Here is a 288,358-nt window from a genome sequence, read left to right as displayed (position 1 = left end):
AATATAATCTAATAATAAAATATAAACCGGGTAAGGAAAACAATGTAGCTGACGCACTTTCTCGTATAAAACTGGACGATGAAGGAAATGAACTTAAATGCGCTGTGTTGACTTCAAAAATTTTAGATTCTAGAGATACAATTATCACTGAACTGAAAGCTGATCCTGAATTTGGAAATATCTATGCATATTTGAAAGACCCCGAAAGCTTTAAGCACACAGATATCGATGCGATAAGAAATAGAGCAGAAAACTATGAAATAATAGATAATTTATTATTTTATACGAAAACAACAAACGAAAATCTCGAGTACAAGCCAGCTTCGTCCTGTGTGCCTGCCTCGGCAGATATTTGAATCTTTCAACTTAATATTCAGAAGTTTGCTGAAATTCAGCGGTATCTTAGAACGCGGTTAGGTTAGTTACGTTTAGAGAGCCTCGTTGGTAGTAACTTGTTATTATTCACTTTTAGTTTCTTATTTTTATTTTACCGCCGGGTCGGCGTAGTTTGTGAGCGTCAAATGCACGCATATGTAACTTCTAAAGTAGAATAAAAAGGGAGTTAAACCCATTTTAAGAGTTTTGTGTACTTTCCAGTTCATAGCAGTCACTATTATTGTTGCGTGTAGGTTGGGGCAGCGCAACACCACGAACTGATTCAATTAATTTTTCACAGTTTTTCAGTATTCTGCACACTTTGTTCACCATCAGCAGCAGCAGCATTAGCTTCATCATTGTCATCATTATCATCATCTTTGTCATAGTCGATCAGCATTATTTTTGTCATTGTCTTCATCAACATCATTATCATCCATGTCGTCATCATCCAAATCCAATTCCAAATCGTCATCAGCAGCTTCATCCTTAACTGTTTTCTTCATGGAGGTAGGAAGCAAGATGGAGTGGCCCTAAACAGGTTTCTCCCGTTCCCTGAAGCACTCTGAAGCAGTGGCGATCCCTACCTGGTGACCAAAACATTGGGTCATTTACCATTAAGTTCAATGGGTTTTGACGCGTTCGGATGTAAATATTTTGTAATTACGTCGTAAATATACATATAAATGTATATATTTTCTTTTTTTACAACACTTCAGAGTCCTAAGTATATGAAAACAACATATTTTTAAACAACATTTCATTCTGAACGGAATTAAATGCTATACTTTTCATAGAACAGTTTTCACAGAATGGTTTGATTTGAATGAAATATTTTCACAAGTTTTCGTTAATTACATTAGAAAAAAAATTTAAGGTAATTCAATTTTATTCAGTTAAGGTACAAAAATAAAGATCAAAGTTTACTGTATTATTAATATTAAAATAATGCATTATTTCTTTTCTATTTATAGAGCTTCTTCCTAAAATACTTTCTTAAATATGACATGATTTTTTGGCTTCTGAGGCATCTTTTAAATCGAAAAATATAAGTCAATTTATAATTAATGCTCTATTCGGTTCATTTTAAATTAGAGAATTATTAGAAATTAGCGAAATACTTTAAATAGTACTTAACTTTCTCTGAACATTTATGAAAGGGAGTAAAATAAGGATTTTATTTTTAATTAACCAAAATAAGTAAAACGTGTAAGCCCAAAGTGATTATTTTTCAGATATATAAAATTGAAACGATGAGATTAAAATGAGCAGCAGTAAAGCCTCTCCTCTAAAAAATTTTAAAAGGTAAATGTTACAATAATATATGGATGTGAAAAAAATTAATTTTATTTAAAACATTTTGGCGTTTGGAACATAAAATAAAAGTGGCGAATACTCTATCAAGGGTATCGAAAAACGTATACAATTTTAAAGGTACCGTAAGGTATTTTTCATTCTTTAATCATAATATTTTTGTTAAAAATCTATATTTTTGTAGTTCAACAGCTTAGAATTTTATAAAACAAATTCATAATCAAAATCGCTGTTGTTAGTTATCGAAAAATAACCACCAAGATGTGATTTTTGCGTAAATGTCACTAAACGATACAAATTGCTATTATCCTGCACACTATGAATGTTTCTTTCGTGCGAAAGTGTCCCTTTTTCGATTTGTATGGAACTGTCGTGTGTCGAAATACTATCAAAACACTGTCAAGCGAGTTTCTGAATGTAAACAAAGAACACCCCATCTGGTGACCGAAGCAGTGCTTCACTTCTAATGCCGGTTGGCCACTTCTTCCTTTCTTACTCCATGGTTTTCTTTCACCGATTTTCATTTTCTTTCATTGTTTTAAAATCAATTTTAACTTTATGGGGTTCGTAAGAAATAACGTTATGTTGAACTTCCTCGCGACTTTCAGAGTTCTAGATGTATGAAAGATCAAATTGAAAGTTTAGATCATCGGTAACATTAGCAATGTTAACAAAAATTTCATTGTCATTACTGTTGCAGAAATTAATACCACCTTTATCAAATGCAAATTGAGTTTGTTACAAAATGTCGATTCCAATAATCGCATCAAGAGGAATCATATTATCTTTCCGTACATAAATTTTAGCAGGTAAAATAGTGTTTTGAGTTTCAGTGAAGTCCTGAAAGAATCCAATGCTTTGAACTGTGTCTCTGCCATTTCCTGAGAACGTAATGTTGGAGGGATGTAATGGCGGAGACCCAATCTTGAGGAATGTTTTTTCATTAATAAGGGTGGCTTGTGTCCCAGTGTCACAAAGTGCGGCTAACGAGGATCCTGAAAATTGAATATCAGCATGCATAGGATGTTTGGAAAAAAATTGAGCAGAAAGTGCGTTTACAGTTCTATCAGGTGTAGAATCTTTAGAAGCAGATTCCGTCGTAGAATTACGAGGATTTTTGGGACAGTTGTCATGAAGATGAATATAATTTTTGCAGCCATAACAAAATTTGCCATTTGATTTATTCGGACAATAGATGGTTTTATGTTCTTTTAAAACACAAGAATAGCACACTGGTTGCGTCCCAAGTAGCACACGACGTTGCAAACTGCTCCCAGAGGTTGCAAAGTCGTCGTGGTAACTTTTACGACGTCTTTACAATGTTGCGAAGACCCAAAATACTTGCCGTTGCATCTTGGCAATTTGCCGACGTTGCTGAAACGTCATGATATGACCGCTTTTAGACGCGGTCGTTTTAGCATTTTTTTTTTTTTTAGTTCATCAGCATTATTTTTAGAATGAAAAGAGACCAAATCTGCCCTTTCAAGAATCGGAAGTCCGCATAAGATTTACTTTGCAATGTTCCATTTCTTTATTTCATCTAAATATATTAATCTAAGATAGATTCATCTAATGAAATGTAAATTTAATATAAATACTTTTGATTTATTAAATTTAATTAGTACTAAAAATACGGGCTAAATAATTGTCTAAAATTTTGTTAAATTAATCAATACTTAAAATTTTTTTATAACTATTATAGCAAAATATAAAAAATGAAACTAATCTATAAAGTAAGTTATTAAGTTATGCATTTTATATACTTTAAAAAATCATATTTCCGAAATGAATGCAAATCACATGTAAGCAATTATTTCACTACCGAAATATCTTATTTTTGAAGTAAGGACGAATTCACGGCTGTCCAATATACACTCATGTCCATAAATTAAGGATAATGCAAAATCAGGCAAATGAAGAGTTAGAAGCGAAACAAATTTGACTTATTTGTAAAGCTTATTTATTAAACAAAAGGTAAAGAGCAAAAAAAGATGCTATATGTTTGATATTATTAAAAAAAATTAGCGATTTTTCTCCTTGGAGCAAATTACAAAAAAAAAACCGATTTACAAAAAAACAATATTACATGGTTGGTATGATTGTTAATACATTGTATGTCTCCCAGACGATGCAATACAGTCCGTACAACGCCTAGGCATACTGAGTATCAAATTATCGATCTGATCTTGGGGGATATTACACCACTCAAAAAGCAATGCTCTCCGAAGTTCCGGTAGACATGTAGGAGGAGGTGGACGGGCTGCAAATCGTCGGCCAAGCATGTCCCAGACGTGCCCTACTGGATACAAGTCTGGTGAGAATGCTGGCCCGTCCATACGGGTGATATCCTCCGATTGAAGGCATTCGCTTACGATATTTGCACGGTGAGGACGGGCGTTGTCATCCATTAACACAAATTGTGCGCCCATGGCGCCCCGAAACAAACGTATATGTTGTTCCAGAATGACGTCCCGATAGATTTGGCTTGTCATGGTTCCAATTTGAACATGCAGGTCAGTTCTGGAACCCAGAATAATTCCACTCCAAACGAGCACTCCTGCACCACCGTGATGGTGTCGTTCAGTGATGTTTTCTTGGTGGTAACGGGTACCTAGAGCACTCCATATGAAAGTCCAGCGAGAATCAGACTGCAAGCTAAACCTGGACTCGTCGGAAAACATCACACAAGCCCACTGTTGCGGTGCCCACAATGCATGCTCTCTACTCCAGGCTAACAGCAGGCGACAGTGAGTTGCAGTAAGTGGAACGCATCTGACAGGTCTACGAGCATATAGACCAATCTGCCCTAAGCGTCTGTACACGGTCTGCCTAGAAATTGTCGTACCAGTGGCTGAAGAAAGCTGACGAGACAGGTCTGAGGCTGTGCTCCGCCTGTTTCTTTTTCCAGTAACTGCCAAATACCGGTCCTCATTCGCGTTGTAACTCTGGGGCGACCTGCGCTGTAACGTCTACTCATATTACCATCATCTTGGAATCGTTGCCAAAGCCTGGAGATGACACTCTGGGCAATTCCAAGTTCGTCTGATACTTCCAGTTGGGTAAGCCCACATTCCAGACGTCCGATAATTCTACCACGTAAAAAATCATCCAAATGCGTCCTTTGTGTCATAACTATTCGATTATTGCACTGAAATGCTTATAAAGCGCCTGCGAACAATTTTACTTCTTTGCCTGTATTCCTTATATATCACTCTCTTACACTCTCGTCATTGTGACGTACCATCGGTGTCATCTGGTTACTTCCTGAAATTTGCATATTATTCTAGAAGATGTGTGTAGTGATTTTACAGCTGATATATTTATTTTAGAGTTCGATTTCCGCGTGACTCCGAATTATCCTTAATTTATGGGCATGAGTGTATATGGCGGAAGGAGAAGCAGACGTGTACATTATTTACTGGATGCTTACGTATAGAAACGAACATCTCGAGATTTTCGCTCTTTTGCTAGCTGCCAAATTCGAACAACTGCGCAATTAATTCAGATTCTAGCAGTTCTTTCAAGTGATTTGGTAAATATGCCATTAGTAAGGCGTTTGAAAGGGCTTACTTCATGTTTGAAATTGAATCAAACAATGGCTGATATAAATAATATTACTTATATTAAAAGAAAATGTAGTGCACTGTCAATCAAAGAACGCACTGTGAATCTTCTCATTGTTCTGTATCTACTTGCTTCAAGTGCCTTCATCGAGTGAAATTATCCTGAGAATGCTGAATTTGTGCTTATTTTGTGTGTGAATATCTGCTCTATAAAAAATGCCACAATGCTAATTGGGAATCTAGTGTTCGTGAAATAGTGTCTCTGTGGTCTATAGTGGTCTGTGGAATCTAGTGTTCGTGAAAGTGTCTCTGTGGAAATAGTATCTGTCTCCAATCAATGTGGTTCCAGCGGTGCAATATTTGGATAAACTTACTAGCTTTGTGCTTCGGTTATAACGTTCCGTTGCCTTTCAGAATTAATTCATATAAAACCAAAAACAACATACAACGATAAGCCACTTTCTGGTTTTGCTGAAAATGCAATCAATACAGAAGCAACAACAATTCAAGCTGTTATGGTATGTTCATTATTTTTAAAATACAAGGAAATTATTGAACTGGTACCTGAAGATGAATTAGATATATGCATAATATAAGCAATTAATGAATTATTAAAATTAATAATCATACACATTCTATAGTATATTGTCTGTTGTATAGCATCCAGAAAAGTTTAATGATTTTAAACAGTGTATGAAATGTATGATCGAAAAACTAGTGTTAAGGAAGCATTAGCATTTCTTTCAAATATTGTAATATATAATTATGTGATATTTAATTGTGTAATATTAAAAAACACTAAATATTTTTTATTGATTGCAAATTGCAGTTTTATTACTTTTCGTTTGGTATTTATTCTTCCAAACACTATGTAATTCGCGTTTTTTTAAATATTGCCGTTATGTTTCTTTATTAGATTATCTCAGTAAAATGAATAAGAAATTTAATTATCTCAATAACTAAATTTCTTAAATAGTTGGAAATCAGTTTTAATTTTTTATTAAATTTAAGTATATTCTTTTTTCTTCGCTTACTTTTTATGTGCTTGTGATAACAAAGAAATTCATAATAAATAGAAACAAAAAGTTTCATCGTGTCCTCTTTAACGAAGAATTTACATTAACGTACTGAGATTACTATCGTATACAATATTATTTAAATTATTTCTGTACAGTAACAAAAGGAAAGTTATTGATTATAAAAAGTGCATGAAATAATCATTGTAATCTACCACTATTCTAAAATGTAAAAACTAAAAATAAGTAAATACATTAACATATGATCGAAAGAGATGGTGTTAAGAAACATCAGCATTACTAGTAAATACTGCAATCCATAATTATTGCACCTTTAATTGCTTACTATTTAAAAAACGCGAATATTTTTTTATTAATTAAGACACAATAACACGCCGAATAAATACTAATTTTGTAAATATAACGCTGATTTTTGTTCTTTGACTTCTGAATTAATTTTTTTATTAATTGGAAATTTTAGTTCTGTTACCTTCCTTCTGCTATTTATACTTTCAAATACTACTAGTTAATGTTTTTTCTTAAATAGTGCTGTCATGTAATTTGTTTGTTAGATTATTATTTCATTTTAGATATGAATATGGGAAGTTATTAGATTTAGGTATATTTTTGATCACATTTATTAATTACTTTATACTGTCTTTCATTTGCATATCTTGGAGATATAGAAGTTAATGGTTATATTTTTTACTGTGAAACGCGAATAAATTTATACTTGAGTTCAAGTAAAATTTACTGATTATGTTACCTTAAGAACCGCTTCCCAATTTACCATGACAGGGTCAATTTTCAATGTCTCTGAGGTTTAACAGAAATAAATGGGATAATGCTGTTATCAGAAACGCTCTTTTTTTACCCACATATGTATCTTTACTTTTATTTATGTCTAATTGAGTTTTATTTACTTAAAACCTACTATTAATGTTATATATTTATAATAACCACTTTCATAATTACTCTCACTTAAGGGAAAAAAATGATGAAATGTTAAATAATCATAACTTAGAATTTAAGTTATTTAAAAAATATAGTTTAAAGTACTGAAAATAATTGAGGCTATTATTAATTATGCATATTTAGTCTGAAGAGAAAAAATTGTATTATCTTCTGGTTTTTGAGGAAATGGTAAAATATTTAAACTTTATATAAATACAAGGAATACAAAATTTTAAAAAAAGAAGAAAAATATATGAATTATTAAGCTTATTTTTCTGCATAAATCAATATGTAACACAAGGACATAATAACGACATTTTCACAACTGTTGCAAAAAGGTGGAATTTGGCGAACATTTAGGCGTCTTTAAGACGTCGTGATACGATGCTTTCACAACCAAAATACCACCTGCGAAAGACGCAATAACGACGTCTATGCGACCAAAACCTCATCTGCAAAGACGTAATAAAGACGTCTTTGCCACGGTTGCAAAACAATGGATGTTCGCGGACATCTGGGCGTCTTAAAGACGAAATATTGCAACGTTTTTGCAACGACATCACGACGTTGCTGTGCTACTTGAGGTGTTTGATGTACATTTACTATAAATTTTAGCATTGTGAAAGGAATTATGAAATTTCTTCTGAATGTTCCGTCTCAAATGTTTTGAACTCCTAAAGAGTTTATCTTAAATCTTCAGCTTTTCTTTAAATTCAGGAATGGATTTACAGCCGTATAAAATTATTTTGTTGTTTGATAAATCGGGAATACAATTTATAACATACTCAATCAGAGAAAAATCATCAGTAGAATCTCAATGTGAGAGATCTCTCTTGGCTAAAAAGTATTCTTGTAGAGTTTAAAATGGTTTCATACGACAAGCTTTAGAAAGACGTCGAGAGTTGCTCTTTCTGTTGCTGTGTAGTTTCCCTGAGTTTGATTCAGCGTTTTACTGAAAAAGGCAGTTGGCTGCCCATTTTGGGGAAGAACTCCGCCAACTGCGAAATCCGAGGCATCTGCTCCCCTTCCGGGAATTTGAGAACTGAAGCGTTAACTAATGTGTGCTCGAACGCTGTGTTTGCCTCTGCAGTCCACGTGAATCTAGTTTTTTTCTTTTTTTGCGTTTGAGAACCAGGAAGGATTCAGCTGTATTCGCAAAGTTTTTGATGTATACTCTATAATACGAGCACATGCCCAAAAAAGATGATGATTTCTTGTCGATATTTGGAGGTGAAATCGCTAATATTTTAGAGTTAACTGTCTCGATCCCGTTTTTCGAAATTTTTGGCCGCAAACTTCCTTGGCCGCAAACTTGCATTTCTTCAGATTCACCTTGAGGCAGACTTCATTTAATAATGTAAAAACTTCCTCGAAATGTTTAACGTGTTCATCTACCGTTTCGTTAGCGACTTATTTAAGACCCTAATGAGTATTTTTTTAATTTGGCAGTAGTGGGTGGCCTACTGGGCTGCCCGTCTGGTGATTCTCTTGCATTCTGGGTGATCACTAGAGGGTAGTAGCCTGTAGTGCCTCCTATTTTTGTGCATGTTGTGCTGATTATTCTTGATTTGGAGTTTTTCAGTGAGGCGCCTGTTAAGGACACTACTGGATTGAAGAAAAGAAGATACGAAGAGAGTCTGAAGGAAGAAAGAGAGGATTTGAATCTGTCCTTCCGCCCACGAGGCATTATTTGATACCGCCCTTCGTATCGAACACGCATCTTTGTTACTCTGTATTCTGTATTTATTTATATGTTGTAATAATTTGTATGTGTTTTTATTGTGTTGTGTTGTTAGGGTCCAACTATTTCTTGACACAATATATCTCAGGTCATGGCTCTTTCCCTACATATTTCTTGGAAAGAAATTTTACTTCTACTGATTTGTGCGTATGTGGGGAAAGAGGCGACCCTGACCACTATATCTTTCATTGTCCACTAACGCCAACCTACACGTCAAACACCCTACTCAAGTGGGAATGGAATTTAAAAGATTCCTAATCAACCATTAACACACCTACAAAAACATTAAACTAATCATAGACAAGCTACAACAACAAGGTAGAAAACTATGCCACTCATAATAACAAAACGGACGCAATGATGAATACCTAGCAATCGAAGTGCCACCACACAGCTTTCCTAAGAATCATGACTGCTTGCTCACCTCCACTGAAAAACGACACCTAATCTGCAGCTTCACCATTTAACTTCCCATGGAAACACTTTAAGGTACTCATATGATTCAAATATGATATTCAACAGGGAGTGCTCCTATCCTAAGTCATCACTATTTATGTGAGTGATGATTATCAACTACCAGTGCCTTCAAACTGCCAAAGCGCAGTACCAGTACTCTAAGGCTAGTACTAGTAGCAAGCGCAGCACCAGACTCTGAAGTTCAGATATATGTACTGCGAACTTTGAAATTTACACTATTATCTGATGCTCACTGTACAAAGTGCTCTCCATGCTGCTGCGCACAATTCTGTGCACATTGAACTCTATGCACAATGAGCTCTGTGCAAATTAAACTCTGCGAAATCTGTGCACAATCACACAACGATACCACCAACACAAAAATAACATAGCATTATAATTCACATCACTTCCATCTTCCCAAATGCTAAGGTAGTGGTCTCCAACCTGTGGGGCGCACCCCCCAGGGGGGCGCGAGACTGTTGCAAGGAGGGCATGCAGCTGTTTCCAAAATATCATTTTCGAATACAAACCAAAAAAGTCGAATAGGTGTCAAAAAAATGAATCAGCAGTATACGTAATCCACAATCCTCGCCGCGAATTTTTCGGGTACAAATGCTAAAACATCCCATCTGTTACAACTGGACTCTGAACTCCCAGCGCCATCTAGCGAACTTTAGAATTAATTCCCAAGTAAAAAAATTTGAACTCGATTTGCGTAGGAGGAGACAGTCAAACTGCTACGCAGTAGGAGAATTGGAACAGCTTTGTATCTGAAAGTGCGTTTAATTATCATGGATGTTAAGTGTAAATCAAGTATGACTGTATATATGTATATAATAATAATAATAATTTTATTGTAATCTCTATAGAAAGATGTGCCTTAAATTTAGTTTACAGTTTTGACGATCTTCATGTCGATGGAATACTCGCCGCCCGGATTCGAAAAGGTAAGAGATATTTTTACCTTTATTCATTTGAACTTTGTTGTTACACCATCCATACTCTTCTTGGAACGAAATATCTCGCTTTCACGTTTGGAGCCGAGCACCGGTGGGGCGTGGAATCAAAAGATAAGCACTCGCAATATCCCGGATATTCTCGTGCTTACTCGCGCCAAGCTTCAGTATACAGAAGCATCTGATTGTTTCTGTTTTCTATGAACAGAATTAGTTCGTTAGTAGTGCTTGCGATAACCACGTTGATATATAGAATGAAACACTTCGCTTTGGTAACTTCTAAATAAATTAACATTGAGGTAAATTTCATAACTGTTATAATATTACCTTATTAACCAGGAAATGTTAATTTAATGTGGAGGTAGTTTTTCGGCACGAGCGCGAAGTGCCAGGGTTATAAACATCCGAAACAATAAAATAACATCCTGGCCGATGTTAATATACTATTTTTTCACTACTAGCGCTTTTTTACTTTCTCGTAAATTTACCAGTAACCGTTTTAATTGAGTAATATGAATATTGTTATTGGAAAAATTCACGTTTATGTAAGAAGAGCGCAAGTTATTTTTAATGTTGTTTATATTCCAGTAATTAATTTTGACAAAAAATGTTTTTAATTCTACATTTAAAAATTATCCCAATTAAGATTGATATTTAATTTAAAAGAAAATATTGATATAATTGTATTGTATTTTAAATTAATATAAAGTCATTGATTTAAAATAATACCCCTTTTAGATGGATAAATATGTAACTGGCTTGAAAAGAAAATTAAATGAAGCAGAAGCAGAGGGCAAAAGAAAAGATGATGAAAATATTGGAAATACATCTTCGCAAAATAGTAAACCTAAATATAGAAAATATGATCAAATGTACTTAATATTAGGATTTACATATAAGGTTATTAATGGCCAAGAACGACCATTGTGTTTGCTGTGTATGAATACTTTGGCCTCAGACAGCATGAAACCAAATAAATTAAAACGACATCTTGAAAAAGTATATGCAGATCACGTTGGCAAGACAAGAGAATTTTTCCAAAGAAAATTAGAGAATTTAAATGAACAACAAGAAATGTTTTCAAAGACCATGTCTGTAACACAAAAAGCATTGCTTGCGTCATACAAAGTTTCTTATAGAATTGCTAAATGCAAAAAACCCCATTCAATAGGAGAAACTTTGGTGCTACCTGCAGCTATTGACATGATAGAAACGATGCTCGGTGAATCATATGCTGATCAACTTAAAATCATTCCACTTGCAGATAATACGGTGGGAAGACGAATATCCGATATATCTGAAGATCTTTGCGATCAATTAATAGAAAAAGTAAAACTATCTTCTTTCGCGTTGCAAGTAGATGAGGCTACCGATGTTCTTAAGGATGCACACTTGATAACATATGTAAGATATGTTGTAGAAACTGATGTTAGAGAAAACATGTTATTCTGTAAACCTATTTAATGCAATACTACAGCAAGGGAAATTTTTAAAATCATTGATAATTTATTTAATGAAAATGGCATTCTGTGGCAGAACTGTGTTGGACTATGCACAGATGGAGCTCCATCTATGGCAGGAAAAAATGCTGGTCTACAGGCACTAGTTCGAAAGGTGGCTCCTCGTGCAGTTTGGACGCATTGCATGATTCATAGACAACCACTTGTTTCAAGAGATATGGGTGAAGATCTACTAACAGTATTTGAAGTTATTACAAGAGTTGTAAATTTTATCAAAAATAGCCCATTAAGAGGAACGCTTTTCGCAAAATTGTGTGATGACATGGGTTCAGAATATAGATCACTTCTATACTATTGTGAGGCACGTTGGCTTTCTCGTGCCAAAATACTTTAAAGGGTGTTTGAGCTAAAAGAAGAGATCGCCATATTTCATAGTGATAATAATAGAGATGAAGCACACTTGTTTTATGACACGAAATTCCTTGTAAAACTTGCGTATTTAGTTGATATTTTTCAAAGACTCAGTATTTTAAATAAATCAATGCAAGGGGCTCAAATTCATGTTTTTACGCAGAAAGATAAGATTACTGCATTTATGAAAAAATTGGAACTGTGGATAATAAGTTTGAAAAATAATAACTTTGACATGTTTCCCACTTTTAAAATTAGCTGTCTTGCTGATGAAATAGAAGAAAGTAAAGTTCTTATTAATAATCATTTGACCAGTCTATGGAAGCAATTCTCGTAGTACTTTAAAGATCTTGACATGTCCAAATACGAATGGATTAGAAACCCATTTGTGATTGAAAAATATGATGATTTTGGTTTTACGACAGCAGAGCAGGAAATGATAATTGACTTATCTAGTGATAGCACATTAAAGCAAATGTTTCGAGATGAAAATAATATTGTTACGTTTTGGCTACGAGTAAAGGACGATTTTCCTACTTTGACAAACAAAGCTTTAGAAATTTTATTGCCATTTGTAACATCTTACCTATGTGAAACTGGTTTTTCTATAGTAGCTGTCTTAAAAACAAAGTATCGATCTCGCTTAATGATTGAAAAGGAACTGAGAACCGCGATTTCTTCAATGATACCACGGTTTGAGAAAATTTGTGCTGAAAAACAAGCTCAACCGTCGCATTAAATTTTTATGTTGTAGTAGTATTAATTATATATTCTTTTTTTGTTTTGTTATTATATTTCTTATAATAAATATATTATATTTTTACATAATATTGTATATTATTTTGTAGCCCATTAAATAAATTATAATATCAGTTGAGTATTTATGAAATTTGATTTTAAGATAAATTAACGGGACGCACCAATTGTTTTTAAAAGGGGGGCGCCGGTACAAAAAGGTTGGAAACCACTGTCATCACCAATAATGTCAAACTGCAACACCTAATTAATTGTAACATGTTACCTGCATATTGATTCCTGTATACCAATATGTCTGTACCTCGATCACCTGTACCCCAGTTTATCTGTATAATTGTTCTTCCTATGTAAATAACTTGTTACTTTAATGTAATTTATTATGTCAACTGCGTAATGTAATGACCTGAAATGTAATCTTTTGTCTTAATAAATGCCAGAAAAGGTTAGTGCAGTGGGGCAATACCATTTTTGTCTATGACGATGTTGTGGTGCCCCCTCCACTTTTTATTGTCCTGTCCTGTGTTGTTAGAAAACACGAACACATTTTCTTTCAGGTCATTCGTCTTGTCTGTAGGGATTTTCTTTTATATTTTATTTTTATTCTTACCAAGTTTCACTATGAGCGCTGTAAGTATGGCAAAGGTAGATGAAATTTTGGATGACAAAAATGTAACTACTGATGGTACCGTTGTATCTGATGAGACTGTTCTCGGCTCCGGGGTTCGAGGTTCCTGATCGGATGAATCGACAATCTCAAATCAGGATGTGAACAGTAATGTTGGTCCATCGATTATGATGTTGGTGAAACAAAGTATTGATATTATCAACACAATGTGATCAAAGAAAGTCGGATTACGGTATATTGATAGACTGATATATAATTTAGAACTTATGAATGATCTTACAACAAATCAGTCTTTAAAAATTGTTGATTTTGTGGAAGCATCAAACACAAGTTTTCAGCGTCCTATGAGATGCTTGAACTGTCACCATTACGGTCATACTTCTAGAATTAGCCCTAATAATACTCGATGTGGTAGCTGTACGGAACAGCACTCTTCTAGGGAATGTTCTAGGGAAGAGTTGTATGTGTGAACTGTATTTTGATGAAAAATGTCTCTGGTGATGACATTAATTGCAATCATCCGGCCGGTTCCCCGGACTATCCGGAGTACCGGGAACAGATGCGCTCTCTTCAACGTCATTTTGATCTCTAATACAAGTATTTTAGATGGCTGGTTGTATATATATGTATATTGTGTGTATGAGTTTTATTTTCTTAATTAGTTTATTTTAACTTTGTAGATAATTTCTCTTATGGTTTTTAATTGTACAGTTTGCTTTTGACTACCGGTCCGTAGTTTTATTTATTTTTTTTTAATTTACATTTTTTCTGTGTCTGTTGTTTATGTTTGGTTTAAATGTTAACTTTAACCATTGCTTTGCGGCCGCGTGCCAGTTCTCTGTGATCGAGTCGATTATTCATAAAAGCCTTATTTTTATAACTGTTCAAGAGCCCTACCTGATTGATGGTCTCCCGGGTCATGTCCCGGGGAGTTAGTCTGTCATTTGTGGTAAACAAGATAGAGCAGCAATTTACTTATTACATAAAGAGATTAACTGCTTTCCTGTTTTAATTAGCGGTACTATTGTTGCTATTAAGATTTTCTGTGATGGGCATCCTCTGGGTTTAATGTCAGTTTACTTCTTTCCGGTCGAGGATCTTTCAGTTCGTCTTTCCAAGTTGGAAAATATTCTTTTACATTTTAAGCCTTTTATCATATATGGCGATTTTAATTAGAAACATTTTAACTGGGGGCAGATCAAATCGATAATAGGGAAATTTTAACTCTTGATTTTATATTAGCTAACAATCGTGTTTTATTTAATCTGGAAGATTCTTTGTTTGTTGTTTCGTCGGTCGGACCGGGGTGGACCGACTTATTTATCGGATTCTCCTCGGTTGGCGATGGAGTGTCGAATTCTGGAGAAAGAGTCTCACTCGGACCATATATTTTTGTTTTGTTGAGTAATGATACTATTGATATAGACGCTAATAATAAGGTGCGATTCTCCAATAAGCCTTATCGACTTGTAAAATTTTGTATGTGGATATGAAGGCATTACACTCACGACTGAAGAATATTGATAATTCAGATTCCTTGGACCACTTTGTGTGTGATTTAGAAGGTCTTATTGGGAACAAAATGAAAGATTATTTAACTATTAAGAGTTCTCCTAAGAATATCTCGTCTGCTACTAACTGGTGGAATTACTATCTGGTCTCTTTCCGTATGAGGGTTCGACCCTTGAGGTGTTCATCACAGGTTAAAAATATTAGCGACCATATTCGTATTGAAAGAAAGGTTGCTTATAAAAAGCTTTTGGCTCAATATCGTAAAGCTATTAAAAAATCTAAGAGAGAATATAAAAAAAAATGCTCATAGATGCTAAATGTTATTATGACTATCCATTTAGAACAGCTTTGAGTAAAAAACCAAGGATTAACCCTTTGTTGGGTGCTTCGGAGTCGACTGTTGAATACTAATAATCGTATTAATAATACTATTGATTTTGGCTTTCTCCAGGATGCGACTTTGTCTGGATTCCGTCTATCAGAGGTTGAGGGGTATTGAAGATCCTCCTTTTATGCTTTCAAAATTAAAATCTGTTATTGGAACTATTCGCTTACGCAGTGCACCGGGACTCGACAGGGTCACCCCTAATTTGGTTAAATATTTGTTTATGTATTTTCCAGATTTTTAATTGGATTTATATAATAAATGCTTGGAACTTGGTGGTTTTCCTGTGACTTGGAAAATTAGTAAACTTATTATGATCCCTAAATCTGACAATAGACCAATTTGTATGCTAAAAGTTTTCGCCATTGTTCTGGATAAATTAATTTCAAATCATTTTATGCATTTTATGTTTAAAAATAGTTTTATTCCCGATAACCTGTTTGGTTTTGTTCCAAGCAAATCAGTAGAGGATGCTTTATGTAGAGTAATTCAGTTTTTTTCAGAAAATAAGAAAACAAAACACGTGGGGGTTGTCTCGTTCGATGTTTCTGGTGCTTTTGATTCAGTTTATTCGCCATTTTTAATTTCAAATATTTTACAGGTAGGTATTCCTTACAATCTTTTTTAGCTTATTGTAAACTACTTTAATGATAGAAAGGTTATTTTTGAAATTGACTCTAAACTACCTATTAAAAAACAGGTTTTTCGAGGTTGCTCCCGGGGCTCGAATAGCGCTCCTCTGTTCTGGGGCTTCACAATGCATTCATTATTGGTTAAATCTTTTGAAGAGGGGTTTATTCGGTTGTTTCACCATACATTTATGTTGTGTTGTCCTTTTCCTTATTATAAGTTCTTTATAGAGTTTGTCTATAGTTCTTTTAACTAAGTTAGTTATTTTAATTTCTTCTCTCTTTCCTGTTGTGTCGTCCAGAGGCAGTTTTTTTATGAAGATTGTTATTGCTGAATTTCATGACTGCCTGAATTTTATTATTTTCTTTAGTTTCTTTACTATTTGTATTTAGTTACTCGGGCACTAAAGAGTTGGTCTTTCGGGGACTGGGTCTGTGTTGTTTGGGCATGGGCTGGATCGTTGCTGTTTTCTCGACATCGTCGGGGTTTACTGCAATCTGCATATTGCCTGACGTCAGGTCTAGCGTAGTCAGATACTTAATAGAACGGATTTTTGTATTATTTCATCAGTTATCGGGAAGGGATGGGTGGGTTATTGAGTTCGGATCTAAGGGTGGAAGGCCGTTTTTCATTTTATATAAAACTACTGTGCTTGCTCCTGCTTGGAACAATTATTTTATTGTCCAGCGTTTTCTTAATAATCTGTTCTACTATCTCTTTCTTCACCTGGCCATACCGATACAGCTTATGCCCGACTGGAAGGGCATTTCCCCCTTTGATTTCATGTTGCATTATCTGACGGAAGCCAGGTTTGTCATCGAATTAATTTAGAAAATTGTCTTACGACTTTTTCCATTTTCTTTTTCTCCTCTTCCTGGAGGTGATTGGGATCCACCTCTGACATGCTGGCATGGCGCCCTCATTTTCTTCAAGAGAGTGCATGGGCGCTTGTAAAGTAGAGTTACTGAAATTTAATTTTGCACTTGCTACGCCTAAAAAGTCGGCTCCCAAAATAACCGAAGTTAATAGGTTTTTACTGCCAGAAAATTTACTTTTTGAAACTCGTTCTTTATTTCAACGTGCACCCCTGCTTTTCCCATGCAGACACTGCTTTCGTTGGGCGGCAATTACCCTCTATCCCGTAGTCTTAAACAAGCTATAGTAACGAAAATTCTTTTTAAAAAGTCGAGAGAAAGCTGCATTGAGTTTCGGTATCGAGTAAGGCGGTAGTAGGAACATCGTTCAATAAGATATGGATTTCCGACAAATTTTGTACGACTACAGTATTTAATTTAATTTAATTTCCAATGGATTTTCTTCCCAGGGGTCGACCGAGACCTTTTCTCGGCCACCCTGATCGATTTAAGTTCTTGTTTTACGCCTTTTTCTTCTTCTGCTTCTTACTTCGATCTCCAAGTGCTTTAGACTGACTCGTCTTTGTTATCTGCTTTTTCAGCTTTATCCGCTTGCCGATAAGAACTCTGCTTGCCTTGAGGTTTCTGTCGAGGTGAAAACCTCAAATACTGACGGAAGTTACCTGAATGGCGCGTTTTCTAGCATCTCAGGGTTTTTTACTTTTAGAAAATTGACGGGAGTAGACGCGGCAAAATCAATTCAATTAGTTAATTGTCGGACCTCTTTCCATATATGAAATTAAATATTTGAATTTTCTTAAGAATGAAGTCCGTTAACTCTTTGAAATTGGTCTGATATTTACTAAACAATTCTGCCTCTAGCTTCGCTCGGTCTTTAAAAACGGGAAACGCTTTCAATAGCGTGGTTTTAAAGTATTCCCTGTATAGGTATCCGATCCTGGATCCCCCAACAGGAGATTCCTAATTCCCTTGAACAAACTCAGGGCCTGGCCTTTTAAATTAGCTGTAACAATTGTAATTTTCTGCAGCTTATTCACTGAATATAACGTGAAATGCGATGCCAGCTGCTTCAGGAAGGTCATCACGGAACCTTTGCCATCAAATGTTGCAGCTCGCTTCATGGCTGCTCTCATTGTTTCTACGATGAACCCGAATCCCTTCATAGGATTTGCTGGTGGGTGAGGGATTTAAAAGGTTGAAGGAGGTCAACGAAAATTTTTCATTTTCCAACGGCATGGTACACCAAAAATGCTTCGGGCGCCAATGTCGTGTTCCTCTCTTTTATCTAATAACTTAGTGTGTAGGAACCTAGTGAGCAGCTAATCGGTTCAATAACAGAAACGTAAATCTCAAGAAGGGTTAATTACCCTTTATTGCTGAAAATAAGAATAAACAATTATCCCCTTTCTCAGGGCGTACAGCAAAACCTCCACTTGGGATTAAAATTATAAGAAATAAAAACTTAACTAGTGATTAACTAAAACGTTTGGGCCGAAACTAACACAGTTCTAAGTAGTTGGCCCCTAAATATTGAATTAGCTAGCGAAGCCTTCAAGAGCTATCAATTAAAATTGAACGCGTAATGGGTGCATTTAGTCATATGAAATAAAATTTCAGTGTTTAGTTTTATGCAAAAATATGTGTTTAGTTCTTTTTATTTTATTTACTATTTATTCTTTTTTTTTTTTTTTTTTTTTTTTTTGTTGTTGTTGCTGTTGCTGGAATTAAAAGGATGTTCTAACTAAAATCTTTGCTGAAAGGTAAAGGAGAAAACAGAATAAACAGAATTATGTCACTTTTGGTCACGAGAGTATGTGATCTTCTGTTTTAGAGAGAGTGAGATCCCCCCCCCGTTACACACTTTGGCTACTATTTGACTTAGAAAGAAAGAATTTAGTATTAACTCCTCAATATATTTTTTTAAGGGAAGGATTTGTTAGATGTGTTCTTCGGGAAGTAGGAAGATTTTCCTGTGTATGAAAACTTTTTCGTACTTTTCGTTGTATGAGGTCGTTAAACTCCTCTTGCAGATGGATCATTTTCAGCCCTTTGTCATGTACTTAGACTATAATGATTATGTTCACAACTTAAGGAATCATTATAGTAATAAGTAATTTGAAATATGAATAATGTAATTTTATGTTGAGGTTAAAGTCCAGACAGCTTCGGCATTTTAAGCAGTATTGTTTTAGAGGCAAGCTGCTTTGAAATTCAAGTGAAAAGTGATTCTGCTGAAGAGCCATCTTCTTTCCGAGATACTGCTGAATAGTTCCTCATTCCAAATAAGAATAATTCACAAAACAGCTGAATATTTTTTAAATAATTTTTTACTATTGTTTATGCACCCTGTAACTTGTGAATTAGGATCTGAATTTATTAAATGACTATTATTAAAGGTATTTAGTTTTAATACCAGCTTAAAAGGGGGGAAAATCTCACATAAGCTACAAAAAGGGCAGGACATTTTACTGGTTGCTGTGAATCGATATTTTGGAAACCAGTCTTTTAGTTATTTATTATTTAGGTGCTCAGGAAATTAATTTTTGAGCATTTTAAGTAGTTATTTCCCGTTGTGATTCTGTTTTTTCCTAAGGTAAGTGATAATTATTTATATGACAACATTAATCTTATTTGATGTATCATAATTTTGAGTTTGAGAAACTGTATTATTTTCTCTATGAAACCTAGCATATCAGAACACAGCAGCCGTTACTTTAAAAAATGAAACCTATTTTACCTTGAAGCATTTAAACATTTTGAACCTTAAGAACAGTGATTCATACTACTCGACAATGGAATATAAATAATGTTAACCATATTTTTCTATTTAAATTGGAATTTTTATCCGTCATAATATCATTTCCATGCAAATATTAAAATAGTATAAAATCTATTTTGAAGAGGAAATGTAGATTCTCGGCACTCCACTTGTGATCAGTAAATTAAGGTTTCTGTCAAATTTCGTATAGTACTTTCATTAAAACAGTCGTTAAAATTATGACGTATCTCCAATCTGAGACCATGTCTGCTACTGTCTGAGATACTGCACGAAATTTCCACGGTACATGAAAATGCTTTTGAATTTAATGAACTAAGTGCTTCTAAAACTAATTTCTCAACTCTTCACTATTAACTGATACTTTAAATGACAGGAACAGTTATTCGATTTCCTCGTATTTAACATCCTATATTTTCCATCCAATTCATTTTCACTTTCCACTTCTTATGGTAAATAAAGAATATCAATGGAAAAGTGATAGCAAGATTATAAGCGTAATTGTGCATATGATAAACATTTTGGTTTAAATCAATAACACCTTCCGACTTTAATAAAATCTATTGTCCCTATTTTGATCTGAGAGGGTCTCTCGATCAAATCCTTGAAATTCTTTATGGTAAGAAACAGCGGGCACTTTACACATGATAGTATGACTTTTACTCAGCACCTTCCCAATTTTGAAGCATAATCTCTCGGGGACGGATCTAGGTGTCATCTTAACACCTCTCCCCTTACCATTAACCTCTCGCGAGGACTTTCGACTCAACAGTATTTTAAGCGCTCTCATACCGCAAAGACACTCTACATTTATAAACAGCCAGCTTCCTTATCTAATAGGGTGACTTATATAGTTGTTCCATATATTTTTGTTAATTAGCTGGCTTTTGTATTATGGGCAATTTTAATCATAGGTACACCGATTAAACAGGGTGTTGATGAAAGTGGTGTCGAATGTGTGATACGAATTACGTATTGTCGTATGCATAGCATAACAAGAGATTTTACATCTCTGTTAACTGTTAAATTTCAATAGCTGGGAAGATATGTGAAAATCATGATGGACTTTTTTTCCAGAAAGAGATCTTTATACTAATGCAAGTAACTGACGCAAAGTGAAAGAAGCATAAGCGTATTAACTCTTGTTCAAGAGAACGATAAGTTGTTGTTGCGAAATGCCCAGCTGCGGTGAGATAGCTTCCTCACAAAGCGGGGTTATGGTTGCCACATCTGGCACGAAATCGCCCATTTCGCGTCATTTGGCGAAAAATTTGGCGATACTTCATAGACGGAGGAAGAACATTCTAGAACACATTTTCAGCGGTTTTTCTCGAAAATATTCTCGAAGGTATATTAAAGCTGTATGTGCCCTGCCTAGAGTTTTTGACAAATGTAATATGAAAAACCCGTGTACAGAGGGCGGTTCAACATCAAAGAATTTTTTTCTTTCGATATACAGCTACTACTTCTTCTGTTATTTGATGGAAAACATGGAAACTTGGTGAAGTCACAAGTATTTTAGCTCTGTTCTCATCAATAACTAGATGAATTCGGGTTCTTTTTCTAAGATTTTCCATCGTTTTATCAAAAACAGCATTGTTCAGAAGCTTAACAAGATCTTTCTTGAAGCTTGTTTTGACCCGTTTCCGTTGATCAGTATTAAATGAAATGTTACTTTTTAGCCACCGAGATTCCTTGAAATTTAAGCACCCTATGGGTTTGGGTGACTCATAGAACCAAGGATACGAATAATTTTAAGTTCCTGTAGTAGAGGACATTGCGCTTCTTTTGCTTCATTGCGCTTTCATTTGAGAAAAGATTCGGAACTAACTGCACACTACTGCCAACGGGGAGCTGGAACTTATTTGCTAAATTTCGGGAATAATTAAACAGTATTTGCTCCGTGGGTAATCATTCTGTAAGTTGCACAGCTCTTTCGGATACTCTAAATCCATTTCTAGGATTTAGCTCTCGTCAGCATCGTCTGAGATATTCATGTAATAATATTTCGATGGGTTCATCCACCCATTCAAACCCGTGTGTGGGAAGAGGATGCCTGAGCGCCCAGCTACAACAAAACAAAACATTTAGAATCAAAACAAAAATGCATGAGAAGCAAACGAACAATATTTTTTTTTAAAAAAAGAGAAAATGAAAAATAATTACCCATAAATATTGTTAGCATCTGACTAGATGATACATTTGGAAGGTTGCGTTTGATTGTATTTGGGAAAGTATTGTTGTTAGCAACAGCCAGTCGATGTGATATCATCCAAATGCTGCCACGAATACCCCTCCCCTCAATAAGTAAATGTTGGTCTAGGTCAGGGGTCGGCAACCTTTTGAGTCGGAAGAGTCAAAAATTACAATTTACAAAATTTCAAAGTTTTTAAAGAACCACCAAATTTTTTCTTGCCAACAATAAATAGTACTCGCATAAATAAAGTTTTTTGATAAACAGAAACTAATCTATTCATTCATAAGAAAAAAAAATTCTATTTATTCATAAGAAAAATATATATTTATTCATATATAAATAGTGTTTTTCACAACAAATTAGATAATAAATATATGGCATTATTAGATAATTACTTATTATTTAAGTAAAAAATTTAAACAATTAAACATTTACTTACAACACTAATTTGAACTTCAATAAAAAAACAATTGAGCAAACAAATTCAATGGGAGCGATGGCTCTGCATACAATAACGTACATTTGAGCAAACAAATTCAATGGGAGCGTTGGCTTTGCATGGTTTTAGAAAATTTGGATAAATTTGGCTAATAACTGGTTGTTTTAAGTTTCAAACACGACTCTAAATTTTTATTTGTTAGTTAGCTTCTTACTGTACTTTTAATTATATTCATGCAAGGGAACGCTTGCTCGCAAAAATATATCGATCCAAAGATAGTCAGCACTCCAAATGCCAACTTCTTCACCTCACTGTAGCAATCTGGAAGACTATTCCATGAGTTGAATATAAGTGCCTTAACTCGCGGCATTTCGTTTAAAGCTGACCACTTTTGTTGCATTATGTACATTCATTTGTGGACCTCCAACTCTTCCAACTTGCTTTTCAACTCTGTAAATTTTCCACTCCACAAAGCTTTACTTTTTAAATCGATCAATTGCATTTTTAGAGATTCAGTATCAATTCCAAATGGCTCAATGTGGATTTCGTTACTATTTGTGTTGAGAGGATTTACTATGAATGCTAGAGTGGTTTTGTTGGTTTTGAATTGCTCAAATCTGTCAGCAAATTCATCTTTAATTTTTTTGTAACTGTGCTGAAGTAATTCGTGTCAACAGTTGCAGTGGTTTTATCGCGATAGTGCTTTAGAAATTGAAAATGAATTAATTTACCGCTCTGAATATCTTCTGCAAAAAGAATTAATTTGTTTTCAAAATAAACCTATTCTTCTTCTAAAACATAGGCTTGGTTTCCCTTTCCTTGCAATTTTAGATTCAGCTAATTTAATTTCGCTGTGACATATAAAGTAAAATTTTTGCAACCATTTGTCGTTCTCTAATTCAGGGTGATTAATGCCTTTTTCATTTAGGAATGTATTTATTTCATTCAAGCACAAAGCAGAACGTTTCAACACCTTTCATTTGGAAAGCCATCGCGCTTTATTATGAAGAAGGAGGTCGGAATACTAAGTCTCCATTTCCTTTAAGAAATCTTTAAACTGACGATGGTAGAGTGCTTTTGACAAGATGCTGTTAACAATCTTGATCACCAAATTCATGACCTCAACTATTTCGGGCGGAAATGTTTGGGCACAAAGCGCTTCTTGTTGTATTATGCAATGAAACGTAACAATTTCGTGGTTTATTTTTCTCTGTAGAATCGTTGTTGCCCCTTTATTTTTTCCTGTCATACTTCTGGCTCCATCAGTTGCTATTGAAACGATTTTATTTAAATCCATCTTATTATCTTCTAGGCATTTTTTGCACGGCATTCGCTATATCTTCCCCTCATTTTTGTCTCGAGAGCGGTAGCAATCTCATTAGTTCTTCTTTTGGATCTTGGGAAGACATATACCTGACAAAAAGGGCAGCTTGGTGCCATGTCTTTTATGTGAACGCAGCTGTTATTTCTAAAGTGGAATAAAATGGGCTTTAAACCCTTCTTACGTGTTTGTGTAAATTTACAGTTCATAGAAGTCACTACCACAGTTGCTGACGATGAGAGCATCTATTAAGCCAAATGTCAATTTCGACGGAAAAAATTCGGTGGCGATATTCTTAGAAGGCCTCGAAAATCACTTCCAGTTATACACTGTGCCTGAAAGACAAAAAGTTGCCATTGCCACGTCTGCACTAAGAGGACAGGCCTCACTATGGTGGAAGAGTATAGGGAAATTTTTATTAGGAGAATTCGGAGGCCAAACATATACCTTTGAAAATTTTAAAATATCATTATTAAAGGCCTTCCCCATAGTGAAAGACCGAGCAAAGCTAGAAACCGAAATTTATAGTTTTTATCAACGTAATATGGAAGATTTGACGGACTTTATTCTGCGAAAAGTTAAGCTGACAGACATGCTGTATGGAAAGAAACCCGACACAGAGGTAATTGAAATAATTTTACCAAGATTGCTACCTGCTGTCCAAGATTACTTGGAAATCCGAAATCCAAGCACCTTGCAGGAACTCTTCGAGTTGGCGGTCAGGTTCTAAAACCGTCGAATAGCGGAAAAATCTAGAGGGGCATCGTATTCTCAAGGTCCCCGAAGGCAATTTTCTAATCAACAGACCGGTAACACAAATCGCTCTTATGGGGAAAAGAGCTATCAAGCCAACTCATCGAAGCTCGAAGGTCAAGACGCAAAAAGGAAATTTGAAAACAACCGTCCGCGTACCCAAAAGAGTGAAGTTGAAAGGAAAGCTTTAAACGATTAGAGAGGCCTGTAAAAGCGACGGTCCAGACCCCGAAAGTTTCGAAAAAACCCTCAAGAAGATACCTAAACACGGTCGCGGTAAAGAATTCACAATTACCAATTATACAAGTCCTGGTTGGCGATGTACCAGTGGAAGCCCTCATTGATACAGGGGCAGAAGGTAATTTTATGAGTGATAAATTTTTCAAGAAGAATTTTAATAGGTTACGGTTATTTAAAAATAAAAAAACAGAAATTATAGCAGCCCCAGGAAAAACCTGTTAGTGTATCGGGAAATTATCACTAAAAATAAAGATAAAAGATGAGAGTCTTAAAGTATTAATTTTTGTAGTGAAAAATTTACAGAATCCAGTCATCTTAGGCATGGAGTTCTTAAAGGCCGCGAAAGCCAAGCTCAATTTTCTGGATAATTCGATCATGCTGGAAATGGATCGGAGGGTGGTGGAGCCAGTGAAAGAACCTCAGGTAGACTTGAGCCATTTGAGTGTCCATGAAAGCCAAGCCATCCAGCAAGTGGTGAGTACTTTTTCAAACTTGTTTTCAGAACGTCCTGGCAACTGTCAAATTGTAACACATGATATACAACTAACTGCCGATAAACCCTGTAGGACTAAACCCTACAGGTATGATCAACAGAAAGAACAAATTATTGAGGAACACATTAAGGAAATGCTGCAAAACCAGATAATAACGCCCATAAATAGTGACTACGCAAGTCCAGTCGCACTATGTAGCAAAAAGAACGATTTCCCTCCTTCGGATAAAAGGGCTTGGAGGTTTGCTTTCGATGACAGAAAACTCAATATTATTACTAAGTTCCCGGTTTACCCTTTGCCGGTGATAGAGGAAATTATTAGAAAGATTAAGTCTACGAGATACATGACTATGTTGTACTTAACGTCTGGCTACTATCAAATAGCTGTGAGACAAGAAGATAGACATAAAACCGCGTTTATCACAAAATCGGGCACTTATGCATTTTTACGCATGCCCTTTGGGTTGTGTGGGGCCCTGTCAACATTCCAGAGAGCTATGGACATTGTTCTAAAGCCTGTCGTAGGAAAACGGACTTTAATCTATCTAGACGATATAATTATAACGAGTAGTACGTTGGAGCAACATATTAAAGACTTGGAAGAGGTTTTTAAATTATTAAAAGAGGCCAGTCTTACAATTAACGCATCGAAATGTAAGTTCGCGACAAAAGAACTTAAATATCTGGGTTATAAAATTTCGCAAAAGGGTATAGAAACTCAGGATTCAAAAATAAAAGCCATCAAGAATTTCCCACCTCCCAATACCGCCAAGAAACTTTCTTCTTTCCTTGGGTTAGGTTCTTATTATCGGTCGTTCATAAAATATTTCGCGAATATTGTTGTACCGTTGTTAGTAATTAAAAGAAAAAAAAGTAAGTTTACGTGGACAGCAGAAGCAAATACAGCATTTGAAAGGTTAAAAGAAGCACTCATCAATACCCCTGTTTTGAAATTCCCGGAAGGGGACAAAAACCTGGAAATTGCATCAGACGCGTCGGACTATGCCGTAGGTGCGGTTCTCATGCAGAATGGGCATCCTTCGGCATTTTTTTAGTAAAACTTTAAATTCTACTCAAAGGAATTATACAGCTACGGAGAGAGAAACATTAGCCGTATTAATGGCTGTACAGAAATTTCGAGTTTATTTCGGCAAAGCGCCAGTAACAGTCTTTTCGGATCATGCGGCTGTTGGTAGACTAATAATTAAATATAAACCAGGGGAAGAAAATAATGTAGCTGACGCACTATCCCGAATAAAACTGGACGATGTTTAGGTACATTTTAAAATACGGGGCACCGATAAAAGTCATTAGCGATAACGTAAACAATTCGTTAGCCAAATTTTTGAAAACATTTGCTCTGGACTTGGCATACGCTATATCAAAATGGTCCCGTATAGACTGCAGGCAAACATCGCAGAAAGAGTTAATAAAAATATTGTAAAAAAAAATTCGAAGCTATGTTAGCACACATCACAAGCGCTGGGATGGCTACATAAATGAGTTAGCTTATGCTTTAAAAACTGCAAATCATGATACTACTGGAAAAACTCCAGCAGAATTATTTTTAGGACGTAAGTTAATTACGCCACTAGATAAATTATTCTTTGTGCAACAAAGGGAAGAAGAATTTAAACAAAAAGATATGCAGAAACTTATCGATCAGGCGATAAAAAACTCGGATACCGCAAGAAATAGACAGAAACTATATTACGATCGAAAACGCCGTGAAGCAGATTTTAATGTAGGTGATAAAGGGTTAAAGCGGAAATTTTCTTTATCAAGTGCCCCAGATAATTTCACTGCAAAATTGGCTCCGAAGTTTGAAGGCTCCTATGTAATACAGGAAATCAAAGGAGTCGTATTGTACCTTAAGAACGAGAGAGGGGAAACCGGTAAAGAAAGTTCCAACCAGGTGAAAAAATATTATAATCAAAAGGATTTCGAAATCCTTAAAAGTTTCTTACAGGACACAAGCGCAAAAGAAGTGGAAATTCCAGAATTAACGCCGCCCGCTCCACCACCCAAGAAGCAGAGAACAGAAGAGGAACCTAGCCCTTCTACAAGTCATTCTAGGGTCCCGAAAAGAAGGAAGGAAAATGGTCACATTCCAGCATTCAAAAAGTGCAGGAAATCAACGCCGCCTCGTAAAGAATCTTTGGTAAACAGGAAAAGACCAGGTACAACTTCCCACAGTAGAAAATCTGCGTCGAGGAAACCACTTCCAGGGCCAGATAGTCAGGAGCAAACAAGGCCGCCGTTCATGAGAAGAAAAAGTGGTGTGTGTATTTAATTATGGCAAAGCACACTAGGGCTATCTTCCTAAGGGGAGGGATGCCTTCGTGGAGGACTTTCTAAGGGAAACTGGCTCGTAAACACATGGAAAAACCACGAAAACACCCATGGAGCCAGCCCGTTCGCGTGATTCGAACCTCGGACCGAACTACCAGTGTTCAGCGACTTTACCGCTCGCCCGCTGGTGGGCTGAGAAGAAAAAGACAGCAAGAGGAAAGAAAAGATTGGCACCAGCAGAAAAAATTCAAGCAAGAATCCAGACCGGAGGCCGCCAAGACCAGCCGTCCAGGGGCCAAACGGAAAAGACAGGAACCCGAAGACTACCACTCCAAGAGGACGGCATACAGAGGGCGAAAAAGGAAAGTCATCATGGAGGAACCTCGAAGAAACCAAAAGTGGAGATTAACTTCCATGAATTCTGTAACTTGGGATCAATTCTGCCAGAAGAGGATGTCGGAGTTCCAAGCATCGAAAAGTCAAAGATAAGTTAAAATCTTCTATAAATTTTTCTTTTGTTCTGAAATGTTATGTGTAAATACGAAGTTCTTTCTATGTGTTGACGGAAGTCAATTTGTCTCGGTTGAGACTTAGTTTTGTTTTACTGTATTTAGCTAAGGCAAAAACATTATTTTCTTTAAGTGTAAAATCTAAGAGCAAGCAGTTCGTTTTGGTCGAAAGACTGGTTCTGTTATGTTAAAGCTAAAATTTGGCCGAAAGTAAAATAACTTCGTATTCTTGTATTAATGGAAAATTTAGTTTCAGTGCCGCCAGCTTGACGGCATTGTAAAAATCATATGTATTAGAATTTTGTAAATATAGGTAAATACTTGAAAGTTACGTAAAAGTAGAATTTAGTCTAGAAGCATAAAATTTTAGATGCTAAAAGTAAATGCTCAAAAGAAACGAGTTAAAACCTAAGTGTTAAACAGTAGTTAAAATCATGCTTTAGAGCGAAAGCCTACATGTGAAAAAATGAATGAGGGGGGAAATTTGAATGTGTTTTTTAGGGTTCTCCACCTACACTTGAATTTAAGAATGTTAAACATAGCTCATCGAGTTTCAGTATGTTGGATTAAGGTGTGTCATATTTGGTCGTTTGAATTCTAACAAATCATTGTGGTTAGGGGAAGTGTTGTAATACAAAAACACGAAGATTCCCATTTGACACCACACATGGTGGAGAACAAGGGTAAAGTTAAATTCATGTTTGAATATTTGAATGAATGTGAATGTAAGCAGTTAAATAAGGAGAAAAAAAGGATCGAAAACGAAAACATTATCGAGTGTTAAAGAAAGTGTAAATAATAATGTATTTGGAATATACTGATACTTATTCTTTCCAGATGCTGGAAGGAAGAGAAAAAGATTGATTGATGAAGACTAAACAGCAGAAAGGTTCCTGTAAGAAGATATTGTATTCTAACCATCTACAGAAATGATTGTAAATGTTTTAGGCAAAAGTTTGTTTTATGTAAACGGAGCTCTTGAGTCTTAGGTTAGAATATGGAAACTTATCAACAGGTCGTTTCTAGGACCTGCTTTATATGTATTTTAACTAACATTTATTTTAAGCTATCTTTCCTGTCAAGCCTTTACTTTCCCCTAGAATTGCCAGTGCTAGAGTATGTAAATTGTAGTAGAGTGCGCAGTATATTCAAATTTAGCAGAAGTAAGTTGAGTTTAAATAGAAGGGAAACGAGTTTGTAAGTGTGCTTCTTGAATCGCGAACGTGAAGGTTGCTAAGTAGAAATTTCAGAACCGCGCGTTTCGGCCTGTGTGCCTATCTCGGCAGTTTTTGCTGAATCCTTCAACTGCTTAATCACTAAGCTCGCTGAATCTCAGCTGTATATTAGAACGCGGTTAGGTTAGTTAAAATTTCAGAGCCTCGTAGGTAGTGATCTAGTTATTTATTCATCCAGTCATTATTTTTTAGTTTCACATTTCTGTTTTTGTTAAGCCGCCGGGTCGGCGTAGTTTGTGAGCGTCAAGTGAACGCAGCTGTTATTTCTAAAGTGGAATAAAAAGGGCTTTAAACCCTTCTTACGTGTTTGTGTAAATTTACAGTTCATAGCAGTCACTACCACAGTTGCTGACAAGTTGGGGCCACACAATACTACAAAGTCATAATAAAATGCGTTAACATTTAAAGTTGGTGACTATAGTAGATCATTATATGGAGTTTTTGTTATTATTACCTATTATGTATGATTATTTGTGTAATTTTATTTACTATCTATGAGAAGTTAAATGTCAGAAAAGCTGTAAAAGTTCATTACTAAGCAATGTCAGTTTGAAATATCTATCTTAAAATGAATGTGTTAGATCTTTGAAGTTAATTACTATGCTGGATCATTATTTAGAACTCTACTCAATATTTCGTGTAATGTATCATAACTATGTAGGAGTTATTTGCTAGGTATGATAAATTAAATTTCATTCTCAAAAGATTGTAGGTGTTCAGTGCTAAATAAATTATTGTCAATGTGAAATATGAGTATCTTTCAGTTAAGTTACAATGAATACGTTAGAAAGATATGGGATTCAGTAAAAATTAATAATCATACTTTGTGGTTGAAAAACATTTTCCAAATTAACAAATTTTTATATTCCAAGTTGGGAAAACGGCGACAAAGTTTCATTTTTATGGCTGAATATTAATTCCGTGTGGATTATAGACTTTGAGTTTTCCTTCACAAATGTGACTATAATTCAAATTTAAAATAATATGTTGCAATGTGGATATTCTTCTCTGCAGTTAAAAAAGAATTCGATCTTCTGTCCCTTGTTAAGAGAGTAAGGCTGTGATAAGTTCAAATATAGTAGTGCTTATAAAGTTCTGCAGTAAATGGAATCATATTAAGAATCCAAGTGACGTTTTCACATGAAGGAAAATCAAGGTTCAGGGTATGCTTGGTGAGTTAAGTAGGATGTGCGCGAGAAAATTCAAGATATTTTTGTAAAATATTTCAAAGAGTTAACAAAATTTGTGTTAGTAGTATAAATGAATCTTAATGAATAAAAAGGAGTGTTCTGAATATATAGTAAAATAGTAAAGGCCACACGAGGACGCTCCCGACGTAGTTGACGTAACTTTTTTGACGCCGGCGTAAATTCGCAGGACGCAGAAGACGTAAAACTGAGTACGCTCCTGTTAGGCTTTTTCGCCCGCGACTCGCGCGTATAGCCAATAGCCGACCAAGTTCTTATCACGTGTCATAATCAGAAAACCTTCTTGCTTACCCGTTTCAATATGGCGTCAGAGCCACACAGAGATGAGTTTTTGCTTAGAAATATAACTGTATACAGCAATAAAATAATCAGCATTGTTCACGCCATCTTCAGATTTCTCAAACCGTACATATTAGTATACATTTAAAATTCTCATTAAAGGGGAAAACTGTATACTTATAAAGCAATGATCCGACCAGTATATCCATATGCTTCACCTAGTATTTATAACACCGTAAGTAATAGGAACTTAAATAAATTACAGTTTCTACGAAATCAAAGTTTCTGCCTTACAAAATTCTCCTTAATTATTATAAATATTGGCTATATCATGTGTAATAAAAAGCTCTATAAATATCCCAATATTAAATACACCAAAAAACTAACTTCAGCAATATAATAACTTCTAAAATAAAGCAGTTGACTGTGAAGGAGTATTCAATAAAATACAATTACGAAATTTTGGAGGAAAGTTACAACTTGTGTCATACAGTAATCATTTATTGAAGTTTAATTAAATTACCTTTGCAGCGACTTCTACTTGTTACATTATTTTTCACAAGCACTGCTATCACAGATTAGCTGAGTGGTCAGCGCGCTGCTTGGGTGGCGGAGGAATGGAAAGGTGGCAAGTTCGAACTTCAGCCGTAGACGACGGTATAATTCAGTTAGCTTTTCTCATTTTGAAACGTGTTTCTTATATTTAATCATGAATCATTATATTCTTATTTTACCTATTATTATTGTTTTCATTTCTTATTTTATTCATTATTATTATTGTTTTTAATTTAGTTTAAAAATGTGCAGTGCAAATAGAAATCCTTATGTAAAAATATATCTGCATCTCTTTATCATGTATCATCTATAAATTCTCTCTTTATTTTTACTTTATTGCATATTTTATCATGCACATAATTTCTCATAAACTGTCCAAAGTTTGAACCTCATTCTAAATTCAAAAATAAATAAAAAGAAGAACAAAAGACCAAGATAGAGCGAGTTAAAAAAATATGAAGTTGGTTTTATTATATGGTGGATGGTGTATATAAAGAGAATTAAGTAATTTAATTCTCTTTATATACTGTATTCCAAACCAATTTTATAAATCCTAATTTTCATACGATATAGAATCTGCAAGTCTGTCAAACTGGTCGATACTCATCCTGAAGGAATTAAAAAACAAGTAATATACCCCTCCCCCCCAAAACAAAATTAAGTCAATTCCTACTTAGGTCCACAAAGAAAAGTTTAAAAATACAAAAATAAATAAATAAATAAAAATACAAACATAATTTTTTTAATTAAAAATTAAAAAAATTTTAATATGTGAAAAAGCTGTATTAACATCAAGTGTCATTCACTGAACGTTTAAAAAATTGTATTTGAACTTGAGTGGATGAATAAAAAGCATTTTATGTACTGAAAATTTGAACAAGATATAGGGAGAGTGTGAGCTAATAGTAGGAATTTAATAATTCCACATATTCCTTTATAAATCTTTCGGACTCATTCTTGCCATTTTTTGCGGTTTTGCCTCTGCTTAATAATTGCATATAATAGTAAAGTTTCAGCTATAAAAAAAAATCATCTGATTTGGACAACTTGCCGCAAACATACAGAAGAACAGCGAAGTAATAAGATACAGCTCTGTTGACGCTATATTACAGCGTCACGTGATTTTTGCGCAAAATAATTCTATTGGTTAAACGCACTCTTCGCAAGCGTACTCGTTTGGACGCTTTTACGCTGGTAACGTAAAATCGCGTTCGTCAGCTACGTTTCGAGCGTACTCGTGTGGACGGGCCTTAAGAAATGAAGTACTATTGGTGCGTATCTAAACTTAACTGGGTAGAAATGCCCCATGCACTGGTTTGAGTGGACTTCATACCATGAAAATTTATTACTTCTTATAAGATTTGTTCAAAGTCAGTAGGTATTGCAATAACGAAATTTGTGTAAGTCTGTATTTAATTTTTTGGGAAAAGGAATCAGAAATACAGCAAAAATATGTTTTATAAGTTAAATATAAGGGTAAATGTATAAATGGAAATTTAAATTTTTCAGACATAGTTTGGTGAATCCTTTGAATAAAGGTAAGACGTTCAAAGAGAATCCGTGAAGTTTTGAATAATTGGCCAAAAAGTTAATACAGTCATTAATAGAGAGTTCATTAGAAGAGAAAGTTCTGAGTATCTCCAACTTAGTAGTAGAACAGTAAGAAATGTAGTATTCCAGTTAAACTATATAGAATGAACATTGTGCGTATTGGTTTAAAGTTACAGAAAATATTATCCATGAAAGCCTGCAGAGTGAAGTTATATGCATGTAAATTAAAGCTTAAAATTTCGTAGATAGAGAAATGTATGTAAGTTTACTTTTGGAGAAATGGAGATGTATGTATCTTGTTGTATTTAAAACAAGGGAAGAAAAAGTTAAGGGTAAAAATAAATATGTAATAAAAAAAAATTTAAAGGAAAGAAAAAAAATTAAAATTCACTTTTGGAAGTAAAATACATAAGGGAAAAAATAAAAACAAAAATCTGCATCTCTGTAAACAAAAAACTGAAAAAAATTAAACTTATTAAAATAAATATTACTTTTGTTAAAAAAAGTAAAAAATGTAGTAACAACTTTTTTAAAATAAAAATCGAAAAGGAGAAATTAAATTTGTAAAAATAAATATTGCTTTTGTAAATCCAAAAAAAAAAGTTTAATATAATAAAAATTAAAGGAAAAATACGAAAAGGAATAATTTTGAAAAAAAAAAAAAAAAAAAAAAAAAAAAAAACTTTTGCGAAATAAAAATGTGAAAAGGAAAAATTAAATTCGTTAAAATAAATATTATTTTTGTAAAACCAAAAAAGAAAGTTAAGTAAAATATATATATATATATATATATGTATAGTAAAAATACAAAAAGTAATAAATTAAAAAAAAACACTTTTGCAAAATAAAAAGTAAAAAGAAAATTTAAATTCACTTTTGTAAAAATAATGGATTAAATAATTAATGATATATTAAATAGTCAAAATAATACATAATTAAAAAGTTTAAATTAATGACGTACAAAATAATTAATACTAATCACGTTTTAAATAATTAAAATAATAAAATAAAAACTGTATCATGCCAAACACGTGGTACATGAAATCGTTGCCACAAACATAAAAATTTGTCGTTGCCAAAAAAATAAAAACTTTGAAAACATAAAATCATTGCCACAGAATAAAAACGAAACTATGCACGCTTCATTCCGTCTACGTCATCCCATCCATCTACGTCACTTCCAGTTGTCACGTGATCCAAGATGGCGGATACCACGATCCTTTTCTGAGACGTCACTTCCGCTCTCCTGAGCTCTCCTGAGATGGACTTGACCTTTTCCATATTCGCAACGATATCCTCGAAGCTAGCATTGAGGAACTGAAGAATGTCGATAGATCTCAGGTTTCCCAGTGAAAAGCTGATGATTTTTTCAGAATTATTCGGTATGCATGTCCTGGTTTTTCGTTTGATCTTACAGAAACCTTGCATGATCAAGTGCACATCATAGCCAGGGAGATTATGAGAGAACACAGGCATGCAATTACCATGCTAGACATTCAGATTGCCACTATTATGAGCAGCTCCTCGATATTGACCTGTAAGATGGTTATGATCATGAACGTGAAGCCGAAATATACATATTAGAATCATCAAATTTTAGCCATTTGTCTTTAGAACATTTTGAACTTTTGTGGGCCGTGTACTTGACTGTCTTATATGAGTATCCAGGTTCTCTTTCTTCTTGAACCGGTGTAAAAGTAACCGCAATAAAATGCTGCATGTTCAACTTTGGTAAGACCGTCGAGAAGTCTTGGCCTGTTTATAACAACGCAATGCAATGTCTCTTCTCGTTATCCATAAGGAATAGGAGGCTAATATGGCTGTCACCTAAAAAAGAGAAAAGTATCATTAAATAAAACAATTAAATTCTCAAACTTGAGAGAAAACATACATTTTAAAGTAACGATTAAAACAAATACAAAATAAAGATAAATTACCGTTTTGATTCTTGGTAATCCGAAGAGGTAAAATCTCGTTGTTTTCCCAATAGAATAACGTTACGAATTTTGTATTTAGTTAGCTATTTCTAGTACAATTGTAATTAAAATCGTTTTATTTCCCCGTGCAATGCAGCGCTTGACGAGTTTTAAAATTGACGAGCTTGACGAGTTTTGACGAGTCAAAATACAGGAGCACACGGCATTTACTAAATAGATATCTGGTAGTTTATATTTAAACTGAATAAATGTAATTGACTACTGTGTTAGCTGTGACCGTAATTCTACTCTTTTACTTTCCAGAAATCTCGAGAAAACGGAAATTACCAGAATATTCTCGTGCACAATTAAAAAGTTTTAAAAACCCGGAGAGAAACATCTCAATTCATTTGTTTTCTAAGTTGTTATTGATTGTAGCAAATTCGCGGTGAGATCGGATTAGCTTTCTCTGTGCTTTGGCTTGCCTTCCATTTAACGTTTTAGTAGTTTAAAATATAACTATTGTGTGATATTGTACGAATATCTTTGAGGAAAAACCTAGCGTTTTGTTACATTTCTTGTGATAAATAAATTTTGCAATTTTTTTTTATCGGACTTGTGCGTTCAATCCATTACGAACCAGTACGCATGGAACAATACGTTCATTGATAGGTTGTTTATTTCTTCGAATTTGTCGAGCTGTTGAATGGGCGGGAAGATAGACATGCCATTTATATGGATTTCTCCTTCATAGGGCATATAGTGTGATACTCTATACAGATGATCGTAAAAATCTTCAATAGAATGACGAGCCGCCAAGACCTCCAAACAAGACACTGCTGATCATCATTTTAGGTATTTAGAACACCCGTCTTACTAGCTAAGGCTTTTGGTAGAGGTAAGTAAGAAGAGGCTGCCAGGGATTTGCAGACAGTGGTCTTGAGCTCGAGGTATTGGACGAAGTCTGGAACCCATCCTGACACTTTTCTTAAAGAGTTCTCTGAAGAGCCCAGAACCTGTAAAATAAAACATTTCATGAGTGACCCAAATTTTTATTCTAAGTATTGTATATAATATAAATTTGACGTAAAATCCTTACTTTCTCAATAACTGCCTGTACGTTAGGCACTTCTCCTATGAGAGCGGTGTTATGTCTTGACGGAAAGTAAGCTGCGCAAGTTTTTTTCTCCGTATTCCACACTTTCCTCATCATCTTCATGTTAACATTCAGATACCATTCATTACCCTGTTGTTGCGAGGCAGCTTCTGGAAACTTGTCCATGACTTCAGATTTTATTCATTCTAAAAATACTTTCAAATCTTTGCTGCTATCTTCCGAATAAATGACTTTAATATCAAACATACCCAGGCGTAGTGGACGCTCCTGACAAGGTCGTTTAAGAGTAGACATGGCGGCGGGGGAAGGTACCTGTTTTACTGAACAAGATGACCCGCCCTTCGGAGGCTTAGCATCGATCTTCATAACGTTTGTTCAGTTTATCGGAATGTCAAAAGATCTTTTGGCACATGGTTTCAAATGCTATTTATCTACTGAATGATAAGTCTTTACATGACGACTTAGTTGGTACGTAGAATGAATATTTTCCAATAGTGTGGGCATGTAAGATTATCTTCAAATGTATCAATAAGTTGGGAGGGTCTCAAATCACCAAAATCTAATACAGCATTCTTTTGATCATCCAAAGGCATATCACCATGCTCAAATGCATATTCAAGATCCACTTAAAAATATAAAAGTACAAAAAATAAGTATCATTCACAAATTCAGGAACATAGAATTTTTGAAAGAAAAAAGTTCTTACGTTGCCTTGTGATTGAGCAACATTATCCTTTAAAGTATAGTCTGGGATGTATGTTCCATCTGAAAAAATAATGAAACTTTAGTGCCCATAAAAAAGTATTAGCGAAAACGACAAAGTGTTTTTAATTAAACAGGAAAATTCCCCCTCCCCAAAAGCAAGCTAACGACGTAATATTGAAACTTAAAAAAAATTATCAGATAATCTACTTACAGTAGTTAAAAGAAATCATGTTACAAATGATATAAGAAAGGCGAGATCGATAACATTAAAACATGAAATGGCAATCAATTGAAAAGAAATGTTTAACTAAAAAGATTTACATTAGGTATTATATTTTCTTCAACGACAGCTTTGCAGGTTCTAGCAGGAATTCCTCTACTAGACCAGCAAGCGGAAAGAGAGTCATTAATTGCAAGAGTGTTAAGGCTCGGCGAGGACGAAGTTCTATGGGAACAACACCACTTTGCTGAACACTGAAAAACTCAAGGACATCCGGCTGAAACACACCTAAAAAAGTATATTCTAGGTCACTATGTGACAACAAAAGAAAATAACACAGCTGTATTTACAGACGGCTCAAAAACCAAGACGGGTACTGGCAGTGCCTTCTGCGTTTTAAAAGCTGATACTGTAGTGTATAAATGGAAAAGAAGACTTGACAGTAGGAACTCAGGATTCCAAGCTGAACTGGCAGCACTGAAAGCAGCCATTAGTTATGTGAAGATGAACAGACTTACCCAAATTACTATTTACCGTGATTCTGCCTCTAGCCTCAACGCAATCAAATGTTACAAAAGCAGAAGCCAGTATGTTCAAGAACTTAGAAAAGTCCTCCTCAGCATTCTGCCATCAGAAAAACCATGCCTCACGGGGGTTTCAGGTCACGTGGGCATAAAAGGAAATGAGGAAACGGATACCCTGGGTAAAGAAGCGGTAAAGGAGGTCTCAAGGACAGAAGTGCCAGACAAATTACCTAAGTCTCATCTGAAAAAGATCACTCTAAAACAACTGATAGACAGATGGCAAGCCAGATCGGACACCTCGGATACAGGAAGGAGAACATATATGAACATATATGTTCTTTCCAAAAACAATGCTAGAGGTAATTTGCAATAGTGGCAGGCAGACACAGTTTTATACAGGTTATGGTTGTTTTCTGACATATCTGCATAGATTCAGCCTGAGTGTCACAAAAAGATGTCAATGTAGAGAGGTGGAGGATCCAGACCACTGCGTCTTCCACTGCAGAAACACGGCAAAATATCATACAAGAAAGCCAAGTCAAGCTTACTGGCCACTATGGGCAGCAAATTATGAGAACAAACAAAGCAGCAAATAAAAAGCTACAAGCGGTAATCAGCCATTATCAGAGGAAGTATTGTCTAATACGACGATAAGTGTTCCCAAACAGAAAGAAATCAAGCGCTTAGCGTTCTGAATCATTAAATGGGCAAGACACACTAAACCAATCTGTTAATTATGCGGGGCACACACCTCAGACCTCTCCGCCCAAGACTAACTAGGATAATTAGGACTATGGCAGCAACCTGCCAATATTAAAAAAAAAAAAAAAACTTTTGCAATTAATGTTAAGGTATAGGCTCGAAAGACTAATATTGAGCCAGTAAAATCTTCAACCTGCGGTTTGTTTTTCCTGCACTTACTAATTGTATATTTAAAGTACAAGTTTGTGATAAGTAGGTTCAAGAAAGTAGTTTTCTTTGAAATTATGTATCAGCATTATGTATTCAAGTTTCTGGAATCAGATATCAGTTTTATTGAGTATGGTGCTGTACTTTTCTGTTTATGTTCACTTTAACGTACTTAAGTCTGCATTTTAAGATTATAGCTTAGTTCACGACTACGGCTTTGAGCAGATAAATACAATTTATCCAAAGGAAATAAAATCTTCTTTTATTAGAAAACGTGCAAATCACGAACAGGAATCTCATTTATTGGTAAACACGCAAAAATAATGAAATATATCGAAAATACCATTCTTTGCTCCCATACTTTTGTTATATTTGGGGACGATTGCAAATTTTAATACTGAGCAATTTTTGCAGCTTGAAAAAATTCCACACATGGAAAGAAAACTATACCAAAGATACTGGAAACGCGTGTGTGGTATGCAGCTTCACACTCCCCGCTTAAGGGTCTGGCCCCGTCCGTCATTCTGGAGTGTTCACCCCGGGGGGGGGTATGACCACACCCATGGTGATCGTAATTGGGAACCAAAGCTCCTATGGAGGAAGATCTGCTTTTGGTACAATTTTAGGCAGCTGTTGACAGGATGAACGAAGGGTTGTAAAGAGTTTTCTTTTTTATGACTGTTAATGACAAAATTTTGGATTATAAAAGACTTGTTACCTAATTATACTTCAAATTAAACACCTGCTTTTCATTTGAACAAACGTCTTATTTATGTGAAGGAGTGTAAATGTAGTGTTTGATCTGCGAAGATCTTGACTACAGTACATTTTCATATATTAAACTAAAAATTATCACAATCGATTCCTGATTCATAAAGATAACTATACGTTTTTAAAAAGTGCTAAAATATAACACATTTCTCATACAATAATTTTTACACAGAAGCATAATGATAATCTTAAAATAATAATTACAAGCGTAGTTTTTAACAATGTAATTTTCCTGTACAACACGTTGCTTTCAGAGATTTAGGTCTCTTTCCGCGATTACTGTTTCCGCGTTTTTAAAAAATCTTTCTGTTTGCGCGAAATCGGGGAGTACAGTCCCTCTCCGAAAGTAAACTTCCTCAGGGGATGTCAGGATGAGTCATTAAGATGAGTTGAGCAGTTGTGAATAAGTTAGTCATCGTCTTGACATTGTTAGACTGAAGACGTGTCTTAGTTTAGGCTCCTCTCGAAATCTTTAGTTTCATTCCACTTTAAAATCTTTAGTTTCATTCCACTTTAAAATCTTTAGTATTAGCTGTTATTTTTCTTATCTAAATCAGTATGGATGTTTTAGCGATTATTGAAACTAAAAGGGAAAAGCCTTTAGCCCTTTAGAAAGGTTATCAATATCGAATTCGGAATAGAAATAAGGAAAATGTAGTTTATTGGATTTGCATAAATGAAAAAACTAAAAGCTGCAATTAAGACCAAGGAAGAAGTTGTTTTAGAAGAAAAAATTCATTTATGTCAACCTGATACAGCACATTATTTAGTAAAAAGACAAATATTTGTAGCAAAAATGAGAGAGAAAGAAGAAAATGTTCCACTTTCTCAAATTTACAATGAAGAAGTTGGAAAACTATACAATCAAGGCTTTGACATATTAACCAATATTCCGCAGTTTTCAAGTGTTAAAACAGCTCTATACAAATCTAGACAAATGCCGAAGGATACGATCGAGAAGCTATATGTATGGAAGATTTAGAAATTCCTAATGAATTATTAGCAATGGATGATAACGTTAGTTTCTTGTTGTTCGATGATTTAAAAGATAGCCGAATTTTGGTATTTTCAAGTAAGAAGGGGAGGGAAGCAATGAAAAGCGGCAAAACTTTCTTTATGGATGGAACTTTTAAAAGTTGCTCAAAGCTTTTCTCCCAAATTTATGCTATCCATGTTGATATTGGAAGTACCTCTAACGAGATTAATGTTGTTCCTGTGCTGTTTCGCTTACTTCCCGATAAGCGAAAGCAGACTTATAAGAGATTATTTCGTTTAATTAAAAATCATATTTCTGATTGGGATCCTAAAGAAATTGTGATGGATTTTGAAATTGCAGTTATAATTTCGCTGAAAAATATTTTTCCTTCCTTAAATATAAGAAGTTGCAATTTCCATTTAAATCAGTGTCTGTGGAGAAAGATTCAAGACTTGGGACTTGTTAACGAATATAGGCATAATGAAGAAATTACAACCCATCTCAGAATGTGCGCGTCCCTTGCATACATACATACCCACGGAATGTGTCAATGATGGTTGGCTGTGCATGCAAGAAAGTTCACCTCGTAATGTAATGCAAAATTAGAGGCATTTTATGATTACTTTGTTGAGCAGTGGCTTGAAAATGACGTTGTAACTATACAGATGTGGAATTGCAATGAAAAATTGCACAGGGCAAATAATATTGTTGAAGGATGGCATCATAAATTAAATTCTGTTATTAGGAAAATCCATCCTAAAACTCTAGAACTGATAAAAGTTTTGAAAAACGAAGCTAAAGAAAGTGATTATTTTATAGATCGTCGTTGTGTAAATTTAGAAGGGGAAAGAAGGAAAACAAGTGTGGTCAAAAAAGAGGAAAGAATCCAACGTATTATGCGAGAATTTTACTCGTCACAAAATATAAGAAAGTGATTATTATCTCTTTCTTATCTACAAAATTTCAATTAAAACATATGAAAATTTTCTCTAAAAATAACTTAATAATATTTTTTTTTTTTTTTTTTTTTTTAAAGGAAAGTGACTAACATCACACAACTTTTAAACACGCCAATATTTTTATTGCCAAGTTAACTAACTCGGCTAATAGAGGTTCTGCTGTATTATAAGTTTATTACGAATAGACAGTTTTTTTTTTTTTTTTTTTTAATGTAAAGCGTTTAATTGTTGCAGTGTAAAGAAACAAACAACGAATGTTCAAGTAAATGAGACTAAAAAACACTGATTCCGAACACGTTTTAGCGGTTTAATAGTATCATCTCTTGTTCTTTGAAACAACGAAAAACGGTTATTCAACCTTCAAAACGGGAAGTGTCCGATTTTGTTTTCAGTTTTTATTTTTCTAAATGATAAACGCTCATTGTGAAAAACAGTAATTTCATGGAGGAGTATGCGTATTAGTTGGCGCGCCAATTTCTGCTTTGAGCTTTTCAAGGAATAGCTTCGGTTTTGCAGGATGTCATTCTTTCATCTCTCCCCGTTGCCACCACAACCAGAGTTCGGGGGCGGGACAGCAATCGGTTGCTTCCTATAATGACTATGAGACAGGTTGCTGGAATGGCTGGCACATTTGTGAGGAAATCGCTCTAGCCATTAGTTTTGCTGGAGAGCCTACTGACAGAGTATCGGAGAATCTCTTCTCCCCGGACTAGAACAAACTTTCAGTTTCCATAAGGTAATTCTGACTCTTCCGAGTAGTATGAGGTATAAATGTTTAGCAAGAGTTGTTAGCTGTTGCCAGTTCAAGCATTGTAAATAACAAATAAATAAATTTCCAAATTATAATAATATAGGATGATACAAAATCCGCAAAGATAAAAGAAATTAGGACTTTTTTTAAGATTTTCTTAAGGGTTTAGTTGATATTGCTAAAAGTATCAAAATAAAGCAAACAATGATTATTAGAAGCTTAAAATATTTATTATTATTGACTAGCATAATGGCAAAATAAGTAAGTATAAATTAATAAAGAATGAAAAACTGTATTTTATAACATAGAGATAAATATTCTTTGGCTTAAGAACGAGAAGACTCTTATTCAAAGCTGTTTGTAAGAAAGATGATGAATTTCATCAGTGGAAGGTGTAGTTTCATTGGCTTACGCTTTCCTCAGACTGAGAGGCAAGAAACATAAAGGAGCAATTTTTAAGATATTGCTTACTTTGTTTAAATTAAATTTACTGAGACATTTGTCAATATTTTTCAGTTTAAAGTAACATCAAACCATATAAAACATCAAAAATATAGTGGTAAATAAGTTAAAGAAAGTATTAAGTTTATAGAATTTTAGTCAGATGGTTAGAGCAAGTAAGTTTCATAAATATTCGACTAGTTTTTTGTGAGCTTCATGACCTTAAAAAAAAAAAAAAAAAAAAAAAAAAAGCCTGAAAAGGCTGGAGCAAAGGAAAAAAAAAAAAAAAATTTCACTGAGGGAGGGGCAGAAGGAAGGCATCAAGGAAACTAGTGAGAACGTAGTGTGGTTCTGCAAAAAAACTTCACTTTAAATAAAAATTCCAGAAGAAAGATGTATGGAAAACATAATTAAAGAAAGAGGCTATAAAACCAATAGAAACTTTCAGTTTTTCAGCTTTTTCTGGCATTTCCATTTTGAAAGATTTCCCATATCGGAGTGTCCTGGAGATTCCTCTCTTTTTTTATCGTAAACCTTGTCCTTTCAGCAGGATAATATATGGTACATAGATCAATACCTTTCTCTGCCTAATTGCTTTTGTTTTTAGTCACAGGAAAATGCTGCAACTGTGCAGACAACATTAATCGATAAAAATTTATGAATAAAATTAATAATTACTTTACTCCTTTAAAAATATGTCGTAAGAAACTCGCTTTGAGTATTTCAATATCTTCTTGCCGTCATTTCTTAATATGCCTTTTGCAAAGTTTTACTTTTTCCTGTTATCTTTAGTCGAATTGGCTATATTTATCAATACGTGAACAATAGAACTGATAAAGATTATTTATATTTATGAATATTTACGAAGTCCTATGCAACTGGGCCCTGGTACGACTGTCAGGATGAAGGTGAACAAGAATGCGTTATATGGAATTTCTAAAGGGAAAATGCAATACACTTTTGCTTCCAGGTTACTCACATTTTTTACCTTTGTTTAGAAACCGAAATCAAATTTAATCACTCTTAAACATGCAAAGACTGAAATCTGGTTAAATTTCTGAATATTTAAAAAATTCAACTCCAAATTTTCCCCGAAGGAAAGGTAAAGGTGTAAATATAATAGTAATAAATAACAATAATAAGAGCAGAAGAATTGCATTTGCTACATTAATTCCTTGATAGCTGGAAGTATTCTAGTACCTATCTAGATTTACCTTATGCACTATTATCTTGTCGCTGATTATTAATCATATTTCTAAATAGAATGCATTGCGAAAGCTATACTAATTGAAATCCTGTGAATTTGTAACCCAGAGCATCCATAATTTATAGTGACAGGAAAATATGAAAAGAATGTTTGATTGCTGGAAAAAAATTTATTTTTTCTATTTATGTTCTATAGGTTGCCAATATTTCTAATACTTTCTCCTAAAGAATTTCCTTTACTTCAAACATGTCACGTGCTTTTTCTCAGCAAACCTGCTCTCAGTGAACTTCGTTCTGGAAAGACATATTTATAATATGTAATTATTAACAGGAGACTCATTTAACAATCGCAGAACCATCAAACATTGCAGTTAGATAAGAAATATTTCGCATATTAAATCAAAACTGCAAAAGTTTGTATAATAAATTTCTATTACAAAAAAGCTGATTATATATATAGTTAGTAAACCAAATCCGGATATTATCTGAACTGCAGTATAATGATTAGCACACAACACTAAAACCCTTTCATTCTGAGGTCAATTGGAGAGCACAATGTGAAAACTGTGGATGAGAAACAGATCGGCTTCCAAGCTTCGATCAGAGCATTCAGATTGACTTCATGCTTCATTTAGTAAGCCATGTAGAAATATTGGCTGATAGACCTGAAGAGGTTCTTTAGAATATGTTTCAGCTCACTTCCAAGAAAAATGTGTTTAGAAAGAGGCGGAGAATATACGAATTTTATAAAAGGTTTCAGCATATAAAACTCGGTTCCTTAAAAGTCTATTCTCGGGTTCTAAAACGATGTTATATTAAAAGGCTCTTGTTTTCCTTGTTTATATGGTCTTCTTTATTGAAAAAAAGGTCCTTCAATATCTCCTGCTAATCTGTATAAAATATTTATCTTGAGTGCTTTTGAAGAATCAATTCCACCAGGATTTGGCGACTGGGTCCCCTAATCCTCAGTCCCCTAATCCGCCTTCTAAAACGGGGGTACATCAGGTATTATCTCCATCCTTCCAGTATGCTTTCGTAGTGTAACGATAGGACACTTGGCGCCTATTCGAGAGGCTCAGGTTCGAGTCCCAGCGAGGGCATTGCTTATTTTTCATGTCTCTTGCTTCAAGAAAAACCTCATGTCTCTACACCGTATTATATCTATATTTCGCTGGCTTTCTCTGCAATCAGCTTCTTAAATAACTAATTAGAGAAACGCTCCTATTCTTAATTAGACATACGGAATATTTATAATCCTACAAAATGTACAGTTTTGCAGTTTCTGTATCATGCAAGATGATGTCATCTCTATTTGTAATATCTGGTGGCTTTATGGAGTTAAATGTCTCCCGCATTAATAATTTATACCATTACAAAAATGTACGGAAAAAATTCATTCATTCAAAAAAAATATTTAAAATATATCTACAGAGATTCGACTGAAGATACGTTTATTAGGTAAACTACATAAAAGGCTTGAAATGTGGACGGCCTTTGGGGGAAAACTTCAGAAATGCAAGAGCTGAAGAAAAATGAGCTATTGTAACTTTTAACAAGACGTTCTTTTTTCTATTTCACATTAATACAAAATATTAAAACGAATTAGCAAATCCAATAAAGTTACAAAGTTATTAAATAAGGATCATTCTTAAATTGTTTTTTTAAATATTTCGTATGTCAGCAATTGATAACATGTTGATAAGTTAAAAAACTCAGTCACGGAGGAAAAGGATATATTGGTCAATATCTCTCTAAGATCAAAAGTTCATCTGGTGACATGTATCATCTTGTATTTTCATCTGCATTATCCCTCACTTTATTATTGCTATTATACGTTCTATGTGTATTCCAGTTTAAAATCATCTATATTACACAGTATAATGGCTAAATCTTTATTTTCAAAAAGTCTCATCCTTACACATGTTTTAGACTTTACACACATATTAATAGTATAATTTGTATTGAATAATAATGGAGCTATCTTCATCTGTATTATTATTTGTAATTATCTGTTTTATATGTCTATTGGCTAAAAGCAATCTACAATAAAAAACAATGGTTATACCTTTCATTTGCATTATTTTTTATTTTTACGTTTTTGCTTGTACGCTTTGTGCGTTTATTGATTTAAAAGAATCTGTATCAAGTAACACAGGTTTATGTACTGTAAATATTTAAATTCCCTTCCAACAAAATACTAAATTTGTATCGGTCTTTGTCTTTATTCATTACCTGAATTCATTAGAAGAGTCATTTAGGCATTCTAAAGGGAACGAGGAGAAAACATAAAAACAAAAGACTCTTAAGACAGCGAGCGCGCGCATCAAAAGCTAATTCATTAGCTCTAATCCATGCCATGCTTACCGAAGCGAACTTTCTGAAAACTATTTGGCGACCAAAAGCGGGAAAACGCGCCAAGCACGTGGTACCACAATTTGTAACCCCCATAAGATGCTTCGTAAGGAATAATGTTCGTTCATATCCTCTGCGATAGGCTATCGCGGTGGCAAACGTGCTGAATCTCGGTTAGCCGGTAGAAATCAGTTTTATTTGCTATTTATTAGACTGTTTGCTTGTTTGTACAAGTGTTACAGTTTTTTCAAGTTACCGGTATATACTTTTAAATATCCATTTTATATTTTCTGTAAACATTTTGTGATTAAGTAATGTGGTAGATAATCTAAGTTCCTCAGCAAGTTTACTCACAAGTTTTAGGAATTTGAGTAATTGGTGTGAAATAATATCTGAGCGGACTTGAAAAAAATGATAACTAAATTAATTTTAATTATCATTGTGTGCTTTCCATCCAATGGTAAGCTCTTGTTTACTTTATTTATTACAACTTATTTTGTGCAGTTAATATTTTCTGAAATTTTATTTTGGACTTTTTATCTTCATTAATGAATGCAAAATGTAATGCCAATAAAATAAGCTTTGTATTTTGGGATGCCTTTTATCTGTCCGTAAAAAAAATGAGTTGTGTTTTAAAATGTTGTGTATTGAAATTTTAAGAGTTGTACATTGATGATGCAGATCTTAAAGCGAGTTGTTACATAAGGATATGAAGTCCATTTATTATTGAGAACACGATTAGTGCTTTTAAAAATATTGAGTAATAGTCTTAACTTAGCGGTGGATTAGCTTCTTGAATGTTTCAGCTTTCAGTTTTTTCCCTTACGTAACTTTCATGGAGACAATTTCATTTTGAGTCTCCCACAAAAGCATCCTTACTTGGCAAATAGTAATCAACAGGAATTATTGTTGGAGCACGGAAATCGAGTGTTATGCCCAATAACTCAATTTTTGAATATTTTGATTTTCCAAACATTTCGCTGAAAGCTTGTCTTAAGTTTTAAGTAACATGTATTTCTTCCAGAATCTAACTAGTGTGATATTACAATAAACGCTGATTTTACTTTTTGTCAGAGAGACAAGCATTAAATTGATATATTTAATAACAGTTTTAGCCTTTTCAACATAGTAATTGTAAGAAATTTTTATGGTCAGTAATGAATGAAAATAATCATTAAAACAACCCAGTATGTTTTTTTTTTTAACTGCAGCACACCTAAAATTAAGTTATTAAAGTAGTTTTTAAATTTTATGTGTTTGAAAAAATGTTTTACTTTTATATTATATTATTGTTAAATTTGTGTAGCTTATGTTAATCTAAATTTGTATAATATGTTCAACACATGTACATTAATTTCTGCATTTTGGTTAAAATGTGATCAAGTTTTCTTTCATGATGTTTGATTGTCGTCTTAGTAAATCACGTACTTACTGAAACATTCAACAACAGAAGCCATAGGTAATTGAAAATTCAATTGAATTTAAGAAAAGACTATCGAGCAGACAAATAATGTAGGACTAAAGTCGTTTTAAGAATAAACCGGGTTATATTGTAAGAAGTTGCGTAATTAAGTACTTTGTTAAAAGAATTTATTCAACTGTTAGTTTTGCCGAAAGAAGACAGTTTTATGATAAGCTATTACTTTCTATGAGGGGAGGACATACTCAAAATTTTTTCGAAGAACCTCGGAAGAGGGGGGGAATCTGTAATTTGAGAGAAAACATCTATTTTTTATTAATTCTCGAAGGCACCTTGACCTTGCATATATTTTGCAATGATTTACGATCATGAATGCAACATTCTTGCATCAAAAATGATATAATATGTCCTGAAAGAAGAGCACCGTCCCGATTTATTTTTATTGAAAGCATTATTCATGATGCTAATGTATTTTATGACGTTTTTGTGTGTGTTATCCGTCTTCATACATATTCCCTGAAGAAAATTAAACTTCTTTCACCAGATTTCAAAAGCGTAGCGATTTCTAGAGAAAAAAAAAGGGCAGTAATATATTCATTTTGGACACATAAAATGTTTTACACTGAATTATTTCCGAAGAGCGATGTGATTGTATTTGAAGAAAACTTCAGGATTCGTTAGCATGTGACCTTTTTCTTTTTCCTTCTTCTGCCCAAGCTTTTTATTTTGAATAAAGTTAGTTTACCACCGCGAACCATTCAAAGCAGCTCCATTTATGTTCAGATAGTGTAGACCGATTCACGCAATAGTGGTACCTGAAAAATCGACAGGGCAACTAGTTTGGAAAAACTAATTTTAGGGAACCGACCATCGACTTCCTGGTCATGAAAAAAGGCGTTGACTAGTTGGCTCAAAGGATCGATTCCCGAAGGAATTGAAACAGTTTAAGTAAATACGAAAAACGAACCAACATCAAAACCGCCTTTATATAAATTGTGGCATGAGTTGGAAATCTTGAGAAGCCAAATGATTTTAAAAAATCAGTCCCCCCCCCCGCATCGAGCTGGAGAATTCGGCAGGTAAACCACCACAGATTATCGCTTTCTCTGTAGTAACTTTTTTAAAAAATCTTTGAACCTAACTTTTATAAATGTATCATATTTTTAATAATTATATTATGAAGTTGAAAGTATGCAGAAATATCACACTGAGTGATTTCTTAATATGCAAGGAAAGAGTAGTTGAAAACTAGATAGAAATACTAAGTCACTAGATGTTGCTAGACGATGGAGAATATGTAGAATAAAAGAAATTCAATACTTTGGTATTATATCATATTCGCTTTTTCTTCGAAGTAGACTTTTTCATCTGTCCCCGTTCAATGGGTGTTTATCTCAGACGAAATAGTTAATTTAATATTTCTTAGCCATATAAACTATGGAATCTTTATACAGGATATGCGTAGACGCCGTCTGACTGAAACTTGATATTTTGTCTATTGCGGATTTTGAGCAAGTTCTAGAATTATTCAATAAGTTTGTCAAACGCGACGAATTGGGGTTACAATACAATTAATCTAATATAAAATAATGTATAATACCTTTTCCAATGTACGCTAGTACACTGAAATCGATAGGCCACTTTAATGATCCATCTTATCATACGAGGTACTTTTTTGTGATTTATGCATGTACTTTTAGTATAAATACCTTTGCATATTCATACAGTATTCCCTGTATTAATTCATTTTCCTGTATTGTTTGCAGAATGGAAATATCTGCGCTATAATCGTTTCTAGAAAGTAACGTAACTTTTATTAAGAGCAGGTAAATGAGATTACTTTGAAAAAAAATAATGGGAGTTAAAAATTCAGAAGCTAATTATTGAAGAACAGACAGCTGTGTAATTAACAGAAAGACTCTTATTACACAAGAGAAGTACTAAGAAAATTGCGTATTAAGAAAAACAGGGAAAAAGATCTAACGGGTGACAAAGATAGTAATATTGTTTTTGGAAAGCAAGGGTTATTTTTGTACCATATGTTTTATTATCTTAAAAATCACGTTTGGCACTTTTTATTACAGTTTCGCATTTATTATTTACCTTAATGAATTCACAATTGAAGAGGCAAAATATTCTATTGTTATTTTTTGCCGTTTTAGTATATTCATTAAATGCGGCCTCTTTCCTCTTCCTCAGGCTTAAGTGTTTTTTTCTGAAGAGAAAAAATATGATCATATTTAAGAAATGTAATAAAGCAATTCTTTTATTTAGGATTCAAATCGAATTTCCGGAACCAGCTTTGATAGTAGTAAAATTATATGCATTTATAATTCTGCAATCTGAACAATGACACACATTTAAATTGCACAAATTTATATCCTGAGTTATCCTTTTTCATTCCTTCCTTCAATTTAGTTGAAAAGAAGCAAACTTTCTACAGTATGGTTACGAACTCCTAAATCGGATGCGCATATACTGTTTGTGAATATTATTGGAATACATTATGTTGAAGTTAGAGTGGTTTAATTATTTTAACTTAGTACTTTCCGCCGTATTATTGGAATTTGCTTTACTGCAATAAATCCCCTAACCAAGACTAGTGTCGTGGCGCAATGCTATGTAATGAATAGTATTTTCCGGAAATATCCCCAAAGGTTCCTTCTTAAAGATTGGATCTAAATTTGAAGCCTTCTTTCTAGATTTTAACGCACGGACTTCCAGCCTTAGACACTATAATCTAAGGAAATGTGTAAACATAATATTCCGCCCCACAAAGTATTATTTCGTAAAGTAATATTTTGTCTTTTTATGCTTATATTTAATCACACTGTAGTTGTCGCTTGAAATTCTTTTTAGCCGGGATTCAAAATTTAATACAGATCAACGCAAAGTAAGATTTAAGCTACATAACGAAAGTTTGTTTCTTCTACAGCGAAGTTTGCTCCAGATATGTTTAACGTTGAAGTCAAACATTTTTTCCCCCATCGAAAAACTCATCTCGCATTTATTCTTCGTAACAGTAATAAATATAAATGAGCTTACATTTAAAAACAGCATTATCTAAAACAAAGATTGCGTAAAAAATTAAAGACCAAAAAAGAAAACTTAATTACGAAATAAGTGCGATCCCTCTAGCAAATGCAATAAAACTGCATTTAATCACGCGGATGTATTTTCCATTTTTGACGTAGATTGCAAACTAGAATTTCAATGGAATCAAATTGCATACTTATACCTCGGAACAAAGTTTAATTTACAAAATAGTCGAAGATTTGCTCCGCTTTAGAATGTAACACTGCACTATCTTTTCGTCTTTTTCCTAGATGACTGTCTCAAGGCAAAAGCCTGACATGTGATACTTGAAAATTAACATTCATGACGTGAGAAAAATAATACTGCAATCTGAAGATATTCATAAATTTATCTAGAAGATCGAAATTTGAATATTTACTTGTGCGTTTCTACGAATTGTGAGAAGATAATGCATAAAATCTGAAATATGCATTAGATGCCTCCAGACGAATTTCGTATTGTTTAAAATTGCAAGCATATGAAACCTCATAAAATTGCAAGCATTTGAAAACTCAATTTCTATTCATTTTTATATTTTCACTGAAATAATTTTTAGACTAATTTTCAAATCATGTGATTAATAAATAAATAATAATTTATGATATTTATCCATTTATAAATAATAAATGCATGTCGTTAATGTAACCATCAAATCAAAGAAAGACTGTTTTGATTGTCTTGCATCATTCAATCTCAAATAATTTCTTTTCCCGAGTATTTTAAAAAAATTCAGAAAACATGAAAGTATTGAAATTGTGCATTTAAAATTGCCTAATAACTGAACTGATTTAGATTCTCAGTTGCAGCCTATATCTGAGGTCGCAGGTATTTTGCAAACTTTGGTAACATTTTCGAATTTTATTCTATTTTATTGGTTAAAAACTAATTTGTTCATTGGGATACTTGAGATAAAGATGGGAATAATTGAAACTATGAACATTTGCTAAAAGCGATATTGATACAAAGCTAAGAAGAACAGAAAATGTATAACAATTTTCTACTAAATTATGTACCATAATTCATTAATTAAAAATTTTTTATGGTTTTATTTTCCAATACAGAATTAAACTAAAAGAAAAATAAATAACTTCCTTCAAGGGATAATTAGCTTTTTCTCTTAAAAAATTTTAAACACTATTTATGTGCCTTTATTTTTTATAATGCGAGTGTTAAAAACTGTACGATTTTTTATAGTCTTCGAGCTCTGGATAGTTCTTAGTAATTGCTATCCGCTTCTTTTATAAAACTAGGTGGTCTAAAAAAAGAGAGTTTAATGAGCAAATTTGTTTGACTATTCTCTAATCCAAATTACCCAATTTATAATTAATTCTGTGTTTTCGGGATTCTTTTGCACCGATGTTAACTCAAGCATTAGGTATCTGCATGAAAATCCACTGGAATTCTATGTGAAACATTGCGTTGTGGCTATTCTCTCTCTTTTATTTAATTCACACCATCTGCCCACAAAAGTTTTCTAATTTCCAACCTCCAGCAGGAAACACATGTCCGCAATGCCCTACTGGGTCTCCTATTTCTCAGCAGGTTCGTGTCCTGCGATAATCCGACTGGCATTCATGGAATAGTAACTGCTCATTACCCTTGCTTGAGTAGTCATTTACCCTGGATGGAGACAAAAGTGAAAGCGTCCTTTCCTTGGAATCCATTCGTTAAACATAAAATGGTCGTAGCCCTATTTTTTTTTTTTTTTTTTTTTTGGTTTAAACCCAATTTTACGCTGTGTGCGCAGAAGACAAGCAGTGACGCTGCTCTATTGTCACAACTATCGTATTTTGAACATGACTGCCTTTGCTTCAAGTGTTATTATTTTTATATAGGTGTTTGCGTTTATTTATGGAAATGTTTTGTACTGCGTATTTTTGTTTAAGTTGACATGCGTATCAAGAAGTACAAAACATGGCTTTCCGTTAGTGTAACTGCAGTTATTCTTAAGGCATTAAAATAACCCCATTTGTAAGTTTGCATATTATGCAGAATATAGCCTGCCATAAGCTATTTCCAGCAATGTTCTCCACAGATTATAGTTCCTAAAATTCCATAAAAAAGTATTGATCCATAATCATTTCTGATATTATTGGCAACAACAGTAATGAATACAGAATTTATAAAGAAGAAGGATAGATGTTTGTATATTTTTAGAAAATGTGTTAATTTGTGAGCAGATTAATTCTGATTCACGTGTTCTAAATATAATTTTCGAACATATTTAGTTTTTGCTTGAAGCGGGTATGTACATAAAAGGTATCTGTGAATTTAGATGTTGTATTCATATTAATGTTTTGCTTGATGAGAAAATTTTTATAATTTTTGGCAAATTTTTTTTCTTTCTTTTCTTGACAAGAAGCTTTAAATACTGGACATATATTTTATTGTGTTTCAGTACAGGTGTGTCCTTAATTTTCAGGTGTGTACATTTATGTCCCAGGTATAATTTTTCTATTATTTCACTTAGGCCTTTAACTTTGAGGTAGACATACCCAAAATGGCAGTCTTACTGCGAAAATGACTATTTCGTCATTCATCTTAACTCAATATGCTTATCATTTCAATGAACATTTTTAGCGTTTAATTTATAAATTTTATCTTAAAGTTTTCAAAGAGAAAATTGTATCGTTATCCACTCAAAACTCTTAGTTCTAGTTTCGCCATTTTGTCAGTGGATAAAACTGAGGAACATGGTTCTGACTTACAATTTTGCTTTCTAGAAAGAAATTCTCCCTGTATGGCTTTGATATTTCCTTTTAGGCAGAGTCGTAGCTAGGGTTTTCAGCGCCCAGGGACAACTGAAAATTTCGCGCCCCCTACTACTTGCCAAGGATGGAAAACATTTAATTCTAAAATGTCGTAATATCTATTTGGCGCTCGTTGGATTCTGCGCCCGGGAAAAGATGCCCCCCTTGTCCCCCCTCTAGCTACGCCCCTGCTTTTAGGGCATTCAGGCAAATGAAGTAATTAATCTGTTGAGGAATTTTCCACAAAGTAATTTCTCAAAGACTGATGGACATGAGAATTTTGTTAACAGATTTCCGTGTGAATGCAATGCCTGGAATCATTTCAGTAAATCTTGTTCTGTTATTGACTAACAGTAATATTCAAGATATAAAACCTATCCGTTTGAAGATTTTCCTTGTAGATGATCCATCAGTAAGTACTTCAAAATCGAACCAAACAAGCTTATAATTTGTCTTGATTTCTACGTATAAAAACAAACTGATAGGTTTCTGCCCAGTTGAGTGGATACTATTAATTTCATTCCGTTTGACCTCGAAACAATGGGAGAACCAAACGCACGTCATGTCCCAAAAAAGTAAAAGTCACAATTGTTGCGTGCTCAAGGGCAGGACTCAATTGGGATTAGGCTGTGTGTGGGAGGGGGCTTGTGGCAGATGATATAGATTCGTTCGACAAAAATGTGATACTGCGTTGAATTCAATGCTATACGTACAGCATATAAACGCATAGAACCTTTACCTAGAGCTAAAAATCTATTAGTTTAGGTATTAGTCATTTATAAACTTACGAGACCTAAAATTTGGTGCAGAAAAATATGAACTTTATTTTATGAACAGCGCGATAACCTGCACCTTAGGAATCTTTTTGAAGTTATATGTTAAATTTAAAACTTAAAGGAGCGAATATCCAAGACTAAAAGGGCGATTATATATCTAAGATTGTAACCCATATAACCAATATTTAAAGTGTGAGGATTTAAGATCTAAGAGAGTATATGCAAAAGGAATTTAATAAATAAGTCTCGAGAAAATTAATTTTGCGCTTTTAACGCATTTGTACCTTCTTATTTGGTAATCTTACATCTGAGGCTTTCCCGGTTGGCAAATAGTATGATTGGTTGTCCATATATGTATCGTCTGCATACCATCAAAATCGGAAGTTCTTATCAGTTACATGATGAGTGAGCAGCTTGCCAATACTTTTTCAGTTACTCCTGTTTATACGATTATGTTAACAAGGAGAAAATATTTATAAATCTGCCAGTAGCACAGCTGTGTATATATTTTCAAAGAAAATTTAAATCACCAATTAAGAAAATGTTTGCTTCAAAAGGATGTTCATTTATCCTTATATATATAATTCAGTTTTAACTAGAATCGTTCTTATTATCTCTTTAGTTTTCCTGTATATATCAGTAGAAATTTAGTTTGAACAGGAAATACATACTAAATGGCTCAAATTTACTTTTCATATGGTTTTTATTTAAAGGTTTTAAATATTTTTCTTATTTAAATAGATGACAAATCAATGTATTATCCACAGAGCATTACCCAAATGCGCTATACAGCTTTACATTTTAATTATTATCTTCGTGCAGATACATTGCTTTTTCTCATTTTAAATTTCAACTTCGTTTCCTTATCAGCTATGTGACTTGTTTAAACTCGCATTCTGGGACTAACTAATGAAAAGAAACAGGAATGAACATAAAGCCTGTTTTATTTCGAAGTCAGAAAAGAATTCCTTGTCCATTTACGAAATATATCTGTTAAGTTTCAGAAAATAATTTTAAATAATATTAGCAATTTTCTAAATTACAGTTCCTGATAGTTAGTGGAAAGATAGTGTTCTGTGACTTTTAATATCTGTATTTGGTGTGTAGGTTATAAGTCGTGTTATCACAGCGTTATAAACCATTTATACTAACTAAAGATCTATTTACCGTTATGGATGATTTTAGTTAATGCTGGGAAGTCAACACTAGTTTCTTCACGAGGAAAAAGTTTCGTTACAAAGAAGGAGACAGGGGGAGACCATCTACGATGTATAATCAAACTATACCACTCTTGGCAGTGCTGCTGCCTTGGAATCGTAGACGCTTAGCGCCCATTTGCGTCTTTCCCACCCATCCACTTTACATTTATTTCTTTGAAGTTATGAATGTTTAAAGCAAGACTCTTACTGCTGAAAAACGCTATTTAATCTATCAATAGGACATTATTCATTTAAAAGGCATTACGCATTATTTATTCCTGTGTCGTCTGGCATTTGTGCCTACATTATTTATTAGCTCTTCTATGCAACAGCAGGACGCTCCGAAACCCTACTCTCAGAGCAGCCACTAACAGTATCTTTTTCGGCAGCAATACAATTCATGAAGACTTCAGGATCTGCAAAGATCCAACAATTTTCACATCTGGCAGAATTATGTATGAAAATCTCTGTGATGTTAAACAGGAAGAGTTTTACGGAAACCGTAGACATCCCACAGCAGCAGTTGTGAGGCAAATTAAATCTTTTCTCTTTTTACGGTAGGGGAAAGAAGGGTACGGCCCTGGGGAAAAATTAATAAAATTCAAATAAAGTATTAAAATTCAGACTTTTTTAATACATTTTCATCCGCTTTTATTCATAACCTCAATAATTAAATTTTCTAACACAAGGTACAGTAAAATCTACAGCTCGCGCTTGTTAGTTTATGAATGTATCGAGATAAAGAAGTCAGCCTGGATGTTTGTTTCAATGCATTACTTGTTTTACGGTTTCAGAGAACAACAATTTAATCGATGTTAACTTAACGCGTTACTAAAACTCATTGTTTCGATCATAACTTCCAAAAAAAATTTTCAGTATCCATATTTTTTTTAAATATTTGAAAGGTGTAGTTTTTCAGAAGTTATAATAATTTTCCGTTCTTCTGAAAGTGAACTTTGCACTAATTAATCGAGAGCAGGTAGTGAACATGAAAAATATGTTTCACCTACAAGGAAAACCTTTTTTTTTTTTTTTTTTTCCCTGATCCTTTTGGGTTTTGGCAAAATCAGTTCTTTGTATTTCCAAATTAATTAAAATAGGGAATAAAATAAATAAATAAGTAGGCAGAGGAACAAAGTTCAGCGTCTAATACTAATTTGAATGACAGCGGTTCGAAATATTTCAGCAAATTGAAGAAAATAATAACAAACATATTCTTAAAATTTAACACACAATTAAAACTATCAGAAAAAATTAAAGAGAAGGGGAAGTGCACGCGGAGTTTGTTTTAGCACTCATTGAAACTTCCTATGCACAAATTTCTGCGTATATGTTTGAAGCATTTACAAGTAAAAGATCATTGTTTTCAAAATGAGATCAAAATAAATGTACGCTGCATAAGGATGTTAGGTCTTGTTAGTTTGATTTGCTTTTGTTGTATGTATTCATATTTTTCAAAATACCTTTTGACAGATGAAAAGAATGTTAGTAATTATTAAACTGCGCACTTATGATGCTATATATGACACTATACACGACGAACGTATGAACACTATACACGACGGTGAGAAATCAGGTTTGAATACTTCATGACATTAGTTTCTCTGCAAATGTGTGGCTGATTATTTTTATCACATTTGTGCTGGAAACTTATGGTTGCACATAAAATCAGCAATGTTTTTTAATGGGGGGAAAAAAAAGGCAAAAAATCTGTATTTCCTTATCGAATTTATGATAACGAATTTAAATAAATTATTAATCTCTAAATCCGAAAACTTTTATTAAAATTTCTTTCATCTAGTTTCTAGTTTTATTTATAGTTACATTAAAATCATTCATAAGGCCAAAAATTTGTTTCTTCTCCGTTCTGTGCTCCTGATTTCAGGAGAAATCGCAAAAGTCTTTGAAATCGAAACGCTGGAAGTATTATTAGACATCCTCAAAGTAACCTTACACAGGTAACATTAACACCAATTAACTCCAGACAATCTTAAGTTCGGTATGTATCTGAAAGGGTCACAAAAAAGTATCATGTCGTCCCTTGTTCAAATAATAATAAAGCATTTTTTTCAGTAAAATAAAGTATCACGTTGATGCAGCATCTGGTAATTTGTCAAGAAATCGCCATAAGTCACCGTACATGGCGACCATTTTTTGCGTATTTTGGTTCGGTCTCGGTATCGCCGTAATAAATATTGTAATTGAATAAATGTAATTAATCACTGTATTAGCTGTAACCATAATTCGACCCTCATACTGCTTTCCAGTAATTTGAAGAAGCAGAAAGTACTAGAAATATCTCCGCGGCGGGTTGAAAACTATATAAGGTCAGTGAGAGCATCTGCTCACAGTTGCTGTTGTTAGCTCAGCAAGAGTTTGAGTATAGCTTCGCTCTTTAGCTGCGCTTTGCATTCAATTGTCTTTAAACGTTCATAGTAGTTGGAAGTGTAACTACTGATTGTACTGTGATATTGTGAAGAGTTGTACGACTATTTTTGTGGGAAGTTCTAGATCTCTGAAGTGTTTATTCTGTTAAAATAAATTTTATCAATCTCTCATCGGAGCTGTGTGCATTCAATCTATTACGAAACCCGTAGGCACGCAACAATATGTGTTTATCTCTAAAGAATGAAACAATGGCAAAATATTTTAGGTTTTGGAGTAATTGGCTTCGATATAATTTATCGTCATCATCTCGGGTTAGCGAAGTTTCCGTTTTAGTGGGATATTACTGCAAATGTTTAATAAAATCATTTGAACAAATAATTACATAAGGCAGATTTTTTAGATGTCAAGCCTTAAAATAAAGTCAATAGCCTATTTTGTGCACAGTATCAGAATAATTTTTAAGTCATATTTAAAATTCATCATTTTCCAATTTTTGTAATGTCCTGTGCTGTAGATCTTTTTTGCACTTCTGTGTTGAATTAAAATAAAATATTAAGAAATATTTACCGTGCTTCACTTTCTAGTTCCTTATGTAAGATACGAGTACACGTTCGAACTTTGTTAATGGTTTGTAGTGGATAATTTCATTTGATGGTCAGGTAGCGAAATTAATAGATTATCTAAAGGCCAAACTGAGTACTTGTTTAAGGGAAAGAATTATTATTTTTAAGGTAAACTAAAACCTTTTTTTCTTTTCTGTCTGATAATTTCAACTCTGCACTGGACGAAACATAACCATTACTCAACTTATATATGCTGCAAACGTGGAGATGTCTGGTCGCTTTACATAACGCAGCTTTGAAATGTGTCATTTAAAAATGAAATCATGAATTTCAAAAGCCGGAAATATTTTGAATGTTACGCTGCACGCTCACAGTTAATATCGTCTGTTTTACGGAAAGTTATGATACCCGAGTTGTCAGAATTCATCTTTGCCTGATGCAAACAAAAATGTTTTCGGTCATTATTTGGAGCTTTCACTTGGCTTTTGTTACAGTATTTTCCAGCCATCGTTCATTATCAAAGAAAGCAAACCAACAAAACTTTTTTCTTGATGCTTTCTCTAAATTTTACGTCGTGTTTCAAAATATGCGTGTCCTTGATTATTTTATATTCGCTACAGATTATCAATAATTAATCAGAAAAACCGGGAAAATTTGAATCGTTTTGAATACGCGGTTTCGTCTAACAATATTTTCTTTATTTTATGTTAAAGGCTTTCTGAAAACGCATTTCTCATATATACCGGGTGATTTAAAAATGTCTGACAGAAATGTAGAGGCAGGTAGAGGAGATTTTGTATCGCAGTATATGTGTGTGGTCATATCGCGTTGAGGTGTTACAGGACATTGTTGAAAGGCAGGTAAAAGTGTTCTAAGTGCACATAAAATTATCATTTTCCGTACAAATTTCGAGTGATATGCATCACTACACGATTGCAGATCTCGGCAACATGCATTTTATCTGCGGGTTGGCGGACATAAAGCGAAGCAGCTGATGAAAGGAGATACTTAGAAATGGTTGTCTGTACTTCCTTTGTATTAACTGCTCCATTTCAAAGGCAGCCTTATAGATATGCATGTTGATGAGCTCTGCTTTTGTACTTCAGTGGGACGGTGTCAGATCACCTGGGTACCTGGGCAAAAGTCCTACCCCTTGTAGAAAGGTAAGAAATTTCGAATGCTAATGCAAACGTAGCAAAAAAAGATGCTTGTAAGATTATTTTTTAAATAACAAGTTAATATCCGAAAAGATATATTCACTAATTGTTGGAAAAACCTAAATAATTGATCGTATAGGATTGGAATGGGAAAGCTGCGAAGAGCCGTCGAGCTAAAAATAAAGTATATTAGGTAGTGCGAATCAATTGGCACTCTGAATCCTTACGAATAATGGTAGAAAATAATACATGATATACAGATTAAAAACAAAGCACATAATTAAATAATAGGCAGTAAGAATAATTAATAGGTGGAGATTGATCTGACATGCAGGTACCAAAAAATGTGACCAAAGATGTAAGTACAGTTGAACAGGAAGCTTAACAGGCAATGCAATATAGTAAGGTGAATAACACCAACATTCTAAGTAATTAAATGTTGTGCATAGCACCAAATATATCCTCAAATATTGAGAAAACAATAAACAGTTTACCTAAAGAATTATTTGAAGCTTTAATTTCTGGGATTTTGAGGTAATTTTTGCTAGTACTTCTCGAAGGGAAATACCCTCGAACATTTTACCTAACTCCCTAAGGAGTTTAATAATTTCAAGAAAAGCACTAAAGCTAGTCATCAGTATTGCTTGTGTTGGAATCATTAGTACTTGTGGTATGGTTAAGGCTTACATTACTAGTGTGCAGATTTTTTGCAACATCAGAATATGCTTTGTTTTTAGTAACTTGAGTAGTTTTCTTAAGATAATTACCATTGAAGCTAAGGTTTACATAATCATTAGCTTGAATATTGTCAGAAGGGTTACAGCTGAAAACATCGTGAACGAAAACGTCGCGGAGAAAACAACGCAAGGCGAAAACGTCGGGCTACAGAACATCGTGGGAGAAAACATCGCAAAGAGAAAACATCGCAGTCCTAAAACACCGTGGTACAAAACATCGTCGTCGAAAATAAAGCGGTTCAAAAACTTCGCAGTTTAAAAACATCGTCGTCGAAAATATCGTGGTAAAAAATAAAGTATCTGCAAATCATCGCGTAACGATAACTTCGCAGACATGCTTTTTTCATGGAAAGAAGGATAATTTTTACTTTCATATTTTTTATTCACTAATAAATTTTTGCTGAGAAAATAAGAAGGAAACTTAAGCATAGAAAATTAATGCAACTTGTATCACTCAATAGAATTTTAAACCGACATAGTTAACTAACAAAGGCCATTAATAAATCCTTTTTCTAAAGTTTTTACTAGTAATTTTTCATGAAAAGTATAATCTGTAAGTTGCCTTAAATTAATTATGCAATAACTTAATGCAATAATTTAACTTTCAGCAAAAATTTATTAGTCAATAAAAAGCTGTGAAAGTAAAAATTATCCTTCTTTACATCTTGCGCTCACAAATCCTTATGAGAACCATATTTCCATTTACAATTATTAAAGCCTGAAAAAAAGCATGTTTGCGATGTTATCGTCATGCGATGATTTGTATATACTTTATTTTTTACCACGATATTTTCGACGACATTGTTTTTAAACTGCGAAGTTTTTGAACCGCTTTATTTTCGACGACGATGTTTTGTACCTCGATGTTTTAGGGCTGCGATATTTTCTCTTTGCGATGTTTTCTCCCACGATGTTTTGAAGCACGATGTTTTCGCCTTGCATTGTTTTCTCCGCGACGTTTTCGTCTGTGATGTATTTGTCGCGATGTTATCGGCGGACACCGTCAGAAGGTTTATTAGTTACATAGGGTGCAGGAAATTTAGGACACTCACGAAAATTCGCAGTATGCCCTGTTTGATTGCAGTTACAACAGCATACAATTTCTAACCTTTTTTTTGGAACAATCAGCTGTTTTGTGAGGACCAGCGCATTTAACACATCTGGGCTCTAGCTTGCATGTATCAGAAGAGTGATGGAAGTGTTATCAGTTATGACACTGCACAACACTTCCATTTACAGTATATTTTTTAACAGACACATAGAAATCTAAAAATTTGGCAATATCGTAAATTTTTTCCACCCCAGGGGTGTTCTCCACCTGAACTTGGAATAAGGGCATGGGGACCCCGTTTTGATGCGATGCATGCGAGTAACTCGCCTTACTTTAAATCCTAACATGATTAATTCATCAGAAATTTCTTCAATTGGGCAGTCAGTGGGCAGGCCACGGAAGACAACTTTAACTGTTCCTTCAAATTTCGTTAAAATCACATAGTGATAAACATTTTTCAGGTCTAAATAATTTGTAATGATTCTGTGATCCTCTTCTAAGCTGGGAAAGGTCTTAAGGAAGTTCCCATTGACCTTACCCGCAAATTCACATTTAGCTTCATTTTCATAAAATCACCGAATTTTGTTTAACCATTATGGGTCCGCGTTTTGGCTTAGCCACATTAGTGGTGTCCATATTATCATTTAAAATTTGCACATCATTCTCAGAATTATTTACAGATAACTGTTCAAATTTGTTTTTAAGAGGAATTTCAACATTGCATTTGATAATTTTGCTGGGTCTAGCAGTATTTTTAGGAACGATATATCCTTCATTACCATCATTACCTTGAGTCTCATTTATTACACGTTTTGAAATTTTTTTAGAAGCCCGACGTGGTTTAGGTTTACTATTATTATTCACATTAGAGTTACTAACATTCTTATCTGGGTTATCAGTATTTACATCATCAACATTTGAAACATTACAGGTAGTATTAACTTTATCAGTAACACATGAAATTTTACTCATATGCTTTTAAAACAAGTATTTCTTCAAGGGTTGCATTTGCATCAGAAGGATTCAGAACGCAATAAGAATCGCACTTACCTTAATAAATGCTGTAGATTCCTTCATTGAAAGCTTTGGTTTTTTTCATAGTCCACGTGCGCTTTCTTGATCACATCCTCGTCTTTCACGAATTCCATAAAGGTCTCTAGAGTTTTCGCATCACGTGAAATATTCTTTTGAAGACTGTCCATAAGTATCTTAGCATTCACAAAGTCCGTAGCCGAATAAGTATCCTTAACTATGAGGTCTTGCCAATTATCATCAAAATTACGACTGGCATATTTTAACAGGTCATCCGTAAGCGTAAGAAGTTAACTCACCATCTCCGCACCCCAATTCCTTTATAAAATCTGTTACTTCAGTCCCTTTAATGCCTTTACATTTTTGCCAGATATTTTTGTATCACCCTGTATATAGACAAGTTTTCGTGTTTAAATTTCGTTTGCTGGAAACATCTGTATTTCATTTCGCTTTTTGTAATGGGACCTTTTACATAGAAGATTGCTAGATAATATGATGTATAATTTTAGGTCGTTTATTTGAGTGAGAATATTAACATTTTTGAGTGATATTAGAAACATATCTGTATGTATCGCAGTTTAACGGGTATGTATACATCGCAGTCATTATAATTTAAGTTCAGTTTATTATTTTTAAACAATTAATTTGAAAAAGAACAGAGTAGGGAAATTAGGCTTTCAATCTGTATTTAAATTAAGTATTTTTGCTTATCCGTTAAGTAGATTTCTAAAGGCAAAGAGAATTAATTATGTTAAGGGTAAAATATCAGTTTGATAGAAGACAGCTGATTTTACAAGTACAATACCTTTAAAACGGACTACCTTTTTTATGTCTTAAAATATTCTGAACCATCTACTTGTATATGTCATTATCAGAACATTTTTCTTTACATAGTATTCATGAAAAATCTTAATTACATTTATCAAAAATGCTTCATCATCAAAACTTTTTTTCTTACATAGTATTCATCAGAATTCTTAATTACATTTAAGTTGTGTCAATATTGAAATGTTTAAACATAATTAGAAAATTTCTTTCAAGAACTACAGTAAAGCGCTGTTATGTTATTTGCTGTTTATTAGGTATCGAATTTCATATTAAAAATTCTTATAAAAGTGTACTTTATTTTTGATTAAAAATTCTCTTCATTTTATTAAATCATTTTAGACTTTAATTGCCTTATCATGAATGTAATATCAATAAACTTTTTTGGTAAAGACGGATTATTGCAACTAACAAAAAACAAAAGAAGCCTGAGTACTTCTGTCTTTTTTCCATAGTTATATATACATATTTTATGAATAAAGTCTGATTAAGTAAATGTACTGAATCATTTTGGTGAGCCTGAAGCTCCGTAGAAATTAATTAAGTTAATTGCTCGTCAGTCCTTCACTCTCTAACAAAAATAATAGTATATAATTCTCCAAACTAAAAGAAAAAAGTTCAAATGCATCCCGGATAACAGAATGAGGTTACCGACCTTAATAAGACTTAAATCGATTGATCATATGGTACAGCAACCTGGAGCAAAGAGCTTTCTCATTCCCTAATTCAGTTCTTGTGCTAGCATTCTGAATTTTTCAGGAATGACGTTTATGTAACAAAAAATCATTACGTGATTGGGATCCGAAAGGCCACTCTGTCGCGACGGAATGCGCTGCTAGATCACATGGCTGAGATTGTTTGTTATTCTATTTAGAATTCTCATCTTCTGCTTCCTGGAACATAACTATGATCAGTCATAAAGCTAACAATTTTAAGATTTAACTACGGATTAACGATTTAGTTCAAGTAAGATTATTAGAAAATATGCATTTTTATGAATTATAAACAAATTTCAGTTAATGTATTTAAACGGAACTTTCACATATGCCAGGACTGAAATTTGCAATTTTCCTGATGTTCTTGCCAGTCTCACGTGCGTCAGTGGTCAGCACAAGCCCGCGACATTCATCGTTGCAAGGAGTCAAATGCATCTATCTTTGGCATGAGTCTTGAGCACCATATAGGTGACAGCCCAACTTTAGCTTAGTTTCGCCCACAAGTTTGAGGGAGAGCTTCCCGAGGAGACGGGTTCGAGGGTCTCCCACTCCTCATAAACCTCTCAAGAGGATTCTCGTCTCATCGCATATTTAGAGTGCCCATGCCTCATAGACACTATGCATTTGCAAACATCTATATCCTCTTCGGAATTCGAACCCGGTCCCTTCGGCACGGCAGTGAGAGTAAATAACTATTATTCCGATGTTACAAGTGCAACGCTTGAAAAGGAAGAAATAAAAATAAAAAGGATTTTAAATAAATGTAGGCAACTAACAACAAATGTAGGGTTTTAAATAAATGTAGGCATCTATAATCACTTATAAGCAAACTATAAGTGATTATAGATGTTTAATTATACAAAAATACTCGGAATTCATTCGCGGCGACCTCTTCTGTGAGTGACCAACGTTTCTGAGGATTTAAATAACTAATAAATAATAAATTTCTGAGGATAAGATATATCAGTATTCGTAATTATGATATTATTTTCCAAGACAACCTCTCCCTAACCCATCCTAGAATATCAAAAATCTCTCTTCGAAAGAACTGTTGTTTTCTTGATATGCAGTGAATACGCTAAACATTTTGGCTAATCTTATGTAGAAAGCAAACATGGAGTCCACGAGACCTAAAAATTAATTCAAGGACTCCTACAAGGGTTAAGGCTTAGGAAGCTCTGGGTTAGAGCACCAGTCAATCAGATAATGTCTTCCGATTCCTTTAGTTATACTTTAATAAAATACCTTTCATACTTTGTTTACAGCCAGTCTTAAAATCTTTTGTCTAATTAATAAAGCATTGTTTATAATATTTATTTTCTTTGTTCTTCCCAGGTAGCATAGGAGAGTTTTTTTTAAACTTTTTATATCACATTAGAATTGCTTTACTTGTTACTGCCTTACACCCTTGAGGTGCATTATAATGCAGAATCGTATGTAAACGATGTCAACCTTATATTCATGCTGTGTTCGCGCTGTCGTCTCCTTATTGACTCTATTGCAGATTTTTTTATAATTCGATTACATATTTTAAAACTCAGTATCATTATTAGCTCATACTGGTTTGTAGTGTATACAATCTTTTTATGCAATATTAATCTCGCTCAGACTCGAACCCCACACAAGTCTTAAGCTAAAGAAAATAATATTTAAATATACGTTAAATTAAATTCAACTGAAATAAATTTAAACCTAAATTTTTTTTTCTGAATCCTTATTTTCTGTAAGGGATTTTTATCCTTCATTACCGATCGCCGCTTTGTAGTGTAATTGCAAGCACGCCCGGCTAACACTGGGAAATCCGCTGTTCAGATCCCGGAGAGAGCATTCTTTATTGCTCTTATTTCCCACTCCGATTGTAAGGATCTTAAGTTTTACTAACGTTTATTTTATGTTAAATCTTTACTATCACTTCTTATTTTCTACTTCCGGCCAGAATTAAAAGCTTTTAACGTATTTATGCAAATTTGTCTTGCTAACGCCAAGTACTTAAGTTGTGGCTTTTTGCCAAGCAAGAGAGAGGAAGGAGTTCTTAGAAGCAAGCCGCTTGCCATAGTAGTTTTACTCGGTTGCTGGCTGCCTTCAAGGCCAGAGGTTTAATCCTCTTGATAATTTTAAACGTATCGTAGTGTTAGCAGTTCTCTGTACTACATACGGCTTTTTGTTAATATACGGCCAATCTTGGAGTTAGGCACTTGTTTACTATTCCAAAGTTAAGTTAGAGTTTAGTTAAATATTTTTATATTCTTACGTTCAGACCACAAGTAGTTGGTCTCTGTATTCCGAAGTTCCGGAAATCATTGTAAAGAGAGAAAAATAAAGGGTTTCGTATACCCTTCCTGTGTGTATTGTCTACTTCCCAAATTTATTGAACATAGCTTTAGTAAGCTCCCTGTTCCGAGTCAGGACAGTTAATGTTTCCAAAGCAAGTAAGGAGGAACACAGAACCTGATACGATAAATATCTAATCGCTCTGCAGTTCTTTTCCTAACTAAGAAGTCAGGACCAAGGCATATTATTTCAGATTTAATTAATACATCCCTGCAAAAGGTCCTAGTCTGAATTGGTTAAAATGAATTGTACTCAGTTTACCCCGTAACAGGGAAGGTCAAATATTGGGACATAGTTGGGGACGTGCGGTCACACAGACCGCGTCTCGTTATGATTTAAATAAAAAGTTTTAATCAAAATATTAAAATTTTATTTTACCCATACATTGTATAAACACTCATCTTCAAATAGAAAAAAAAAAAAATTACAAAGAAAGAACACAAAGAACGTCTTTTCTGCAACATGAACTTTTTTTATGAAAAACCACTTGCAAATGTAAATTATGCAAAACAAACCAGAATAATTATTATTTTTAGAAATAATAATTATTTTCCATTAATTTATCATATGATAAATACATTCAGATGAAAAATATAAATATTGTACCGAACATAAAAAAATGACAGTACCTTAAATGTCAGTAATATCATTGTGTTCTTGATCAATATCAATTTACTCAGCATATTCTTGTGCACATTCGTGATATAATTTTTGTGTACATATCAAACAAACTGGCGTTTTACATCTTACGCATAAATACGGAGGTTTCAGTTCTTTCTTTTTCTCTAATATTTTGTTTGTGAAAAGGAGTTCTCAAACGCTTTTATCCAATTTTTCATCCAATTTTCCATATGCTCTTAATCCTGGAAGATGAACTATATTATGCGCGAGAGTTCTCACATTTCATTGAGGTTCAATAGATGACCACTTGAAGCGGTTTCTTCCGTAATAATATTTTGTAGATGAAATGCCTTCAGTCTCTGGTTCAGTGATTCATTGTTAGATTCAGAAATTTCTGATATCGTGGAATGCGAACTTTCATTCATCTTTGTCGCTAAATTCACTTTCTACTTCATCAAGATTTCTTTGCAGCTCTTCTGCATAACGCGAATCAGAAGGATATATGATATTTCTCGGACCGAGTCTCAGAGCCGTGTTTCCACCTGGGACAGAAATCGTAACACTGAGAGCGAGGTGCGGTCTGACATACCGCTCTCAGAAAAAGGATTAGAATTTGACAATAAAGCAGGTGCAAAAAATGTTAGCTAATGGGTGAGAATTATCAAGGTCACGAAAGGAGAAGCTAGCAAGAGAATCCACTCAATCAGACTAAATATAGAATATTGGTGATAGGAACAACACCTGTAGTGGTATCTGAGACCGCACCTTCCCAGTTATGGGTTAAACCTTGGAGAAATTAAACGTTTTTGAGAATCGGAAGTTTTCGCTTTGAAGGATTAGCCCTGCCTCTTTAGACCACATATATTTATTTATATGTATTGGTTTTTAAATTTAATTTTCTGTGTTATATTCAAATTTCATTCTTCTATCTCAGTTCTTATTTTTTAGTAATAATAGGCAAAGCTAAAGATGGGCACAAGAGTGCTACAGCGCAGTTGTCATATAATCTATGCGTTCAACAGTGTATTAACAGAATTCGCTTTAAATATCTTTGTTCTTTCTGCCATTGACTAATGTTTTCTGTGACTTAGTTGCTATGTTACTGTAAGAAAGGAAGCATAATAGCAGATAAAATCTATGTAGAAAGTAGAAAAATTCGAAAATGCGCCATCCTAACAGATATTTGTCGTGACAATTACACATTATCGCAACTTCTGAAATGGAACATTGAGGCTTATTAATAAATACATCATTATTTGTCACTGCATGGAGAATGGAAAATGCAGATTAGAATATAATTTTTGCTTTTTATTATTTTATCCCATTTCAGCAGAATGCTATTTAGATTAAGCAGATAGGCCTGATCATAATCCTTTTAAAAGACAGTTCTACTTTTTTAAGGGGATTGTAATGAAACTATAAGATCGTGGTTTGAATATTTAAAATATGTTTGGGAAAGGAATCTATCTAAAGTATGGGTGCATCTTTAAAATGTGTTTCGGAAGGAGCATATCTAAAATAATGTTCCGGACAGGTAACTGCAGATACAGGACCCGCGTTTCGGTAAAAATTTTGGATTAAAGATTTTTGACTATTTGCTGCACCAGTTTGTGTAATTATGGATTGGAAGCAAGTCATTAATCAAAAAAGTCTTCATGGCTTTACAAAAACTGAATCGTTACGTAATTATGCGAGCTCATATATAAAGCTTGCCGGATGAATGCCTCAAAATGCATTTAGTTTATGCTCTAGTTTAAACTTTTTTTTTTGTTTGTTTGTTAATTTGATGAAAATGCCGATGAAGATCAAACCAAAGAACCTTTAAGCAAAATTAGTTTATTTGAAATATGGCACAGTGATATTTCTTAATTTCCCCTCAATCGATTAGTGAAAGGAAAAGTGAAATAAAATAAAGTATTACTTGCATAACAGTATACAGAAGCTGCAGCTGAAAATTACCTTTTTAAGATCAACTTCTGACTTCGAAACTATGCTAACACCCATAAAAGTCTGAGGGCTGTGTCGTTGTGAGAATTTGTGCTTCGCGGTATTTATTGCACAGCTTTAGTATACAAATGCTGATTCCTTTATCTCAGATTACTGATATTAAAAGGTATTTCTCCCGGTCTGCACGCTGGGCGCGTATTTCAGAGGACCGTGGTTCGATTTCCGGCGAAGGCGTTGCATATTTTTCATATTTCCTGCTTCCAAAAAACTACCTATTGTCTCTACAATATGACGTTCTGATTGTACGTTGATGTTTTATGGAAATGTGTTTTTGAGCCATAGAAAACGTGAAATTTTATTGCTGCACGTAAAAATCTGCAGCAGCCTGAAAAACAGTGCATTACTTCTGAAAACTTCGTGAATGATTTTCACGTGTTCCTGAACATATATTTTATTGACAAGAAAACTTGTGTTACCTTCAGCTAATTAAATAAAACTAAACATATGAAATGCATTAGAATGCTTACACTATCTGTGTAGCTAAGCAGATAGGGAAAAGTTTCGTTTTGTTGTATTCGTTAATATGTATTTATGTATTTTTAAAGTAAGAAGATAAATAAGATGTATATACTTCACGCAGTACGGCAACTGTAAACTTAAAAATTAACTTCATGCTTCAGAAGAATAAAGTTTTGAAACGTCTTTGGTATAATATATGAAAGCCAAAATTAAAAACATAAAATTGCAGATTAAGATTAATGGACTAAGGAACTTTGCGTCTGCTGCTGATTGAACTGTATGAGGAAGATGTTAGAAATCACACTAAAGTATACACTAAGGTATTTCTAGGCAAAAAATGTGAAATTTTGATGTTGAATAGAATTACAGAAATATACAGCACTCTTGTCAAGTCTCCTACATTTTATCTTAGCAGTCAACTCCCTTTCTTTATGTGCATATACCTCAGATTTGATCTATTTTCAAATTCAAGATGTTTAAAGAATAATGAGCAATGAAATGAGACCGACATTTTAGACATAATTGTCACTTATTAAGAAATTTTAATCAAGAATACCTTAAATGAATTGAGAATTTGATTACTTTATAACAAATGAATTGTAAATATTCAGTGTATTTTATTTCACGATGTATCAGTTAAACTAAAATTAAACGATGTATCAGTTAAAAAATACAATAATGATATTTTAATTCCTTCAATGAAATTCGATGCAGTTCTATTCATATTTGTAGTCTGCCAATTAAGGTTATTTATGGTGTTCTGATTTATCTCACAGTTTCCATTTAGCAATAAAAGAAAACACATTTATTTATAAATTTATAGTAGCAACGCCTCAATCCATTTCTTATCTTTCTAACAATTTGTTAATTATACCTCCGTTACGGTTCTTGGCCGAGGTAATACGATTGGTATGCTTAGAGACCTGCAGTACAAATAACTCATGTTCATGCAAAAAAGAAAAGAAACTAAACAATTTCAAGTGGTCTGTCTTCATGAGCATGGAAACTTGAATCGGTAAAGCAGATTCCAAAGCGGCATGACTTAACAGAATCGTTCTTATATGAGAGATGACTGGGAACTAGTTAAGGCAAAAGGTGTACGAGATTCGTCTACTCACGAAGAGGAATGCTTTCCATTGAAAAGTTTTCTGAAGGATGGTCATTCCTGACTATGTTACATGAATAATAAATCACACAATAAATCTATATAATAAAATATCCTTTTTCAACTGGAAAACAAATTCTAACAAAAGTTTAACTCTGGGTTGTAAGCACGATTTTAAAGTAATTTTTCACCTAGGAGATTTACCACATTCAGAGATTTCCTTTTACTTTTGCTCCTTCTTGCAGCAATATTGAGTTCACAGATTATTAATTTGAGGTTTACATGCAAATATTGCGGAGAAAAGAGGAAAATAGAAAAAGCACATTACTTCAAAAAATTATTTCATTAATAAAAACATATACTAGTATAAAATTCAAGTGAGTTGCTTCCATTTGTTTCAATTGAATCAATGTTTATAATGTACCACATGTAACATATTAAAAATTTTGAGGCGATGGCTAAACAGACAATGCTGATTTCATGATGATATAAACCTTTGCTGGCTCTGCACGATCCACCGTTTCGCACTTTTCACTAGAATTCCATTAAAAGTAATGAGGTGTAGTTACCCATTCATGAAATTGCTATGTAAAGTTCAGTTTCATTTATCTCTCAACGAATTGCGTACCATTTGTGGGTAAGAATGGCTTCTAGAATGTCTAAAAACAGTGAAGTTGGATTTGTATGGATATCTGGCCATAGACCAGCTTTTCTGATTACAATGTAATTAAAAATATAATTTCAGTCAAATAAACCTGCCTGTTTATTTGACTGAAAAAAAAAAAAAACTTAGCATAATTCATTAGTCTGCTTTTTATTCCCTATAGGAAGAAGAGGAAAATTATTTTTTTTTAAGCCTGCTAACTTTGCGATCTGTAAAATGTGGAATTTCAACCAGTCATTAGCAAACAAACAAGTATGATTTAAGATAATCAAGTGTTATGAAGCGATAAACTGTTACTATATTTTACATACTGCAGAAAAACAGGTAGTTGATATAACGTCTGGATATTAAACTGAAATATTTTAGTTGACTGCATATCTCGAATTCAACATTGGCTGTAATCTGACCTTCAAATCTTAATTTTCTCACGTTTTCTCATAAACGTGAAGACTGTTAGGACCTTTTACGACCTTTAAAATACTTAGGTACTCATTTGCGGATACCCTTGAGTTAACAAAACATTTCTTAAATCAGCGTCATGCGTTACAAATTAGTGAAAATTTTCTTCAACTTACTTAATTGCTCGTGCCCGAGCACTAAAAAAGCACTAAAGAATTTAAATTTTCTAAATGTATCTGCAGCACGCCTTTTCTAATATAGTAGCACATTTTTACGTTCACTATAGGATGGATATATTCTTGCTTTATGACATCTGAAATAGCCCGTAGTTCCTTAGCTTAAATAATGCGAATTTTCGGCTTGTTTGCTTTATTGTACTAAGTGATGCAAATCCTTGAAAGTTTATTTTCTGAATGCAAAATAAGTTAATTTTCACACATTTACCCGCTGGATTTGTCAGCATTACATGTTTTAACGAATGGCCAGTGTTGCATGATTCTTCATGTGCTTTTGTGATATAAGCAATCTATATATCGATTTGATTATTCGAAAGTTCTGAGCTCGACCTTGGCCAAGGATGCAATTAATTCTACGATTCTTCGATTAATTCTACGAGTCTACGATTCTCTTGTTGTCTCTACATCTGGGCAGAGCCAGAATCAGGCCTTTTGCCATCCGGTGCAATTTTTGTGGGCTCCTGATTTTGCTGCCCGCATTTCCCCATTAAATTCTAAAAATTCGGCTGTCCAGTGTCTCCACTAATTTCTAAAAAATTTACCATCCTTAAATTTTGTTGATTGTTGCTTCTCTTAATTCTAAAAATATTGCTGCTCGATTACAGCCGCGCTGGTTACATAACCCTATAACAGTTAACATCGCTCTAATTCTGCAAAAATCCCGTGTTCGAATCCGGACACGTACGCGTTCAGTTTTCAACGATTCATCGCTTCCTTCTCTTCATGCTTTTACAATGCATGCTATCTGCATCTAAAGATATTACAAGGTATTTTTCTAAACATTTCATTTACTTAAATATTTGTCTTACGGTTACAGCCGAAAACATCACGGACGAAAACATGGCGGAGAAAACAACGTGAAAGAAAAGAAAGCAAAGTGAAAACATTGCAATTAACACGTTGACTGCCAACTGCAAGATAATTCGTAGATTGCGTTCTTTTCTAGGACGCCAACTACGAGTTATCTCGTACTGTGTTTACATGCCATTTTAGTGCAGCTATGATTAAACTCGGAATATATCAATGCTAATATCGATAGATGGCTTCTGGGAAAAGAACAAAAAATCAATGCGGGCTTGCATGAACAGAAAATTTATTAAAAAACGTACAAAAAATATAATTATAAAAGTTAATAACATAATATGATTAAATCGATTTGCTTCTCGAACCGGAATCCGAAAAGTGCCATGGCAGTCAACGTGTTAAACATCGTGGTACAAAATATGTCGTCGAAAATAAAGGGGTTCAAAATTTCGCAGTTTAGAAACATCTTCGTCGAAAAAATCGTAGTAAAAAATAAAGAACCTGCAAATCATAGCATGACGATAACATCGCACATACGCGTTTTTCAGTTTTTAAAAGTTGTAACTGCATTTTCGGATAATGATTTGGAAGCGCAGAAGGAAAGAGGGAAAAAGTGGGAAAATGTTAAAGACACTTTAAGAATAAAAGGAAACAAAACAAGATACAATTTTCACTAAAACAATAACAGATTAACAGACGAGAAAGAAAATAATTTGGCAGTTAACTAACTAATTTGTATGGAGGTAACCTCATGCAGTTATTTGCCTTACTTTTTCTAAACATTTTTAGACTGTATTTTTCATGAAAAATTTTCAGTAAAACTTTATAAAAAAAAGATTAATTTATTAACAACCTTTGTTAATTAACTATGTAAATTTAAAAATTCTATTAAGTGCTACAAGTTGCATTAATTTTCTACTCATTTTCATTTGTTAAATGCTCAAGTTTCATTCTTACATTTTCAGCAAAAATTTCTTAGTTCACTCGAAAATATGAAATACAAGGTGTGACACGGAAAACAGAGACCGGTCCAATAAATCATTGTACTTACAGAATCAGTTCTCCGTGACATTATCACCTTTAAAGTATAAACTGCGTTCACATACTTCTGCATTCTTCTGCGTTCACATACTTCACATACTTCTGCAGCGTTCACACACTTCTGCATTCGGTGCTGCCATTGCTGCTAACAGTTCTGGAACGAGGTTTTTGGAATGCCGTTCAGGAGATTCTCCGTTTTTGCCTGAACCTCTTCAGCTGAGGTGAAATGGGTTCCCTTTAAGTATTAACTTTAGTAAATAAAAAAAAGTCGCATGGAGCCAAATCAGGTAAATAAGGAGGATGTTCCATCACAGTAATGTTTTTGCTGGTAAGAAACTGCTTGACAGATAGGGCTATGTGAGCGGGTGCATTGCCCTGGTGCAACAGCCATCCATCACTCCACAACTGTGCCCTCTTTTTCATAATATTTTCACGATGTATTTTTAGCAGGGCAGTGGAGTCGGTAGGGAAAATGACCGACTCCGACTCCTGGAACTTTAAAGACTCTGACTCCGACTCCCTCATATGTATATATATATATATATAGAGAGAGAGAGAGAGAGAGAGAGATATTACGCATGGGTTACGATGGTACAGGAAAAAATTGATGGCATAGCAAATTATTTATATTATTAGCATTTATTATGAAATGGAAAAATTGGCATTAGTTATTTCTATGAAACAGTATAGCTTCGGCAAGATCGTCTTTGTTGGAGGGCCATGGATCCGATTTGATAAACTTCAGAGCTGAGAAGAGTCTTCCAACACTAACTTGAGTAGGAGGAAGAGCTATTACTGTTAGGGCTACTTCTTTTAACTTCTTAGGACAGATTTTTTTTTTTAAGTTTTAAAAGAGGTGTCTTGCAAGAGCAATCATATTTCTCTATTTCTTCAAAGGCCGTGTAGAAATCTTGTTTGTATTTTTTCATTTTTATATCTAAAGGCTCTTGGGTCTTTATTTTCATTCACTTAGCCTCAGCCTTTTGAATGTTATCCAAAAATATTTCTCAAAATCTAATTCATCGCTGGAAGAGGGTGATAGAGACTCAATTGCAATGTCTGCAGTTTGACTGTCCTGATTTGAATTCTCCAGTTGTTCTGAGAATTATTTCATTCTTAATGGAGGCTCATAGATGGCTTTCTTTGCCTTTTTAATTTGCTCGTCATTCAAGAAAATTCGGTGTTTCGGATCTACATATATTGAACCCAGTAAGATCACATTGTCTAGCAAACTAGTTTCTCTCTTCTTCATTGAAGAAATGATTCCTGAAGCAATAAATACCCCATTTCAGAAAGAACAAACATCACATTCTTCCATTCTCACCTCCTGTCAATTTTTCAAATTGCAGTTTTTTTTTTTTTTTTTTTTTTTTTTTGTGGCTACGCACGGTGTAGAAAGAAAAGTTTACAATTCTGCAAGATCATTCCACAGTCTTTCTGTTAGTGAAACCTTAGGGTTATCTACATCTTCTGAAAAAGGTTCTTAATTCTGACAACCTCTTTATCATCAAATATGTACTTCCTTATCTTGTTGCTTGATCAATAATTGCTCCTTTTCCTGTTCGCTTCCTAAGAATGGCGTCAATTTTGGGAATTCTTGCTGCTATTGCTACTTACCTAAATTTACCAGTGAGATTTGTAACTAAATGAATCAATTTAATCACTAATAGCAAATATCACATCCAACCTCCTCCATTATATTTATTTATTACTATGTCAATAAAATAGAAAATAACTATTTATTAATGTATATATTCCATAAATAAAAATAATAACTCAGCTTGTCATTAATTTTTTTTTCAATTCATTTTAATTTCATTTCAGATTCAAACTGTCCTACAAAAACTGGAGTCGAAGTCGACCTGTTTTTAGCGACTCCTTTTACACCAAAATCTGCCCGACTCCGATTCCGCCTCCATGACTCCGACTCTACAGTAGTAGTACTCTAGTAGTGTTGCTTAAAAGTCTGACCACTGGGAACACATTCAATCATGTTGAATGTGCTTCCAAACTGTCCCTTCCACCTGAAAACCGCTTATGCCATTCGCTTATGCATGAGACAAAGTTTCATCTCCATAAGCCTCGGTTAACATTTGAAATGTTTCCTCCGTGGCTGATTTCTTAAGTTTCACAAGAAACGCGATGTTGATTCGCTGTTCGGTTTTTACATTAGACATTTTTCCGGCAGAATGCAATTGCAAGTGTTCACTCAATGATGCAGTACTCCTCATTGGTGTGGTCGGTTAAGTCGAAACTGACCGCATGGATAGAGGAGGTGTGTGGCATGACGTCACCAAAACAGTTGTTCCCAAATTCACTCTGTTTTCAAACTTCACACTTAGTCTCTTTTTTTGTGTCACACCTCGTATAGAAGTAAAAATATCCCTGTTTCTTTCTTGTGCTCCCAAATCACGAAAATGCACTTACAACTTTTAAAACCTGAAAAACGAATATGTGCGATGTTATCGTCATGCGATGATTTGTAGGTACTTTATTTTTTACACGATATTTTCGACGACGATGCTTTTAAAACCTTTATTTTCGACGACGATATTTTGTACCACGATGTTTAAGAACTGCGGTATTTTCTCTTTGCTTTCTTTTCTCCTATGATGTTTTGTACTACAACATTTTCACCTTGCGTTGTTTTCTTCGCGATGTTTTCGGCGGATACCTTGTAATACTCATAAAGAATTTCCATCTTCAAATGAGAGAAGCTCGTGCCATATACAAAACACACAAAAAAATTTCTCAAATGACCCATTATTCAGGAAAAAAAAGATAAATCATCTGAAAAAGGCAAACTGGTCTTCAAACTGATATCGAGGAAACCAAATGACCCCTGACTCTAAACTGTTGAAGGAAGGGCCAAAGCAAGTTAACTTCTATACCGTAATTGTGGTAATAGGAACCAAGGAAATTCGATTTCAGTAGCGTATATAAAGCTTGTTTGAGTAACAAGGTCTTCTAAAAAGTAGGTTCAGCAATTTACATCTGAAATTTTTAAAAAAGATAATAACTGATTAAGTTTTGAAATTGGAGTAACTTTTCACGGCCAAACAAACTTATACAAAAGTAATTTAAGAAAGCAAATGTTTATAAAATTCAATCTTAAAAAAAAAAAAAGTGCCTTTCGCTAGACCGATATGTCGCCTCTTTCTCTTTTAATATTTCTGAAGTAGGAAGACCTGGATTAGGTAGTCTCTTGGAATTTAAAAATTCATGATTAATGTAAATTTAATTTTACCTTGTTTTAAATTTACTAAAAGGCTTGGATAATTATGTCAGGCGTAGTAAATTTACTCAAATTTTTTTATCTCGCGGTGTAAATTTATCGGCTGAACTGCGTTTCCAGTTTTATATATTAGCGAGCAATTTCTAATATTTTGCTCATTCTCTGATTTTGAAACAGTAACCTACGTTTTGACCGTTTATGGAGTTATATATAGCACACTCCAAGAGTCTGTAATTTTTATTTTTGGAATATATTTCTGCTTTGAATGAGTATTCGATGACAGCATTTCAGGTATACTGGTGAAACATCATGTACTGGAAGCAGGAAAGTCATTTTATTGTGTTACAAATTTGTTTATTTTCAGCTTTGTAAATTGTAATAAATCAAATCTGTGACTGATGCTCATGAGCTAGGCTTGCTTTCCGTTTTAACCTTTCTGATTTTGGGAACTTCATATTATGTCACCATACTTGAGGCTCTTGAAATACGTGTCCATCATAAGTTTGCAATTAAAATACTTTCGTTTTTCTCTGAGAGGGATGTAAAATAAAATTACTGTTGTACAGTCTTTCTTCCAAAGTATCACGACAAATCACTGACCTTTAAAAATTCTATTGTTTTCACTGGCCACCATTCCTATTGATCACAGGTAATGTCAAGCTGAAAGTTATGTAACACTTTTATGATGTTATCAAAAACGTTGCAATTGTCTGTTCGCTCCAGTATTGGCAACTATTTTATATAAAAAAAATTATATTCTAGGAAATAACACTCCGCAACTGTATAATAGGAAGCAAGCTGATTTACTTTGGTCACCTTTATATCCTGAGATAGTTCAGATTGCTTGATAAATGGTGAAGTTTGTAAGCAAAACTTCTCGAAAACTTATTCTACTCAAAATCTGATTTATTGCTGGCAAATAACAGTATCTTTGCTTTAGTAATTCTTATTTTAGAAAAAATATGGTTTATTTTCTTTCTTAAAGCAGTTTCCAAATTTGTGAGTCAGTCATCAAAAGATTTCTCTGAAACAATGCTGTCATTGTGTTAATAAAAGCATAAACGTGTCTTTGACCTTAGAACTGGTTCTTTTTTTATATGCCTAATAAATGGTGAGCTATATCTAAGTAGGCGAATTAACTTCCGGGCCGGATGGTTCGAATTTCTTTTGCAGCAAGGAGTTCGATAGACGCTTCCGAGTTATCTTAAGTGATCAAATACCTTCCGGTGTATTCTCCAGTCGTCTTGTATTGCGTTATACTGGAGCTTCTAAAGTATTACTTTAGATTTCTTGATATATCGACTGATATTTGTTCATAGCAGCATTTATTGAGCTTTTAAAAGTTATCATACTGTTTTTTATCCCCCCGTTTACTTTTTCATAGAAGACCGATCATCGCATATTCTCTCCTTCTGATATGGGAAGGGCTTTGTTTTATGTTGATACTGATCTTTTTCAGTTTTCTCAAAAAATTTGTTTTGCTGTGAGCCACTTCAGTGACCTTATTTTGACCAGAACTTTGAGATACTAGTTCATTTCAGTCCCATCGGATGCTTTGTTAGCTAAGTAATCGCTCTCATTATTCTCCATTTGTATCTCTTTCATACTTCTGTCTGGCTGGTGGGTTACAGCCGAAAACACCGCGGACGAAAGCGTCGCGGAGAAAATAACGCAAGGCGAAAACGTAACTACAAAACTTCGTGGGAGAAAACATCGCAGTTCTGAAACATCGTGGTACAAAATGTCGTCGTCGAAAATAAAGCGGTCAAAAATTCGCAGTTTAAAAATATCGTGGCAAAAAATAAAGTATCTACAAATTATTGCATGACGATAAGATTGCAGACATGCTTTTTTCAGGCTTTAATAACTAAATGGATATTACCATAATGATTTGTGAGCGAAAGATGGAAAGAAGGATAATTTTTACTTTATTACTCTTAAGACAGCTCTTAATGTTTTTCTTCGGTGTTTCTTAATTTTCAGAGTATCTTAAGAGTATTTAGAGTATTCTGAGTGAGATTCTATTTTGTGGTGATTCTTTGTCCTCGGAATTCTTTCCTTAGCAACTTTGAAGCGACTAATTTTTCTTGTAAATTTTTAATTAAAGATAATATTTAATGAAATAAAAACTTAATCAGATTTCCCTTGCATAGTTTTCAAGGATGTAAACTGCACATATTTTACATTGACTTTTATTTTTACTGACTTAAACGTTTCAAGTACAATTTCTTTTTGTATTTAAATGACAAATTGTTTGGAATAAGAAAATGTAACAATTTTATGTATCATTTTATATGCTTTAGAAACATATGATTTTGAATATCAATCATAACTAATGCTTCTACACATTAAACTATTGGAAAACGATATCTAGAAAGAGAAATGTTAATTTCCATAGTTTACGTTTTAAATCAAACAAAAGTATCTTTTTGCTTTAATAATTTTACAAATCTTATTATTTTTTTTTCATCTGTAAATAACTGTAGTTTTAATTTCTCTGTTCATAATAATAAACAAAGATATACTGTGAATTAGCTAAATCAATGAGAGGTGTGTTATTAGGTAAATGTAGAATTCAGTTTATCTATGTACATCAGTACATAGTTTATCTATGTACGTCAGTACATTTTCACTGTAAACAACAAATATACTAATTGCTTGGCTGATTTCTTTGCCTCAAGGTTAAACGTTTTCTTCATCACTTCACAGAGAGGGAAAAAAAAGGCTCCTCTGTCTCTTTTCCCAGCCATTAAAACTCTACTACAATGTTCATTATTGCATCTGCTTGTAACAAAAGGAACAAAATGTTGCATATAAGTTTATAACTTCATGGAGTTAGCCATTTTTTATGCTTCGACAGGCGTTCTCTTTAATATTCATGTAAGGCTTAATTAGCACTTTGGCTAATTAAGCCTTCATACTCTATATTTATAATTGCAAATTCATATTCCATAGTTATAATTGTATATACTCGAATCACGTGCTTTTTTTGAGTGCTGGATTGCTCAAAAAATTATTAAAAAAATAATAATAAAAAATTTAAAAAAATTAAATAAAAAAAAATTAAAAATTAAAAAAAAACTTTTTTTTTCATTTTGTAATTGCAACATGACTAATTTTTATATAAAGTGTAGTGGTGATTGTGTGTGTATAAGAGGACTACATATAGTCGCTATTCGTTTTGTATATGTCCGTATTTAGTAGTCCTTATTATAGTATTACATATTATAATAATGCATTTTAGTAACATTTACGAATTCGCATTGATTCTGTGACACAAGCATTTTGCTTTTTGAAGGATACTTTTGCAATAATCTTCAAATGCTTCAATTTCATCATAGAAGGGGAATGCTTTTTATACTGAGTATTTTTTATGGATATAGCGCTAGGATTTTGGTACAAAAAATATGAATTTTGTACTCTAATTTTCCATTAAATTGGACCAAAATTTTTGGGAAATCCTCTTGTTATTGAAAATTAATACATATAGAAGTAGAAAAATAGCAGTTTCTCTAAATAGTTTTGAATTTCTTTTAAATGAATGTCAAATTCTTCTGGGTTTAATATATTCATAACTGTAATGATTAAAAATTGCTATAAAATTATAGCTCATAGGAAATGTAGAATTATAAAACAATCAGATAATTATGAATTTTTCTCAACTGTATTCAGAATTCTTGAATTATTTTTTAGCAGTGAGTCATTTATGATTGTTTCACTAATGACTTAACTAACTACAGTGTTATCAAATAAGTCCTACAAAAATGCGTAATATTATGATGCTTAAAATCATTTAAACAATATAGATAATGGATATCTGGGTTACATCTTTGTATAAGGTCTTTCTGATTTGTCTATAAAAATCTTTGCATTATATTTATTTTATTGACAAATGTTTTAAAAGCAGACATAAAAATCTGATTGACTTAAATAAATGTCGAAAGCCGTCGCCCACCAGCGGCCGAGCGGTAAAGACGCTGAACACTGGTAGTTCGGTCTGAGGTTCAAATCCCGCGAACGAGGTGGCTGCATGGGCGTTTTCGTGGTTTCCCCCATGTGTAATGTGTATACGAGCCAGTTTCCCTTAGAAAGTCCTCCACGAAGGCATCCCTCCTTTTAGGCAGATAGCCCTCGTGTGCTTTGCCATAATTGAATAATCCAATCCAATTTAGAAAGCCGTCATCGGAGGCATCCTTTCTCTAAGCTTGATAGCCTTCGTATGCCTTGCCATATTTAAATAACCTAGACTATCGTACAAACAAAGAAACATACGATAAGAGATCACACCCTTTACGGAAACGAAATGCACGTGTCGAAAGTGTGCAATTAAATTCTAGACATGTTGTTTAATTATATATTTATATGTAAATGTAGTATGTAGATTGTGCAATGCGTTTATTTGCTAAAATTTTTTATTTTTAGTGTAATTTTGTAAAGAATTTAAATATTTCTTGCATAATAACAGGACCGAGACAATGATGAAGAGAAAGAAGTACTCAGCTGGGATAAATAACTTAGAAGGAAATTGCACGGGAAAAAATAACATGAAAGTATGTGTTATGTTCTGCCCTGATAAATATTTTATGTAGGTTTTGCTATAATTAAGTCTGAATTAAATTTTGTTTAATTAGGTTTTCGTTACATCGTGTGGAATTCGACCATTTAACGTAACAGGAGGTGTGGATAAATGGGCAACTCTAATTATTTCATAAAAAAATTATCATTACGAAAATTTATTACACACGGTATTTTTATTACGCAAGGTGTTCGGAAAAAAGTTCCTGAAAAAATTATCTTGGAAAAAATGTTCCAAAAAAAATTAAATGTTTCTAGAAAATGTATGGCTATTTTCTTATTTTCCCAAAACTTACAGCAAATTATTTAGTATCATATCATAAATATCCCCGCATGTTTATATAAATTAATTAACACTATTTAGCTTTATTTTTAAAGTTAATTAACATTATTTAGCTTTTACATAAAAAAGTTGCCTTACATTTAATGAATCCCAATTTGTAAAGCCGTGTATTATACTCCTAATTAATAATAATCCGTAAAATCATATTCCCAGTTCTGTAAAGACGTAGATGCTGTTTCAAGGCCGTAGATGTTAGTTATATCATCAATTATTCTTTAAGGTGCTATATTCAATTCTAAATTTCATTTTGTATAAATTCATTTTTTTAAAGATTGCATTTTAATTTAGAATTACGGGTTCCTGTTATATAGATTTAATCGTACAGGAACAGACGTTGTGAACATGAAAGACAGTCGTGTGGGCGTTTGTTGAGCAATCGGAAGCAAAGGGGAATTAATGAAACATTTCGGAAAGCGGAAGTGGAAAACACCAGAGTACTTTTAAATCATTATACGAACTTCATTTACTTGTAAAGCACTTATATTTTTTCACCGTATTTATATTATTGCCATTATTTACATAAACTAAAGTTTTATTCCTTAAATACATTAAATCGTAAAAGCAAATTTTATAATTTTTGTGTTTAACGACCAGACTCCAAATTTTTAATTTAAAAATTTTAATTTAAAGTTATTTTGATAGATTAAAACATGTTTCAGGAAAATCTGTATATTTCTCTTATTGGTCTGGAGAAGTATTTAATAATAAAGAAATAAAAAAGAAAAAATGCATATTGCACAGTTCTGAAAATACACTGCTTAAAATTTATATAATTTAAAAAATTATTTAATTTTGGAAAATCTTGTTCCTCAGATTCTAAATATTTTCCATGCTCAGCGACATGTTTTTATCGTACGTATAATCGGGGAGTTTCGCCTCCTTAATCGAACTACTAGAATATGTAATTTTATTGGAAAAAGATTAAAATGTTGTATTATTCATCATTCGTAATGTTGAAGTTTGGCCAAAAAAGAAAGAAAAAGAAAAAAAAAAAAGTCAATTAAATCTATATTTTTAATATAATGCATTAATGAAATTATATGTTAATTAACTAAATCTGTATGTATGAATACATATATGCAAACGAGGCAAAGGGCATTATGAAAAACTAACAAGGAAGGGCGATCTAAATACGTCTGGTAAACTCTAAACTACATTTTACTTGGTTCTCTTTTTAAACTTCATGGTAGCTGTAAAACAAACAAATACTATTAAGTTAAGAAATGCTATTTCTGTCTGTATATGGAGCATCATCAGTAATGACCGAAATTTTTCAGTTCTCTTTTATTAACCAAATAGCCTTCAGCGTCCAGAGGGGACAGACCCGTTCTCACGGTTGCTGACTAACAGGCCTAACTATTGGGACTCTCCCCAATAGTACAATTAGCAGTAATTCAGCCCTCACCCCTGAGTTCAGCCGCTTAGCTTTTTTTCAACTCAGTACTCAGAACTAAAAGCTTCAAGCGTTAGGTCCCGAAAAGTTCCTAATTGCTTTCATCTTGCATACAGATTGCTACAGTTTCCAGCCAAACCCTGATTCTCACTTCTCTTTCGAAACAAATAGATGCTACTATTAATGAAAGAAAAAATTTCATTTTATGAATAAATTCATTTAAAAAAATGAACTTTTGCAAAAAACTCATAAATCAATATTCTGAAAATTTTAAGTGCGAAGAAATACAGCATTTAATTATCTCCCTTAACCCTTTCAGTCCCAGTGGGTTATATAAGTCCCAGTAGATGTTTAAAGAAACCTAGAGGGAATTACATGCATCAATTTTCAACATAGTTGATGTCTTATTGGCATCATTTCTAACATCCCCACTACAAAATTGTCGCACGCATCTTCTTATAGAGGCTTAGTGACAGACTGTCAATTTCTGTCAATGCTATTTGTGTCATTTGTGTTAATTACCAAGAATACATAAAAAAAATCAAGTCAGCTGAAACAAACAAATAAATTGGGACTGAAAGAGTTAAACAATTTAAGATGTTTTTAAAATTTTCGTTGTTTAGTTATTCAGATTTCAGGCAGCAAAATCATCTTCTCCAAATGCCATTTGTTAAATGTATTTATTTAACTCCTCAAGAAAAAAATTATTTTTCCTTTCATTTAAAGATTTTATATTTTGACAACTTTTACATGCTTATTTTTGATATTCTGCACTATATCACACGTAAAATTATAAATCTTTGCTCATAAAAATTCATAGATTCCTGAGTCTATTTGAATTAATTGCGTTTCTTACATCCAAAAGATGTTTAATATGTTAAAGACGTATATTAATAGAGTTTTATAATATGGTGGGAAATATGCACTAACATATAACATGCATTAAAATATTTGAGTCACAGGATCACTAAGAAACCATGTTTATTACCAAAATAAATAAGGGCAATGTACAATAGAGTAAAGACTACAAAAATGAATGAGGGCAATATAAGGACTATATGCAACTTCTCCCACTCCCACACCATCACTACTATAAAAAATTAAACGTGTTGCAACAATGAAATGAACAAAAAAGAGGGAGTCTGAGCAATCCAGTACTCCCCCCCCCCCAAGGAAAAGCAACTGATTCGAGAATATACAAGTATAAATACATAGTATGGATCACAGCCAATATACTAATTAAGCTTTGCATTTATATTAAAGAGAACGCATATCGAAGTATAAGAAATGGCTAACTCCATAAAGTATCAAGATGAAAAAAATATTTTTGTTGGATTTAAAATGTAGACTATGGAAAACGTGCCTTCTTTAAAGATATCTTTTTTCAAAATGTGTTAGATGCTTTTAGTTGAATGCGTAGAACACTAAATACTTTCATTTTATTGAAAAAATATTCTTTCTGATTACTTTAATTAAAAAATAATCATGCACGAAGCGAACTCATATTTTAAAATTTAGTTATGTTTGATATTCAAAATCATATATTTATAAAACATTTAAAATAATACATAAAAAGGTTACATTATCTTATTCCAAACAATGTCATTTAAGTTTAAAAAATTGTGCTCGAAACGTTTCGTTCACTGAAGTCAATGTAAAAAATATGCAGTTTTTATACCTGAAAACTATATAAAGGAAACTTGATTAAGTTTTTATTTCATTAAATTTTATTTTTAATTAAAAATTTACAAGAAAAATTACTCGCTTCAAAGTTGCTAGGCAAAGAATTCCGAGGACAAAAAATCGATACAAAATCGAATCTCACTCAGAAATACTAATTTTAATTCGCTACAGATTTCTGGCGCGCATAAATTAAGATATTCTGAAAATTAAGAAACACCGAAGAAAAACATTAAAAATTGTCTTAGGATGTTGGTCATTGTAAGTTAAATAAGTAACTACAAAATTTTCGAATAAACCGTATATGAAAATTAAATAATACTTTTAAAGTGCTAATAAGAAATGTCTAAATTTAAAAGTAAATGTAAGCAATCCAATTTAAAGCGACCACTAAAAATTCCATATCTTTTTAATCGTGTGTTTATGTGGTGAACTTGCGTAATGATTAAAACCTATATTTATTGTTCTCAAAAATTAGGCAGATAGCCCTCGAGGCTTTGCCGCAATTAAATAACCTAACCTAACCTAACCTGTTCTCAAAAACTCTGTCCGTCTTAGGGAAATAGTCACCAAGAAGGGTCACTGCATAAAAACAACCCCCCTCCCCCCCCCCAAAAAAAAATTAAGCTGCGGGAAGATTTTGGTGATTTTCCAAAAGTATAATGTACATATGAACGAGTTCCTGAGAATGTACTCCACGAAGGAATCCCACCCCTTAAGCAGATAGCCGTAATGTGCTTTGGCATAATCTAATAAATCAAAACCCTAATGAAATATCATATAGCTGACTTTCATCATAAACAACAAATCAGCATTCAAGTAACGGTCTGCAGGCTGTGCATAAGATTTTAATAACACTTCAAGAATAAACTGAAACAAAACAAGAAATAATTTTCACTATAAGAGTATTAGATTAAGAAAAGTGAAAAAAATAATCTCATAATTAACTTAGGAATTTTTTTATATATAAGGTCATGCAGTTACTTACTTTCCTTTTTCTACACTTTTTTAGATTATACTTTCCATGAAAAATTACTAGTAAAAACTTTATAAAAAGTGATTTATTAATGACATTTGTTAGTTAACTATGTCGGTTTGAAATTCTATTAAGTGCTATAAGTTGCATTAATTTTCTATGCTTAAGTTTCCTTCCAAAAGTATAATGCAGTAAAAAAGTAAAAAGTAAAAGCGCACGGAGATCGAATTACTTTTACCTGCAGAGAAGAATTTCCATAATGCAACGTATTATTTAAATTCAAATATTAGCCAGATCTGTGAGGAACAACTCAAAACAAACTCTGAAAATACACAAAGAGTTAATGTTCAAGCTTGGAAATGAAATTTTATCGCCTTTTTTCCACCAGTTTGGAATATGTTTTCAAACAGTATCATCATTACTTTTTTATGAGTCTCAAACCTTTATAATATACTCTGTCTAATTTAAGCTAAAGATGCACCTTTCAAATTGATATATTTTATCTAACACTGACCTTACAGCCACTCTGAGAATATCTGACATTTTATTTATCACACAGAACAGATAATATTGATATGAATAAACTATAATGATCCAACATTGCAGACAGATTAAAACAATTTAACACATTTTGGTATGATTTAATCTATAAGATCATACCAAATTCGTAGAAGACTTTTATGGCAAATTTGCTTTATTTTATACATGAGCTGTATCTTTCATTTTAGTTTATTCAGTCCCAAATAAAAAAATTAAATTAACTGTTATGTATATATAGGAATTTTGCTCACACTAGTTTTGTAATGCAAATTTTTAGAAATGTCCCAGAAATAAAAGAAAATTGTGCAATATTCACAGAAAACGACCTTGCAAGGCGACAGTGAAATGTATAATGGAAGAAGAAAATGTCCGATTTCCAACAAAATGTAAACATCTGAGTTTGCAAAACATGAGCAAGAAGTAAACATTCTTTCTGCTAATGAAATAACCTTACCTTAACAATTTCACGAATTATGCGTAAAAAATAATAAAATATTTTTTATCTTGTATATATAACACATTTTCGTATTCTAAAGTCTTAGGTTTTGATGACTTGTACACTTAGGCGCCAAATTGATAGATCAGAATGATTCCGTTTTCTTAAGATTCAAATTCCTAAATATTACAACTCAAAAGCAAATAAGTTTTAAATGACAACCGAGCGAACGTGATAAATTACTTTTTTGTTATTTATGTGAATTCGCAGATAGACAGCAAAATAAAAAAAAAGCCACAAAAAGGTGTTGTAGAGACATTAGGTATTTTTGGAAGCAGGCAAGATGAAAGATATGCAACGCCTTCGCCGGAAATTGAACCGCGGACCTCTCAATTACGCGCTGAGCGTGCAGACCACTACACCACGAAGGCTCGCTAAGAAGGTGGGTGCAATGCTTTATATACTTCCCCTTTTAAAGGGCGACTGTTTTTTTTTTTTTTATCGCCAAATCCTGTTTGAGGAGAATCATCATCCAACACCCTTTTAGTTCGAGCGCCACTGTAGAGACATTAGTTACTTTTGGAAGCAGGCAAGATAAAAAATATGCAATGCCTTCGCCGGGAATCGAACCGCGGACCTCTCAATTACGCGCTGAGAGTGCAGACATCTACACCACGAAGGCTCGATAAGAAGGCGGGAGAAATACGTTGTAGGATGTAGTAGAGAATCTTGTGTCTGAGAACTGGAGTAGCAGGAAACTACACAAGGAAAGGGTTAAAGTACCCTTTAATTTTTTTTTAAATTTACAATGCGTCAACTCGACGCTAATAAACTTCGCCTCTGCTTGGGCGATAACTCAGAGTCAGATAATGAAACTAAAATTTGAAGATATTCACAAAAGATAGAACTAGACTACAGGGCTCAGCGAGATCCCCTAACTTAAACCCCCTCCGAAGCTCGGCTTTTAAATACTTTCTACAAAGTAGAAATTTGCATTCTTTCCTGCGCGGTACAACATTTACCTATTCTGGCACTGTTAATTAGGGGAATGAAGGCTATAGAAAAGTCTGAACTTAAATTTTAAATTGTTAGTTAAAATAAATATAAATCCCTACAACCTTATAGAGTCTCAAAACGTTCTTTGTTAAAACACAGCGACATCGCAAACACATAAATTTCGTGAAGCATGGAAATATTTCAAAATTTGAGCTAAAAAATTTAGTTGCCATATAAGGAAATAAACATTAAAGGATTAAATGTGGATAGTTATGTACATTTTTTTGCAAATAAATAAGCATATAAAAATTTTCGGAAACTTTCGCATATTTCCTGTAATGATTGTAAGGATGGTAAGTCAGGAAAATTTTCTGTATTCAGCATATGTGGCTATGAAATGCATTGGAAAAGCTAAAAGTTAGTAATGACTTTAATATTTGACTAAAATTCAAATTTCACAGATAAACAGAATTTGGAAAATTAACCAGGAATACAACAAAGTGCAGATTAACTTATTTTGTTAATAATTTTACTTTGAGTAGATTATGGGTAGAACCTTCCAAATGAGTAACGAAACATTCAGTTCAGCCTTTAAAATTCTACCTAAAACACAGAAAGAGATTTATGCAATAGTAGAATATTGCTTGAGATTGAGCAGACAGAAGAAAAGAATGTGACGTTTTTAAATATTCGCATGATATATGAAAAGTAAAAGACATGATCCCCCGGCCCATAATTTTTTTTTTTTTTTTTGGTATAAGGAAGTCGAACCTACTAAACTAATACACTCCATTCAACCTTTTAAAATTTCACGAAAACTGCAGTAAAGACTTTTGTGTGTTAGTAAAAATCGACTTGAAATTGCGTAGATAGAGGAAAAAACATGACATTTTTCCAATATTCGCTTGATATGTAATAAAACGAATAACATGGTTTATCAATGAAAGACAGTGGATGTGTATAGTTAATAATTCGTTTCGAATGTAATAAAAGAGCAATATTTTGAATTAAAGAGAAACAGTATGCAAAATAATAATTCTTATAATCCCATTAATTTAAATTAAAATTAAAAAAATATCTATGTTTCTTTTGAAGATAATGCTATTTCCTTAAGCTAGTACAAAATGTTTCTCGTCTACGGTAATGCAAGTTAGTGATGATGATGATTTACAGATAGTCCATATAAAATTTACAGATAGTCCATATAAAGTAGATAAAAATCTTCATGACCTTCATACAAATACATCAGTGTCAGAGAAGTTTAATCTCTCATCGTAATATATAAATGTAAATTCCTTTCAAGCTGAATCCTCCAATCACATAAAATATTTTGTAATTAGCAAATGCAACAATTAGCAACAAGTGCATTCGGGAGCGAAAATAAGCAAAAATTTTCAATATTTGTTAAAAGAATCAAATTTTACTAGAAATGAAGTGGTTTGAAATGACCTACAATTAGAAAAATATCCATATAGACTATAATGTTTGAATGTGTTTGTTTCAAATTGAAACTAAGAATTATAATAAATTACTGAATTCGGTCAAATTTCATTGAAAATGCAATGAAACATTTTGCTTACCGGTAAAAATATTACTTAAATTCTCTATCTGGCCCACCAGCGGCCAAGCGGTAAAAACCGCTGAACACTGGTAGTTCGGTCCGGGGTTCGAGTCCCGGCGAACGGGCTGGCTGCATGGGCGTTTACGTACTTTTCCCCATGTGTAACTTGGATACGAGCCAGTTTTCCTTAAAAAGATCTCCATGGGTCATCAGTCCCTTTCCGTGTAGTGCCTAAGGGCGTAGCACGTAATAAGTTTAGAAAAAAAAAAATTCTCTATCTGTAGTGAAACTTTATTTCACTCAGGCACTTGCATGATACGTAATAAAAATTAAGAGTAAAACCAACGGCTAACCAATATATTAAGTTTATATTTAAGGAAGTTTCAACCAAAATTAGGGATATTTTTCAAAAAGGCTTCTTATTACTGTAAATATGCTAAAATTAAATAAATACTTTAAATAAAACCTCATAAAGGAAATTAATGCGAAAGGCTCTCTAAAAGTCAATGTAATAGAAAACAATGATTGTAGTAAGTTTTTAAAAAAGTTCGTAATTCATTACAAATTTACTTTCCATCTGCGAATTCATATAAACAGCAAAAAGGAATTTTATTCAACGTTCGCTTGGTTGTCGTTTAAAACTTATTTGCTTTGAGCTGTAATATTTAGGAATTTGAATCTTCAGAAATCGGGAACATTCTGATTTATCAATTTGGCGCCTAAGTGTAGAAGTCATCAAAACCTAAGATTTTAGAATAAGTAAATGTGTTATATACAAAATTAAAATAATTTCATTATTTTTCACGCATAATTCGTGAAATTGTTAAGGTAACGTTATTTCATTAGCAGAAGGAATATATATTTCTCGCTCATGTTTTGCAAACTCAGATGTCTATATTTTGTTGGAAATCGGACACTTTCTTTTTCAATTTTACATTTCACTGTTGCCTTGGGAAGGTTGTTTTCTGTGAATATTGCACAATTTTCTTTTATTTCTGGGACCTTTCTAATAATTTGCATTACAAAACTAGTGTGAGCAAAATTCCAATATATACATAACAATTAATTTAAATTTTTTATTTGGGACTGAATAAACTAAAATGAAAGATACAGCTCATGTATAAAATAAAGCAAATTTGCCATAAAAGTCTTCTACGAATTTGGTATGATCTTATAGATTAAATCATACCAAAATGTGTTAAATTGTTTTAATCTGTCGGCAATGTTGGATCATTATAGTTTATTCATATCAATATTATCTGTTCTGTATGATAAATAAAATGTCAGATATTCTCAAAGTGGCTGTAAGAGTTCAGTGTTAGATAAAATATATCAATTTGAAATGTGCATCTTTAGCTTAAATTAGACAGAGTATATTATAAAGGTTTGAGACTCATAAAAAAGTAATGATGATACTGTTTGAAAACATATTCCAAACTGGTGGAAAAAAGGCGATAAAATTTCATTTCCAAGCTTGAACATTAACTCTATGTGTATTTTCAGAGTTTGTTTTGAGTTGTTCCTCACAGATCTGGCTAATATTTGAATTTAAATAATACGTTGCATTATGGAAATTCTTCTCTGCAGGTAAAAGTAATTCGATCTCCATGCATTTTTACTAAGAAAGTCAAAGCTGTGTTCAGTTTGAATATAGAAACTCTTATGAGGCAGATGTCAATAACCCTCGTGATCCCTTCTTCACATGAAGAAAATCAAGTTTTATCGTATGTTTGGAGGTTATAGGTAAGAAAATCAAAGATGTTTTTTGCAAAGAGTTAACAGAATCTGTGTTAGTCATGTAAATCAATCCTGAGTAAAAAAGAGGGCTTTGAGCATATTCGTCTGAAGCATAAAGTAATAAGAAATGAAACACTTTTGGTACGTATTTTTAATTAAACTGGGTAGATACGCACATGTACTGGTTAAGTGGACTTTACACCATGAACATTTATTACTCCTTATAAGACTTGTTCAAAGTCAGCAGATCTTATAACAAAGAAACTTGTATAAATCTGTATCTATTTTGGGGCATAAGGAATTAGAAATGTAACACGAATACCTTTTAACAAGCAGGATAAAAGTAAAATATAAGGTAAAATGTAGAAATAGAAAGTAGAAAGTATAAAATTTACATTTCTTTGACACACTCTTTGACCCACTGTACGTATTATTGATTCCTCTGAATAAAAGTAAGCCGTGTAAAAGAGGATTCGAAATGTTTAGTATTTCATAAGGTTAGTATAGTTCTGTGTATGTCCTGTTTAGTAGTATAAAAATTAAGAAATGTATTCCAATTAAACTATATATAATGAACACTGTACGTTTTGGTGTAAAGTTACAGAAAATATTATCCATGAAAGCCTGAAGAGTGAAATTATATGCAAGCAAATTGCGACTTAAATTTGTAGACCGTGAAATATGTAAGTTTACTTTTGGAGAACTTGAGATGTAACATCGATAAGTATTTAAAACAAGGGAATGAAGATAAGGGTAAAATAAAAATGTAGCAAGAAAAAATTTTTAAAGAATAGGAAAAAAATTACGTTTTTCAAAACGAAAAAAAGAAAAAAGTGACAAGAAAAATTAAAATTTACTTTAAGAAGTAAAATACATTAGGGAAAATGAAAACAAAACTTACCTTTATGAAAATGCAGAAGTGAAATAAAATTATGAAAATAAAAATTACTTTTTTAAAATAAAGTGGAAAAATGTAAAACAACTTTTTCTAAAATAAAAAAGCGAAAAGGGAAAATTAAACTTGCAAAAATAAATATTACTTTTGTAAAAAAATGTTTAAACAAGAAAATCTTTTTTTAAAATGAAAAGAAAAGTAAATAAAAAAAAAAAAAAAAACTTTTGTAAGATAAAAAAATGAAAAGAAAATTTAAACTAACTTTTGTACAAATAAAATTGTAGAAACATTAATTGCGAAAATTAAAAGCAAAATTTAAATTTGCAAACATTTTGATATTTGGCTGGCAGTGTAGAGCATAGCAACACATGGGATGAAAAATTAATAAATTAAATTTAGTAAAAATGAGATAAAAAAAAAGCAATAAAAATATGCTTGTAAAATAAAAAAAAAAAAAAAAAAAAAAGAGAAATTTAATATGTGGAGAAATCTTACATTTAAAACAGCAAAGAATAAAGTAATGATTTAGGAGGCAAAAGAAATCTTTGTCTTTTTCAAGAAACAAACATGCTCATTGGTGGTTGCAAAACAGGATATGGCGAGAATCTGGTCATCAAGATTGTATTCGTAGCCGTCGTGAAAAAAACAAGTGTGTGATGCGGTTTTCATGCCAAAGCTGATTCGCGCATGCGCAACCCTTCAGTTTAGTGACATCACGGTGGTTTCAATGCACAAGCTCAAATGAACAAAAGGGGGTTGTTAAGGTGAAGTAGCAGGTTTGTAGGACCGAAAGGATTACCTTGAGTCTCCCATTCCAGAGATGGCGGGTTCAAATCCCGGCCGTGTGGGTTATTTTTAAACTGATAATAAATACAATAAAAATTAATTAAAGGTAATAATTTAAAAAAAAATAATAATTTAAAACTGTTGTCATTCCAAGCGCGTGGCTCAAGAGCTCGTTGCCACAAAACAAGAAAATATATTCGTAGCCATAACAAATAAAACTTCGAAAAAATACGGTCGTTACCGCAAAAAATAAAAACTTTGAAAACATAAAAACGTTGCCACGCAATAAAAACGAAACTATACATGACGTCATTCAAAACATGTCTACGTCACTTTCGAGTTGAATCTCGAGAATCTGGACCAAATCGTATATTGTCCTTAACAACGTTATTGAGTCTTACCCCTCTTTGATTTTATCATCCCCCCTTTTTTCGTACACTTACTCCATTTTTTAGGTTGTTTGTCTTCTAAATTAATCCAGTACTTTTTTTTCCTACTTCACATTTGCTTTCCACTTTTACTTCCGCACTCCTGTTCTTCCTTATTATCTTAAATCTTACTCTACCAATTAGTATTTTTTATAGTTTTAGATAACAATAGTTACTCTTATAAATTAATTGCTTTTTTTATGCTAATCCTTTTGAAGATAATGTGTTCATTAAGGAGCTGAAACTCACGTTAATGACAGTTTCTTAATTTGGTCTCTATTTAATCATCAAATACTTTCTGCGAGAATAAATGACATCGACATAGATTTGACTTTAAACATTTTGCTAAATATCATAGAGCTTTACTTGCTAATGGATACTACGTTGAAAAGAAGTCTGATTTGATATTTGGCTGGCTTTTTTATTAAACTCTTTAAAAATTATTTTCATTTCTAAAATTATTCTTAATTTTTTGCAGCTTAAAAGACATAAAATAACAATCATGCTTTTAAATTCAGTTAGCAATTATTTTAAAAACGATATTTTTCAGTAACAGCTATAATCTAAAATATCCATACTGACTTCGAAAGTTCATAAATATAATAAATTCCATACTACTGAATGTTGGAGATTATGTAAGAATTTATTTTTTAAACTGCGGTTCTCTAGAATCATTCGTTACCATTAAACCTCATAACATGCCTAGTTTTCAAAGCGGGATTAAAAAAAAAAAAAAAAAAAAAAAAACCGTTGTTGAATAATAGTAGTAGTAGTAGCAGTAATAATAATAATAATAAAATTCTCTTTAAAAAAAAAAGAGTTCTATTTCCTGATAAATAATATTTATTCAAAATTTGGACGCTTTCAGAAATCAAATTTCTTTTTAAATTTTAGAATGAATTTAGCATATAAAATTTCATATTAAATTTGACCATAAAAACCTTTCATACATTTAGTTTCTAACATCAGGAAAGTTATGGCATACATTTAGATTTGATCTATTTAATTTTTTTCAAATTTCGAAGATATTCAAACATGTTTCGACGATGCCCTTCAAATAATCGACATTTCGAAACCTGGACCCCGTTAAATATAATCAAATCTTTCAAAATTTCTTTATAGCGGACGCTCTTTAATTCGAATTAATTAACCTTCGGTTAATTCGAACTAATTCAAAGGCCCCCTAAAACGTGTATTGGAAATAATGTTAAAATATCTCATTAATTCGAACTAAAATTGTATCACTTAGTTTAATTTGTCCACCTACTGTTTACCTCTTATCAGTGCTTAGTCCCCTTATCAGTGGAGAAAGCTCCCTGACCTAACCTGTTTCCTTGAAATCAGCCTATATGCGGTCAGGTCATAAATTTACAACCCCCTTTTTCACGGGGGCAGCTGAAAAGGAGGGATAATCTTGCTCGGGATCTTGAGAAAGTGTGGATCGTTTAAACATCTAATTTCTCTACATTCAGTTTTATATAGAGGAAACTACAAATTGAATTCTTCAAATGAATGGAATTTTGTACAACGAAAATGTATTATTGAACGATAAACTGTAAGGTAAGTAACATCTTTTTTTAAAACCATAGGAGTAGAAAGACAAATATTTGTTACATCAATGAATTTGTTGTAAATATTGAGTTTTTCATTTCGAATGCTATGTTCCATGTATGCGAAGTAGCTGAGTATCTGAAAAAATAGCCATAACCCAAATGGCTTTCAACCTTTTCACGTCTAAAAAGGACTGTTTTTCAATTACATTGTTGTCGCTGCTGTTTTGGCTAATTTTCTAATGATATATAAACAATAATTGTTTTTATTTGAGACTTATAAATAAAATAACGCAAACTAGACTGCAGAAAATTCTTCAGAATGAAGTTAAATAATACTGAAAAAGATGTTATTGATGAACTTTTCGGTTTTATATGTAGTAGTTAATATGGAATCCTTAAATTATATATATTGCTGCATTTTTTTTAATTCGTCTGACACCAGCTGTTGCGTTATTTTCTTCCTTCACGTTCGTACGGGGTTTGTATGGATTTGGAGTGAATAACGACGACACTTGATGAAGTATCGAAACACCCTTTTTTTAGCCAATATTAATCAGAACAGCTCCAATAACACTTTTTACAGTCGTCAAAGGTCTACTCTAAACACTCTGGAGCAATCAGTGACACAGCCTTCACACTGTCAGGCAATAACGGTAGAGACAGCTTCTCTGCAAAGCATCAGAGTAAAGCTCCCGACTCTGCTCGGTTGTTCTCGGAACTCCACGTACTCTCGAGACTCACCACGCTACAACTCACGATGCACTGGACGACACACAGAGCACAGCTCCCGACTCTTCGGTCGAGTCGTTCCCGGAGCTCAACACGCTCTGTCGACGATGCACTAACCGCGATACACTACGAGACTCTTTCGGTGCACTTGACGAACCACTCGGCACTCGCTGCCCGGCTGTCAACTCGATCGACTCCGCATGGAGTCTAGCGTCTAGCGACTCCACATGGACTGACTCGCTAGACGAGACACACCCTCAATACTACTGACTGACTGCGGATCAGCAGGGTTTATGTAGCTTTCGGCTTCTGTTCGAGAACATTCTGAGCTAAACCGGTAAGAATTCGTTCCAGAAGGTTCTCCATCAGTCCATGGCATAGCGCCAATTTTGTCGCCAAATGGGCGATTTCTCGCCAAATATGACAACTTTGCCTTCCCTTGCCATTTTACCGTAACCCTAAAACTGCTTTGCGGAAAAGCCATCTTACTGCGCTTGTACATTTCGTAACAATATCTATGTCTAGGTATATATAAACGGAACAAAATATAGAACAAAGTATAAAATATCAAAGGAAAATATCTTTATTATACGATGTTCATTACCATACGCATATTTACGTAATATCAATATAATTGATTAATTAAGTTTCGTACATATAGCATTAATTTTTATATTTTGTATTTTTTGTATTATATTCAGTACTGTATACGTATCTGAAGTTTAATTTTACTTGTTTTCCTTTTGGGTTACGACATTAAGTGAGAAAGAATTGTTAGGGCCTTCATAGGGATTAAATTATATACAATCAATTAAGATCCGACTTTTCCTTTCTTTTAATAATTATATATATTTATATACTATTTTATAAGTATACATAAAATATAGCAGTTTTTTAAGCTACATATAGCATTAATTTTTATATTTTGTATTTTTTGTATTATATTCAGTACTGTATACGTATCTGAAGTTTAATTTTACTTGTTCTCCTTTTGGGTTACGACATTAAGTGAGAAAGAATTGTTAGGGCCTTCATAGGGATTAAACTATATATACAATCAATTAAGATCCGACTTTTCCTTTCTTTTAATAATTATATATATTTATATACTATTTTATAAGTATACATAAAATATAGCAGTATTTTAAGCTACATATTTATATATCTATTGTCTGGTCTGGTTTGTTCGTTGCTAGTGAGGAACACACACACACATCCACACATATAGATTAAACCCTATTTACATGTCGTTTATAAAGTAAACGTATTAATATATAAAGCGTATTAATCATAAAGAGTTCGAAAATATTCTACAGAATTACTTCGCTTCCTAGACTTTTTGTAAGCTTCACCAGATTTCTTAAAGAGAATCTCAATGCTAGTTCTATTTCTAAGCCGTTTATGTACCTTATTTTTTTATGCTTTGAATTGTATTTAGAGAATTATTTTACCTGATTATAGCTGAAAATGCAGTTTTTTAATAAGAAAAGAATTAAACACTTTTATAATTATTCTTGAAGCATTTAAATTTTTTAAAAAGGGGCTCATTAATACGGATCACTGAACTAAGGTGCTCGATAGAGGACAGATTAATTAGCTACTAAATTTTGATTTTCATTGAGTAAAAATGAATTCATCTGCATTCTATAAGAATGCAAATATTCAAAATATGTTTTCTATTCTCGCAGTCATAATATTTTTCTTAAATATTCAGCTTATTCATATTCAAGTATTCCAATCCATTATAATTAGTAATAAATCGATATAGTAAATAAATAATTAAAATCAATTAAATGGAATTTTAACTTCAAAACTTTTCGCATCCTATATAATTTGTCTCCATTCTAGTACCATGTACATCCTTGTATACATTACTGACTTACAGTGAAGAACATGATTTTTTGGCTTCTGAGGCATCTTTTAAATTGAAAAATATAAGTCAATTTATAATTAATGCTCTATTCGGTTCATTTTAAATTAGAGAATTATTAGGAATTAGCGAAATACTTTAAATAAGTATTTCGCTAATTCCTAATAATTAAATAGGTATTAAATAGTACTTGACTTTCTCTAAACATTTCTGAAAGGGAATAAAATAATTTTTTTTATTTTATTTTTTTTAAGTATTATTTAAAACTTGTAACTGAGTTATTATAAAATGTAAGGGGATTAATTCTTTTAATTATACTTATCAGATTTTTTTTTTTTTTTTTTACCCTTCGTAGTAGAGAAAAAAGGACAATTCTGGCTCGGGAGCTTAAGGGAGCGGGAGTTGAGAGAGCTCCCGAGAAGGTATGGTCAGCCGTGGGAGGGAGGCTTATCTGAAAATGCAAACAGGGAGCCTTATCGAGTAGAGTAGTTGCTACGTCACAGAAAAATGACGTGTGCTTAGGTTTTATTAATTTGGCGATTTAGGCATTTAGTAGTTATATGATAATGTGTAAACTTGCTTATTTTATATTGAATTCTTAAAAACGTGTATCAAGTAGGTGTTTTAAGTGACTGATACACTTAATTTTCTTAAACAGATATTCGTATGTAATAAAATGTTTCCTTACCACTTCTTTGGAAAATAATTATTTTCTTACTTGTATTTACCCGAAGGTTGAATGTCTACAAAACTGCTACATATAATGGGTTTTATATGGACAATATATTTTAAACCAAATCAGAAGTTTATTAAAATACAAACAATAGAGTACTATTTCTTAATTTAATGATTTAGACATTTATATCCATGTGATCATTTACTTACTTATATTGAGTTCTTAAAAACATATATCAAGTAGGTGTATTAAGTGACTAAATACAGTTATTTTCTTTAAACAGAAATTACTATATAATAAAATGCTTCCTTCACAGTATAAACTTTTTGGAAGAATAATTACTTTCTTACTTGTATTTATCCCATGACTGAATATTTACAAAACTGCTACATATAACAGGTTTGATATAGACAATAAAGACAACTTTTATAATCATTTCATGTCATCTTTATTTTATATCATTTACCAGATATTATTTTATCAACCTATTAAACTATCATTGCTAGGATATGTACATATCCTTGTTTAACAAGGCCTCACTTCCCTAATCGCTTGTTTACCAGTTTAAGATAATAAAACTACCCTTTCTTATTTTAGATGATTCATTTTCATAAGGTTGGATATGTTGGCCATTGTCTTGGAAAGTGTGATGCTACATTTCTAAAAACGTGAAATGTGCTTAATATATGAAATATGCATAGAATTATATAAAATGTGATTAATTTTTGAACAGTTTAATGTATTCTTTAAGTAGGTCCATGAGTATTGTGCTCTATGTTCTGTATGTAATATAGATTATCCAGCTTTTCTTATAGTTGGCACTGTGTAAATGTAGTATTATATGAAATTTATGGATGCTGAGCTTCCAATATGGAACTTAAAATAGTTTTGTGCAGTAAAAAATGGTAAGTGATATGGGTATAAAATGTCGTTAATTAGTTGTAATAGTTTGCGTATGAAAAATATATACTTCTATTTTCGGAAAAAATACCAGAAATATATCAAATCATGTAATAAATCTTGACTTCAAGTTCGACTGAAGTGATATAACTTCGGATATAACTTTACATAAGAATATCTAAATTTTTCAATGGGAATTCAGATTTTGAACATAGTTTTCTATTTTTGATACTGTTTCATTGCATTAAGTCTTCTAGCTCTTATGAAATATCATTGTTATTCACAAATTTTCATGAAAGATGAAAAATATTTGATTTTTTCTTTGAAATTGTTAGTGTCGTTCAGTAAGCACCTGCAATTAAACTCATACGGCACTCTCTAATTAATGTGAAATGATATATATTCTTTGAAAAAAATTGGGCTATGTTCTTAGAATCTACGAAATAGTGAAATGTTTGTTATGAAACGATAAAAATCTTGCATGAAGTTCGGTATCACTCTCATTATTGAAGATCTCTTCCTAAATTCTGAAATAGTGATGTTTTTACTCTTATTATTTTGAAAATTTGGTAGTTCATGAGTTAAATAACTGTATAGATGTACTAAATAACTTTATCGAAAATTCAAATATTTTATTAATTGGTTGGTTTTATAATGTATCGCATAAATATTCGATTCTTTTAAAAATCATAATTGAAATTTAATTAAAATTATTTGGATTAGTATTAAATTATCCCCAAGAGTTGTTGAGGAAAATGCAATTAATATCCACGTACACGCTAAGAAAATCCACTCATTAGGAACAGTAGAACCTTAAAAATGCTTAAATGTAAAATCTTCTAATGCATTAATATAAAACCTGAGTAACAAATTATTTCCTATAAGCAGTATACGGTTAAAAAGAGTTTTCTTATAACTTATCAACTTTTAAGAAGGAAGAGTAAGATAATGAACCAACGTTTTTAGAAATTTTCCTTTATTTTCTAAATCTACCCTTTTGTAGTAACGAGAAAATTCAGTGATACTCCTATTTTATTTTAGATGATAACGTATATGTAGGCATGCGCATTATTCCTAACAGACGAAAATCGGAATATGTCACTTTTCCAAAGATTTAGCTTTAGACTTACTGACATCGGAAAAGGAAAATAATTTTACGTAAAAAACAGGATATCTTCTACTAAAAGACCTTGAAACAATCACGATCACATTTATATGTAGCACTCAGTGATTTAGTTTCAAACCAAATTTTGATATTTTTTAATCATGTCAGCAACAATTTTCATCTTCGAGTTAAATTTTATACGACTGCAACAGATTTTTCAATGGCTTTCATGCTCACATTGTGTAAAAGACGACTTTTAGTTTTGACTATTTTAATTTATAATATTGAGAAATACATTGATTATTTTCAGAAAACGTCATTTCAGAATCATATTTTACCACTCTGAAACTTTTGAATAAAAGTTCCTATTATAACTCTATTATAAACTCAGTTCCTATTATAACTCTATACACTATTTCCAAAGACACTCTAGATGATAACGTAGCATCATATCACCCATATATTTTTAAAAATTTAGAACAATTTCAGTAAGGCAAATTATCTACAGAGTTTTCAAATACGGCTATATTTCTGAAAGAAACTGCCTAACATACCGCTCTTTTACTTCAATACCATTTAAATAAAACCAATCAATTAATAAAATATTTGAATTTTCGACAAAGTTTAGTACACCTATACAGTTATTTAATTCATGAAGTACCAAATTTTGAAAATAATAAGAGTAAAAACATCACTATTTCAGAATTTAGGAAGAGATCTTCAATATTATCGAACTTCATGCAAGATTTTTATCGTTTCATAACAAACATTTCACTATTTCGTAGATTCTAAGAACATAGCCCAATTTTTTTCAAAGAATATATATCATTTCACATTAATTAGAGAGTGCCGTATGAGTTTAATTGCAGGTGCTTACTGAACGACACTAACAATTTCAAAGAAAAAATCAAATATTTTTCATCTTTCATGAAAATTTGTGAATAACAATGATATTTCATAAGAGCTAGAAGACTTAATGCAATGAAACAGTATCAAAAATAGAAAACTATGTTCAAAATCTGAATTCCCATTGAAAAATTTAGATATTCTTATGTAAAGTTATATCCGAAGTTATATCACTTCAGTCGAACTTGAAGTCAAGATTTATTACATGATTTGATATATTTCTGGTATTTTTTCCGAAAATAGAAGTATATATTTTTCATACGCAAACTATTACAACTAATTAACGACATTTTATACCCATATCACTTACCATTTTTTACTGCACAAAACTATTTTAAGTTCCATATTGGAAGCTCAGCATCCATAAATTTCATATAATACTACATTTACACAGTGCCAACTATAAGAAAAGCTGGATAATCTATATTACATACAGAACATAGAACACAATACTCATGGACCTACTTAAAGAATACATTAAACTGTTCAAAAATTAATCACATTTTATATAATTCTATGCATATTTCATATATTAAGCACATTTCACGTTTTTAGAAATGTAGCATCACACTTTCCAAGACAATGGCCAACATATCCAACCTTATGAAAATGAATCATCTAAAATAAGAAAGGGTAGTTTTATTATCTTAAACTGGTAAACAAGCGATTAGGGAAGTGAGGCCTTGTTAAACAAGGATATGTACATATCCTAGCAATGATAGTTTAATAGGTTGATAAAATAATATCTGGTAAATGATATAAAATAAAGATGACATGAAATGATTATAAAAGTTGTCTTTATTGTCTATATCAAACCTGTTATATGTAGCAGTTTTGTAAATATTCAGTCATGGGATAAATACAAGTAAGAAAGTAATTATTCTTCCAAAAAGTTTATACTGTGAAGGAAGCATTTTATTATATAGTAATTTCTGTTTAAAGAAAATAACTGTATTTAGTCACTTAATACACCTACTTGATATATGTTTTTAAGAACTCAATATAAGTAAGTAAATGATCACATGGATATAAATGTCTAAATCATTAAATTAAGAAATAGTACTCTATTGTTTGTATTTTAATAAACTTCTGATTTGGTTTAAAATATATTGTCCATATAAAACCCATTATATGTAGCAGTTCTGTAGACATTCAACCTTCGGGTAAATACAAGTAAGAAAATAATTATTTTCCAAAGAAGTGGTAAGGAAACATTTTATTATATACGAATATCTGTTTAAGAAAATTAAGTGTATCAGTCACTTAAAACACCTACTTGATACACGTTTTTAAGAATTCAATATAAAATAAGCAAGTTTACACATTATCATATAACTACTAAATGCCTAAATCGCCAAATTAATAAAACCTAAGCACACGTCATTTTTCTGTGACGTAGCAACTACTCTACTCGATAAGGCTCCCTGTTTGCATTTTCAGATAAGCCTTCCTCCCACGGCTGACCATTCCTTCTCGGGAGCTCACTAAACTCCCGCTCCCTTAAGCTCCCGAGCCAGAACTGTCCTTTTTTCTCTACTCTTCATTTCAACAATATATATTCCAAAACTCTTTATTACGTTCTTAAGTGCGCATCTCATAGCATTTGCTTTACAATACCTTTTAACAGATTGCTTTCCAATACGAACAATTCTTGCTTAAATAGTTTTATAACGTATTTGTCAACAGGATTTCAATTTATGTTTACAATTCAATATTAAGGTTATTATATATTTAGATAACATTTATAATCATTATAAATTAGATACATTTAATAATTAGATTTCTTCACAGTACTTTCACAGTTGTTTATAAGTGAATAAATTCTTCATTTCAAATACATTTATAAATAATTTAATGAATATTTAAGTATTTAGTCAAAGGCAGGTACATGCTTTTTGCAAGCACATGCATAAATACCCATACATATTTCCTATTTTTCATTTCCGGCATGTGCAAATCTTAATTTCTGTGCACTCACTATATTTTCCGTGTAAAGTAATTTACACTAATTTAGCATACACCCGAAAGTTTTACATAAAAAATATATATGAATATAATATTAATATAAGACTCCAATTTCCGCTTTATGCCGAGATTAGCATGAAAAGTTCATGCTGTGTTCCGGCTGTCAGAACTTTGTGTGCTAGAAGGGCGCTTCATGTACACTGAAATAAATTAAAAGAATTTGGATATTTTATCGAATTGCATGAAAAGAACTGAACTGAAGGAAAAACCACTGCTTCTAGATAAAAATGCAAATTTTGTACGGCAAATACGTAAGCGTGTAGGCGGAGCCAGCAGAAAAACACGCTTTAAGCGCGTGGAGGGTAAGACGGATTGCGTTTGCTAGAACACCTCGGCGAATTTCTTGGTGTTATCTTGCAGCATTAGGTTGAATTCACGTCGGAACAGTAAAAATGAGTAACCACCAACGTTTAGATGATAGAATGAGGTTGCGAATTGTGGGGAGGCTACAGGCAAGCCAGTCGTAAGTCCAGGTATGCAGAGAGTTTAATTTAATGTCCAGCGTCGTGTGTAACCTTTGGAAACAGTTCCAGGATACTGGATCGAGACAAAGCCTAGGCAAGGTCGTTCAAGAGTCAGAATGGCCAGAGAAGATCACTATTTGTCCATTTTAGCGAGGCGTAACAGAGGGGCTACAGCTTCTCAGCTCTCTCGGGACCTGTATGCAGCCACAGGAACCCGTGTAACAAGGGTGACTGTTTCCAAAAGATTGAATGAGAGAAGGTTGTTTGCCAGAAGATCGGTTGTTTGCGTTTCGCTCACGTCTACGGACAACGGAGTCCGATTAGCATGGTGCAGGCAGCATAGTGATTGGAGTACGGAGCAATGACTGAACGTTCTGTTCACCGACAAGCCCGTTTTAACCTAAACACCGATTCTCGCCGTTCTTTCATATGGATAGAGCCAGGGACCCGCTACCTACCCTCCAATTCTGCGAAATCAACAATTATGGCGGTGGCGGTGTAATGGTCTGGGTAGGCATCATGTTGGATGGCCCCACACCTCTCCACGTCTTTGACAGACGCTTTGTGACTGGTGTGAGTTATAGGGATGAGGTCTTGGAGCCCCATGTTCGCCTTTTTCGGGCTGCAGTGGGCTCCGAGTTCATCTTACAGGACCATAACGAGAGTGAGGATATTCGCCGGATGGATTGGACAGCCAGGTCTCCAAACCTCAAACCTATAGAACATGTCTAGGAGGCTCTGTGAAGGGCAATTGCAACTGGCCACACCCCTCCGAAAACCATCCAGGAACTGAAAACAGCATTGCTGAATGAGTGGGACCAATTGCCACAGGCACTGATAAACTGCCTTGTTTCCAGTATGACATCACGCTGCGAGGCCTGTATGGCTGTAAGAGGACACCTTATCCCCTATTAACCCATTTCTTTTGTGTCTTCTGCAACCGCTGTTTGAGACCTTCAGACTCCCATGAGTGTTAAACACGAACATGTGTGTCTATTATAGCTGTTGAATGTTTATTTTGTTTGTATTATATCAACCTATGTTCACACCAAATTTTATTAAAATCTGTCCAGTAGTTCTGGAGATCGTAGATCAAATATGCAAATTCTCTTAATTTATTTCACGAGTGTAGACTGAGTACAGTACAGTTAGTCCAGAACAGTATCTAAGACAGTCTGAACTAAAGATTTAGAACCCCCAGCTTAAATAAATAGAGTCAAAGCTAATTTGCATTCTGGTGAGGAATACGGAAAGGAGAAGTTATAATTAAGTTCAAAATCATAATAGTTGGTTATAGAAAAATGAAATTGTGCATGTAAAAAAAAATCAATAGATTGTTTAATTAATTAAAATCTGTATATAAATATTTAATTAATAAGTACAATTTCTTTAATACGCAGTTTGAAATATAAATTAATTGTTTAAAATACAGTTATGTTGCTTTATTTCTTCTTCTGTCTGTGATAGAACAGGAAACATTAAAAAGCTGATCTTGAAGGATATTTTTTTTTTCTTGTTGTTAATTCTTAAGCGGGCGCCGAACACTATCGTCGGGCCTGCTAATGTAACTTTTTCTTTTTACGCCATTCAATGACACACGTCTGAAATTAATTAGGTTCCTTTTTTTCTTCATTTGCTCGTCATTTGTTGAGTCTCGTCTAACAGTCGCACCTTAACAGTATCAGTCAAGACTGTGTCCGTGAAACTTCATACCATCCGTTAGGGAGGGATTTATCCCCCACTTCACAGCAATTTTATCATGTCAACATTTAGATTCAGCATAAGCGTGGGCGACAGAAATACAGTAAGTGTTTCACATTTTTCAAATGAAATAATGCTTTTAAATGCTGTTGCTATTTTAAATAGCAGATATCTTTCAAGTAATTTTAACTCTTGATTGAATCATTTTAAACTTCAGAAGTAATCATTATATTGTAAGATTAACTGAACACAGTTTTCAGCTTATAAAAACAATATATGGTTTTTACTCAAAAGTTTACTAAAAAAAGTTTCGCTAAAATTTAAAGGGAAAATTTGGAAAAAGTTTGCTTTAAACCCTTTCTATTGAATTTGTACTATAAAACAGTTCAGAAAGAAAATTGCTCATTTTAAATTTGTTATTTTGCATTCATTGCTTTTTAATGAAATTACTTATTTTTTAAACTGTTTTAATTATGTTATTAGTCTATGAGTGACAAATAATTTTCCGTTATAGGACAATAGATTTGAAGTAATTTTTTGTGTGCTATTTCTCCCGGGTGTAATTCGTCCAATTCCTGTAGTAAACCCTGGCCAACGTTTTCTGTGATGAGACGGATGGATGATTTTAGGCCATTCCCAGCGATTGCATTTAATTGCAATTGCCCAGCTATCTGAAATGTTGCCTATTGGTCTCATGAAACTAAATGCGTTGTTATTATCTTTAATAATAGTATTTTTATTTTCAATGAAAATATTGTGACATTTTTTTTTAAATATTACATTCTATTTGTTTGTTTAATTACTGAAATAACTAACTTAAAACATGTACTTTTTAAGTTTAGAAAACTTTTACAGCAGGCGAAATAAGTTGGTAGCGAAGAATACGATTTGTTGCTGAAGATACCAAATTAGCGTATATGGCTTTCCAAAGAAATGTTTGGCCCATATTGTCCTAATAACGGGGGAAAAAAAAAAAATCCAAATTTTCTTTTTGTTAAAGGGAGGATTCTTAGACTCATGCCGGTTGGTTTGGTTTATTTGATTACGGCAATGCACTCGAGGGTTATCTGCCTTAGGGAAGAGATGCCTTCCTAGAGAACTTTCTTAGAGAAACTGGCTTGTATACACGTTACAAATGGGGAAGACCACGAAAACGCCTATGCAGCTAGCCCGTTCGCAGGATTCGATCGTCGGACCGAACTACCATTGTTTGACGACTTAAACGCTTTGCCGCTGGTAGGCCCCGAAATAGGAAGGCTTGGGTGTTAAATGTTTGGGATCTGGAATACAAGCATAAGGCTTCGTCGTGTACAGACAAATCAATTACCCGCTGTGCCACTAAAGCCGGTAGCATCCTATTGCGCCTATTCAAAATTTTTTCGATCAGGTATACTTGATAAATGTGCATAAGTCTACATAAGTATTACAATGTACATTTTACTTCTATTTATGGGTGAATAAATTTAAATTTTAAAAATATAAATAATCTAATTTTTTTAAATAAAATAAATGCTTTTTAATAATATAAGAGGTGGTGAATTTTAAAAACTCTTTAAATAGTTATTTGATGAAACAGCACTTTAAGTGTGCTAATTCAGGGCCACTATTAATGGCCTTAAGCCCATAATTGTATTTAAGCTGGATCTATTCATCTCTATTTCTGTACACGTAGAAAAATGAAATTGTTCTCCTCACCCGCGTTGCACCCTTCTTCCATCCCTAAACCACTGACTCGTTTTACATGAGCTGGGGACATTTAAAAAGAAGTGAAACAAATCACTTTACTTGCCCTTCTCCCTGGGGATCCTAAAATCCAGAAACTTTTGTAGCAAAGTTGATCCGTCAGTGGAGCCACCTAGCCGATATGCTGACTGCCCCAGTGGATAGGTTGCCCCGCCGTTGGTAGAAAGAAAGAATCTACTGGCTCTACCGGGGGCATATAAGCAATTGGTCAGTGGGAGGGGCTTAATTATAAAATTGCTTTTAAGGATAAATAAGTTACTTATTTTACAATATTTATAGTAAAAGCATCATGAAGTAAAATAATAGCTGACCTAATCGACTATTGAGGTGAAATAATAATTTAAGATATTGGTGTTAAGATTAGAGAATTATACAGGTAAAAGAAGTAGCAGATATTGAGGGGATGTTTCACTAGTGACCACAGATGGAGGCACAGTTGAGGTGAAGACTTAAGATAGTTAATCCTGTGGGCCATAGATGGCGACACATCCATGAATTGGATAAAGGGTTAAATTAGGTGAAATTAAGATAATTCATAATTCATGGAACAGTAAAGAGATTATGGAGCAACAATTCACTAAAGACCATATTAGGTCTCTGTCCAGGTAGTTATAATTCAGGTTGGGTATGGCTGGGGCTTCATCTTAGAATCACATACAAAACCCCAGACCAGACGGGCGTAGGTTGTGATGGGATGCAACATAGATTTGTATACAAGAATCTTGTTTTCAATAGCTAAAACGGAGTTTCGGCCAATTAAGGAGTTGAATAAAGCTTTAGTACCCCCGAAACTTATTTAAAATATGTGTTACATGTGAGGCCCAAGTGAGTCTTTGGTCTAAAATAACACCAAAATGACTTACTTGGTATCATGCATCCCCAAGTAGCACGGCAACGTCTTAACAACGTTACAAACTGGTCTTAACAACGTTACAAATATTTGCCGTTGCATCTTGGCAATTTGTCGACGTTGCTGAAACATCATGATATGACCACTTTTAGACGTGGTCGTTTTAGCATCTTTTTCATAGTTCATCAGCGTTACTTTTAGAGTGAAAAGAGACTAAATCTGCTCTTTCAAGAATCTGAAGTCCGCATAAAATTTATTTTGCAATGTTTCATTACTTTATTTCATCTAAATATGTGAATCTAAGGTAGATTCATCTAATGAAATGTAAATTTATTATAAATACTTTGATTTATTAAATTTAATTAGTACTAAAAATACGTGCTAAATTATTGTTAATATTTTGTTAAAATAATTAATACTTACAATATTTCAATAAATGAATGTTGGAAATCAGGTTTTTGTTCTTTATTAAATTTAAGTATATTCATTATACTTAAATAAGTATATTAAGTAAGTCATTTAAGTATAGTATATTCATAATTTAAGTATATTCTTCGCTTACATTTTATGTGCTTGTGATAACAAAGAAATTCATAATAAATAGAAACAAAATGTTTCATCGTGTGCTATTTAACGAAGAGCTTACTTTAACGTATTTAGCGTACTGTCGTATACTATGTTTTTAAAATTATTTCTGTACAGTATCAAAAGGAAAGTTATTGATTATAAAAGAGTGCCTGAAATAATCATTGTAATCTAGCACTATTCTAAAATGTAGAAACTAAAAATAGGTAAATACAATTTACATATAATCGAAAGAAATGGTGTTAAGAAACATCAGCATTACTAGTAAATACTGCAATCCATAATTATTGCACTTTCAAACACTTACTTTTTAAAAAACACAAATATTTTTTTAGTAATTGGAAATTTTAATTCTGTTACATTCCTTCTGCTATTTATACTTTCAAACACCACTAGTTTTTTTTTTTTCTTTTTTTTTTCTTAAATAGTGCTGTCATGTATGTTGTTTGTTAGGTTATTATTTCATTTTAGATATGAATATGTGAAGTTATTAGATTTAGGTATATTTTTGTATGAAATATTTTTGATCACATTTATTAACTACTTTATACTGTCTTTCATTTGCATATCTTGGAGATATAGAAGTTAATGGTTATATTTTTTACTGTGAAACGCTAATAAATTTGTACTTGAGTTCAGGTAAAATTTACTGATTATGTTTCCTTAAGAACCGCTTTCCAAGTTACCATGACAGGGACAATTTTCAATGTCTATGAGGTTTAACAGAAATAAATGTGATAATGCTGTAATCAGAAACGCTCTTTTTTTTACCCACATATGTAGCTTTACTTTTATTTATGTCTAATTGAGTTTTATTTACTTAAAACCTACTTTTAATGTTATATATTTATAATAACCACTTTCATAATTACTCTCACTTAAGGGGGAAAAATGATGAAATCTTAAATAATCGTAACTTAGAATTTAAGTTATTTAAAAAATATAGTTTAAAGTACTGAAAATAATTAAGGCTATTATTAATTATGCATATTTAGGCTAAAGATAAATTTAAAAACTATAGTTTAAAGTACTGAAAATAATTAAGGCTATTATTAATTATGCATATTTAGTCTAAAGAGAAAAAATTGTATTATCTTCTAGTTTTCAGGAAATGATAAAATATTTAAATTTTATATAAATACAAGGAATACAAAATTTTAAAAAAGAACAAGAATATATTAATTATTAAGCTTATTTTTCTGCATAAATCAATATGTAACGCCAGGACATAATAACGACATTTTCACAACTGTTGCAAAAAGGTGGAATTTTGCGAACATTTAGGCGTCTTTAAGACGTCGTGATACGATGTTTTCACAACCAAACTATCACTTGCGAAAGACGCAATAACGACGTCTATGCGACGAAAACCTCATCTGCAAAGACGTAATATAGACGTCTTTGCCACGGTTGCAAAACAGTAGATGGTCGCTGACATCTGGCCGTCTTAAAGGCTACATATTGCAACGTTTTTGCAACGACATCCGCTGTGCTACTTGCGTCTTAAGAGTGATTTATTCAGGTCAATATTTTCTTATTTGTGAAGTAGATAGCTTCAGATTTTACATTTGTCTTGATTTTCCATCTTATCATCCAGATCTCTAGTGCTTGGATGTGTTCTTGTAATGTTTGTACGACTGCGGCCATAGACGCGTTTTGATATAGGATCGCAGTATCATCTGCATATAATGCTAGTGTAGGAAGGGGGTTGTGAAGTATGTCGTTCGTATAAATTGAAAAAAGGGTCGGTAAAAGTAAACTCCCCTTTGGTAAACCAGCAAGGGTTACTTTTCGTGTAGAGAGAGTATTGTTATAACGAACGACAAATTTTCTATCGTAAAATAGGAATTAATGAGGTTAATGATGTACTCTGCGGAACCCAGAGTAATTAATTTGCATGTGAGACCCTGTAACCATACACAGTCAAAAGCTTTCGAAATATCGAGAAAGAGAGCTCTAGTGATGAGTTTCTTCTTTAATCCATCTGCAATCATCTCTGTCACACGACACAGTTGGTGCATGGTAGAATACTTTCATCTAAAGCCGCACTGCTGTGGAATTAAGATATTATTTTCTTGTAGAAAGTCTTAGATTCTTTTCAGGATGCCTGCCTCAGCGATTTTGCTGAGAGTTGATTAGAGGCTTATTGGCCTGTACGGAAGCAGCAAGGGTTGTATCTTTACCTGGCTTTAGAATTGGAGAAATAATCGCTGTCTTCTAATAGGCTGGAAAGTGCTGTTGCTTGATCATAGCGTTGATAAGTTTTGTGAATTTACAGAGTATTTTTGGTGCCATTTCTTTGATCATTTTATTGCTTATTTTATCCAATCCAGGGCTTTTTCAATTTTTTCTCTTCTCGATATAACTACTTACTTCTGATGACGTAATTAAGGGTATGTTGTATGTGTGTTTTTGATTGGAATTAGGTTATGAGAGACGAAACTAAGTGTTCTGTTTGTGAGTGAGAAATGTTTTCTGTGCGAAATTGAGAGGTATAGTTATCTGCAATAGACTCAGCTTTCTCAAAATCGGTGTAAGAGATTCCGTTGGGGCCATTAATGGGCGGAATATTAGTGTTGCGTCGTTAAAATTTAGAAATCGCATTCCAGATCAAATTATCATCCGCTGAAAGCGATTCTAAATGCCTGGTCCAGTCAAGTTGTGCATGTTTTTTATCTTGATTGAGTTGATTCATAGCAATCTTATCAGCAGGACATCTGAATCTTTGTCATTGCTTACGTGTGTGATTTCTTTCTCTAATTAATTCTCGTATGCCATTGTTCTTGTACTTTTTTTTCCTCTTCAGAAATTTTACTTCGAATTATCATCTGCTGAAAGCGATTCTAAATGTCTGGTCCAGTCAAGTTGTGCATGTTTTTTTAATAGAGTTCTGACTTCTTGATTGAGTTGATTCATAGCAATCTTATCAGCAGGACATCTGAATCTTTGTCATTGCTTACGTGCGTGATTTCTTTCTCTAATTAATTCTCGTATGCCACTGTTCTTGTACTTTTTTTTTCCTCTTCAGCAATTTTACTATTTTGCATTAATGCACTATGTAGCTCCTCGGTGAATTCTTCTGTAAATGCGTCTAACTCATTTCTCGAATGTATTGTTTTAAATGGGAATGCTAGGTTAATATTAGCTGCTTGGGCAAAGTCATGTATAATGCGTCCGTGTGGATTAATATCCTAGCAATTCCACTCGCGGTGATGTGCGTTAAAATTTCCACCTATGATAACTCAATTGTTAGTATTTAGTAAGGTTTGCAAATCTGTTTTAACAGAGTGTGTGTATAGGAAAATAGGTGGAGATGATGGTGATTGGTCATGATGTGTTTGGTGTGAGTGTAATAAGCTAGAGCTTCAATAGCTAAAAGCTGTGGTAATGGAGTGATATAGTGAAAAATGGAGCGCTTAATTAAAATTAGCAATCCACCTCTTGCGTTGCCTCTGTGTGCATATCTGCCTTCTGTAGGTCTGTCCCAGCGATGCGTAACATAGTTGCATACTCTGAAATAATTTTGCGGGCCAAGCATGTGTTCTTTAAGAGTAGAATGTCAGGGGAAAATTCCTGTACAAACTCCTACAGCTCTTAGGCTCTTGGGAGCAATCCATTTGCTTTTCATGTGGTAATGATGAGAGACATATTATGATTACACTGATACATTATTGATTTTGTTAACTATTTCAAAGAACAAGAATATTTTATCAACTGGATCAGTTAATTCTTTAAATTTAGGTATAAAAGTTTTAAATACATTATTCATTATCTTAATTTTGTTAATACCAAAAATATTATTTAATTCAGAAACATTTCTAACAAAACTTAATAATTCAGAACACTGTGATTTCTCCTGAGAATTGTTCATAGCATTATTTTCAGGAGAGCTCTTAGTATTATTATTAGAATTAGACATATTTAAGTTCTTCAAAGCATATGAGATAATTTTAATGGTTCAGATGCTTTGAGGGCTTATTTTGTGCAGCAGAAGCCGAGTCTGGGGTCTGAGCAGTTTGTTTCTCATTGGTTTTTTTGCGCCTGATTTTTCGCCATATCTGCCAAGGAAATTTCTTTTCTAACTGGGTTGTTTTTTTCCTGCTGATTTGGGAGAACTTTTCACAACCACGATAGGACGCGACGTGATTTTTAGGCAATCACTGCACTTAGGTTTATCCATTCTTCCTTTATTCGGGCAGCCCATTGTTTTATGCTCGAGAGCACACTTAACGCATCTTGGAGTAAAGGAACAGGTTTCCGATAAATGGTGCCACTTTTGGCAGTAATAGCACTGCGGCACCTGATTCTTGGATATATATTTTCTTAAATAAAAAAATGTAGCCGAAGCTATCAAGATTCTAACAGAGTTGGCCCCTTAACGCTATCTAACGGCGAAGCTATCAATGGCCTAAAGTACGGCCGAGTGTAATAATAATAGCTTGTGAGAGAGCATCGCCAAAAGGCTAACGCGCGCTGATCAGAATCTCTGGCTCTCTCTAACAAAGTCCAGGACTTAAAAGAGAAGGGCTAGTTCATAGAGCTTTTCTCCCTGAAACAGGCAGTGGGGAGTAATGGCGTGGCCATGACACTGAGCGCGGAGATGCAATTGACAACATAGAAATTAGCGTTTGAAATCTGAAGAACCAGCGTTTAAAATGAGCTGTGTGGGAAAGATAGCTATAATTTAGAAAAGACAATGTTACTGCAGTATGCACATTACACTGAACATTAAAAAATTTAATAGTACTTACTCAATTTTAAAATAACATATAAAATGCGCTACTCCTAGCATAAAGTTCCTTTTTTTTAAATTTGCAGGGATTTTTTTCTTTAACTACCTGTTTATTTCTAATCATTTCTTTATCTGCATGTTAACTAAGAGAACTGTAGTACTGCTTCTAAGATAACTATAATAACAGCTATTTAAAATTAATCAAAAAAAAAAAAAAAAAAAAAAAAAAAAACCTTAAATTGGCATAGTTTTCAAAATTTCTGCTAATCTAAGTTTGAGTTTTAGCCTAATTGTAAATTTTACATGGCATATTTTTCTCCCGATTCAATATAATAACAAACTTAGGCTTACATCAATATTACATTTAAATAAATGCTTGCAACATTGTTATCTTAATTTAGACAAAACAACTTTACTCACAGTACCTAAAAAAATTATTTAATTTTTCAAAAGTGGGGGTTAAGGAGGCAGGTTTTTCTTATGCCAATTACTTTAATGTTATACTATTATATTTTATCTAGAATGCTAAGCTAGCACAAAATCGAATCAATAATAACACAGGATACAATAAAAATAACTTTAACAATAACTTAACAAAATTAGTTCTCATTTCAAATATGCTTTACACTATTAACTTCTAAAATGTCATCTAGAAATATTTCAAATCAAAGCATAATTATATGTGCTTACTTGTACAGTCACAGTGCAACTACAAGTTGTTGAAATATTATTTATTGGCTACCATATTCGAAGCAATCCACTTTTTTGCCTTTTGGGTTGCTTTTCTTTGGGAAAAAACATATGCATTTCTACTTAAGAAACGTATTCTACAGAGCTCTTATGACAATGCAACGTGAAATATCTTCACTAGTCCACCTGATTTTTTCCTTCTTTTCTAGCAATGCGTTAATCTGCGTCTTTGTAAAAATATGCTTTAGACGTTTTTCCAAATTCTCCTATCTGTGCTGTTTTTTTCCTAAATTTCGCTGTTGGGCATTTTAATTTCTGAATTTCCGTTACAAATTTCTTTCTAGATGTCGTCCACCTTCTTTGTCGCTGAGCAAACATTCTATAAAATTTTTCTGTTCTCTATTTTTCAATATTTTATTACAATTTTCTAAAGATATTACTTTGTTCTTCAAATTATCAATACATTCTTGGTTATCTTTACACTTAGGTCATTCAGGGATATTGTCACTTAGGGCGTTGTCACTTGTGAATTTTATTTCAAAATCATTCACGTTTGATTTATTATTGTCAGCTTCAATTTCGTTCTCGGCCTCAAAATAAATTTTCTTTGGGTTTAATTCGTGTAGTCTTTCAAAAGCACTCTGCATTAGTTTTCTTTTCAAATGTCTCCGATTTCTTTGTGTAATTTCGTTTACTGCACACGATAAATTTACTTTCGGCACAGTATTGCATTTCAACAGTTTCTTTTGCGGCAATCCAAGCAAGCGATTTCTCATGTCATCTTCATAATCACTGCACAGAAAATGTTCGCCGCAAATTCTTGCTTTTTTCACATTAATAGAATCCTATCTTCGACATTTATGTATCCATTCTTTCGACAAAAGCAAATTGTCTTTTGGGAAAGCATGAAATACAATATCTCTTCCTTTCGTATTTCTATAAGTGTTACGGCACGTTGCTACAGCACAAGAAGCCATATTACATAAAGGACACTTTAAATATAGAATTTAAAAGAAAAACTGATAAAACTATATATATATATATATATATACACACAAATTATTAAATATTTGCATTATTAGAAAACAAATATGTATGATTAAAATTAATTTAGGATATGCGACCTCCAGAAAATCGTCTCGCAACTGAATGAAACTACAGTTTTAAACGCGCGAAATCAAAGCAGGTGCAACACAGACACGTCAGATTACTTCCAGTTAACCCCCTCCATTAGGCGCGCTTTACAGTTAAATACTTCTTCACCTCATTTGCATTCAACCGCGATTCTGAAAATACGTTTTAGCCGGAAGTTGTAAGCTGAAATTAAGGAAAGTAACTTTAACACAAAATTAACTGTTAGTAAAATTAAGATAAACCTTACAAACTTAAGGGTATTACTGTACAGAATATACAGTGGTGGCCAAAATTGTGGACACTTTTGGAAATTTTTATGTTTTTGAACTTTGTATGCTTATAGAAAATGTTACGTTTCGCAAAATGCAAACTTGTATATATCATTTTAAAGAGAATTTATTGCTGAATTCAATACAAAACACAAAATTCATTATTTGCAATACAAAAAAGTTATTAAATTGTTGTCATGGCCAGGAAACAGTCCTGACCTCAATCCTATCGAAAATTTGTGGCACCTTTTGAAAACTCTTGTCCGAATGAGGCGCCCATCAAATAAAAGGGAACTAATTGAGGCTATAATTGTTTCCTGGCATCATGTAATAACGAAAGAAGAGCTTAAAACTCTTGTCAGCTCAATGAAACGTCGATATGAAACTGTAATAAAAAATAAAGGGTACCCTACTAAGTACTGATAACTCACTGCAATCATCACTATCTAATGTATATATCGATAACTATTATCGTTTAACTTTTTTTTGTATTGCAAATAATAGAATTTTGTGTTTTGTATTGAATTCAGTAATAAATTCTCTTTAAAATGATATATACAAGTTTGCATTTTGTGAAACGTAACGTTTTCTATAAGCATACAAAGTTCAAAAACATAAAAATTTCCAAAAGTGTCCACAATTTTGGCCACCACTGTATATGAAACTAAACTGATATATATTCATATGTCTCTCTCATTTGTTTGCTTCATATATTTTTAGCCCAAAGGCCGTTAGCCCAGAAGGTCTATTAATTTCGTGTTGGCATTTTGCGTTGGTTCATTATAAATGTCGGTTCACTTTTCAAATTGTTGCCACCAAATATTATCGCCTTGCGTTATATTTAAAGAAATTAAATAATGAAGAATCTGCATAAATGTATATATGTTTCTCGCATCGTGATAAAACAACGATACCTCCAGTTTTGAATAACGTAATCCTCCACCGAATATGGGCATTTGGAAGCCCTAATTTGGAATTTGTTTTATTATCGTTTCATATTTTGTAGAACTTTAACGAATTTTTTAGTTAACAAACTCAACAATTTCAAAGCGAGCAATGGCAACATTGTATGGGGGGGGAAATCATTTTTATCTTCATCGCGCGAGACTGTGTATCAGAAATTCTAAAGGTATGCTCATTTTAAAATTATCTTACGATATTGCTATTGAATTGAATTGTATGGTTTGAGTTCAAAGAACATAATATTTAATAAGTAAAGATAACACACAAAACTTTAAAAAAAGTCCCTTTGGGCGTAGTGTAAAATCTGAAGCTTCCAGATTCTTTTTCCCTTTCTTTATTTTTATTTTTTTTTTTATTTTTTATTTTAATAGTTTTATTTTTGATGTTGCTTTACATGATGTCAATTTAAACATAAGAAAGCAAAGAACAAAAGAAATTCACACTGAAACTAAAATTTAAAATTAGTCTGAAGGTTACTGATGCTATAAAATAAAATAGGGGCTAATTTATCAAAATTACATGAGAGAGCAAATAAATAATTAGCATATTCAGATTTTAATTACAAGTAAAATTTTTATAACAATTAAAAGTGCACATACAAATGCACATATTACAATGTTATTAGTTTATTACTCGTTCAGTAGAACTCGTCATATTTTTAAAATGTGCCAAACTCTGGCAACCATGCTCATAACAATCCTTTAATAGGGCAAGTGTCACTTTCATATACATTCTTTGTATTGTATTCCAAGTTCCAACAATTTTTATAAACAAATTGTGATATTTTTTGCCTTAATTTTAAAATATGCGCTTTGGAATTTGCCAACAATGGAAGAAACTACGGTGAAAATTCTACAGGAATACAAAATTTTGCCAAAAAATTTCTAAAGGGAACAACAAAGAAGTGCATTTGGTAGATAGACGATGCTACTGAGGTTTGTGCGATGCCGAGTCTCTGAAATTCTTTAATGTTTTTCAAGCAAAATCAAATTACGTGGGGAAAAGAATAGAGCGAAAAATATCACAGAAAGATTTTGAGACGAACGTGTTTTATTTTTTAATATATTATGTAACCTTTATTTAATAATTAAAATTTTAGGTTCCATCTTAAAAATTTTCAAAACGTTCCTTTATCTGGAATGTGCAAACAGTTTTAAAAGAATACCTTTACAGTAGCACATTTTAAAATTTGAATAATTATTGCAGTCGATAAAATTACGCACACATCCGGAATCGTTCTAGCCGCACAATATGATTTCATATTCTTTCTTAATCAGAAGATTTATTTAATTTAATTAATCAGAAGAAGCCTTAAATGTTTCAAACATTTAAGATGTTTCAAACAATGAAAATAATAGTATGAATTTTCTTCTTTTGTTTTTAGTTAAATTGCCATAAGCATCATCGATTATCAAACATCATAGAACATTTTTAGATATGGGGCAAATGTGGGGTGGGCTAAGAGAAACGATAAAAAATGAGAAATCGTTCTTTTGGCTTTTTTTATATAAACAATAAGAAGAAAAACGAAATCAAAAAGAATCTTAATGTGCATGAATAACGTGCACTAAGCATTGGGAAATCATTGGTAATGCCCACTTTCTGTCATGGAAGTTAAGCTGAAAAGGAAAATAGTGGATTTTTAAGCGAAAATTCGGTGGTGTCCAATTTTAGCCGTGAAAATTGAGCACAAAATAAAAATTTTGGATTTTTAGCCGAATATTCACCCCTCGCGAAATTCTCTCCCGCCGCCCTCCCCCAATTTAAGAACTTAAGGAACCCCCATTTAAGGTCCCCGAAATCTCGATTTCATTAGCTTGGCTCATATTTGGTGATAACTTATTAAACTTGGCTTGCTAATGAGCAACACTTCTTTCTTCGACAGAGAAATCGAACAGCGGTAAAATCCAGTTCGTATGAAGTTGATCATCTTTAAAATTGATTATAATTTTATATTAAAATAAAAGATACAAGTTTGTTTTGCTACATTCTTTCAAGTACGAAATTGTCCAACAATTGTAAAATAAAAATTCTAATGGACTTGAGATTGACTAAAAGTAAACTGCAATTTAAACTTAAATGGAAAGCCGTGCTTTGCCGTAATCTAATAAAACCAAAACCAACCCTATGTGTAGCGTGTATATGAGCAGATAGTCGTTCCTCATTTTAATAGGCAGATAGTAATGATACCGTTGGGGGTGATTCGAGCCTAGCGAACAATCATCCTATCTCGCCTCGCATTTGGGCTCCTTGGCCTTCCAGAGCCTTCATTTCGTCAGCAGTTTCCTTGTAGCAACCATTGCTGCCGACATCTTTGCACAGCAGTGTCTGTACTCTGCAGGTGGCGGTCCATTGCTCGGTATGACCCATGGAGGTAGGAAGGGGAGGAGGGGCCATTCCGCGCTAGAAGTGAAGCACTGCTTTGAAGCTTGGGTCACCAGACGGGGTGTTCTTTGTTTACATTCAGAAGCTCGCTTGACAAGATTCTGATAGTATTTCGACACACGACAGTTCCATAGAAATCGAAAAAGGGACACTCTCGCATGAAAGAAACATTCATAGTGTAATGGATAATAGCAATTTGTATAGTTTACTGACATTTACGCAAAAATCACATCTTGGTTATTTTTCGATAACTAACAACAGCGATTTTGATTATGAATTTGTTTTATAAAATTCTAAGCTGTTGCACTACAAAAATATAGATTTTAAGAAAATTGCTAAAAGAGATCTGCCAAAATTTATTTTCTAGAAGATTTGAAAAGTTTGAAACTTGATGGCTAAATGTAAATATAAAATTATGTATGTTAAAATATTTGTAATTAGGCACATAGGTCAGATTAAGTTTTTATTAAATAGAGTAACGCATGCAAGGGCTATCTGCCTAAAGAGAGAGATGCCATCGTGGAGGAATTTTGAAGAAAACTGACCTTTGAGTGGGTATTAAAAATAATACTTATAATTTTCATTCAAATTATATTCATGTATATTTTTTATGTAAAACTTTCGGGTGTATGCTAAATTAGTGTAAATTACTTTACACACGAAAAATATAGTGAATGCACAGAAATTAAAGATTTGCACATGCCGGAAATGATAAATAGGAAATATGTATGGGTATTTATGCATGTGCTTGCAAAAAGCATGTATCTGCCTTTGACAAAATACTTAAATATTCATTAAATTATTTATAAATGTATTTGAAATGAAGAATTTATTCACATATAAACAACTGTGAAAGTACTGTGAAGAAATCTAATGATTAAATGTATCTAATTTATAATGATTATAAATGTTATCTAAATATATAATAACCTTAATATTGAATTGTAAACATAAATTGAAATCCTGTTGACAAATACGTTATAAAACTATTTAAGCAAGAATTGTTCGTATTGGATTTGGATTGGATTGGATTATTCAGTTATGGCAAAGCACACGAGGGCTATCTGCCTAAAGGGAGGGATGCCTTTCGTGGAGGACTTTCTAAGGGAAACTGGCTCGTATACACGTTACACATGGGGAAAACCACGAAAACGCCCATGCAGCCAGCCCGTTCGCGGGATTCGAACCTCAGACCGAACTACCAGTGTTCAGCGTCTTTACCGCTCGGCCGCTGGTGGGCCTGTTCGTATTGGAAAGCAATCTGTTAAAAGGTATTGTAAAGCAAATGCCATGAGATGCGCACTTAAGAACGTAATAAAGAGTTTTGGAATATGTATTGTTGAAATGAAGGGTAAAAAAAAATCTGATAAGTATAATTAAAAGAATTGTTCCCTTTACATTTTATAATAACTCAGTTACAAGTTTTAAATAATACTTAAAAAAAAAAAAAAAAAAAAAACCTTATTTTATTCCTTTTCAGAAATGTTCAGAGAAAATCAAATACTATTTAATACCTATTTAATTAATAATTCTCTAATTTAAAATGAACCGAATAGAGCATTAATTATAAATTGACTTACATTTTTCGATTTAAAAGAAGCCAAAAAATCATGTCATATTTAAGAAAGTATTTTAGGAAGAAGCTCTATAAATAGAAAAGAAATAATGCATAATTTTAATATTAATAATACAATAAACTTTGATCTTAATTTTTGTACCTTAACCGAATCAAATCGAATTACCTTAAATTAACGTAATGTAATTAACGAAAACTTGCGAAAATATTTCACTCAAATTAGACCATTCTGAGAAAACTGTTCTGTGAAAAGTATAGCACTTAATTCCGTTCAGAATGAAATATTGTTTAAAAATATGTTGTTTTCTTATACTTAGGACTCTGAAGTGCTATAGAAAAAGAAAATATATACATTTATATGTATATTTGCGACGTAATTACAAAATATTTACACCCGAAAGTGTCAAATCCCATAGAACTCAATGGTAAATGACCCAATGTTTTGGTCACCACGTAGAGATCGCCGGTGCTTCAGAGCAGGATACGGAGAAACTTGTTTAGGGCGACTCCATCTTACTTCCTACCTCCATGGTATGACCACCCAGCTTCACGCAACCCTACAATGCGACCACGTTCGAAGTCGTGTAGTTGTCTGTATGGTCTTCCATATCGTGGTAATGGAATCTTTAGTTGCTTCTTTACGGAATTACAATTTCAGCAACAAAAAAAGATAAATTTTCCGCCTGTGTTACTGGTTTTATACTTTGCGAATTACGCACTAGAAATGCACGCTATGATCGCAATTCATGTTCATTAGCCTTGAAACTTTGATCATTTGCATGTTCGATCAAGATGTTTTGGCATACCAAATTTCGTGACGATCGCAAAAGTCCTTGGTGCTTCGATTTTTTTTTTTTTTTTTTTTTTTTTTTTTTTTTTTTTTTTGCAAAAGAATGTATTAAAGAACAGAATAAATCCAACTTTAAATCTACACATACATATCGAGACTTGTCGATAAAATTAAACAAACATTAAATGAAATTAAATAATAAATAATTAATGTTAAATAAAGATTAAACTAAGGTGGATCACTAATTTTATTGTTTATTTTAAAACATTAGGTATTAATGAGCAGTAACTTTAGTCTTTGGAGCTGTTCAAGTAAGGAGCATGCATTTTATCTGTGTAAAATTGAATATTATAAATGTGCCTGAAGTTAACATTTGCGTTTAGAGTTTCGACAAATTATCTTTCTGAATCTTTCATTTTCTTTAACCTATACGTTCTTTTCTTTCTGGAAGAGCTTTCTGAGTAGGAGTTTAGTGTATTATATTCGACATTAATGTCGGGCAACGGTGCAATAAACATTTGGAAGTAAAACGATTCCGAAACCTGAGTACACACTGAAAACGCACCTGTCCAAGAAGAAACACGTAATCACGAAAGAAAATGGAGACTAGATCTATTTCGAAATGTTAAGCTTTGAACATTTACAGAATTATATTTAGCCTTTAAATGATATGGTGAAAAGTAAGTGCATTCCTAATAAGATAATTTTCTAGGAAAGTGTATAGATAAAATTATGCATTTTTTATGCACTCTTTTCATATACTTAAATCACTTATACATAAGAATGATTAACGATTTCATTTTAAGATGAAATACATTCAGAATTTTTACCGTCAATAATAAAGGTACCGAGACGAACACATCATTCCCCATTGAAACAAAAAAGTAGAGTTGATTCTTTGGTTTGGGAGACCTGTGTCATAGCAGATGAACTATAAAATTCTAAACACTTACAACTTTTGTCTTCCACAAAAAGTTTTAAAAATAGCTGGACTTGATTATGCATGCACGGTATATAACACATGTACTATAGCATGTTTGTGCCCATTTTGGTATTGGTCATAGATTTCAATTTAGCGAGGTGTAATTGAGTTTAAAAACCGAGCAATAATTAAAAGTGTTAAGCGTATTTACCTGATTCTGAAACTAAATATTGCATTATATACATATGATATTTTTCAATTAATGAAAAACTTGGTGTAAGGTGTTAGAAGGCATATGAAAGAAACTTGAGTTCCTTATTCAGAATCATTGTATTTATTATATTTGAATTTGAATGTATCGCTGTTTTTCTATGTCCATTTTCAGAAGATTCTATGCTAGTTAAGATTTCTTCAATTCACCGCTCAAATTTACACGGCAATATAATCACATTGGCTGTAAGCCATGGGAAAGGATTCTATTCAAAAAAGAAATATCAATGACGAATGAAGGTCGGTGATACATTCCAGGACAAAGCTATTGAATTTCACTGACGCGAAGGAATCGTCATAGTTTAGATAATCGCCAGGTGGGTTCTTGCAGTGGCTTTCTTACAATGTTCTGTTGGATAATATTTAACGTTAATAATTTAATATCGCTGAGAAAATATTGACCCAAATGGTAGAGCATTCTCATCTTTCATTGCTGTTACCGTAAATCACAATCGATGGAACTGAGATGTCTTAGGTGCAGGGCTTAATTTCTGAAAGTAGAAGTGTCGGAGCCCTATGGAAGACTGCCAGGAAAGAGAAACAAGCGTAATAAATAAATAAAATAACTATTCAAATCATTAACAATTTCAAAATTAAATAGTTAATGATTATCAAATTATTTAATAATTATAAAATGTATCAGTTATTTAATTGATAATTATTGTTTAATTCATAATTTATTTATTATTATTTATTAAAAGGATTGAATAATTAAAGATTAAAATAATGAAATGATTAAAATTAAATAAAATGCAAAGAGATAAATTAAAATTTAATAAACGATTTTTAATATAATTTTATTACTAAATTTTCGAAATCAAATTTCTGCTGAAATTGTTGTTCAGTTACATAAAAGAAGTCCCGAAGACTTCTTATTTAGGGCTCCGGCGCAATTTAAGCACTGGGTCTGAGTTTGGGAAAGGAAAATTTTCCTGGAATCAACATATAAAAATAAGGATTCAGGGAAAGGTTTCTGGTGGAGTACAACTGCAGAAAGCCATTTTTTTACATAAAATTGTAAAAGGTTATCTTTTATTATATGCACTAAGGATTTCGTGAACAGTTCTAAAATATTATTTGCATAATATGTCATAAAAGAGCTTAATTTATTATATAAAAATTGCTGTACTCATCTTTCAGAACGTTTACGACGACAAACTGTTTCAGATTGTTCAAATCTTTAAGAGTTTTCTTATCGCTTTCATTTTTACTGCCACTACAGTTAGACAGGTAAAAAGGTATTGTCTGTTACTTAAGAACAGTCATTTCACGGGCATTTTCTTCCTCTCGCCTTGCATGGTAACCCTAGTATGATAGCTGCGATAGATGTTGGAGTTATCAAAATGTCCCCCCCCTTTATTTCCGTTTAGTGTATTTCGCTTCTTAAAAAGCGGACAAATGAAGGCTGAATTGAAGTACGATCTCAATTGAGGTGTACCTACTAGCGGCCGAGTGGTAAAGTCATTGAACACTGGTAGTTCGGTCCGAGGTTCGAATCCCCCGAACGGGGGCTGCATGGAGGTTTTCCCCATGTTACACTTGTATACGGGCCATGTGTAACGTGTATACGAGCCAGTTCCCTTAGAAAGTCTTGCACGAAAGCAGCTTTCCCCTTAAGCAGATAGCCTTTGAGGTTTTGTCGTAATCACACAAAACAAACGGAACCTCAAATAAGGTGGAGAAAAAAAGAGCTGAAAGGTGATGACGACTCAACTTGAAAAAAACTCCGAGAAACATATGCAGCCAAGGATCTGTTGTTAGAAACCTCCATGCTTTACTTGAGGTTCGTAACTGAGGGCCATCGGAGTGGGAGCGGTCTCCGATAATTATACCGATAGTGATGCATGAGCCCCATTCTATGCCGTAACAAATGCAGCGAGTATTCTCATGAAGGGTAAATTTCTGCGGCTACTCTGCAGATAGACACCTTCGTAATCTACTACGTATAACTTTATGGCATTTCAGTTAAACATGATGTAGAATTATTTGTTTAGCTGTTTAATTATTCCTAATCAAAGTACATCCGCAATTCGTGCAAATGAATGATTCGAAGATGTAGCATTCATGTATGTAATTTACCTTGATATAAATAGTGAAAAGAAAGTTTTTTAAGAAATAATGGGAAAATACATACTGAATTTAGTATGCATTTTCTCATTATTGTTTCGATTATATGCTATTGTTGCGTGCATACGGGTTCCTTTGAATTGAATGCACAAGTCCGATGAAAAATGAACAAAATTTATTATTATTACAACAAATAAAACAAAATGCTTCAGTTTCCTCAGATATTCATACAGTATTACAATATCTCACAGTAGTTATCTTTTAACTTTTCAGACGTTCAACAGAACTTAAATCAAAACATTAGAGAAAGCTAATCCGCGAATTCGTTACAATCAACAAGAGCAATTTTCTAAACAAACTCTTAAAATCACAACTAACTAAGTAACGAATTGAGAGGTCTTCATGCGGTTTATATAAGCTTTTTAAATGCGTGAGAATTTTCTGGCACTTTCTCGAAATCAAAAAGGGATATTTATTTATTAAATGTTAAATGCACGTGCTCTTGTATTTTTAATTTTTCGGCTTAGCTTGCTCATAACATTCCTCACGCGCTGCACTGCACGGGGAATAAAGCAATTTAGTTTATAATTATACTAACACTAGCTATTTAAATACCAAATCCGTAACACTGCTCGCTTCCCAAGGACTGCACGTCCCGGGCAGTACAATTCCTGGAAAGGAAGGCAAACTTACAACTAAGGCATAAAGGCAATAATAAACACTGCATTACATTAACAAACAACATAGACAATAAATGCAATAACTAACTTAAATAAATAAAATACTATAAAATACTAAATACAAATCAAATACTAAACACAAATTAAATCAAATACACATTTAGAAACAAAAAGGACCATGGTCTTATACTATTTCCAATGCTATACACTACGTAATATGGCCATAGCTAACCTGTCGTAATGAACGACTTTAGGTTTAGAGTTCGATGACTTACGGATCCAAACCACGACGTCATTCAGCCTGTTTAGGACTGTGTACGGACCATCCCAACGTGACTGTAATTTAGGACTTAATCCTTTCCGTCGAGTCGGATTCCACAACCACACCTTGTCTCCTTCGTGGAATTGATGTTCAATAACTCTTGTGTCGTATCGGGTCTTCATCTTCTCCGTCGCCAAGTTTACTCGCTCTCGCGCAAAGTTTTGTATCACTTCAAACCGGGCCTGGAGATCTTGAATATATTGCTCAGACGATGAAGGAGCATCCGGGGGACGACCAAACAAGAGATCACAAGGCAGACGAAGGTCACGACTGAAGAGCATCTGTGATGGGGAATAGCCGGTAGTCTCGTAGACAGCACTGCGGTAAGCCAGTAAAAACAGTGGTAATTTCTTGTCCCAGTCCTTTTGGCTTCTGGAAACCACTAATGAGAGATTATTAAGGATGGTTCGATTGAACCTCTCTACCATGCCGTCTGAATGGGGATGTAATGGCGCCGTTTGTGTTTTGTCGATGCCGAGTAGTTTGCATGGTTCTTTTATTACTGCCGAGGTAATATTCCTTACCTGATCGGAATGTAACTGAAGAGGCACTGCACTCCGAACCTGGAAATCCAATGCTGTATCATCACCTCAGCTAATGTGACAACCTCTTAATCAGGTATTCCTGATACGCTTCAGGCCACTTGGTGAAGTAATCGATGACAACGAGGATGTATTTGTTGCCATCAGCAGTTCGTGGCAGAGGTCCCAAGATGTCAAAGGCGATACTTTCAAAAGGCGCTACTACGTTGTAACGTTGCAGCTTGCCTCGGCTGTGTCTCTTCGGTCCTTTCCGACCTGCACAGGCATCGCAAGATGGACACCACTTTTGCGCGTCATCCTTTGCATTATTCCAGTAAAAACGCTCATGAACTCTCTGCAAGGTCTTCATTATTCCAAAGTGACCTCCTGTAGGGCTGCTATGTAGTTCTTTGAGGACATCAGGAAACCGGGATCTTAGAAGTATCGGTTGCCATCGGAAAGTCTTCCCTTCATCCGATTTGAATTTCCGGTATAAAAATGTGAGGTGAATCCTAGAGTGCCCAGTATTGTTTTGCTGTAGGGCTATTGATACAAATGTCCTGCCAGGTAGGTTTTCTGTTTGATGACTCGTTTAAATCAATTATGAGTTTAATGTCACGGTCTTCCTGCTGGTCTTTCCTGACTTCATCGTCACTCCAAGGGTCTCGATCAGCCGATGTTGATGTCATAATTTGTCGTGCGACCGGACACTGCAGCTCGTGTTTCGCTTCGACCCTGGAACAATATCTGCAGTTTTCGGGGCAAGGTCTTCTAGACAGGGCGTCGGCATTTCCGTGTGATAATACCTTCCGATGACGGATGATGGAAATATTCTACGGCTTTGACTATGGCGAGCAACACTTTCCTGGTGACACAGTAATTCCTCTCCGGTTTACACAGGCACATGCTCCAGTAAGCCACTACACGTTCTTGGCCGTCTATTTCTTGGAACAAAACAGCACCGACACTTTCATTGCTCGCGTCCGTGTCGAGAATAAATGGTCTGTCGAGCTGAGGATACGTCAGGATCGGAGCAGATGTTAAAGCTTCCTTTAAGTTGTTAAATGCATTCTCGCATTCTTTCGTCCACAAGAACGTTTGCTTGCTCTCTGTCAGCTTGTGAAGGGGTCTTGCGATGGAAGAAAAGTCCTTCACGAATCGCCTATAGTAACTGCAAAGCCCTAGGAAGCTCCTCAGCTGATGGACATTTTCAGGACGTTTCCAGGATTTAACGGCTGACACCTTTTCAGGATCTGTGCACTCACCTTCTGCAGAGATGACAAGTCCGAGGTAAATCACTTCCTGTCTGAATAATTTGCATTTAGCGAGACTCAACTCTAAATTGGCTTCTTTCAGTTTCTGAAGAACTTTTCTAAGATTTTCTAGGTGTTCTTCAAAAGTCTTCCCGACGATGATGATATCATCCAGGTATATCAGACAGGCTTCGTAGGAAAGACCTTTCAAAACAGTCTCCATCAGGCGCTGGAATGTAGCCGGCGCATTGCAGAGTCCAAACGGCATCACCTTGAACTGCCAAAGTCCTTGCCTCGTAGTAAATGCCGTCTTTTCTCGGTCATCAGGATGGATTTCTACCTGCAATTACCCACTCTTTAAATCAAGTGTTGAGAACCACTTTCTTCCAGAAAGAGTGTCCAATATGTCGTCAATTCTGGGAAGAGGGTAGCTATCTTTCTTGGTAACCTCATTCAATGGGCGATAGTCAACGCGAAATCTTGTTGAGCCGTCTTTCTTCTGACGAGGACGATGGGAGATGCCCATGGACTTACTGAAGGGTCCATGACATCGCCTTCTTCCATATCCTTTCAAAGTTTTCGTACCTCTTCCTGTTTACCAAACGGTAGACGTCTTGGGTGTTGCTTGATTGGAGGATGATCGCCGGTATCGATTCTACGTCTCGTTAAACTGGTTCGACCCACGTCAGAAGACGAGCAGGAGAAAACATCTTGAAAATCTTTAATGACACGATCGGCAACATGCCTCTCTTCATCGTTTAATTGCGCATTCTGCAATAACTCCGATGTAACGCTCTCTGAAGACACGGATTCTGTGATGTTATTCTTTCTTTCAACGCTGGTTACTGCAGTACATGCTGCAATTACTTCGCGTTTCTTAATAACTCTTGCCTTCTCAGTTACATTGGCAACTCTCACCGGGATAACTATTCTCGACAGGTCGATGAGTGCTGAGGCTACTTTCGGGCTATTACATTTCTTGGAATATTCTATGACGCCGTAGCGGAAATTTCTGTTTTCGGCTATGGATCCAGGGAGTAAAATTTCTCTTCTTGCCGGTATTGTGATATTGTCTTGTGCTATGATTCTATGGACAGATTTAACTTCTTCATCATTAATTCCAAATAACGCTATGTCCTCAGAGGCAGAATGCAATTCGTTATTCTTAAAGTCCAAGGAAAAATCGTATTTCCTTAAAAAGTCTAATCCGTGTATGCATCTGCCACATCTGCTGTGTGATGGTAAGCGGAAGTTCCACATGTGATGTTAACGTTTATTTTCCCGTCGATGTCGATCTTCTCACCGGAGCTCTACAGTTCCAACATTTTAAGGTCGGTTTCTTGTCACTAATATTTCTTCTCAAGGCACTGAGTTGTCTGGTTATATCGTCTAGAGGAACAGTGATCCTTTGACTCCTGGACATGAGCAGCTCTGATTGGGTGGCAGTCTCCGAGTTGCTTGCTGGGCTGCCTCAAATTTCATAGCGTATACTAGAGCGCTTTTCAGATCTTTAACATCCGCCATTGGTAGAGCTTTCTGTATTTCAGGATCCCGGATGCCGTCTATAAAGTATTGCAGGGACAGGATTTCCCTTGTTTCTGTCGGGCACTCCAAAAAGGCGAGATGGGACAGCCTTTCAACATTTGTGGCGGGCTCCTGGAGTGTTTCGGTGGGCTTCTGCTGACGGGATTTTTTAATTGAAGCCTGCTGTAGTCTTAGCTTGGGAATCCCATCCATTCGCTTCCGCAACTGTAGAAAATTGGGTCGTATACACTTGCCAGGAGGTCTTCCCATCATAAGTGGATAGCTTCAGGGAGCGACGAGCAGGCAAAGATAAAAATTTGAAACCATCCGAATTGTTCCTTGCCGTTGCTACGAATTTCTTTAAAGTATCAACTTCTTTGGCAACTGTAGAAACCCTATCATCAATTTGTTGTTTGACAGCAGAAACTATCTCTTCTATTTCTTCTTTCACCGAAGAAACTCCTTCTTCAATTTGGTCTTTTACAGAAGGAACTTTTTCTTCAATTTGTCCAACATTATTTTCAACCACGTCAATTCTGTTTTCCATAGCCTCAAATTTGTTTTCTAATCTGCAGGTAATTTCTCTTTTCATTTCTTCTTGACCTGATCTTGACTTGATCTTTCGCTGACCAGCTTGAACGGTTTTCATTTCTTCCTTAACGGATTCTTGGCCAGCTTCCATCTTTTCCTGACCAGATTTTATTTCTTCTTTCATTTCTTCTTTAAATGAGGCAAAGGCTGATATCAACTGCTTTAATTGCTCTTCCATCGCTCTTGTTATTGGCATTCAAATCCCACTTCAGACACCAAAAATTGTTGCGTGCGTACTGTTTCGTTTGAATTGAATGCACAAATCCGATGAAAAATGAACAAAATTTATTATTATCACAACAAATAAAACAAAATGCTTCAGTTTCCTCAGATATTCATACAGTATTACAATATCTCACAGTAGTTATCTTTTAACTACTCAAACGTTCAACAGAACTGAAATCAAAACAGCTAGAGAAAGCTAATCCGCGAATTCGCTACAATCAACAAGAGCAGCTTTCTAAACAAACTCTTAAAACAACAACTATCTAACGAACGAATTGAGAGGTTTCATGCTGCTTATATAAGCTTTTTAAATGCGCGAGAATTTTCTGGTATTTCCTCGAAATCAAAAAGAGATATTTAATTATTAAATGTTAAATGCACGTGCTCTTGCATTTTTAATTTTCCGGCTTAGCTTGCTCATAATATTCGTCACGCGCTGCACTGCACGGGGAATAAAACAATTTAGTTTATAATTCTACTTACATTAGGTATTTAAATACCAAATCCGTAACACTATTATCACTGGAAAATGGACAGATATGAAAGAGAAGCAAATAGGAAGGGCAAATAACACAAATGTGTGGGTCATTTATTTGGTAGTCTACCATGCGTACGAAATTTAATTGAGGCGGGTCTTACCTATGTGTCAACTCCCTGGCACCATTGAAATATAGCGAAATTTTCTATCCTCCATCTCAATATAAAAAGGGTTAACAGAACAAAGAAAAAAAACCACGGAACTGCGTGAGTTTGCTTTCCCTTTCCACTCTTGCTAAGAACTTGAATTCCCAATAAAAGCATAATTGCTACAAAAAGTCATCTATCCTTATAAATGGGCTAAACAATGCTGGGCTATCCTTATAAATGAAACTAAAAGCCTCTATTTTCGTTTTTCAGATATTGTGGTAATTGTGAATACAAAACAAATATTAAATGAAAATCTACTATGAGCTAACGTAAAGATTAATTTCTTTTACACCCATATTGCAGTTTTATAATGCTTAAAAGAATAATGAGCCAAAACGTGTTTATACTCCACAGGAATTCAAAAATGTCCAAATCCTAGTATTTTGCTGCTGATATATATATAAATTTTGGCATACCTAGAACTAATAGCTAAATGACAGACATAAAATTTATATATATAATGAACTATGATATATAGGATTTGAGAGAAGGTACTAAACATTAATTTGTATTGCAGCTTAAATTAGTTTTCTTATCTAGATGAATATTATAAAATCTTTCTATATAGTAGAATGATTTTAACTTTCAAATTTACCAATTTGGGTAAATACTTCCAATTTAATTTAAAAAAATTCGCTTCACTAAATCTGTTAAACGGTTCGAAATTCACGCCAATATTATTGTAATATATGCCTTAATAAGCTGTTATTTACCTTCCCAGTATTTAATCGCCGAAGTTATGTTAAAGTTATTTAACTTTCTTAAAGATTCCATATTTTGATATCAGAAACATTTAAATAGTTATTTTGTCTCCGAATTACTTCTCTTAACGATATACTGTGAAACACATTTAATTAATAATAATTGATAATTATGAACATCTGCAGCATTTCCATAAACAATAAAAAAACTTTAACTTCCTTATATTCATATTTTGGGATTTAAAATTTCCTGTTCATCCTTTTCGTGCTGATTAATCTTTAGTATGCAGCTTATTTTTCAATCAAGGTTTAGGTTTCAATGAATTTTTAAAGAGAGATTACCGCTAAGTTACGTTAATAATATCTCTAACTGTCGCAGTTTATAATGCAACAAGTTAACGCGATTGATAGTATAGCTCATTTGTAATTTTTACAAAAAATTTCAGCCGTATTTGAATTAACAGCATATGCTCCTAATGCTTTAGACTATAGTTGTTAAGATTTCTAATAATGCCTAGAGCTCCGGTGAAGGGAAAAAAGATTTACAACATGCAATATTCTTTAAAATGAAATTTATATTTATCCAAAAATAGTTTCTCCAGTAACTCATTAGCCCATTATCTCATATAACGTGCTGTTTGAAAACAAGATTGAAAAATTTTATATTGAGAGAATGGATGGAATTGTCTTGGAGATCTGAGCAATGAATTTCTGAACCTTTCAGCTGGTGGTATTTTATTTTTAATAAAGTACTGAAAAAGTTATCCAAAAATTTATATTTCTGGAGTTTTCAGACTAATGTCTGAATAGACGGAGGATCAACGAACGAATCTATGGAACCTGTTACGATCTACATAAGAAAAAACAAAAATCCGTTGCATGTTGTGGTCTTACCAGGAGAAAATGTATGAAAAGAGATCGTGAATCCATCACACAATGGTGTCAGAAGTCAGATTAAGAATCATCAAATGGATGAGTACTGATTTTTTTTTTCTTTTAAGTGGTCTATCGGATCAGATGCGGGGATTTTTATTTATTTATTGGTAAAACGTGCAAGATTTAAAGCAAATGGTAGGAAAAATACGCGATTTGCTGTCAAATTACTTGTCATTAAATACAAAGTTATTCTGAGTTGAAACTCTAAGATTTGTTAAGTGAAATTTTAACATTTGGCAGATGTTCACCCCCCTGGACCTCTTGAAATGCATAAAAGCTCATAAGATTTATTTAAGTGTTATGTGTATTTAAAATTTTGGTATGCAAAAGAATTTTTAAGAACTGGCTGCATTCGTATACTTAAGTTACAGTTGTAGAGACATTAGGTATTTTTGGAAGCAGGCAAGACGAACAATTAGCAACGTCTTCGCCGGGAATCGAACCTCGGACCTCTGGAATATGCGCCCAGCGTGCAGACCACTACACCACGAAGGCACTCTAAGAAGGCGGGAGAAATACCTTATATACTTCCCCTTTTAAAGGGTGACTGTGGTTTTTTTAGGAGACCTAGTCGCCAAATCCTGGGTGTGGAGAATCATCATCCACCACCCTTCTTTTAGTTCGGGCGTCACTGAAGAGACATTAGGTATTTTTGGAAGCAGGCAAGATGAAAAATTAGCAACGCCTTCGCCGGGAATCGAACCACGGATCTCTGGAATACGCACCCAGCCTGTACACCACTACACCACGAAGGCACTCTAAGAAGGCGGAAGAAATACCTTATACAGTAATCAGCAATGAGGGTTTTGTTTTTGTTGCTTTATATATTACATTTGGTATTTCATTATGGCGTATTTAGTGAAAGGGTAGAACACTGATCTTGTACTTCTGGCCGATGAGTTAGAAGAGGTCTCAAACGATTTAAAAATAGTTGAGCTCAAAAATATAATCCTGGAGAGTAAGGATTATGGAAAAGTAGTTGATGAAATTATTTCTGAAAAGGAAAGAGGAGAAAAATATGGAGTTAACCCTGTGAAGGTTACAGATAGAACGCGATCGGATAGAATTAGAAAGATTAAGACTTGAGACAGGTTTCAATTCTGGAAATTCGGTGTATCTAGCAACGGGTCCCAAAGTTAAAACCTTAGACGAAATTGTTAAAACGATAGAAATTCCTAATTGCGAAAGTTCCAACAAAACCAGAGGGCTGGAACTATTTTTTCATCAGGAAAAATTTTACTCAGTTTGCTACTAGATTAAATTCTGTGTGGAGTTATTATAAACTGAGGGAAGCGACGGATCTGAAAAAACTGTCAACCAGTTGGCAGTTGCTATGGAAACGCTTGATACGGAAACTGCTGCTCATATTGGTATCAGGCAAAGAGAAGGTTGATGAAAACGGAATGATTTAGCGACAGAAGGTGACTTTTTTTTTTTTTTTTTTTTTTTTTTTTTGTGTGTGTGTGTGTGACAGAGAAAGCTTACTCCAAATATTATAAGAAAGAGAATGGATAGGTTTAAAGCCAAAAGAGAATGGATAGGCACTAATCACTAGATAGGTTTAAAACCAAAAGAGCCAAAAAAATGTAAACCCAAAAGAAAATTATTAATTCAGGTCAGACAAGCAGGCTTCAACATGGTAAAAAGAGGAAAAGTAGACTCTCCTCAGCAAAATTTCACAGGTAAGAAGTACAAATTTGCGAAAGTAAATAGAGCAAGTGCGGTAGTAAATGTAGAAGAAAGTAGACGCAGCTCGAGCATGCGTCAATCTTTGGAGGACACATGGGAATTAAAAAAGATTTAGAGAGAATTCGTTATTATTTTTATTAGAAAAATGTAAAGCGAGATGTCCAGAAATTTTCTGAAGTATGTGAAAGCTGTCAGTTAACAAAGCGAATGAAAATAAGTACCTTTCCAACTATTATATGGAACTTTCCAACTATAAGGACCGTTATTTGTTTTAAAATCAGCATGGTTAGGGGACCATAATGAACTGAAATTTGACTAAAAACCAATTCTAAAATATTTGCAAGATTTGAAGGAACGGGCTGCCGAATAAGCTGATATTACTAGCGTAATTTAACAAGATGTGATGGCCTTAATATTATAATTTGTGTTCTTTATGCAAAACTTTTGAAATCGGAAATGTAGTATTCAAGCAACAGATTATATGCTCGATGAGGAAATTTAGCAGTGATTTAAAAAAAAAAAAAAAAAAAAAAAAAAAAACCACTCGTTTTTGGTAGAAATGGGGCAGGGAAACATTAAACATGTACGTCAGTTTAATGTATCTTAATTAATGTACACCAGAATAAAATCATAAAATTCATCGAACGGTCAAATGCAACCAATTAAAGATTTTAATTTAAAGAGAAGGGGTTTGGCGAGACAGATAATATTTCCTCTACTTTCGATCTACTTTAGTCATTTTGAGAGTATTATTAAAAAGTATTATTAAATTTCATATTATATTTTTAACATATTTAAAAAAGGTCATAAATTGAAACGACTTGTTAATGATATCCAGATATTCCCAGTTATATTACAAAAACTTCTGCGTGTCAGTTTCTCACTTCTGGTTTAAAAAGTGTAATTAAGCTATTATTTATTGGATCTGATTTATCGAGAGGAGATATGTAAATTTGTAACACTGCTTATCTAATTTTTCCTTTCTACATAAATTTTAAGAAATCTTCTTAGCATAATAATTTAAATTTATTTAAAATTTAAGATTATACATAAATAATTCCAAATGTATAATAATGTTGCTGTAATAAATTTCATGTTTTTTTTTTTTTTTTTTTTTTTTTTTTTTAAATCTACCCAATAATTTCTGTAAACATTTACATGACTACTTTAACTAATCCCCCCCCTAAAAAAATCCAGCACTCTTTTACACTATTTTAGGATAGAAGAATCGTTTGCACGTCACTTAACTGCATAAAATTTCTCAGTCTAGTTCAGACACCATGGCTATTATGATCAAATAAAAATACTAAATTAATAACAGCTTTAAAAGATGAAAGTGATAAGAAATATATAATTTGTATGCTTGATACTTATTTAAAACACTATTGTAAAACGATTTGCTCTTTGTTGTAATTAATTAAAGATTTTTCTAATGCCAGTATTTGTGTTTACCTTTTATTTTCTTAACACCTTTTATTTTCTTTGCTAGCTCTTGCAATTTTTACCGTTATTCAAATAATTAGCCTACTTATTAGAGTTTAATTCAGAAGTCAAACAACAAAAATCAGCGTTATACCTACAAAATTTTGTAGGTATAACGCTGATTTTTGTTGTTTGACTTCTGAATTAGTATTTATTCGGCGTGTTATTGTGTCTTAATTATTAGTTTCTTTACTTTTATTTATCTTACTTTATTTGTTTATCTTACTTATGTTATCTTACTTTTATTTTCCTGTTGGCTGCTGTTGACTTCGAAAAGTAAAACTGTATATCCCCTAAGCGTTTGTTAGATGGCTTCTTCAGAGTGTGCAGACCCCTGTTGTGACTAAGGGGAGAGGAAAACTCCTTACTCTTTATGAGGTCGTTAAATTTCTGGGGCAGATGGATCATGAGGGTAGGAAGTAACATACTTTTCTTACCTCCATGAGATGGTTCATCCCCCCTTTTGATCGCGGAGTTGGGTTATATCGGTTTGTTTACATTACCAAACGGACCCGAATATTTGAATGCTGCCTATATGCGGTCAAGTCATAAAATTCGAACCCCTCTAAACCCGGGAGAAACTGAAAAAAGAGGAAACTATCCCCTTCAGAGTAGTGGGAAAACATGAGGGTCGTTTAAACAGAGAAAAATGAGAAAACAAATTGAATTCTTCGAATGAATGCAATTTTGTAATATGAAAATGGATTATTAAACGATAAACTCTAAGACAAATAACATCTTCTTTTAAAAGCCATATGAGTAGAAAGACTGGTATTTGTAACATCTGTATCTATAGTGTAAATATTGAGTTTTGCATTTCGAATGCTATGTTACATGTACTCAAATGACTTTCAACCTTTTCACGTTTAAAGGACTGTTTTTCAATCACATTGTGATCGCTGCTTTTTGGTTAATTTTTTAATACCATGTAAACATTAAATTGTTTTTAATTTAAGACATGAATAAAATAGCACAAACTAGACTGCAAAAAGTTCTTCAGGATGAAGTTAATAATACTGAAAAATACATTATTGATGCACTTTTTGGTTTTATATGTAGTAGTTAATATGGAATCCTTAATATATATAAATATTAAACTTTAGATGCTTTAAGTTAAAAGTGAATTGCAGTGAAAGCAAGGGGGATTCCTCCACAATATTAATAATTGCCTCCTTGTAAAGGTGTTGAACATAGAATTAAAACATTTCAAAATAAAAAAAGATCATAGTAGTACAAACTCGAAAACTGAAAATGCAAAAAAGGGAAAAGATATACAAAATAATAAAAATATAAAATTAATCTCTCTTTCTTCTTCTCCCTAAACTTTAATTCAGAACTCATCAGGGGAAAATGAATTAACGCTTCATAAAAGTTGATTAATATGCTTCGAAAACGTGTTTCGTTCACCCGGTAAACTTGAGATCAAAAACCGAAAAAAGAAACAAATTTATGTTACATATAAAAACTCATGTAAAACCGAAAAACGTGAATCTCAAATGTACTGGGATTTTCCCTACACACCTTCGAAACACTTGATAAAAAAAAACAAAACGTAACATTGTTTCAAATTGACTACACCCCCCACCCCCAAACATTATGTATTGTAAAATGACCATTCGAAAAAATTAACTCGGTCTAAAAGCATTATATGCAAATCCGAAATTCAAATATAAATAGAAAGATAGATATAACGCTGATTTTTGTTGTTTGACTTCTGAATTAGAGAAAGAATTGTTAGCGCCTTCATAGGATTTAAATCAATTAAGCTCCGACTTTTCCTTTTTTTTTAATAATTATATATATATACTATTTTATAAGTACACATAAAATATAGCAGTTTTTAAGCTGTTATATATATATATATATATATATATATATATATATATATATATATATATATATATATATATATATATATATATATATATATGGTTTGGTCTGGTTTGCTTGATTATAGCTAAGCACTCGACGGCTATTTGCCTAAGGATAAGGATGCCTCGGTAGAGAATTTTCTAAGCAAAACTGACTTCTATACACGTTACACATGGGGAAAACCACGAAACCGCCAATACAGCCATCCCGTTCACCGGGATTCGAACCCCGGATCGACCTACCAATGTTCAACGACTTTACCGCTCAGCCGGCTAGTGAGCCTCACACATCCACATGAAATTATTAAATTATACTTACATGTCGTTTATAAAGTTTAATTCAGTTCAATTTAATCGTAAAGACTAATAAAATATTTTACGGAATTACATCACTTCGTATACTTTTTGTAAGATTCATCATATTTCTGGAACAGAATGCTAATTCCATTTCCAAGCCGTTTACGTACCTTGCTTTTTCTGTTCTGAATTATATTTAGAGAATTATTTCACATGATTATAGATGAAAATGCAGTTTTTTTTAATGAAGGATAAGAAGAGAAATAATTCCTTTTATAATTATTCTTGAAGCATTTAAATTAAAAAAAAAGAAAAAGGCATGGTAATACGGTCACTAAACTACGGTGAGCTACAATGAGCTATGAACATTTTAACAAAGGTTCGTACTTATGAAAACAAAGTATCAGAATCTAATTAAATGTTTCACTTCTTAGAAAAATAGAAAATACAAATATTTATGAATAAAAAGAAAATATGTTTTAAAATTAAAATTTTAATTTAAATTTACAAAAATATAGGAATTACAAAATATTGCAGAAATTACATAAAATAGCCAATAAACTTATTCGGTACAAGCTCGCTAAAATAAAATAGATTATACAGTCAGAGAGCTCTCCTTGTCACAGAAATATACTGTTCCTTGGGTTTAACGGTTATTCAGACTAACGAGCGAAGCTCAGTGAGTAACATGTATTTTCCTTTGAATGAATAAACTAGCCAAAAAAAAGGGGGGCACCTGAAAATTAGATGCAAATTTAACAAATCGATTCAACGAGCCCTCCTACAGCCTACCACTGTGCGTAACCATTTTCGTGGATTTCCTTAAGGTATGTAAATATGAGCCAATTTTCCCTAAAAAATTCTCCATGAAATCATGCCTAGCCAACCCTCATACGCTTTGCCATATTCAATTAAATAAGCACACAAAAATCATTCTTAAGATGATTAAGTAATTAATTTCATGTTAGATGATACGAAACTTTTTAAAAACTAGGATACTGTTTGTAAACAATTAGTGCTGTTCAGCGCTGCAATTGGATCGGATTATTTGTTTATAGCAGTGCTTTTCAGCCTCGTGACTTACATATATGTATTGCTCAGGGGGGGGGGGTAAAAGGAAATTCCTATACGAAAATAATCTAATAATGAAATGTTAATAAACAAATAAATATTATCATTAAATTCATTTGATAATTTTAATTGAATTTGCAGTTATAAGGAGATATATTTATTAATAATCCAAAAAAGTGCAAACTATTTAACTGTTTAATAATATATAAAAGAGCAGCTCAAAACATTTTGCATCCTATATAATTTGTCTCCATTCTGGTACCATATACATCCTTGTACACAGTACTGACTTACAGTGAAAAACAAAGGAGGACTCTGTCAAGTTTTTATTCCTAATATACTGATACTGAATGAGACCTAAAAACACTTTCCTTTTACGATATATCTTCCCTTACGATCCCTAAACGCACCCGTTTATTTTCCCATTCGGAGTTAACGCCATTCTCCCCTTCTTGACCTAATTTGCAACGCCACCGAATGTTTTGTAGATCATCATCATTGGAAACAAAGTAAGAGGAAAACACCGTTGCATTCTTCTCCCTCCTTTTTTTTTTTTTTTTTTTTTTTAAGTTCTTCTACATGTGGAAAATAAAAATGATATCCTGGTTGAACTTTTTCAAGTTTAAAAGGAAAATGTTCAGAGGGTTTTATTATTGGGTTTTCAAGTTTTCATTCACTAACATAAGTGGAGCGAGCGTACGGAAGACGCGGTCTAGATGTTTCACTTTCTCCCGTTTTCTTAGAAAATTTCTTTGCAGAGAGAAACTTCATTTTATCGCGATGAAGTAGTTAAGTTTCACTCCTTTTTACGATCTTCGAAATGCATTCAGTTATTCCGAATCGTAATAGATATCTTTATTCGCTTGAAACTTCCTATTAAGTGATGTTCGTTACAAAGCGCCCAACTGCTAAAACTCTGTGAAATTTGAGCATTGTGTCTGTTCGGCGGCACATTATGTTATTTCTGAAGCGTTAATAGTCTGCCACATGTGCACCTGGTTCTTTCCTAAACAGAAGCTGTTTAATGACCTATGAATAAAGTATTAATCATTTTCGCAGCTTGCGCGTCAAGGCCAGCTAGTGCTTTCAAGCGAGAATGAAGCATACCAATTAATCATAAAAGCTCGTTTCTTTTCCTCCTATTATTTTGACCATTTTGGACAAAATTTCCAGAGCCACTGAACTCGCTAATTTACCTAATATATGTCATTTTCCGACAAAGCGTTTTGAACTGGACTCGAAGTGTTATAATGGCATTAACAAAAACTGAAACTTTGAACTTACAGTATAATTAGCTTGGTGCTGTGTGTTCTACGGACAGCAGCAGATTAATATTTTAAAAGCTTCGTATTCTAATAACATGCTATTCTGTTTTGATTTATTGATATCTTCTCAAGCATAATTGCTGGATATAATATCTACTTCTTAATTAAATACATCTAACACAAGCATTTTTCATCATAACACAGATGCTTAAAATAGGATTAGCAAATCTTTCTCACTTCGACCCCTCAGGGGCTCACTTTTGTGAGTACGGGTGTGGCAATCCCGAGGTACCCAGGGAATCATCTTGGTAGAGACGGGTGTCACGATCCTGGACCCCCAGTGATCTATCCCCGTTTCCGTCTCCTCTCCTCTTGGCTGGAACCTTTTCCCTTCCCTTCTCCCTTGTAGTTTCTCTGTTCGTAGTTTGGGGCTCGTCACAAGAAACTGGAACAGCTCTTGTTTCTAGTTTTCGAGTGGCGAGAAAACTGCCCACGTATTTGCCGTGCGTGGAGACCCGTGTCGCTAGAGAGGAGGGTCCTGGCAGTTGAGGGGCGAAGTACTGTCCCAACACACTGCTTTGGCCTCTGCTTCAGCTAAACGGGAGGCACCTTAATCGTCTTCACGGGTGTCAATCGGCTGGTCACTAGTCCTTGTGCCAGTGGCTTGGGGATAAGCTCTCGCGAGTACTTGCTTTCGGGAAAGCCGACTGTGGGGCTTTAGTTTGCGTATAGGTCTGGCTAGCCCTAACACAGGAATCTGTGTTCCCTTGTTAGGCTCCGTGGTGGGCGGGGCCGTCGGACCCGAATCTTTTATTTTTCAATCATGGCTTCTCTTTTAATTTTAAAAAAACCTGAGTCAAATGACACCAATCAAGATATCGAAATCATTGACAAATCTGTTAGCAAGAAAATTCGTACCGATGCAAATACCAAAGAAACTTCTGAATGTCCTTGCTTTGTTGTCGTTTCCAGTGCCTCTGAAGAATTAAAAAGATGTCTCCTTTCCTGATAAGCAAATACATTCATTCATGCATAGGTGAGCCAAGGAACATAAAGCGTCTCCGTTCCGGAGACCTGCTTATTGATACCATTTCGGCCACCCAGTCTGCTTCACTTTTACGACAAACCAAACTTGGACAGGTATCTATAACTGTGTCAGCGCACAAAACACTTAATTCCTGTAGAGGCGTGATCTCGGAAATCGACCTTCTGTGCGTTTCAGAAGAGTTCATCTCCGAATTAGCTCACAAAAAGGTTTCTGCTGCCAAGCGGATCAAGATGCGTAAGGAAGGTCAGTTGATTGACACAAAACACGTGATCCTGACCTTCAAATCGCCTGATCTGCCGAAGAATATCAAGGCCGTTTTGGCCATTCCAAGATGTCCTGTCGTGGGATCCTGACGTCCGCTCGGTGTTCGTCGGTTGGCCACGATAGCGATAATTGCACCGTTGCCGCTGCAGCACTGTGTATTAGTTGCAAGGGCGACTATCCAGCATTTTCCCGTTTATGTCCAAAATGGAAAACAGAAAAGGAAGTACAGACAGCAAATGTCACTAGGAACATCTCATATGCTGAAGCCAGAAAACTAGTTCAAAGCACACACCTTCAATCAAACAAATCATATGCCAGTGCCGTTAAATCTACATGTACCATTGCCACCCAAACTTCAATAAGTACACAGACTTCGCCAAATAAAACCCAGCAGACTGCAAGCAAGGAAAAGGAATATCCAACACATGTCATACAAAATAAAGAAACAGTTATTTCAAGCAAACCAAAAATATTCCAACAAAAACAGTTAAAAATAGCAATAGTTCTCTAGATGGAATGATCTCTGAATCTGTAGATTCAGATAGTATGGAAGTGGAGAAGGGACTGGAAGTCCCTAAACATCTGCTTCCGCGCAAAACTAAAAAGCAACGCAGAAAGAACAAACATCAATCGTAATAGCCACCCTCGTCTCATGGAACTGTCGCGGTTTCCACCGAAATTTCCTTGACATCAAAGCTATGATTAATGCTTATCATCCTGTGTGCTTGGCAGTACAGGAAACAAATCTGAAACCAGATCAACAAGCAAAACTTCGGAGGTTTTCTTTCGTCAGGAAGGATTACCTTGCAGGTGAACGGGCCAGTGGAGGTGTAGGTCTCCTCATCTCACTGGACTATCCCTCAAGTTCCTTTCCTTTCACAGCATCCCTCCAAGTTGTCGCTGTACAAGTAAATTTTCATATTGTAGTTTCAGTCGTTTCTCTTTATTTGCCTCCGAATGAGCACATTATAGAGCAGCTGCCTGAGCCTTTTATCAGAGTAGGTGATTTTAACGGCCACAGTCCGCTCTGGGGGTAGTAAAGATACAAATTGCCGAGGAAGACAAATTGAGCGAATGATTGAATTGTCTTTGTCTCCTGAATAATGGGCAGGATACTTACTTCCATAAGCCTTCAAGGGCATTCCACGCTCTCGACCTTGCCATATGTTCACCTTCACTTTCCTTTTTGGAAAAAGATGGCCGAGTGATTAGCTCAATAGAAGAAATTGCGAATACTATTGGTGAGACATTTGCTGCCGTTTCTTCCAGCAGAAACTATTCACCTGCATTTCTATCTATCAAGAGATATACAATAGAGATCTTACAATAGAGACTTTACTATGCTTGAATTAAGGAGAGCTTTGTTGCAGACACATAGGTCTCCGGGTCTTGATGGTGTGAATTACGAAATGCTAAAGCATCTGTCCTATAAGTCACTGACTGCCCTTCTCACTCTTTACAATAGAGTGTGGAAGGAGCGTACTTTTCCCAGTGCATGGAGGAGAACTGTTGTAATTCCTATTGCTAAGACAGGGAAAGATCCAAGAAATCCCTCCAACTATCGCCAATTGCCTTTACGAGTTGCGTATGCAAGCTGTTTGAAAAAATGGTAAACAGCCGCGTAGTCTATTTCTTGGAAAAGGATAATATTATATCGCCTTATCAAAGCGGTTTTCGAAAGGGGAGAACAACCGTAGATTTGACATTGAGAAAGCTTATGTGTGTGCGTGTGATTATGGCAAAGCCTCGAGAGCTATCTGCCTGAAGGGATGGATGCCTTCGTGGAGGACTTTCTAAGGGAAACTGGCTCGTATACACGTTACACATGGGGAAAACCACGAAAACACCCATGAGAAAGCTTATGATAAGGCATGAAGATACGGTATACTTCGGGATCTTCACGGGAGTGTCTTGCGCGGCAACCTACCAATTCATTCAGAATTTCTTGAACACTAGAACTTTTCAAGTAAGGATTGGCTCTGCTTTGTCGGATGTTTTTGAACAGGAAGAGGGTGTGACTCAAGGCTGTGTGCTTAGTGTGACCCTGTTCAGTTTAAAAATAAACTCTGTATTAAAAGAACTTCCTCCCACCATCTTGGGATATCTATATGTTGATGATTTAGAGATTAGATGTCGAGGGACAGACATGAGATACGTAGAGAGGCAATTGCAGATGGTTCTGAATAAGATCCAAGAATGGTCAGACAAACAGGGATTTACATTTTCGAAGAAAAAAAACTTTGTGTGTGCACTTTTGTAGGAAGCGAGGTCTCCATCCTGAGCCTGAGTTATATCTGAATGGTACAATTATTCCAGTTGCGCCTGAAGTAAAATTTTTAGGAGTGACGTTCGACCGAAAATTGACTTTCCTTTCTCATGTTTTAAACCTGAGAAAGAAGTGTTTAAAAACACTAAATATTTTAAAAGTGTTGACGAACACCTCATGGGGTGCAGAGCGTTGCTCTATGCTTCGCATTTACAGAGCGCTTGTCCGCTCTAGACTAGACTGGCTCAGCTGTTTACGGATCCGCTCTGTCATCAGTATTGATAAAACTAGATCTTGTTCACTATCAAGCTCTGCGGATTTGTTCATGAGCTTTCAGGGCTTCTCCTGTCCAGAGCCTGTATGTTGATTCTAACGAACCATCACTTTATCTGAGGCGTGAGCAATTGTCCCTTTTGCAGTATTTTAATATTCTATCGCAACCTGAACATCCTAATAGGCTATGCTTACTTGATAATGTGTGTAACACTTTATTTCAAACACGTCCATCCTGTGTGCCTGCCTTTCCTTTAAGAGTTCGCCCTGTCATTGAAGAACTTTCTCTCTCTGATATGCGCCCCAAAGCAGTGCAGAATTTTGAAATCCCAGCTTGGGAAAATGCACGTATTCAGCTTCTTGATGTTTTCAACTTTCACGTGAAGGCAAGCGCTAACGACATCGTTTGCAGACAACTCTTTGCTAAGCACAGGCATAAATATAGCAATTATCTTCCAGTATATACAGTTGGATAAAAGTCAAATGTTCATGTTGGGATGGCATTTGTAATTGAAGATCACATAGAGGGCAGATGCTTGCACCAAGCTTTCTCAGTCCTAACATCTGAACTAACTGCAATATATTATGGTCTTTTGTACATCTCAAAGCTCTGCCGCAAAAAGTTCATAGTTTATACAGACTCGTATAGTGCTCTTAAATCGTTGGAAGCTTTTCCCAACACTCAGAATCCTGTGGTAGTGGATGTTCTCAAGATTCATGTAAACATAACGATTCGAGGATATGAAATCCTGTACTGCTGGGTTCCCGGGCATGCGGGAATAAAGGGAAACGAGCTTGCAGATATCACAGCAAAATCTGCTGTTGAACTTTCCAGTCGTCTTATCCCTTTTAGAGACATCTGCTGTGTCATCAAGGGGAAGATCCGAAAAAAACCGTAGCAAATTTGGGACGTTCAGCTTAACAACAATTTGAGAAATGCAAAGCCTAGAATCGAGCATTGGGATTTTGCAGGAAATCGTAAGGAGGAAGTTCTTTTGATTCGCCTCAGAATTGGTCACACTAGAGTGACACATAACTACCTTTTGAAAGCTGGGAATGAGTCTGTAAAAATTGTAATGTTTGTTTATCTGTCCGTCATATTTTAATTGAGTGCCCATGTTTTAATAGTCTTCGTCAGAAATGTTTTAATAGCTGTGACTTACCTCTCGACCGTTTAATCGGAAGAGAGGCCAATTGTAATTTATTTTATTATTTAAAAGAGACTGGCTTTTATTACCTAATGTAATTTGTTTTCAAGGTTGTGTCTTGGATTTTAATGTGTGTTTTTATATGACTTCATCCTCTGGATTTGATACATTTGTCCATCTGCTTTTATTTATTGTATTTCAATTTCATTAATTTTGATCATCCCACCTTGTGTTTGGCGCGTTATAATCATCTTTGGTTTTGCGCCAAAAACCTCACTCTCACTCACTCACTCATTCTCACTTCGAAAACGATGAAACCCCCCCAAAAAATTTAACTTATTTAGCCTATCGAGCATTATAACCCAGCCGAGCCTAATTTAAATACGCTCAGATGATTTATATTAAATTGTAATTTGGGCCAAACACAGAACCATTCGTAAGGTTCCTTTATGTTAATTAACCACTTATTTTATGCATTGGATTTTTACTGTCACTTCTGCTTTCCGTTTTTCCGCCAGAATACAAATTAGTTCTTATGCATTTAAGGTGAGGTTCTTAGACTGTAAGACAGAGCGTGTTCTGCCTCTCAAAGCTACGATGCTAGATGAGATGAGATTTGTAGACATGCAATGCCTTGCATTATAATTGCCGTTAGTTGAATGTCCTTGCTGGTTACGTTTTGAGCAAACTTCGCGTTAATTGATCTATGTAGGCGTTAGCTAGTAGCTTATTTAAATTAAATGTTACACTTGAGCTTAGTGTGCGGAAAAAAGTCACACGGAAAAAAGGGAAACTGAAAGAAGGCCGCTGGAAAATAAGGCACGAAAAAAAAAAAAGGAAATCTAAAATCGCGTAAAATAATATCGCCAATTCGAGTTGGGGAAAACAGCCAAATTCTCATTTAACCAGGAGAGTTATAGCGGGCCGTCTGAAGGAGGTGTTAAGTGTAAGACGCTAAACTAGCTGCACCTTGCCAAGGTCACTTCTCAGAGGTTTTTCAAGATGCCTCTGAGAAGATGTCATTTCTCCCCCACTTGTTCTAAAACAGATTTGTTTCGCACCGTTCTGGAAAGAAATCCAGTTTCAGAGACGTCCTAAGAATTAAGGGGAAAACAATTTTTCTGCTTTAATGTATTAATGATTACCGTCTGTGGAACTAAACGATTTCATCCGCCCCTGACTGAAAACTAACAGTTTGTTTACATCTCGATTTAGTCCCTTATTTATGTTGTCGTTAAAGGCCTGGAATTCGCTGTTTCATAAAATAATTTTATTTCATGAATTACCTTAATGAATCAGTAAAAGTATATAAAATTATTGGATTCTGCGATATAACTAGTTATTTTATAGAATAACGATGGCCTAATCGTTAAAAAGTATTAGTAAATACATTCGTTATTGTATTAGAAAATGCCTGATCGTTAACAAAGATAGCACGCAAAAGCTGCTTTATTGAAGCTTTATTGAAAGCAGGACTAAGTTGCCTAATTAATAAGTTATAAAAATATAAATATAACTATTGGTGCAGTATAGTCTGTTAATTTTTATTGCTGTTTAATTAATCTAGCAACAATATTTATTATTAGTTCAAAGGGGCTTTGTCCCTAAGGGACTATTGTTTTCATTTTGCGATTTTGCGTCGAATCGCTCTGAATGTCCGTTTCACTTTTCAAACTGTTGCCACCAAATATGATCGCCCTGTATTATATTTGAAGAAATTAAATAATGAAGAATCTGCATATATGTATGTATGTTTCTCACATTGTGATAAAACAACGGTACCTAGTAGCATCAAATTTTGAATGACGTAATCCTACTGCCAACATGGGCATCTGGAAACCCAAATTTGAAATTCGGAATTTGTTTTATTACCGATTTCATATTTTGTAAAACTTTAACGAATTTTTTATTAACAATCTCAAGGATTTCAAAGCTAGCAATGACAACGTTGTTAAAAAAAAAAAAAAAAAAAATTGCAGCGCGTGAGACTGTATTGGAAATTCTAAAGATATGCTCAATTTAAAATTATTTTGCGATATTGCTTTTGAGCTGAGGTTTAAGGGCGAAGAACATGATATTTAATAAATAAAGGTAACACAAAAAATATTTAAAAAACGCCCCTTTGGATGTAATTTAGGTTGATCTTTACAATATGGTAACTGGTAGTTTGGCGACATTTTGGAGGCGATAAAGGTTACTACCTGGCACTTTGGTAATAATGTGAGCAGTACTCAGTTCCGATTACGCATTGCCAATAACAGACAGCCGTTCTGTAAATATCTGATTAAGCAACGGCACCTAATTAAAAAGATTGTGCAATTAATGCACAGATTAGCGGAACTCAATCTGGATTTGTGCCAAATTTAGCTCCGTAACATAAAGCGTATGTTATCCTCAAAATAAAATGCCCTATGCAACTATAAGATTTAATGTCAGCAGTACAAATTATAGACCCAGAATCAATGAGAGTATTAAGAAAGTAAATATGTAAATAAATATAATAAGCTTGCGAGTAATACTATATAAATGTGCATGAGTCATACCTTCAACAAGCAATGCAAACAGAAATGTAGAGTGGTGCAAGCAAGCAATGTACAGTGCATCCCCTCAAAGTACAACGCTATATACATGTAAATATGCTCAGTGCAAATGTGTTTATTAAGCATGCGTGTTAATCAAGTGTGTTTCCAAGTGTACTCCAATTTACTGGCACACAGCATTATCACATATGTACCCGAAAATGTGCACTGTATACTGGAAAATGTGCATATAGTGCACATAGGCCATCCTTAATATAAGAAATCTTATGCAATCATAAGACCCAATGGTATCAGTAAAGATTATAAATCTAGTATTTAAGAGAATACTCAAGAATGTAAATATGTAAATAGATTTCATAAGCATCGCTTGTAATATGTAATATGCTCCGCGTATGTAAATATGTAAATATGATTGATGCAAAAGTATTAATCGAGTGCGTCGCAAATTGATTTCAGCATAAATAGTGCAAATATGTAATTAAGCCTCCTCAGTCTAGCAAGCAACATTACAAGTGATACCTCAATGTGGAAAGAAAGTTATGTAATGGTGTAAATATATAAATAAGTTTCTATTGATAGCAAGCACCATTACAGGTGCAAAAGCAAACGTTCACAACAGGATATGAATATAAAACTGCAGCAAATAAGGGATGTGAATATAAACTGCAGCAAATAAGTTTAGCAGGAACCCGAGGATGGACGACACTATGAATGTCTCAAAGCTTATAACACATGAACTACTACCAATGAACCGAACTAATAAACAGAAATCCAATGACTGTACTATATGTATCAGTAATTACAGACACTCATATGTAATAATCGAATAACAATGTAACAAACAGAATTATAATGTACTAGAAAGCAATATAATGTGCCAGAAAGCAAAAACTGTATGTAAAACCAGAAAATGCATGTAATCATATGAGTAGCCCTTGTAAGGCCATCTTTATATTAATTCTATGATTTAATAAATACTGGGCCCGGGCGGTAGGATGGAGTGAACTCCCGGGGGCAGTTTTGGTCAGTAGGACCGCCACCGGGGTGAATTAGGCGTTGGGTTCGGGCGCCAGGTGTGGGGCCCTTGTGTGGCTTCAGGGGTTGTTTTAGATAAAGGTGGACGTGGTGCTACACCAATTAACCTATGGTAGAGGGGTGGTGCCCACGTCCTCCGTCGCATGTCGCATGTCGCATGTGAGGGAAATGAGAGATCATGGGATATGTCATGTGATATTAATGGACGAATTACGGTTCTTTAATCGGAAAAGGGGGGAAATTGGGAAAAAATCTGGAAATTTTGTATTTGGCTTTATTCTGTGTTGTGTGAAACAGTGTTCGTGAATTTTTGGATCCCATGGCCGTAACTAAAGTGAATTCGAAATGGGTATTTATGTATGTGCTCATTTATATTTTAAGTAGTGTTTTTGAATTTAATTATATTTTAATTAAATGATAGTTATTTTGTGAATTTTATGTTTGTAGGAATTTGGTATACGTTTTAGTTGAAGTAAACGTGCATGGAAATAATTTAAATATCTGACACTAAGTATTTGTAATGGTTGCGGTATGAATTCGTTGGTGACGTGTATAATGTAATAGATGATTTAGAGGTAAAAGTTTTTGGATATTTTATTTATTTTATATGTGGAAATGTTCATTACTTTTTCGCGATCAGGTAATTTCATATATGTTCTTTTTACCGGGTTTAAAGATTGAGAAAATTGTCATGTATTTTCGTGAAATTTTTCTAATTTATGAGAAAAAAGCAGTGTACATGGATATAGTGAAGAGTGTGCGCAATGCCATTTTTGTGCAAATCTGGGATGTTTTTTTAAGTAAAAATAAGTCGGCGTGTACATGGTTTAGTGATATTTTAATTAAATGATAGTTATTTTGTGAATTTTATGTTTGTAGGAATTTGGTATACGTTTAAGTAAACGTGCATGGAAATAATTTAAATATTTGATATTAAGTATTTGTAATGCTTGCGGTATGAATTCGTTGGTGACGTGTATAATGTAATAGATGATTTAGAGGTAAAAGTTTTTGGATATTTTATTTATTTTATATGTGGAAATGTTCATATTTGGAAAGGGTAAATACTTTTTCGCGATCAGGTAATTTCATATATGTTCTTTTTACCGGGTTTAAAGATTGAGAAAATTGTCATGTATTTTCGTGAAATTTTTCTAATTTATGAGAAAAAAGCAGTGTACATGGATATAGTGAAGAGTGTGCGCAATGCCATTTTTGTGCAATTCTGGGATGTTTTTTTAAGTAAAAATAAGTCGGCGTGTACATGGTTTAGTGATATTTTAATTAAATGATAGTTATTTTGTGATTTTTATGTTTGTAGGAATTTGGTATACGTTTAAGTAAACGTGCATGGAAATAATTTAAATATGTGATATTAAGTATTTGTAATGCTTGCGGTATGAATTCGTTGGTGACGTGTATAATGTAATAGATGATTTAGAGGTAAAAGTTTTTGGATATTTTATTTATTTTATATGTGGAAATGTTCATATTTGGAAAGGGTAAATACTTTTTCGCGATCAGGTAATTTCATATATGTTCTTTTTACCGGGTTTAAAGATTGAGAAAATTGTCATGCATTTTCGTGAAATTTTTCTAATTTATGAGAAAAAAGCAGTGTACATGGATATAGTGAAGAGTGTGCGCAATGCCATTTTTGTGCAAATCTGGGATGTTTTTTTAAGTAAAAATAAGTCGGCGTGTACATGGTTTAGTGATATTTTAATTAAATGATAGTTATTTTGTGAATTTTATGTTTGTAGGAATTTGGTATACGTTTAAGTAAACGTGCATGGAAATAATTTAAATATTTGATATTAAGTATTTGTAATGCTTGCGGTATGAATTCGTTGGTGACGTGTATAATGTAATAGATGATTTAGAGGTAAAAGTTTTTGGATATTTTATTTATTTTATATGTGGAAATGTTCATATTTGGAAAGGGTAAATACTTTTTCGCGATCAGGTAATTTCATATATGTTCTTTTTACCGGGTTTAAAGATTGAGAAAATTGTCATGTATTTTCGTGAAATTTTTCTAATTTATGAGAAAAAAGCAGTGTACATGGATATAGTGAAGAGTGTGCGCAATGCCATTTTTGTGCAATTCTGGGATGTTTTTTTAAGTAAAAATAAGTCGGCGTGTACATGGTTTATGTGTATGTGTTATTTTGAAAAACGCGTAAGGAGTATGGTATTGTGCACTTTTTCATAATTTTGCAGTGAATATTTGTCATGATTAAGCAGTTTTGTTAGATAAAATTTCTAGCATAAAATAATTCGGCTAGTAGATTGTTGGAAGAAGTGTTCAGTAGATAAAAAGAAAAGAAACATGTCTTTACTTCGTGAAGACAAAATGGCGGCGGGGAAAAAAAAATAGAGGGTTGCTGTAGGAGAGTTGGTCGCCAAATTTTCGCCAAAAAAACGCCAAGTTACCATAATGTAAAGATCAACCGTAATTTAAAATCTGAGACCTTTCAGATTTCCTTTTTATGTATTCTGTTTTACTTTATTATTTATCAGTTAATCTATCCGTAATATGAAATATATACATTTGTCGAGAGACTAGCGATTTATCATCAGTTGTCTTATAAAACAAAAGATTTGTTTTAAAGCCAAATTGTTTATTTTTTACTTTCACAATCTATCTTTAGTTAATTTACAGAATAAATAATTATTTTATAGAACAATTAGTAAAGTGTGAAATTATTAATCCATTGCTGTTGTTTTTGTCGTGACTATCTCCCTTGTCCGACAGTAACATCAAAGCAAGCCCAGAAAATTCATTGTGGGAAGGAGTACAAGATTACGCCTAGCAAGAGCCTTGCACACTCTACTGTTGACAGACGACTTTGCTCATTTGCGCCCTAAATTTTGAAGGAGGTTATCCTGAAGGGGGACAGATTCGAGGGTCCCTCATCGCTTGCCCTTTGCAACCACAACCAGCCTCTCAAGAAGCCTTTCGGCTCTCCTCAAATTTAGAGTGCTCCCATGCCCCACAGACACTATACATTTACAAACAACCATGCCTTCCCCGGGATTCGAACACGGGCTCTTCGATACCGCAGTCAGCTTCACTAACCACTATCTCGGTTGCATATAAGCAAAATGTACACTGCTAGCACAACGGCTTGAATTTGGCCAATGACAGTCCAGATGAGGGTCTCCATTAACTCCGCCCACATGAGTGATGGCATATTTCTAACGTTTGTTTACATTCTACTGTTGGGAGTTACGAAGTGCGTTCTTTGAATGTACATTTAGTTTTTCGGAATAAAAGTGTTTATATACACTGAAGTGACAAAAGTCATGGGATAGCAATATGCAAATATACAGATGGCAGTAGTATCGTTAGTTGGAGCTAGACGCATGGGGCATTCCATTTCGGATATCGTTAGGGAATTCAACATTCCGAGATCCACAGTGTCAAGAGTGTGCCGAGAGTATCTAATTTCAGGCATAACATCCCACCATGGACATCGCAGTGGCCGACCACCTGCACTTAACGACCGAGACCAGCGACGTCTGCGTAGAGTTGTCAATGTTCACAGACAAGCAACACTGCGTCAAATAACCGCAGAAATCAATTTGGGACGTACGAGGGACGTGTCCGATAGGACAGTGCGGCGAAATTTGTCTTCCTTGGGTTATGCCAGCAGAAGACCGACTCGAGTGTCTTTACTGATAGCACGACATCGCCTGCAGCGACTCTCGTGTGCTCGTGAGCATATCGGTTGGTCCCTAAAGAGTGGAAAACCGTGGCTTGGTCAGATGAGTCACGATTTCAGTTGGTAAGAGCTGATGGTAGGGTTCGAGTGTGGCGCAGACCCCACGAAGCCATGGACCCAAGTTGTCTACAAGGCACTGTTCAAGCTGGTGGTGGTTCCATAATGGTCTGGGCTGTTTTTACATGGCATGGACTCGCTCCTCTGATGCAACTGAACCGATCTTTGACTGGAAATGGATACCTTCAGCTACTTGGAGATCACTTACAGCCATTCATGGACTTCACGTACTCAAACAACGATGGGATTTTTATGGATGACAATGCGCCATGTCACCGGGCCACAATTGTTCGCGATTGGTTAGAAGAACATTCTGGACAATTCCAGCGAATGATCTGGCCACCTAGATCGCCCTACATGAATACCATCGAACACTTATGGGACATCATCGAGAGGTCAGTTCGTGCCCAAAACTCTGCACCGTCAACACTTTCACAATTATGGACGTCTGTAGAGGCAGCATGGCTCAATATTCCTGCACGGATCTTCCAACGACTTGTTGAGTCCATGCCACGTCGAGTTGCTGCACTTCGACAAATGAGGACCGACAAAATATTAGGAGGTATCCCATGACTTTTGTCACTTCAATGTATATGCGTATATATCTGTATATAACGATTTAATGTTTGTTTCGGAATATTAAGGATTACTCTACTGTTCCAATACAAAATTAGGTCTAGTCAGATGGAAGTTACTGAGAGCTGGAAGATGCACGTAAAATCTTGCTTACAAATTATTCTGCATATTGATAATCAGAAACTTTTAAGTGATAATGTAATGACTTAAATCATTTAATATATAAAATGTACTTGCGGGAGTTAAACCAAGTGAAGTTAATGTTAAGTTAGTGAATCCAGGTGCTATTTTGTGTCAGTAATTAATGCAGTAAATATTTTGAATCAAAATGCCACCAGTAACTATTGCAATGAATTGACATAGTGTGTGTCAAGAAATCCTTAAAATACATTTCATATATATCTATCTGAATATTTACAGCATTATTAACTGTGCTTTAAGAAATCAATATGCTTTCATAGAAATAAAATTCATTTCATTATTAGAACGTAAAGAGTATAAAGATGAAAAAGTGTGTCCACTCTAATGAATATATTGAAATGTAATTTAGCTGTGAAACTACTGAAGTTAAATGATGAACATGTTATTTAATAAGAACTGAATATATTTAAGATTTATCTACTAGCTCTGATATTTCAAGACTGTTGGATATGCTTATCTTTGAAGTTTAAATCACTATTAACTTACATTATGCTTCTGGTAAAGCATATATTTTATTTGGAATTTTCATTGTTCAGTATACATTCTCAGAAAGGAAGTTCATTGTTTTTCTGAAATGTAAAGAAAATAATACTGAATAACTGTAAGTGCTTAGTGTAATAGACCTACTAATTTAGCTATAAAATGCAAATACTAAATGATGCTGAACATAATTTAACAATAACTGAATTTAGTAAGATATGTTACCAGTTATGATATTTCAAGACTATCGAAAATGCCTAACAATGAGGTATCATTACGTGTTCTAAGGTGTAACGCTGAATTGAATCCAATAAGTATCTTTTATTTCCTGGGAACATACCTTCAAGTGAATTGTGTGAATGTGTGTTTATAGTTCTTTATATGTAGTTAAATACAGTAAAACTTACATAAGCCAAAACTGAACGGGTTAAAAAAAAGGAAGTTGTATTTCAAATTTTACATTTTGTCGTATTAAAGACTGATTACCTGGATTTCCACTGATGGTTGGAATTCATAAAGCATGTCTTGAACGGACAATTTTTTTTTTTTTTTTGAGAAAAAGCATTTAATATTGATTTTCTTACATTAGTATGTATTTTTAACTGTGAAGTTTGCGCATTTAAAAAATTTAATGACATCCAGATTATTATATTTTCATTTATTTCCAATTTCATTAAAAGTATTTTTTTACAATTTGCTGCCTGATTTTATACATTATATGTATGAGTAATAAATAATTATTGTAAATATGCTATGTAATTTATACTGTGATCTTTATATTGAAACAACTTATATATACATATATATATATATATATATATATATTATCAGGTTCAATGTTTCTTCTAACCTTCTTCGGAAACATACAATGACCTGACTAGAACAGAGAGCTTACTAAAGCTATGTTCACTAATTGTAGTAAGTAGACAGGATACAGACGAAGGGTATACAAAACCCTTTATTTTTTCTTTATATACAATGACTTCCGTACTTCGGAATACAATGACCCTCCACTCGGGGTCTAACTCAAAAGATATCAAAATAAAACTAAACTCTAATTTAACTTTAGAATAAGATTGGCCTTATAATAACAGAAAGCGTATGTAGCACAGAGACTGTGAACACTACAATACGTTTAATTTATCAAGAGGATTAAAACCTCTGGCCTGGAAGGCAAAGTAGCAACTGCGTAACTTCTAAGGTAAGCGGCCTGCTTCGAACTCACGGCTTCCTCTCTTCTGCTTGGCAAAAAGGCCACACTTAAATACTTGGCGTTCGCCAGACAACTTTGCATAAACTCCTTCACGCTTATAATTCTGGCCGGAAGTAGAAAATAAGAAGTGATAGTAAAGATTTAAAATAAAATAAACGTTAGTAAAACTTAAGATCCTTACAATATAAGATATGTATGAGTCATGCATCAACTCATGGCACTTGAAATTGAATTGTTAGTAAGAAATTAATGATAATAAGATGCATTACTGATGTATCTAATAAGATGTATTATTGATGACAGTACATATAATTAATCAAAACTGTAAGATATACGGTTAAAAGGTACTATTCTATTTTCGGAACCAGATTCAGAAATGTATGGATTGTATGTATGCATGTATGTATTCATATACGTGTGTGTATACACACACACACTTATACACACGTGCAGTCTATAATTTCTTTTTTAAATGTTAATTTCTCTTCATCATAAGTAAAATATATGCACACATTATTGATGAAAAAATATTTAATTAAAATGCTCAAAGTATATGTTACAGAAAACAAGCATATTGACGTCTATAATACATTTATTAAAACATATTTATTTACTATAGTGAAATAATCAAATTCTCAGATTAATAGATAGAGTTTGAAAAGCAGAGGTCTAAGATACTATGTAACATTTATTTTCAGAAGAATGACTGTATATACATAATGATCACAAGTTATCTTTTACTCAGACATTTCCCGCTAATCTGTTTTTATTGCATTAGAGTTTTAGAAATAAGTATTTTTAATGATTTTTCTATTACTGTTTCAAAATTCTGATTTTTATGCCAGTCAGAAATAATTTTCTTCGAGTATACAGAATTAAATTATTTATTTCTGAATTAGTCATCGAGTAATTTAAAATAATATTAGTACTATTACAAAATTTAACTCCAACTTTTAACATGCTGCTTTTTATCACATAAAAGAATTAACCAAAATGTAAGCATGTAATATTGAGAAATTTCTCTCTTAAGTAAAATTATTGCCACTACATAATTTCAGCACAAACTAAATATTACAGTGTATAAAAGAATACAGTGTACTGCCTGTAAAATTAGTGATATTTACATATTAACACAACCACCTTACCTCAATTTGGATTTAACACATGAAAAGGTCAAAATTATTCATTGGGTGCAAGTTGATGGTTTTCACAACTTTTCTTAAATAGATAACCGAATTATTGTTATCTATCATAAGTTGGCTAACATTATCAAATTATGAAAAGAAAACATATTTTAGCAATTTGAAATATAAATTTTAATTATTAAATAAGGTAATAAAACACGTTCATCTTCAAATCTTTCTGTAATTGTTTTGCCGTATTCTTTTCCCCAAGCGGTTTGTTTTTGCTTGGAAAATATTTCAGAGACTCGGCATCGCACAAACTTCAGCAGCATCGGCTATCTGCCAAATGCATTTCCTTTTTGTTTCTTTTAGAAATTTTTTGGCAAAATTTTGTATTCCTCTAGAGTTTCCACCATAGTTTTTTTTCCATTGTTGATCGATTCCAAAATGCATATTTTGAAATTAAGGCACAAAATATCACAATTTGTTCATAAAAAAATGTTGAAACTCGAAATACAACACAAAGAATTTATACGAAAACGGCGACAATCTATTAAAGGATTGTTATGAGCATGGTTGCTAGAGTTTGGCACATTTTAAAAATTTGACGAGTTCTACTGAGGTGGTTGCAAGTAATAAATTAATTACATTGCAATATGTGCATTTTTACTGTTAAGAATATAAAGTTTTTACTTATAATAAATATCTGAATATGCTAATTATTTATTTGCCCTCTTATGTAATTTTGATAAAATAGCCACTATTTATTTTACATCAGTAATCTTCAGACTAATTTTAAATTTAGTTTCAGTGTGAATTTCTTTTATTCTCTGCTTTCTTATGTTTAAATTGACGTTATATAAAGCAACATAAAAAATAAAACTATTAAAACAGTATATGAAAAGCAAACAAATGAACAGATATGAAAATTTATCGGTTCAGTTTCGTAGATATTGTACAGTAATACCCCTAAGTTAATTAATAAGGTGGGACTAATGAAAAGTACAACTTCACATACAGGATCTGTCAGAAAAATACATAGACTTTAACAGATGATATCTATATATTGGGCTCAAAGTTGAATTATCTTTGTAATATGTAGTATGATATTTCCTTAACACGTTGGTACTCTCACATATATGTAACACTTACATGACAGTGAACCAAAATGGATTTAGCGGACTTTGAGAGATGTTATGTAGTACAAGAAATCGGCTAGGCTAGAGGTTCTTCATCAAAAAATTATGGCAGAATGTGCAGCAGTCGCCTCAGACACATCGACTAAACATTGTTCAAATAACTGCTCAGTATTGTGCTATATCTCTAGCTGTTAATGGCTACCGCTGTGACTGAGTAATCTAAGTAACTGTACAGGTACATATTCATGAATATTATTATTAAACCTAGCATAGCCTCTGATATGTATGATTTAATTAACTTATATTTAAGTTCAATATTAAAGCACAAGAATTTTCTTTTATTATTAAAGTGTGTGCATTTTTCTGATAGGCGTTTTATAAATATAGATGAATTTTAGTGTAATAGAACCGAGGGCCAGACCACCAGAACCCGAGTGGTAAAGTCGCGGAATACTAGATATTCAGTCCAGGATTCAAATCTTGCCGAATGCACTGGCTGCAGGGGCGCTTTCATGGTTTTCCTCAAGTGTAATGTGTTTAAGAGCCAGTTCCCTTTGAAAGTCCTCCACGAAAGCATCCCTCCTGTTAAGCAGATAGCACTTGAGTGCTTTGCATAATTAAATAAACCAAACCAAGGGTAAAACATTCACTAAACCAAGGGCACTATATCATGCTACTTGGCCGGTCAAAGGGATAATATGTAAGAACCTCAAATAGTATTAAAATTAATACACTGCATTTTTGTGATGCCAACTGCCTCGTATTTAGCACACATTTCTGATTAGCATCTATGTTCCCCAAAGCCTTTTATCATTTGAGCAAAGGATCTTTTGTCAAACTTGTGACTATCATACATTTTTCTGGTGGATTTGAAACTGTGTAACTTCACATTCCCTTAAGTCAGGGAGGAATATTCCATGACATGTGAAGAAAACATATATTTATTTTCCTATATGTCTAACTTTTTTCAGTATTATACTCAAATATAAGACTTCATGCTATATTTAAAGTTTATATATATATATATCAATACACCAGACCCTCATCTTTACATTAAAAAAAATCACGTCACAGGAAACTAAATTTTAGATTAACATTACATGCATGATATTCAAATTTATATAATTTTAATTTCATCTTCAATATTATTCATTTCCTAGATTAAATCTTAAAATGGATTATTTATAATAATATGTTATGTCTTACACTACTTCCCTTCAAAAAAAGGGTCCCATCAGCGTCGAGCGGTAAAGTCGCTAAACACTGGTAGTTCAGTCTGAGGTTCGAATCCCACGAACAGGCTGGCTGCACGGACGTTTTCATGGTTTCCCCCACGTGTAACGTGTATACAAGCCAGTTCCCCTTAGAAAGTCCTCCACGAAGACATCCCTCTGCTTAGGCAGATAGCCCTCGAGGCATTGCTGTAATCACATAAACCAAATCAAACCCTGCAAAAAAGTTTGGAACATATTATCATTTTAACACAGTAAATCTTTTCTTTGTGATCACCTTTGAAACTGACTACTTCTCCTCAATATACAAACAAATTCTGGTACTGAACATCTTCCCTTTGAAATGACAAGCTCTGCACAAAATTTACATCATTTACTATTTCTAAAAATGCAAATTAATCAACAAAATCTGGTATTAAGTACTTTGTTTCTGTAAGCATAATTAATAACAACTTCCGAGTTTGATTTTGTGCATATGATGACAATTTATTACATTAACGAATGTCATTTGCTTGACAGATATGAAGAATTTCTTTTCAGGAGCTGTTTTGCTTGGAGGGTTGGTTTGGTTTGTTTGATTATGGAAAGCATGGAAGAGCTATGTGGGAGGGATGTCTTTGTGGGAGATTTTCTAAGGGAAACTCTCATATCCATGTTACACATTTGGAAAACCAGGTAAGTGCTCATGCGGCCAGTCTGTCCAACTGGAATCAATCTCAGATCGAACTATCAGCGTTCCAGTCACTTTACCGCTCAGCCGCTGTTAGGCTGTGTGTGAAGGGCCATGAAGGAGAATAATTACATGCACTGGAAACTGAATTCTAAACTAAATGTATAAAGAAAGCAATGGAAATTCACTTATCAACACTAGTTCTTATTAAATTATAATACTGCATAAAATAAATTTATAAAGCTATTGAATGAAAATTTTCTGTTAACATATTTCAGACACGTGTAAGGAGTAACAGATTAATTATTTCTAATATTATTAAGTAATTTTCTTATAAAGGAATTAAAAAATAAGAACAAACAAAAGCTTCTTTAGAGAAATTATTCTACTATTAAAATCATATACTACTGGAATTAACATTCCACTTTTATCCAAAATTAAATAAGTGCATTTTTAAGTGATAAATCAAGTTGTGCAGAAATATTAAATATGAATACAATCATCTTAATTATTTAAAAAAATCTGAATGTGAAGATGGGAAAAATTAAGAGAAAAAAGCTTTCTAGATTATTTGCTAGAAATCTGACATTCTGAAAAATGAATACACGCATAACACACATTCACTCATATTTATATGCATAACACACACATATTCATAGATATAATTCACATATGATTATAATATATTGAAAATATATGTATGTGTGCATGCGTGTGTATATACACTCACGCATATAGACAGAAATTTTGTAAAATTTGAGACATAAATTTATATTCCTTCTGGAACAGTAAGGAAATAATACTTTAAAGGAAAATTTTAAAAATAGTATCACTAGAACAAATTTACATTGCAAAGTAAAAATGTTTTTCATTCAAACAACGGACTTCCTAACGCCGAAAAGCGGAATGTAAACTAACGTCAGAAATTTGACATCACTCGTGTGGGCGGAGTTGTCATGCTTTAAAATTTTACCCATTTATGGTGGAATATTTTCAGTTAACCCTTTAACTGCTTAAGACGTGTTTAAACTTTTTTAGAATTTCCTTTAAAAATGCTTAAGACGTCTTTACACGAATTTCAAATCGCACGAAAAATGCTTTAAGACGTGTATACCATAGACCTGTTATATACTAGACGGAGTATCGCCATTCAAAACCGGGTGAGAAAGCGGCACAGGAATGAGCTGCAGGAGTTTGGGCATGAAATGGAACTGAACCCAGACTTTGGCGTACTATCGCCATGGCTGGCGATTTTTTCCTCTCTTTTCTCTTAGTTCGAAATGCGAACTTGGAAAGATGTCATTTCGCAGAAGCTGCCGTTGAATTTGCAGAAGAGGTTAGATCGATAAACACCAGCCAAAATTATTAATTTCCCTAAAATTGGACACTTTATTTTAAAATTTAACTTTATTTTAAATTTTAATTTTTAAAATTTAAATAATTTTCATGCTGTAGAATAATATTTTGTAATATGTTCCTCGGCGTCTACAAAATTTAAAATAAAATAGAAAAAACTGGAGAGAACAAACTAAATAATAAACTAATAACTAAATAATAAACTAATAAATAATAAACTAAATAATAAATAATAAACTAATAACAAACTAAAAAATAAATAAGTAAAATAAATAAATAAAAAAGAAGGTTTTTTAGTACTTAGGACAGAATAAAAAAAAATAGATAGCATAAGAAAAATGAGTGAAAACAGAAAATAGTACAAAAAGGAAATTTAATATTAATACGAAAAGGAAATTTAATGTTAATACGGTGTATTACAGAGAACTACAGAGTAGGCGAATCAAAGTGAGAAAGATATTAAATTAATTGAACTAAAAATGAATGTCAATATAGCAGATATAAGTTATATATATATATGTATTATGCACGTTGCACAATGTAGTCGCACTTATTTTAAATAATTTTAGAAGGTAAAATTTAAATAATGTTCATTATTTTTAAAAAGAAACTTAAAACTATTAAAGTTTTGAAATTTAACTGCTATATAATTTCTATTTTCTTAATACTTAACAAATTCTTAATATTGGAATAAATGCCAGAAACACGATATAAGAAAGAAAATACGTGATTGAAAGTAAACATATTTGTTATATTTGGATGCAAGAAAAGGAGATAAAATAAAGTCATTCATGTCCCTCCCCCCCAAAAAAAAACATAATTTTATGCAGTTCTTACACAGTGTTACATCAACATTACCAAGTATTAAATACATACATTACTACTTCGCACATGTCCGCATGAGCAAACGCATACAAAGAATATATAAACAAACGCATTCAAAGCAGTCTGTTGGCGTATGAAAAATGTCGCCAAAGCAGAATACTAGACTAATTAAAATTATATTGTATTACTAAAATTTTAACATTTTTTTCGGAACACAGTTATTAGAAACATACATATATATTAAGATACTTTTATTTAAATGTTATTTCAAGTATGCATATATTATATAAAATTAGAAAATCTATTTTTTGTTAGAAAACGGCAAGTAGAGTGGATAAAAAAACCTTTACATTTTATATAATTACGTTTTAAAACATTAGAAAAAGCTCAGCTGTGAAATGTTACTCCTCCACCTTTCACGTATCTGGAATTTCATCTATATGCGGAGCACGAAAGTACCATTTTTCAAGTCCGAAACAATGCGCGTACACGCAAAACATTTGCTTCTCACAAATTCTCCATAGAACTGTAATGGGAAGGAAGATCCCCGGGAAATGTTCCAAACGTCACGTGGTTCGCATTCCTGTTCCCCTTCAGGGTTGCCGTTTCTCTCTCTAGTACATTACAGCTCTATGGTGTATACACGAAGCCCGAATTTCGCGAAGATTGCGTAAGACGTGTTTAGACGACGCGATCTGTTCTTCCTTCCCCTACCTTTCTGCCATGGAGGTAGGAAGTAAGCATGGAGAAGCATGGAGGTAGGAAGTACCTTTCCTACCTCCATGCTTTCTGCAGGCGGCTGTCAGTTGACACAAAGGTCTTAATAGGGTGTGAAGTCTCTTTGAAAAGAGCACTTTACGAAAAAGTCCTTAGAGTGAAGTATCGTTGTCAGACAGCAGGTATGTATTATATGTGTGCCGACTGTAAGTTTGCGAAAGAAGATAAATCGTTTTACAACTGTTTGCCTTTTGATACTTTATACAAATGAAAGTCAAACATGATCCGACGTTGTTATAGTACATTGCCGAATTTTAGTAGTAACAAGAAAAAATAAGAATTGTAACGGAGGACGCCTTTATGCCTATATGTTATAGAATCAAATATTTTATTTTTGTATTGAAAAATGATTACAATTTCTGATTCGTCAGGAAAAAATATAAAATGTTGCAACCAGCGTTCTTGTTTGCCCTCGTATTTCAAATGCGCGTTATTATAATGGTATATTCTTTTTACATTCTTAAATGTTAAAACTGTGCTTTCAGCATGCCTGAGTTTTGTACTCGTGTGTGTGGCTCTGTGCTCCGTAGAAATGGCGAACTGACATATAAAAATTATATGAATGTTGAAAGTGAAAGGAAGATATTCTACTCGAAACTTCAACTAAATGGAATGAATGAATACGCCGAAGGAATTTCTCGAAACATTTGTTTTAAAAATTTTATTATTAAGATTTTAAATCCAAAATTTTTTAAAATCTAAAAAAATATGTATTCCTTGAAACATTTTTGGAAAGAAATCTATCGATATAAAATCTCTTAAAATTAGTAGAATGTAAATTAATTAAAACAGTTAGTGTACGGAAGGGTTAGATATACTCCTCACAAAAAATTACAGTCAGAAGATCAATTATTTAAAGAATTAAATTAATTACATTAAAAGAATTTAAAATAAATTAACATCTGTCCAAATGTCAATGCTAACAGCAATAGCACGAATGAAAGTTATTCTTTAAATTCCGAACTTAATTCATCCGTTTGTACGCAATGATTGTGTCTTTGCGATTACTTTTCTTATAGATACTACAAAGTGCCGCCAACGAAGTAGCGGTAAAATCGTTGAATACTAATAGTTTGAAGCGAGTTCAAATCCTAACGAATGGATTGCCTGCATACCAGTTTTCGCGAATTTTTGCTGCCCATGGTTAATGTGAATATGAGCCAATTTCAGTTAGCTTTTCATGATGACGTGCCTTGACTACGAGTCCTCGCTCGGGTTGTGTTTGGTTTGTCTTGTTAGATTATTAAGCACGTGAAGGCGATCTGTCTAAGGGGAGGTAAGCTTTCGTGACCGATTTTCTAAGGGAAACAATCTCGCACTACAAAAAGTTAAAACCATAAAAACGCCTATGCAATCAGCTTGTTCACGGGGGTTTGAATGTAGGTCAAACTACCAGTATGTTAAGACACAACAACACGCCGACCAAATACTAATTCAGAAGTCAAACAACAAAAATCAGCGTTAATTTACAAAATTTTCACAGGACTAGTTTCGATGGTTTTACCGAACCATCATCTTCAGCTGCAAAACCGCAAATGAGCAAGATAGGAAATAATGTTTAGATAAGATAAGAAAGCCTGGACAAGAATAAGAAAGTGGCGCCATCTGTTGGCGAAACCAGAACTAAAACATAATTTCTCTAAAAGCCGAAGGCAAATTTGGATTGGAATTAGGATCGTTAACTAGAACAGAAAGATTTTTATGAATGTGAAATGCCTCTAGAAAATCCAGTTCTCCAATGGAAGATGTTTTTTGAATAATTTTGGCAGCAGAAAAATTGAAAGTGTGATTTTCGGACCAACAATGTTGAGCAACAGAAGACTTCTGTGTTTCCTTTTTTCTAACATATGCCTCATGTTCTTTGACGCGAAATTTTAAGGCTCTCTTAGTTTGGCCAATGTAAATTAAACCGCACTGGCAAGGAATCCTATAAATACCCCAGGAATTCATATCCGGAATGGGGTCCTTGAGTATAGAAGTTGAAATTTTATTGATGGGAGAGTAAACAACCCGAAAGTTAAATTTCTGCAAAATATGTGCAACTTTATAGCTAATTGATGGAAAGAAGGGAATGACAACAGAATTTTTATAATCTCCTAAAATAAGAGTGTGGCTTTTAGTGTGTTGAGATGAGAATTTTTTAACGGCTTGATTAATAATGTTGGGTGAAAAGCCCCTGTCAATAGCTATTGCTTTTAAATAATTTAGTTCTTCATCAAGGGCTAGTTTGGAGGAGCAAACTTGAAGAGCACGGAAAACATAGGAATACCAGTATGTTAAGAGAAGCGATTTCAAGAATGTTTAATTATTTTATTTAGTTTGTCATAAGCTAAATAAAATAATTAAACATTCTTGAAATCTCTTCATATTACTGAAATGGCAAAAACTTCGAATTATACTATGCTACCACTTTTCCTCTAATATGAAATATTAGTACTAATATGAAATATTAATATTAATATTATCACCCTTAAAAACACCCAAATGTTTCGTTTATTACTCTTAAAACTACGTAATAATTAAGGCAAAAAGAAATTATTTAAAATAATTATTATTTGCATGCAGTTGAAGAATATAGGAAAATGCTGAAAGTTTTAATGATTTTTAATTAATGACAAAAATACGGAAAATCGGAAATAATACGAAATGTTTCAGCAATATCTCAGAAGGAATGAAAGTTGAATAAACTATTTGTCAGAATAGAATTTTAGGGATAGCAGTTTAATCAGTCTGCATTGAAATTCCGGTGATAATCAGTGACATACAGATTTAGGTTACTTAGGTTAAAAATGCGTAATAATTAAAAATTTAACCGGGTAAATTTTAAAACCAATTTATTTGAAAACTAGCAGCTTTGCTGCCAGCCTTCGTCTGGCTTTTAAATGTACTGGAAAAATGGCTGAAGGGAACACCAAACGTTAAATTAAAAAACTGCGTAGAATTTTACTCTGCAGAACAACTTCATAAAAAAAGTTATTACGTATAACAAAATTACAATTAAAAAAGCAATATCCCTTAATACAAATATTAATTATCCTAATAAATAAATTAACCAACTTTCCTTTGTAAAACCTTAAGAACTCAAATGGTATAAAGGAGGTTAAAAACTTTGTTTCCTAAAAAAAAATCAGTCAAAACTTTTCAATATCTTAAAAACAGTGAAATGAGCAATAAATAAAATAAAGGAATGCAAAAAACAAAAAATTCTGAAAAGCAAAGTATAATTAATCATATTTTATCTTATATTTTCAAGGGGAAAAAATTACAATGAAATAAGCTATATCTCTTAATACAAATATTAATTATCCTAATTAAAAAATTAACCAACTTTCCGTTGAAGAAAAAAAATCATGCAAAATTTTCAATATCTTATAAACAGTGAAATAAGCAAAAAATAACATGAAAGCAACTCAAAAAACATAAATTCCGCGCAGAATTTTACTCTGCAGAACAACTTTATAAAAAAAAAATCAATAAAAATGTATTATATTTATATAAAAATGACAATGAAATATGCCAATCTCTTAAAAACAGTGACAATGAAGATGAAAAATTAGAAAATACGATGAAAAATTGTTGCCAAACCCATATTTCTAAAAGAATGAAACTATTCAAAATGATGCGATTTCATCAAAAATCTATCAATAACAATAAGACAGGAAAATTGTTGCCAAAATCACATTTTTAAAGATGTGAGAAGTGTAGTCGGAAGCTTCATTTAAAAAATCTTTTAAAAATACAAAACATTATCATTTTTCCAAAATACTTTTTGTAAAAGCATTCGCAAGGATGAAAGTTTAACGTGTCCAAAAATCAAAGAAAAATAAGTTGTACATTTTTAAAAATAAATTTTTTTAGAAAAAATCCCATTGAAAAAGTGTTAAGCTCCCTTTGTTAAATAAATTCGTATTTAATCGATTTATTGAAACGCGAAATTTATTTTAAGTTCGTAAAATAGCTAAGTGCCTACGTTTCATGACGATGTGAAAATGGAGTGTGTAGAGTAAAATCTCGCTTTCCTATAGCCCATTATGTTTCAAAATGACGCGATTTCGTCACAAAACATAAAATAAAAAAAATTCGAATTCGAATTTCGAAAAAATCGCTTCGAAGTGCACTGGCTCTTGTGTAGATGTACCTATGTACCAAATTTCGTAGCCGTGGGTCTATTAGCCTACGCGCAGCGCGAACGAAAGACACACACACAGACAGACTCTTTCTTTTATTATATGTAGAGGAGATATGTAGAGATAATCAATCAAAATTTATACACCTCTCCTGCGAATAGTTACGCAACTGAGGGAATCGACCTACTGTGAACCCCCATATCAGGCAGGGGAAGGTCGTGGCAGGTAGGCCACAAGAACGAATTCGACTTAATGGACTGGAGTCGTGGGGCACAAATCCAAAACTTAGCCTCAGCCCAAATTTACAAAAACCACTTAAGAGTTTTAAACTAATTCCTTTATGTCTGGAGAACCGGGTCCCACACCGGCTCTTAGCCTCAGACTGAATAACTCCAAAAATCCTCCGCTTACTGGGCCGGGCCCGAGGGTTCACCCGTGGCCTTCGAGATAACATGGCCTGGTTAGCTACGAGTGACGTCACGAAAGGCGTCCGATTCTTCCGTGACTTTCTTTGCTTCAGATTTGAATGCGAGCGTTTCGTTCGATGTTTAGAGTGTTTTGTTTTTAATAATGCATAATAATTAAATTTCCAGAGACTTGAAAACGTATATAAAAGGTCGTATATTCATTTGCAGTTAAGATTAATAACTTAATAAATATTATTTTTTAAGAAATATTCACGAAATATTCTATGCCATGTTTTAGGTTATCTTGTGCATTTTTTTTTACAATGTATTGTAATAATTTGTTAGAATACACTCAAAAAAGAAAGTATTGAAATAAGTAAATAAAAAGGCTGTTTTTTATTAACATAAAAATGTCTTTACAGTTTGAGAAGGAGAGGAATGAAAGGAATGAAAAGATTTAGAAATATAAATAATTCACTAACAAAAGTAAATATAATTTAGCAAATTAAAAGACATAAAAAATAATTTTTCCTTAAAACTATAAATATTTCAGAGCTTCCAAACATTATGCAAATGTATTTTTAATTCATTTAAATTACTATCTAATAAAATGAACAGAAAAGCCACAGAAAAAATTTAAATCTCAAACCTTTGTAAATTAAATAAATTACAATTTTGCTGCAACATTACAGAAAACGAATAATTTTCACATATTTATATGTTATTTATAGCAATAATTATAAGGATATTTACATCATTTAATAATATTTACATTATTAGTTATATGTAGATGCATAATAAATAATATATTTACAAATAAAAGCCATCCATATAATGTTTCACAGCGTAAAATCAATAAATTTGCCAACGAAAACCTCAAAACAACTATACATAGAACAAACCATGATTTCTGTCTAATTAGGAAATACTGTGCAAGTTGTACTAGTATACTGAAGCAATAATTAATCGCAATTGATAATTTATTTTGAAAAATTATGAAGTATTATCAAATAATAAGGAAACAGCAAAAGGATTAATAAATTTAAATGTAAAAGATACATTATTGAAAATATATTTGAACTGCATCATATTTAGTACACTATTTTTAAAAAATAAAACAATGTCATTTACATACTCATATCTTTTCATCACGTATTCTTGATTTTTTTAAGTTTCCTTTCATCGATTTTTGTATGCATATTATTTTGAAGAACTTTAGTATAATTGTTTAAACAAATATTTGAAACGGTGCTCATTATTTTTTTTTAATCTGCTAAAAAAGGGAATTCCACACATTAAACAAGTTTCATGAACATCAAACATGTTAATGTTTTGAACATATATCTCGGTAAGTTTGACCAGTAAAGAATGCTGTTCAACTTCTTTACTGGTTCTTTACTTTCAACTGGAACAACTTTATCTCCTAGATAAACTGCTATATCTATATGAAGCGATACAAAGATACTTTTTCAATTTTAGGATATGGATGAAAACTGAGCAATAAAATATAAATACCAGCAACAGATTTGTGTAAAATAATATTTGAAGTATCTGAAATATTTAATTTATTTGGTAACATAGAAGAAAAATCCTCAAATGATGCTATTTTGTCCTTTCTCAAAAATTCATTAAAAATATGCTTCTCCATCTTAGCTCTTTTTTCCTCCCTGCTCATCCTCTGAGGGGTTGGACTTTCAAATAAGTATTTTGGACAACGAGAAAAAATGCATGGGTAAGAATCGTTATTTAATTTAGGATGCCCTCTACACATCTGAATAAAAGTACCTTCGTTTGCTGGTAAATAATCATAGCGAATAATATCATCTTTTCGAAATGTTTTTCACATTGAATAATGTTTTTCACATTGAATTCATCTGCGATCACTTGAAATAAAATTTTTCCTTGGAATTTTTTTGATCCATAAATCCCGTTTTACTGTATCTTTTGGAAATTTGAATACTGATACATATTCATTAGTGCCATCGTAATTGGATTTGCATGCTGGAACGCAACATCGTGCAGGCACGATGAAGACAGCTCTACGTAGAACGTCGATCGTTATTCTTGTTAATAAATAAGTTAACTAGTAATCTCAATTTAAAAACGAAAATACCCTTAACAACATTACTTAAATTTAGCAATAAAAAAGACATGAATAATAAAAATATACAGCACGCAATCAACGTAATAAGAAGTCTTCGCTTGCAGTGCGAAGGGTGAAAGTTCAGACGCCTTACGTGACGTCAAATCACGTGATTCTGCAGCTGACCAGGCCATCTAATCTCGAAGGCCACGGTTCACCACTCCCTGTTCTCGGCTTTTCGACGGAGGCGTGACCTGAAAACCTGATGGACTTGACCGGTCGTTTAAATGCTCCCGCCAGTACTACACGGGCAGCGCGTCCCATCAGGACATTACCTAGCAAACTCGGTGCCGTCCAACACTGTGGTGCCGTTCCACACCAAGCTACAGAACCATCTGGTATACGTCTTACGCCTTTCCCCCGGGGTCCAGCCATACAAATGACCCAACCCCGGGCTCTGGAACCGCCAGGCTCGTGATTTTATACCCCCGTGGCCGAGACTGCCTAGGTACAGATCCTAGCCAGTAGCTTCGCAGAGTTCTCTACGTCGACCCCCGGGGGGAATGTAGAGATAAGGTTGTTTAAGGGAAGAAAACTTTTAAGTTTCGCAGCTGTACCCTGGGGCATTAAGACGGTCATCACGGAGAGTCTAGAAGTAAAATTCTGGGAGGGATGGGAAATAACAAAAGAACTGCTTGACAATTTTCAGAGGTTTAGGGTTATTTTCGCGACATTTTACGGGAAGTTGGGTCCAAAACTAGCGACAGTTTTAAAGGGATTCGCAGAAAATCACTCGACAGGCTAAGAGTTAAAAAGTTATTCATGTCGATGAAACAAATCCCAACAAGTATACGTATTTCATAGCACTGACCTCAATTTTATAAAGCGAATCAAATGCGAATGTGTCGCTTTTTAGGGTCATTAAGTTTTTATAAAGCGAGAGACATGAAAAATGAGCAATGCTGTCGCCGGAACTCGAACCTGGACCTCTCGAATACGTGGCGAGTGTGCTACCACGAAGGCGGGCGAAAAGGAGGGAGAAAATACCTTATAGCATTAAGTAAATATTTGACTAAGGATACAATTTACACTTAAGTGCGTGTGAGTTCATGAATCAAAAGTATTAAATAATACATGTTGATTCTTAGAAATTATAAGTAGAAGAGGATGTCCAAAAAATTAATCAAATATCGATTTTCTACAACGATATACAGGGTGGTTCAAATGTGAAGGCAGGTAGAGGGGAACTAAATAAGCAGATTTCTTATAGGAATCTTATAGCTTATTATTAATAAATCATCATTTTGAGGAAGTGGATTAAAATTTTACGTTTCTTTTCCATCGATATCATTCTGGCGTTCAACATATGTCGTGTGGTGATCATAATAGTATTTAGTCTGAAGACATTAAAACAGTTTATTAGACCAAACTGTTTAGACTTTTCGGTAGATATGTAGAAACATTACCTCTCAAATACGCGCTGAGTGTGCTGACCACTACAACACGGAGGCAGGCTAAGAAAGCGGGAGAAATACCTTATAGATATTCACAGAATGTCATAAAACTTAAGCATGAGAACGGAAGATCACTAGAACAAAAAGGGAAGGAAAAAAGCAATGGAAAAAGTCTTATTGATAAAAAAATATATATATATATATATTATGGAATACACCCCTTAGAATAATTAGAACTATCTCTATGGTCCCTCATTCTTCAATGTTCATGACTCTTAGGTAAGTCATAAATGGTTTTTTAAAGACATTCTACTTCAGCAGTAGTGATATTTTAAACCCTTAGAATAATTCGTAAAATAGTTTCAAGTTAAAAAATATACTAATTGTCATAAAAGATGAACAGAAAATAATTATAACGTATAAATGAAAAATTTTCTTTCTCTTTGTTTATTTTCACAAATTTTAAAAATGATATAAATCTGAAGTTTTGTTACTTAGGGAAACTGCTATAAATTTCAGATCAGAAATGGTGAAGGCTCGCGGACAGTTACTAATCAATAATTATTAATAATAAAAATTAAAAAATCTGATTTGTACTGATTCAAAACCAGCAAATAATTCTCGAAAATATGTAAATCAGAAATGGAATGATTCGAAGCCGATTTACTTAATGAGGTAACGTGCTTACAGCAAAGAAAACATAAATAGGATGACACCCCAGGCGGCGAAGACCACTTCCAGGAAAAGACTTTTCAGAAAAGAGGAAACCAGTGTCATTCGGTGTTAACTTGTTTCCAAGGTTATGGACAGTTGAGGGTGGGCGGAAATAGGGAACAAAAGATCGTGCATTAGATTTTCCTGGCTCTGTAGTTTAACGCGAACAGTCAGATTTATCACAGGCGAACTTAGAGTGTGATGTTTAGATTTCTAGTAAGATTTAACGACTTTTTTGTTTGCTCCCAATTAAGAAACTGCAGATGGTAAGGAAGGACTTTCTGGTCTTGGAGTCATAAAATATTCTTTCTCTTTCGGAAAAAGTCAGTCAAAAGAGACTTCCTTTCATCTCTTTCTTCAGTGAATCAGTCGCTGAAAGAAGTAGTTCTTTTCGTTCATGTTGTTGATAACTGGAAGACAGGAAGTTTGTGCAGTTGTCAGAGTCACAAACCTTAAATAACAATGTGATCAGTTTCTCACTATGATTACATGTTAAGACATTTTAACACGCAGTGCATTATTCAGATTTTAAAAGAATGCATTTTAGATGCGTACCATTTAAAAAAGTATTCAAATGTTCATCTATATTACTTAACTTTAAAATACAAAACGTGTATTAACGTTCCTCTAAAGCAGGAACGGGCAAACCTTTTCGGTCGCGGGCCAAAAATCGAAAAAAAAAAGTTTGACGGGCCAAGATAAATTTTTCTAAAATTTGAAAAACAATATACAAGTATTACAATTTAAATATGTTAATGAGATGAATGAAATTGCGTTATTTAAAAGTTCCTTATATTGAGTTTCGAAGTGAGATCTACTGATTCTAAAGAACGAGGTTAAATGCTCATCTGTCAGTCTACTTCTGAAATAATTCTTTCTAAGGTTCATAGTTGAAGACACATATATAAGATGTTCACATACACTGGTGTGCAAAAATTAAGTACAAAATTAAGGACGAGAAGGTTTTTTTCAATATAACTTTGTACAAAAGCTTTCCAAATCAACACATTTAATACCGTAAGATCCCCAATACGTAAGGACATGAGTAATGTAAGCAACACTTACTAAAAGAGAAATCAGAGGGATAAAACGAAGCTTTATTGAAAAAGTAGCATGGAGCGCAATGCGACTGAAGGCCGAAACATCCCTGTGATGGGTGTCCAGCAAGAAATATCCGGTCTTTAATAGGAGATATGATCTCCCCTGACTGCTAGGCAGGTTTCACAGCGTCTGCCCATGCTGAGAATGAGGGTGTCAATGAGTTGTTGAGGCATTGCGGCCCATTCGTCTTGCAGCGTCAATCGAAGCTCCGGAATCGTTACTGGTGATAAGGTACGAGCTGCCAAGCGTCTGCCTAGAAAATCCCATACATGCTCGATGGGATTGAGATCCGGAGATCGTGCCGACCAATCCATACGTTCAATATCCTCACTCTCTAAGAGCTGTTCGGCAGCTACTGTGCGATGACATGGTGCATGAAAAGGAACTGCGGACCCATAGCGCCTCTAAAAAGACGCACATATGGAAGAAGAATCTCGTTACAATAACGGGTCCCGTTGACTGAACCTGCGTCGAAGATGTGAAGGTCTGTACGACTACCAAGCATGATGCTTCCCCAAACGAGAAAACCGCCACCTCCATACCTGTCCCTTTCAATGATATTCGAGGGATGATTGCGGCTTCCCCGCTCTCTCCAGATGAGTATGCGATGAGAATCGCTACTCAGACTGAATCTGCTCTCATCTGTAAAGAGTACTCGTCCCCATTAATTGTCTCTCCAATTCCGTTGTTCCCGGCACCACAGAGAACGCCTTCTCCGCTGGGCAGGCGTTAGAGGTACACACCGTACAGGGCGCCGTGCAAACAGACCACCACCGTGCAGTCTTCTGGCCACGGTAAAACGCGATATCGGTCGTCTAGTCACCTGTGTCGTGTGTCTAGCGATTTCTCGTGAAACGATGCTGTGAGCAGTTCCGAACTCTGCAGCCACACTTGTCACACTGTGGCCTTCCTCCAACTTCCCAATGATTCGACCTCGGGTAAAAGCATCCAGATGTCGTCTAACAGACTGATTATTCGCCATTTCTCGCTGAGGCAGCAACTCGGTGTGATTTTAACTGCTATACGGCGTGCAATCTCTTTGCCAGAAATACTGATCTTACACCGACAACATGCTTTATACTACTCAGACACTCCCCCATTACGTCTACCTGCATATCTGCGCATGTGCTACCGTACATCACCTTACTTAATCTCCTGATTGGTCTTTCTGTCAGCTCTGCCTCTTCGTTCAGCTGATATGCTAATTTTTCGACTTCGTCCTTAATTTTTGCACAACAGTGTATTAACGTTAAGGGGCCAACTCTGTTAGAATTTTGAAAGCTTCGGCTATACCTCTTTAGTTTAGATTAGTTTAGTATTATTCTTAGTCTCTTGAGTTCCAAGCCCAAGTGTCGGCTTTATTGTACACTCGAAGACAAAGTTTTGTTAAACTTTAGCTGGAATAATAAACGGCTAGTTTACCCTTTTATATTGTTGTTTCCTGTCACACGAACTCAAGCGATTATTCGCTTATCAGTTCCTAAGATTCTTCACTTTTAACAGTATCTTAGGATTACAAGGTGAGGAACTCTAAAACACAGACTTAAAGGGTAAACCGGACTAAAAACTAAAAACACAGACTAAAAACTTAAAAGGTAAACCGAACGTTTCATTACTAATTTTGAAGATTCTGGATATCCTACTCAAATAATCATAACTAATTAGGAAAATAATTTAGACATGTACTTGTATGTTGCACTCTTGGTTAACTTTTAAATCGTTGCTCCTCTATAACACTTGATTTCTAACGAAATATCGAAATGCTTATTAGCCTTCCGTTTTTCCAAAGAATTTCGTAGCCACATATGTTCAGAACAGAAAATTTTCTAACTTACCAATTTTATTACCAAAATATTTATATATTTGTGTTTTTACAAACATGTACATGAATACCCACGTTTAATTATTTAATGTGTAGTTTCCTATATCAGAACTAAAGTTTCGTACGAAATTTTTTAAATATTGACATGTTTCACAAAATTTATGTATTTATGATGTCGTTGCGTTTTCGTAAGTGAGAGTGCGCTCTCAGTAGTTTTTTAGACACTTCGAAACTATTTTCTCTTTGCTGCTGGTACATTTGCTAGTGGAAACTATTTTATCTTTGCTCTTGGTATATGCAAATGATTGATATTTATATGCCAATGAATTCTCGATACGTTTTTGGTTTATTTTCAGCTTATGAGTTATTTACATACTTAGAAATATATTTGTAGATCGTTTATGTTGACACTTGTGATAGATTTCTTGGACGTTTTTGAAAAATGTATTTATTTATTCATGCGAATGAAACGGGTGTTTTCTTAAAATTTTATTATTCAGAGTTAGGCTGTCATAACCAGATTTGTTCTCATTATTCAACATACTTATGAACTTATTATTAACCCAGCCAGATAGTCAGGTTAGCATCTTTCACGTAATTGTAATTGTTTCTATCGGTAATAAGAAGACGAATGGAATAAATGCAGAATATGTAGGCATAAGGTAAAAATTTGGAAGTAAATGTTCTTGAGGTCTAGGAAATTCAGTAGGATGTGTAAATATTCTTCTAATTCGAGGTTTATTTTTTGGACTGACATAGCATATAAAACGGAAATTTACTAAAAAGGGATATAGTGAAGATGAAGTACCCTCCAAAGTGTGGACGGTGATTATACAAAACTAATTATAAGGCAGTTTTCCATAAAAAGTAGTTTCAGAGGAGGAAACATGGCAGTAATCTCCTAAAACTCTAAGTGAGCACCTGGTCTTCGCTCTTACAAAAGTTTTTAGTAGAATTGTAAATTCTACGTAAGAGCGAAGATCAAAGTTATAATCGCCCGAAAGTAAACTTCTGCGTAAGTGACAATTTTTGTCATCCACTTCCGTATTTAATCAAATAGTTCAAGTCTGCAGGAGCTCTGCAGTGAGAGGTCATGCAGATGGGAGCTTTACTTTCCCTAAGAGTGTTAACCTCTGTCAAAGTGTTTGTTGCCCTGAGAAAGACATGCATGTATTCGGATGTTTTTAAGTCAATTTTTAAGGCATATTTATTTTTAAAATAAAATTTGTCTGCTGAAACTCTATTTCACTTACATAAAAGAAGTGATGGAGCCCTTTTATTTAGGGATCCGGTGCCCTCCGGGTAGAGTTACGATTTACCTTAGAAAGTAAGAAGTATCAGTGCTAGGCTTCGGTGGGTTCCGACGCAGTTTCAGCTCTGCTACTGTCCATACAATATAAACATATATAAGTTTTACACAACACTTACTCTGTAGGAAAACAGATTTGAAGTGTACCTCTGTCTTATGTGTTAAAGATGCTATCAGCCCGGAGCTTTAGCTAGCCGGAACATATCCTGGAATTGCGTGGCTAGGTTACCGTTTTCAAACGGAAGCTCAAAAAGGGTACTAAATAAATCGTTCGTATCTCATATTCTGCGGGTTGATTGAGGGCCTAAGAAATGGACTATTTAAGATTTGAAATGAGCTTATAACGTAACTTTTATTTCCTTTTTCTTTTACAATATGTATAATTGTATCCAGCCAGATAGTCAGGTTAGCATACTGGGAATTCGGAGAGCGTATTGATTAGTTTTTGATTCATGTTTCTGTGCTTTCAAAAAAAATTATGTAAGAAATAAATTGTTTTCAAGTTTTGTTTATTTCCCCTAATATTATATTACTTATTACTTTAATACCAATAATTTTTACAATAAATTTTCGACCTAACTTCAAAGAATTGATTAAGCAGTTTTCGTGATTAAGACATTTTTAGTTAAATTAATCCAGTATGAAGAATAAAGGAGTAGTTAAGAATTAGAAAATTCAAAAGAAAACAAGGTCAGCTGTCAAACGACAGCAAATGACAGTGAACAAAAATCATCAGAAATAAATGATATAAGACTATTTTCCCCAGTTTTCCTATCATCGAAGATTTATCGACAATAAAGTAACAGCCAAAATATTATGAAAAACTATTTAACGTTTAGCTTTACTTGGACTAAAATTGAAGACGAGCCAAACTGTGAGCTGAATGTGAAAAAGTCGTTAGTAATAATAACTTACATCTTTCAAAATTAAAAAGACATATAGAGTTTTATCATTCATACATGTGTAAACTCTAGAAACTGGCGAACAAAAATTATGTGTTTCTAAGGGTATATATATATACAGCTTTACGGATTGTCGAGTCAATAAAATTTTGAAGCTGCCTTATAGTGAAATATAATGGATTGTTGTAACTATTAAATGTAACACTAGTTTACAATCCCGCCAGATGAGCGGGCTGCGGCCAAAGCAGAATTTATACGCTCTATCACACAAAATATTTTACTGTACCTCTGTTTAGGAAAGACGGATGGCAATTTTAAAACTCCACTTCGTATGCGCATTGGCACAGCATGGCGAACAGCAAAGAAGTTTAGCGAATAAAGCAACTTGCAGAGTACGAAATAGCGTTTTCAGACTTTACAATTAATATCTCGGCTGATTAAAGTTGCAAGAAGATGAGAATTGTCGAAATGGCTTCCTATGAATTTTTGGAATCCCGGGGGGGGGGGTTCTTCTCGAAACTCTACTCACCGCCGTTCCGAGGGAGATGATGTTGCAAACAGACAGACGTGTGCAGATTTTATAAGTGTTAATTTAAGACACAATAACATGCCGAACAAATGCTAATTCAGAAGTCAAACAATAAAAATCAGCGTTATATTTTCAAATTTTCACAGGACTAGTTTGGATGGTTTTACCGAACCATCATCCTCAGCTGCAAAAGCTCAAATGAACGAGTTAGGATATAATGATTAGATAAGATAAGAAAGCCTGGACAGGAGATGAGCTAGTGGCGCCATCTGTTGATGAAACCAGAACTAAACCATAATTTCTTTAAAGGCCGAAGGCAAAGATGGATTGCAATTTGGATCGTTAACTAGAACAGCTCAATAGAAAAATGCTATTGAGGTCAGAGACAGTGATGATGCGACACTACACCGAGTTACTAATTTTATGAGGCACCGAATCAGCTTGCGTTTGATAATAAATTTAACATATGAAAATTAGATTTAAATTCGATCTATGCTGAAACAATTTTCTCTATCCGTAGCAAATTAATTTATTTTCACGATCTTGAACTGAATAGTATACTATGCTTTATTTGCATCGAATGTAGAATTTAATAGCAATCTCATTTCATACAAAAATAATCCCACTCCTGAGAAGTATACAAAACTATCATCAATAGATGCCTCCAAACGCTAACTCCTCTCTGTATAAGTTCTTGCTCATGTCATACATACTTATATCGATATGCAGCAAAAACTTTTATTCAGCTTTTATATTTGTAAAAAGTTTCGCAATTAGTGGCTGTATTTTTTCTGGATGGAAAAAAAGTAAATTCGCGGTGAGTAACCCTGTAAATCAAAAACTGAAAGGAAAAGAAATATCTGCACGTCAAGAAAAATAAAGAGCTGAACAAGAGATAGACGAGAGAGAAATAGTGTACGGAAAAAATGACTCGGAAGTGAGATGTAAAATACTGAATTTTAAGCATCCTACATTATTCAAAAGCTATTTCCGTAGCACTCAGGCTAGAAGGTTTAGAAAATATTAGATTCACATTATACTTTTTTAATATTATTTTGTTGCTTGCCTTATTTTCACATAAAAATGAAAATTTGCAATAAAACCTAGCTACATTTGGAAAGACTAGTTGATCAAAATCCAAATTTTGGTAGGAGAAAAAGTGACTTGGATATAAATGCGCCGTAAGAGCATAACTTGAGAGTAGTAAGAACAAAGTAAGAAGGTATTATTTATTCTTTTTCCTTAACTTTTTTTGGGGTGAGGGGAACACGCAGCAAGTGACACTTTTCAGTAACGTAAAGGTTCTCAATGTAACATAAAGATTCTTCTTTTGTAATAAATTTGTAGAAGAAAATCTGTACTAAAAATTGAATAATTTTTAAAAGATTTCTACCCATGTTTGAGGCAAAAATGAATTATATTTTCGATAGTTGGTTCCTATTTATAGCTCTCAGTAAAACATCGGCATATTTTTTCCATAACTGTCAACAATACGTACTCTACTGTAAACATGATATTCTTATTGTGCATACATTTGACAATTTTTTATATCCCTCTTTCCTAAATACTTGTTAAATTAAGTGTTTCAAATTTCAGATGTTTTAATATTTTCATGTGCAGAATAAAATATCTTGGTATTAGGGCATAAATCTTAAAACGAAATTGAGCAACTTACAGTCATAGCCTATACTTAGTTTTATGCTGTATATTAGTATAAAACTAAGTATAATTCACGTAGTAAATACTATATGGCTTGTATGGCGTCTCAGTTCGCATGTTAGTTCTCAAATTGTTTTGGATTTAGGAATAGGATATTCAAGTTGCATTAATTTTGCGGCACTGCTGGTTTTAATTTTTAATTACACACACTTAAATTTTTTTAGACAGTAAAATTAAAAAATTCAAACATCTTTAAAATTCTTATTTTGTCATTCTAGTTGTTTATTTGAAGACACGTGTTAATTATAATGTATGCAGCATATCGTTTTGGTGTCATCCTCATCATTTAAAATATATGCAATTTAGCTACAAACCCTTGACATACTTAAAGGTTCAAAATTTAAATCTTCCTCAGAGTCGTTGTCCCCTGTGGATTCATAATATTGAGCTCAAAAATCGCAGATATAAATCAATAAATGCTGTCGAGATGATGATTCAGAAACGGAAGTGTTTCACTTTCGAAGTCATTACAGTGCGTTCAGGGAGGAGTTATTCTTTCCAATGTTATTTTTGTGAACATTGCGTGAAAAATCTTCACAAAAAGAGACTAATGACAATTCATTTATTGCTATTTAAGTTAAATTATAAATAATAGCGTTCAAAATTGCTTAACTCTTACGGGATTCGTAAGAAGCTTTAAAAATTATTTAGTTAAACTATATAGAATTTGGCTACATAGGAAACAGAACTTCAGCGTATATCGCCATAATCAGGAATTACTCAGAAAAAAGCATTTAAAATGTAATATAAAATTTACAGCCAAGTACTGAAAAAATGAGAGAAGGAATTAGAGAATTAGAGCGTGAGACAATCTTAGGTTCAAACAGTCAGCAGAGTGGGACATTATCAAAAATTCTCAGGGTTAGAACATAAGAAATGGAAAGTACACTTGAGAATACTAATAGAATTTTGAAAAACGCGCTGTTGTTTACATTAAACGATTTGCCAAATCGCAAAGCAAAATATTGTATTATTACAAATTATAAATAAATGTGTAATGATTGACATCCGAAAAAGGCTATAATTGGTAATTTGTGCATTTTTAATACCGAAATATAGAAAACATATAAATTTGCTCCTGTGATGGGAACCTTTATGATTTCGTGGGCCTTGGTCAGTTTGGCCATTATTACACTACAACAAAAGCGAAGCCAAATGCACCTCTCAGGAGCCTAATGCGAAGCTGTTAAGACTTGATATCACTTGGCAGTGTGCCTGCTATAGACATGACATATCTCCAAAAGTGTAATAATCACGTTTCATAACGTTAGCGTATATAGTTTTGTTAAAAGATATAACCAACCGAGAATCTGGACGCCTATTCTACGCTCCGAGAGTCGACACCAGTTTGTGGGCCGCCAGATGTCGCTGCTAGTGAAAAACAGGTCTCCCCGACATCCCATATTCTCTGAGTACGGAAGTCGTTACTTCCTACCTCCATGTCGGAAGCGCGAGGAAGTGTTGCCCCGTCGTCAATCAGGCTTGTCCAGTTGACGTTCTAAGTAGACAATGGCTTTGTATGTGTTTTCACCCCTAAGTTTTTCCTATTTAAACGAAGAATACGGTGTCGTAGATCTCTGAATCGGTGGCAAATTTATAGAAAATATGTTGATGCTTTTGCTCTGCCAGAAGATGTTTTCATTGCATATTTTAGATTGCCAAAATTTATAGTTATTTTAATTTGCGATGAATTGAGAGAGTATTTGGAGCCACATTTGGAAAACAAGAACGCAATTTCTACTGAAAGGAAGGTCATTCATATTTTTCCTGAAATTATAGATATATATAGAAATTATATAGTTTAAAAATATAGAAGATAGTAAGTATTTATCTAGCACATAATCCTTCTTCAATTAATACAAATATGGATATCCGAGAAGCGTCTACTCGATTTATGTGCAACAAGAATTAAGTTTATTTTAAAATACAACAGTGGAATACCTTACGAACAATACTGTGAACACAATAAGGAATGTCGTTCATTATTACTCGAAATTCACCCTAATGTAAAATAAAAATGGAAAAAAAAAAGTAATAATAAAACTATAAAATAGACTTTATAATATTTTTTCAGTAGTCGTACTACTACTAATGTGATACTTTTAAAAATAATTTTTAGCTCAAAGGGTCTTAGCTCAGAAGGGCTATTAATTTCGTTTTGCCATTTTGCGGCGTTTTACGATAAATGGCGTTTCACTCTTCAAATTGTTGCCATCATATATTATCGCACTTTATTATATTTAAAGAAATTAAATAATGAAGAATCTGCATAAATAAATGTATGAATGTTTCTCGCACTGTGATAAAACAACGATACCTACAACCATCAAATTTTGAATAACGTAATCCTTCACCCTAACATTGGCATCTGGAGGCCCAAATTTTAAACTGGGAATTTGTTTTATTATCTATTTCATATTTTGTAAAGCATTTATTAGTTTTTGATTAAGAAACTCAACGATTTCAAAACGAGCAATGGTAACATTGTACGGGAAAGGAAAATAAAATTAAAAAAAAAAAAAAAAACATTTTCATCTAGAGAGCGTGAGACTGTGTATCGGAAATTCTAAAGATATGCTTCTTTTAAATTATGACATTGCTGTCGAATTGAATTTTGTGGTTTAAGTGCGAAGAACATGATATTTAATAAATAAAGGTAACACGCAAAACGTTAAAAAAGAAACTGCCCTTTGAGCGTAATATAAAATCTGAAAGCTTTCAAAATTTTTTTCTTTGTGCGTGTAATTTTATTACGAATTAAAACTATTTTCTAAGTGGTTTCTAAGGGTGGACTTTCTGAGGGAAACTGCCTCGTATACACGTTACACATGGGGAAAGCAAGTAAAACGCCGATGCGGCCAGCTTGTTCGCGGAATTCGAACCTCGAAACGAACTACCTGCGTTCAGCGACTCTACCGCTCGGCCGCTGGTGGGATTATTAGCAGAATTATAGTGCTTTATTATTATATTATGCTAGAAAGTAACAATGCTATAAGACTGAGGGTTTGTTCATGAAATAGTACTTTTGTAATCTATTAGTATTACAAAAATCATTGCTTCCTTTGCAAACTTAAAAAAAAAAAAAAAAAAAAAAAAAAAAAAAAAAAAAACTGTTCATAGCAGAGTTCTCATTTTTATATTGTAAAAGAGACATTGATTATTATTAGTTTTCTATTTAATGTGTCAAAACGTTGGTTTGACAAGGACTTCTTCAACTGCAGGAGACCTACATTGATTATTTTTACTTAGTATTTCCATTGTAAAAATAATATTACTATCTTTTAATTATTTTATTTTCACAGAATTAAATCTTTTGAGAAGTAAGAATATCTAAAATACGCAGTTGTTATATATATATAAGAAATTAAAATAACAGCAATGTAATATTTAAAAAATATTACTAATATATGTGACAAAAATTGCAATACGAATTTATCACACATGCAGAACAGATTAGTATAATTTTGGTTATATATTATATGTTGAAAAATTATTTTTTTTTCCTGATGATTATAGAATAAATTATGTAAAATAAAACATTTTGATGCATGTGTGATAGTTGGATGCAGCAGCAATCGGCCATGCTTTAATAACAAATGAATTTTATTTCTTTTCCTGAAAGAAATCATTTTCATAGAAACAGAAAATTAAAAAAAAATCTGATGTGTACACCACATGACTTCCTTGTACGGAATATTAAATTATACGCATTTTTTCTTGCATTTCATTTAAACTTATTGGATTGAATTAAATCTACTTCGCCGACAGCGCATAAACCACAATAGAATAAATGCATTCTTTAAAATTCACTCTAGTATTTGTTTACCATAGCGACACTCTGGCGCTAGATTCACTTAACAGTATTATATTTCGTTCATATTATAACTCATAATGCACAAAATTTATATCATTTAAAGAATAGAATTATCTAATCTTTGCCACATGTTCTATTCAAACACTATAATAAAGCTAGAATGATGTATAAAAGAAATTAAACAAACAAAGCAAAAAAGAAACAGTTTTTCACAGACGATTGAGTATTTCTCATTCAATTAATTCAGTTCTCACTTCGCGAGAAGGCAAAAATACATAAAAACTCAAAATGTCTATATTAAAAATTACGAAGTAAATCTTAAACACTTATTTCCTCGAAAAAATTCCAGAAAGGATTAAGCATGATTTAATTGGCAATAATAAATGAAGGCGTTATCTTTGTTGTTGCGAAGCTAAGTTTCTCTAGATTGGCAATAAATCCACTAGTCTGCTGTTTCAAATGTAAACAATCAATGGCCGCCATAAAAAAAATGGCTTAGCGGCACTTAAACAACTTTAAAATTGTTTATAATTCTAAAAATATTGCATACAGATTTACTAAAGGCATAAAAACCTTAACCGGAAGATAAAAACAACATAATTCAATCATTTTTTAAAGCAAAAAATGTACAATTTACAAACATATAAGAGTAAAGAACCTGAGATCACTGAGCCGGGTAACAGAGTGGATATATATATAAATATATTTATATACGTTTGGTGCGGCCGATTACTACCAAAATACGAGGTGCACATCTCTATGTTATAGCAGTCCTATATACAAAATTTCAACGTTCTGAGGCTACTCATTTTTGAGTTATGCAAGGTACGTAAGTACGCACGTACGTAGATACGTTCGTACAGACGTCACGAAAAAATCTCTTCAGAATTAATTTTAAAGCAGTTTTATAATTTTTTTGGAGGAAACGAGTCTTTTATTCTGTTCTTACGTACAGATATCACGCAAAAACATCGTTAAATTGCATTCGATAGCTTTCAAAATGGATATTTTCGTTGAAATATGCTGCCTGAAACTTTTCGCGATTACAATACTTCCTTTCTACTTCGCACAAGGAAGTAAAAAAGGAAGAAACATTAAGAAAGAAATATTTTCTTTTTAATTTCTTACTTAAAGAAATATTCTTCTAATTTTAACTGTAAAATAAATTGAGTGAAAACACAGTTTTAATGTAAGCATGAAAAAAAAATTATAATAATATAATAAAATAAAAAAACTTAGTTCGCTATTAGTTTGTAATGCAATTTAATCATATTATAAATTTAAATGATTAAAATTGTTTATTTCTAAAAAAATTTGAAGTAAGCTTAATTCATTTACTCTTATCTGTTTACCGTTGCTTTCATGGTATCTAATATCTCTCTTTATTTCTTAGCTCTAAATTCCTGCGTTAACTTCCCCCTTAAAAAACGGGATTTTCCTTCACATCACAAAGCAGCATATTCTGCTGCGTGTTGGTTATAATATTGTTTTGGGCTATTTTTTTAGAACTACAAATACAGCGTGTGAGTTAGTGAAATAATGAGAGAATATTCCTAGAACTTCAGCCAGCGCGCGCTATAAATTTTGTCACTCGTCTGTACTGCGATTGGTCTAAAGCTTTTTGAAGCCTTGTCCCCTTTCAGTAAAGTCAAATGGACCCACCCGCCCTCCAACTGAGAACCACAGAATGGCCGATAAGTTGTGTTAGCTGTCCATACTGATTTTTTTTTTTTTTTTTTTTTTTTTTTTTTTTGAGTCAATATTGTTCGCTCAAGTTGTTGACGTTTCCAGCCATCGTAGAATAGGCGTCCTGGACTCGACTTATTAGAGGAACACAAATCCCAGCTGTTAAAGTCTTTCTCATGAACTTATCTGTATACAGTTATGTCCTTAATGCAAAAGCTCCAGTAGTAGCTGCATGGCAATGGACTGTCTGTTGCGATGAGCCATCGATCTTTGGAAAGAACTGTTATCTAGCTTTTCGAACTAGTTTTCTGATAATAATAACAGGTCTGTATTTCTCGTGTCTGATCCATTTGCTCAGTGAAACCCGCGATCGACTTATCTTTAGGTTAATGATTTCAAGCTATTCAAAGCCAGGAATTAATTAATGCGATTGCCAAACATTAGCACCTTTTTAGAAATATCTTTTGTCATGTGTCTTTGAATAACCTAAATTTTTGTTTACTGATGATAATTACACCACAATTTTCTAGTTATTCTTTGAAATAATTATTTCTTACAATATTCTTATGACTTTGAACGGTATTTAAATTAGTGTCCCTATCCTCCTCCTGGTAACTTATAACCTTAGTAATGGATCTCTAACATTACCAACTTTTATGATAAAAAGTCATTTATCTTTCAAACAAAAAAAAAAAAAAAAAAAAAAGGACGACTTATGTATCAAACCTAATATTATCCAATTAAAAGAAATTATTCTTAATTTGGTTTTTATGATGTGAATTCGCACATGCATCGATAAAAAATTTGTAGATGTCGATGACTGTTATGAGTAAATCTTATAATGTTTCCTAAAATTTCTTAAGAAATTGATTAATTTCAAAATTCAATTTGAGGTGAGACATAAGCTTTCAAACAAAGTTTTGATGTTAGAACTGAAAATAAAGGCCTATTTTAAATTAAACGAAAAAAGAATTTGCAGTAAATAATGCGTTAATCATAGTGATATACAGACTTTGTTGTAGATAGTGTTCCATTTTCATACGTCTGATTTGACAATAGATACGAATATTCATGAATTTCGTGCGTGCTCAGACCGGAAGTTTCAAAACGTCTACTTGATAAATGATATGTTTTTAATTTTGCTAGTTTAGTTTTATTAATTTTCGAAGTATTTCTTTGCATGTATTTGTTCAATATATTTCGTTACGCTAGCATTCCATTTCAGCACAACAAAATTTATTATTAGCAGAGTTAACATCTGTTTAAGAGAAAAGAAATCAAATAATGATTTTCAGCTGGCTGTTTGTCCGAATATATTTTTTACATTCCATTCCCCCCCCCCCCCCATATTTTAGAAATCAGAAATAGTGGCACGGAACGAATTCAAATTTATTCGAGTTCTATATCGATAAAATTAATACTAGCAATGTACCTTGATTAGCAGACATCTTGATTTTACATGAGTGGTTGCACATTCTAAAATGTAACGTACATATTTCGAATAATTTAAGCATTTTCTTAGTAAATAGCGTGTAAATAACTTCTTTTGCTAGATTTGTATAAACTAAAAGGAAAAGATTGCCTATAAGAATCAAATGAACTCACAGTCATAAATCAAAATATAAATAAATTCGTAATTCTTTTGCAGTAATGCGGTACCTGTCCCTACCCAACGCTATGAATTGATTATGTCATCATTTTTGCCTCTTATCAATTATATTTTATAATGAGAACTATCCATGCTGTTTTAAATTTTGGTTTTTGTAACAACGATTCTTAATCACTACTAATGACTTTAATTTCCATCTGCGATCTAATTACTCAGGATTTTCAAATTTAGCCACAATATTTCACCAGTAGAAAACCTCAAATTGTGCTTGTAAGAATTTGCTTTATTCTAAACAATTGTTTTTATTCTTTCCTTTCCTTCTTGATTTCAGATTCCTGCCGGAATGTAAATTTTCTGTGACATAGTATTCAAATTTAATCGTGTTTCAGAAGCAGAATTTAAGCTGCGTTTCAAGAGTTCGAAAAGAGTAGTAACGGACTTAGTTCCGATGTTTATGCTGCGGGTTTGAAACTAGCTCTGTAGTTGGTGTTCGACACCTTTCAGTTTATGTTGATACTTCTGGGCTCGGCTTCTGCGTGCAGCAGATTTAGCGTTAGTTAACCTAAGAGTCAGTCGTTAGCTATCTTAAATTAATGTGCATTTTACATTCTTATTTTTTGTTATCAGTAGCCACACCACCATCACGTGTGGCTACTGATTACCTTTAATTGTATACTTTTATATTTTATGCTTATAACTTTGTACTTATTCTTGCGCATGTTGTTGATTTTAAGCGTACTGAATTATGTATTATTCTAAATCATTTAAGATTTGGAAAAAATACTTTTTGCAGTAATTACTTCAAATAGGGAATAAATTATTACAAATATGAATGTTTCCAGTCAAATCAGAAATTCTTTTGCAGATTGCTTAGTTTCCGAATATTGCAAGGTTAGCTGCTGCAATTTTTGAAATCAAATAATGTTTACAAAATATTATAAACCGTTTAATGTTTGAGATACAGTTTCAAAATGTAAAAATTTTATTTATTAATATAAGAAAAAATTTTATGATAATACAGCCTTAAAATTTTATCCATAAAACTCAATACGTCATTATTCTGATCTACTCATTTTTGACGTTCCTGATGAATGGCACGTTGAAAACACTTCATACCTTAATAATAACAAGTAAAGGCATAAACAATTAATTTATTTATTTATTAGTGAATGCTTGCATCATAAAAATTAAAGTTTAAAAGTAATAATTCTGCTTTAGTGCTTAAACTTGAACATGAAACAAAACAATACAAAAAAAATCATTACCCATCCGTTTAACCGACTCATAAATTTTAGTGCAACTTTATTTTTCGTAAGAAGACAAATGACTAGTAGAAGGCGGCGCCACACATACTGCTTCTTTAAGAAGCGGAGGAATGCTTAGAAGAAAAATACTGCAGGTTTGAAATCGCCATTTCTCTTATGCATGGACCAAGATAAAGAACGATGAAGATCTCTTACCAAAGTCCCATAGCAAAAATTACCAATAGCCGTATGTCAGTGAAGTAAATATCAACACGATTTGGTATGTTATTTATTTCAAAAGTTTTATTTATTCTATGTTTCCAAAATTCCATTTCTGTGGGGTTTTTTTGTCTTCGAATAAGTTACTGTAGTATTATGTTTACTACTGTAAATTTTATGGTAGCTTAAGGCATATTGCATCGTTAGAAATGTATTGTAAGGGTTTAGAAATAAACGCAGTTCAAACGAAATGAAACAATTATAGAAAATACTAATATTCTTACGTAATCACTTTATATATGTTCATTTGGTTTTCTCCCCCTTTTTTTGTAACTTTTATTTTACAGGTTTGGAAATACATCTATATCAATCATTATTTAGACATCTACATTAATCATTATTTAGACTAAGGGGAAAAATATGGAATTATAATAATTTCTGTGTACGATTGCCTCCAATATGCTAGATTATAGGCATGAATTCAGATATTTTAAAAATCTGATAGAATAGGACAGCTACCGTGTACCATTTTGAATGTTATAACTCTTTTAATCTAGTCTTACTTGAAGGCGGTGCCATCCACCTGATGATGATCTTTGTCTTATTTGGATTCAGCGACCTTCATCGTGGTGCCAGCACTTTTATGCTTGTGCATCATTATTATAAGTAGGCTTTTAGTGTGACTAATGTATTAAATATTGCTCAATCCAAAGTTCTTTTCTGACTTGTCAACATAAGCCATACTCACAGTAGTTCCTTCGCAAAAAGTTGAAGACATCGTTGTCAGGTCGCCATATTTAAAGACAAATAGTTCTCCCTTTATTTTAAGGTATTATCATCATTTTTACCTAGCTTTAGAAAACACACTAAATGCGCTTAAAAGGAATGGAAGGAATGAAAGAATTTATTACGGATTTTTAGAAGTTACTTGTCTTTGAGAAAGAGCTTAATAACTAATGATTTCTTTACATTTTCTAGGAGGAAACAGGAAAAAGATACCTTTTTCGGACTTTTACGCGTTAATAGCAAAAGACAAAATGTTTAGGTATCCGCATAGCGTCAAAAATCCCTGCAAAATATGAATGGAAGGTCAGTATTACGCAAACCTCTTTAATAACATTCTGGAGCTGGGCTACCAGAATGCTTTGAAGGAGTTTTGCAAGCTTAGTAATTTCCTAAACAGGTGCACTACATATTTCATGAACTAACTCCATTTCATTAGGAAATATCTCATAAATTTACGCTTCAGTGATAACTTACGAGACACATTTGGGGTTATTCGTTCCCATGGAAACGATAATAAGAGCTGTTACCCCCACTGCTCCCGGAATTCATCCCCATTTTTTGAATACGAATTCAGATGCGAATTCTATGAATCTCTAGAACTGAATGGCATTTTCTTGTTATTTGTAGTGTCGCAAGGGGCAACCTGTTTGAAAAGTTCCAGCTGTTTGCCTGCCGGAATTATCAGTTTCCAAACTCGCAAATAATTTTAATAGATATCATTATATCTGTGGGAAAAATAGTTTATGTCGAGATATTACGATGAACATGTTCTGTATGGGCTTTTAAGTTTAAAATGTCTCCCCCCCCTTTTTTTTAATATCGCTTTTATCAAAAGGTTTGAAAACTGCTGCAAGTTTATGTCACATAAGTTGGATCCATTTTAATTTGCGAAAATTCTCTCACTGAAATTTAATAATAGAAAACTGATAGAACAGGACATTTTTATTTGATCAGTCTCAGAAATTAAAGTAGACATATATATGAGGGTACAATGCTGCGATTTAAAAAAAAGAAGAATTAAAAATTTTATTTATTTTTTCTCTTGACAGATATGATGACATCAAATGTAATGTACAATATGCTGAAATTCATGTGATATTGTGTTGAATCTGATTTCAATTCAAAAGTCCTTATGTCAATAAGAAGTATAATAAGCATTATTGCATTTGAGAATGGAAAGAAAATTTTGGCTATTATAAGAGGAAATGCAGAGTATAATTTTTAGTTGTATTCTATTTTGATTTTTTTAAATAAAAAATAAAACCTGAAATAGAATATTTAAGCTCTGCTCTAATCTTAGCTAGAGTCAAGCAAGCCAACCATATTTATTCTCTAGGTGCAGATATGAAAGTCTCTGTTTTAGGTCTTGCTTTTCATCACCCCAAAGAAAATGTTAATTTATGAGAAAGCTCTTGGCATTTTGAAATGATGGGCTATATTACATCTAGTAAATACGATATTCTGAAAAATGGCCTAGGTCCCTTATTACAAGATTAGAATTCATTTATGAATCTTTGTTTGTAAAAGTTATGATTTATCTAAAAAGCCAAAGGAATTATTTCATTCGAAAGGTTTGCAATTTATGTATACAGCGGTACTTTGATATTGGAAGGCAAAGCATTCATATGAGATCTTCTATGAGGCCAATATGGCATTAAACCTCAGAAACGGTTACCATAAGGTTCGGAAAAATAACCTGCCAAATAATACTATTAGGATATAAAAATTAAATAACTATTAAATAACTTTAATTCAAGGCGGAAAAAGGAATATTATAATAATTATGCAGTGTATATGAAGTATGAATAATGCATGTGCCATGTAGTTTCCTTTAACCAGAATCGGAAAGATAGAAATCATTGTTCTGGAAAGTTGAAATGTGATTATGGTTAATGCTGTTAATGGTGTGCTAGACCGAGTCTTTGAATTTGTTGGAGATTTAGAAGACTAAGCTGCTGAAATACTACAAAATGTTTGAACGCATAACTTTATGGATTTTTCTATCATATAATTCCTTGTATGCCTTCTTTCACATCTGGTCCAAACCTATAGCCTCTTCGAAACTGAATATTAATGTAATGTCTTATTATTATTGTCTCCGAAAAAATATTGCTGTCTTGCTATGAGGAAAGGAACATTACTAAACTTGTGAACTAGTAAATGGGACATAAAGCCTCGATTATCCGAACCATGATGAGATTGAATAATGAATTTTTAAGACCATTTCAAATAGACATTTATTTTTGAAGACTAAATTATTCATTTTAACTATACAGAAGTTTATTTTGAAGCAGTAAGCTTTTTATCTCACATTTATATTCTGTTTTTCGGGAAAATAAATGCAATATTAGTAAAAAAAATCATTGACTGATTTTACTATATTACGATTCTCAGCAAATGCATTTAATGTTCCATGTTTTATGAATAACTAATAATCGCTGATTAGACTTTAACTGAAAATATAATTCACAGATTCCGTAATTAAGAATAATATTTTCACAAAACAGATTTTTTTCGTCCATAATCAAAAACTGAAGTAGACTGAATAAAAACAGCAATATTGAATAAAACATTAGAAAGGCTGAGGCAGGATAAGTTAAATGAATGCTAAAATGCTATTTGAAGGAACCGAGAACTAAATTATTCAATTCCAGAGAAGAGCAATAGGAAGATAGCGTTCGTTCATCACATCCATATCTTATTTCTGTACTTCTATAGGAAACTTGTCAGGTATTGTTCAAAAATATTTTATCATATTCCGGTAAACAATAATCAGTTCACCGTGTTCATCGTTAGTTCATTGTGTTTTCTAATTTCTTTAGTTAAAGTACTTTTCTTTGATAAAAGCAAGAATAAAACTCTGAAGTTTCGGTTTTAAGACTTTGTTGTTCTACGAACGTGGGATTCCGAAAACTGGGTTGAGGACCCTAAAGTTATAGAGAGAATTAAAAAAAATGCTTCGATGAAAAAAAGGCATGTGTGCAAATTCAGTGACCTAGAATACAACTCTCTAACTACAAAAATGAATCAACATTTTAACAAAGGAAGCGCGTCAAAAGATTAGGCGACGTTCGTCAAACGAAACACGATAGTCTTCAAAAAAGATTATTCCTAAAAGAGTGTTATTCATACAAGCGTCCTGGACAGCTGATAATGTTTTGTTGAAAAATGAATAGCGCATTATGATTGCGTTCATAAATTATCTTGGCATTTCTGGAGAGTGTGGTTCAAGATTTTCTGGGCCTTTGCACAGAAATGAGTCAAAAAATGGGATGAATTTTGATCCCGAAAGTTATTAATGTATACTTTAAATAAATACGAAAGTAAAATAATAAGGTATTTTGTTTTCAGAAATTTTCCCTAATAGCTTTCTATGTCAAACAATTTATATAAAATGCATTAAATAAAGATCCCATCCCATTCATTGTGCATTTTTGATATCTTGGAATGAAACTAAACATATTCGCTATTTTTCCATTCTACATTCATTTTTCTCATGATACTTGCTTTTATCACAGCAAACGCCCAAAATCTAACTGTGCACAAGCATGATGGACTGTTCATCTTTTAATGAATCAGTTAATTTCCAGCTGTAAAGTTTTGTCTTCAGTACATTGTTGCAAGATAGCTGAATAAGATTTCCTTCTGCACAAGCAAATTCGATGGAATTTGGCTTTGAATCCATGCGAAATTATTGGCATCTATAAAAATGATTTTTTAAACCAGTTAGTAAACTAAGAGGGAATTTTTAAAAACGATAGCTTGCTTAGAGTCTGCTGCTTTTAATAACACCAACACATCGATGTTTTAACAGTTGCTTAAAACTTGTTTGCGTATATGTCGGACATTTAACGAATACCATATATGATTTTAATAATCCAATTTTAGAACAAGTAAACGAGATCAAATTTCTTACAAAATATGAGCTAGCTACTGCATAAAATTTAATAAAAGTAAAATTTTATGATCTATTTAAAAGACCGGTAATTAGGAGAGACTTTTTTTTTTTTTTTTTTTTTTTTTAATAAGAGGAGGTTTTCTACAAATGGATCATTTTCAGTTCTGAAAATAAGTGTCTTTTCTCAAATTTCAGAAATTAGAGGCCAAGCCAGTGTTCGCCAAACCGTCGATCGCGAGCTACTAGTAGCTTGAGGGGACATTTTCTGTAGATCGCGTTAACGCTCCAGTTGGCTAACCTTGATTTCTCCACTGAGCTGACGCTGACGACAAAAACTGCTTTTTCACTCGCGTATCTGCCATTGTCAGCCTCATCGTATAGTTGATTTTATTAGCGTGAAGTTGTGAACGTTATGTTTTTCGTGTGTATATGACATCTGCTAACTTAGATAGTTTTATTAAGCATTGATATCAAGCTAGGTCTGTTTTAACGATGGCTTGTTCAAGCAAAAAACTTATCATTTAAATGAGCAAAAAAATGAGCATGTTCAAGCAAAAAGCATAAAACTTATCATTCGGAATGAGAAACCGATTACTTCTTTACCCAGGTAAAGGACAAATGTGTGTGTTTGACTGTACTTTGCGAGTTTATCAGTTAGTAAGAAAGCAGTGAATTCAAAAAACGCTTCCAAGATTTAAAAAGGATTTCAATTGTTTGTCAAATCACCTTTTATAGAGATTAATGCTGATGAGTTCTCTACTTGTGTTCTGGAGCATTTTGATTTTCAAGAAGATAATGCTGCAGTGGAGTTGGAACTGATTAATTTTCAAAGTGATATATCTGTAAAATCGCTTTCTTCAAGCTCTGAAACTATTTGGCCTCTTATTCCTGAAGAAAAATACCTAATTTGGTCCAGGTTTGTCTCAAAGTGAAGGCAGTATTCAACTCTACATATCTGTGTGAGGTTTCTTGTTCCAGTATGAAATTTAAAAGTAAGTACAGAAACAGACTCACTGATGAACACTTGGACAACTGTATTCAAGTGCAGCCACTACCTACTCTTCCAACACTAAAAAAACTTGTAGATGATACAAAAGAGTTACATCCTTCTCATTAAAGTTAACATGTCTGATAAAATTATCTGTCATTACATTTGTTATTTATTAGTAACTACATTTCAATTGCTTTCTTACGTACAATTCAATTTCAGTTTCTTTTTGTTATATACAGTTTAATTGATTTCATATTTACTAGAAATATAAGTTTATAGGTAATAAACAAATGGAAGATTTTTAAAAAAATTTGGAGTTCTTTTGGTTGGAAGCTTACAGTAGGATTTAAAAATGGTACAGAACTCACAGTTCTGTACCTACACAGTTCTTCAATATTCTAGCATCCAAAGATTTCTAGTATTTTAGCTATCGTATTACAACGTTTAAAATCTGTAATGCCATGGAATAGCTCAGCATATCATGCAGCCATCGCTTTTTTGTAAATGTTGCAGGGAAATGTTAAGTTATTGAAATCGAAAGATTTTCAGACCAAAATCTGAAATTATCTTCAACGTTCCGTAATACGAGCTGGATCTTTGTCTTCAGCTTCGTTTGAATTTAGAACATTTCTCATATTCATTACACTTTGTCGGTGATATTTATTAAAAAAATTCTTGTTTTTATAAATTTTTCTTTTTACATCGCAGATGTAGACTACAGTAAAGAGCCGAATGAGAGTAAGCTTACACAAAACATCTGTAATGTACTTGCTATGGGACTTTTTTAGTCGGTTTAGTGTTATCTGGGAGCTTTAGCTTATAATATTATAATTACTAATGTTCATCTTGTCGAATTTTTTTCTGCTAGAGCAATTTTACCGAAACTTCAGTTGAGTTCGAAGATATTACATAGCAAAGTGTTACTAATAAAGTGTTTTACAACAATAAAAGAAATTTATTGAATTAAGTTTTGCAAATTTCATATCCACGCTGCTAAGGAATCTTCTACATTATTATTCTAATTACATTTTATTTGGATATGAATTATCGTAATCTACCGTAGACAACTGCAGAACTTTATATGAAGATTCAGGAATGCTTAATCAGTTAAATCTGTGTTTAAGTTTGTTTTAAACATCAACATATGGTGCATTACTAAGTTTATTCACATACTAATATATATACTTATTACTAATTTTATTTTAATCGAGCTTAAGTACAAATTTTACTTTGATAAAATCAAACTTTCCTACTGAGGATTTTCTCAGTTTAACAATGCAAAATGAAATTAGCCAAAAAAACATAAAAATTTAGATTCCTTTTGAAATGCTACCGCTTCGCAACACGAAACCTTTCCGGAAATTCTGGTGTTTTTGTCGGAGGATCTCCTCGTTTTTCATATTTCAAGGATGACACCTATGCAAGGTTTGATGTAATTAAACTACTGAACATTATTTCTGTATTTACATGTACGGGTCAGACATATTAGATACTCGGATAACACATTTATTTGTTAGGCTCGCTATGAACGGATATCACGTCCATGAAATTCTACAGAAATAGACCGTAAACTTATAAATGAAGAGACATTAAAGGTGAGACCTAGATTAGAGGTTGGAGTGATAGTCCTTGACATGATAGGCTGCAACTGATAGTCTCGGCGGTCTGAAACATAGTCCAAATCGTTTCGGCGTTTCAAGATCGTTGAAAGTCTTCAGCAGTGCGTTCAGCTGGAAATCGATGAATATTCAGCAGTTCGCTTAGCGTATAGAATGGACATTACATTTGTCGGATGTCACGTTTCCATCGGTCAACAAAATGGGTGATTTTCGGTGGCAGATATTTTATCTGTTATAAACAACTGGGGAGGATTCCCATAAAAATTTTATCTAATTTAGAAACAAGCACACCAAAAACAAAATAATGAGAATTAAGTATTCATGAGAAGTTTCAGTTTACCTTACTACGATATATGTGTAACACTACGTGATTAGCAGTATTAAATGCTTTAAATTTAGCTGCTTTCATTCGCTTAGGTAACTTTTAGTGTTAGCTGCGCCACTTTCACATTCTGATATTATAGTAGTACAATTCAGGTATTTCTCTTTAATTTGTAATTTCATTTACGTTGTGTTTTAGTAAATATATGTTAAATTAATAAAAGAATTCAAAATTCAGGCGAAAATGAATTGGTTTATTTTGTCTATGGCAATGAACATGAGGACTATCTACCTAGGAAGAAGAATGCCTTCGTGGTGGAATTTTTGCATGCAGCTAGACCGTCAACTGTTCCATAATCATATGCGAGGTATACAGTTAATTTTGTGCAGCTCTTAAAAAAATAACTTACTCGTCAGGTTGGCACGTACTGATAAATACGTATGGTTTAAGATTTATGAAACGAAATGTCTTCAGGGCTGCGATATAGCATATCCGCTTTAAATTATATTTATTACATGTAAAGAATTATTACATACCTCCTTCGGGCCGTCATGGTGTAAGTGGTTATCACGTTTAATTAGCAAGCTGAATGTCCGTGATTCGGAAACCTGGCGATGCCACAGTTAATTTCTCATAACTCCCATTTCTGAAAAACTAGAAAGTCTGTACTGCGGCACCCGAACTAAACAATTGGAGACACACATTTTCACCATGTGGGTTTGGTTGGGGGTTTCTGGTGCCTTAACCTACTCGTCCTTTAATCAACCGCATCGATTATTTGGAAACGTTTGACTGAGGTTTATTAAACTTATTTATTGTACGTTTGACTACTTTGAATCTCATTGTCTTTTACATCTATTCGAATTCATGAACTGATAGATAGTTCAGTAGGTTAAAAAATTATTTTTCTTGGCAATATATCAGAACTACTGCTGACCTGGTTTTACATAAAGTTTACACTATTCTGGCTGTAGTGTAAATATAGTAACCAAGGCATTTCTTTGGCTAGGTAGAGCAGTATATGGGAGGATGAGAACAGTTTATGTTCAAATTATGTGAACAATATTATATCGGTGTTTGATAAAAGCGTAGAATTGGAAAGCCGTTTTGGAGCATAAGCACAGGACTAAAATATTAAATGTTACGCAAAAACTGGTCGCAACGGTAAATGCACTTGTTACATACAGAAATCATGCTTATGATAATCTAAATTGACTCGAACAGAATTTATTTTATTGGACAGTCAGGTAGCATTCCTGACTATCAGATTTTGTTCACAATATACTAAATTTTTATGAATTTTGATGTTATTTTTTAATATGTATTCATAGGATGCATCAAATGTTCTGTGAGTCCTTTTCTTCTCCTTCTGTTAAGCTCCTGCAACATTTACCGATATTTTGAAGACTACATGGTCCTCATACCGGTCTGTGTAGTTGTATTCAGGCGGTAATAATTAATCTTTCTTATCGACAACGAAGAAAAGCATATCTTCAACCTTCTCGACATCAGAAAGCACTTTCGTCAATGACATTGATAATTATTTACACCATAATAATCATTTGTAATACACACCTTGATGGTATGCCCTAAGTTATTTGCTTTGTTTAGGTAATGGAAATTCTAGTTTCTTCTTAATCTCAGTAAAAAGTTCTACGTGTCTGGCATCCGAGGAAATCATATGATGCAATCGAAGTCAGGTGTTGTGGGTCTCATTGTGTAAACAACTGACAGTTCAATTTACAGCACACGTTACTAAAGAGAATTATTATTACATCCACTTGTGAACGGTATGCGTAATTATTATTCCATTACCGCGTTAAGTGCTAGTTGTCGGATGTGCACCCCCCAAACAGTTGCTTTTGTCCTAATCTCTAATCATACTGATGCTCCCGAAACCTTCTGTACTGTCCAGATTCGAATAGAAATAGGAAAGAGAAACAATGAATTTTTCTTTGTCTATTTATCTTATTACTCCAAAAGTACTGTAAAACCTGTCTGATGTTAAGCGAAACTGAGGATAAGTTAATGATTTGAGCCAATGATTAATTAAACGGCATTCATCTAGGTTAGTATGGTAGAAATTTAGATGCACAAAGGGGGGAATATTAATAAAAATGATAATTATGAAATAATCCAAACATTTGTCTTATTAACCAACATATACCCACTACCGAAAAACTACCTGCCTTTCAGCAACATAACAAAAAAACTATCGCAGTTATAAACATAGATGTATTTTACCTTTTTAATAACATTTAATTGCTTCTTTTAGTTTAATGTAATTAAGAACTCGGTGCAAAGTGCTTTCGAGTTACTCGTTTACTCTGTCATTTAAATCAAAATTCAAATTTATCAAAGCCTGGAGATAATTAATGCGTACTGACACCAGATATTTAAAGCCTCTACAGCATATTAAAGAACATGCTCATCAGAATTCTGTGACTGAGAACTCCTTTTTTCAACACTACAAATGTATACAAACACTGGCGTAAAATTATAAATTTCATTTTGAACTGTTTTTATTCTTTAAGGATAGATCCTTCTTAATTTTACATCTAGCACTTTATTTGCTTTAATTATTGAGCTATTCTGTTTTCAATCTAGTGCTTTTAAATCAATACGTCATTCTAGACGCTTGTGAAAATCCCTATATACTTATTATAAATGTGTATATCTTTATCCAGTGTAGCCCCGTCTACACGAAGAGACATGTCTCCTGACAGCATTTCGTCTGCACAGCTAGATTTTTATAGCTAAGCAAAGTTCTCAATGTCTTTATTTTTTTAAATAAATTGTAATAATAATAATAGTGATAATAAACAAAGCAGATATAAAGAGCAGATAAAAGCAGACAGAAAGTAAAAAATAGCATAAAATGATTATATGTTACATGCAAAATTTTAATAATTTACATATTAATAAAATTATATTAATTGCAGAAACAATTAAATATTAATTTTCAATGGAAAAAATCATTTCCACTGAATTTGCCGTTTAAATGATTTTATTCACACAGCTGACATGCTGGCTGTCAGTTTACTGATCAAACTGCGATATCATCAGCAGTTTAACAAATTCTAATTATTGAACCACATTTACATGCCTCATATCATAAAAACATAACGTTTTATTGTTTCCGTTTTAATATTCCAGACGTTTTTTGGAACTCACTTATTTGCAACGAGATGGACAATAGAACGCCTGAACTCTCTTTCCTTCTCCAACTTATGTATTGACTGTAGCATTCCATGTGCATTCTGTGAATGTCTTATTTCTTCCCTCTGCATTCGTTAGATTAAATTGGTGTCAGCTAGAAATCTTTAGCAATAGCTTCTTTTCACATGAAAAAGACCAGTGCAATGACCTGCTCTTTAAATTGCGGCTTTCGAAGTCTGTTTTGGAGAGACTCCATATTCACGCAAGCTCGTTGAAAAGAGAAATCTTTTTATATTAAGGTCTGAATTTTGAATGCTTGCATTGGGTTACAGTGTCATGTTTAACTGTTCTGTCCCCCAAATCAATCTGGACACCAATTAAATCGGATTAAATTCTTTTATAATAGCTTTCCAAATGGAACTGAAATAGTTAAAAGGCATACACAAAACCAAAATTTCTCAGTTGGGAATGTCTAAAAACCTAGTGTTCCACGAGATTCGCTAGATTTTTTTTTTTTCCCGAGAAATTGAGGTGAATGGGATAATCGTATAGAGCAGCGGTTTTCAACCTTTCGACTATGTGCGAAAAGGCAATAAAAATATAATAGCTTTATTTGAAATGCCTTTAATTTTTTTTTTTTTTTTAAGCTCAGCAAAAGTTAACAAGTGTGTTATTTTTGTAATCTTCAGTTAAAGTTCGATCACAGGAAATTTCTGTCAACAGTTCTTTCTCTTCACAAGATAACATTTCAGGTACATTTGAACAAAATTGATTTATAATCCATTTTTTTCCATAATCCTCGGGAATATACATGTTGACATTAATTCATGACAAAGAATCATTTTTAATGTCGAATAATGATTCCTCGTATATTTTCGAATTATTTTCGGTTAGAAAACTTTCTAAAAGTGGTAAAAAGCTTAAAATGTTATTATCCAATACTTTAATTATTAGCTCGAGTTTTTTATCATTGCATTTATTTTATCTCTGTTATTAAACAATTAAACAATTTTTCCTTGTAATCCTAAATTTAATTCATTTAACTTTCCAAAAATATCAGCTAAATATACCAAATGCGCCAACCATGATTCACTAAATAAAAACTTTTACAATTCAAATTTTAAATCGCAGAGGAAAATTTGAATTTCGCATCGAAGTTCAAAAAGAAGATTTAAAACTTTACCTCTGGATAACCACCTTACTTCGGAATATAACAAAAGCGTTTCAAGTTCACTGCCCATCTCTTGGCATAAAATCGTAAATATTCTTGAATTTAAATCTCGGCTTTTAACCCTCCGCGTACTGCTCGATTTTGATACATTGTGGTTCTGAAATACGAGCGCTTTTTTAAAAATTTTCTCTATCTTCATATATTACTATTCACATCTTTATAAACAAAATTAGTATAATGCAGGAATTTTAATAGTATTTTAATTTTTAAAAAACATACAATACAGCTAAGGCGATTTTAGCGTGTATGGAGTAAAAATATAAAAATACAAAAATACACAGGGTCTTTTTGATTTTGATAAATATACATGCTAACTAATATATATTACTTGTACTCACTTATTATTACACAATTTTTTTAGGTGCGGTAAACTTTGAAACAAGTCTCTAAACATAATCTAGCTTTATATTCTTCATACCAAATGCAAGTCTGCGTACGTATTTTTTTTCCCATTGTTGTCTTTTTTCGAGCAACATACAGCACTTTGCCTTCTAGGTTCCTTTTTTATAGAATTTGGTGGTATGTGGCTTGCAAAATACCTCCCTACAAGACGAATAACGTTCGTAACTGTCATCACTAGACCATATTGATCAGCACATAGCAGAAGAGTATTTGTCAAAGATTCCCTCGATTACAGTTAGCTCGAAATCAAGAAGGGATTTTTTCGTGTTCGTTATTTTTCTATATATTATATATGAATTCCTCATTGCTTAATCCAATATATGGAAAAATATTTTCTTGTAATATTTAGGAAGTTGTTTTCGGGTACTAGGGTAGTACGGCATCTGTCGACACCATCCATTGTAAAGTTATAATCATAAATCACTTTTGACTTTAATTTTTCTTTTGCCGTCCCTCAATAAACATCATGAAAAGAAAAAAATCTGATGTGTACACCATATGACTTCCTTGTACGAAATATTAAATTATACACATTTTTTCTTGCATTTCATTTAAACTTATTGGATTGAATTAAATCTACTTCGTCGATAGCGCATAAATCACAATAGAATAAATGCACTCTTTAAAATTCATTATATTTGTTTACCATACCGACACTCTGGCGCCAGGTTCACCTAAAAGCGTTATATTTCGTTCATATTATAACTCAGAATGCACAAAATTTATATCACTTGAAGAATTATCTAATCGTTGCCACATGTTCTATTCAAATACTATAATAAATCTAAAAAGGTGTATAAAAGAAATTGAGCAAACAAAACAAAAAAGAAACAGTTTTTCACAGACGATTTAGTATTAGTATTTCTCATTCAGTTAATTCAGTTCTCACTTCGCGACAAGGCAAAAATACGTAAAACTCAAAATATCTATATTAAAAATTACGAAGTAAATCTTAAACACTTATTTCCTCGAAAAAATTCCAGAAAGGATTAAGCATGATTTAATTCGCAATAATAAATGAAAACGTTATCTTCGTTGTGGCGAAGCTTAGTCTCTGTAGATTGGCAACAAATATACAATTCTGCTGTTTCAAATGTAAACAAACGTGTCCGCCGTGCTATTTAAAAATTACGCTTAATTGCACTTAAACAGCTTTTAAATTGATGATAATTCTACAAATATTACTTGCAGATTTCCTAAAGGCATAAAAACCTTAACCGGAAGATAAGAACAACATAATTCAATCTTTTTTAAAGCAAAAAAGACACAATTTACAGACATATAAGAGTAAAGAAACTGAGATAACTGAGCTGGGAACAGTCTGGATATATATATAAATGTATTGTTTCAAAAGATTATAGTAAAGTTAAATTAAATTTAAATAATTCTCTTGCGCCATGCTTCCGAATAGAGAATGTTTGTTAATATAGAAATATATTTATATGCGTTTAGTGCAGCTGATTGCAACCAAGATACGAGGTGCACATCTACATGTTATAGCAGTCCTACGTATATACAAAATTTAAACGTTCTGAGACTACTCGTTTTTGAGTTATGCGAGATACATACGTAGGTACGTAGAGACACCACGAAAAATTCTATTCAAAATTCATTTTAAAGCAGTTTCATAATTTTTTTTGGAGGAAAAGAGTCTTTTATTCTGTTCTTACGTACAGATGTCACGCAAAAACTTCGTTAAATTGCATTCGATAGCGGTCAAACTGGATATTTTCGTTGAAATATGCTGCCTGAAACTTTTCGCGATTACAATACTTCCTTTCTACTTCGCACAAGGAAGTAAAAAAGGAAGAAACATTAAGAAAGAAATATTTTCTTTTTAATTTCTTACTTAAAGAAATATTCTTCTAATTTTAACTGTAAAATAAATTGAGTGAAAACACAGTTTTAATGTAAGCATGAAAAAAAAATTATAATAATATAATAAAATAAAAAAACTTAGTTCGCTATTAGTTTGTAATGCAAATTAATCATATTATAAATTTAAATGATTAAAATTGTTTATTTCTAAAAAAATTTGAAGTAAGCTTAATTCATTTACTCTTATCTGTTTACCGTTGCTTTCATGGTATCTAATATCTCTCTTTATTTCTTAGCTCTAAATTCCTGCGTTAACTTCCCCCTTAAAAAACGGGATTTTCCTTCACATCACAAAGCAGCATATTCTGCTGCGTGTTGGTTATAATATTGTTTTGGGCTATTTTTTTAGAACTACAAATACAGCGTGTGAGTTAGTGAAATAATGAGAGAATATTCCTAGAACTTCAGCCAGCGCGCGCTATAAATTTTGTCACTCGTCTGTACTGCGATTGGTCTAAAGCTTTTTGAAGCCTTGTCCCCTTTCAGTAAAGTCAAATGGACCCACCCGCCCTCCAACTGAGAACCACAGAATGGCCGATAAGTTGTGTTAGCTGTCCATACTGATTTTTTTTTTTTTTTTTTTTTTTTTTTTTTTTTTTTGAGTCAATATTGTTCGCTCAAGTTGTTGACGTTTCCAGCCATCGTAGAATAGGGAACAGTCTGGATATATATATAAATGTATTGTTTCAAAAGATTATAGTAAAGTTAAATTAAATTTAAATAATTCTCTTGCGCCATGCTTCCGAATAGAGAATGTTTGTTAATATAGAAATATATTTATATGCGTTTAGTGCAGCTGATTGCAACCAAGATACGAGGTGCACATCTACATGTTATAGCAGTCCTACGTATATACAAAATTTAAACGTTCTGAGACTACTCGTTTTTGAGTTATGCGAGATACATACGTAGGTACGTAGAGACACCACGAAAAATTCTATTCAAAATTCATTTTAAAGCAGTTTCATAATTTTTTTTGGAGGAAAAGAGTCTTTTATTCTGTTCTTACGTACAGATGTCACGCAAAAACTTCGTTAAATTGCATTCGATAGCGGTCAAACTGGATATTTTCGTTGAAATATGCTGCCTGAAACTTTTCGCGATTACAATACTTCCTTTACTTCGTACAAGGCAGTAAAAAAGCATATTCACTATTTCCTTATCATTCCACTGTGAAAGAAGCAACAGCTTCGATCGTGTACGGCTGCGAAGAAACAATAGTACTCTCTTACAACTATGAAAATCTATAGCGCTATCTAAGTGCGAAATGAAACGTGAAATAAACTGGTGTGCAAAACTAAAGCAACAATGTAAAAATTTAGCAGATAGCCATGAAATTGCAGAAAAAGAGGTCTGGAGATCAGTACAATGAACACGTAAGTCAGTAGAAACGTCATGCGTATGCAAATATCAGGAACGAAACGTCAGAGGCGACGTGAGCGTACACAAAATGCGTGATGTCGGCGCGCGCAGCTCAACAGTAGAATAAAAGGAAGGACGGAGACGCAGTTCAACATATTTGCTGCAAGTGCCAGTGAGCCAGTTCGTGAAATATGGCCAGAAGAAATCACCTGGACGACTTCACACGTGGAAAAATGATCGGAAAGCTGGAGGAGGGGTGTACTGTCACCAGTGTAGCTGCAGAATTCGGAATCAACAAAAGTGTCGTTTCGCGCGCTTGGAAAGCGTTCCAAATCACAGGTACAGCTGTTAGATAGGTTGGTGGTCGCCGTCCGAGGACGACAACTGCAGGGGATGACCGATATATCGTCCTGCAGGCGAAAAGAGGCCGACAGCAGTCAACAATCGCCATAGCTCAGCAACTCTGTACTGCAACGGGACGACAAGTGTCGTGGTTTACTGTAGCCAGACGCCTTCACAAAGGGGGCTTATTCGCCCGCCGTCCTGAACGCTGCCTCCCGTTGAAAGTTGGCCACCGACGCCACCGTTTACAGTGGTCTAGAGAGCACAAAAACCTGACAACTGATCAATGGAGTCGTGTCCTCTTTACGGATGAGAGTCGGTTCGGTACCAGAAGCGATTCTCAACGCGTTTTGATTTGGAGAGAGGTCCGTACCCGGTTTTATCCCAGGAACGTCAAGGAAAGACACCGTAACGGTGGTCCTGGAGTTCTTGTCTGGGGAGGCATTATGCTGAACGGGCGAACTGAGCTCCACGTTTTCGACAGAGGGTCTGTAACCGGGGATCTCTATTGTGAGGAGGTACTCCTTCCCCATGTGCGTCTGTTCCGATGTGCCATTGGCCCAGATTTAATTTTTATGGATGACAATGCACGGCCACATCGGACTCTTGCTGTTGAGGAGCTACTGGAAAGTGAAGATATCACTCGAATGGATTAGCCAGCGTACTCCCCAGATTTAAATCCCATCGAACATGTGTGGGATGCTTTGGGGAGATGCATTGCAGCACGCTTACATCCTCCGGAAAACACCCAACAACTCAAACAGATGCTGATTGAGGAATGTTGCACCAGCTGGTTCTGAGTATGCGGAGACGGTGCGAAGCAACCATTACAATGAAGGGAAGGCATATCCCATATTAAGGAACATCTGCTTGTTGTTCTTCCTCTTGGATAGACAATCATGAGTCACGATACTGTGTGTTCAATAAAGCTTGTTTTTGTTTGATTCCATACCGTATGCATTGTATTCCTTTTTCAGCTCCGATGCTTTCGTCATCCTTTACGTACATAATACTCTCCGTCATTTCTGCATTTCATGTCTCTGAGTTGATTTCTCGTAGAGTTAGGGCAAAAAACCCTGCTGTTGCTTAAGTTTTGCACACCAGTGTATAATTATTACAATAATCTCAGCCCACACGGAGAAAACGTGGAATCCATATTGAAAATAAGAGAAATAAACTTACGCACACTACTTTCACGCGACCCGTATTACGAGACGGATTTCGCATCCCGTAGAAATCGCGGAGCCCGTGTGAGTTGGATTTTAATAAAGTTAACAATTTTTACAACTTGATTCAAAACGGTTTTCAGGTTTTGCGGGATTGTTTTTGCTACTAAAGCTTCACGATGAATGGAGCAGTGAGTAAATTTAGTTTCAGATGCGACTTTCTTTATTTGAGAAATAACACCGTTTTCCTATTAAAACCCGAACTCCATCACTGGACGCGGTAATGCACTTATTCCAAGGAATGTCATTTTCAGACATAAAATTGTCAATTACTTAGAAAATTTCATCTGGAGTTGCTCTGTCGGTAAGAGATTCACAAAATAAATACTCTTCGGCAATTCATTTATCTTCTTCGATACGTATGTAAACTAATAATTGAGCAAAGTTTGCTATATCAATACTTTCATCCAGTTGCAATGCGAAATACCCACTATGTTTTATTTTTTTGAATTAAATGTCTCTTTTACGGAATTTGCTATTTAATGAATTCGTCGACTTCCTGTATCATTTGATAACAGAAATGTTATTAAGTTCATTAGCAGCATTTTCGATAAATAATATTAAAACGATATATTTAACTGCTGGTAATGTAAGGTTTTCCTCCAATAGTATGAGCCTGCCCAGTCCTGGCAATTCTTAGTCTTACTAGGTAACTAGCTTCGAAAGCTTTTTCACTTGAACTAACAAAACCTTTATTACTTGTTTGTTATTTTTGAAACCCGGTAATATCCTCTTAAAATATTCTTTAAATATGGCATATTTAGATTCAATATATCTTTAAGAAACGATGGTTTCATACTTTGATTGGCTAATAGTTCACCTCAAGCAAAACACTGCGATTGAGGGTTCATTTCATCTCCGTTACGAGCAACCCCAAATGATATATAACTTTCATTATATTTTCTATAAATAATTTTCTTTTTCAATATTCTTAGTGCTAACAGATTGTCCTGGGTCCATCACCTGTGAATCATCACTTTTCCGCTTAGTCTATCAGGTTCTGTGTTTCTCCTTACTTGCTTGGGGAACATTGAGGAACCTGACTCGGAACAGGGAGCTTACTAAAGCTATGTTCAATAAATGTGGGAAGTAGACAAGATACACAGGAAGGGTATACGAAACCCTTTATTTTTCACTCTTTACAATAATTTCCGTACTTCGGAATACAGAGACCAACTACTTGTGGTCTGAACGTAAGAATATAAAAATATTTAACTAAACTCTAACTTAACTTTGGAATAATAAACAAGGGCCTACGTGGAAGATTGGCCGTATATTAACAGGAAGCCGTATGTAGTACAGAGAACTGTTAACACTACAATACGTTTAAAATTATCACGAGGATTAAACCTCTGGCCTGGAAGGCAACCAGCAACCGAGTAAAACTGCTAAGGTAAGCGGCCTGCTTCGACTAACTCCTTCCTCTCTCTCGCTTGGCAAAAAGCCACAACTTAAGTACTTCGCGTTCGCCAGACAAATTTGCATAAATAAGTTAAAGCTTTTAATTCTGGCCGGAAGTAGAAAATAAGAAGTGATAGTAAAAATTTAAAATAAAAATAAACGTTAGTAAAACTTAAGATCCTTACATACTTCCCGCCAGAGTTAATTAGTTTGAAACTGAGGTCTAAAACGACCTTGTTGAAAACTTTTAGCTCTAGAATTTAACGGGAGGCCAATCTTTTACAAACATTTCTCACTAGAAACTAGAAATTAAAAAAAAAAAAATTTTTTTTACAATATCAGCTCCATGGATAACTAATTTTTCATCTGTACTGCATCTAAACAGGAGCTTTTATTCAAATCTGGTTCCTTCCAGAGATCTGGAAGGAAAACTAGTTTAATGAAATGTTACACAATGAAATGGCAAGTAACATGAATATTTATATTTCTCTTAACATTCTTATTTCATTCATGACTTTATTTTAATTATCTCTCCCCGTGCTCTCTGACATGTGTTGTAAAAGAAAACACCAAACACGAATGTGTTTATGTATACGTGTTCAACACTGCCGCCTACAATCAAAACACTAACGTGTTAAAATTCAACATAACAAGACCTCGTAACACACCCTATCTTCAACTCTAAACCCTGAGGTACTATTCTGAAAGTGGCTAACTCTGAAGTGTAGCGTCAGAGAGCCTAACTACATTCATTCAACCTTTAACACATATTCACCATAATTTGGTCTTTTTACAGTCTCACGAATAAGTTTAAACTTTTTTTGGCATTACTTTCACTTTTACCATATCACAGTATTTCTTAACATTTAAAATAACAGTTCACATTGTATATAAGAACATATGAACATGCCGTTAATTTTACGCATTTTAAAACATACATTAGTAGTACATTGTTAACTTCTATTCTTTTCCAAGCAAGTGAGAATTCTTCTACATTGCAATACTACATTTCAAAAGTCTTTCAGATTAAAACTTCTTTCTTGCCAGAATGTTTTAAATAAAATTTATACAATAACTTTTACAATATTCAAGTATTTACACATTCCTATTATACATAAACTTTAGTTTTACTCGCGAGTAATTGAAAAACATAATACCAAAATCGGTAACAACTCATTTCTCGCCTTTTTGGCGATAAAGGTAGACCTCACATGAGGTAAAACTTCTTGAAATCTGCCACTTGCAGAAAGAATGAAAGATTAACTTAAGTTTGCAAAGTAACATAAAATTTTACTTATCTTTGTGATATTCAGACATTCTTTTCTCAGCCCAGTCCTGGAAGGTAGCGAAGATTCTAGTTTGATTTATCCTCCTTCTTGTGCGGGCTCGCCCTTCAGTGCCTTCCTCTAGAAGCTTTCTTTTTCCTCCAGTTCGGTCACCCTTGAATACCTCCTTTTTCGCCTCTGCCTGTGGTCTTGGCCGTTTGATGGCAGCTGGTCTTGGCGGAACCGGGACACTTCTCTCTCGTTCCTGCTTGAACCTCGTTGCTGGCCGTTCAAATTTTCCTTGTATCTTTTCCTCCGCCGCTAGTGGCCCTTCCGCAGTTCGGCGGCATTTGCTGCGGAGAGTCCTGTCCGATGAGTAGATCTTCCGTTTGGGAGCCGGGTTATAGTTGCCGTTATTTCTCCTGGCTTTCTTTGCATTCGTCGTACTTCTCCCTTCTTCATTCTGGGGGTGGTCGTGAGCTCTCTTTTCTGGACGGTGGAACGGCTTCTTTTTCTTGTTACCTTCATATTTCCAACGAGGAAACTTTCTTTTCAATTGCTCCTGCCTCCTAATGGCTTGCCCTTGTACTTGTCGTTGTTCCACCTCTGGAGCTTGTGCCTGCCGTGCCGGATCCACTTGTCGGATTCTTTGTTGCTCTTCATTAGGCAGGTGGTCAAGGTTTAACATCGGCGGCTCCGATTTTTCTTCTCGAACTGGTTTCATCGTCAGCTTAAGGGACGCCTTATTAAAATCCAGCGTTGCTTGTGCCTCTGAAAGAAAATCTATTCCTAAGATAATATGTGCTTGCAGATTCTTTACTATAAAAAACATAACCTTTACTTGTTCGTCCTTGATACGGACGTATAGCGGTAATTTACCTATGCACTTACATCTTTATCCTTGCGCAGCTAACACTGTCGTATTATCCGAATTATATATGCGATATTTACGAAAATACTTCCTAAAAAAATCTTCTGCCACACAGGAACACTGCGCGCCTGTATCCAGGAGTGCGGTGGCTGGGATATTATTCACCAACACTTCAATCTTCGGAAGACTCAAATTTTTCACCATTACTGTATTTAACTTGAAGGAAGAGGGGTTTTCTTGGCCTTCGGATTTCCGCACCCTCCCGTCAGCAGAAATCCGTTTTAGTTTAAATCATTTTTCATTTCCATGCTTTCCTTCTTTTTCCACTGGCCTTGAGACTTTTTTCCTGGATTGCTATTGAACTGTCGACGTTCGCCGGCTGTTTTTGGATGCTCGGGTTTCCTTGCCCACTGATTCGCTTTGCTTCCGTAGCCGTGTGCTTGACTTTGCTGTGGTCTTGGCTCATCAAATTGGTTTCGTTGTTGATATTGGCGTCTTCTTTCAATGTCCGCCGTTCTTCTACTTTCAAACTGGATTGCTAGCTCAAATAACTTTTCCAGTGTAGTCGGATTCCTTAATTCAATATAGTCTTGTACTTGGGGAAGTAACCTCGGCAAAATCACTTGATTTATCTCAGGATCCGGACGGTTTCCATACAAGAGTTTGAAGACGTGAATTTTTCTTAAAATAAAGCTTGAGAGATTTTCAATTGGTTTCTGGTATATGCTGAAAAGTTCCGCTTCTAATTTCGCACGATCCCTTACGACAGGGAAGGCTTTTTCTAGGGCAGTCTTGAAATTTTCGTAAGTATAGGTGGGACTTCCTGCTTGACCCAAGAGACTTCTGCCTATACATTTGAACCAATTAAGCGCTTGGCCCCTCAGAGCGCTGGTAGCTAAGGTAACTTTCTGAAACTCGTACACGGGGTAGAGCATGAAGTGGTCATCTAGTTTTTCCAAAAAACTGGTAACCGGTGAGTTTCCATTAAATGTTGCTTCTGGTTTCATCGAAGCGCGCATGGTCTGGACGATGTAACCAAATCCTTCCAGGGCGGCAGCTGGCATTTCTGGATTCTGAGCCGCTTCTGCAGGCAGCACAGGTTCTTCTTGAAACTCGGCCATGGTTATTCTTCTTCGTTGGGCGCCACTATCAGGTTCTGTGTTTCTCCTTACTTGCTTGGGGAACATTGAGGAACCTGACTCGGAACAGGGAGCTTATTAAAGCTATGTTCAATAAATGTGGGAAGTAGACAGGATACACAGGAAGGGTATACGAAACCCTTTATTTTTCACTCTTTACAATAATTTCCGTACTTCGGAATACAGAGACCAACTACTTGTGGTCCGAACGTAAGAATATAAAAATATTTAACTAAACTCTAACTTAACTTTGGAATAATAAACAAGGGCCTACGTGGAAGATTGGCCGTATATTAACAGGAAGCCGTATGTAGTACAGAGAACTGTTAACACTACAATACGTTTAAAATTATCACGAGGATTAAACCTCTGGCCTGGAAGGCAACCAGCAACCGAGTAAAACTGCTAAGGTAAGCGGCCTGCTTCGACTAACTCCTTCCTCTCTCTCGCTTGGCAAAAAGCCACAACTTAAGTACTTCGCGTTCGCCAGACAAATTTGCATAAATAAGTTAAAGCTTTTAATTCTGGCCGGAAGTAGAAAATAAGAAGTGATAGTAAAGATTTAAAATAAAAATAAACGTTAGTAAAACTTAAGATCCTTACAAGTCAATCCTAGGTATTTTTCCATTTTGAATATCAAGGTGTTTTTTTTTTTTTTTTTTTTTTCCTTTCCCTAACAGATATTTAAATGCACAATATACTACGAATTCTTCAAAACACGCGACGATGTTGTCAAATCGCATAGAAAAGTAAGGAATTTTAAGCAACAAGAAGATAGAATATCTGCTGTGAGACACAGCAAATCCACGTGAAAAAATTATTCTAATTAAAAATAACACGGATATGGTGGCGGCATAAAGTGTAGACATGATAGTAAATCTACCAACTTTAAAAGAATTAATAAGATACAGTTATCCTTTTATGGGAATTTATTTCTATTTCCTACTAAATGCAAAATCCATTTCTATTACTCCTTTTAAAAACATCATTTATGACAAATTTTGCTATGACTATGGCTAAAGGAATATTTGTGAAAATAAAAACGGATTGTTTTGCTGAAGTCTATGAGCGGCTATTGACCTTGAGCCAAGTGCAGGTCCCATAAATTTACAAGTGTTAGGGTTGTTTGGAATGTTGGGGTATTTAATTTTTGAATTTAATAGTTAAAAATACTTTGTTTCTTTGCATACCATCTATTTTTTCTCTTGCGCACCACAGGTTGATAATCGCCGGTATAGAGCGTTTCTATAAAGGTTTCCTGAAAATATTTCCTGAGACATGAATATCATAAAGGGTTCTGCAAGGTAAAAAAGCTGAGCTCTAAAGGAATATTTTTACATAAAGCATACAGATAACGAGACAAAGTATTAGTTATTTTAATCGAGTAATCCATATTTCTTTGGTAAAATCTAAATTGCCTTAGAAATTTTCTAAATTATTGACATGGGTATTTATTCCGACACTAACATTAATGCTTGGGAATATCCTTTTCATCATAATACACGTTATTTATTTATTTGCTATTTGCTTATGTAGTATATCTTCGTCGCAATTATGAACTTCAAACGCTTTGTAACATAAAAAATGTGAACAATTTTTGTTGATCTCTAATGTATACCTTGAAGTAATTAACATTTCATCTCAAATTAAGGGCTCAACTGGTTTTACAAATAAACTGCGTATCATATTCCTTAAGAAATTTCGGTGAAATTTTATGAAGAATTACACAATATCAATACGCATTTTTCAATATCAATCCTTTACTTTTAATTGCAAAAGTGTCATTTCTTCTATGGCTGCGCAAAATATTCACCATAAAGAGCTGAAGTCTAGAAAAAATTAAAATATTCGAGTACTTATATATACTAATGTTCATGCACAGTTAAAGTGAATTATTATTATTAAAAGCACTATTCTCTTTCTTTTTTCCAGTAAAGCCTCAGTTAATGAATGCAACCGCGGAAGATCTGTTTTCTAGTGGAGATGGGGATGTTTCGATACATTCTGCTGCAACACTCATTGATGAGGCTGGGGAAATAAACGAAGATTCATCATCTCCATCACTTTTAAATATAGAGACATCTTCAGACAACAGCAGTAATTTAGATAATGACGATTCAAGTTATCAAACAACAGTTACTGTAACTGAAACATCTTTAGAAATGACGACGAAAGCTTCCGCAGTGACTACTACAGAACCTCCTGCTATTACAACAGAACGCACCACGATGACTACATTTCTACCAACTACCGAAGAAGAAACGACGTCCACATACACCACGACAGTTACTAGCCAACCTACAACAACAATAAGAAGCACAACAATGGAAATACCTGTTACCACGACTCAGGGTCCAGCTACGACAACCAAACAACCATTACCGAGCACTGCAACAAAAAGCGTAGAACAAAAACTGACAACAATTGCAACTCATCCTGTGCCAACTGTTGAAACAAGTACTGCAGATGGTCAAGGTAATGAAAAGAAATCTGTCTTATATGTATTATACGTAAATGTAACCAGATTTTTTATAATTTATTAGTTCTAGTTTTTTTTTTTTTTTTTTTTTTTTTTTTTTAATTTAAGCTAGTTACAATTTTTCCAATCTGAAAATGTTCGCAAATATTTAAGCAGCTCCACTCTGACTTTCTACTTTCAGATATATTTCAGAAGAAATTTACTAGAAATTATAAACTGCGTCTTAAGGAAGAAATGGCAGTTTCACCTTGTCTTTTCAAATCTTCGAGTAGTGATTACAATTACTACTAAAATATAACTCCTGAATGCTCATTCATCTTTAAGGTTTACAGTGCAAAGTTTACGTACAATCATTAGCATTACGCTTAATTAATCGTTGCTATTTTAACTGTAATATTTCTGTTTTTGATGCATAGTCAAGATTTCTTAAAATGATTAGGAATCGCTATTTTCATATAAGTGGTCGTTCCCGGTTCATCCTTGACAGTTTTGTTCCCCTTTCAGCCTTAGAAAGAAAGATTCGATAATTTTATTCTTAACTTAACCAATCGGAATGTATCCTTTCGTTTCATTTGCACCTCCTTAAAAAGTAAATTTGCTGTACTTCTAAATTTCAATTTTTACTTAATCCTTTGCACTTGTATGACTTTTCTGGTTAATAATTTTTTCATTCGTATTTATGAGAATACTATTTGATCATCAAATCCCTTATGTATTTCCACTTTTATAAAAAAAAAAGTTTTACTCTAAAGATCTTTTCAGCCCTTCTGTGTTTCATTATTCTCCTTCATCTTTCTGAACCTTTTTAAAACAACCAGCCTATTGTCACAGAAGCATCTAGTGCCACGAGCTAACGAAAGAAAAAGATGGGGGCTACTGCTAGAAATGGTTACATAAGATAGGTAAAACGCAAAGATAGGCTAATGCCAATTACGTGATTGTTTTCGTAATACGAAAATAGGGTGAAGAGTGATTGATTCCTTTTACTCTATCTTTTTATCATGGAGGTAAAAAAAAAAGGAGGCGCCATCCCCGCATTACGCATGACGCAGTGCTGCCGAGCTTTAATCTCCAAAGCGGGTGCGCTTTGCTCACAACCAGAGCATGATGACAGCGGTTTGGTGGTACTTTCACCCACGACACATCCTCACAAATCGAAAAGCGGGGACACTTTTGCATAAAATAAACATGCATTGTTGGATGGGTGATAGCAATTTGTATAATTTAGTGGCATGTATGCAAAAAATCACATATTAGCTATTTTTTGATAACTTGCAACAGCGATTTTGATTATGAATTGCTTTATAGAATTCTAAGCTAACTAGACTGCAAACATATATATTTCAGCAACAATTTTATGCGTAAAGAAGAATAAATATCTTAAGGTTCACTGCGGGAAAAAAATGGCAGTCCTCTATCTCTCGTTCTACTGGGCCGATTGACAAAATTCAAATTTCGTTTTTCATGTCTCAAAAGTGTGACTTTGGATATATATTAGATTTATATATATCATTGCCCTAATTTAGATATTTTGACACAAAATCGGACTTTTCTGAAATGACATGCCATTTTTTCCCATATTTCGATTTTACGACTCAAATTATTCCTACGTATTAAATTTTGTAAAATTTGGTGCGAAAATTACGGAGAAATTCAAAAATTTATCTTGGGGCACTTTTTTCAGTTTGCCCCAAGAATAATTCACTTGGCGAACTTCTTAATATATGGCAACCTATTTTTCTTTCCCTTTTTGCATTGGGCGTGAGCGGAAAAAAGTTACTTCGTTCCTGCTTTCAAATAATTTTAACAAAGTGCTTTAAACACATTTGTGTTATTATCGCTTTCAACAAATATGCCAAATTTCAAAATGCGCCAATATGTAATCACCCAAAATTCACGTCTGTCTTTTGGATTTTTTTTTTTTTTTTTTTTTTTGCAGGTATGCTTAAAAATACATCTATTTTAAGTTGATGGCAAAAAGTTTATAGATTATAATTCAAAATTTCTTTCAAAAAATTTATAAAAATTATTTAAGAATGCGCATTTTAAAAATAAATCATAAAAAGGGGCGAATTTTATTTGGAATAAACCTAAATTTCTAAATGTGAAAGGAAGAATCAAATAAGTTTAAGGAAAAAAAAGAGCGATTGATAAATACACTCTTTGGAAAAAAAAAAGTTCACGGCTCGCTATCACCCATTGAGTGTTCAAATTAGTATTTGGTTGAACACCCCTGGTTGCAATGCATGCTTGAATTCGTCGATGCAAGGAGTGGTAGAGGTTTCTAATGTCATCCATCTAATGTAGAGGTTTCTAACACATTCTGCCAGGCATTCATCAGTTGTCGCTCCAGATTTGCGATATTTTGTGGTGTCCGAATCTGGCCTACCATGTCCCAGACATGTTCGATTGGTGAAAGGTCTGGTGGCCTTGCTGGCTAAGGAAGAGTATCAACCGTACGAAGACAGTCCAGAGATATGCGAACGGTATATGGCCTGGCAATATCTTGTTGGAAAATGGCCCCAGAATGACGTGCCATGAAGGGTAATGCATCCGGCCGCAGGATGGTATCAACATATAACTGAGCTGTTATAAGAAATAGCGCCCCACATCATCACACTAGAAGTTATGGCTGTATACCTTAGGCTGATTAGGATTGTCCTGTCCAGACATGGACACGGTGGTCATCTGCTTCAAGAGTGAAGCGAGATTCATCGCTGAACACATGCCAGTCTGATGGCAGCCATGATGATCGGCTGCGACGCCACTCCAGATGACTCCAGAGATTCTTAAGACATTTGCCTTTGACCACACAACATGGGTGGCGATGTTGTGTGGTCAAAGGCAAATGTCTTAAGAATCTCTGTGAGCGTAACCCCGCCTCAGACAAGCGCCGTGAGAAGGTGGACGGTACCGTGGGAGGTATAGGCGTGGCTGTAGAGCGTTGAATAGTCACTAATGATTGATACCCTTGGGATGGTTCGGGCCTGGCGAACAATCATCCTATCTTGCCTCGCATTTGTGATTCTTGCTCTTTCAGGGCCTTCATTTCGTCGGCATATTTGCTCTCAAATACTGTAATCATTGTTAACATTGTATACAGAAGCATTTTCCAATTCGGCGTAAGAGCCATTTGCGGTCACTATGTGAATGTGCCACATCATTATGAGAGCTTATGAGGAATTAGAAAATAGGGTGATGTGAATGATATTAATCGGTATATCAATGCATTTTGCATATTTTTACAATTTGGATTAACTTGCAATAGGTAAATTTCAAGTATTTGTGAATTTATATCAATTAATTGTTTTAACTGTTTCAAAAATTGAAGCTGTATTTGTGAGCAGAGTAAGCCAATCAAGATTGAGATCTGATGACATTGAGGTTAAAGTTTAAATGTGAAATAGATAGTTTTTTGTTATAATGTTTTCAGAGAATTATTAAACTGGGTAAAATTGTAATGAGAAGTATTGAATGCCCTGCCAAAATATGTTTAATAGAAAATTTGAATTTTAAAACAAGGTATCTAAAACGTGTTTCAAGTCAAATGTTTGAAACTTGACGTCTAAATATAAATATAAAATTATGTATGTCAAAATATTTGTAATTAGGCACATAGCTCAAGTTAAGTTTTTCAAACAGGATAAAGCATGTAAGGGCTATCTACCTAAGGGTGATGTGATGGTGTATTTAATTACGGCAAAGCACACTAGGGCTATCTGCCTAAGGGGAGGGATGCCTTCGTGGAGGACTTTCTAAGGGAAACTGGCTCGTATACACGTTACACATGGGGAAAACCACGAAAACACCCATGCAGCCAGCCCGTTCGCGGGATTCGAACCTCGGACCGAACTACCAGTGTTCAGCGACTTTACCGCTCGGCCGCTGGTTGGCCCTACCTAAGAAAAGAGATACCTCTGGGAAGGAATTTCATAAGAAAATTAAACCTTTGAGTGCGTGTTAAAAATAATGCATTTAATTTTCATTGAACTTATTTACATATATTTCTTATGTATAAAATTCTTATGCATGCTATATTATTTTTAATTTGGTGAATATCGAAAAATATGGTGAATGCACAGAAATTAAAGATTTGCACTTGCCGAAAATTAAAAGTATTAAGTTTATATGGGTATTTATGCATAATCCTTGTAAAAAGCATATATTTGCCTTTAACAATATACATAAGTATTTATTAAAGTATTTATAACTATATTTGGAAATGAAAGATTCATTCATACATAAACTCCTGTGAATGTTACTGTGAGGAAATCAATTTATTAAATATATCTAAATTTATAATGATTAAAAATATAAGTAATTATAAGTAGAATTTTTAGAATGAGTATTGTTGAAATGAAGACTAAAAATGATTTGTGTATTAAAAGAATTACTTCCTTATATTTTATAATAACTCAATTACAGGTTTTAAGTAATATTTAAAAAAACACCTCTTTTTATCATTTTCAGAAATACTCATAGAAAGTTAAGTACATGAACATCAGCAGTAATATTTAACATATTTGACTATGAAAATAAAGGGTGCTCTAGTTTGAAATGAACCGAGCAGAGCATTAAATAAAAAATTACTTTGATTTTTGATTTAAAAGATTCCTCAGAAGCTAAAAAATTATTTCATATTTGAGGAAGTATTTCAGAAAGAAGCTCTGTAAACAGAAAAGGAATATTGCGTAATTTAAATATTAATAATGCAATAAACTTTGAGTTTAATTTTTGTAATCGTTAACCAAATGAAATTGAATTACCTTAAAATTTCTTTCTCATATAATCAACGAAAACTTGTGAAAATATTTTATTTAAATTAAAACTTTTTCGAGCAAATTGTTCTATGAAAAGTATAGCATTTAATTCCTTTCAGAATGAAACTTTGTTGGAAAATACATTCTTTCACATACTTAGGACTCTGAAATATTGTAGGAAAAAAAAAAAAAAATGTATACATTTATATGTATATTTGCGACGTAATTGTAAAATGTTACCTCCGATCATGTCAAAAGCTATTTATCTTTATGGTATATCACTGAATGTTGCGCCACTGCTTCAAGGCAGTGCAACGGAAAGCCAGTTGAAGGCCTCTCGTCTTATTTTCTACCTCCATCGTTTTAAAATGGAGGTAGGAAGTAAGAGAAGAGGCCGTTCACAGGTTTCTCCCATGCATTGCATGGGAGAAACCTGATCTCCCCTCGTCGGAGAAGCATCGGATCTCCCCTCGTCGGCTGAGGAAAACAGCGTTTGCAGACAGGTGCCCGACGTGAGTGCTACCCCCAGTGCAACATGTGTGCCGATTTTCGAACATTTATATATTCCGAATACATATCTAGATTGCATAACATGAGAAACAGAGAACTAGCAAAGGAGCCTTCGCCCCAGGAGACTCTTGGTCTCCCATTAAAAGTTAAAAAACTCAATCGCCAGAGACTGCTCGAGGTGGCGCCACACCCCCGCCACTGCAAAGGGATACTCTGTTGTTGATGGAGGTCCGACGCGCGACCGAAGCGATCTACGGGGCCGGTTAATCAAACATCAACATTAGTAAATAAATCAATGTATAAAAAATCACGCTAGAATCTATGGTTGACATCGGCGTCGATAGATTCTAGCGTTCATTCTAGCGTGACCGAGGGGAACCCATCCCTCCTCGGACAGTCTTCGATATCAAGCATATAACATCTCCACAACCAAGGTCGCAGACACGACAGTACCAGTACGGTCCCTGCCAAGCCTGAACTAACCACAGAATATACGAAGGCTCTAGTCCTGTGAAGACTGTTTATTTACTCTGTGGACTGAAGCTGTTTAGACATAAGTCTAGCCAGTTGTCTGGAAAAACCCCGGGTCTCCTCCCATTAAATGGTCGGTTCCTGAAATGCCGCCCAGTCGATCCTCAGGGATGTTTGTCCAGCATCGTTAGCCCATGCCAGCCGAATCCGACATGGTTTCCAGCGGGGGCCACGAGGAAGCCAATGCTGAACTGAAGGAGACAAGGCAAGTCTCCAATCCCTCGGAAGTTGCACCTTCAGATCAAACATCGGATCTTCTACCGCCAGCGGTCGGTTCCGGATATTTGTCCTCGAGTACAACCAGCCCCCGCCTATGAGAAACATCAAGATAAGCAAAAATATGGCACAGGTCGATGAATAAGTCTGCAGAGTAGATAGTGATGAGCCAGTCGAGACCAGTCTGCTACGGATGTAGCCGACTGCAGTGAGTAAAGGGTAGTGAGAATTCAATAGCAAGTAGGTTTAAAAAGAAATGCTAATGGGCGAGACAGATCAGTCATAATATAACATTACGGAACAGCAGTAAAGAGACACATAAAAAATAGTCAGCAAAAGGTTTCCAGAATCATGTACCTAATTTAAACACATGGAGAAACAGTGCACATATATAAAACATAATTTATGCCACTAAAACATAATACATATAATACAAGGTTTAACACTTTTTTGTCATATATACATACATAGAGTGTCATTCACATTAATTAAAGTGTCTGAATACCGCGAGCTGTCTTTTCCTGTTTGGCCTGCTATTGTAGTCAGCTTAACATAGGAATTGTGTTATTTTGTATAAGTGGTATTTTTCTGAAGAATATTTCGGCCAACATGGCCATATGGCATTGTATTTCAGGATTTTAAATTCACGATGGATCGCCGAATTTCTAATAAACCACGAACAATCTACCGCTTGTCTAAGTATAACATTTTGCAACACTTGTAATTTCTTTAAGGAAGTCTTATAGGAATATCCCCAGACAGGGTGGGCATAGATGACTGTTTGACGCAACATGGTCTTATAAAAGAGTATTTTATTATCAGTAGAGAGGATGCTGTTCCGAGCAATTAAGGGGACGAGTGCACGTTTACGCACTCGGAACTTGGTTAAAAGCTGTGTAATGCGTGGGGACCATATGAAACAGTGATTAAGAGTAATTGCAAGGTAGCGGGCCTGCTTGGTCCATGGGCTTAGTGTATTATATATGTTTACATGAATTCCAGCATCGATGTTCCTTTTTGCAGTGAATAGGATGGCATCTTATTTTGACAGGAGGGTGATTGGGTTGTAAGAAACAGGATCAGTTGGAGACTTGCTTGGATTCAGCACTGGGGATTTTACTACAGATTTCCAGGGAACTGGGTAGTGTCCAAGATATAGCATGTCGTTAATAATTCTAATAAGTTTCAAGATCATAATGGCGCCCATATTTTTAAGCATCCGATCCCGGACACGTCTTTGTCTTGAGGTTGGCAATATATTCATAGACCTCTGACGGCCTGACAGGAGGAATGTTGTTTGTGCAAAACATTCAGTGGCCTGCCATGGGTTTTGACATGATCGGAGGTAAACATTTTGTAATCACGTAGTAAATATACATATAAATGTAAATATTTTATTTTTCATCAATATTTCAGAGCCCTAGGTATGTGACAGGAGTACATTTTTAAACAACATTTCATTCTAACGGAATTAAATGCTATACATTTCCCAGACAGTTTGCTCAGAACAGTTTAATTTTAATGAACTATTTTAACAAGTTTTCGTTAATTACATTAGAAAGGAATTTTAAAAAATTCAATTTTATTCTGTTAACAATTACAAAAATTAAGATCAAAGTTTATTCTGTTATTAATATTAAATTTACGTATTATTTTCTATTTACAGTACTCTTCTGTAATACTTTCTCAAATATGAGATGAATTTTTAGCTTCTGAGGCGTCCTTTAAATCAGAATAACTTTATAATTAACGCTCTATTCGATTAACTTCAAGTCAGAGCATTTTAATAGTGCTCTGATTATGTTAAATATTGTTGCTGATTTCCATGTACTTAACTTTCTATAATTATTTCTGAAAGAAAAAAAAAATTTAAATCTCTATACTATTAAAATCTGTGCGCGTCTGTTTGTTTGTAACCTCATCTTCTCAAGAACGGCTTTATGGAGAGCTTAGCGGAAGGTACCGTTGGATTCAGAATTCCCGTATCTCGCCATATTGACCATTGGCATCTTCGTGCGACTTTAATTAGCCGAGATATTAATTAAAAACTAATTTTCCCCTACGTTTTTGGCATTTCTTTCGCTTTCTTTGTTGGGTTTTTCCCTATTAAAGGGACATTTCTCCGCGGGAAGGGGCGAAATTAAGGTACTGGAGCATTTTCAGTCATGTCGCTAAATAAGCGTCTAATTGGCCGATCGACTTGGGACAAACGGCATTCGTCGTTTGAAGATCCGCGAATTACAAATTTCGAAATTTCAAGAAAATTGGATGATTGGTTCCCAAATTACGAATTTTCCTTAATTAAAGTAACTGAGTCGGAAAAAGGCGCAAAAAATACGTATCTCGAGATCTAACCGACCGATTTTTTTCAAATTTTGAATTTTGCACTTCCCGGATGCTCAAATGAACGTTAGCGTTGATTGTAAACTGTTTTGCTAATTAGGAGCCTAATTAGCACGTTCATTAAAAAAGCGCTACTACTCTTATCTCCCCTTCCTAACTCTTGGTTGACGGCCTTCCACTCGGAAAGCGACGGGTGTCGGGGGGGGAGAGACGGTATCCGCTCGACTGTTGGTATCATCAAGGCCATTCGCCGGGGTTGAAATTAGCGTAGTGGCGCTTTTTTATTCATTATGCTAATAAATCATCTAATTTTCCAATCCATCTAGAACAAAGAGCATCCTTCATCTGACCATCCATCGGTTGTAAATTTCTAAATTTGGAGCCGATCGCATGATTAGTTCCCGAGATACGAAATTTTACTGAATTTTTCTTAAATACAGAAATTGAGCCGGAAAAATGCACAAAAATACGTAACTTTTCAAAGAATTAACAGATTTCGTTCAAATTTTGAATTTTGCACTTCCCGGATGCTCAATTGAACGTTAGCGTTGATTGTAAACTGTTTTGCTAATTAGGAGCCTAATTAGAAGGTTCATTAAAAAAGCGCTACTACCTTTATCTCGCCTTCCTAACTCTTGGTTTAGGGCCTTCGACTCGGAAAGCGACGGGAGTCGGGGGGGGAGATTGTATCCGTCCGACTGTTGGAATCGTCAAGGCCATTCGCCGAGGATGAAATTAGCGTAGTGGCGCTTTTTTATTCATTATGCTAATTAATCATCTAATTTGCCAATCCATCTAGAACAAAGAGCATCCTTCATCTGACCATCCATCGGTTGTAAATTTCTAAATTTGGAGCCGATCGCATGATTGGTTCACGAGATACAAAATTTCACTGAATTTTTCTTAATTACAGAAATTGAGCCGGAAAAATGCACAAAAATACGTAACTTTTCAAAGAATTAACGGATTTCGTTCAAATTTTGAATTTTGCACTTCCCGGATGCTCAAATAAAGGTTAGCGTTAATTGTAAACTGTTTTGCTAATTAGGAGCCTAATTAGAAGGTTCATTAAAAAAGCGCTACTACCTTATCTACCCTTCCTAAATCTTGGTTGACGGCGTTTCTACTCGAAAGCGACGGGTGTCGCTGAAGGGGAGATGGTTTCCGCAGGACTGTTGGAATCGTCAAGGCCATTCGCCATGGATGAAATTAAAGTAGTGGAGGATTTTTATTCATTATGCTAATTAATCTTCTAATTTGCCAATCTCTCTGGAACAAAGACCAAACCTCTTTTCAAAATCTGGCAATTATAAGATTGTAAATTTCGAGCCGATCGGACTGTTAGTTGTTGAGATACTATTTTTTTGTGCATTTTTCGAACAATTCGTGATTTTTGGATGTGAATAAGAAAAGCAACTTTGAATAATACAAATTAATATTTCTAATAGCTTAAATCAGCGTGCTCATTTGTGTTACTGAGCTACGTAATCGTTCACTGCTTTTGTTATTATATATAAATTCATTAATATATATACTGTCGTAATTTTGGTAACAAATGTTTCTGTTCGCATAAAGCTAATATTAAATATAATTTTCATTAAGAAATTTGAATTGCAAAAAAATAAATATAAATATAAATAAACTATTTATTTAAATTCTGACTAATTATTTTTTGTTCAGGGTTTTTAAATTGAATTTCTATTGCTTGAACATGCTATATGGAAAGTTTTCTTAATATAAATAATTATGGTTGATTAATTACATTAATATATATATTGATGCACTTTTGTGCGTGAACCCTGGTAGTTAGGTTCATCTTTCGAATTCCAACGAGCGGGCTGGCTGCATGTGTACTTTCGTGATTTTACGCATGTGTATCGTGTACGCAGTATCTTCTGGATGCATATGTGAATAAAGCGGGCGCAGCCCGCGCAAACCCGCTGAACACTGGTAGTTCGGTCCAACTTTCGAATACCCGTTAAAGAGATGTCTGTATGGGTATTTTCGTGATTTTACGCATGTATATCGTGTAAGCAGTATCTTCTGAATGCAGACGTGACCAAAGCGGGCTCAGCCCGCGCAAAGCCACTGAACACTGGTAGTTCGGACGAACTTTCAAATCCCGGTGAGCGGGCTGGCTGCGTGGGTGTTTTCGTGATTTTCCGCAAGTGTATAGTGTATGCAGTATTTTCTGGATGCATAGGTGAATAAAGCGGGCGCAGCCCGCTGAACACTGGTAGTTTGTTCTAACTTTCGAATACCCTCGAAAGCGCTGGCTGCATGGGTGGTTTCGTGATTTTAGGCATATGTATCGTGTATGCAGTATATTCTGGTCACATACGTGAATAAAGTGGGCGGAGCCCGCGTAAATCCGCTGAACACTGGTAGTTCGGTCCAACTTTCGAATAACGGCGAAATAAAGCCAGTTCTTTTTAAATGTCCTCCACAAAGGCATCACACCCCTTATACTAGCGGGCTTCAGCCCGCTCAGCTGGCGGGCTTGCCCGCTAGTCTCTATACTATTAAAATCTGTGCGCGTCTGTTTGTTTGTAACCTCATCTTCTCAAGAACGGCTTTATGGAGAGCTTAGCGGAAGGTACCGTTGGATTCAGAATTCCCGTATCTCGCCATATTAACCATTGGCATCTTCGTGCGACTTTAATTAGCCGAGATATTAATTAAAAACTAATTTTCCCCTACGTTTTTGGCATTTCTTTCGCTTTCTTTGTTGGGTTTTTCCCTATTAAAGGGACATTTCTCCGCGGGAAGGGGCGAAATTAAGGTACTGGAGCATTTTCAGTCATGTCGCTAAATAAGCGTCTAATTGGCCGATCGACTTGGGACAAACGGCATTCGTCGTTTGAAGATCCGCGAATTACAAATTTCGAAATTTCAAGAAAATTGGATGATTGGTTCCCAAATTACGAATTTTCCTTAATTAAAGTAACTGAGTCGGAAAAATGCGCAAAAAATACGTATCTCCCGATCTAACCGACCGATTTTTTTTTAAATTTTGAATTTTGCACTTCCTGGATGCTCAAATGAACGTTAGCGTTGATTGTAAACTGTTTTGCTAATTAGGAGCCTAATTAGCACGTTCATTAAAAAAGCGCTACTACTCTTATCTCCCCTTCCTAACTCTTGGTTGACGGCCTTCCACTCGGAAAGCGACGGGTGTCGGTGGGGGGAGAGATGGTATGCGCTCGACTGTTGGAATCATCAAGGCCATTCGCCGGGGTTGAAATTAGCGTAGTGGCGCTTTTTTATTCATTATGCTAATAAATCATCTAATTTTCCAATCCATCTAGAACAAAGAGCATCCTTCATCTGACCATCCATCGGTTGTAAATTTCTAAATTTGGAGCCGATCGCATGATTAGTTCCCGAGATACGAAATTTTACTGAATTTTTCTTAAATACAGAAATTGAGCCGGAAAAATGCACAAAAATATGTAACTTTTCAAAGAATTAACGGATTTCGTTCAAATTTTGAATCTTGCCCTTCCCGGATGCTCAATTGAACGTTAGCGTTGATTGTAAACTGTTTTGCTAATTAGGAGCCTAATTAGAAGGTTCATTAAAAAAGCGCTACTACCTTTATCTCGCCTTCCTAACTCTTGGTTTAGGGCCTTCGACTCGGAAAGCGACGGGAGTCGGGGGGGAGATTGTATCCGTCCGACTGTTGGAATCGTCAAGGCCATTCGCCGAGGATGAAATTAGCGTAGTGGCGCTTTTTTATTCATTATGCTAATTAATCATCTAATTTGCTAATCCATCTAGAACAAAGAGCATCCTTCATATGACCATCCATCGGTTGTAAATTTCTAAATTTGGAGCCGATCGCATGATTAGTTCCCGAGATACGAAATTTTACTGAATTTTTCTTAATTACAGAATTTGAGCCGGAAAAGTGCACAAAAATACCAAATTCTTTTTTCCTATTGCAACAGTTTCTTGAATCGCCGCAGATAAAAATCAAGGTTATATTCTGAGGTTAAATAGAGCACGCGATTGCATGTTACCTCACTGTATGTTGAAAATATTTCATTAATGTCAGCATTTTAAACTAATATTTTTTTTTAATTTGAGGTTTTTATAATTGCCAGGATATGTTATTGCCACGTTAATTCTTTTATTACTATTGAGTAAAAGTTGATGGCGTTCTTGAAATTGAACAATTTTAATCAGCTGAGATATTAATTAAAAAATCTGAAAGTGCTATTTTTTAAAATATGTTATTATTTTTTGCAATAATAAATTTAATGTTTTTGAATAATATATTTTTTCATGGTTTTGGTTACGTCCACTTAATTTACATAAGCTTTTTGAATTAAAATGATATCGTAAATTAAATCGCAACAATTATAATTATTTAATTTCTTTTGCGATTCAAATTTCTTAATTAAATTTTAATTGAATATGTGCTTTTTCTTGCAGCTCTGACGCAAAAGATTGTGCGGATTCCGCTGAAGTTCAAGAAAAGGAATTTTAATAACGAATATACTGTTGGAATAATAAAGCCGAAAAAGTGGCTGAACTGATTCGTAAAGACGCTGAACACTGGTAGTTTGTTTCAACTTTCGAATCCCGGCGAGACGGCCGGCTGCACGGGTGTTTGCGTGATTTTCCGCGTATGTATCGTGCATGCAGTATCTTCTGCATGCATATAGGAATCAGTCCGCGCAAAACCGCTGACACTGGTACAACTTTCGAATCCCCGCCGAGCGCGCTGGCTGCATGGGAGTTTTCGTGATTTTACGCACGTGTATCGTGTATGCAGTACCTTCTGGATGCATATGTTAATAAAGCGGGCGATAGGTGTTTTCTTGATCTTACGCATGTTATCGTTTATGCAGTATCTCCTCCATGAATATGTTAACAAAGCGGGCGCAGCCCGCGCAAGAAAGGTGAACACTGGTAGTTCGGTCCAACTTACAAGTCCTGGCGAGCAGGCTGGCCGCAGGGGTGTTTTCGTCATTTTCCGCATGTGTCGGCCGATTAGCGGCTGAGTTGTAAAGACACTGAACACTGGTAGTTCGGTCCAACTTTCGAATGCAAGCGAGCAGGCAGGCTATGCGAGTGTTTTTGTGATTTTACTCATGTGTATCGTGTATGCAGTGTCTTCTGGATACATAAATGAATAAAGCGGGCGCAGCTTGCGCAAGAAAGCTGAACACTGGTAGTTCGCTCCAACTTACGAGTCCTAGCGAGAAGGCTGTCTGCATGGGTGTTTTCGCGATTTTCCGCATGTGTATCGTGTATGCAGTGTCTTCTGGATAAATATGTGAATAAAGCGGGCGCAGCCCGAGCAAAACCGATTAACACCGGTAGTTCGGTCCAGCTATCGATCTCGGTGTACGGGCTGGCTCCATAGGTGTTTTCTTGATTTTACGCATGTTATCGCTTATGCAGTATCTCCTCCATGAATATGTTAACAAAGCGGGCGCAGCCCGCGCAAGAAAGCTGAATACTGGTAGTTCGGTCCAACTTACAAGTCCTGGCGAGCAGGCTGGCTGCAGGGGTGTTTTCGTCATTATCCGCATGTGTATGATGTATGCAGTGTCTTCTGGATGTATATGTGAATAAAGCGAGCGCAGACCGCTCAAGACCGATGAACACTGGTAATTCGGTCCGACTTTCGATCCCGGGGAACGGGCTGGCTGAATGGGTGTTTACATGATTTTCCGGATGTGTAAGGTGTGTGCAGTACCGTATGGATGCATACGGGAAAAAAACCGGTTAAAATCGCCGGAAACTGGTAGTTCGGTCCAACTTTCGAATGTAGGCGAAATTTAACATGGAAATTCTTTTAAAAACGAACAATGATAAGCGGGCTTCAGCCCGCTCAGCTGGCGGGTTTGCCCGCTAGTCTATACTATTAAAATCTGTGCGCGTCTGTTTGTTTGTAACCTCATCTTCTCAAGAACGGCTTTATGGAGAGCTTAGCGGAAGGTACCGTTGGATTCAGAATTCCCGTATCTCGCCATATTGACCATTGGCATCTTCGTGCGACTTTAATTAGCCGAGATATTAATTAAAAACTCATTTTTCCCTCCGTTTTTGGCATTTCTTTCGCTTTCTTTGTTGGGTTTTTCCCTATTGAAGGGATATTTCTCCGCGCGAAGGGGCGAAATTAAGGTACTGGAGCATTTTTAGTCATGTCGCTAATTAAGCGTCTAATTGGCCGATCGACGTGGGACAAACGGCATTCGTCGTTTGAAGATCCGTGAATTAAAAATTTCGAAATTTCAAGAAAATTCGATGATTGGTTCCCAAATTACGAATTTTCCTTAATTAAAGTAACTGAGTAGGAAAAATGCACAAAAAATACGTATCTCCCGATCTAACCGACCGATTTTTTTCGAATTTAGAATTTTGCACTTCCTGGATGCTCAAATGAACGTTAGCGTTGATTGTAAACTGTTTTGCTAATTAGGAGCCTAATTAGCAGGTTCATTAAAAAAGCGCTACTACGTTTATCTCCCCTTCCTAACTCGTGGTTGACGGCCTTCGACTCGGAAAGCGACGGGTGTCGGGGGTGGGAAATGGTATCCGCTCCACTGTTGGAATCCTCAAGGCCATTCGCTGGGAATGAAATTAGCGTAGTGGCGCTTTTTTATTCATTATGCTAATTAATGATCTAATTTTCCAATCCATCTAGAACAAAGAGCATCTTTCATCTGACCATCTATCAGTTGTAAATTTCTAAATTTTGAGCCGATCGCATGATTGGTTCCCGAGATACAAAATTTTACTGAATTTTTCTTAATTACAGAAATTGAGCCGGAAAAATGCACAAAAATACGTAACTTTTCAAAGAATTAACGGATTTCGTTCAAATTTTCAATTTTGCACTTCCCGGATGCTCAAATAAAGGTTAGCGTTCATTGTAAACTGTTTTGCTATTTAGGAGCCTAATTAGAAGGTTCATTAAAAAGCGCTACTACCTCATCTCCCCTTCCAACTCTTGGTTGACGGCCTTCGACTCGAAAGCGACGGATGTCGGGGAAGGGGAGATGGTTTCCGCAGGACTTTTGGAATCGTCATTATGCTAATTAGTCTTCTAATTTGCCAATCTGTTTGGAACAAAGACCAAACCTCTTTTCAAAATCTGGCAATTATAAGTTTGTAAATTTCGAGCCGATCGGACTGATAGTTGCCGAGATACGTATATTTTGTGCATTTTCCAAACAATTAGTGATATTTGGATCTGAATAAGAAAAGCAACTTTGAATAATACAAATTAATATTTCTAATAGCTTAAATCAGCCTGCTCATTTGTGTTACAGAGCTACGTAATCATTCACTGCTTTTGTTATTATATATAAGTTCATTAATATCTATATATTGTTGTATTTTTGGTAACAAAGGTTTCTGTTCGCATAAAGCTAATATTAAATTTAATTTTAATTAAGAAAATTTAATTGCAAAAAAATAAATATAAATATAAATAAACTATTTATTTAAATTCTGACTAATTATTTTTTCTTCAAGGTTTTTAAATTGAATTTCTATTGGTCCGTGGGTGTTTGCGGGATTTTACGCGTATGCATAATTGAATAAAGCGGTCGAACTTCGCGCAAATCCGCTGAACACTGGTAGTTCGGTTCAACTTTCGAATCTCGGCTAACGGGCTAGCTGTATCGGTGTTTTCGTGATATTCCGCATGTGTATAGTGTAGGCAGTATTTTCTGGATGCATATGCAAGTAAAGCGGGCGCAGTCCACGCAGAACCGCTGAGCACTGGTAGTTTGGTCCTACTTTCGAATCCCGGAAAACGGGCTGGGTCCATGGGTGTTTGCGGGATTTTACGCATGTGTACCGTGTATGCAGTATCTTCTGGATGAATTGGTGAATAAAGCGGATGAATCCCGCGAAAAAACGTTGAATGCTGGTAATTCGGTCCAACTTACGAATCCCGGCTAGCGGATTGGCTGATTGCGTGTTTTCGTGATTTTAGGCATGTGTATCGTATACGGAGTATCTGCTGGATGAATACGTGAATAAAGCGGGCGTAACCCGGTCAAAACCGTTGAACGATGGTAGTTCGGTCCAACTTTGAATCCCAGCCAACACGCTGACTCTATGTGTGTTTCAGTGATTTTCCGCATGTGTAACGTGTATGCATTATCTTCTGGATGCGCACGGGAATAAAGCAGGGGGAACAAGCTCAAAACCCCTGAACACTGGAAGTTCGGTCCAACTTTCGAATACCGGCGAAATTACAATGGACATTGAACAATGAACATTGAACAATGAAAAGCGGGCTTCAGCCCGCTCAGCTCGCGGGCTTGCCCGCTAGTCTATACTATTAAAATCTGTGCGCGTCTGTTTGTTTGTAACCTCATCTTCTCAAGAACGGCTTTATGGAGAGCTTAGCGGAAGGTACCGTTGGATTCAGAATTCCCGTATCTCGCCATATTGACCATTGGCATCTTCGTGCGACTTTAATTAGCCGAGATATTAATTAAAAACTGCTTTTTCCCCTACGTTTTTGGCATTTCTTTCGCTTTCTTTGTTGGGTTTTTCCCTATGAAAGGGATATTTCTCCGCGGCAAGGGGCGAAATTAAGGTACTGGAGCATTTTCGGTCATGCCGCTAATTACGCTTCTAATTGGCCGATCGACTTGGGACAAACGGCATCCGTCATTTGAAGATCCGAGAATTAAAAATTTCGAAATTTCAAGAAAATTGGATGATTGGTTCCCAAATTACGAATTTTCCTTAATTAAACTAAATGAGTCGGAAAAATGCACCAAAAATACGTATCTCCCGATCTAACCGACCGATTTTTTTCAAATTTTGAATTTTGCACTTCCCGGATGCTCAAATGAACCTTAGCGTTGATTGTAAACTGTTTTGCTAATTAGGAGCCTAATTAGAAGGTTCATTAAAAAAGCGCTACTACCTTTATCTCGCCTTCCTAACTCTTCGTTGACGGCCTTCGACTCGGAAAGCGACGGGTGTCCAGGGGGACAGATTGTATCCGCTCGACTGTTGGAATCGTCAAGTTCATTCGCCGGGGTTGAAATTAGCGTAGTGGCGCTTTTTTATTCATTATGCTAATTAATCATCTAATTTGCCAATCCATCTAGAACAAAGAGCATCCTTCATCTGACCATCCATCGGTTGTAAATTTCTAAATTTGGAGCCGATCGCATGATTGGTTCCGGAGATACGAATATTTAGTGCATTTTTCTTAATTAGAGAAATTGAGCCGGAAAAATGAACAGAAATACGTATCTCCCGATCTAACAGACCGATTTCGTTCAAATTTTGAATTTTGTACTTCCCGGATGCTCAAATGAACGTTAGCGTTGATTGTAAACTGTTTTGCTATTTAGGAGCCTAATTAGCAGGTTCATTAAAAAAGCGCTACTACGTTTATCTCCCCTTCCTAACTCGTGGTTGACCGCCTTCCACTCCGAAAGCGACGGGTGTCGGGTGGGAGATGGTATCCGCTCGACTGTTCGAATCGTCAAGCGCCGGGGATGAAATTAGCGTAGTGGCGCTTTTTTATTCATTATGCTAATTAATCATCTAATTTGCCAATCCATCTAGAACAAAGAGCATCCTTCATCTGACCATCCATCGGTTGTAAATTTCTAAATTTGGAGCCGATCGCATGATTGGTTCCGGAGTTGATTGTAAACTGTTTTGCTAATTAGGAGCCTAATTAGAAGGTTCATTAAAAAAGCACTACTACCTAACTCTTGGTTGAGGGCCTTCGACTCGAAAGCGACGGGTGTCGGGGAAGTGGAGATGGTTTCCGCAGGACTGTTGGAATCGTCAAGGCCATTCGCCATGGATGAAATTAACGCAGTGGAGGATTTTTATTCATTATGCTAATTAATCTTCTAATTTGCCAATCTCTCTGGAACAAAGGCCAAAGCTCTTTTCAAAATCTGGCAATTATAAGATTGTAAATTTCAAGCCGATCGGACTGATAGTTGTCGAGATACGTATTTTTTGTCCATTTTTCGAACAATTGGTGATTTTTGGATCTGAATAAGAAACCAACTTTGAATAATACAATTTAATATTTCTAATAGCTTAAATCCGCGTGCTCATTTGTGTTACTGAGCTACGTAATCATTCACGGCTTTTGTTATTATATATAAGTTCATTAATATATATATACTGTCGTATTTTTGGTAACAAAGGTTTCTGTTCGCTTAAAGCTAATATTAAATTTAATTTTAATTAAGAAATTTTAATTGCAAAAAATAAATAAAATATGAATAAACTATTTATTTAAATTCTGACTAATTTTATTTTTCTTTCAGGGTTTTAAATTGAATTTCTGTAGCTTGAACATGGTATATGGAAAGTTTTCTTAATATAAATAATTATGGTTGATTAATTACATTAATGTATATATTGATGCACATTTGTGTGTGATTATGTTGAAGTTTATCAAAAGGAATTTTAATAACGAATCTACTGTTTGAATATTAAACCCAAAAAGTTTTGCGGTTACACTTGGCAAAAAGCCTGAGCAGTAAAATCGCTGAACACTGGTAGTTCAGTCCAAATTTCGAATCCAGGCAAACGGGTTGCCTCCATAAGTATTTTCGTAATTTTGAGTATGTGTAACGTGTATGCAGTATATTGTGAATGCATACGTAAATAAAGCGGGCGCAGCCCGCGCAAACCGCTGAACACTGGTAGTTCGGTCCAGCTTTGGAATAAAGGCGATCTGGCTGGCTGCATGGGTATTTTCGTGATTTTAGGTATGTTTATCGTGTATGCAGTATTTTCTGGACTTATATGCGAATAAAGCGGGCGCAGTCCGCGCTGAACACTGGTAGTTAGTTCATCCTTCGAATTCCAGCGAGAGGGCTGGCTGCATGTGTACTTTCGTGATTTAACGCATGTGTATCTTGTACGCAGTATTTTCTGGATGCATATGTGAATAAAGCGGGCGCAGCCCGCGCAAACCCGCTGAACGCTGGTAGTTCTGTCCAACTTTCGAATACCTGTTAAAGAGCTGTCTGTATGGGTATTTTCCTGATTTTACACATGTGTATCGTGTACGCAGTATCTTCTGATGTGAGTAAAGCGGGCGCAGCCATCGCAAACTCCCTGAACACTGGTAGTTCGGTCCAACTTTCGAATACCCATTAAAGATCTGTCTGTATGGGTATTTTCGTGGTTTTACGCATGTGTATCGTGTATGCAGTATCTTCTGGATGGATACGAGAATAGAGCGGGCGAATCTTCTGATCACTGGTAGTTCGATCCAACTTTCGAATCCCGGCGAACGGGCTGCCTCCATGTATGTTTTCATGATTTTCCGCAACGTGTATGCAGTACCTTTTGGATGCAAGCGCGAATAAAGCGGGCGCAGCCCGGGTAAAATCGCTGAACACTGGTAGTTCGGACGAACTTTGGAATAAAGGCGAACGGCCTGGCTATAGGTGTTTTCGTGATTTTCTGCATGCGTGTTGTGTATGCAGTATATTATGGATGCATAATTTAATAAAGCGGGCGCAGCCCGCGCAAAACCGCTAGACACTGGTAGTTCGGTCCAACTTTCGGCAAGCGGGCTGGGTGCAAGTTGTTTTCGTGATTTTATGCATGTGTAACGTGTATGCAGTATCTTCTCGATACATACGTGAATTAAGCGAGCGCAGCCCGGGTAAAACCGGTGAACACTGGTATTTCGGTCCAACTTTCGTATACCGGGAAAATTTAACACGGGAACTCTTTTACACACGAGCAATATATAGCGGGCTTCAGCCCGCTCAGCTGGCGGGCTTGCCCGCTAGTATTATTTAAAACTTGTAACTGAGTTATTATAAAATGTAAGGACAAAATGTTTATAATACTTACCAATTTTTTACACTTAATTAAACAAAACGTATTCTAAAAATTCTTATTTATTGCTTCGTTAAGAGCTCATTTCCTAGAATTTGCTTTACAAAACCTTTTAACTGATTTCGTTACAGTGCGAACAATTCTTACTTCAATAGTTTTATAACCACATTTGTCAACGAAATTTCAACTTATCTTTACAATTAAATGTTAAGGTACTTCACTTCCAAATACATTTGTAAATAATTTAATAAATACGTATTTTATTAATGGCAAATACATGACATAAATACCTATATATATATACCTATACTTATATTTATAATTTTTTTGTTTTCAAGGTGTGCAAATCTTTAATTTCTGTGCATTCACTATATTTTCCGAGTAAAGTGATTTACAATAATTTAGCATATATCAGAATTTTTTACCTAAGAAATATATATAAATAGGGTGAAAATTACATGCTTTAATGCTGTCTTGATGATATGTTACGTTCACATGGTCGCATCATCTTAACCGCACATGGTACTTCCGCCGAATTGGCAAATGTTTCTGTATACAATTTTACATAAATGTGTGGTTGCAAATGAAGTAAAAGTTAAATTATTAGTATATCTGTGTATACATTCATTAATTTTGACGAAAATTATAGGATTTCTTGATAATTACATTTTTCTGTTAAGATATGTAAACCCAAAGTGATTATTTTTCAGTTATATAAAAATAAAATTATGAGTTTTTAAAATGCATTTCTTTAAGCACCTTCCCTAAGAACTTTAAAAAACTACATGTTACAATATCATGTGGATAACAAAAGTGTGCTTTATTTAAAACATTTTGATATTTGGAACATATAATAAAAATAGGGTATAATCTATCAAACGTATCGAAAGAAATATACAAATTTTCACGTTCGTACTACTTAGTTATAAGGGAATTGGGGTTGGCGCCTCCTTTCATTCTTACCTCCATCGTTTTTATGAGGGGATGGAAAACGAAAGCTCTAGTGGAATAACGGTCAAAGGACATTTCCGATTCTGACCTAGATGTAAACAAATCCGTCACTGGCGTTTTGCGAAAGGCTGGCCGGAAATCACTGGATCTTCATGACGGCTTATGAAAGTTTTTGTATTTTTGTGTCCGATTTTATACGCCCTGAACTATTAAGTTTAAAAATATTTATAACCATCTGATTCTAAAATAGTTCATACAAATAAATTTATTAAATTTTTACTTGCCAAATCATCGTTATACTTAGTTGCTTATCATTATATATAGTTGCTCTTTTGCCAAGTAAGAGAAACGACCCAGCTTTGGGTAAAATTCATCCTTAGAGTTGCAGTAATTAAAGGAATTCTCTCTGAATTTCAGGTAAATATAAAAACAGGCTCCCAGAAGTACAAAATATTTTAGGAGGACTGTTACGAATGTTCATGGACTGAAATTGCTGTTTGAATTTCGAATCCTCAAGAAGTTTTCTGATGACTTTCTTTTTTATAAAGCGGCTTTCGCAATCTATAGTATTTTCAAAGATGCTCAGCATTTCAGATGCAAGTTCCATATCATTTTCGAAGAGTTGGTGTAAGATCTGGCAGCTTTCACTTCTTGTTTAACTTCTCCTTGTTTAACTTGCATTCTCTTACCTTTTTTTGAAATCTGGGCTGTAGGAAAAATGGTCTTAAAACTGCCCATTAATTTTCTGTAAAGCTTCTAATAGCTGTTGTACCTCTGGCTTATGAAAGCTGTGATCTTTGGCAGTTATCCGCTCTGTTTCAGTACTTTGGGATTAAATTCGGAATCATAATGTCTGATCCTGGACCGGTCAGTACTGGTTATTCTTTTAAAGAACTCCGACGTTTTTCCAGACATTGATACAATGTTGAATGCGATGAAGTTTGTCTTCTTCACTCAGGTAACGTGGTACCCATTTTGACCAAACAGGAGATAGTTTCACATGCTCCTTAACAAAATCGTGACAGCCCTCATACGTAATTTACATGAAATTTCACTTTAAATGCAACAGAATAGTAAAGAAAATAAAAATTAAAAATAAATAATAAAAAAATGGGTTCATGTATTAAAAAAATAGAATGCACAAGGAATACATAAATTATACAATAAGATTTACACTAGAGTACAAATATATCTGAAAGGCTGGGATTAAAATTAAAATCATTAACTAAATTGTGGCATACTAATATTGTGAAAGGCTTCATTAAAATTTGATTCACAAACTGAATAATCAAGTGTTTTCTTAATATTAGGGTGTTTAAAATTTGTCACAAAGATAATATCTTAATAACTTAATCTTAATAATTCTCACTGTTGTGAAAAATGATATGATTTGAATTTAATGACAAATTTCTTAATGGCTTGTCCATAAAAACTATGAAAACATACATCAAAGCATGTTTACATTATTCAATAGTAGTTAATACTCATGTTAAAAAAAATGCCTTTTTCACTCCATAGTATTACAACCTTGCTTCTACAATTATTAAAGAATTGTTAATATACTGAACTTATAGCAGCAATAGTACCAGATTTACTAAATGTAATAAAATGTAATGCTCTTTCTTTCAGAGAAGTGCTCATTCACTGATGAAAGTCTTGTGTGTGACTTTGAATTAATCTGTTACGGAGAAGGTGAAATTGATTGCAGTAGCGAAAACGGTAAGCCTAAATATTATATTCCAGTATTTTCATACACTTTGTCAAGTATAGACTAGTGCTAGGTAAATTGTTAATGACACTTTCTAGAACTTTACGTATTTTGTAGTTTAAAGTTTCAGTGAATGAGTGTAAAATTCTTTTCATAAGAAATAAATTTCCACACTGCGTCAAAAGTTTTCCATTTTGGTATTTCTCTTCAAGATTGATAAGCTGTTTAATCAAATATGTGTTAAAAATAAACCTTTAATGAAGCCAGTTATATTGAGCTTAATATATATTTCACTGTACTCGTTAACTTGGCAAATGAATACACTAATGGGCAAAATGTAAGCAACCAATTCATTTCTCACCATGCAGCCATGAAATTTTTTTTTGCGATCAGTGCAATGAAAATCCAACTCAGTGGAAAGGTGATGCATATGCAAATGCCAAAAGCATGACAACAGAAGGTACGTCAAGGCATACAATACGCGAGGAGTCAGCTCGGTCAGTGCAAGGCAACTTAAAAAGAAGAACAGAAGTTGCATTTCCAGGCATTCTTCTGCAAGTGAAAGTGAGACTGCCCGTGCAGAATGCTTACGAGGAAACATTAAGATGCTTTTATACGTGGTAGAACGATTGGCAAGTTTAAGGAGGATCGTAGGTTGATGTCTGTCGTCCGAGAGTTTGGAATTGGTAAACGTGTTGTTTCACGACCTTTGAAAGCTTTCCTAACAATAGGTACAGTTGCATGTAAGGTTGACAGTGATCGGCCAAGGAAAGCGACATTGTCTGAAGACCGGTATATGGCTCTGCAGGCGAAAAAAGATCGAAAACACACCGCAGGCAACATTGGTTGTCCCAATGCCGTCCTCAAAAATTCGTTTTTATTTTAGTCCATCGAAAGAGCGGCTGATACAAGTGGACCAGCTGCTCAACCAGACGGCAGGTATCCCAGTTTACTGTGGCTAGACGACTTCATAATGATGCCTATTCGCCCGCCGTGCTGAAGGCCGCAGTCCATTGACACCAGGGGACACGCTTTCGCTTCACTAAAATTTGAGAAACAGGCCGTTGAGATACAAGCGCCTGGCCCCAGCCATCACCCCTGTTCTTATTGGTTGCCGTTTATGACGTCAGGCTGAAAAGATTCCATTATCTGTTTCGTTTGAGTTATGTCAAGGGGAACTTATAACTACTTTGGATTTGGTTCTTTCCTGTGTTAATGTGAATTTGTGCAATGTAACAGAATATTTGCAATTAAAACGAACCTAACAGTATAAGAAAATATATCGGCACTTTTTATATAAATTGCTTAATCATGTTAATGGAATAGATAAAACTTTATAATGCGTAAATAGTGTTTGGCTAAGCGATCTGTATTCAATGCAATTCATAGCGCTATACTGATATTTAAGAAATGTATTTTATAATTTCATATAAAAGGAGACCATTAACAAGATTTGCTTCGTCAGCAATGTCAAGAAATAGCACTTAACTCTTACTGTGTAAATAATGTCTGCCGCAGTTTTCATGAATTAGCGGTTTATTTTACAGAAAAGTGTTTTTAAAAGTGATATAAATGTAAAATTTAGTCCTTTCTTTATAAAAATGAACTGTTTGATAATTAAATAACCTTCCTTTCATTTATTGCTTGTTATATAGAGATTGTTTGGTATCAAAATTGTTCGTTAGTCAGATTAATTTTTTACTTTCTAATCCTAGGCATTAATTTCTCCTCATTTATGGTTAAAAATAAGATAAAGTGATAAGATACTTTTAAATCGAAAAATACTTATAATATCGTTTATTTGACTTTATCAATTGGAGTTATCATTCTGTTTTTTTATGTATTATTGTTTTGTTTCTTAACTTTTATATCTTATAAAAGTGTTTATTGTCAAATGACTTCGATATTCGTCTAATGACCAAAATACTGCTAAACGGTTATCGACTGCACATCGAATTGCACCTTTTTTCTAATATTATGTATATTAACAATATATTTCTGAAGCTGCTTTTTATTTTTGTAATTTTTTCGCAAATATGGCAAATTATTCCATTGCTTCGCCTGTTTCAGCGCTAAAACGATCTCGAGCTCAAGCTTTTGGCGCACAAAAATGCTGCAGAGAATTCTTTTCGTCACTGTATGACATCAGAAGTCGTGTCCAATAAGAGCTTGGGGTGGTGGCTGGGGCCAGGCGCTTTGTCCGTTGAGATGGTCTTGGCTTGCTTGTATGGGGAGGAATTAGGATGAACGCATGGACAGAGTCCGCATTTTCGACAGAGCTTCACTTATCGGAGTTCGTTACTGTGATGAAGTTAACCTTCCCCTGGAGCGTCTTTTTCGGGGTACAATTGGTCCCGACTTTGTTATTATGAATTCCATTGCTCACTCACATAAGTGTTACGTAATGCCATTAATAAACTTCGGGAAATATCCACGAGACTTTGTTCTATGAATAACTTTGTTGAATGAATACGAGACTTTTAATGTATTAATGTTTTAATCACAAGATTTTTATATATTCTTATTTGTGGATTTATATATTTTTTGTGGATGGCATCAGTTTTCGGCGTTGCCATCCAAGTTCTGATCCGTGTTTGCTTAGTGATATAAGGGTACTATGAATTTTAATGTTGATATGAATTGAATTGAATTATGTATTGTATTTTTTGTTCTGTTTATTAAATAATATCCTAGTAGAGAATTCTTGCTTTAATTCAAGGAAACTGTGAAGCTTCTAATGTCAAGTGTTAATAAAATTGTTATTCGTCAAGAAGCATGTGCAGAATCCAAGTAGATAAGATTTATTTCTTTTTCTATAAATATTGAAAGTGTAAACAGATTTTCTAATAGTAGACTCACTGTGTCTAATTATTATTAAGGTTTATATACGTATATTAAGAGCCTGTGCAGAACAGCCGTTGATGGGGAGTCTCGGCGTAGTTCTGATATTTTTGATATTTTCGTTACAATAAGACTCGTGATGTTGAGAAGCTATCGGAAAGAGAAGATGGGTTGGCCAGCATAATTGAGCAGGATGAATTGGCCAGCATGCTCCTCTGATTTAAATCCTATTGTATTGGTGTGGGATACTTTAGGAAGACGCCTGGCGCCACGATCTACCTCCAGAGAACACCTGACAACCGAAGCAGTTGCTCCTTGAGGAGTGAGAACTCTTACCTCACGAACTGTTAGATAACCTCGTATTGAGTTACGATAGACGGTGCAACCTAACCATTGCAGTTAAAGAGAGTTTACTTAGAGCTACCGCTGCAGTAGAGGAGATTCTTTGTTTGTACTTTTCTCTCTTCGCAAGGCAATTTTTTGTACCAACGTCATTCTGTCAAAAAAAAAGGCCTTTTTTTTATTTGTTCCGTACTGAATGCGTCCTATTAATTTTTTTATACTATACTTTCCTCATCTTTTATATATTACATTGTGCCTCTGTAGTATGAACTTTATGTCTTACATATCTTTATGTATATTTATGTCTGTATACATATTTATGTCTATATGTTTTTTTTTTTTTTTTTTTTTTTTTTTTTACTGCGGCTCTAATCAGAAAAGTTGCATAAGTTTGCACACGAATGTAGATACTCACTCGCTCTGGAAAATATTAATTGAACTTTGATAATAGAATATTTCTGCTAACGCTGCCTACTTATACAGGCTAATGCGGATCTTTAGAAACATACAGGCACAGCACTTCGGATAAAGTTATAAGAACCTCGTGCTCAGTATGAACGTTAGGGAACGAAAAGAAACAGAAAATTTGCATGATTCTAATCGCATGTAAATTGTGATCTCTGTATCGTAAGCTGCTTCAAGTTGCTCCATGAAGCCTGAAACAAATATTATGGCAACATTGAAAAACTTCTTTTAGTAGGCTGCTTATTAGCCCATTCAAATTAAAGTATGACACATTTAAGTTTAAATCGGGAAATATATATTTTGAGCACTTGATCATAAAAGATATGGTGGAATCAGTGTAAAGAGAATTGTTTACTAATCTAGTGGGTAATATACGAGACTTAAGATACAATTTCGACTGCAGTTTGTTTGAGAAAAATTTTAAGAATAAGTTGGAATTATTTTCACTTGTTGCTATTAAGCAATGCAGTCGATGCCCATTTTCATATTTTAAGTATTGATTATTGCATAGGTGCTATGTTGCCAGAGTTCCTTCTAGTGACACGCAGTAGTTCACCATCTGCTTCCTCATCCGAAGGCACTGATTATGAATATGAAAATGAAGAATTCGGAACTATTGGTTTGTTTCCATCTGACCTGGTTGGTCGAGTATCACCGAAGAAACGACTCCCTTTCTTATTTAAAATGGGAATGCTGACGACACCTCTTGCCCCAACGATGAATTCAGATGACTTCACAACTGACATTCTATTGGAAACAGCTGATGACGTAAACAGCGAGAAGGCTGAAATTATAGGTGGAGAAACATCTCATGAAAAGAAAACATCTGCTGCTACTATCACAACTATTGTCAGTGATTCAATTGTTGAATCAGTTGCAAGTAAGTACATCTGTTTTACTTTGAATTCTGTTATTTGTTTTGTGCCGCTCATAAGCAGTTCCTACTAAATGTACCTCATATGATTATTGTGTGCTTATGTTAATAATAAATACATTAATTCTTCTAAAAAACATTAACGCTACTAAAATACATTAATAGCAGCTACGTTCCGTATTAATTGCAGCCCTTCCGTTGCTTCTTGCCATCATGACTTATGCAGATTGAATGTACATGTGTATTTGAAGGGGATGATTTTCTTAATTCTTCTTTTGCATTTATTACTGATATTTCCATGCAATTAACTAGTTTTGAGACTGAAATTTTTATTATTTTATTACTATTTTATAGTTGATACTATTTTAATTCTTACTATTTTAGAGTTAATACGAAGTTACATGTATAGTAATGAATCTATAAGATTAGTTGGTTAGTTCTAACACTGGCTATCAGTCCACCTAGCAGGCGAAGTCTGCCATATGGCTATGAGGTGATAGGCCAATCCACAAAACATAACAAAATAAATGGTTACATAACGGAAAATGACCTTAGTAAACATCTGGTAACAAGTTCAGATCATACAGTCGCACAAAACGAACATAAAAACTAAAAAAAAAAAAAGAAAAAGAGAGAGAGAGAGAAAGAAAGGAAAAAACAAACAAACACGTAAAGCAGATACATTACTATTCCAAACAGTCTCGGTGAAATTATTATATAGAGGTATCGTTTTCATTTCTATGTTTTTTTTTTAAAGTTTTAAATCTTTATAAGTTTTACTTTCAGTTAGTTATTATTATTCAAATCTTCTTTATACAGTAGTACCTCGCGATACGATGGGTTCACGATACGATGTGTTCAAGATACGAAGTGGAATATCGCAAATATTCGTGCTCGCGAAACGCTACGTTTTCGCGATGCGATCCCAATATCTCTTGCCGCTTGAAATTGTTTTGAAGTTGGCGCGCTACGGGCAAACCTCACGCGTCACTAAGCAAGCCTCAGCAAGCCTCAGTACGTCACTATTCAAGCTGTTCTGGTATTGGTCGACGTGACGTCATCTTCCTTTCTCTATAAATCCTGTTCTCCTATTGGTCGGCATCACGGCATCGTAGGATACCGAGTCCACACAAAGTGTCGATGTGATATCGTTCTCTCCTTCTCGAGACCGCGTGGCGTTCGTACAGTTCATAAGATATTCTTGTGATTGTGTGATCGTAATATTATTTTGTGATAAACTTTATTCGCCATGGGTCCTAAATGTGCTTCTAGTGCTGGTGGTGATAAGGGGAAAAGAAAGTCATCGATAACCATGGAAGTGAAGTTGGAAATTATAAAAAAATACGAAAGTGGCATGCGCATCATGGCTATTGCTAATGCATATGGACGAAACCAATCGACGATTAGTACCATTATAAAGAATAAAGAAGCCATTAAAGCCAGCAAAGGGCGTTACCACCTTCTCATACAATAGAACTGCCCTTAATGACGAGATGGAGACTCTTCTTATTTGGATAAAAGAGAAGGAAATTGCTGGTGATACGATAACACAAGCTGCTATATGCCATAAAGCCACTGCGATCTTTGAAGACCTCGCAAAAGCCCAGAGAGACGAAGAAGGCGAAGGGACATCAACACAAGAGGCCCCAACGTTCAAAGCATCTCATGGGTGGTTTGAACGATTCAAGAAGAAATCGGGGATACATAACGTGGTCAGGCATGGGGAAGCTGCCAGCGCCGATGAAAAAGCAGCGCAAGAATTTATCGAGGCCTTCAAAAAGTTAATCCTCGATGAAGGCTACATCCCTCAACAAGTCTTCAACTGTGATGAAACGGGGCTTTCTGGAAGAAAATGACCCGTCGTACATACATCACAGAAGAAGAAAAGAAACTGGACACAAACCCATGAAGGATAGGCGTACTCTTGCCCTATGTGCGAATGCCAGTGGGGATTAAAAAATAAAATCCCTACTGGTATACCACTCAGAAAATCCTCGTGCCTTCAAGGCACATAATGTGTCGAAGGATAAGCTCGCCGTCTTTTGGAGGTCCAACGCCAAAGCCTGGGTCACGAGGCTTTTATTTGTTGAGTGGGTTAATTGCTGCTTCGAACCTGCAGTGAAAAAATATTTAGAGGAGAATGATCTTCCTCTAAAATGCCTCCTTGTGCTCGATAATGCCCCTGCTCATCCTCCTGGCCTTGAAGAACAGATACATCCCGACTTCGACTTCATCAAAGTGCTCTATCTGCCACCGAACACCACTTCCATCCTCCAGCCTATGGACCAGCAAGTCATTGCTAATTTTAAGAAGCTTTACACGAAGCACCTTTTCAAAAGATGATTCGAAGTGACAGAGAGCACGCAACTCACACTCCGTGAGTTTTGGAATAGTCACTACGACATTGTCCATTGCTTAAAAATCATAGAAAAGGCATGGGGTGAGGTCTCAAGGCGCACCTTGAACTCAGCATGGAGGAAACTCTGGGCAGCTGTGGTTGCAGAACGAGACTTTGAGGGTTTCGAAATCCCTACTGAAGAAGAAGCTGTGGATGATCCTGCTCCATTGGAGGAGATTATTTCTCTGTCAGTCTTTGGGGCTTGTTGTCGATGAGGCTGACATTGACAACCTACTCGACGAGCACAAGGAGGAGCTCAACACTGACGACTTGAAGGCATTGGAGGCGATGCAAATCAGCGATCTTCAAGAGGAACATCATTCGAGTGTTGAGGAGGAGGTGGAGGTGGCACTGACATCTACGGAAATACGGGAAGCCATCGGTTGGTTTGAAAACTTAAACAGTTTTATTGAAAAAAAGCACCCAGAAAAAATGCGTACAGCTCGTGCAATGGACAATGTGAATGACATTTGTATGAGTCATTTTCGAAACATTTTGAGGAGTCGTCAGAAACAGATATTTCTCGAAGAGAAGTGCCCCAGAAACTGAAGAAGCGAGTGTTTCTAGTAAGAAAACTAGAAAGGAAAGTGAAGACGATGATGTAGACGATGATGTATCACCTCAAATTTAAGTTCAGTTAGTTAAAAAAAAAGAAAAGCAAAAAAAAAATTACAAAAGATGAAAATTATCAAAAAAAATGATTTTAAGTTTTCATTACTGTGTCTGTAATTTTACATAAGAAATTTAATTTTAAAAGAAATTTAATTTAATTTTAAGTTTTCATTACTGTGTCTAAGTTTTATAAACGCTGTGCGCAATTTATCAGTGTCGTAATAAAAACTATCCCTCGCTGACTGTACAGTACTTTACGGTAAATGAAATTAATTTTTCTTTTTATTTTTTATTTATTTATAAGGTTATTTTAATTTATAAATGTGGTATAAATGTTTTGTGTGTATGTGGTACTTAATATACTATTTTGTGACTAATTATTATTACGTATAGACGATTTTGGTGTTTATATATGGGGCGTTGCACGAATTAATTAAATTACATAAGATTACATTGTTCATTATACGATTTTTTTACGATACGATCCCGGTCCAGGAACGGATTAAGATCGTATCGCGAGGTACCACTGTATTATCAAAATTCATCTTAAATTTATAAGTTTACTTCAATTACTTCTGTTTTCAATATGATTTTCTGCTTAGTTATATCTCGATACCAATATTCTTCTTATTCTCATTCACAGTTTGCATAATATCTCTTGCAAATTTATATTTTCCTCTCACACTTCCAGTCCGGCAATAGTCCTCGATGTTGAATCGCCGAATTTATTACAAACTTTACATATATCATTTTCCTTTAAGTGGAACCTTTTTAAGTAAGCAGGGAACCTTCCATGTACAGTGAGAATTTGATTCACACCTACATCTCCTAAAATTAGCATTTTTTGCTAATTTTTAAACAACTTAGTTTTTGTTTCTTTCAGAGAGATCCTACAGATTTTTTCAGTCTTTAAACTTGTCATCTATTATAGTACATGTTGCAACGATACGCACACCTCTGTCGAACATTTGCTTAATGAGAGGACTTCTTGTTTTGTCCAGAGACTAATTGTTGTTAGAACTTTGAGGAAAAGTGTTGCGGAAATCCTCTGGTGCGGTTTCCGGACACAAGGGACGTAGTAATTAACCCCATTCAAAAACATTTCCGACAAGACGTTTAACAAAACGAAAGAGAGGGGCTTTTGTGTGAGCTTTTATGCAGTGAAAGACTTGAGAAAAGACGCAACCCGCATCGTTGCCGCATTCAGCGGCCATTGTCTTGTTTTATGGCTGTAATGTTTTGATTATTTTACTTAGTAGTATTCAAGAAATTCTTATTAAGTTTTAAAATAAATATTTAAACGACAACTGCTCTTTTTCTTTCATCCAACCCACATAGCACAAAAACATCCTTGGGATATCCCAAGGATGTTGCTCGCGGGATATGCGCACATCCTCAGGACATCCCGGAATATCCCGCGAACCTCCTAAACACCTCCTCCCGAGTGCTTAATGTCACATCCCGGGATATCCTCAGGACATCTTAACCAAGTCCCATCGACAGCGTGCGGGATGTTATTAGGATATGAACTCCTACTTACTACATCCTCAGGACATCCCAAAAACCTCCTAAGCACATCCCATTATATCCTAAAAACATCCTATCTATGTCCCATCGACAGCATATGGGATGTTATTAGGATTTAAAGTCCTGCTTACTACATCCTCAGGACATCCCGTAATATCCCAATTTCCTCCTAAACTCATCCTCCTGAGCGCTTAATGTCACACCCCGGTATATCCTTAGGACATCCTATCTACGTCCCACCGACAGCGTATGGGATGTTATCAGGATTTGAAACACTAGTTACAATATCCCTTTAACCTCTTAAATACATACTCTCAACTGCTTAGTGTCACATCCCAGTATATATACAGAGGAAAATTCCAGTGAAAGTAGTATGTGAAGGTGTGATGATCTAAAACCTACTTTTTTTTACACAGATAGTCTCAAATCGTTCTCCTATGGTTACTATGGAAAAATCAGAAATGTTGAAAATATTTATACAACTTATTTTGTTTTTAAATCTGAATTTGTGAATATATTAAAACTGAGCAAGGAAATTAAAATGAATTATTAATACAAAATATTAAAACTGAAAATTTTGCTTTTATTTTTAAGATATTAAAAATCTTTTGATCATTTTTAAACATCCAATAGCCCCCAAATTGAATTATTCATAATTAAATTATTTTACAAAATCAGTTTCTAATTTCAGTTAATTTGTATTAAAAATTGAATAATAAAATTACCCATTTAATAATCTTTACATAAATGAATCATCTTTCTTTAAAATATGTAAGGAATTTATAGTGTTTTGATGACACTGTTGGGAAATTGTTAAAAGGAATAAATTGTATTTTTAAAACTAAATCAATTCCTAGCCTCAGAATAAATAAATATGTTTTCGTAACATGAGAATGCTGCAGGCTTTTTTATATATTTAATATTTAGTTGTAAAAATTTGACATTATGTTAACAATTCTTTATATCATTCAAAAGGTAACTCAAGAAGCTCTTCTAAAATTCTATCTTTCTGCTCACACAATTAAAAAAAAAAATCTGAAAGGCCTCAGATTTTAGCAGTCACTCAAAGAGGCTAAAAGTTTATGAATGCATAGATTATCAATACAGATGAGGCAGTGGAAATAGCAAAACATTTTATAAGATACTGACACCAGAAAGTTATATATCTTCTATATATTTGAAAAGTGAAGAAATATATCATGTAATTATGTAGAAATATTAAAATGTTTTCAATTAGATATATCATGAATTAAATGCATTTTAAATCAATCAGATTAAAAATTAAAAAAAGCATTGTTAAGAACTGTGTGTAATGCTTTTATTTAGCTTGGCTTGTTAGTCAATAATATATTAGATTTTAAAGGTAAATATGTTAAATTTTGCCAAATGGCAAGACTTGAATGAAAAGCGAAACAAGTTTACGACTGACGATATGAAGTCACATTTCAAAACTAATAGTCCTTTTAAATTAAAAAAAAAAAAAAAAATTCTGAAAATAATTTGCAATGGTTCATTAGTATTATTTTACGCAAAATTCAGTAAAATGAAATTTACCCGTTGAAATCAGCACCAAATTAAACTTTGTAAATTCTAGCGCATGTTAAAGGTTGTCTCATCCAGAATTTTATTACATTCATTTCAGAGCAAAATAAAACAGTAATTGCCATTTATATGACAATCAATATCAAAAATTTAAATCTGCATTTTACGCAACATAGAAAAACTTCAAAAGATTTACTGTTTACCATGCAATTAAGGCATTTTATTCTGCTATAAACTTTACCAATTATTAATTCCATTAAGTATATTCTGTTTACTCTTTCTGCTCAATATATGCAATGTAAAATTTTCCATAAATTTATTAATTCATTTTATTTTGAGGTGAGCTTTTATTCAACTCTCAATGTCAACGAGAATGTTTAATTCATTTTTTATTCGGTCTCAAAAGAGAAATCAAAATACGTGGATTTATGTACGTGTATTTATGAATCAAAATACATGAGAAATCACAGTGAGAAAAACACTGCTATTTTAAACTGTGATTATATATAACAAATGCAGTGAATTATAGTTAAAAAATAGTGAAAATATTTATATTTCTGAACTATTTCATATATAATAACATTTTCAGTTTCGCATATGTGGCAATTTAAGAACTTTTTTACGTATACCAATTTTTTGAAATATCTGCAAATTTTTGTATCTTCAAGGAAAGCTTATTCTTTCACCTTTAGTATATAAGTAATGGTAATTTACCAGATAAAGTTACTTAATGGGGAATACAGAAAAATATCTAACCACTTACCTTTGTGACTTCATCTGCAAAGAGACTAAAAAAGTAGTTCAGCTAAATCTGCTATAATAAATATTTATAATAATGCTAAATTATGCAATATCTATTAATATGACAAATTTTTGTAAAGCTATTTATTTGGATGAAAAATAAACACATTCAGAAATTTATGGCACTATATTATGATTAACAGAGGAAAAACACTTTTCAAAATTCAAAATAGTTTTATTAATCCAATTTATCACATTTTATTTGAATTCATGATAAACAATCTTATATCCATGTATTCTTATGTATATAAGAACTCTTGATAAATTGGATCTCTGTCATTGCCTTTCACAGCACCTAAAATAAGAAAACACTCACAATTACTATATGTGAATATAATTCATAATTAAATTTAAACAAATGACTATTAGAATGCAAATTAAAGGAAGCATTTAAAATATTTTAACATTTAGTACCTATAAACAGAGCAATTATTTGATTTTTCGATTATAGTAAAATAAACATGGGGGATGCCTTTTAAAATTTTTTTATGTCAGAAAATAAACTCAAACCACCAGCTGAACATATGAGCAGTTTTATCAATCAGCCACTGGTAGGTAACCTGGATACTGAATCAACATATAAAGTTGCCAAGATAAAGAGAGAAACAAAATTATGATAATCACATCTTACCTATTCATAAAATTATTTTAAATTCAATGCGTAGGCAAGTCCAAAAAGAGTGAGAATGAATTTATTTTGCAACACAAAGTAAAGTCTTGCAGGAGCAAAAAAAAACTTGTCTCATGAGATTGGCAAGTAAAAAATAATTAACTGCATCTGGTAACATTTATCTGACAACACATAAGTAATTGTTAGCTACGTGCAGAAAATAAAATCTGATCAGGGGTGTAGCTAGAGGGGGGGAAGGGGGGCATCTGTCCCCGGGTGCAGAATCCAAGGGGCGCCAAACTGATGTTAGAACATTTTAGAATTAAATGTTTTCCATCCTTGGCTAGCAGTAGGGGGTGCGAAATCTTCAGTTGTCCCTGAGCGCTGAAAACCCTAGCTATGATTCTGAATCTGATCATGTTAATGCAATTTTAAACTTTTGAATTTAACCGCAGAAATTTACCAAAGAAGTACTTGTAACAGTAGTAAATGAAGATGTGGCTAATCTTTACTGTATGGTACACCTTGGTTTCTGTCTGAAAAAAAATCGCAAAGTGGTATTGGTTGTTTGTAAAATGTGGAAGCCCATTGCGTCAAATAAGTTTTTCGGTAACCCTAATGTTGATAATGTTGGTGAAAGTAGCCTTTGGGAAAAAAAAAAAATTTTTTTTTTTTGTCAATAAAAAGGAGTTATTTCTGCAAATATTGCCAATGTGCTGTGATAAATTTAGTTTTGGGCTACTTTTTTTAATAGTAAACCTTTTGTACGGTCTCAGGTTTTTGGTTCTTACCATTCTTTTCAATTGCTGTGTTTGGTTGCACGGAAGTGGTATGGTCTTGTATTTTGAACATACTATTTATTATTTTGGTGTGGGTACCATCATTTGAGTATGTCTGAAGTGACTAAGAGACGAAAAATTTAATTGAATTGCTTACCTGGAAGATGGTGGTGGGAAGCCTAAACATATGCAGGTGAAAAAAAAAGGTATGTTAAAAAAAATGATGTTTCATTTATTTTTTTGTCTCTGTGTGTTAATTTTTGTTAGAAGATTTGTTGTTTAATGTTTTTATGTTAGGAAATATGTATTTTTGGTAATTTATTCCTCTCTGTGTATTTTTGGTTGTCTGTGTGTTAAGACAGTGGCGAATTTTTTCTGGTAACTATGATATTTTTAACTTTCTGATTTTCTTAAAGTGAAAATAGATCAATGTGTACATGGACAAAGTTAAGGCAGTGCACAATGCCCAGTTTGTGCAGTTCTCTGTTTTAATAGGTCGATGTGTACATGGACACAGAGTTTGTGTATGTCTTTGACTTCTTATTTTGGTTTTGTGTAGCGGCCACCTTGAAATTGGTGCCGATCCTCTCAGGTGACGATCTTGATATAAAAAAAAAAGAAATGATTCACCAAGGGTTACAGTAGAGTAAATTTTTACCAAAGATGTTCTACCATAATCACCATTTCAGTGGTTTAAACACTAGTGGAGCAGTATGCAGAGATGAAGATTTGAGTTTTGTTTACACAGCATGATGGTTTAGGCACTCCAGCCATTACAGTGAACAAAATTATAATAAACATAGCCACAATAATTGTCTATAAATATTGATGTATAATACTGCATTAACTAATATATTTCTTATGCTAGTATATACAGAATCCTTAATCGAAGAGAAAATCGGAAGACTGTGCATGCATTTTCCTTTAACTGAAACATGGATTTGATCATACAAATCTCAGTCTTACGGGACATGACACACTATGCAGATAGACAGTAAAAAGTGCTTGTGTTGTTTTTATTTGTTAGAGGTATGAAATAAATATACTTCTAGATTTTAATTTTTTCTTTTCTTGTTTTACATTTGGATTACCTATCAAAAAGTAAGGAATTCTGATATTATTACAATATCGGAGTTAAAATAACAATTATTGGACATGTTAAAGTAATGAAAATTTTAAATTAGGTTAAAAAGTAACCCTTAATGTGGCATATTTTTGAATTAAACTCTATCGACATTAAAAACAACAAAACGTCCCTCTTTAATAAGGACTTTAATTAACTAATTTTAAATACAGAGCTATGAATGAATTTTTTCCCTTGCATGTTATAATAACTGAAAATTACTCTGATACAGTCAAAATTCCTAAATGCAAGTACATAAAATTTACTTTAGCAATTTAAAGAGATGAGACACACTGAACAAATGAATAAATTTCTATCAAAGAATAATTTATTAAATTTGGCCCGTTCCATAGTAAACTTTAACCATTAGATTACATTATTACACCATGTTATCAGTTTGAAAAGCAAGTCATATGCCAGATCTTGGATGTAAAAGAAATGCACAAAATAATATACAGATTATTGAAAAATGATGTATACCAATGTTTATAGATATGATTAAATGTAACAGAAAATTTACTGTCACAACCACATTTTTAAGTGAAATGTATTATTTTAACATTTTACAATATTTAAGGTATGGCATTAAATGCAATTATGTGCCTGGATGTAAGTTAGTAAATTAAAAAAAATAATAATAATAATCAAAGAATGAATGTCATGAAAAATTTCAAAAACAAGCAGAATTTAATTTAGAAGACCTTTAGACACTTATGATAAATAAATTTGAGAATTCTTCACCCAAAATTAAATTATAATTAACTAAAACCAGTTTGACTGACCTTCTACAAAATCCTTCAGCTGCAATTTTTTCTAGCTTGAAAACCAAATTCTTCTCCACATGGAAATAACATCTTAACCAGTTGAAATTCCTGCAGAAAGTTTGATAACACAGTAATAGAATTAATAGAATAGAAAAATTAACACAAAAGTATAGAACATCATTTAAACTTAACATTGTTACAAATTTTGGTGTTTTCTGACTATCTGCAAAGCTGTGAAAATTGGCAAAATGGTTAGTTTATGGTTCATATCTACTGCTCTGTTCACAAGTAGTAATTCAAATAAGCACTTTATAAGAAACAAGAAATTTTAGGATGCACACACACAAAAATATATACATTGGGTCAATATTCACATATTTTTCATCCAATGGAATACTATTCAGAAATAAAGATTAAATATAAAGCATGTAAATACACGTGTGTGGTATGCATATTCATAGTTTGCTATTATCGTGTGCACACTCTTGCTGTTTTAGCATAAGTTGAAGCTGTGAGGGCAGATGATAAGAAAGTATCAGAATTTTTCATGTATAAGAAAAGATTGCCCTGACAATAGTATCTCAACTGTTTAGCACTGACATTTACATAGCGCATTAGAAATATATAGTAATATATGTATAATAAAAAGATAATTGCATATTATTAATTCATTTTTTTAAATGCCAAACTTTAACAATTCTTTCACATATACTTAAACAGAATTCTTTCACATGAACATCTAAAATCCATTCTTAACTAAAGAATAAATAATAAAACCATGTAAATTTCTTATCAAGCCCATCATTTCCGAAATGTCTACTTCTGAAAGTTCCCAGCATTTCTCAATATATTATTAAATTACTAAACTAAGCATCAATGATCGTCATGTTCGCTAATGTGGCAATATCTTTCACACTTCTTTGTTACCACAAGTAACAAGTAGGCTTCAATAAATCTTTAACTGTTACATGCTACTTTTGTCTAAAATTTGTACAAATAATAAAATTAAATGAGCTCTTTATAATATGCTCAAAGAAATAATTTTGTATGAAAATTTGTATGTTATATATTGGCCTGATTAATGATTCAGGAAATAATTCGGGTTTTCAAAGTGCTTCCAATAATTCAAATTTCAGCTTGTGTCAAAATAAAATCTATAACACAAATCTAAGAAAATTTCCTTATGAACAATGCATTTTAACATTATTCAATCACTGGCAATCACACAGTACTGATTGCTTCAATAAACATTACTGTAACTGTGTTATTTAAAAGACTGTAATGTTTTAATTATTTCCTTAATTAAAACATTACAGTCTTTTCCTCCTTCTAACACCAAAAGAAAACCCAGATAAGAAATATAAAAATATCAGTAAAAATAAATTATATTATTGAATGACACTTTACATTAATTACACTTATGCATATATTATTTTATTATAAATTATTTCAAAATCAAAGAAGAGAAGAGGGAGAAACTTTAATATTGACATTTCTAAAATGATATAAACATTAATCATTTAGTACAGTTTGTTATTTCAGGCAAAAAGAATTCACTTTTCTGGATAGCATTTATATTTCCATCTCACTTTCAATGAAACATTAAGAGAAATGCATATAATTTAAACACCAGTTTATTTTATTTATCAGACAGATTATGTCAACTCAAAAAAACCTATCGGTAAAATTCGGTAGTAATAATTCTGAATGTTAGGCAACTTGCAAGATTCAACAAAAATTATCAATACTTTTATTATAATGACAATACTACAGTAACATGAACATAAAATTAAACTGCATATAACTATAAAATAAGCCAGCATATAATAATGGTGCATTGGTTTCTAAAACAATGGGCTCGATGAAAAAATACATGTATTATGGTAGCTATTCATATTCTTCAGCTTTACTAATATTCTCATGTTCACTTTACATAACTAAAGTATCTAAAATACAATAAAAATGCAAACAATATTTATAAGAAAATGTTAAAAGCAATCATACGCATTTGATTGAATGACCATATTTTGTCTTCCTGCAAGTCGAATCTTAAAATGATATGCAGTTTGAAAAATGCTCAATCCTTTTATAAAATATTCAAAAAAGATTAAAAAAAGGTACTGTTCTGTTATCAGGACCGGGTTCAGAATTGTATTTATGTATGCTTGTATATTTGTATGTTTGTGTGTCTATATATACACATCTATGCACATACTTACGAACACAGGTTCATACATTTCCGATTCTGGTCCCAATAACAGAACAGTACCCCCCCAAAAAAACTTGAATTACAAGCTAGATTAAGATAATGTTTCAACCATACATATTTTGGACAAAACAATGCAAACTCTTATTTTTATACAATTGTTCAAACTATTTAACATAAATGTATTGCTGCAATAAAATAATAAGCAATCTGATCACACATATTATTTTGAAACTGAATGCATAAACTAAACAAAATTCAGTCATAAACATTTGGATAGCAGGGCAAATTAGATATTTTAAAAGACAGCCAGCCATTGAGATACACGTAATTCACGACAGAATGGTAACAATTCATAAAGCTGTGAAACATTTAACTGTCAAAATGACATAAATAACATAAATTCGAAAAGCAAAAAAAGTAAACATACAAGTATTGCAACTGAACTTACCTTTCATGCAACAAAAAATATCCATACAAGTTAACATCATGGCGCAGCCATTTTGGATTTCGTTTCAAATCAGACAGATGTTTATGGATTTGCGGAAGAATACGAGGAACTAGTAGTTTGCCGGATACAATGTGCAATGACGCGAAAGAATATAGTTCTGTAGAACTTCCTACATTATTCCGTAATAAACAGTACTATTTCCTAATTTTTTCTTTATCTAATTAATTAATTAATAGGGAAATAGTTAAGTAATGCCGAATTCATTTTTAATGAAATGTAAAATTTTGTATGTATGGGACGACCACCTTCCGTCCAATATTTCTGAGAATATAAACAAATTTTGGAATCTGAGAGTATCAGTAAATAAATATATAGAATATCGCCTCTCAAACGACCACTTCTGAAAGTGACCAATAGTTCTGAGATTATAAATAAATATTGATATTAAGCATTATTTCTATAAGACGACCATCTCTATATAAGACCAAAGTTTCTAGAATCTTGGATAGTCATCAGAGATGTATCTTTACTGCGAAATTATCGCACGACTGTAATTCAATATCAATAACAGATCGCGCGATTGAAAAACATTTTCTGTCCTGTAATTAGAGGGAAAATATTTTCCTTATGAGGTATTTCTCCCGCTTGCCTAGCGTGCCTTCGTGGTGTAATAGTTCTGCACGCTGGGCCGGTATTTCAGAGGTCCGTGGTTCGATTCACGGCGAAGGCGGTTGCTAATTTTTCATCTCTACGGCTTCCCAAAAAAATCCTAATGTCTCTACAGTGGCGCCCGAACTAAAAAGGTGTTGGATGAGGTATATCCACACCCAGGATTTAGTGATTGGATCCCCTTAAAAAAAAGTCGGCCTTTAAAAAGAGAAGTAATATGAGGTATTTCTCCCGCTTTCCTAGCGTGTCTTCGGCCCACCAGCGGCCGAGCGGTAAAGTCGCTGAACACTGGTAGTGCGATCCGAGGTTCGAATCCCGCGAACGGGCTGGCTGCATGGGTATTTTCGTGGTTTTCCCCACGTGTAACGTGTATACGAGCCAGTTTCCCTTAGAAAGTCCTCCACGAAGACATCTCTCTCCTTAGTAGTGGTTCTGCACACTGGGCCGGTATTCCAGAGGTCCGTCCTTCGATTCCCGGCGAAGGCAGTTGCTAATTTTTCATGTTTCCTGCTTCTAAAAAAATACTAATGTCTCTATACCCAAATTTAAAAAAAAAATTCGTTTCCGTAATTAAATATATCTATATCTAATTTTACCTATATTTGTAGTAGGGTTTGTAATCTGTAAGTAATTATACATGTAATTTATACATTTTTTATATAAAAAAATATATGTTATTTAGAATTTTGCAAATATTCTAGAAAATGCTAATCCATTGAAAAAAATCTTTTCTATTACTAAATAAATTTTTAAAAACGTCAAAAAAAATAGCAGTTAAAATTAATAACAAAATAACAAGAATAAATCATCAATCATATCAATATTTTTAATGTACAGCATTTAGAAACAACTTAGTAAAATACATATGAAAAATAAAATAATGTACAAGTTTCAGATGTGCAATGTCAAAAAATTAAAACTGGTAAATTTGAGAACAAATATCCTCAAAATGTTTGACAACGAAAGTCCTCCGGACAATGCAGAATGAATGTCCTCAGGATGTGAAATTGGTGAACTCCTCAGGACATCTGAGAATCAACATCTTCAGGACATCCTGTCATATCCCGGGACATAGCGACTTCAATAAGACATCCTTAGGATGTTAAATTACGATCTCCTCAGGACATCTGAGAATCAACATCCTTAGGACATCCTACGTATATCCCGGGATATTGCGACTTAAATAGGACATCCTGAGGATGTTTTGTGCTATGGGGGAACACGGGTGTTCAGACGTTACAATGTCATCTTTTTCGAATCTTGAATGGAAACCTTTTCTGTCCCAAACCCTAGGGCGGCATCATTTGCTAGAGCATTCGGTGTCTTTTTTTTTTCGCGATTCCTATTTCTGCCGTTGTCAAAAACGTGCCTGTTTCCCAGAAATCAACAATCTTCATTATCCCTCCCCTTCCCAAAAGGGTTACATAGTAGGGGGCGAGTGGACTTGCCCCTCTCCCGAAATGTAGGGAAGGAAAAAAATTTTAATTTAAAAAAAAAAAAAAAAAAAAAGAATTTTGAAAAGAAATAATCGAAAAAAACTTACGATCTCAGATCTTTGCATGAATGAAGCTAATACTGTATTTAAAAGTAAAAAACAATATTCTTCGAAAATTCTGCATAAAGGTGAGATATAATAAAATCTTTCAGAATAAATATTCGTTCTTAAAACGACGTTCTTTCTTCTGAAACGACGACTTCTTTGGTCTTAATTGCGCTTTTGCAGCTTTTAATTCTTTCATTTATGAAAACCTAATAAACTATATCTGAATTCGATGCTGAGAACCTGTATTACTGAACTTGCTTTTAGTTTCAATAATGTCTAAAATATCCATATTGCAGAATTATAAATGGAATGAAGCTAAAGATTTCGAGAAGAGCCTTAAACTAAGACATGTCTTCAATCTAACGAAGACTTAACTTATTCACACACACACACACACACAAAAAGAAAAAAAAAAAAAAAAAAAAAGCCCAACTCTTGTTACGACTCATCGTGACATCTCTGAGGAGTTATGGAAGGTGGACTGTACTCTTCGACTTCGCGGGAGCAGGAAGAATTTTGAAAAACGCGGAAAGAGGAATCGCGGAAACAGAACTAATTCTCTCATTCCCATAATGAACAGCGTGAGCTTTGATCGAATGTAAATTCAACATATGCTTCTTTCGTAGTGCTAAATGTATCTGTTTAATTTCATTAACAATGTTATTCTTTTGAAAAGGGCGGGAGAGCGCCATAAGAGCAGATGAGGCATCTGAGTATAAATTAATGTAACACCCCACGGATAATTTCTTGATCCAGGATAAAGCCAGTTTAATTGCCAAAAATTCTGCTTGATAAACTGAATTTCTTGCTTTTAGAGTAAACGTTTTATAATCAATTTCAATACCGTGGCAAAATATAACGAAGGCACAGCCGACGCTTTCCGCAAACCCTGATCCATCTGTATAGATGTCAGTTTCTCCAGCTGAAATATAGCCTTTATCATAGGATATGCTGTAAGATTCGCTAGGATGGCTTGAACTCAGAGCATGTTCTAAAACAGCCTCGCTGGTAATTGATTTATCTTCATACACTATTTTCTGTTTTATGTTATATTTCAAACAAAATTTGTCATAAGTAAATATAAGTGAGAGAGGCGGTACACCAGCCAGTAGGCACGCAACTCTGTCGGGACTGTTCTAAATGATCTTGTAATTGCAAGTGTCCAGGCTCTTTGCATGAGTCTAATTTCTGCCTTGTCTTGACCAGCTCCCCTGCTCGATCACCCCATGCGCCAATAACATAAAGAATTTTCGGTATAATAACATTTTTGTAAATATCCCTCAGGGTAGAGCTTTTGTTAGAAAGAGTGACCGGAGTAAAAGTATTTTTATAATAATGTAAAATTTTTTCTATGTTTCGTTGGATTGACTTGAAATACTGTATAAAATTAAACTTACCATCGATCACTACACCCAGGTATTTAAACATATTCACAAATTTTATTCTTTTTTGATCATATTTCAATCTTGGGGTTCTAACATTTCTCTCTCCTCGAGGGGAAAACATATCTTTTGTTTTCTCAATATTAAATTCTATATTTTGCTCAGTACTCCATTTCTTAAAAACATTTTCAAGCAGGTTAAAAGTAGCCTCTATTTTTCCGATGGAGTATCCTGCAATCGTTACCATAATATCATCGGCATAACAGGTAATATTCGTATCAGGTACATTTTCTTGCAGTAATTTATTTGCTATGAGGCTCCAAAACAGGGGAGCCCTACATGAGCCCTGGGGACAGCCTTTTCCAGTTTTATAATGAAGATTAATTGTATTAGAGTTGCCCAGAAAAATTAATTCTCTGTTTTAAAATAACTTTTAACTGTACCAAATAGCTCTCTTGAGATGCCAATTTATTTTAATATAGACAGTAAGGAGAACCAACTAATAGAATCAAATGCCCCTCGGACATCGAAGGAGACCAGGACCACATGTTTACTTTGTCGCCTTTCTCCGACTTGTTGGATTACATTATATAATGCTAGATCGGTAGACATATTCTTTCGAAAGCCATATTAATTTGAACTGCTAATATTATTTTTCGTTAAAAAATGTTCAAGTCTTTTTGTGATGAGTTTATCTAGGATTTTTGCATGGGTCTTTAATAAGTAGATGGGTCTATGCCCACCTGTAGATTTAGGAACAAGAATCAATTTTCCAAATATCAGGAAAGTCTTTAAAACCGTACATTTGTTGTAAAGTAATATATAAAAAGAGGTGAATTCTCCGAAAAGAATTCTAATTAAAGTAGTCCCGATTCCATCGAGTCCAGAGGCAGTGCCATCTCTGAGGCTAGAAATAACATCACATATATCTTCACCAAAGTAAACGCCTTCTCTACCTCCTCGTCGTCTTCCATAAAAATATTTCGATAATCAGGATAATTAGAACAATAATCCGGCCTCAGGGTGTCTTTAATCAACTTATCATATCATTTCATGGCAGACGTGGATACACTACAATTATCCTTGTATAAAATAACTTTTTCCTTTCCTTTATTTGTGGCATATTTATAAAACTTGTCATAATAAATCTTGTTTATATTGAACAAATAATTTCGAAGGTCTCTTTTTGTCTTTTTAATTGCCTTTTTGAATACCGCTAAAACTCTTTTGTAATTAATTTTCCTTTGTAATCTTGTCTCCACGTCCAGACACTTTATCTGAAAACTTTTTCGTGCAGCTTTTGTCTTTCGTCTTAAAATAGTTAATTCAGGGGTCCACCAGTTTGTACTCTGACTCTCATTCTTCATTTTATGTCTTAAAAATTTATCCATGTTTATTTGGATATTTTCTTCTAGCCTGAGGGCAACGTTATTCAAACTGTCTCCATCTCTAACTTTCACAAGTTCATTTTCAAATTTCATAATGCCTATTTTCAGTTTGTTGACAAATTTTTTCGTTCTAAACAAATTGTAAGAATAAGAGATTCATATAAATTATTAATTTTTACAGCATTTAAATCAACATAAATTTATCTATTGTCACTCAAGGTAGGTTCATCTAAAATATTCATTTCCACATAGTTAAAAACAATGCCCGATGACACTAATACCAAGTCGGTCCAACCAATTCCCACCGGAGAAATCGGAGGTGAGTCATTTTTGTTGAAAAGTTTCAAATCATGAATCATAAATCAATACTAAAATACCTCTGGTTCAGTGCCGTAGCACCCAATTAAAATTTTTAAAATTAAAAATCATCCAATATTCTAAAGTTAAAATTGTACAATTTTAAAACATTTTTAAAGCATATAAATATACATTCAAATCCTCCGCCGGTGAGGAAAAAAACCGATATAATACCAAAGTTATTTTGACCATTAGACGTGGAGACAGCCACAATACAATCTTGTACTACGTCCACTATAAATTCAGATTGTTTCTTAGTAATAATGATAGCGACTCTCCAAGTCCCCGAGCATGCGCAATTTTATTTTGAATATGATTGGGCGCTTGTAAAGTAATAACGTCTGGTGTTTCTTTGATAATGGTATCAATTGCAGAGAGCCTACAAGCAGCGGCAGCACAGTGATTTAAATTAGAGTTTAAAATTTTCATAGGTAAAAAGATAAAATATGAGTTCACTATTTTGTTGTAAATAGTTTGTACTAAAATTGGTATAATCAGATAAAAAAAATTTATAATTAAAATCACAAAAACCACTGAATCTCTCTCCTTCCAGCATGCCATCGTTGTGTAAGGGTAGTGCACTCGACGCGTATTCGGAAGGTCCAGGTTCGAGTCCCGGCGAGGGCACTACACATTTTTCACGTCTCTCGGGTGGTCCTAAATGGCGGTGGACGATAATTTGTCACAGCCAGGATTTGGCGATTGGGTCCTTTCATCTTTAGTCGCCCTTTAAAAGAGGGAGTATATAAGGTACCAGAAATAGGAACAGCTCGACCCGCGTAACGAAACGAGTTGCCTTATGTCGTAACAGGCCTTAAACGAAATATTAGCCGTTTCATTTATCTTCTGGTCTTGTAGAAGGAGTTTATGGGAAACAATTTGCATTATATAATTCATTGAAGAAATATGGAAAGTACTCGTATTTTGATGTTTCTGTGTTTTTTAAGACATGAAATCAGCCAAATAAAAAAAGCGCAAATTTCATTTTCTGATCGCACAAATTAAATCTCATAATTGCGGTGGTAACTTTTAAATTATGTTAAATTACAATTATTTTTAAGTAGAAGATATTGGAAAAATAAAAGGTGTATAGGGTATTTTCTCCTTCCTTGCCGCGTGCCTTTGTGGTGTGATCGGAAGGCCTGGAGTTCGAATCTCGGCGAAAGCATTACACATTTTTCGTGATTCCTGCTATGAAATAAATTCACAAGGGATTCTACAAGTGGCGCCGAACTATAACATAGTGGACGATAATTCGTCACCAACGAGGGTTTAGCGACACGGTTCCACCTCCCCAGTCGCCCTTTAAATGGAGAAGAATGTAATAAATATTTTTACCCATTCGCTGTGTGCCTTTGTGGTGTAATCGGAAACACACCTGGGTAGCAGTCTCAGGGGTCGGAGTACGATTCCCGGCGACGGCATTGCTGATTTACCACGTTTGCTGTCTCCATAAAGAAATATGAGATATCTACAGGTGTAATAGAGGTTACTTAATTGTAGTTTAATTTTCTTTATGTGATTATGAAAAGAGTTCGAGTTCAGAAATATGTGCTTAGAAAATACTAAAGTTACATGCTTCACCCATATTTTGCTTCTATTTTAATTTATACTTATGGTCTCATAATAAAACTTTCTTATCTGCTGTGGATTCATAAAAACGCAAAATTTGCATGTTTAAGTGTGAGTAATAAAACGCACTTTTTTAGCATCAACAACAGCAGCTCCTGCTACGGAGACGGCCTATGTGGACATCACCGATGAAATATCATCTGATGGATTACCTCTTATAGAGACGTCTTTAAATCAATCGATACCTAATGACTTGTCAAACAGCACTTCTAAACTTATTCCCAATGATAATGGGACAATGGATGCAGAAGAAATATCAGCAGCAATAATTGATGATAGCAGTGAAACACGGACAAGTAAAGTAAGTACATTTTTTAAGCTTTTAAAGCGTTAGATAAAGTGATTGCAAGCGTGAAAAGTTAAATAAAATACAAGATAAAGCGTGAAAATGTGCATCTAAAAACTGATTTAAAATAAACCCCATTTTTGTGGGGAGGGCGCAAAAAGGTAATACTCTCAAAATCAATGGGAGACATTTTATTTAGGGGCTTAAAATTTTTGATCCTTTGAATGAGAACAAAGGAAACTAGCTGTGCCACGCTTTTCTGTAGCGTTTAACCAATAATTTAGTATTTAACAGCACTGAATGAATGCAGGTGAGAGCAGGGTCAGGACATCCGAGCGGCTTTCATAGACTATTCGGGTAACGTCCGGATCCCGTAACTGTTTCGAGTTGAACCCTCCCTGTGCCCGCATCGAGAATTTATTTTATAGTGTTAAGATGTGGCAGTATGGCACATAGTACAGTGCCATACTGGGGCTATAGGCGTTGCACATTTCTCCCATATGTTACAGAAGGGCGATACTAATACTAGGATTATGCTATTAACGTCCATGATGATTCATTCTAGATAAGACGTGAAAATACATAGCTGGAACATAAAAACTCACAGCAATGTGCAGAACAATTTGTGTTACTTGATGTCTTAGGCTGCGTTTAGACGGCGGCATAAAGGCATAGAGGCATAGTCATAAGGTCATAAAATATGGGAGTTCCGTTCACACCTGCGAGACGAGGGTCTAAGTTGCTGTCAATGAGAGAAGCTGAATTTGCGCATGCGTGTATACCTTTCGCGCGCTGTTTTCCCACTCGATTGATTTCCCGTGTTTTCGTTATTTGTGTCATGGCTTTTTCAGCTCAACACAAAGTTTTACTGGCTCAACAGAATCTTTATCTGCCCTTCTTATTAGCCAAGAGGCAACGGAAGAAGTTTAAAAAAAAGAAAAGACCAAAGTGGTCTAGAGATATTTTTTGGAAAGACCAATACTTGGTTGGCACATATTTTTGTGCAAAGCAGTATGGAATATTTCTGCATTTCACTGTAGAACTCTCAATACTATAAACATGTACATGCATATTTATATATATATATAACCTTCTTCAATATTTATATGTAATTTCTCTTAGGAAAAATACAATATTCTAAATATGCCTATTTTTAAAAAAAAACTAGAGGATAAGCGACAGATAGCCTACATATAATATTTTTCCATTTTGCAGGTGTGAAAGCAGTTGAGCGGAAAACAGTATTTACCATACATTCATTTTTTTTTTTTTTTTTTTTTTTTTTTTTTTTTTTTTTTACTTTTCAATCAAAAGGAACATGCTTCTGTGCTTAACACTCCTTATTCACTGTCACTGACGATCACTACAGTAGTTGGCTGCACTACCAGTATCAATTATTACTAATACTAGTATCCCACAACTGGTCAGCATGACCAGCAACTACAACTAAACCTGTACAATCCTATGAAACGTTCACCCAACAATGTAATTTATGCTCAATCATTAAATACATTTTGCTGTGTTGCCAGCTCTTTGTATGCATCTATTTCTAATCATTTACATGTATAAGCCGCACCCCTGAATTTCATATGCTTTTTTTCTGAAAAAAAAAAAAAAAAGGGTTTTTACACTCGAGAGAATACAGTACAAAGTAAACACTAACTTTCAGGAATTTTCGGGAATAAATCTGCAAACTGGTATGTTTATATCACATGAGTAATTCAAATTAAACTTTGCTTTGCTTTGAAATATCATAGATGTAAGTTTCACCCACGTCTATTGTCAGAAGTAATTACTTTTAATGATTTTTCATTTGACAGATTATGGCAATTCTTCACTCACTGGCAGACATGCATATTATAGCACCAAAAAGAGTTTAATTTCAACATATGCTATCATTTCTATTTACGACCAATATCTCAAAAGTAATTTCCACATTGACAAATTTTCAGTACCCAAGTCTTCAAATACAACAAAATTATAAACATTCATACCTTATCTAGGAATTTCTACCAGAGAAATAGCATGGATTTAATGATCAAATTTCCATTCAAATGATATTAATAAAGAGTGGATAATAATAACAAATACTATTCATTAAATTATAATCCATGTTATGAATTATGTGTGCTGTTCAGTTTCATTAAAAGTAAATTCTTTTCATGGAGAACGTAATTAAAAAACAGAGATCAACAGGAGACAAAACTGTCTAGACTGTTGTTTTAAGGATATTTCACTACATTTGTTTCCTTCTTGAACTTCATAAGAGCATTTTCTCAAAATACTATTTTTTTATTACTTACACAAAGCTTACACCATTCAATTGACTATTGTGACTATTCTTAAATAAGTGAAAATATTTTTTCTTTTTTTTTAAAATAATATTTTTACTGTCAAAAAAAAAAAAAAAAAAAAAAAAAAAAAAAAAAAAAAACAGATTCTTGATATTGATTTGATGTTTTAGTAAAATTAATTTATGAAGTTTGTTTGGAAAGAAGATCAGCATTAAGCAAATAGCAATACAATATTTCCAGCTTTTTCAATAAATTTATTCTTAAATACAAAAATAATTAACAGGAAGATAGCAATAATTTATACAAAAATAATGAACAGAAAGAAAGTAATAATAATAATATACATAGAAAAAATAAAATCCACAATGTTCAATGTTTTCTTTCTCTTTGTTACGGGAATACGGGAAAACGCATCTAGCTGACTATAGCAGGTGTAATGTCGCCGGAAAATTTCAGACCAGTTGGCCTTTTTTTTATATTTATTTCAAAACTTAACATAGACTTTCTTGGTTAATTAAAAAATAACTTTACAGTATTATTACAGAAGAGGAAAGATATCAGCTTTCCCGATGTGAAATGCATCTTACTTGCTCGGCGAAAAAAGCCGTCATTATCCTGCGTGTCGATTTCTGTCTGTGTGAGAGTACACTCCCTTTCTCTTTTCCTCGTAATCACGTGGATCATATGGCTGGAGTTGTACTGTTGTTACCGCTGCCTTCTGTTCCACTTTAATTTGCAGCGGGATTGTTCCTGATATGACTATCGCTGCGGATGTTGGTGTCATTCGATAGGCTTTTCTCATAGCCAGAACGAATGGCCGTTGAATGTGGTCGACAAGTTTAATTTTGCGGGCTGTCATTGGCGTTGCCCATAGCGCAGACGCATGTGTTGCCATCTTCTCAAAAACTGTGCTCTACAGTATTTTGAGTAATAGACGTTTTAAAACAACGAATGGAGGCCACAGCAAATTTAAAGCGGAAATAACAGCCTGCTCGCAGGATACCATACGCTGCTTTGAAATCGCAAACTCAAATGAAGAAGTAAATGCCTCAACAGACAGTTTCATTGAAACAGTGACAGATATCTGTACCTCAAGCTACAAACAAAAAACACTTTCAAAAAATTCAAGGGTGGCTCTATTCAATTCATTGGTGGCTCTATTCCCTTACAATAGAAAGGAACAGAGTGAAGGCTTTCAGTTGGCGGTACAAAGCCTGTAGGCTTCAAGTGGAAAAGCAGGAAGTCAAACAACAGTTTGCGAAAGCAAGAATGGTCTACAAGCAACATATACGTTTAGCAAAAACGACAAGCTGGAGGAATTTCTACGCGGCAACAACATAATTTTATGGGTCAGCCTTCAAACTAACCCACAACAAAACTTTTATACCGCCGTAACTTTCCATATCAGACTTCCTGGCATCTAATATTCCAACAGATGTAGTAACAAAAGTCATATCAGTCCTCTATCCCCAAGAAGAGGATAGGATAAATGAGGATCAAAACTCGGAGACTGTAAATATCTTTGACTCTTCAATCAGGTCAGCTCCTTCGGACCTTCCACGCTCAGCAGAAATAGAACGCATAACTAAAAATATGAATCTGCATTCTCTGTTACCTCACTGGACATACAAGCAGCCTTCGATTCAATATGTCGGAAGGGTGCATTGCAAATCTTATCAACGTTAAACTGTTCAGATGGAATTCTGAGGTTTTTAAGAGATTACATAAGTAATAGATGATGCAGTACACCTTCAAAACTGACATCCAAACATGCGAGATCACTAGAGGATGCCCACAAGGGTCTTGTTTAGGACCAGTCGTTTGGAATCTAATCGCCAATGAAGCGCTTAAAATGTATACAGCATCCCCCACACGTATGTCCAGGCCTATGCCGACGTTTTCTTGTTAATCACGCAGGGCACAAGCCGCAAAGAAATAGAGGAAAACTAAAAACAATCACCTATACTTTTCAAAAAATGGGCGGACAGATTTCATCTGAAAATATTGATACAAAAATGCAACGCACTTTGCATTCCAAAACCGGGAGCTTCGCTCAGAAATCCTACGTAACCAATAATACGGATATCTATTGAGAAAATCAAAATGGAAAAGTCATAAGTAATAACAGACTGCCCTGTCATCAACACATAAACTATATGAAAGACAAATTCATAATCCTATGCAACTATCAGAAATTCACGGCTGCTAGCAACTGGGGGATATCCCCAAAATTACAAACACTATGGTCCCGTACAGTAACAGAAAATATTTTACTACATGCCTTTCAGCTTGGCGCAAAACCCTCAGTACGCATACCCAAAGGCAATTACTTTCTCTACAAAGACTTTTCTTCCTGGCAATCACAAGGGCATATCGAACGGGCCTCAAAAGCGCTTTAAATGTCATAGCAGGCATTCCACCAGTCACCATTACAATAGAACAAGAGGCAACAAATGTTAAAGTAGCACGACTGCGCCAAACCAGCACATTCAATAATATGATGCATCATCCAACAGATTACGAAGAACATAACCACAGTTTAGATCTACATCCATATCATCTGTACACAGAAAACATTCGCAAGTTCACCAGCCCCCTGTGTGTCTGCATCATAGTCCCTCCGGGTCTTAAGTTAATAACCGCGGAAATTATCAACGGATTTACGAAAAAGCAGTCGTTCTGAATAGCTGAAGACCTCAGTACAACGATTTAAGTTTTTTGTTCTAGAAAATTAATTACAAATTTTTCATGTTCTTATCGATTTATATTGCAATTTAGTGTCATTTTCGCCGTACTGTTCACCTTCTCAGCTCTCTAAAGAAGCCGTCGCAAGTCGGAGGAGCCTAAAACTTATACCATCTTACAGAGAAGAGCCTCAGCTTTATTTTGAATCAAGTTCCAACGCAACCAACCTATTTAATAATTAATTATGATCTAATAACTGCCGAAATTCCTTCACGTTCGCGTTTTCGACCGTTGAAAGCATTACTCACTCCCCCCGAAGTGCCTCTACAGTCCATCAAGGCCGTTCCAAAGGACTAAAAGGAGGTAGTGGAGCCTTTTTATTTACCTGACTAATTAGACCCCTAATTGCCGAATCTTATCAGTGTCAAATGGAACCCCCCTACCAAGTCCAAGGAGGCGAAAGTTTCGAAATTTCAAGCCAATCGGACAGTTAGAACCGGAGTTATTTTATTGTGTATTTTTCGGACTCAGTCCAATCTGATTTTTGCGCAACCAACATTACAAGCGTGTGCGCATTAGTTTTTACAAAGTGTGTGTGTGATTATGTGCCCTGTCTGTAATTGGATTACACTTGTAAGGATCCTAAGTTGTACTAACGTTTATTTTATTTTAAAACTGTACTATCACTTCTTATTTTCTACTTCCGGCCAGAATTAAATGCTTTAACTTGTTTATGCAAATTGTCTTGCTAACGCCCAAGTACTTAAGTTGTGGCTTTTTGCCAAGATGAAGAGAGAAGGAGTTTTAGGAAGCAAGCCGCTTGCCACTGTAGTTTTACGAGTTTTCACTCGGTTGCCTTTAAGGCCAGAGGTTTAGACCTCTTGATATTTGCAAACGTATGGTAGTTTCAGCAGCTCGGCGTACTACATACGTACCTTTTTTTAAATAAAGGCCAGTCTTAGTGCGAGGCATTTGTATACTAATTCAAAGTTAGCTTTTAGTTAGAGTTTTAGTTATTAGTTTTATATTCTTACGTTCAGACCACAAGTGGTTGGTCTCTGTATTCCGAAGTTCGGAAGGGCCTGTAAAGTATTGAAAATAAAGGGTTTCGTATACCCTTCCTGCTTGTGTTGTCTACTTCACACCTTCTTGAACATAGCTTGAGTAAGCTCCCTGTTCCTATTCAGGATCATTCATGTTTCCAAAGCAAATCAAGAGAAACACAAGTCCTGACACACTATGCACAGATGAAGAAAGCATCCCAGGTAGAATCTGCTCTTAAATTAATTAGTCCAATTAACGTCAGCGCCACAATAATTAAAACTGCAATAACCTCATTGATTGACTATGTATCAGAATCTCTCCACTTAAAATTATAGTGTAACTGCAATCTCTTTCAATTCTTCAATCACTACTCCCTGTGGACTTTTAAATTAGGAATTAATTAATACTGTTTGACTTTGTGGCAAATTAAATTGTTTACGGTGCATATTAATTCATAATCAATATTGCTTGTCATTGCATAAATTAAGCTGTCTTTAGTATGTATCGTATAGATCCATTTCTTGCTTACCTGCGTATTGTACTGAAATTTCACCAAATTGCTAATTAAGCACCAAATTGTGTGATGAGTAGAAACTCATCTAGTGCATTCCGAATCACTGTGTTACAGGTACTGATTATTGTTTAAGCATTTTAATTAATCAGCTACAGTCTACGTGTTAAATTCATTTTCTGTATAAGTATTTTAATTAATTAGTTTTACAGGTGCTGATTACTGTATAATGATGCAATTAATCAGTCCCTATAATTGGCTTTATAGGGACTGATTAATTGCATCATTTATAAAATATGTTTGAATTTGTGATAATGACTACTTTTACTAAAGTGTGAATACTACCTTTGACATTTCAATCGTGACAATAGGTTTTGATTACATTCTCAAATTGCTGTGTTTTATCTATTACTCACTATGTTTATGGAAATTGTTGTATTCTGTTAATATTATGTTAGTATTTTGTTGACATATCTTGTTGATCTTACTGAAAGCTAGCAAACTGCCAAGTTGCAGTCTTACGTATGATTAGTGTATATCAGTGCTTGTGTTTTTAGTTCTCTGTTACCCCATTCTTGATTCAGTGTCACTCCACTACTGAAATACTGTGTCGAACTCTTGAAGTTTATTCTGCAACAGAACATTCCAACCACCAGCAGGTTTGTTCTTTAAGTGTTCAAATAGTGTTCATAAGTGCTCAAGTGACGCTCAACAGGACATAGTGAACTTTCAACTCCACTGACATAGTGTTAAAAACTCATCTGTATTCTGTACCTTACATTGAAACAGTGCAACTTCAATAGCAATCCGTACCTACCCACACGAATAGACTAGGTGCTACAAAAGTATAATGTCAGAGGAAGACACCGCCGAATACGAGGAAGAAGTAAATTGTGCCTCCCTCTTCAACTCAGACCTCGCTTGCTCAGATAAATTTAAAGCTGTCCATCAAGAGTGTGATGCAATTGCCTATAATCGCCGAGGCAAAAAGTCGCTCCTACTACAGGACGTTAAAGATCAACTTCTTGCAGCACTCGACACATTAGGCACGTTGGCCCTACAAGGCCCGGACTTGATAGCTCCACCGACGAGTACCAGTGTTGGCACAAACACGGAGACAGAGCATTGCTCTTCAGCCTCAACTCCTACACCCTCAGCAAATAATGTTGGCACCAACACAGAAGCCACATCAATAAATACTCACTCAGCTAATCCAGTGTCTACTCCAGCAGCACCGACAGCAGCACACCGTGCGTCCTACTCACAGGTGGCAAGGAAAGCCCCACAAGACAGACATACGCTGCTTGTCTACCCCAAAGAGAATATCTCCAAGCAGCTCATCGACGGACTCTCCAAGGAGTGCCCTCTCCCCGACATAGGAGTTCAAGTCTCAGCCTTCAGGCCCATACAGAAAAGGGGCATAGCAGTCGTCTGCAATGCAGCCGAAGAGATAAAGAAGCTCAAATCAACTCTAGACTTCAGTAGCACAGCACCCATCGGACTTCCAAAAACAGGACATAAAAAAGCTCTCGGTTCAGAACTGAGCATTCCAAATGAAGCCGCAACAGTCCTTTACAGACTCAAGGAACGCAACAACGTTAAGTAGATCGTCGAGTGCTCTCCAGCAGTTTTCCAGATCTGCATACTACGTTCCAGACTACATCGGCTGGCATCCTTACTCCATCACCGAGTACTTCGACACGAAGCGCTGCTTCAAGTGTCAAGCACAAGGACATACACAGGACCACTGTGCGCTTACTGCACAGGATCTCATGCAAAAAGTCGGATCAGAGACTGCACAGCCGGCAGCCCAAACATGTATTAACTGCTCCGACCACAACTATAGAACCGGCAACAACACCCCAACAGATCATCCTGCCTACGCAACCGCCTGCCCCAACTACCGGAATTATGTTGAACATGTCATACGAAGTACTCTCTACGTCTAATGCTTTCACCCAGTCTTGACCTCACTCCACCACAGCCGACATTCTGCACTCCACAATCAGCCTAACCCAGACCAAACAGATTCAAAAATACGCTGCGTACAAATTAACTTACAAAGAACTAGAACCGCGACGGCGCAGGCAACTGAACACGTTCTCAGATCTAAATTCGATCTGCTTCTCCTACAAGAACCTTACACAAAGAAAGGCAAGGTTATGGGTTTCCCGCTTTAGTGGAACATCTATCAAAAGGAAGACTCAGACGAGCCTTCCCGTGCAGCCATCATTTGCTGCAACCCGGACTGGACCCCTGCAGTTCTCGGAGCAGACAGGGACAACGTGGCTATTCTCTTGGAAGTGGGAGATCTTCCAGCAGCATTCATCTCAGTGTACAGTCCCCCAACATCTGAGCTGGACATAACTTTAACTTTCCTCAACAGCATTCACCAGCAGCACAAAATCCATAAGCAGATTATTGTAAGAGAATTCAATGCTCACAGCACCAACTGGGGCTACCCAATACGGATACAAAAGGTCGCAACCTGGAGGACTACCTATGAGACTTCCAACGAGAACGCGCGACTTACAGAAAAATGCTAATACAAGCAAAAATCATTTGCTGGCGCAAATTCTGCACAGAGAATCGAGAAGTTTACGGCCTGCACCACAAAATTAGCACTGACAAAATATTTAAGCCAGCACAACTTTACATTCAACCAACAGTGCAGTCCTCCTCTCAATCCTCAAGCAGTCATATGGAAACGATGCTAAATAACATCTTCGATTCCGTTTTCACTCAAGATGTTGCTGCTGAAGATAGACCAAACCAAGCAATTGTGCGTTCTGCAACATGCATGTCAAGCACTCCCGACAATACGGAGTTTACGACGGCCGAAATTCTGCACATTCTGCACCACCTGCCCAAAAAGAAGGCACCTGGCCCAGACGGGGTGGATTACAATATAACTAAGGCGGTCATTCTTACGAGCGTCCCTCTCTTCCGGAACTACTTCCACAAATTATTACAAGCGGGCACATTTCCCAAAGTTTTAGAGATTGGACAAGTTGTGCTCTTCCTTAAGAAGAATAGAGACCCGCCAGCTGCCAATTCCTTCCGCCCAGTTTGCCTACTTTCAGCCCTAGGCAAAAATCTTCGAAAAGCTTCTCATAAACAGTTTAAAGCACACCTTGCGGGGACCCGCCATCATACAGGCCCTGAAAGAAGCACAGTGCGCGCGAAACATCCACAATACCCTGGTCAACTATCTTGAAGACAGACAGCTACTTATAGTACACAATAACGGCATAATATCACGCAGACAGACCAAAGGATGCCCCCAAGGGTCCTGTGCGGGTCCCGATCTTTGGAATTTTACATTTGATAAAATTCTCAAGACGAATTGGCCTCAACACACTCAAGTCTTCGTTTACGCAGACGATGCAGCCTTCATCGTCAGAGGCAAGACCCGATATCAACTCCAAAGAAATTCAAACGAGATTTGCAGCAGATTTGAGAACTCTGCCTCCAGCAAAAGCTGATCATAGCACACACCAAATCGCTGATCCTTCTTATCCTCAAATGTCTTCCCCTTATTCCCTTATGTGTGCTGGTCATTTGCATAATCACTATGCTTAAAAATGGCATTCGCTTACTGTATAGTGTATATTGTAAGGTATGTGTAATTCTAATGTATTTTTAATGTAAGAGTATTGTAATGTATGTGTAATTGTAACCATGTATCATGTGACTGTGACGTTACCGGAACTTTATAACCATCCTGCATACCCTGGTCACCTGCATAATCACTACGCTTAAATATAGCACACGTTTATTGTATAGCGTATATCGTAATGTATGTGTAATTCTAATGTATTTATAATGTAAGAGTATTGTAATGCATGCGTAATTGCAAAGTAACTGAAATGCGTTTGTAATTGTAACCACGTAACATGTGATTATAGCGTTACCTGTACTGTAAACCATCCTGCATACCCTGATCATCAGCATAATCACTGTGTTTAAATATGGCATATGTCTGTTTTATAGCGTATATTGTAAGTATTCCTAATGTGTTTATAAGGTAAGAATTGAGTGGGTACTGTACAAAACTATGTCATCAGGATATTCACAAGGCATAAATAAGCCATTTGCACATTGTAATGTGCATATATCTATCTGTGGACACCTGTGGCGCATTATGCACAACAATGTCATCTGCACTGTAAACTAGAAAAGTCCAAGTCCTTTGTATTATGTTCTGCACTTCTGGACCGCTCTAGATATTGGTAAACGTGGTGCTGTACTGATTAACCATTATGGTAAAGGGACAGTGCCCACGTCCTCCATCGCTTGTCGCTTGTACACATAAAACCAAATAGTGAATTCTCCAATAGACCGTTTCCCAATTCGAATCTAACGGACGGATCAAAAACTAAAATGGATGTCGGAAGTGCCTTGTGTGCCTATAAAATTAATGTGCTCTTTAAAACATGACAGCACAAATTCATTAATCCAAGCTGAACTGTTACCTGTCATAGAAGGTGCGAAATTTGCCAGAAAACAACAAGAAAAAAGTGTTATAATTTCCGTTAGTGCCTCAAGCCTACAGGCAATAATTGAACTGAGTCGCTCACCACTAGCAAGAGAAATTCAATACTTAACTACTTCCCAGAGAATACCAGTCCCAAGCCTCACTAGACACGCACCCATGGTGGACACAATAGGCAATGAATCAGTCGACCAACTGGTAAGAGATAGTGCAAACGGACAAGTTGCCGCAGCTATCTCTCTGCCAATTAATTGTATTATCACATCTTAAATCAAGACTGAAACGGGACCTAATGTCTCTGTGAAAAACTAACTGGACACTAACAGGCTGGGGGACATTTAACTTCTTCCCGGTGCCCTCAAGGGAATTGACTAGTACCGGCAGAGCAACGACATATTTCCTGACAGCGCATGGCCCTTTTGTAGTCTATCTCTTTTGCTTCAGAAAGCACTGCACGCATTCATGCATATGCGACTCAACAGGTATCGATCACTACAAGTTCGAGTGCGAAATCATCAAAGACTTACATTTCCGGCCGTATACAGCTGAAAATGCCTAGGTATGTTTGAAACAACACCAAAAAAAGAGTAAGCTACTAAGAGACAAACTTAAAACTCTCATAGACTACCTGGCAATGAATTGCGAAAATCTAAAAGCAGCCTAGAATTAAAAAAAAGAAGAGCTTTGAGCACAGATCTAGCGGCTGAGTGGTGGTATAATGTACTTAAAATTTTCTAGTCACATCTTTAAGTGTTCTGTACCAGTAAACGGTACAAAATGCCAAGCAGATGTAAAACACGTTTTTCAATGAGCACACGAATTTTCAACTCTACTCACTGATTTGTATGTCTCAGCGTCACCTTCAGTAATCAAGTAGACTATACATTAGTGAATTGTAAGCGAACTGTAAATAAGTGAATAACACCATGAATGTGATAAGCAAATATTACACAGAAACTCTGCAAATATGTGAACACCACATATGATGTACATTAATATACCTAGTTGATAGTGTTCAGTACAATGCATCTGAATAACTTCTTACATCCAAGTTACCACTTACTTTTAGAGTAAACATCGTTTGTAAATTTAGAATCATAATGCATAAAACGTTGCTAAAATCCTCATTCAGCACAGTACAAGTCTCGACAGGACCTCTTTAATAACCACAGGTCCCATCTTCCGAACTTAGCTTTATAAATTATTATATTTTATTGCGTATTTACACATATATAAACATGCGTATGTCGTTAACCCTAAAGAGCAAAACGCGATTTTGCGTCGTTTTACTTTAGTACGTTGTTTCGCTTTTCGCTCTAGTTTGCAGCCATTGAAAAAATGTGAGATCTTTCCAATTTAGTCTGTGTACTATTGATGAATGAACTAAGCTGTTTCAAAACAGTTGATGCGAATGTTAAGAAAACTTTTTTTTTTTTCTTTTGAATCCGATTCACTTGAATAAAAATGCATTTAAATGATGGTCTGGCGAATTAAAAAAAAATATTTTAACCGAGTCATATTATATATATATATTTTTTTTTCATTTCTCAAATACGTGCGAGATACATAACGTTCCCACGTTAGTCTAAATGTCCATTCTTTAAGTACCCTGTGGCCCGCTAGAAAAGCGATTAATAAATCATATTAAACTTTAAAAATACGCTTTTGGGCGAATGTTTAAATTTCATCCCTTCCAGATTTTTTTTTAAATTTATTTTTATAAACGTAAAGAAAGAACTATTTCAACGTTTGTAGACTTGAAGCTCAAGTATTTATTACTAAGTAACTTTTACTGAACCTTAAGCAAATTAATTTCAAACCATTATTTGCAGAAGTTAGATGAATTTTTTGAAGTTTTTACTTTCTTTAATTTACTTTCCCTGCAAAATATAGATTCTTGCAAGAAGGAGGCGGGACAAAAACAGCCTTTTATCTTCAGATTCAGAATCGTCCTCTTCGTCCATTTCTTCATCCCTACAATCTGCTGCTCTGGAAGGCCCTAAACAAAAGATTCTTATCAGGACGTGCCATACAACAGGAAATCTCAAATGCAGCCCTACACCTGTTATTGGTACCTGTAAAGGTCGAAGTTTCTGCCGAGGTATATTTCATTTAGAATTAAAGCTTCATTTACCCTAAACAAATGTGCAATAGATGAAACTTACAGTTATATTACTGTTATGGTAAATTAATTCTGTCACCTGAATTTAAGAATGAAGCTGTTGTTTAACAAACATAAGGTATTGCTTTCTTAAAACTGGTTACAGTTTTTGCTTTCAACATCAGCAAGTTTGATAAAAAATACTTGTAGCAAGGCATTCTATTTCGAAATAATTAAGAATGCGAATACATGGATATGGAATAATTGTAATAACCGAGCCAGAAACGGGTCACGAAGTAAAGTTAACACGTTACAACTTATGCACAACTAACTAGTACTTTCATTAAACACAACACCCAGCAATAAACATTTATAATTCTAGAAATATGGGGAGACTTTTCTCCTTCAAATGGGAATTGCGTCCACTCCTCAAAGTTCTTTCAAACAACTGACAATTTCCTTCCTACCGCATCAAAAAGTGGAATTGCTGCAAAAAATGGATAAAGGCATGAAGAAAGTGACAGACAGGTTACTGAAAACGAAAAAATTTCGATTGACAAGTTAGTCAGTATTCGCGGCACAGCAATTACAGGACTTGAACAGACGAACTTTGTAACTGAACAAGAAATTATGTCTGTTTATAGAATTAAAGAATATTAGCACATAAAGAGTATTAGCATATAAAGAGAAAGAATTAGCACATAAAACGAAACAACTTAAACAACTTACCTTGAAAGAATGTTTAATAAAGTAAACAAATAAATATTAAGCTTTTCTTTTTGTAAATTTTGATACCCTTTAGATCATAATTGCTCTTTATTTCATAAATTACGGTTTCATATTTTTAATTTTATAATTTCTGCACGCCATCTTACCAGATTTAAATTGATGATCTTGTAAGGATTATGTTAATTTTATTAACAGTTAAATTTTAAGTTAAAGTTCCTTTCCTGTCAAATTCTTAACTTCAACTTACTACTTCCGGCCAGAACGCAGTTTTAGAATCTTGCTGAATATTTAATGAGGAGGAGCGGTATTTAAACCACGAAGTTACTTACTGAGTCAGAAAGAATCAGAGTTTCTGATTTACGCGCGTCTGCCTTTTTGGCCACTCTCTCTAAAAGCTGTTATTACGCTCGGCCGTACTCAGACCCTTGCTAAGCTTCGTAGTCAAATAAGTTAAGGGGCCAACTTGATTTGAACCTTGATAGCTTCGGCTATACTTCTTTAGTTAATCTTAGTTTTAGTTTAATTTTTAGTCTTTTAAGTTCAAGTCCAAGTGCGGGCTTTGCTTGTACACTCCCAGGCGGAGTTTTGCTAAATCTTATTAGAATAATAAAGGGTTAGTTACCCTTCTATCTTGTTGTTTCTTGTCACCGAACTCAAGCTATTATTCGCTTATCAGTTCTTAGATTCTTCACTTCCAACATTAACTTAGAATTCCAAAGTGAGGAACTCTACAATCTATAATCCGGAAAAACCCCTAATGCGAAATCGCCGAAGCCCCGACGAGTCCGGCTTAAAGACTTTGTACTGTATTATCTTCTAATATAAATTTAGTAGAATGTATCAAAAAGAGGGAACCCATATAAACTTCCTACATATGGGTTCCCTCTTTTTGATACATTCTACTAAATTTATATTAGGAGATGATATACTCAATATTTCTTTAGTAAATAAATTATATATATATATATATGTTAATCGAATTATGTAGTTTCTTTTTCTCTTTTTGTTATTCAGTATTTCATATTCATTTTACCAACTTCATATTTCTGTTTCCTTTTCAGCACTTCCTAATGCTGCGGAAACATCAGAAAAATCAACCAGTGCTAAAGGTGTAGAAAACTGGGCTATAGCTGTAATTGCCATTTGCGCCATTGCTGCAGCTTTAACTGTATCACTGCTGATTTACCTAGTTGTAACATCGTAAGTAATTATCTCTGTCTTAAAAAAATGTTTGTAAGATATTGCAATAGTCCTAATATTAAAGAATAAGGAACAGATCTTTAACACACCCTGTATATTTGTTTATATTGTGCAAACAATGGAAAATATTCATGTGTATGTTTGGAATACATGTTTAACAATGCATAAATCAGATTTGTTATTCTGAGCGTGTGTTCCATGATTTAGTATATTAGTAATTTCAATCAAACTTCTTATTTTTGCTTTAGTTTTAAAACGTATTTTTACGTTAAGGGTTAAGCACGTTCCCATGCTTTGCCAGGCAGTATGGGATGATGTTTTCTCGTAGAGCAGGAGGAAGCTCTTTAAGCCTAATCTCGTCAGTATTACCTTTTCGTCATAGCAACAAAAGTAGTTTAGAAATAAATGGAACTAAGGTCCAAGTATAGCCTTCAGCTGGGGAAGGTGATTGGTTTGTTTGGTAATATAGAATAAAATATGTTTTAAAGTAGTATACATATACTGTAGAAATTGTTAACGAACTTTAAGTGAAACCCGAAAATCTTTCGGTACGTGTTCGGTTGCTCAACAAGAGAAATATAATAAAACTGTTAAGAAGTTTTAAAACGCAAATATTAGTACTATGATACTACTAACGAATTTTAAGACTGAGGTACTCTTAAAAACGTTATGAGATTCCAAACTGCTAGACACGTTTAGTTGGAATTGCGTAAGTTATTTGAAGCACCGTCGGAAAATCAGTAGTATAATAGTATCCACATGTAGTTTTTCCAATTCAAGTGGTATGAAAATGTTAATATGGCAGCTCATATTCCCAAGTTAAAGAATTTATGGAAGAGTTGAATTCTGGAGTTAAGAAGAAAAATGAAAATATGTTACCTGACATTCTGCTTTGCTGGAAGATTTTAGATAGCTTACCCCAAAAATACTGTTTTTGCATTCTTAAAAGAGAAAACAAAAGCCGAGAGAAAGGCAGTATAAGTGAACAAGTGGCATTAGAAATTTCAAAATTTGGGAAATAAAAACAGTATAAGAGTCAAATTCAGAAAAAAATCAAGAAGAGAAGACATTTAAAATAATTATTTAATTATTGCAAGCAAAAAGGACACTGCTTAAAAAGATTGCAAACAGTGGATTATTGATGCGAGACCACCCAGGAATAGGTCAGTCAAAACTATTCGAGAAAGCACTGAATGTCCATTCACGAGAAAAACCTGTACATTTGAAAGTGATCTAACATCATTTTGAATTGACAGTAGAGCTACAGGACATGTCAGGAACTGATTCTCACACTTTACTGATTTTGTTAAGTTTCAAAGTCCTTGTAGCATCAAAGCTGCTGAAAAAGAAGCTTTAGTTGCCCTTAAGATAGCTACAGTTTTTGTCACAACAAGTATAGGTTATAAAAACCAAATAATCTATCTAAAAGATGTCTGATATGCACCTGAATTAAACCGAAATGTATTTGCTGTACTTGGTGCTAATTATTTCATCAGCTTCAGAGTCCTGGTTGAAATGAACGGTCAAGCTGTAATGTATGGAATTCGCATTTTATACAATACTTTGTACAAGGGGCCTATTGAACCAGTTATACTAAAAATACATATAATAGAAATGTATGCTTCTGAAGGAGACATCTTAGTCGTAGTTATATTATTAAAGATGGCGACATCAAGATAAACATCCTGTTAAGGACATGTTTAAGAAAGAATTAGGCATTCAAGTAGCATTTGACATTGTCATAAGAGACATAGTTAGTTTCTTTCTTATGACAAATGTCATAAGAGATATTTGTCATAAGAAAGAAAGTCTGCGAGCCTCATGAATCTCCCCGCGGAATAATTTCTCTGTAAATCCTGAAATTTTCAGTTGGCATATGTGGATCTTCTGACAAAACTTTCGAGAAGATAAAAGTACTTATTTGTGTTTGAAAACAGCATTAAAAAGTATTCATATGGCTTTTTCTGATGAAGACAAAGTCTCAAGTTAAAAATATATTACGACTTTCGATATTCAGTCAAAGAATTCTTTAGTGACAATTGAGGCAAATTTGGCAGTTTGCATTCTGAAACTATCAGGCAATGACTAACAGCACCTCATACTCCTGAGCCAAATGGTTCCAGTGAACGAAATATGTACGCAGTAATCAAAATGGTTAGAAAGTTAAGTATTCAAATTCTGAAACTTATTTTCCAGCAGCATTGGAGAATGAATTAGTTAACACCGCCATGTATATACTAAACAGAACTGTCTAATAGTTAGAAAGCATGAGTCTATGAATTATGGATTAAAAATAAGCCATGAATAAAACTTCTTTGCATAGTAAGATCTGTTTGTTATGCTCATAAACCTAAGCAAAAAAGTTAAATGTATCCATTTACGCTACAGAATCTTGTGTTTAATTGGGTAACATGGAGGCGAGAGATGTATCTATGAGTCAAAGAAACCAACATGGTAGTCTATTCATGTGATTTTATATTCAATGAAGAATTTCCAATTTATAAAGAAAGGGTACCGTTACCTGTTCAGGATCAAAACAGACGTACTTCTGACTCTAAGTATCTGGAGATATATCAGAAAAAGACTTTTAAGAACAAAAATGTCAAGACTTTAATTTGAAAAATAAGTACACAAATTACCTCAGAAGTAGAGCTGAATTAAGCATGGTAAAGCGTTTTGGAGATCATGTGCAGATTTAGATGAAGCTTTTATTCCTAATTTCTGAACTGTCTGACGCTTATGAAGAAGATACGGATTCAGAGACAACATCACTGATGGAAAATAAAACATGGACTTTAGGAAAGTTTACAAAAGATGCTTAGGCTAATAATTTTCTGCCATGATTACAGAAATTTTAAACTGATTACATGCTTTTAATGACTTGATTATTTTTAATGATATCTGGACATTAAAATAAAATATGCTTTTATATGTTTCTATCTATGTACATTTTAAAACAAATATAACATTTTTAAGTCATTTTGATGCTACTGTAAATAATGGTTTTGACAGTTAAAAAGAGGAAAAGACACACAAACACACACAAAATAATAATCATAAAATAAAACAAGGGTTTCACCACCTCCCTTTTACTTCATAATGCTAATCCGAAAAACATAGGATGGAGAATATTTATTTTAAAAAGAGGGTAATTTTTTAAACAAAGGAAATATTTTCTTATTTTTTAAAGTAAATCGCTAATGTTCATTTTTCATTCATAAGGATGACCCCTAGGCTCAAATTATTTTGAAGATATTCAGAGGAAACCTTAAGTGAAATGTTGGAGATTTGTCAAAATTAAAATTATTAAATTTACTGAAACTTTCAATGAGATTCAGAAGATATAGAAATGTTGATTATAAACCCAAAAAAAAAAAAAAATCGCTAATGTTCAACAAGTAAAATCAATTAGTATGAACTTTAAAATCAATTTGTATAAACAGTAAATTATTTTACAATTCAGTACACATTGATGCAATAATCATGGAGGTCAGAGCACCTTTTTTATGCAAAAACTCCTTAATGAATTACTGGGCGAGGAAACGGAAACAGAAGCTTTTGGTTTTGTTTAAGAACGATCCATTGTAAAATAATGCTCAAATGAGCACACAGATGAATGTGCCACATTCTTACTATACCATATTATTTTGGCGTATTATATCGAAAATTGTGAAGTGAATATAATCTCTTTCAAATTAAATAATTTGTATAACCTTTCATAATGTAGTACTATGCATTTGTTTCTCGAATAGAAGTGCTGCTTCTTCACTGAAATATTATGAGTATGTATAATCAAAATTCTCATGCTTTTAATGAGGTAATATTCAAACACTTGAAGTAAAATATGTTTGAATAGTTATTTTGTCCTGCTGTAATTCCTAGGAAGAGAATCTCAGTTTATTATTTTTTTCCCTCAAAATTTCCTTAGAGCGCCAGTACCATTAACTGATCTCCAAAAGCAAAAGAGAGCTGAGGAAAGTTAGTAAGACATTATTATTTATTTGTTCTCAGATATATCAGTATAGAGGACATAAGTCTAAATTGAAATCGCTCGGCTAGACGTGGCTATAACAGTTATCAATAGTTATCTACTTAAATATACGGTAATCATCAATGTGGTTTATTCATCATTTAAACAATGGGATTATTTCTCTTTTCTCACAGTCTTCAAATTGTTTTATACGCTAAAGTTGCCATTTATAAGAAAGACACCACCAAATTTTAAAACAAAAATTAGACGGAAGGGGTTTTTCAAAGACTTCTAGCTTTTATATTGTTAAACACAGTAATATGCTATAGCTAAGGTAAGGTTTCTCTTATATTATAATTGGATATTTTCAAAATGCATGAACAGTTTGTGCGGGCGAACAAAAAACACCTAAAGTCATTAAAATACAGGGTGTTTATAGAGTCCCGGACCCATTTTGATGTTTAATAATTCATAAAATAATAAGGATAGAATAAAATTAATAACATAAATGGTTAGATAGACTCAAAAAGTTTCATGACCCTTGTCAATGAATTTCCACCTGTGCCCCCTTCATCGCACGGAGACTATTAAGTCGATATTTAATTTCACGCCAGGTACCAGCAAGCATGTCGGCATCCACAGAGGCTATTCTCCTTAATATCCGGTCGAATAAAACATCACATACAAAAGTACTAGAACAAACACATCAAAAGTAAACACAACATTGCAATAGTTGCCAAAAACAAAAGAGAGAAAAATGCAATTAATAAGCAGACGATATTTAGAAAAGTACATATATTTAGACTGGAAAATGAAATTATCTAAAATTAACCACACGCGCAGATGATATATACAAAAATAAAGATATTCAAACCTGAAAAGGAAAATATATAAGTTATTCCATCAATAAATGCCATAAGTTTGTTTATATCTTTATTATTTTATGAGTTATTAAACATCAAAATGGGTCCGGAACTTTATAAACACCCTGTATGTTAACATTGTTTTATGCATTATGCAAAATAAATTGAGTAAATCAAATTATACTACTGGAATAATCACAGTAGCTTGAAAAAATTGCCAAATCATTGAGCATCAAGTTTTAATATTCCTTTAAATTTTTTTTCCATGCAAAATTTATGATTTGATATTATTCAGTATTAGTTTGTGCAAACTATAATTCTGATTACTATTGATGGACAGGGCTAACATGTTATTTAATACAATATTGCAACAAAGTAAATACTACATTATATAAAAACACTAAAAAATATATGTCCGAAATTCATAACTGTAGTTATTTTGAGCATTTTTAAGCACAGTCTATTACTAAGGCTCTAATATCTTACAAGAGTAAGACCTTTTATCCCATACACAAAGACATGCGTGTGCTGAAATTCTAAACATTATAAAATACATGCATCTCATACCAATTTGTGATCATGACAAATGTAAATGATTTATTAATAAAATGGAGAAACAAATAGCATGATTGCATTTCTGTTATATTAAAATCAAACCGTTCTATAAACATGTAAAAAAGTTTAATAGTAATCAGATCCCAATTTTTACTGCAACTTGTTTAAATGTGATTTTTCTTTTTTATTTCGTTAGGTGGAAGAAATTAAAAGTACAGCCTCAAAATGGTGTTACCACTTTAACTTATGTAAATAATAGTCCACCATGAGCATGTGAAAAAATGCTGGGCAGTTGCAATTCTGCATTAGTTGATGTGGAAATTTTGTGATAAGCCGTTCCTTTTAAATATGAACTCCTGCTGTAAGATCTTTTAAACTGATTTTTGTCAGTGTCTACATGTTTTTTGTTTTTGGATTCTTTCATATATGTCATACCTAATGTGTATATTTTTGTGATGTGTTTAGGATCTGGAATTTGTTAAAACAGTGCAGAAAGTAAATGTATAAAATATTCAAGAGAAACATACTGCATTTTAATCATGCTTTTAAATTAGGTCTTTAAAAAAAAATGATGCTAAAATGTACATAAATATGTGTCAGCAGCTGAAGATTTTTTTAGCTTTCAAATAACGAAGAGACGAAAGAACAAACAAATTACATCCAAAAAATAGCTCAGTGAGTTATAAATTGATATTTTTATAACATTCATATTTCCTGTGATCTCTTGTAATTATGAAACTCAATGTATACGTCAGTCTGTAATTTAATTACATATATGAATTTATAACTAAGTCAAGAATATGTTATGTAAGAATTGTTGATGAAATGAATTTTACCGCTTGTTTCGAATAATGTTCACTTCTTCTATGTATTTCTTAAGTTTCTTTCATTCCTTTCTCCTTGTGAAATAGGACACTTTAAAAATATTAGTAATTTTTTAGTCATTTTAGAATTTCGTTCCAGTTAATAAACTGAAATTTGATGTTTGTACTTTGAAATGTTTTTCTGTATATTTTAAATACAGTTACACTAATATATCTGGATCAGTGTATCATTGTTGCTTTCTGTAATACTTCTGCTTAGTAAATTTACGCAAAACCAATTAATTTTTATTTTATAAAAGAAATATGTGTATTGGGTTACACTTCTAAGCTGATTCAGTCTAATTCTGTTGAGAAATGTGAATCTCCAAAGTAAATGCTTTACTCATATATATTGCATTTGTACATAACTCCTATTATATCTTTATGTATTCCCCATAATTCTTTGTATGAACAGTATATGCAGAGTTTTAGCAATTAAATCATTTTAATCATTCATTAATACATGTGTAAAACTGCAATTTTGTGTACTGTGCAATTTTTTTCTCCATTTATGTAATAAGTTTGTGCATTGAGCTCACAAAAATAAAATTTTTCAAAATGTTTGTTGATTGCAAATAATGTAGTTGACATCATAAAACATGATTAAGCTCCAGGTCCGAGGTGTGGATAAATGAAATTTAATCAAAAGTATCAAAGAAAAATGTGAAATGTTTAAAATCTTGCACAGGTACTTCAAGACCATTTCCTCATTGTGGCTTTTCTTGTAACCATAGTAGTAATTACTGTTGAAGATAGTCGAGTCTCTAATTTACTAAAAATCCTATCCGTCTGTGCGCTGATGATAATATACATTTATAATCGTAAATGAGAGCAGGATAATTACGTCCTTGAATTGCTTGCTTTACTTTATTTTAAAATAACAGACTAGTGGTGTGTCCATATAGGTTTTGAAGGTCCACATACATCTTCCGTATCTCTAAAGGATGTATGAAAATTCTCTTGTATTTAATAAGGTTTAGAGCTACTTGAAGACATAACTAAAATGGGTACTATTCCGTTTTGAGGACCGTAAAAAAATTGCAGCGAAAATGTATGCACAAAAGCGCCAAATCTAGCAAACGCGCCCATTTAACAGAGCGCCCAATCTAGCGTACGCACTGATTTCAAATTGCGTAAGTTTAGATAGTTCTATATTTCTTAAGACGCCATTGAAATACTAGTTTAATTTTTAAATCGTTGTTTGATAGCCTATGCTTTTAACAATTTGGGAATTGCTTATGACGAAAAGTCTGCAATAGAATTTTTTCAAAGAAATCATTCATTATAGAAAATTATGTTTCAACAACCAACGAGATGAAATTATGCTTTAGCGATAACTCGGTAGCGAAATAGCAATGCAGGAATCCATTCAGTTATGTTTGCTTTTTTTTATATAAATTATAATAATGATCTGAAATAGTTATTTACACTTATGCTTCCATTCAGTTATGTTTAGCCTTTTTTTATATAAATTATAATAATAAAAAAGTATTATATGAAATTAACCTTTCATCTAAATTAAAACAATAAAATCTTAGATAGTTATTTGCTATTATACCTCCTTTCTTGCGTTGGGGTTGCCGCAATTATTTTTGGCAGCACTGGCATCAACAATAGTTTGGCGATTTTTACGGTCCTCAAAACGGAATGGTACACTAAAATGGAATTGGTTAACCAAAATGTAGATACGGTTGATCTTTACATTATGGTAACTTGGCGTTTTTTTGGCGAAAATTTGGCGACCAATTCTCCTACAGCAACCCTCTATGTTTTTTTCCCCGCCGCCATTTTGTCTTCACGAAGTAAAGACATGTTTCTTTTCTTTTTATCTACTGAACACTTCTTCCAACAATCTACTAGCCGAATTACACTTATACTAGAAATTTTATCTAACAAAACTGCTTAATCATGACAAATATTCACTGCAAAATTGGGAAAAAGTGCACAATACCATATTCCTTACGCGTTTTTCAAAATAACACATACACATAAACCATGTACACGCCGACTTATTTTTACTTAAAAAAACATCCCAGAATTGCACAAAAATGGCATTGCGCACACTCTTCACTATATCCATGTACACTGCTTTTTTCTCATAAATTAGAAAAATTTCACGAAAATACATGACAATTTGCTCAATCTTTAAACCCGGTAAAAAGAACATATATGAAATTACCTGATCGCGAAAAAGTATTTACCCTTTCCAAATATGAACATTTCCAAATATAAAATAAATAAAATATCCAAAAACTTTTACCTCTAAATCATCTATTATATTATAAACGTCACCAACGAATTCATACCGCAACCATTACAAATACTTAGTGTCAGATATTTAAATTATTTCCATGCACGTTTACTTCAACTAAAACGTATACCAAATTCCTACACACATAAAATTCACAAAATAACTATCATTTAATTAAAATATAATTAAATTCAAAAACACTACTTAAAATATAAATGAGCACATACATTAAATTAATAAAAATTTCCTTACAATCCTAATTACTTTAAACTAAATCATTGCTAATAACAATTTTCCCAATAATACCAAATTCCTTTACTTCCACCTTACATTTAGAACAATGCATAAAAATAATATCCTCAAATAATTAAAAATACTAACTTACCTAATCTTCTTCAGAATCTTGATTACGTGTCCAATAAACTTTTCTTCTTTCTGTTTCAGGATCTTTAAAATCATACTTATATTTCACAGCAAGGTACCAGGTAAAATAAATAACTTAATAAAACATCTTTATTTCTATCTCGCACAACCTTAAAGAAACATTTATTACTACCCTTTTCAATACCACTAAATACCCATTTCGAATTCACTTTAGTTACGGCCATGGGATCCAAAAATTCACGAACACTGTTTCACACCACACAGAATAAAGCCAAATACAAAATTTCCAGATTTTTTCCCGATTTCCCCCCTTTTTTTCGATTAAAGAACCGTAATTCGTCCATTAATATCACATGACATATCCCATGATCTCTCATTTCCCTCACACAAAATAATGCGTAATCGGAACTGAGTACTGCTCACATTATTACCAAAGTCCCAGGTAGTAACCTTTATCGCCTCCAAAATGTCGCCAAACTACCAGTTACCATATTGTAAAGATCAACCGTAAACACCTTTTTTGAAGAATATTTTCTCAGAGAGATAAAAAAAAAAAAAAAAAAAAAAAAAAGATGGTGTATTTGTAGAAAGGCATTTTACAGCATATGTCAATGATGTCACTACATTATAGTTTTTAGAATTAAATATGCTTTAAATTTAGACAGTTTACATATCATGAAAAAAAAAAAAAAAAAAAAAAAAAGAGAGAGAGAGAGAGAAGTACAGTGGATTTCAGACTGAAATTATATTTTATAGCTGTAAATTCATTCATTAGAAGCAAATTTAAATAGAATATTCTTTCTGCAGGGAAGAAACTTTCTTGTTCCAATAAAATACTCTTAATTTAGAAACTGCTGAGTATTGGACATTCTCCTAATTCGAAAATATTTATAAAAACAAAATGCTAGATCTTGTATGGATTGTGCATTTCTGGAACACTACGATTCCCCATATTGATGAAAGAATGCTTGTATGCATCATTTCTTCATTTCTGCGAGCAAAGCGCCATCGATTTGTTTCAACCACTTAGGTTTTTTTTAGTTTACTTTAATAACTACGGACGAATGGAAACAAACTTCGCAGCGAAAACACTTTTAATTAACAACGGCAACTTTATTTAAACATAACATCATCAAGTGAAGCATATGTGTAAACATAAAAGCTGTTGCCACAAAAAATCTACATTATAATACATAATGATTGTATTCATTGAGTTCGTTCACGATCCTGAACGTTCTCCCAACTTGCAATTTTTTTTTATAATTGCAGCATACTCTATGTTCACATTAGAAATTTCGTCGATGAGGAACTTTTACTTGTCTTCCGAATCTAGTAGTATAAGTCTGCCTGTCATAAGAGACTCAGTAAGAGGCACAGATCTATTTTCAGATCCAGATCTGTCTGTAGTGGGGAGGATCTGCATCTTGATTTGGATTTGACAACACTTGAGCTTGAAAATTCTGAGATAACTCTGGGGGGGGGAGATACTTCTAAAGAATGCAGGTTTTGATCGGGTCTTATATTTTCGCCATCAGCCATTTTTACTTTCGCCACTCTTACTGATCATCTGTACCCGGAAACACCTGGAGAAATCCCAATGACCAGTTTATGCGCTTACCGGAGTTCCAATGAGCATGATATCCCCCACTTGTAAAGTGTTCCCTCTTTGTTCTCATCTACGGACTAGCATGGCTAGGTACATTTATTTCTGAATCTCGAGCGTAAATCATTCCGTAGTTTTTGCAAACACTGCAAGCGACGATTTAAACTGTTACTGTCAATAGTACCCAGATCCTTTACTGTGAGGGACTCTTTGAATAAAATATGCAAGTGTCAATAGCTTAAACTGAATCGTCTCGTCTCTTATATAAGTTAGTGGTCGTGAATTCGTTGCTGCTTCACAGTGGCATAGTACGGTTTCCAGTTCAATGTAACTTACCAATTTAGGACCCAAAATTCGTCTTAAAAGTTCTTTTACCATCCGTACCAACCTCTCCCGAAATTCAAATCACGAAACGGCGGTTGGAGGAAAATCCATTATTTTTTCCTAGTCAAATTCGTTTAATGCATTACTCGTCCTCGCAAATTTCGTACCATTGTCCGTATATATGATGCTTTCTCTACCCCTTCTTGCTACGAATCTTCTAAGTGCCATTATATAGGAATTTGCTGATAAAGATGTTGCCAATTCGAAGTGCACAACACTGTAAATGGCACAAGTAAAAATCACAATCCATGCCTTTTCGCCAGACATTACATACACTGGGACAGCCAAATCGATACGAGTGACTTCAAAGGCAAGGCTCCAGCATATTTTATACAATCCTTTGGAAAGGCGGCTGAATAGAAGTTCTCTTCACAAGACGTCTCACACTGATAATCCAATAATTTTCTCGCAAGGAGATCAAAGTTCCTGTACCTGCATGTTGCATTCGCTGATGTTTCTGTTCTATTTAGGTGATGAAATAGTGTATGGTTTCCTGGCAATAGGATAGGGCACTTAAAGTCTTCGTTCGTCACTTTTAGTTAGTCACTCATACGTCTTCTTATTGGAAAATTCCTCCTTAAATATATGAATCCCTTCTAAAGTTTACTATAATTTTTATGAAAGCTTTCGACCTGGATTATCTATAACAGCCTTATTTCTGCAAAACTCACTTCTGAGGTTAATTCCTTACATTTTGCGTTTTTACCGTGATGACTGTTATTAAAATGTCTAAAGATCCAGGCTAATTCTCTCTCATAATAGCTAGTATTTAAAAAAATGTTATCAGAATAAACAATTAAATACGCAGCTGTAGATTTTCAGATCATCCATTTTTATTTTATTTTCAACAACAACCATGGTAAAGCAAAAATATTTTATATACCGCTTTGCGACTGCGTAGATAATCTCACTGAGCGTGCTAGCGCGTATCGCAGCACAAATACAAAACTTTTAAACACATCCCACCTGTACTTTGTTAAAAATACATTAAATGTTAAAAAGAGATCAACACAAATTATAAAGTATAACACAAATACAAATATCATAATACAAATAGTACTTCTTGAGCATACACTGTATTTAATGACATTTGTTATTCACAACACAATATAAAGGAGAAATATCAGGTTATTTCAAGTGGATAGATAAATTAACTGGATTAGTTATTTAATTTAAATAACACACGAACGTACGTGTCCTTTACGACCAGTAAAAATGTCTTCGACAATACCAAGGGACGAGAGAAATTTTGATTTAGCGGCCCCCTCAAGCTAAACTGCATCTCCTCGTTTAAGATCTTTTCCTGGTGATGGATTTACAAGTTTATGTGCATTTCTCAATTGCATCAAATAATTATTTTTCCATTTCATCCAGTATACATCTATTCATGTATAGGATAGCTAACATTCCTTGACCAGGAAACAAAAAATGGGCTGGAGTAAGAGGTTTGGATTTGTCTAATTCATTGCTTACATAAGTAAGGGGTCTATGATTAAAAAAAAAATACCATTTCGATTTCTGCAAGAATGGTCGTCATTTCCTTGAAGCTAATATAAGACTTTCCTTAAAGGATCCTTTATGCTTCTCATGAGTCTTTCATAGAACCCATCCCACCATGGGGCATGCGGGACAATAAACTGCCACGTTATTTCATGTAGAGCAAAAACATTGTGTAAGTCTGAATCAGCCAAAATTTGGGGGCAAAAAACCTTTCAAACTATTATCTGTCTTAAAACTGTTAGCATTATCATAAATGATTTCCTTACAATTCCCCCTTCTTGCCAAAAAACGTCTTAAGGGCAAAATAAAACCTTTCGTCGACATAGTAACTGTAATTAAATCGATCTAAAGAGCTCTAGTAACTCCACATGGGAATATGGCTATATATATTCTTTGTTGAGTGTTCTTTCCGGAACGAAGAAAGACTCAACCAGTGAAATCAACTCCAGATACAGTAAATGGGGGATTTTCCAATGCTCGATCCTTTGGCAATTGACCTGTTATCTGTTTAGCAGGTTTTTACAGAGTATCTGCTATAAATGAGGCAATTTTTTCAAACCTTCTTTACAACTTGTCTACTCTTTGGAAATCCAAACCTATTTCTAACTTTAGCAAGAGTCGCAGATGCTCCACCATACTAAATTTTGTTATGTTCTCTTTAAATTAATAATTTCGACTGTTTGAGTAATATAACTAGATGGAGTTCATCAATGAAAAATCCGCTTTGTTGAAGCCTACCTCTTACGCGCAAAATACCGTTTTCATTTAAAAATGCGGCTAACTTATAAAGAAATGATTTCTTAGGAAATTGTGTACCGCATTTAAGACATTCTAATTCAGAAGAGTACACAAGTCTTTGTTGATGCTTTATCCAGTCCTGTTCTGCCTTTAAGAGTTCAACTGCAGTCTAAGTCCCATTTTTATATGTTCTTTTCTAAGTTTACCAAAGAATCTTTTAATTAATACCGTAATTTTCAATACCTTAGTTTGGTTGCTATAGTAGTTCAAACCTAAAATAAATTGAGAATTCTTCACTTCACAATTATTTTGTGTTATAGTTTCAAATTCCTTTCTTAATTCTAAATCCTCAGTAAGATTCTCAGTTTTAATCTTATCCGGCCAAAACTCAGAAGGTTGACTCAACCAAGGTGGTCCATCCCACCACAAAGAATCTCCAGATAGGTTCGAGGCTGAAATACCCCTAAAAAGGATGTCCACAGGATTTTTCTTCCTAGGCAAAGAGATCACTTATTAGGATGGGTCAAATTTTGAATTTCTTCTACTCTGTTCTTCACAAAGGGCTTGTGTTTACAGGCCTTACTCTACCCAAAACAGACATATTTTGGAATCAATCCAGAAGCAGCAATTTACATGAAATTTCAAACGTTTACTTACTTGTTTAGCAAGATTAGAAAATGACAAACATGCTAAAAGTTATAGATTTGAGAGAGCCGACACTATTCTTGGACCATATAAAAATAGTAATAATTCTGTTGTCTTGAGTGGCCGCTCTCAAATATACCACTGATCCTTATGTCCCCATAGATGCATCTGAAAAAGAATCAATATGAAATGAAACCAAATAATGTAAATTGAATTCAGAAAGATAATATCTAGGAACTGCAAAGTTTTTAAAATGTTGAGCTGTGCTGCACCAGAACTGCGACTTTTAGTCCAGTGAAGACGGGAATTTATTATTCCAATCCACACCAGCTGTCCACAGCTCTTAAAGTAATAGCGTAAGTTGAACTATGAAAGGTTCAATGAATCCAATTGGATCGAAGATACGATGAATATTTGCAAGACTTTTAGATTTGTACTGGATCCGTTGGAAAGCATATTCATCAAAATATTTACATCGAAAAACATTAAATCCTTGTCTGTATTCCAGGCCACTCCTAAAACTTTTGACCGCGTGATGGCTTCTTCGGTATTACGAGTTTCTATACCATCTCCTTTCCATAGATTGCGAAGTTCGACAGAATTAGTCTACCATTTCGTAAGCTTCATTCCAGCATTCATAAGAATTTCAGTGCTTCCGAGGCTGGTTTTCAGAGCTGTCTCTACTTCATCAGTTCCAGCAACAAAATCTTGTACCCAGAAAGAATTTAGTATTTAATTTTGCAACTTGATTTAGTATGAAAATGATGACAAACTGATTAATTTTGGCTGCATTATAAATATTAAGCTTAGATTTATTACAGCTCACGTTTGTAAATCTGTGAGAAGGGGGAATAAAATTATAAGTAAAATTAAAATGCATTAAATTTTTCGCTGAACTGAAGTATTAATTTTTGAAACAAATTTGTTGGCGTAATTGTATAAAGTATTAAGAATTTTAATAGAAGCAAGACTTTAAAAATGAAGTTTCAGTTGGTGAATTTTTATGCTTATTAAAAAAGCATGACATTAAGTTTTTAATGAAAGAATTATATCTGTTAATTCAAAGGAAATTATTTGGAGGTAAGTTTAAAAAGTTATTCAACTACCATCCATTATTTCAAACAGTAGCAGACTACTGACAAACATTTGCAGATGAGGAATAAACAGATCAGTTGGACATTGTAATTCAAACATATGAATATTTTGGATACCCTGTAGCAAAATGAAGTTCATTGCTGTGTTGTATTCTTTACTTTACTGAAAATATAATTTCTTAGAAGGAGAGAATATAATATTTTTTAAACATAAAGAATAGCTATTCTGAGTTCTTCATAGAAATATTTCACAAAATGCCTTTTACTGTAATAATGTAATCATATCAACATGAAACAAACGCGTTTACTCAAATAAGTTAAATCTAAGGTAATGTCTATTTTAGCTATAATTACTGAAAAGAAAGTTCTAGACATATCTTATTAATTGACACTAAAACATAAAAATAAAGCATACTGTTTTTGTTTCTGCTATTTTATAGGAAAAATGTAATATCCAGATGCCATTCCGTTATTTAATGTAAAGGATATACATGTGATTTAATGTAAGGAGTAGCATATCAGTTTGAACTTTTAAATTAATCAAAATTCAACTTCAGATTAGTGATAATTTGAAAGGCCTTTCGTTAATGTCAGACGTAAGTTTCTCTTCATAAAACAAAAGTACTCTGCAACAAAATAATGTTACAATTTGAAAAAGAATATATTGAATGCTATTGAAAGCACATTTTCAAATTAGTGCTATTCTGAGGTCGAATTGGCTAATTTAAAAGCCCAAACTGTTATGGTTCACTTGCATATAAAGTTTTTAACCACAAAGGTCTTTTTTTTAGTTTGTTCTCTTTTCTTTAATTATATATATATGTATATATCATTCTTTTACTCGAACATATTTATTTCAATATATTTTATTATAAAAAGCATCATTTTAGGCAAAATATCTATTATCTTTATAGACATATTCTTTAGTATTTCACCAATGACAAATATATTCTACACGCATAATTACTTAATGGGATATTAGAAAGAAATAATTTGAAACCTTTACAGATATTTCCATTGGGATTTTACATAAGAAAAATATCTTCTTCTCACATAATAACGTGCTGTAATAATACGAGCAAATAGTCTGTAACAGTTACATATACATCCTCTGGGATTTTACTTAAGAAAAGTATGTTCTACTCACATAATTACTCACTGTAATAATCCAAGCAAAGAGCCTGTAACGGTTACAGATATATCCTTTGGAATTTTACATGAGAAAAACATGTTCTGTTTACATAATTACTTTCTGTAATATTACAAGCAAAT

At 34.0% G+C, this 288,358-nt stretch overlaps 2 protein-coding genes and 1 long non-coding RNA gene across 4 annotated transcripts; 2 read left to right on the top strand and 1 right to left on the bottom strand.

The window, feature by feature from the left end:
• The first annotated feature begins 813 nt into the window (after window positions 1–813).
• Window positions 814–12,232, top strand: LOC146993483 (protein FAM200B-like). Its single transcript, XM_085808266.1, has 4 exons — window positions 814–885; window positions 11,117–11,396; window positions 11,550–11,782; window positions 11,915–12,232. Exons 1-4 carry the CDS (start codon window positions 814–816, stop codon window positions 12,230–12,232), a joined length of 903 nt encoding a protein of 300 aa, XP_085664392.1.
• Window positions 12,233–45,850: 33,618 nt separating this feature from the next.
• LOC118184200 (uncharacterized) lies at window positions 45,851–279,050 on the top strand. 2 transcript variants are annotated; one of them, XM_085807600.1, is made up of 8 exons: window positions 45,851–46,187; window positions 209,200–209,742; window positions 232,507–232,596; window positions 236,745–237,113; window positions 256,969–257,192; window positions 270,100–270,307; window positions 272,098–272,236; window positions 277,821–279,050. In XM_085807600.1, exons 1-8 carry the CDS (start codon window positions 46,139–46,141, stop codon window positions 277,891–277,893), a joined length of 1,695 nt encoding a protein of 564 aa, XP_085663726.1. In that variant the 5' UTR covers window positions 45,851–46,138; the 3' UTR covers window positions 277,894–279,050. The 2 variants fall into 2 exon arrangements, with proteins under 2 accessions (XP_085663726.1, XP_085663725.1); XM_085807599.1 differs by lacking the exon at window positions 45,851–46,187 and adding an exon at window positions 182,465–182,627.
• LOC146993482 (uncharacterized) lies at window positions 244,146–249,994 on the bottom strand. The gene is made up of 3 exons (XR_015038500.1): window positions 249,921–249,994; window positions 247,282–247,371; window positions 244,146–244,282 (listed from the first exon to the last, which is right to left on the bottom strand). It is a non-coding gene; the product is annotated as an uncharacterized LOC146993482 (long non-coding RNA).
• Window positions 279,051–288,358: the final 9,308 nt, after the last annotated feature.

Source organism: Stegodyphus dumicola, chromosome X1 (assembly GCF_044657685.1).
Source record: "Stegodyphus dumicola isolate Sdum_Otavi_A_Nest chromosome X1, ASM4465768v1".
Lineage (NCBI taxonomy): Eukaryota > Metazoa > Arthropoda > Arachnida > Araneae > Eresidae > Stegodyphus > Stegodyphus dumicola.
The sequence above is the reverse complement of the archived record's forward strand: the minus strand, read 5'-3'. Positions and strand labels throughout refer to the sequence as shown.

Coding starts and splice junctions, on each gene's coding strand:
- LOC118184200 (XM_085807599.1), top strand. CDS start 182,480: ATGAACTTATCTGTATACAGTTATGTCCTTAATGCAAAAGCTCCAGTA. Junction 182,628..209,199: donor TTTTCTGATAATAATAACAG/GTCTGTATTTCT, acceptor TCTTTTTTCCAG/TAAAGCCTCAGTTAATGAAT. Junction 270,308..272,097: donor AGGTCGAAGTTTCTGCCGAG/GTATATTTCATT, acceptor TTTCCTTTTCAG/CACTTCCTAATGCTGCGGAA.
- LOC146993483 (XM_085808266.1), top strand. CDS start 814: ATGTCGTCATCATCCAAATCCAATTCCAAATCGTCATCAGCAGCTTCA. Junction 886..11,116: donor TAACTGTTTTCTTCATGGAG/GTAGGAAGCAAG, acceptor TACCCCTTTTAG/ATGGATAAATATGTAACTGG. Junction 11,783..11,914: donor ATGCACACTTGATAACATAT/GTAAGATATGTT, acceptor ATTCTGTGGCAG/AACTGTGTTGGACTATGCAC.